This window comes from Pogona vitticeps, chromosome 2, assembly GCF_051106095.1.
Source record: "Pogona vitticeps strain Pit_001003342236 chromosome 2, PviZW2.1, whole genome shotgun sequence".
NCBI classification, from domain to species: Eukaryota; Metazoa; Chordata; class Lepidosauria; order Squamata; family Agamidae; genus Pogona; species Pogona vitticeps.
The window spans coordinates 136,018,398-136,297,124 of record NC_135784.1 but is presented as its reverse complement, the minus strand read 5'-3'; the positions used below and the strand labels follow the sequence as shown (position 1 = coordinate 136,297,124).

Sequence of the window (278,727 nt, the reverse complement as noted above, 5' to 3'; positions counted from 1 at the left end):
CACTTTTCTATGATTCTATGATCTCTTATTGCCTAAATTCCCTTCTATTCCAGTATGCCTCGTATGTTTTCCAAATAGAGCTCACTTCCAGCTACTGATTGTGAAAACACCACATAATACTGAGCATTATTTTAATATTTTATGTATTAATAGTAGAGACTCCACAAACAAGCTTTTTGCCCAACGTGTGTTGAAACCAGAACCATTTCAGTTTGTTTCTATTGTATTCAGTGAGTTTTGTATAACACTCTTTTTTCATGCTTTGAAAGCACATGCAAGCCTCTCATATATTGTGCACATGTTCGAATTTTAGTAGTACAGGAGAGAATATTTAAAATTCAAAGCTGTGTTCTAGCCTCTGTGATGTATATATCTGTTAGAGATCATTAGTAATTGTGTTAAAAATGGCCAGAGAATTAAAATAACAGCCCATTTCTGGGTTGCGGGGGGGAAATCCAATGAGGCATACTTGTCAGACTTATTTTGAACTTTCCGCCAACACAGATGAGAATTTTGCACAGATCCATAAGTCTGACTATATAGAATCCATGATTACTTAGTCTACATCAATATTTTTTTTCTGAATATGGTTACAAGTGTGGATTACAGAAATTTATCAGAAACTCTTACATCTATAAAGGCCAAAATTCTCAAGCAGGGTTCCTGTAATCCAATGTTTAAAGTATTAAAGTCATTGTCTCTGACTTGTATCTTTCAGCCCCTCTGTTTCCTCTGTCTGTTAAATAATACTATATTCTGTGTATTCGCGAAGGCTTTCACGACCTGGATCTAATGGTTGTTGTGGGTTTTTTGGGCTCTTTGGCCATGTTCTGAAGGTTGTTTTTCCAACGTTAGGAAGAACAACCTTCGGAACACGGCCAAAGAGCCCAAAAAACCCACAACAACCAACTATATTCTACATTGCTGATCTGCTGGAAAAATAAATTTAATAAAGATTGTGACTATTTTGAACTTGAAGAATGCTTTGTGAGTTATAGATAGTTCTATTGTTATCAACAGAATTGTTATATATGGGGCTATATTCTGACACTGCAAAGGGGAAGAAATTATTTGCACCATATATAATGCATGTTCTTATCCAGATAACAAAGATTTGTCTGAATGAGTAAACATGTTTCCCTCTGAAAGGGGTACTTGGTTAAAGAGTTCTACTGTAGTTCAATTTCTTTCAGGGATTGTCTAGGCAAAATATGCAACACAGGAATTATTTTTTTTCTCAATTTGTATACAAGTGTCAGACTCTTTCATATTTTATTTCACACTATAAAATTTACATATGATCTTATATGTTACACACACACACACACACACACACACACACATACACACACACACACGTGTATATAGGCCATATATACAGCATATGGACCTAGGGCTTATTTTCAGGGGATGTTTTAATTTACAGTCATGCCATCTTCTTCTGGTTGCTGCCCAATGGTGGAGGGCGGAGTTTCACTTAACTGGGGCTATTTTTAGAGTAGGGCTTATACTACAAGTACTGTATCCTGAAACTCATACTAGGACTTATTTTCAGATTAGGGCTTATTTTCAGGGAAACAGGGTAGATAGATGTGTGTGTGTGTGTGGACATTTGGTATAAGAAGCCAACGCTAGTTAAAGAGACTAAAAATGAAGTCTTGACTTCCAAGCAGTCGATTTCCAAACAAATACTGTTACTTAAAAACAATTAATGTCAATCATAAATAGAGGTTGTGCCTCCAGGCTTTACAAACAAAAAATGTAAGACAAAGCAGAGAAAAATGAAAAGAAAAAGCCAAGGAAGGAAATCAGTTTAACAATGCCAGCACAAAGCAAGGAGCTGTAACTAGGCATCAATTTGAACCAGGGTAGTCTTCTCATTAGCAAATGCTTATTTGAAAGAAGAATGCAGCCTCCCACTGGCCTAAAAAAGCACAGACAATGGTGATGTTCTCCTTCATGTTACATTCTCATTTTATTTTGTGTTTTATATCTTACTATTAGGAGTTCCATGCAATCCCAAAATAACAGAAGCAGCAGCAATGTTTAAGTCCTGTGTTAACAGGCGTGATCCTAAATGCCTGATATAGTACAGTATGTGTACAGAAAAAAAAATATTACTAGGATTCAGATTCTCTGTGAGAGTAACAGCCTTCTTTAAAAGTTATTTGAAGTAATGAGAAATGGGAAGGTGTGATTGTGAAACAAGAACAATTTGAAGCAAACAACCATATATGAAGGGAGACCTATTTGACCTATGTAGATTTTCTATTAACCACATTTGAACAACCTGGAATTCCCACAGTATGTACAGGGAAAAGCTTTGCCATTAGACAGTCAGGCATCAGATTCTGGGAAGAGGTAGCAGCAATGATGTACTGTATTGGGAGAACAAAGTCTGCCCTATAGTTGTTAGATCTCAGAGTGTTGCTTGAAATGTCAATCTGTGCTTCTCTGAGGTTGCAACATGTTCAAATACTCTGGGATTTGCCACAACATTAAAATTGATTGATTAACTTTAAAAAACTGATCGTCGTTTAGTCGTGTCCGACTCTTCGTGACCCCATGGACCAGAGCACACCAGGCCCTCCTGTCTTCCACTGCCTCCCGGAGTTGGGTCAAATTCATGTTGGTAGCTTCAGTGAAACTGTCCAACCATCTCATCCTCTGTCATCCCCTTCTCCTCCTGCCTTCACACTTTCCCAACATCAGGGTCTTTTCCAGGGAGTCTTCTCATGAGATGGCCAAAGTATTGGAGCCTCAGCTTCAGGATCTGTCCTTCCAGTGAGCACTCAGGATTGATTTCGTTTAGAATGAATAGGTTTGTTCTCTTTGCAGTCCAGGGGATTCTCAAGAGCCTCCTCCAGCACCACAATTCAAAAGCATCAGTTCTTCAGCGGTCGGCTTTCTTTATGGTCCAGCTCTCACTTCCATACATCACTACAGGGAAAACCATAGCTTTGACTATTCGGACTTTTGTTGGCAAAATGATGTCTCTGCTTTTTAAGATGCTGTCGAGGCTTGTTATCGCTTTCCTCCCAAGAAGCAGACGTCTCTTAATTTCGGGGCTGCTGTCACCATCTGCAGTGATCATGGAGCCCAAGAAAGTGAAATCTGTCACTGTCTCCATATCTTCCCCTTCTATTTGCCAGGAGGTGATGGGACCAGTGGCCATGATCTTAGTTTTTTTTTATGTTGAGCTTCACCATTTTTTGCATTCTCCTCTTTCACACTCATTACAAGGTTCCTTAATTCCTCCTCACTTTCTGCCATCAGAATGGTATCATCTGCATATCGGAGGTTGTTGATATTTCTTCCAGCAATCTTAATTCCAGTTTGGGATTCCTCCAGACCAGCCTTTCGCATTATGTGTTCTGCATATAAGTTAAATAAGCAGGGGGACAATATACAGCCTTGTTGTACTCCTTTCCCAATTTTGTACCAATCAGTGTTTCCATATCCAGTTCTAACTGTTGCTTCCTGTCCCACATATAGTAGATAAGGTGATCAGGCACTTTAAGGACTTGCCATAGTTTGCTGTAGTCCACAGAGTCAAAGGTTTTTGCATAATCAATGAAGCAGAAGTACTGTAGATGTTTTTCTGGAACTCTCTGGCTTTCTCCATAATCCAGCACATATTAGCAATTTGGTGCCTAGCTCCTCTGCCCCTTCGAAATCCAGCTTGTACTTCTGGGAGTTCTCGGTCCACATACCACTGAAGCCTGCCTTGGAGGATTTTGAGCATAACCTTGCTAGCGTGGGAAATGAGTGCAATTGTACGGTAGTTGGAGCATTCTTTGGCACTGCCCTTCTTTGGGATTGGGATGTAGACTGATCTTTTCCAGTCCTCTGGCCACTGTTGAGTTTTCTAAACTTGCTGGCATATTGAATGTAGCACCTGAACAGCATCATCTTTTAAGATTTTAAATAGTTCAACTGGAATGCCATTACCTCCACTGGCCTTGTTGTTAGACAAGCTTTCTAAGGCCCGCTTGACTTCACTCTCCAGCATGTCTGGCTCAAGGTCAGCAACTATATTGTCTGGGTTGTCCGGGATATCCAAATCTTTCTGGTATAGTTCCTCTGTGTATACATGCCAACTCTTCTTGATGTCTTCTGCTTCTGTGAGGTCCCTACCATTTTTGTCCTTGATCATGTTCATCTTTGCACAAAATGTTCCTTTAATATCTCCAATTTTCCTGAACAGATCTCTGGTTTTTCCCTTTCTCTTATTTTCCTCTATTTCTTTGCATTGTTCATTTAGGAAGGCCCTCTTGTCTCTCCTTGCTATTCTTTGGAAGTCTGCATTCAATTTTCTGTAACTTTCCCTATCTCCCTTGCATTTTGTTTCCCTTCTCTGCTATTTGTAAGGCCTCGTTGGACAGCCACTTTGCTTTCTTGCATTTCCTTTTCTTTGGGATGTTTTTTGTTGCTGCCTCCTGTACAATGTTACGAGCCTCCATCCATAGTTCTTCAGGCACTCTGTCCACCAAATCTAGTTCCTTAAATCTGTTCTTCACTTCCACTGTGTATTCATAAGGAATTTAGTTTAGATTATACCTGACTACCCAGTGTTTTTTCCTACTCTCTTCAGTTTAAGCTTGAATTTTGCTATGAGAAGCTGTTGATCAGAGCCACAATCAGCTCCAGGTCTTGTTTTTGCTGACTGAATAGAGCTTCTCCATCTTTGGCTGCAGAGAATATAGTCAATATGATTACGGTATTGCCCATTATTATTATTATTATTATTATTATTATTATTATTATTATTATTATTATTATTATTATTATTATTATTATTATTATTATTATTATTATTATTATTATTATTATTATTATTATTATTATTATTATTATTTATTTGTTTGTTTGTTTGTTTATTTGTTTATTTGTTTATTTGTTTATTTGTTTATTTAATTTATATGCCGCCCACACTACCCAAAGGTCTCTGGGCGGCTTACAGCATTTAAAATACAATAAAGTTATGTAGCAATTAAAATACAATTAAAATATATATAAAATTGCCATCGGACCCACAGCTAATATTATTTCAGTTAAAAGCCTTCTGGAACAGGAAGGTTTTGACCTGGCGCCGAAATGTCATCAGTGTCGGCGCCAGACGAATCTCAGTCGGGAGGGCATTCCATAGTCTGGGGGCAGCTGCCGAAAAGGCCCTTTGTCTACCTCCTCTTACCTCCTTGAGGGACGGCTCTTTCAAAAGGGCCCCCTGGCTAGATCTTAATTGCCGGGTAGGCTCATATGGAAGGAGGCGGTCCTTCAGGTATCCAGGGCCCAAGCCGTTTAGGGCTTTATATGTCAAAACAAGCACTTTGAATTGGGCCCGGGCAGCAACTGGTAGCCAATGTAACTTATACAGAATCGGCTTGATATGTTCCCTGGCGGCCACACCACTCACCAGCCGCGCCGCTCGATTCTGGACCAGCTGCAGTCGCCGGACCGTCTTCAAAGGCAGCCCCACGTAAAGTGCATTGCAGTAATCTATACGGGATGTTACCAGTGCATGAGACTCCGCTCGTCCAGGTAGGGCCGTAGCTGGTATAGTTTCCGCAGCTGGAGGAAGGCGCCCCTGCCTACCGAGTCCACCTGGGCTTCCAGTGTTAGACTGGGGTCCAGGAGCACCCCCAAGCTGCGGACCCTGTCCCTTAGGGGGAGTGTAACCCCATTCAGGGCAGGGAGATGGCCCTCCAGCCTGTCTGGCGAAGCACCCACTAACAGCACTTCCGTCTTGTCTGGATTGAGTTTCAATTTATTGACCCTCATCCAGTCCATTATCAGGTCCAGACACGAGTTCAGCACAGAAACCGCCTCACCTGGATTGGTGGAAAACGAGAGGTAGAGCTGAGTGTCGTCAGCATATTGCTGACTCCTCAGCCCAAACCTCCTGATGACCTCTCCCAGCGGTTTCATGTAGATGTTAAACAGCATGGGGGACAGTATCGAGCCCTGAGGAACCCCATGACATGAATGCCATGGGGCAGAGCAACTGTCCCCCAGCACCACCCTCTGGACACGGTCAGCCAGGAAGGAGTGGAACCACCGTAAAACAGTGCCCCCAACTCCCAACCCAGCCAGCCTATCCAGAAGGACACCATGGTCGATGGTGTCGAAAGCCATCTGGTGATTTCCATGTGTAGAGTTGTCTCTTGTGTTGTTGGAAAAGAGTGTTTGTGATGACCAGCTTGTTCTCTTGACAAAACTCTATTAGCCTTTTCCCTGCTTAGTTCTGAACTCCAAGGCCAAACTTTCCTGTTGTTGCTTTTATCTCTTGACTCCCTACTTTAGAATTCCAGTCCCATAGAATGAGAAGAACATCTTTCTTTGGTGTCAGTTTTAGAAGTTGTTGTAAGTCTTCATAGAATTGGTCAAATTCAGTCTCCTCAACACTGGTGGTTGGTGCATAAACGTGGATTATTGTGATGTTGAAAGGTCAACCTTGGATTCGTATTGACATCATTCTATCATTTTTGAGATTATATCCCATTACAGCTTTTCGCATTCTTTTGTTGACTATGAGGGCTACTCCATTCCTTCTACGGGTTTCTTGCCCACAATAGTAGATATGATACTCATCTGAATTGAATTTGCCCATTCCTGTCCATTTTAGTTCACTGATGCCCAGGATGTCGATGTTTATTCTTGCCATCTCCTGTTTGACCACATCTAGCTTCCCAAGGTTCATAGATCTTACATTCCAGGTTCCTATGCAGTATTTTTCTTTGCAGCATCGGACTTTACTTTCACTTCCAGGCATATCCACAGCTAATCATCCTTTCGGCTTTGGCCCAGCCACTTCATTAGCTCTGGAGCTACTTGTCCTTGTCCTCCGCTCTTCCTCAGTAGAATGTTGGACGCCTTCCGACCTGAGGGGCTCATCTTCCAGCGTCATATCTTTTAGCCTTTTGTTTCTGGTCATGGGGCTTTCTTGGCAAAGATACTGGAGTGGCTTGCCAGTTCCTGCTCCAGGTGGATTGCATTTAGTCGGAACTCTCCACTATGACCTGTCCGTCTTGGTTGGCCCTGCACAGCATAGTCCATAACTTCACTGAGTTACTGTGAGAGTTCATTTTTGGGGCTTCCCGCTCTTCCCAAAAAGGAGTCGAAACCGCCTTCTCTGCTGTTAACTTTTCTTTATTAAACAGAACAAACGGAACTTCATTGTTAACTGGTGATTTTTGTTTAATCTCTTGCCCCGAAACCGGATCAGGCAAGGGCACCCACGTAGTTTCCAAAACAGTTTTAACAGGCTCAATGTCCCAAGGTCCAACAGGGACCTCCCCCAACAGTTTGTCTCTTTTATCTTGGTCAAACGGACTCAATAACGGTAGGGTTTCTTCATCTCCCATCCAGCCCCACGAAGGGTCTCCTTCTCTTGGCGAGGCACTCCAGGGACCAGGTAGCAGCCCATCTTCTTCAGCTCTTCTATATGCCATGCTTGTCTAGCTGCCCTTTCCCTTTCACTTGCCTCTTTAGCCTCACATAACTTCTTACACCAGAGCTTAGCCTCCGTCTCTCCCCAATAAGAGGGTTTTTGCATCAAGCCCCTCTTACGCCTCCTTTCGGCCTCCTCTCGAGGCACTCGCACCTGCTCCCAACGTTTGGTCCATGGATCCTCTATCCAGACCATCTCTCAACCACCAGGGATATCATCCCTCCTCATTATTATATCCCCCAGCCCCCCTTCGACCCCCTTTAGCTCCACCTCCTCTCTTCCCTCCAAATCTTCCTTATAAGGACCAGGTGTCATTAACCCCTTGAGAGCTTCCTCCAAGTCGCTGGTATCAACTGCACAGGACACCTTCCCTGCCCGTGGTGCTTCTCCTGACCCCTGTGTGTCGGTATCTTGGTCTTCCTTACGACCAGGGGAGGTAGGAGGGCTAGTCTGTGTCATTTTAGAAGTCTTTAAGAGAGTCGGCTCTACTAGAAAGACCCGAAGCTTCTGGTCTTTCCCTTCACAGTTACTCAAGCCCCTTCGCCACGACAAGGCAGCAATCCATGAAGGGGGAAAAACTGATAATGGGATATAAAAGCCACTTTGAATCAGTCTGGTCCAGTTCTAACACAAAGGTTTTTTTTCTCTCTGCTGCTGGTGGCTTCTACTTTTTTCAAGCAGACTTTTGCTTTTGTGATCAAGTTTAGTGCTAGATCACCTGATCATTACATTGCTATACTAATTTAGCACTATATTACGTCTGAATGGATCAAAACAAGAGAGATAAACATTGATATGAAATAGAAATATCTCTGACGAACTAAAGCAAACTACAGTACGCTGTTTCCACAATATATATGTATGTCTTTATAGTCATGGAGAACTTGGGAAAACTGCCCCTCCTCCTTAGCACCATGCAACACATTAAACAGCTGACCAGCTTTTCCATGAACCATAAAAGGAGAGCCAGGGATCAGCAAAAGGCAGGATCAAAGGAAGGGGAATTGTGAGCTATAACACAAATCAAACCACATTGCTTTGAGGGGCCAGTGTAACTATAATCCAGTGTCTCCGTGTCACTACCTAATATGAACAGAAGTGTAAAATAGGCTGCGAATCAAGCCACAACAAAGCCAATTTGCTTTCATTCAGTTTGTCAGTGTATTTGCAGCCTTAGTCACCAGGAAGGGAGACAGCTCTCAGGAACAGCAGCACTGAAAGTGCAAAAAGTTGTATGTGTGAAGTTGAATTTAAACTCTAGCAAGAAGTGGCAGCAACTGCTGCAGCTGTTGAGTGCATTTTGCAATCTGCATGGGTACGCTCCTCCTTTCCCGCCACTGGACCATTTATCCAGATCCTGAAGCAGCTGATCCAGAAATGGCACATCCGCTGTTCTCAGCCCTGGACTGCCTTGTTGCCTCTGTCCTGTCACAAGTCTGCCCGGCAGTGTCAAACGGAGCCTCTTCTTGCTCTCAGGTTTTGGCCATGTTGTTTCAGGGCCTGGGATGAGGCTGTTGCCCTCACAATCCTAGCCTTCACCAAATTAGCCTCCTGCCCCCAGTGATGGCAGAAAAGCATGTCCTCTATAAGTGACGTTGAAGAAGGATTCAAGTGCATATTGGTCCACCTTCTATATGTGGAATGTGGGGAGTGTCAGAGGGCAACATCTTTTGTTTGGGCTCAAAAACGTCTTAAGCCAGCCCTGGAGAGCAGATATTGAAAGAAAGACATTTTCTGAAGTGGGCCTATACCTGTACACTTGAATTATAAAAGAAGAGATACCATATAATGTTCTCCTAACAGGAGGGATGGCTGGGATTATTTTGGGATATTAAAGGGCTCTGTAGACATTCAAAGACATGCTTTTTGCAGGATTGAAAGTAAGACCCTGGTGCACCTCGGCGGGGGTTGTCTAGGGACACCATCCAGCCCAACGCCAAGTCTAACTCTCTCTCATCTTGCTGTCTACTAGGAGGACTGTTTTGTTTTCTCTTCTCGTCTCTCCTACCTATTTGAAGTGGCAAGAAACCCGGAACTAAATCCTTTGCAGCCGGGCTGTTCCTTTCTTGCAAGCCAGCACAATAAAGAAAACCCACCGAAAGAACAATGGCGAAGAATTGTGATCAGCCCAAGAGGCTCAGGATGGCACCCCACTGGCGTGGCTGGCTCCGACTGGCAGACACTCACCCTCAGCGCGCAAATTAAAAGCTGAGCAGGAGGCCGTCGTCAAGATCCCTCCCACACACGGGCACAGCCACTGTGTGTGTGTGTGTTTTATTATTATTACTCACATATGTGTATGTGTATTTAAACCCAGGCTGGCATCATTCAGGACTCCGCCCCTGCTCCCTGGATCCCGCCGGAATGCAAGCCTAAAATCCGCCGAGCTGCCGCTAAAATGCATTCGGAATTTTTCTCATGAGGAGGAAGGGCGGGGGGGGGGAGAGAAAGAAGGGAAAAGAAGGAGGTCTGTTCTCCCTTCCCCACCCCCGCCCGGTGCCCACGTCTTTGCATGGATTTTCTTGCAGCGGTTCCATGCTAGAGGTCTCCACCAAGCTTGCACAAACAGGAAGGCGCTGCATGGGGAGGTTGCGCTTTCTTTTGTGCATCCCCCCAGCTCCCTCGGTGCGAGTGTGTGACGAGCGCGGCAGTCTCCCGCTTCTCCTTGCCGTCCCTAACAAAGACGCATCATCTAGACGCCCTTTCCCGAAAAGAGGATTTCGGCGCGCAGGAGAAGAAAAGCGGGAAAAGAGGAAAATCGGCACGCCTGGCCTTTCTCTACCGTCCCTCGGCAAGCAGCAGCCCGAGAAAGAGAGGGGGGAGCGGGGGGCGGGCGGGGAGGAAGGTGATGCGAAAGAGCGAGGGAGCGAGCGGGGAGAGCCTGGTGCCACCGCAGCCGCACTGATCACAATAGATCGTCTGCAAAGCCATTGTCCCAAGCTCAGGTCTGCCGCACGCGAAGGATCAGCCCCACAGGCCCGTCTTACAGGCCGATCCCAGGCGTAGCAGGCTGGCGCCTGGATCCTGATTTCATCAGCTCCGGTCCCCTCGGTCAACATCCTCTCTGCTCTCCCTTCTCCCTCCCCCCCCCCCCATCGCCGGTCTCCTCTCCTCTCCTTCCTTCCTTCTCCTCCCCCCCCCCCGCCCCACCTCCGTCTCTGCAGCATTTCCCATTGAGAGCTCTGCCAGCTTCTCTTTAAGGCTTACGGCTCTTGTTTTGGATGGTAGCAGAGCAGAGCTCATGCTGAGCACCGACAGGATGGAGGAGTTTCAGAGTGAGGAAGAGGAGCCCTGGTATGACCAGCAGGACTTAGAACAAGGTAAGGGACGCGTGGAAACATGAGCGGCACTCTAGCCACAGAGGAAGAAATGACCTCGTAGAAGAATAGAAGAAGGAGAGAACGCTGGACGGCCGAATTTAATAAGAATAAGAATAAGAAGAATAAGAATGCTTCCTTCCCCTGCTTCTCAAACGACAGTCTTTAGGATCTGAAATACTGTCGCTTTTCGGTGTGTGTGTGTGTGTGGGGGGAGGAATATTGAAAATTGTCTATTTAATAATTCATTGTACGCCAAGGGAGCAATTTCTAGTTAAATGCCTCTGCAGTACATTTTGCCCTTGGTTCTTTTGCCCCGAGGATACAGCTGTCATGACCCTTATCTGGTTAGTTAGAGGTGGTGTAATTATAAGTAGCCGGAAATGATTTATGCAAAATCAGACACTTAATGAAAACGGGGCAAGTATTCAGGTGCAGCGGTCCCAAAAGCTAATGACACCCCCCCCCTTTTTAAGGGAAATGCTTGTGTGTTTTAGGATTTTTTTAATTTTATAGATAGAATTTTACATTGCATGCTTGTATATCGTATTAGTTCAATAAGGGCTAGCAAATGTGTGTTTCATTTTGTTGGAATGTTAAAGTTTTCACAACTTCAGTTGCAGTGCAGGGAATGAAAGGCGATTATCTAGGTTTTAAGCATTCCATACATACTTAAACATGACGCATTTCAGCTGGGGAAGAATATATTGCCTGATACAGATTCATGAAATATTGAGTCTTGAACAACCTGCAGATGAAACTAGAAATCTAGAAATTGTGCATTGTGAAGTCAGAACTGTAGCTAAGAATCTTTCAGTTCCATTGATTGTGTCCCATCATGTTAAACATGTTCTTAACTCTTCCACTGAAATTAAGGGAGCTTAAATATGTTTACATTTGACCAGATTGTGACGTCATTTATTTGAGGGTTACAACTTGTTGCAGCCTATCCACAGAAAGTCGGGTTCTTAAAATGAAGAATCTCCAGAGGGAATTTAGAATACAGTAAAACTAGAAATGCTAAAGGGCATACAAGTTTCACCAAATTTCTTATGTCAGCATCAATAAAGTAAATATATTTTCTAACAATCAGGTCTCTAAAAGGGCTTGTTTGATGGCCATGCACTCAGAGTCCGACAGTGTCTAAGTTCTTCTGCTTCGTTGTGTGTGAGTAAGGTATAAATTCATATGATATGAAAGGAGATGTCTGTACGTCTCAAAGCCAGTCTGGAGAACCATCATGTCTTGATGCACCAGTTTTAAGACTTAACTGACTCAACACCTGCTTAAGAGTGGAGCATGCCAATGTTTACATTAGCACAGCATCAGGAAACATAATACTGCACTGGCATTGTAAGGGCATGACAGAAGCATGTCAGATTAATGAACAATTATTGAGAAAGACAGCTGAAGAAAGTAGTAGGTATAATGAGCTCAAACTGAGTGTGAATAATGAGTGCAGAAGAGAGTTCAAGGCCAGCAAAGTGGACTGTTAATGCTTCATGAGTAGAGCTAGTTGATGCCAAAGACTGTATTTGTACAATTGTACTTTGTGGAGCTGTACTGAGTCAGAGCAACAGTTCTGGTTGATCAGTGGTCCCAGGTTTAATGCATCATTGCCCAGTTGCCCTTTTTAGTTGGAAAATAAGAGGACTGTAGAAGATGGAGTGCATCATTATTAGGCACTGTGCCTTACTCAGAGGATTTGGATGCCAACTGGCTGGAGAAAAGGTAATGTTTGGCAGCAGATTCAAAGGGAGTCTGGCCTTTTCTTCAAGTGAGAGGCTGAAACAGCTGATGGCAAGGACAAGTGGGAACAACAGTTGTCTTGATGACCTACGCGGGAGAGTGGATATTTTGCTCTGATGCTGCTATATCATCAAAGGTGCAGATTCATAAAAGCTGCTTATGGAGCAAGCAGTGCTTTAAACAAAAGTTCTGTGAAGGGTTATGCCCATAAACTATTCATTTGTTTGTTTATGTATTTCCATTCCTCCAGAATGCTCCAGATTTCATTCATGGTTCTCTGTGCCTTATCCCTACAATAAAGGTATATCAGCATAGGATTAAAATGACTGTCCCAAAGTTATCCAGTAAGTTTCATGGATGAATGGGGATTGGAACCTAAACATCCCAAGCCCCAGGCCAACATTCTTATTACACTAGCTCTCTTCCTAAGGTATCTCATATCTGTACTGCTTTTTAAAATAAAAGCCTAAAATATATCACATTGATACTGCTTTCTAAAGGGTTTTGTATCTATACTATCTACAGTACAGGTACTTTTTATTTGACTCTCCAGCTAGTTAGATTAGTTATGTCTCTGACCAAGGAGTTTGCTTATATATTTTTGTTGTCCCTTTTTTGTTTTGTAGTTTTTCCCTTTTAATTTGTTCCTTACCTAAATACAGGATTGGCCCCTCTTGCTTTGTCACATGCAGTCTAATTAGAATTCTATATGGTTATTTAACCTAGTTGCCCAGTATGCGGAATGCAAAGAATTTCAAATTTTAATGTTACTATCTACAGTATTCCCCACCCCTTAAGTTATTAAAAATTAAATTAACGTTATATTGGAATAGGTCTGAGTGTGTAGGGACCAGGTGATGGAGCTCTTTGTTGTAGGATGGCCCTGTACACATGATCCTGCTGTCCTTCCTGTTGCCCTTCACTTTTCCCTTAAACATACGTATAGCATTCAAACAATGTCTCCCACAAGACACAGTCTCTGCCTAAAATCTTATGAGATTTTGAAACTAGAATACGTAAATGAATGTAGACCATACAAATTCGGGATACTGTAGAGTCTAGATTTTCTGAACTTTTCAAGACAGGGAAATTTAGAACAGAAAACTAGGCTTACATTTGCAGAGCCATACAGGCTATAAGCTTGTTTGTTTGTTTACAATATAAGTATTGTATGAGAAGTAATGGATCCCTGGGTAACGGGGCTAAGAATAAATAATTTACAGGATTGTTCCAGTATTTTGCCTTTCTGATTCAAACAAGCTTGTTGACATGTCCAGACACGAACCATCACTGCCCTCATTCACTTTTATGGTTGAGCAAAGAAGTAGCCTCGTTTTCTTGCGTTCAGCTTCTGTACAGTGGGGTCTCTACTTAAGAACTTAATCCGTATTGGAAGGTGGTTCTCAAGTTGAAAAGTTCTTATGTTGAATCTGCATTTCCCATAGGAATGCATTGAAAACCATTTAATCCGTATCTGCTCTTTTCCGTCCATAGAAACTACAGTGGAACCTCTACTTAAGAACTTAATCCATTTTGGAATGGTGTTCTTAAGTTGAAGCAAAATTTCCCATAGGAATGGACCGAAAACCAATTAATCCGTTCTGGCTGTTTTTTTGTTATGTAGAGGTGTGTTCGTACATTGAAGCATTAGTTCCCATAGGAACTAATGCAAAGCTGGTTAATACGTACTCTACCACTAGGGGGAGAATTTTTTTTAACCTAAGATGACCTAAGGTTAAAAAAAGAGCAGGAAAGGTTTTTTTTTCCTGTTCTTATCTTGGATTTCTGTTCTCAAGTAGAAGCAAAATTTAGCAAATGGAGCTGTTCTTAAGTTGGATTGTTCTTAAGTAGAGACATTCTTAAATAGAGACCCCACTGTACATTAGCTCCGTCACTGAGCGTGGATAAAGTGTCCACAAAAAAATGAGTGTTTTCCAGCAATAGAACTGGATAGCTTCCTGCTCTTATCTTTATTTTAGACAGGTTTTCGCTCTTAACAAACTTCTAGTGTTCCAATTGCAGTAGTACACTTAGAACAGTGCCGCTAAGTTATAGCTTCTATTGCTTTATGCCAACTGTCCTTCTATCCAGTCGCAAAGAGCAGTGCTTAGAGAGAAGCCAGTTTGATGGGACAAGTATCTCTAGGCAGCATGTACGTCTTTGGTGTTCTGGTTTAATCACATACCCCTTTCATCTTTTCTGAAGAAAGGCATTCTGGACCCGAGCCTTGTTTCTTTAAGAAAGTGCTACTGCTGGAATCGATGAAGGTAGAGCTATGGAATGCCAGAGACAGTCAGCCTTGTTTCCAGCAGCTGGAACTTGATGATGTGGCTATGCTGACATAATGCAGCAGCCTTTCAAGGAATGTTTCCTATGGAAGCTCAAGAGAGTGAACTGGGAAATGTTAGCTATAAAGAATATGACTCCCCCCCATCCTTCACATATAACTTGCTTTAGAGTAAATGCTTGTGAAAGGAGATTGCAACCCCAAGTAACCTGCCCAGTTGCTATAACCTCCTAAATCAGAAAGTTCATGCTATTAATATGCAGATGTGTATTGTCTTACTTGTTTATATATCACACTCTCCCCAACTTCATTTTTTTCTGTAGGAGTTTGAGGGTGTTATGTTTGGCCCCTTATTTTGGCCTCACAATGATCCCATAAATTGGTTTAGGCTGTCAGGGAATGCTTGTCCCAGTCACATCAAGTAGCCTTCATGGCAGAGCAGGGATTTTGTATATACTGTAATAACTTGCATGTCGCCGCCAAGCTCAGCGCATGTTTTAAATGTAGCTCTTGGTCATGAACGAAGTGGAAGGATAGAGTAAGAATCACTAAGGTAGTTATCTTTTAAGCTCCCTTTGGAAAGAATACTAGATTATTCCAGCAGTGACATACTTCATGGCTGTACTGTTTGCACTGCTATTTTTGTCAGATGTGAATAATTGCTTTCTAAATTATTGCTATCCTCCTCCTCGGAAATTTTGTCTGTGAAATTTGGGGTTGTTAGTTATATTGAGATTTGCCTTTCCTCCAATGACCCCTGTGCCAAATACATGGTTACCCTCCTTGCCACTTTATTCTGGCAACAACTCTGTTCAGGCAGAAAGAAGAAATGACTTGCAGAAGATTACCCAGTGTTTTCTGTGGGTACCATGTAGTCTGGATCTCTCAAGTTCTAGCCCATCATTCTTACCACAACATTATACTGGCTGTCACACATGATATGTGAGTTATGATGGAAAATTCTCCTTAGAAAAATCATCTTACCATATATTACTACCAGAACAATAGCATTACTTACTGTATACTCCATCCCATAACTGTTAATATCGTAGTCCTATGTATATATGGTAGGACTGGATCTGAGATAATCTACTGGCTTTGCTCCCAACGTCTGTCTGTTCAAAGGTCTGATCTGTATGGCTCCCCTGAACACATAAACTGGAATATACATAGGCTTTCTTGTATGTGAGGTCTGTTGGGGGGGGCATATATTTTTTCAAGCATACGTATGCTTGTGGTCTTCCTTTATATGGAATTCGTGGTTTTGTGGAGGCTCAGAAGGTGTAACCTTAATGTGTTACTGAATACCTGAACAGGGCAATTCTGTCAATCTTCGCACAGGAACAGCAATAAACTTACGGTAAAATGGAACGTGCAGACACATACTCGTAGTTCTAGTTGTAAACCAGAGATAAGCTATAAGTACAAGTGTAAGCAACTTGTTCCCTTTCAACTGTTTTGGAATTACAGTATAGTCCCCCAAAGCACCTACCATCAGGCAGACTAGTTGGGCCTGATGGGAGAAGAAAACATCTGGATGACACTAGTTTGCTTAAACGTACATTTGTGGAAACATACCTTATGAAGTACCAATCAAGAACTTAAAAAACCCATACAATTCAAATCTTCATGTTGTAGCCCAGCATCAAACCTTTATACTGTATTCCCCTCTCTGGAAATCTGCTGTCCTTCTTGGCAGTCTACTGTGATAAGTATTTATTTATTTATTTTACATATACAGAATAACATAATATAATGTCTTGTTATTCCTACTGACTTGCACATAGAGCCTGGGTGTTCATAACATCAAATGCTGCTGTACCAAGTTGTAAATGCTGCATTTTAACATTAGGTGTTTATAAATAATTTCTTCTAGAACAACAGCTATGTTAATCTGTAAACACAAACTTTTAAAAAGTATTCTTCTAAATCTCCCAAGGCTTAACTGAAGTTTAATATGTGGATGGTAATCATCCTGGAGAAAATGCTGCTGGGAACTTGGGAAGTTTCTTAAATGCAGAGATCTTTGTGTGTGGAACTGAGAGGATCCCAAAAATTTTGGAAGTGTCTGATTTGGGGAATCAGGTATTTGCTTGTAGAGTATATAGACAATTTTATTGGCAGGGTATATAATAGATTCATGAGCTGCATTAGCCATATGCCTTTGCTGGTAGTGCATAGAACATTACCATAACATAAGACGAGGATGCTAAAAATCAGAGAGATAAATGCATAATCAATCAGATATCCAAATGTTCTTGGCTGGGTGTACATGAATTGACGTTAGCTGCAGCCACTGAAGCGAAATGTCCACAACATTTTTGAAGTGTTCTGCTTAAATCTACAAATACCTGTCAGGTTGGTTTCTTCAAGAAATGAAAAAGTTACTGTAATGAGTGGCAGAAATCTCCCCAGGATGTGTCACCAGTCTGGCTGCATTGCTGTGAAGGAATGTGATACAGATCACCTGATCCTCTGGCATGGTCTGCTGTGATTGGCAGGCTGTTGCCTGACCCCAAATCTGCACAGTTGGGAGGATGCTGGCTGCCTCTGCAGTCCCTTTTGGCTTATTTATTTATGAGTCTGAAACTGCAGGTGTATTCTGCATATGGAAAGTATTTCACTGCCTAGTTGCCGAATCAGTGTGATGCTACATGGCAGACCAGGATTCTGTGGAAGTTACTGGGGAAGGGATGGTATTTAAGTCATTTTAGAGCATCTTTCAGCAATAAAGTATGTGGGTAGAGTAGTTATTTCTAAATAACGTACATTATTAAATGGCGCTATAGGAAATACGTATCTGTCCCTATCTAATCTGTTTTAAATCTGATTTCTAAATTTGCCAAACTGTTCAAAAGCTACTAGCCTCAATTACCTTCTTTTAACTCCAGGCCTGGACATACTTGACTCATAGATCAGAACGCAGTGGAGGCTGGTCCGTTTTGACTAGTGACACCCTGTTCTACCTTAGATCTCAGACAGCCCACCCTGCTTATCTCATTGTCTAAGGAACAGAGTTAAGATCCCAATTCTGTACTCAGCTCCCTGCTTCATCACACTCAGTGGCTGAAATCCAGTGGTAAACTGCAACTAGAATGGGCCCATGGAATCAGTGGGGATTTGGTGAGTCGACTCTTCTGTACCTTCCACCGATTCAACCAGCCTTCTCTAGTTGTGACTTTACTGCTGGGATTCAGCTAGTGTTTGTAGGGGGAAGAAAATGAAGGAATGTAAGTGAGTATTTTCAGTGCCCAGGCACAGAGGAAAGCAAAAGTACATTTCTAGTTTGGGAACAAGGTAGATTTTTCTGCTTTTCAATTGAGTTGTAGAGTGAATGAATGTGGTGTGGGGCATGGCTGAGAAAATGCCTGCCTGTGTGTATGAAAGAGAGAGGGCAAACACCCACTTTTGCCTCTAGCTCTGCCTGTTATCCCTGGTTGGACTTCTGTTGGCTGCCTGGCATTCTGCTCCTTCAGCCGCAGTGGGCACCAGCTGGCGGTGAATAACTCTTTTGATTTCTCCTCTCCTCCTGACTAGGTCATGGTCAGGATTCAAACAACCATACACGTACCTTGATACACCTAACAGGGAATTGGACATTCTTAAACAGCAGCTCTCTGTTGCAAGTGGCAAATCACTTTTGAAATTCAGATACTTTTTTTTTAAAAAGCAGATTATGATAAGGGCACAGAGGCAGCTGCTGCAGAGGGAGAGAAAAGTTTATATTCCTACTCTAGGCATGCAAAAGCACTTGGATTTGTATGATCCAACGTAGCTCAAATCCTGTGATTTGAGTAACGGGAGCAACCTGTATTTATATCCCTCATAGGACAGGCTCAAGACATTTTGGTGTGTGTGATGAAGGAAAAGTTAGCCGTCATTTCACTTCATCGATAAAATATGACTGGATTGCTAGCTAAATCTTATTTGAACACTGCTATTGAGACAGCATTCTCTACCACATCTGAGGATACCAGACTACCTAAGGGACTTACAAGTTGGAAGTTGGTGCTGCCGCTCGCCCCCAATATCCAATGTCTGAGATGGCTGGCTTTCAACCTGATGGTACAGCCAACCCTGTTCCCCAAAATAAAAACAACTCCAAATTTAATGATGTGCATTGTGTAGGCAATTTGCTGTATAACTAATCTCTTTCAAGAATCTTTGGTGGAGAATGAGCATCTGGTTCCATGTGCAGGAGAGACTGAATTCATGTTGAAATTGCAGGTGGAGAGTCAGAGGTGGGGTAAAGGAGAGAAACAGTTGTATTCTTTAGTATTTGAAATGGCCATCAGGCTATAAAGATTCCTAGCTTGTAAATGGGAAACTACCTTGTGAATCCTAAAGATCTACATATGTTAGTCATTTGTTCTACATCAGCATCCGCAGGAGGAAAAAAAAGAACAAATCATTTTCTGACATAATAAGAGTTTTGTTGCACAGCATATCCACACTTAATAGTTAAGCATTGTGGACAGAATCCATCTCTGCCACATGTATCAGCGAGACCAAACAAAAATCCATCGGGCCGGATTTTTGCTGGATCATACTTTGAATTATGATGTCCAATTTTTGTTTTTGAAACAATTGAATATTTTAGTCCCAAAGTTCTTCTTTTAACAACCACTTTTCTGTATCTAGTACTCCTAGCCTTTCATCATATGACAGACTCTCTGTACTTTTTAGTATTTTTATAACTCTTTCTGGATCACCGCTCTTAATAGTAAATCCAGCTGGTAAGTGGTAAGAGGACTGGAATCAAACCAGAGGCCTCTGAGAAAAAAGTTTGGTTGGTACTACAGTTCTGAAGGACCTACAAGAAACAACCCTTTCTCAGACAGATGAAATGCAGTATCCTGAACTAAAAGCTATGTACAGTAGCTCCATTTCAAGACAGAAACTCTTCTCTTCAACACAACGTTTTGTTTTTGGCTTCTCGTTTTCTTTTCTCTTACTGTTTGTCATCATAGTTTTGTCTTCATTATACTTCTGACCCCCAACAAAAAGCATAAAGGGGGTTCTTACGTTGTTATTGCTACATGCCATCAAGTTGCCTCTGACTTGTGGAGAGCCAATGAGTGAGTGATCTCCGAAATGTTTTATCCTCAACAGCCCTGCTGAGCTCCTGCAGACTCAAGCCAGTGGCTTATTTTTGGGAGTGAGCCCATCTCATATTTGGTCTTCTTTTCCTGCTTCCTTCAACCTTTGCCAGTATTATTGTCTTTTCCAGAGAATCCTGACCTTCTCACAATGTGCCCAAAGTAGGATAGCCTTAGTTTCGTCATCTTTGCCTGCAGAGATAGTTCAGGCTTGATTTGCTCTAGGACTCACTTGTTTGTCTTTCTGGCAGTCCAGGCTGTTTTGTGTATACTTCAGTAAGTGAGTAGATGGCTCCTCAGGAATGTGTGAGCTGGAAGAGCACCATGAGAATAAAAACAACTTGATTGCAGGAGTAGGATTGGTTTCTTTCTAACGGATTGTTATTGTTTCTACTCAGATACTTGCACAAAGTGCAGCATTACTACAGTGTATACAAAGAATTAAGGGACTAGGAGTGCTTCATGCAAAAGACAAACTTCAGTTCAGTGGCCAGTATCTTTTTGAGCTTTTGCTGAGCAGTACGGAGGACTTGGATCTATTGAAAAATGAAGGAAGGGATATGAAGTGATAGTTATGGCTCCATACAAAGCAGCGACTTGTATGATTCAAATTCTTCCATTGCAGTTTGGTAAGATGTGCAGAACAACTCCATCCTATCATCATCATCATCATCATCATCATCATCATCATCATCATCACCACCACCTTAGAACTGCAGAGCTGGAAGGGACCCTATGGATCATTGAGTCCAGTCCCTGTCAGGGAGCCACAGGGAGCCGCTCAGAGTGGTATAATTATACCAGATGGGCGGGATATAAATCAAATAAATAAATAAATAAATAAATAAATAAATAAACAAACAAACTGAACTCCCAGCCTCTGGCTCTGTTGGCAGATGCCTAAGCCACTGAGCTGTCTAGCACATTGCACGGGGTGTCAGAAGTCCCAGAAGACGCTGATGCAGCTCCTGTCCATACAGTCAAGATTCCTTCTAAAACATAGAGCATTGCTGGCATAGGAAGAAGGTGCCACACAGGCTCTTCTCATGTAACCGAGTCTTTGATACCCTCCTTGAAATTCAAGAAGTGGGGCGGCCGCTTATGCAATAGCAAAAAAAAAAAAGAGAGAGAGATAAAAAGACGAAGAGTCATGTGCAATTTGCATATGCTAATTTATGAGCATAAATGCCCATTTAGAACTTTTCACTACTTTAAAAAGAAATAAAATATATTTTATGGTGGGGAAGACTTTACTCACATAATATGTGTGCTGTCAGCTCATTCTGATATCCACATGTTAGCAGCTGTTGATGGATAACTTCAGACACCCTGATCCTTGTCCACTTAAGGAGCATAGCCCCACAGGATGCCCTCTGTATCTCCTGCAAATGGGTTCTTCTCATTTCTGTTTCTGTTTCTTTTTTTATTTAACAAGGGGTGACAAAAAGGAAAAGGAGAATTGAGGTTAAATGGGAAGAGGAGAAACAATAACATACTAACGTCCATTCTATACATATTGCCATATCAAAATTCCAAATTACTCTTTTTACTATTTTGTGCCTTCCAGATTTAAGTTCTCATTTCAATATATGCTCTTGGTTCTTCTCATTTCTGTACAGATGCCAGCGTTGATGTGTTTTACGTTGCATTAATGTACAAAGATGTGGACTGGCACGAAACAAAAGTGGTAACTGGCCATTGAGATTGATTTTTTTTTTTCATCCTTTTGGCTCTAGTGCTACTTGTCTGATCTCCAGTACAGATTTTATGTAGCTTTAATAGGAAGGAGATCTGGATGTACCTGTCGTTGCTTGCTCGCGGAGCGCTCTCTTTTGCCCCTGACTGCCCTTCACTTTTCTGTCTGCTGTGTAAGCTTTTACCAGATAGTTTCTTGTTCTGATGACTGGTGACAGTGAAACATGACCTTGTATGCATTTAGTAGCCACTTTAGCTCTAAAGTTCAGCTTTCTAGATTTAGCTTTCTTTTGTTAATGTAATGTATATTGAAATGTCTCATGGCTCTTCTTTACCTGTTTTTTAAATACTTTCTTGACAGCCATCCAAATTTAAAAAAAAAACACCAAAAGGAACATTTTCTAATTTTACTCTTGTTATGCCATTCACTTTTCTTGACTTGTTGTTGTTAATAATAGTTTATTTACGGTCCTTAGACCAGTCAGACTTGTTGTTGTTGTTTAGTCGTGTCCGACTCTTCGTGACCCCAAGGACCAGAGCACGCCAGGCCCTCCTGTCTTCCATTGCCTCCCGGAGTTTGGTCAAATTTCCTTGACTAGACCTCTCTAATTATCCTTCCGTCAAATACCCTTTGTTAGTTGTGACATCCACAACTTCTACACAGAAGTCCTTATCTACATTGCTTTGTGATAGTATTGCACATCAGAGTTTTTTTCTTACTGAAAATGAAGGAAGCTTTGCTAGCAAGCATCGTCAGTTTTACATATGACATGGATCTTTTTTTCCCCATGTAATGTTTGTGTCAAGCATTCTAGCTGATATGTTAGTAGAATTATATTTTCTGTTTCCTTTCTATCACATTTGACTGGTGCAGACTTCCTGACCCTTAATGTACATGTATGTGCCCAGTTCTTTTGGGGCAACATTGCCTCTATAAAAGCAATAAGTGAATGCATTTGAGGAGTTCTTCTTTTTAAAAAAGGCAGCATTATTTTGATTCTCCCTGATCCAGGACCAGTTCTCTAGTGTGGAGTACAAAAAAGGATCCATGAGGTTAACTGTTGCACACCTCTGTTGATAAGTACAGCCCAGTGGTGGTGGACGAAAGCCAGCACTGGTGGATTATCATAATGCTAATGAATGGCTGCTGATTGGATATTTTCCTGCATTTCTTTTGTGTGTGAGTTCTTTTGTGTGCAAGTTCTTTTTTAAGTAGGTTGCATTGGCTTAGGAAAAAAAAACATAAATTAGAATATCTTTTCACCCTTTTGGTCAAAAGAGTATTGGATGTTTTCAGAATTAATTGAAAAGGAACTGATTTGGGGGGAGGGTGAATAAAAATCAATGATTTTTTAAAAAAATCAGGTTGGTTTAAATGACAATTTACATTGTCAAAATCCATTTTTTAAATTTAAATCAATTTGAATTAAATCCATTCTGTTTGGAGGACTCTGAGCTGGCAAGAATGTGGAGCTTAATTTAGGGGAAATTGTATTTGTAGGTTACATACAGTACTTGGTTTGCATTCTGCGGCATGGGTACAGTATTGCTACAACCCTTCTAGTTGCACGTAAGTGATTTGTTGTTTGGAGTTTTCAGCCTGCAACTCTGCTTTGTGAGAGTTATTTGTCTCTAGGCCTTATTGGTTTGCTTTCTGTGAAAAGGGTATTGTATAGATTTCAATTGATGGCCCGATATTTATACTTAATTTGTGGCCTTGACAACATACTTGTTCCCAACATCCAGCATTCTGTTTGCGATCCTGGCCAGACAGATGCTTCAGGAAAGCTTACTGTCATGTTTGTCTGTCCTTTATGTAAGTGCTTTCTGCTTGTAGCACGATTGTCATCTGAATTGTGTTTAGGTTGATCTACCATGAGCTGATATCATTTGGAAACTGTATTCCTTAATGGCTGTGCAGTAGTAAGCATATTTGATGTCTGTCTAGCATGGGTGAGTGCTGTGGTTTTTGTTGGTTCTGCCTCCAGAGATAGGGCCTGCCCAGGGTGTAGCTCTGAATTTGATCTCAAGCAGGCCCCTGAAAATGCTTCAGAGTTGTCAGAAGGGAAGAGGCAAAGGAATAGAACTTACCCCAGTACCTGGATTTGAATAGCACACAGTGGGCATAGGATGGCTTTTCTAGGTGCCAGCTAAGCCAGGTCCTGGTTTGCCTGTGGACTGTAACCCTGATTCAGATGGTGGGCAGAGATATCAGAGACTGTGGCTGACTCATCCCCCCACCCCAGTATGAGACTCTGCCTCTTTATTTGCCAGGCTGCACTGATGGGAAGAGAGAATTTATAGCAGTTCCACTATTTGCAGGCACTTGCTGTCATTTCTTTCTATATACCTGAATTTATGTTCTGTGTTCTTAAATTAATCTTGGAGACAGCATAAACAAGCCATCAGCTTTCCTTTTATTGTAGCACACTCAGCTCAGGTGGTGATGGCGGAACTAAATCTTTGATTGTCCTTTATGTGGAATAGCTTTCCTGTGGACAAAAACAAGAATATGAGAGAGAAGGGTTCAAGCCACAGATAAATAGCATTCCATGAAATGCTATTTATCTGTATGCAGTCATTTCGCTATAGGGAATCATTCAAATAGGCAAGGAGCTCTCGTTTTCATTTATTTAGTTTATTTGCTATAGAGTGTTTCAAAGTTCTTGCTAATCCCCAAAGCCTTGCCAAATGCTTGAAATATGTTACTCTACATCAGAGGGAGATACATGTGGTTCTCCGCATGTTTAACTGCAGCTCTCTTTTAATACAGTATAACTATGGGGGATGATGGGGATTCAGATTTAACAAATGCCAAGTCCACCATCACATGGAAGGCCGCACGTTGTCACCCCTGCTCTACATTTAGCACAGAAGTAGGAAGAAATTGCTTCAGTTAAATAAGCAAGGCATGTTTTCATTATATGGTTGTCATTGTGAAGGATGCTGAGTAGTAGCATCCTGAAATTCAGTTGGCCTACTCTCAAATCAGTCAGTTTCCACGGCATTTTTCTTTTTATGACAAAAACACCAGTCACGTAGTACCACAAAGACTAATTGAGTTATAGCTTTTGCACCTTCAAGCCCACTTCAACTGGAATAATTTCATTAACGAAAATGCAGGATTTGAGATTCCCCAAAAGCGCACTGAATTCAAAAAGCTTCTTAATTCTTCAAAATGTCAGCAGCTCTTTTGAAACACTGGAGAATGAAATAGAGAAGTTAGATAAAGCTGCGTATTTTGGCTTGAAACAAAGTATGACTTTTAAAGACCCTGTCACATCAAAAATAGCATCACAGCACTGAACGTAAGTGCTCTAATATCCACTTGGAGATCGGGACTGAAATCTATGTACAGTACTTCGAAGTCAGTGTCAGATCATCTAACTTCACCTTCTTAAAGCTCACTTTAAAAAGCAAGTTGAGAACTCAACAGCCTGCAACTTAGAAGCCTCTGTTAGATCTCATCGTTGACTGAAGGCCTGTCCAGACTGGGGATTTTGGAGTAGTCTAGTTTGCACATTAAAATCGTCTTCAGTGTGTTCTATTTTAATGCCCACTTGAACGATCCTTCCTATTCACACTCGAGATGTTTATTCTCCTGTGAGAAGGGTCTACACAAGTCTTTGGATTGCTTGTTTACAGACATGTAAGTATACCCAGTTTATTCATGAATATGTTTACTTGGTTTACGCATATGCAAGTTTGCTCGCTTTATTCATAAGTAAGGAGGCGACAGTTGGGCAAGCTTGCAGTGGTGGTACTGGTGTGAGGGGAAAATGTTGGGGTAAAGGTTGCATAGACGGAAGGGAGTTAAAGCCCCTTTTCCTGCTTTTCTCCTCAGCTGGAGCTGTGCTGGGACTGCATTGCCTTCCCTGCCTTTTCTCACAGCCATCGTTCAGCTGGCCACAGTGGCTTTCCTTTTTTGTTGTAATTGTTGTTAAATAAAGAATAGGTGGCATATCGACAGAGTAATGAATCCACCTGGCATGGTATTAGAATTACACTGCATCCATTAAGGAAATATTTAAAAAAGAAGACAAAAATAGGAGATGAGATTTCTCCATTCTCTTTAATGTCACAGCCCAGCTATTAAATCACAGGGTTGTCACTTCTGATAACACTGCCCACAACTCTATTTGAGTGCAAACAAACCGCCCGCACAGGCTATATAATGTGATAATTAGAAGTATGCCAAATCATGCCAAAAATATCCCAGAAGCCCCTAGCCCTGTGCCAGAAAGGAGTATGATAGCTCTTAAAGGGTAGAGTAGAAACACATGCGGACAACACAATTTGGTTCAAACCAAGCCATACCAGCAGCCATCCAAATATGGATCTATATACCAAGCTGGACAGGCCCAGAGATACAGCAGAAGAAGACAAATACAAAAAACTGAGAGAAGGACAACAGCATTAGCAGACCTCGGTGAACAAGGTGGGAGACGCTGAGCCTGAAGGGCACCAGTGCATTCTTTGCTTGGGAGGTTTTAAAGAAGGCACAGAATATGAAGATATAGAAGCTTTCCCCTTGTTACGTGGGTTAACGAGACTTCAGTAATGGAGCCAGAGATGCAGAACAAAGTGGTCTCCACAAACCTTCCCTGCAACTGTTACAATTCCACATTTTCATGATAAAGAGGCTACATTAAAAAAGAGCAGAGCAGAGACTGTTAAAGCATGAAGGGCACTTCATGTATTTCAGTATTTCAGGTTCTCGCTTTCAAAACGCTATATAGCTGCAAAATGGTTAGCCCCGTAACTGCGTAGTGGAACATTTGCACCAGTAATGAGTTGGACTGAGGGAGGTGTAGTAGCTGAAGAAATTAAAATATATGTAGTGTGGAGAGATTCTATGTAAGAGGAAGGTGTTTGGAACTTGCCTGCCTAAAGCTTCAGTCTGCTAAAAGTTAATGATGGAGAAGAAAGGGGGTGAGAGGAGAGCCCACCTTTGGCAGCCTTTTGATTTTAAAGAATAAAATGAAAAAAAAGGGGGAAGTACAAAAACAGGAAATGGCTTTCTAGCAGGAAGAAAGTTAACAAGGAGGAGAAAGCAATGAACAACATAAGCTCTCAAATCACAGGGCAGAGACAGTAGATCTGGCATAATGCTGTAAGCATTTAGGTTGCAAAAGAATAATAGCTACGTTTTGTAAGCAATCCTATGTCTGCCTGCAGAAAAGTCCCATTGGACCGTATCCTTAACAGTATAATTGATTCTACTTCTTGATGATCAAATGATTTGCTGGATGATGAAGGTCTGGCCATCAACATGAAAAGAAGTACAGTAGATGGGATGTCGAACAGTAGAAAACAGAGGTAGGCACTAGGCAATAAGCAGAGAAGTCCTTGCTGGATCAAATCAAATGTATAGAGCAGAGGTCTTCACACTTTTCAGTGAGAGAACCACATCGTATATTTTCAATATTTTTGAAAGCCAAAGGAATGTTCACACACACATGCATGACCCCCCCCACGCACCCACACCTCCCCCTCTGCCCTGCCCTCCCATGTGCACACACAGCCCTCACATGCACCCCCCGCACATATGGGCTGAAGGGAGCAAGCCGGATAAAATGACAAGGTGGGGTGTGGTCCATGGGCAATAGTTTGGAGACTCCTGGTTTAGAGGATGGCCAACAGAATTCCTGTTCAACCTCAGCATCACCACATATGAACATATTTTTTCAAAAATTTTGGAAATAGGTTGTCTTGAGCCCACTGGAGTATGGCATCTGGAGGACCACATGCTGGCAACCTATTTTAAATTGGTTTTAAAAACTTTGGGCCACAAGGGATGGATTCAATTAAAAAACACACACCATTTTTGTTTTTATGGGATGTGGAGGTTACAAGAGATAGGCCCACAGACTGCTGAAGATTGCCCATCTCAGATATAGTCCAATATCCTGTGTTACACAGTGACCCCAAACTAAGTCTACCTGGGAGGCATATAAAAAGAGCATGAAGGTAATCACTTTGCTTTTTGCACAACAGCACTTGGTATCCAACTGTAGCAGAAGAAAAGGAAACGGGGAACAGGGCCATTCTAGCAATCCTTCCCTCTTACATAATCAGTGTCTTCTAATTTTTATGTGCTTTTATGATACCCAATTTGGACTCAATGACCTCACAGGCCCCTTCCAACTCTATCTAAAGATTTTTTTGCTACATCTTTTTAGATGAGGAGTAGCCAGCACAGTCAGTGGTGCGGAATGAAGGGGGTTGCAATCCAAGAGCATTTGGAGGGCCACATACTACCTGATGTGATTTCAGAAAGTTAGCCCACAGAAAGATATTATCTTGTTTTTATTGCTCGTGAATAAGCCCCCTCATGAGTTGAGTGGATGAGGATGGGATAAAGTGTAATAAAAATTGAAGCTGCCTCTAAACTTGGAGATTTTGTGTAGGGATCATCAGGACAAATCAGTACCCACATCTGCCCTGAATTTGCCTATTCCCTTTTAAAAGTTGGTTGTGAACAGGGGCTTATCACTGGATTTGGTCTTCAAATTCATGAAGGACCTTACTTTTAATATATAAGGAGCCTCAAAAAACAGAAGCAGCCTAGGACTCTCAATTTCTGAGACACCCTGGCAGTGAACCCTGTAAATGAACTGCAGATACTGTGAAGAATTATTTTATTTATCTCACAATTTCTTTCTACCATCATCTTATCACTTTAATGAGATAACTTTGAATTCTGTTGTGAGAGAAAGACATTTTCTCTGTATCTATTTTCTTACCATGTCATGAGAGATATGAGGTCTAAGTTTATAAGCCTCTTTCATGCCCTTCATCAGTTATCTTTTTCAACATTAACCTTCTTGACCAAAGGAACTACAGAGAGTAAGAAACCACTGAATTACCATTTTTCTTATAGTTGTTTCTTTCCTACCCGAAGATGGATGTCATCATGGCTACTCTAACTTCGGATGCAGCCGCACTAAATGACCATGTTATGCTTCCTCCAGATCAGTTTTTGGGGTTCTTTAGATTAGTTCTCCTTTTATCCTGAAGTATCAGCTGTGGCGTTCCATACTTCTAGTTTCTTTTTAAGTGATGAACTTTCTCTAGCTTTCTGTAGTTTGTGTCTTATGATTTCTTGGCTTTTAGTCATTACAGTGGGGTCTTGACTTGAGAACTTAATCCGTATTGGAAGGCGGTTCTCAAGTCAAAAAGTCTGTAAGTCAAGTCTCCATTGACCTACAGTGCATTGAAAACCGATTAATCCCGTAACAGGCCGTTTTTGTTCCATTTTGGGTTTTTTCTGGTCTGTAAGTCAAATCTCAGTCTGCAAGTCAAACCTAAATGTTGCGGCCAGAGAAGTCTGTAACTCAAAAAGTCTGTAAGTCAAGCCGTCTGTAAGTCAAGGGTCCACTGTACATTCATTAAGATGTTCAATTCAGTTTCCTGCGGCTTGAGTCAGGATAAAGCTTTTTCTAAAACTATGGCACATGTTAATTAGCTCAGCAATGCTATCAGCAGGAAGCCAAGCAATGGCCAATATCAATAATGTAGTCATCACTATATATACTTTTTATAGTATATTTCCTTCTGACCTCGCTATTTACTTCTTACCCTCCACAAAACCATACATACCTGCAGCTCAGCTAATAGTTTACAAATCTGACTAAGTGGATTGTGGTCCATGAAACTTTGTGCCATAAAAAGTGTAGTTGTAAGGTGTGACCGTCCACTTTGTTATTTTTATTTCAAAGTAATGATAGTCCAGTGATTTAGGTATCTAGCTGCAGAGCCAGAGATTGGAAGTTTGATTCACTACTGTGTCTCCTGCGAACAGAGCCAGCCTGTGTGGTTAAGCTGTACAGTTCCAGGGCATCCTCAGAAGATGGGAATTGGAAACTACAATACTTCTGAGTATCTCTATCTGCAAAGCCATGAAAAGGATCACCATAAGTCAGAATTGACATGACAGCATATGATTAATGATCATTTGGTATTTCACTGAAAGATCTGAACACGATTCTAAAGATCAATGGACGTGGTGGCTCTGCGGGTTAAACCGCAGAAGTCTCTGTGCTGCAAGGTCAGAAGACCAGCCGTTGTAAGACGCAATGGAGTGAGCTCCCATCGCTTTCCCAGCTCCTGCCAGCCTAGCATTTCAAAAGCATATAAATGCGAGTAGATAAATAGGTACCATCACGGTGGGAAGGTAACGGTGTTCTGTGTCTAGTCGCGCTGGCCATGTGACCACGGAAACTGTCTTTGGACAAACACTGACTCTATGGCTTGTAGATGAGCATGAGCACCGCACTGTAGAGTTGGACACGACTGGACTAAATGTCAAGGGGAACCTTTACCTAAAGATTAAGAAAGGAAATGTTGGAAGTGTTTTACTTTTGGCTCTTCTTTGTATGTCTGGTAACCATGTCTAACAATGCAGACATACCTGTTGCAAAAAATAATGGTTGGAATTCTAGCTACTAACATACTTCAGTTCTATCAGTCAGGAAAAAAACTACTGTATCTTTAGAAAAACAGAGGCTGATAGCATAGCAGTGGAAATTATCTCAACTCTTAAAAAATTCAAATTAGGTAGATTTATAAACAGTGAGATACTTAAATAATGGACAAATTTGTAATTTAAATTCAAATTGATTTGAGGGAGCGGGAGTGAAAATATGTCTTTATAACAAAATTATGGCCTACAGTTCTGAATGGGGGGGGGGGAAGCAACAGAATCCTCTGGCATTTTTAAGGCTAGGAAGTTTTATTTGGTGCAAGCGTTTGTGAACTGTAGCCCACTTCATTGGATATATTATTGTTTTTGTTACAGAATACTAACATAGCTTATGTCCTTGAAAAAATTGTTTGGAGAATAATCACACAGAAAGATGTAGTGTATATGCAGTAAAACCTTTAGGGTAGTTTTTGGTTATTAGATGAAGGATAAAAATAGGTTAAGAAAGATAACCAGTGTTGTGGGAGAAAGAACAATTGGAAAGACTGATACCATTTTTCTTTTTGTGTTACACCTTTTCCATTACCCTAGAACTGATCTGAGTGTGACAAATGTGTTAGGTCACCAAGAGCAATCTCTGTAACCATGACAACATGGCTCCTGTTTCATTCCACTGTGACTTCCTCACTGGTTTCTGGCTTTGTACAGGATAGCTATTTGCCTTTATGAGTGTTTTTGGCATAATTGGTCTAACTGGTTTGACCAAAACAAAACAAAAACAGCCTGCTAAAACTGCTTGGCCATATTCAGCAAGATCCTTTGAATAATAGGATATGTACACTACAATATTTATATCCTGAAATTGCCTTTGGGAAAATGTAACTACGTATTTCCAAGGATCGAAGCCTAAGTCCCACTGAATTTAGCAGAAGTTATTTCTGAGTAAATATGAGTAGGACTGCACTGTTAACACAAACCTCCTTTGGAAATTTTCGACTAACCATTATTTCCTATTTAATTCAGATCGGGAAACTACCCTGTTTCCCCTAAAATAAGACCTAACCTGAAACTAAGCCCTAGTATGATTTTTCAGGATGCTTGTAATATAAGCCCTACCCCAAAAATAAGCCCCAGTTAAGTGAAACCCCGCCCTCCACCATTGTGTAGCAACCAGAAGAAGATGCTGTGACTGTAAAATACTGTAAAACATCCCCTGAAAATAAGCCCTAATGCTTTTTTGGAGCAAAAAGTAATATAAGACCCTGTCTTATTTTTGGGGAAGCACAGTATTATCACCAGATATGAAGCTGGTTTAAGATCCCAATTTGCTTCAAAGTCAGGGTAGACGTGGACAAGAATTATCTGGTTAATGCCCAGCAGTGTAACTTTTAACAGGAAATTGCTTTTAGCTAAGAAGTTAGTATAAGCATTTTCTTCTTACACTACTCTGTGATGGTGTGAGGGTTCGGTATTAAGGGGGTCAGTCACCCGCAATAAAGCATGAGACGGTTTCAACTCTTCAACCTTGTCTTCATTTATTAACAATTCAACATTAACAGGAACATCTCTCGGAACGGGATTTAAAGTCTCTTGCGGTCTAAACTTCGACTGCAAGGGTGTCCAAATGTTATTAACAAAGGGCTTGGTTTCATCAAATGTCCACGGTCCAGATAAAATCTTCTCTGTGACCGGTAGTTCGCCGTCATCACCTTCTGGCCCTAGTAGTGGTAGGGTCTCCTCATCTCTGCTCCAGCCCCAGAGCGGGGAACCCTCTCCCAGACTGGCCAGCCACGGTCCAGGTAGACCCCCATCTTCTGTAGCTCCGTGAGATACCATGCTTTCTTCGCTTCGAGCTCGCTCGCCACCACTTCTCGCTCCTCTCTTAATCGTCGCCTCCACTCTTTCGCCTCAGTCTCTCCCCAATAAGATGGATGGGGTTGCTGTCCCTGGCGTCTCCTTCTCTCTGCCTCTTCATGAGGAACCTTTCCCTGCTCCCATTTCCCTGTCCAGGGGTCCTGGACCCATATCATTTCCCAACCGCCCGGGATCTCGTCCCACTTCTCCTTTATATCCCCTACTCCCTCCTCTATCTCTCCTCCCTCCTTTCCCGCCAAATTTCCACCGGTTTCCCCCCCCCCGATACATTTAACCCCTTCATCACTTGTACCAGGTCCCGAGTATCCACCCCTTGATGTCTCTGTCCCTCTTTTCCTCTCATCTCCTCCAACTCTTTAGTATCCACCTGTTTGTTCTCTTTTCTAGGTGGGGAAGGTGGGGGGGGGACGTCTGAGTCGCGTTAGAACGTGATGGGAGCAACGGCACTCCCACATAAGCCTCCTCCTGGCCCTGGCCTGGGGTCTTACAGATGGGAAATGCCTTCACTGACTTCTTAATTTGCATAACTTTTCCATTAAAAGATACACCGCTGGTGTTATGCCTGTGTAAATATACAACAGAATTCCAGCCATTGTTTCCAAGTGCACGTGAAATGGGCAAATTATAGTTAATTGAACATTTCTAGAATTAATTGCAATGTACCAGAAATTAAAAAGTTAATGTGTATATAAGTGTAGAACCATGAAGGAAAACACGGAAAGAAAATGGGGGAAATTGCTCATAATTGTTGCTTCAATTTTGAAGCCTTGACTCTTTTACCACTTTGAAAACATAAATTGTATTACATGTAACTGCCCAGAGGATGTTGGGTTATGACTTAGCAAAAAATTTCAATTTACAAAAAAATCAGCTTAGCATAAAATAGTGCTGTTTGATATATTTATGAAGTCCAAAGAGCTTTTGTTTTATCATACCATAATTGCCTAGTGTTAGAAATGGAACTGTAAGCTGCTTAGATATTTTATTGTTGCTGTTTCTTTATTTATTTAGTGCCATTTGTATACATAATCTTTCCCAAGGAATAGATGTAATAAGTCCTTACTCCAATGGGCTTACAAGCTAAAATGGACAAAGGGAAATAACAGAGGAATGGAGGCAAATACTAACAAAATTTAAGTTGAAAATGGAAAATATTATGGCAAACAAAAGGGTTATATTATTTGATTTCAGTTTTTTTAAAAAGCCCATATCTACATAGGGGCAGAGAGGCTTCATATTTTTATAGAAGGGTCTCCCAGTTGTAATGTGGTGAAAAAAACAAGGTGAGTCTTGGTTATTTAAATTCATTACAGCCTTTTTGCTGGTCTTTCATGTGTGTGTTCATCTGCATACATGTATTCTGGCATACAAGATCACTAGATGGATAGCTTTTCAAGAAACCTCCTTAAAACGTCTTAAACTCAAACACTGTTTGTCTTTCTATGCAGTATTACTGTACTCTGTTCTGTGAAAAAATAAAATGGTTTCCTTCCTTCAGAGATCTGCATGGATCTCTTCCTCCTTGTCTCTCCATCCTCTCCTGTTTCTTTGTACTTATTCCAGCTCTTGCAAAATTATTCCTGAAGCAGTTTTGAAAATCATGATGCCAGATCCTAATCCACTTAACTCAACCCCAGCAGATTAAATTGAATGCCATATGGTGAGATGAGAGTGACACAATTGTCCAGGAGACATGGAGAACCCTGAGCTTTTCTACATGTTATGAAGCAGCATGACCGCTTCTGGGTTGGTGCCTACCATGCCGGCCCAGTCAAGCTGTGCGGAGTAAAAATCGGCAGGGTCTCTATCATCTGTAATAAATACATTATGAAGTGAAGAAGAGGCTCTCAGTCACAACCCGAGGAGCTAATGAATATGAAATTTCTCTTTTGACATCTTTTCCTCTTTCAGTCCTAATCCATTTGTCATGCTTTTGATTTCCTGAGGGCGTTTTGAACATTGGAGGTGGTTCTATAAATGTCTCTCCAACTGTAATTGCAACTCTCTCTTCATCAGACCCATTCGAGGAGTGCAGCTGCCGGACCAGGGTCATTTTGTATTATTATGATTATTCAAAATTAAGAGCCTGTCAATTCTCACCATTCACCCTAGACTGAAGATCATAATGAGTGCTGGAGGTCAGATTCTGAGAAAGAAGCAAGAACATATAGTTGGTAGTTAAAAATACAACAACCTAAATCTAAGGCCTCTGGATGCAATACGAATCAATGCCTCCTACATTCTTCCTGATGAGTTGGAAAGCAGTCAAGAAAAATGAGTTTTCTAATAAGATATGTTCTTGCATACAGTACCATAACATCTTTCTCTGCAAGGCAGGCTGTGGTCACCTTGATGTAGTTCACCTTGATAAAGTATGTTATCAATACGCTCAGTGAATTCCCTTGTATGATCTTTACCTGAAGTAAGCAGAGGTACTTTATGCAACGGGAAAGTACTAATTTCAGGAAAGGTATTTCGGTTATAAAATTGCCAGTTGTGTTCTGAAGCTTAGTGAGGAAGGGGGAGCATGAGGAAAATGAAAGGGGAAGGCCATCTCTGTTCTCTCTTTCCTGCTATAGCAACCAATCCTGAACAATAGCTACCCAGAAACCCTGCTCATTAAAGTCCAGGGAAACCAAGAGGAAAGGCAGATTCAATTAGCACCTCGGTGGCATCACTGCCGTCTTGTGCCTCTCACCAGGTGGGATAATTAGGACAATTTACCCTACAGCTGTGCTGTCCCAGCAAGGGCGCCTTCTTAAATGGGCAGGTACCGTTACATGCCTTGACAAACATAGGCGTCTCTGGCCACGTGTGTGCCTCAGGCTGGGCAGCTGCCACCAGTATGCCACCAGTCTGCCTGCATTTTCACAGACAAAAAGGGGATCTGACAGCCAGTGACAAAAATCAGCTGTGAAGACTCTGGTGGAAAGGAAGGGTTTAATATCCCCAGGCTACATGGAACTCAGGAAATAAAAGCAGGATGGGCAGAATGTGGCGCTTTGGTCAGCCTTTGAAAATACCTGTAGACCCAATATCCCACACTGCTTTGTAAACGATAAGGCTAACTAGTAACGTGTTTCCCTGAAAATAAGACAGGGTCTTATATTCATTTTTGCTCCAAAAACACATTAAGGCTTATTTTCAGGGGATTTTTTCATGTACAACAATCTACATCTATTCAAATACAGTCATGTCATCTTCTTCTGGTTGCTGCACAAGGGTAGAGGGTGGGCTTTCACTTAACTGATGCTTATTTTTGGGATAGGGCTTATATTACAAGCATCCTGCAAAGTCATACTAGGGTTTATTTTCAGGTTAGGCCTTATTTTCGGGGAAACAGGGTATAAGGCACTAATCTTTAGAGAACTGGCTGGATACATTCAGCATCTAGGAACATCTGATAAGCAAACATACTGCTGTGACAGAATATTGCATTTAACTGCCTGGAAAGGTACAAACTCATCTCCTAGTTTGCTTTTACAGTACCCCATTTGGCATTAATCATCACTAATTTTTGTTGTTGCATGTATTTGTACTTTGCTCCATTGTCACCACAGTTTGAAAATACACAAGTAGCATTTTGGAAACAAATCTAGAAACTTCCTAAAAACCTAATAAATGCAGTAACACCAGGAAAGAATCACTGTGGATAAATGTCTTAGGAACAAAGGTGCAATTCACTAAAAATTGAGCCCTTGGGAAGTTGAAAGCTTGTCAGAACAAGTGGCAGAAGGCGGAGGGGGAGGGCGAGAGCAACAAGTGTGTTAGTTAGAGAAAGGCACAGCCTCAACACGGGGACAGAAAGAAAGTTCTCTCTCCATCCCAGACAATGATGGCTGAGCCTCTGACAAGATGTAGAGACCAAACTAGATTTATCAGGTACTTGAAATCAAAACTGTTTTTAATTTTAAAGTCCTCCACAGCTCGGGAATTTCATATCTTCAAAGCCATCTCTATAGAAAGACCCCTGAGGCAGGGGTGCTGCAGGGCTGAGGGCTTACCTCATGGTCTTTTGTTTTGGATGACAGGAGGGAGCAGCAGCACAGAGCAGGGACATCACTGCAGTTGTCCGAATATGGGAACTAATGTACTACCCTTGCAACGGAAGCATCAATGCTTTGTTTGTACAGCTTAGAAACATTCCATAAACAATAAGCAAACCTACAACTCCCAGAATTCCTAAGCCACTGTGGCCCATGCCAGTGGCACCTGGGAGGTTCCGGGAGTTGTAGTTCAGTATAGTAACTTTTTCTAAACTCTGGTCTTCCACTGCCTTGTGTAGAGCTTGGAAAGTATGTTTATACTGGTTCTGTTGTTGTTGTTGTAATCATTATTACGGGATGTGTATGGCACTCTTTAGTACAGCCTTTCAGAATGGCTAATGAACTGTAAAATCAAAGAGTAAAAAATGTAATGTATACTTCAGTGTTGAAACTGCCTTTTTGCTATCCCCCATAAGAATAAGTAGGACCGATGGTTGTTGTGGGTTTTTCGGGCTCTTTGGCCGTGTTCTGGAGGTTGTTATTCCTAACGTTTCACCAGTCTCTGTGGCCGGCATCTTCAGAGGACAGCACTCTGTCTGTGCTCTGGTTTGAGAATACATAAGTAGGACCATTTGCCCCACAATTCAGCTTCTAAATAAATAAATCATAAATAATTATGAGTAAGTAGTGAATAAATTCTTAATTCTGGAGCAATGTAATGTTTCCTCACTGTGAAACAATCAACCGTGGTGGGAGACTGTGTTCAGCTTTGTATTGTTCAGAATCTGCCTAATCTGGGTCAGTGAAGGAGTATCTGATCCTGATACACAGATGCTCTTCTCAGTACTGTGAGATTCTAAGTTCACGCTTCCTGAAAAATGTAAGCATCCTCATTCTCTCTAGTCAGAAAACATCTGAAGTGTGCCTTTTATGATGAAATAACATAGCAAGAGTCTTTCTGATTGTTCTTGAGGTAATTCCTTGTGTTATTTTTACCAGCATATTAGTCGTGAATGTTTGCAGAGGTTTTTTTAATGTTGTGTGTCTTTTGTACTTTTGTTAGCTTCCCAGAACTTTGGAAAGTTAAAGTAAAATGACTTCTTCACACCTTGTTCCAAGGAGGTTGGAGAACAGATCTTCACTGCTTTTGTTTCTCCCGCTTTTCAGACTTGCACTTAGCAGCTGAACTGGGGAAGACGCTGCTGGAACGCAACAAAGAACTGGAGGATTCTTTGCAGCAGATGTACGCAACCAACGAGGAGCAAGTACAAGAGATAGAGGTACTGGTGGCCGGCGCCAGTGAAAGGCAGGCACATACATAATCTGAGTCACTGCAGCTGTTTTGCTTCCTTTTTTGCCACTGGCTCACATGGAGCATGGACATGTAACTACGCATGAGTGCTTAGGCGGTATCTGCGCTGCTTCAGTGTTGTCCATATGAGTGACATGGGATATTAGGGGGAGGGGTGATGAGCACATATGGAAGGGGCTGAAACAGAGGTGGATTAAGGCCGGCAGAAACAACCCTCCAGCAAGCCGGTGTTGTTCACTCCAGGGAAGCCCTCCCACCCCCACCCCATATGTTTTCATTCTGAGCAGCAGCTTTAGTGAGGGTCACTTTGAGCTTCTATAGAGTCCCCAGATTAGTTTCAAAAAAGCTCCTGAAGTGGGGCTAAATTGATTTTTCCTGTCCTCACTCAATGAATCTGTTTTCCCCTGACGTATCCACTACCCCTGCCCCATTTTCTAGTTTAAGGCAATGTTAAGATTTATTTTATTAAGTTTATTTAGTTGCCAAAATTATAAACAATTTTATAAATATATTTTATTTTCCAACATAAAACTTAAAATCCTATAGATACCACATCATGTATCTTTAAGATGTAAGCATAAAGTATAAGCTTAACCTACAAGCAATCTTATTTATTGGTATAATTTTTCTGGTGAGATCCTGTCCATCCTTTTCATTTTAATTTCTTTATTATGGGACTTCTGCTTTCCACCAGTCATAAAATAAATTCCAGCTTAGGTAAAAAGTTGACTTTTCTTGTCCTTTTAATCTCTTTGTTAATCTGTCTATTTCTCCACTTTCTAATATTTTCTTAATAATCATGTCATCCTTTGGTGGATTTTCCTCCTTCCAGACTTGTGCCCATACTAACCTTGTCGTCGTCGCTTAGTCGTTTAGTTGTGTCCGACTCTTTGTGACCCCATGGACCAGACGCCAGGCCCTAACCTAGCTGCTGTCAAAACATGTAGTATTAAGTAGTAGCTTTGTGTATTTATGTTGGTTGGCAATACAAATATTTTTATTTGTAATCCCGATAAAATATTTCTGGTTTAAATTCTATTTCCTGTTTTGACATTTGCTTAATCCACAAATTGTAAATTTTGAGGGAATGAGGATTGAAACTAAGGTAAGAAAATGGGGAGAAGGGTAAGGGGCTAGTATTTTTGGATAAGAAAATGGACTCTTAACATTTAATAATGATAATTACATGCTATCAGTTCCAACGTCTGGAAATCCTTTGCAATGTTTTCCAGTAATCAAGAGTTCTTAAAAACAGTTTGCAATTCTTTATTTCCGAGAATGCCCTGGGACTGTGCAGCTTGTCAAGGCTTCACAGCCTGACTCTTCTCCAACAGCATAGAATCAGCCTCCTAACAGATTCCTTACCCAGATGCTGTAACTCACTGAGCTACCCAGCCAGCTAAAAGAGTGTTTAGGAAAGTTTATTACAGAGAATTTGAGGGAAATAGAGAAATAAAAACTCCCTATTTTTCTCTGTCTGTGGGTCTTTATAAGGAATACCAGCTTTCTCGAAACATCTTTTTTAGAAACAGATAGGGTGGCTGAGCACTTCCTCATTTAAAAAAATGTTCTAAGGCTTGAAATAGCCTATGAGAAACAAAATATGGGGTACAGAGTGCAAATTATACACACCCAAAGCCTGGACTTTTCACAGGAAGTAGCTGCACTTTACCTCCCCCCCCCCAGTTGTTTATACTAAACATTCAGAAATTTAATAAATATAATACCTAGTGAGTCAGGAGGATAGTTTTAGTCAATCAAAAGTTTTAACTGATCTGTCTCATCCATCACTCAACACTGTGGCTTTACTAATAGCTTTTTCCTAGCACTGTATTCCTAATGGGGATTCGTCCTCTCCTTTTTTTTAATTCAGTATTTGACAAAACAACTGGAAATGTTACGGCACATGAATGAACAGCACGCCAAAGTCTATGAGCAGCTGGATATGACTGCACGAGACCTAGAACTGGCGAATCAGAAGCTTATGCTGGAAAGCAAGGCATCTCAGCAAAAGATCCAATGGTAATTATACTTCTGCTGGCCCCTTTAAGCAGATCGGTACAACTGTGACTTCTGTAGACTTCTGCCTGGATGACTGTGCAAAAGCTTTCTCTCCCCCCTCCCTTTTATTGAGAGAACAGTTTTAAAGAAGAATTTTGTGAGTTACTCTCCAATAAGAATGAGTGAGTGAATGGATAGAGAAAGAGACTTGTGAGGGAACTGAGTTATCTACTGATTCTAGTGCTGTGATTTCTCCATACCATGAAGCTGAATATCAACATGGGTAAAAATTTAAAACTATTGATTAGCCTTGAACTCTTACCCTCCTGAACGTGCCAGTCTCGTGTGCTTCTGGAAGCTAAGCAGAACCAGTCTTGGTCAGAACTTGGATGGGAGACCAGCAAGACGTACCAGGGGTCTCCATAAAGGATTACGGAAGAGTCCTGCCTGCAACCCTAGAAAGCTGGTTTTTTGCTAGTTAGACCTGAAAATACTTGTGTACAGTAGATGGACAAAAGGTCTAACTCAAATGTAAGACAGCTTCCAAGGTTCTAACAGCATGACCATGCTCTCAGTATCATAGAACACTTCCAGGATTAAAACCTTGTACAACAGAAAATACTAATTTTTTAGTATGTCAGTGCATAAAGTGTGAATGCCTTTGTGTGAATAGTAATAAGAAAGCACTGCCATGTATCAGTGGGGAAGAGGGGAAGGATCTAAATATATTTTATGTTTAAGGCTGTATGAAAGCGTTCCTCAGACTAGACATTTCAGATAGTTACCACTTGGGGAAAATGAAAGGCTTATTATGAGTCCTGTTTCAGCGCTATATTTTATGTGCCATAAAAGTTATCCGTACTTCTATCTAACATTCTTTCTTTCTTTTCTTTCCAATCACGCTGGCACTGACTTTGACAGCCTGACAGAAACCATTGAAGGGCTACAGAACCAGGTGGATGAGCTACAAAAACAGGTAGAAGAGTTACAGAGCCTCGATCAGCTTCGGGTCCGCCGGGAGAAGAGAGAGAGGCGCCGAACCATCCATACATTCCCTTGTCTCAAGGAGCTGTGTTCAAGCCCCAGGTACTCTGCCATGGGGAGAGAAGAGGCAGCAGAGCTTGGACAGCAGGTCCTTGCTGCTGAATACTACAGCCCGCCTATAAGTAAAATTACAGATGTAAATGCCAGTGATTTGTTTTTCTAAATCTCATCCTGTGCATTTGCCTCTTTCCTTCCCAATTGTATAGGCGATTACGGTATTTTTCCATGTATAAGACACCCCCATGTATAAGACGCCCCCACTTTTCTAATTCAACATTAAGAAATCTAAGTGGGGCTTAGCAAGTGTAGAAGGAAAGGGATAAAAGCCCTGCAGGATCACTTTGATCCCTGCTTTCCCCTCCACTTGTTTTTGTTCTCTCCTCAGCTTACTTCCGTGTATAAGACGACCCTCCATTTTTAGCCTAAAGATTTTAGACAAAAGTATAGTCTTATACACAGAAAAATACGGTACATGCTTAAAAGTGGCTCTCAATTTTGGAACATTTCAAGGATGATTGCATTCCAGTTCACTGCAAACAAAACAGAAGACACTCGGGCACTTTACTGTGTTTAAGGGTTGTCACCATCTGTGTTGTTCTGAAAATTCCGCTTTGGTGAAAAAACATAGTAGTTCAAATGAGAAATATGTATTTTAACAGTTTTCCTGGTTTGAAATGTTTTACATTCACACATCACAGACTTTGCTGGCAGATGGAAGAAAATCAGCAGCATTTTGTGAAGTAGCAGAGGCTTAGGTGTTGATAGGATGTATGTTTTAAAAAATAAGCGTAATAATAATTATTAAGAGGTTACCATTACAGTTTCATACTGTAATATACCAAACCCCCTTGCTAACACTCAGGCGGTTAAATTATATATGAAAAAAAAACATTAAAATCCAGTAAACTCATTCCAACATGTACATCTGTCTTGTTTCCCTTCCTCCACATTGCCATCCAGGATACCAGGGGCAGGCAACATATGGGGCATGGGCCACATCTGGTCAGTTCATACAGCCGACCATGACTTTCCTCATAATATTCACTTTTTAAACAACACCAAAAATCAGTCATGCAGTCCACTACCAAAGAAAATAATAGCGTAGCTCCCAGCACCTTTTCTGATTTGTATCATTGGTAGCCTTCTTGTGTTTAATCCAACTTGTTTTAAGTTATTTTGTAGTCACACCTTTTAAATTCTCTTGAGTGAAGGAGGCATAAAAAGAAACTTTAGTGAAAGAGGGGACTTACTTCATTTTGAGCCTCTCATTATGAACTGCTTTGGACATCAAGATCTCAAGAGGACTTTTAAGAACACCAACTCTTTCAGAGTCCTGCCTGCCTACCAAGCACATGGAAAAGGGCTCCGATCAGTTTCCCCTCTGACTGATTTCAAAAAGGGTGTTTTTATTGGCATATGATGTTTAACCCTTCTTGCTGTGTCGTCTTTCCCCCCTCTTCATTGGTTTTAAAGGTTTTAAAACATTTAGTTCATTTTAATGCTTTTCAATGGTAGGGCTGGTTTTACTTGATTTTATGGCTAAATTCTGTTTTCCTTGGTTTTTATTCTTTTATATAGATTGTAAGCCCCATTGAGTGCTATTTTCTAGTGGAAATGTGGGATGTGAATGTAATTAATCAAGCAGCAACAAGGTCCAAAAACTGATGTTTGGACTCTAGGGAAACCAAAGTATTTATAGTAGATGACAATTTTTTTTCATACCATGTTTCCCCAAAAATAAGACAGGGTCTTATATTCATTTTTGTTCCAAAAACACATTAGGGCTTATTTTCAGGGGATATTTTTTTTTCATGCACAACAATATACATTTATTCAAATACAGTCATGTCATCTTCTTCTGGTTGCTGCACCATCGTGGAGGGCAGGGATTCACTTAACTGAGGCTTACTTTGGGGGTAGGGCTTATATTACGAGCATCTTGAAAAAAATTATACTAGGGCTTATTTTCAGTAAAACAGGGTATTAGTAATTATAGCAATTTTGTCTCCATAGAAGAGCTATCCTCACCTTTTTCTTGATGGGGTTTTCCAAGTATTTATAAACCACTTAGACGTCAATATTTCAAAGTGGTATCCAATAGAAAAAATAATATTATAAAATACATAAATACATAGATAGCACAGTATAGGGCATTTCATTATGGATAGCCATACTAACACAGTGTCTAGGTTTGGCAGTAGTAAGTGATAAAAACATAGGTGCAGATGAGGTGTTATCACACGGTTGGAAAAACAGTTGTGTGGAATATAGGTTCTTCTGACCCCCCTGAATGGGATCACTTGAATAACGTTGCATTTAAGTGTGCCCCAAAACAAGAGTTGTACTTTGGAAGCACATTGACCTTTTTGTGAAATACTTCCTTCCAAGGTTGAACTCTGAGAGTAATTCTGTAGTTTAGAAGAAGCAACATGTGTTTAGTGTTGATTGGCTGGTAAGTTTGATGTCACAGATCCCTCCCTCCCTCCCAGAGCAGTTCTGAAACTTTTAAACCTTGCTGGAGGTAAAAATTAAATAGCAACATGATATGTTCATTTCTTGGGATACCCAGTGTGGTGTAGTGCAGTGGTCCCCAACCTTGGGCCTCCAGATGTTCTTGAACTACAACTCCCAGAAGCCTTCACCATCACCTCTGCTGGCCAAGATTTCTGGGAGTTGAAGTCCAAGAACATCTGGAGGCCCAAGGTTGGAGACCACTGGTGTAGTGGATAGAGTGATGGACTAGGACTCTGGAGACCGAGGTCTGAATCCCTTGCCCAGCCATGGGAGCTCACTGGGGGAGTGGAACTGGTAAAACCTTAATTACCTCACTTAACATTGAAAGCCATATTAGTGTTTCTATAAGTTGCTTCCAACTTGACAGCAGGCTGACATGTATTTCAGAAAACAAATATTTAAAAAAAACATGAATGAAGAAAGTTCAAACATGAGGGAAAATATTTTTGAAATGGAATGGAGGTAGAAGGAATTGATTCAGGTTTTGTCACGTAGATCTGCTAAACTAATCCAAATCAATGCATTCAGATTTTTCTGGGTCATATTTGACTTCTAGACATATGGATAATTTTTGATATTCACTTGCAACCCACAAATTCAAATCTAGAGGGAAATGAGACCAGGAAGAGAGAGTATGGCTCATCCCACCTCACATCTGTTTGAATTAATGAATTTGCCAGGAGCTGTTTATTAGGAGACAAGGAAGAATAATATGCTGAGAAGATGCAAGCTTGGGGTTGATTTTCATTATTATGAAACAGCCACAAGAGATGCTTTATTCAAGTGGGATTGTCTTTCTCCCTGTCCTTTTTTTATAACTGTCCTCCCACCCAGCTTCAAAGGTATGTTACAGGCTTAAACTTTCAAAACAGAGTCAGAATTTCAGAGGTGAGTGGTCCAAACTCCATGGTGACATGTACATTTTTCCTCTCTTTCCCTATGGCCTCTTAAAGAAATCAATCAAAAAAATTGAAAGAAATTTTGCAAAGCATGCCCAGCACTGCTATAGGATCCTAAAGTTTCAAACTGCTTGTGCTCACAAGCAGTTTGATCTTTGAACTGATTGCACAGATTTAAATCAAATAATAGTAATGGCAAACCCTGCTTGGGCAAGGGCCACCCTTCCAAGCAAGGGATCTCATGTTATTTTGCAAGTAAACCATTGTGCCCCACTGGTGTCCAGAATGATCTTAGCCTGGCCTATGTGATTTGCTACAATTTGATTCATGCACCACTTTTCTCCTAATACAGAGTCTCAAAGCAGCTCACAAATAATTGGTAACAAGTATAATTAAAAACATAGTAACAGTAAAAATTACAGATGTAGCAATATTTTAACTGCTAATAAAAACAGTTCCAAAATACTAAGAAAAACAAAGGTACTGCTAGCTGTCCTGCTAGAAGACTCTGTTGTGTTCCATGATTAGAAGCTTACCTAAAAAGAGAGGCCTTGCAGTCATCACGTTGCAGTCGTCTGTTGGACAGTGTCTCCAATAAACAACGAAGAGACACAATGTCTTTCTTGTTCCTGCTGTACATCATTATCAGCATCTTTGTTCAAATCTTCTCAAGCCCGTTTTTTTCCCCTGTTTGGCTTAGACCACTAGTGGCAATAGTGCCAGGGATCATTTCTCTCTCTCTCTCTCTCTCTCTCTCTCTCTCTCTCTCACACACACACACACACACACACACACACACACACACCTTGGGTCATTCCCTCTGACCTCTCCCTCCCCCCCCCTCCGAAAAAGGATTTTTCTTCTGGATTCGGGAGAAGATCTCTTTGAAGAGGGCTTTGTACTCCGGCTGGCTCTGCTCTAGCCTCTTGTCCACCGCCTCCACATGTTTGCTAAGGCTCTTCTCCATGGTCTTGAGCTCATCTAGCTCATAACCTTCTCCCCAGAAGTCTCTAAAGGAGCTGTCCCGAGAGATGGGGAGAGAGGTTTGGACGCCGGCGTGGCGCACACTGTCCTTGTGCTGAAAATGAAGACTCATACCTAGATGCCTGTAGGAGACATGATGTAGCCATTTATGAGCTTCAGGGCATTAGGATGCTTTTCAAGGCAAGAAATAGCCATTTTTAAAAACAAGAAGTGACCAGTAAGTCATTTATTCTTATTATTCTTATTATTTTAAATGCTGTGTACAGATAGCGAAACGGGAGTCTGTGTGTCAGCATTTACATGATAAAATATGACTAGTCATTTTTTTGCTGATTTTCTCTTCAGCGTTACAAAGTCTTCCCCCCTTCGTATCTATGGAGCATTTAGCCCACCTTTTGCCTCTCCTCTCCTCTCCCTTCTCAAAAATACTCCTAAAGACAGGTAACCTCCATTTGTTTCCTTTCATCCCTTCTTACCCTTTTCTGCTTCTGTTTGTCTTATCCATGGTTCATAATTAGCTTGTGAAGAGCACAGCTTTTTTTATTGCTTCTTGTTACTCTCAAAAGCATCATATGTAGTGATGGCAGCATATAAATCATAGTAATTTTATATATGAAAGGCTACGTTTGTGGCTGTCTGTGTACTCATTTGCAGAGAACAGTAAGAAAAAAATGTTTTGAAGAGAAGTAACTAGACCAGCCTCTGTTGTTGACGGTTGAACCGTGACCAGTGAATCTGTGCAGGGCATCAGTTGTTTGAAGCAGTAGCAGAACTCTTTTCTGTTTCAGTTCCCAAGATTGCAGGCAGTCCAGTAGTTTATTGCTAATATATTGAAGAGAGACATGAATTTGCCAAGATGCCTTTCTTCCTTTTCAAGCTAAGCCAGATATTTGAAGAGTAGAGACACAATTCCCAATCATATGCTTTCACAGCCCATCCAGATGGCTGTCTTTCCAGGGGTGGCATCTATTTCTCTGTCTTTCTTTCCCTCCACCCAATGAGAAAGCTGCTCTGCAAAATATGTAGTGACAGCTTCATTTCCTCCAAGTCAAGTTTCTGTCAATACCAACATTTTCATTTGTGTATTCTTAGCTATTTGTGACTGAGCAGGAAGAGTTAGGAAGGAGTGAGAGCAGAGGTGTGCACAGTACCTTACGGTTGGACCATGTCACCAGACATTTTAGGCTCACTCCTCCTGCTAGCTTTTCCCGGGATTCATGTGTATGCAACAGGACCTGGGCCCTAGTACCCACTTAAGTATCAACTTCTGTATGTATGGGAACGCTCCATACGGTTCTGTTCTCTGCATTTGATGTTTGGTAACAATAAGAAAGATCCAGATGCAGGCATGGGATCACATATTGGTATCCTGATTGGAGAAAATGTCCTGGTTTTGTTTTTGTTTTTTTTTGGACTTATATACCGCCCCATAGCACTACAAGCACTCTCTGGGCGGTTTACAATTTAATTATACAGGCTACACATTCCCCCCCCCCCAGCAAGCTGGGTACTCATTTTACCGACCTCGGAAGGATTGAAGGCTGAGTCAACCATGAGACGGCTACCTGGGATTTGAACCCCAGGTCGTGAGCACAGTTTTAGCTGCAGTACAGCGTTTTAACCACTGCGCCACGAGGCTCTGTATATAGAAAACTGGTGGATCAGGTAAAGTTAAAGGTTCCCCTTCACATTTAGTCCAGTTGAGTTCAACTCTAGAGGGCAGGGCAGTGCTCATCCCTGTCTCCAAGCCGTAGAGCCAGCGTTTGTCTGTAGATAGTTTCTGTGGTCATGTGGTCACCATGACTAGACATGGAACACCATTACCTTCCCACCATGGTGGTACCTATTTATAGCAGCTTCTAAATTATTATTATTATTATTATTATTATTATTATTATTATTATTATTATTATTATTATTATTATTATTATTATTATTATTATTATTATTATTATTATCTAGTCATTTCGACCACTCTAGGCGGCTTACAACATAAAACATAACAAGTTCAAGAAAAATTTATAACAATTAATTAATTAAATGATTTTGCAATGGGAAAAATACAAAATAAATAAAGAGAAAAAAAGGAAAGAGGACAGGAATTAACTGGAAGGGAAATTTTATTTTAACTTATGTTCTTATTTGTGTGTGTGTGTGTGTGTGCGTGTGTGCATGCTTTTCTTTTATTGCATTTGTTTACCTAACTGTAGGCTGCCTAGGATCTCTTTTGTGAAAGAAAGGCGGCCTATATTTAATGAATGAATGAATGAGTTAATGAATGGGGTGTAAGAGATTATATGTAACATCTCATCCTTGGGGTGAGCGATATATGTAAGGTCCAGCAAAGAACATTATTTTGTTACACAGTGGTAATTTAGCCATATATTTCAGTAAATTTATAGTTATTGCATAGATACCCACATACCATGGTTTAGAGGTGTGCAGATTTATATATTTGGACTACTGCTTGCAGAATTTTCCATATAGCATACCCTTGGGAATTCTGTGAATTACTTCCCAAAACCACAAAGCTACATACCTCTTTCACTGATAATTTGTTAATGAATGCTATCTTTTCAATACTAGGTACGAAGATGCATTCCAGCTTCACAGCTCTTCAATGGAGTTCAATCAGATGCCCTTGGAGCGTGAGAATGAGCGACTGCAAGCCATGGTAAATACTCTCAGGTCACAAGTCAACCAGGAGAAGCAGCGAAAGGAAAGAGTGGAGAGAGAATATACATCTGTCATCCAGGAGTACTCAGATCTGGAACAGCGGGTGTGTGAGATGGAGAGCTGCAAGCTGCGCATTAAAGAGCTGGAAGCAGAGTTACTGGAACTCCAGCAGATGAAACAGGTTAAGAAGTATCTTCTCAGCAGAGAGGACAACTTGTCAGAAGCACTTCTGGAACCATTAAACAATGCTCCGGAAGCCGACTACATTGACCTCTCTGAGGAAGATGGAGGCAAAAGCCACGACTCATCCATGGCAGCCTCCCCTAACCATCCTGTAAGGAAGAGTTGTAGCGACACAGCCCTCAATGCCATAGTGACCAAGGATGCTGTCAGCCGCCATGAAGGCAACTACACACTCCATGCCAATAACGTACGCAAGAGGGGGATGTCCATCCTTAGGGAAGTGGATGAGCAATACCATGCTCTTCTGGAAAAGTATGAGGAGCTCCTCAGCAAGTGCCGGCAGCACAAGGACAGCGTGCGCCACGCCGGCGTCCAAACCTCTCGCCCCATCTCTCGGGACAGCTCCTTTAGAGACTTCCGGGGAGAAGGTTATGAGCTAGATGAGCTCAAGACCATGGAGAAGAGCCTTAGCAAACATGTGGAGGCGGTGGACAAGAGGCTAGAGCAGAGCCAGCCGGAGTACAAAGCCCTCTTCAAAGAGATCTTCTCCCGAATCCAGAAGACAAAAGCAGACATCAATGCCACAAAGGTGAAAAAGAAGACCAGCAAATGAGGCCTGTCACTTTTTGTATTCCTTCATCTATGGATTCAACATCAAGCGCTTCTCTTTAGCCCCAGGAAACATTCCATGGCCTTCTGCCTCCCAGACTTGGAAGCTTCTCGCACTGATGTTTTGCACAAAAAGGAAACCTCGTGGATGGAGTGTTCCAAGTGTGGGAAGAGCCTAGTCCTATACTTTACGTCCAAACAACCAAGAGCCTTGTGGTATCTTAAAGAGTAGCAAAATTTTATTATAGCACAAGCTCACTGATGTCCACCAAAAGCTTATGTTACAACATGTATTCGTCTTGAAGGTACCACCAAACTCTTGTTGTTGTTTTCCTGCAGCAGACTAACACAGCTCATATCCTCCTAGAAATTATTGAATTCAGCAGTCCAAGCTTGCCTGGGTGCCTGAATGTGCTGCGAAAGCTAGATGTTGTCACTGGTATCCAAGATTTTAGCAGGAATGCCTGCACATCACTGCAGCAGCAGTTAAAAACCGGTGTTTGATCAATGAGCCACGGCCTCACCTTCTCTAACAGTTGCTATTCCTTCCTGCAAATAGCAAAGGGGTCAACCTTTAAATGGCCTGGAATGTCTACAGAACGTAAGAGGAGGGAAAATCTTTTTTTTTCTTCCTCCTTCTTCTTTTCTTTCTTCCTTTTGTTTTTGAAAGAGGCAACTTCAGTTCATGTAATCTTTCTCTTTTTTTTTCTCCATATTTCCACACACCCACCCCAAAGAACCCACACGATGCATCAGTGAGACTTTTAAATGGGCTGTTCTCTTTCCTGAAGGGGAACATGTCCCTCCTATTTAAGCCATTCTCTCTTATTGGTCAGGTTTTTCAATATTTACAATGCAGGTTCATTGCAACTGGAAAAACTTGAAGAGAAATGTTGGACTAATTACATCTTCATCAAACATACCTACTTGTTCTAGACATATATCAAGATAGAGTGCGCACAGGATTTACACTTGCTCTAGGATTTTAATTGTCTAAGTTGTCATCACTTTTATTCATGTAGCTTGGGCTTCTTCATAAGCCAAACAAAAAGTGCTATTACTGGCTTGGAAGACACCCTTGTCTTCATAAGGGTGTTGATTTTCTATGCCTTGCTGTTCAAGTGATTATTCCTTATTATCTTTTCTGGCTGGCTCCTAAGACATGATTTGCATGAGTGTGCAAAGAGAGAATAGTGGTGCCTCATGGAAGTAGGAGTAAATCTGCAAAAACACCAAGTTCAGTTTTCCTTAGTACTAATATTAATATATTCCACACGCTCACTTGTTAATTAGATTTCCATTTGCTAAGCTGCCTTTTTCAAAGGCACTCTTTAATTCGTGTATACATATACCACATATTTGTACACAGAAAGTCTCTCTCCAGTCTCAGGAATCATCATCAGTATGTATTTCATAGAACTGCAGAACTGAGCTCCTTTAGTCACATATAGTTAAGCAGCATTTACTTATGGTCACATGTACATGTGAAGATAAGCAGTATTATATTTCACTAAGCTTAGGGTGCACATAGCAGAGTTCTCACCTGTGAGGGAGCAACTGTAGCAATGAGTTTTAACTTACCGAGCAGTATTATACTTGAAGATATTTCGGACCAGTTTTATCTGTACCTGAATAAAACCCAAAGTCTGTGGGGGTTCCTTTGGAATTATTCTAGTGTAAATGAGATTTCAGTCTGCCTTTTGATTATTGTCAGCATACGGTCTTCATATTCTCTCATTCATAGACATGGCTCTTTCTTTGACTGTGAGACTCAAACCACATTGTTTGCAGTAGCTAACGCTACCAAGCCTGAGCAAGTGGCTTGAGGACCACAAATTCTTACAGGTAGCTGTCATCATAGCAGTCATTGCCATTTCTGCCTCTTGCTTGTGCTTTTAACATTTCATTAACCTAGACCTGGTTTTGAACTGAAGCCAGTTTTTTTTTCTGAACTCAGTAAATACAGGGTAAGAAGACAGTTTGTATGGGAAGTCAGTGGTTAAGGCAGAGTGAGCATTTTCATTCTTTTGCGCCCTGATTTTCATCTCGTAATGTGTGTGCTACATTCTTGCCATGGGAAACTCTGTGGTTCTTGTGTTCAGCCAGTTGAAGTCACTTTTGTAATATGTGAAAGTACTTTTGAATTAGCCTGCCCAGAGGCCCGTGTTCCAGATAGATTCTTCATTGGTTACTTAATGCCAAAACTTCTTTTGTACCCTTGATGTGGCCCAAACTTCAAAGTATTAGGAGCCATACACATGACTGTGGCGACCACTTTGGTAACCATACAACAAAACCTTCATGCCTTACAGTAAAAAAAAATCAGTAATCTGTAAAAAGTAACAAAGGAAGTTGGTTGTCTCGGAGCATTTATCTTGCTCTGCATTTTTTGTCATCATACCTGCTGGTGTTTGGATTAATTTTCCTTTACTACCTTTCTACTAAGAGACTTTGAACCAGTATTTGTTCTGAAGGCATCTCTTTGTTGCATTGGTATTTAGGGTGGGAGGGGCCATTGCAGTCATCTTCAGTTTTGAACACTGTTAATGTGCAAACCAGCATCCCAGTTTAAGTGTAGTATACTTTAAATTAATATATTTAAAAATGCTTTATTCTCTTCTTAAATAAAAAAGAAACACCAGTATTCTGAACACTGCATTTTTCCCCTCTCTCTCTCTCTCCCTCCCTGTGTCTATATATATAAATATATATACAATTTACTTTGTAAATGTTAAATTTTTTATTTTATATATTTCAGGACAAAGTGCGTTTGTTTTGAATCCTCAACATGATTTAGGTCACAGAAATGCTTTAGGCATGACAGAAAGTGGTGGAAACATACCAGAAAGGACATACTGCTCCTCTTATTTATTACATAACAAATATTTCATGCATCTGACAGAGAAGGACTCATCTATTGGGTTATTAAAAAGCTCTTCTTTTACACCTATAGACATTCTGAATGCTCCAGTGGTTTGAAAGATTTTTTCACATCCTTGCAAATGTCAGTTTTGATTTTTTTGAACAGGCTCCAAAGTAATTACTCATGCAAGTGACAAGATACTAACACAACAAAGGAACAGCTGCAGCATATGAGTAGTCAGTGCAGCAAAATGCTGAGAATGTTGTACCAGTGTACAAAAATAATACTATTTTTGGCTTTATTATGTACATAATCTAGTGAATAAGTCTTTCCACTAACAGAAATGAGATCTGTTTCATGGTTCTAATGATTATGTAGCTATCGCAGTAAAGTGATCTACATAGAAATGATGATCCTGAACATTAAAAGGTGGTATCAGTTGAAATTAGGAGTGGGCAAATGTCACTTGTTCTGGGGCAGAATTCATTTGCACCTACCAAATTATTAAATAAAGTTTTAAAGGGGTGTATGTGTGAGTGGTAAGAGTAATGGTTAGCTTTAAAAAATTGCCAAACTGTTCCACCCTACATCTTTGCTGCCGAATCTTCAGCTCCCACAGCATCCCTCGCTTGAACTATTGAAGCTCTCTTTTTCAAACACCTCTGCTTGATCCCCAAATGTCTTTGATTCATGCAGAAACAGATGTAACTCTCCACCATCCTCCTAGTATTAAACATGCATTGTCTGTCTCATTTTTTAAGAACCAAAGGCTGCCGCTACCACCACCACCTATATTGTACCTTTCTTCCTGTACGAAATGAGATTTAAGGGTTGCACAGTTTCTAAATTTGTGTTGATTTAAATGGAAGAGGGGACAACAGGGTGATGCTGAGGCATGCAGTAGGTTGCTTCCTTTACCTATTTAGGATATCTGTATCCTACAGTCCTGAAGATGCCAACCTTCATTGTATATGGATGGGGCACAAACTGCTCTGGAGATGCCAAGGTACCCAATAAGATCTTGAGCCTGTATGGCAACCCTGAACTAACAGGCAGTCCTGTAAACTAGGAGGAAAAACCAAAGACAAAACTGCCAACTGTGTAGGCTATAAAAACATTCGTCCAATTATAAAAATTGATGTAAGTACATATGGTATTTGAACTCTGGATTTCTGTATGCAAAAAGGTATTCGCTAAGTTGAAAGACCACATTTAGGTTGTAATACTGTACATCCATTAACTGGGAATAAGTCCCAGGAACAAAGTAAATTCATTGGTTTCCTTCTGCTAACTAGGAAACACGTACCTGGCAGAATCAAACCCTAAGCTTCACTCATCTCTAGCTGACCTTTTTTAAAAAGATGAAGAGTGTGTGGAAATGGTTGTATGATTATACAGCCTATTTTCCTGTGAAAAGATAACTTGTGATATTGTTTTTAATGAATCTGGTTTGGTTTCTGTTACTGAAAAATATTATACGGTCTGCATATTATCCAGTCACTATAGGACTCCCAAGTTATGCATGATCTAAAGGAAAATTAAATGACTGCACAGCAACATAATCCAGTTTTGTGGTGTACAATTACTGTTCAAGTATTGGTAGGTGAAAACATCAAAGTTGTTTTGAGCATTTACTGGACGCTTCCTTGTTGACAGCAATATGCTTATGAACGATACTGGTAAACATATAGAATCAAAAGGCCTAACATCCACGACCACATAGAGAATCCACAAGTAGCTTGGGATATGAAAATCTTGCTGTCTAATTTTTTAAAAAAAATTAGAATGTAATATTTCATTATGAATTAAATAAAGGCAAAGCTGTCCTGTGGGAAGGCACCCAGCATACTCTGCACGCTCTCAGAATGGAGACATTGTCCTGCTGTGACACTTGGAACACTTTCCATTAGTTAAGGATTTTCTCTGCTAATCACAGGCTATCTCTAATGTCTGTTTCTGGCTTCGGGCATAAAATGTACCAGATCAAATAGGTGGAACTGCTCTGGAGACAGATGTGCAGGGTCAGCAGTGGTGGCACAGCAGCTGTGACCCAGAACAAAGGATGATGATAGTAATATTTATGTATCACAAATATTTAATGGATTTCCCAGAAAAGTAACTCTGGCATTTTACAGCAGTCCTGCAAGGTAGGCTATCACCCTCTGCATTATTCCCATATTACAAGCATTTTGTGACCGACACAGCAACTCGGTGAGCTATCAGCTAAACTTCTTGGCATATGATTCCCAACAACCCTCCATATTAGTTGGTTCCTGTTCATGTGAGGACTTTTCCACCCACTTTGAAAGAGTGGAAGTAGCTTTGTTTTGCATGTAGCAAAGTCTGAGTTTCAGTCTCTAGCATCTCTCCTTTAAAAGGATCTGGTGGCAGATGCAGTGGGAGAGCTCTTCTTGAGACCTCGGTGAACTGCTGGTGATCCAAGTAAACCCCTGGCCTAAACAGATAAAAGTCTGAAAATATCTTACACAGCTTCCCACTTGCACTTCCCATTTGGTCCCAACACAGCTTCAAAAAGTAGCTGTTTGGAAGAGATCCATGGCCTTCTTGGTACAGTATATTTTGTAACCAAGATTCAGTTCCTGAATACATATAACATCAGTTGCAAAGAGCATCTAAAGGCATAAAATATGCCCTTCATCTCTGAAAATGCAAGTTGCCATTAGTGATGGAACGTTCCCTTTTTTATTTTTTTATTTTTGAATTATTTAACTATCCCTGAGAATTCTGGGACTTGAAGTTAAAAAGTCTCTGAGAATTCTGGGAGTTCCAGCTCGCAGACCCTTATCTACAGAGTATGGACCTAGTCCTCTGAAGCTGTATAGCATGCTAGGCCTCATTTCCTGTTGCAAAGCTTCCTGTGCTTGGTAGCTCTTTGGGAGTAACCTTCTAGGCAGCTTAAAGGGCAGCAAGACAATTATGCCCAGGAAGCACTGCAGTGGGGAATGAGGCATACAGCCTCAAAGGACAAGGTCCAGCTATAGGAATTCTTGGAGAATTTGGAATGACACACCCCTACTTGTCATTTTTATTCTGTGGACTACCATTTCCAGAATCCCCTAGGTCCTGGCTATAATGGCTGGGGAATTCAAGGAGTTGTCCTCCAGAGATGTAAACATTTTTCAGTTGTAAAATACATGAGCACAGAGACAGGTTCCTCAATGTATGGACATTTTTCAAGGGCTGAGATGTCAATTATACCACTGGGCATCCGTTGCCATTAACACCATGTGAAGTTTTAAGGACTAGTTGCTAACGTCTTCAAGATACAAACCTGAATAGCATGTAAAATGACTAAGAATGGATGTTTGAACCAGAAATGGAAATATGAGTCTTCAGATGGAGATATCCTTTCAAGCTAGATGGGGGACCCCCCTCTGGAAATCAGATTTATGATTTGAACTGAGGCAGAAGTGTATTCTGACAGAAATGTATTGCCTGTCTGGGCAATGGGGGAGCCTCACAGGATGGAATGCTTCCTATATACGAAAACAGTCCTTGCATATGGGAAACAATCCATGTTAGAGAGATTAGGCAAAAAGCCCTTCTCTCTGAGCATGTCCATTTTCTATATGAAGTGAATTTTATTAATTACTTTTTAGTGCGCAGGAATGTTTCAGAGTAAACTACTGTTCACAGGACTGTTCCATTACTGAGCCTCTGTCTGAAATCTGATATGGTAGAGCCCAGACAAATGTTTCTTATTTTTGTGAAAATCAGGTCAATTGTGAGCTGGCTGATACTTACATGGATTAGTTCTCAAGTACAAATTACTGTATAAAATATCTTGAGGGTGGTGGGGGCTGTCCCTAGGAATCTAAGGCAGGCCTGGAGAACTGCATGAGTGTCTTCCTCCAGTGCTTGCTCGTTAAGAAAATTATAGAGGAATGCCAGTCATAATTACAGTTTATGAAAGATTGCTACATTATTGCTCTCATGAAATTTGACAATGGGGACTGGGGGACGGCTTTTGGAGGGGTGAATCTTTTTATTAGGACTGTTATGCACTGATTCTTCAGTCGTAACTCTCCAGCAAATGCCACCGTCTGAAAGATAAAATGGCCATCTCTCATGAAGTCTTATACTTGTGCCTTTTATCCAGACAGACAATTTGAAGTGTCAGTTATGGGGCACGAGGCCTTTTGTCCACTTATGCAGAAAGCATCTGAACAGTTAACCATATGAAGTGCGTAGTTCCATACGATGTCACACTCCCTAGCCTGCTTTTTACAAGTGGAAAGATTATGAAAATTGAGCTTCCACACAGCCAGATGCTTATGTGGAAAGTTTGGTTCACAGCGGGGTCAGTTTGCCCAGTGGAAGGGTTCCAGACTAAAGGTCATGTCGAAATCCTCTGGATGCAGGAGGATTTGTGCCTAAGGGGTGGTTTGCTTGGTTGCTTTTTGCAATGACCGCGCCCTGCTTACGAGTGACCTGCCGGTCAGAGAGGGTCTCCGTTCAAGTTGTTCCGGCTTTTCTTGTGTTTTGTCTTGGCTGATGGAGAAGAAAAGTCCAAGGATTCAAGGCGGAAGGGGCGTGGCTGGGGCATCTCCACCGTTTGGGCAGAGGGAATGGGTGCCAAGCTGGAGGTCAGCATAGAGGTGCTACTGTTCACCAGAAGGGGGGAGTTATGGGAAGCTGCCAAGGAAAGAAATGAGAAGAGGACGTTGAGATGCTTGGTCTCATGGAAACAAACAAAAGCCTGTTTGCTGTCTCCCTAGAAGGAGCCCATACTAAAACTGCAGACACCCCCGTCCTTATTTAACTTATTTAAGAGAAACGTGTGTCTCTGTGTGTCTCTGTGTTTCATTCTGTATAATACACAATTCGGGGGGGGAGGACATGTGGCCTTCTCGAGGTTGTTGGACTGTCACTCCCATCAACCCATGATGAGGGATCCCTGATGCTGCAGTCAAACAACATCTGTTGAGCTACACATTTCCCATTTTTGGCTGAGTGAATGTTAAGCCTTTGCAATAAAATAAATGCAAATGATTACTATGATGATGATAAGGAATGGCTTCAGTACACTGACAAAGAGTACATGGCTTTTTCATCTTAGGGCCAAGGAGTGACTGGGCACCCCAAAGGATTTTTTAGACCCCAGTTTTCCTGTGTCAAGAGCGCTAAATAGGAATGGAAAGACAACAGCCAGCCCTTGGCTACAGGAAAGAAAAACTGTTATGTGTTGAAGGGCCCAAACATCTCCTTGGACTAGCTGGGCTTATTATCACCTTACACCAGCAGGGTTTTAGATGCAGGATGCTTTGTGCAGTTTTCTCCCACTTAGCTGGTGAAACAACATTCATGAAATAATGTGTACATGTATCCGGTCCAATCTAACATTGCCATAAATGGATTGGCTGACCAGACAAGTCGTTTTCTCTCATGTTCACAGACCCCTCTGCAAAACAGAGCTAACCGTGTTGTTTACATTAACAAGTTACTTTAAGCTGGGACACTGAGATAAATGCTTGAGAAATGCTTAAAGGTGTTACCGATATCAAGGCTGGGGAGTGGAGGGGTAGGAAGAGGTGGGAGAAGGGCCAGCACCACTTTGGAAGAGAAGAAGAGGAGGGGAATTACCCAGAATTTTCATGGCATCAGTACTGAGAATCTGGCTTGCTCGTTTTGAACGAAAATAGTTACTGGCAATATTCTCACTGTCGCTCTTGCTCAGCATCATCTTGTAGCGGTCTTCCTCCTGCTGAAAACATACAACAAAAAGGCACCCACTTTTAACATAATTTGCCCTCTCCTTTTTAAAGTGAGGAAACTGAGGCAAGGATGATTGACTAGTCTAAGACTAATTTTACCCTCCTCCTCTCTGGGCCTGCTTTACTATTTTAAGCCCTGGGCCACACTACTTCTCTACTAGTTCCTGAATCACTGTGGAGCAGTGAGAAGATGACAAATTGGGGGAAAGAACAATCCAAACCAAAGACCAAAGGAGACATTTTAAGCTGCTGTGAACTCAGTGGGAGGACTTTTCTCATTGAAATCAGCGGGATGTACAAGAATTGAACTTCCATTTTAATCTCTGGGAAGCAACAGCATTGTGAAATACAAATGTCGCTCCAGATGCAGCCTGAATGAACATAGAGAATGAAAAGGTGTTTTGCTATAGTGTGAAACAGTATCCTGTATAATTAGTTACCACTGGACAGGCCATAACTTCTCAAAGGCCCTGAACATACAACTGTGCAGCATCACATCAGAATGTAAGTAGCAGCTCATCGGAAGGTTCTTCCATTAAAAAAAAAACTTCTCACACAGAAAACTAACATGTGAAAAAGAAAATTGATTTTAGAGTATTTCTCACTATATCTAAGTTTTCCGTCTGCAGGGCTGCACTTATGTTTTTGGGACAGAGGACCACCCAATTCTTAGAGCTCCTGTTACAATTGGAATCACCCATAGGTTTACCACCCACATCACGAAACATCATCTACCTATCATGAAGAGCAGTAAAAACACAACTGGAGTTTAGAAGAGACAGAACAAGCCACAGAAGACAGTGCTACAAGTGATAGCTAACAAAAAAACTATTGTCCAGGACAGCCTCCTTGTTCAGACTTTCAAGCATTATAAAAGGCCAGGGCTTGAACATGTTCAGAGAGGACCATGTAGCTCCATCTTCATGGTTTCAGCGCTGAGTTTGAAGACAAGGCGGTTCCCTTTTAGAGGGAGGACACTGACACATCCCTTATGCATTTGCTCTTGCTAATCTGGCATGGTTGAAACAATGGAACATGTCCTGTTGTACTGCGCATTTTACAAGGACTCACAAAATTTATTCATTTTCACAGTTTTAAAATATTAACCAGGTAGACCTGAAAACTTTTATATAGTATTTGTCTCCTCCTACTTGACTCTTCAAGGAAAACCACAGCCAGCCCTAACGCTGAAACTGAAGAATACAACAATGGAAGGGAGTGAGACTACTTGCTCTTCTTGAAGCATGTTCACACTGCTGATCTTTATCATGCTTGAATAGCGAAGGTGGCTGTCATTGTCATTCTTATTTCACACTCTTAATGGACAGATTGCTTTGGAAAGTGAAAGTCACTTTTGTTGGAGGTTTTTAAGCAGAGAATGCATTGTCCTCTATCAAGGTTAGTTCAGTTGGCAATCTCCTGCATCAACAGAGGATTGGTTCTCCAACTGGGGTCCCCAGATGTTCTTGGACTGCAATTCCCAGAAGCCTTCACCACCTGCTGTGCTGGCCAGGATTTCTGGGAGTTGCAGTCCAAGAACACTTGGGGACCCCCAGCTGGAGAACCACTGGACTAGATGATCTCTTGTGCCCCCTTCCAGCTACAAACTACTATGATTCTACAATGAGAGGAGAAGGGAGATTAGACCAATTAGACTTACTGTTGCTGTTGTGCTTTCTCTTGGCTGCTGGACAGAAACAGCAGCTACATTCTGCCAGCAGTCATGACCAAAAGAGAATGCTGGTCACACTTTTAACAAGTGTAAATGCAGGCTCCTGGTTCTTATTAGGAATAATGGTACAATATGAAGCGAAGAAGAAGAAGAAAAAGTACCACTTTTATGCCAATACAGCAAACTGAATTATTGGTGATACACATGCTGCACAGTTTTGTAACTAATTCTATCTATAAGCAGAAGCACCCCTCAGCTTACCACTGTGATTGTGTCCCCATTCTCCGATGATGAATTCTTCCTGCCTGTTTTGGTCTGTGACAATGATGACACTGCTATTAAAAGAAAGAGCAATAGTGGTTCTTAATCCCTTTAGGTTTGCACTGTTTTCTCTTAGCTAATACAAAGTCTGACAACTGTGTAGGGAAGTAAAAGCAGATGTGGGGCAATCATACATCGCTTAAGCATGTGCCTCGTTCTTCATTATGACAGATGTAGTCATCCATGTCAGACACAAAGCAGAGATGTAATAAAGGAAATGTAGCCGTGAAAACGTGGATTGAGAACTACTGGTGTCTGCCCCATTATAATAGCTTTATACCTGCACGGTATGAAGGGAATCTGAGATTGCATGTCACACACGTATTAACTGCTCCTTCACCCATTAGCTTATCCTTGTCTTCTTGCATTACTTTATCGCTGGTAAAATGTTTCTCTGACACCTCCATGAACGGGGCCTTTTGCTTAGGTGTTCTGATAAGGATGATCCTATGGTTTTTCTAGCTTCCCTTAGCATTTAGTCTCCTGCTTCCTGAACCAATAAAACTGATCAATAAACTTTTTAATATCACTCCGGTGGTTTGGCTTCTTCCACAGCAATCTTCAGCATTTGGTTTTTGAGTTCTGTTTGGAGCACCTGCTAAGCTAAGACAAGCACACAGAGGAGAACTGAGTACAATCTCCCCTTCCTCTCTACTGAATGTAAGCAATGATTTCCCCAGTCTGGCTCCAGTACCAGATGTGAGTGTTGCAGGGGAAAACTGCTTTTAACAGCAGAGTGAAATGAGATGAAGGGGAAGATTAATTATTCTTCTCTTCCTCTGCATACTCCTTTTGTGTAAGAGGTAGACCTCAGTCTGCTACGCATTTGGTATGGGCCCTGAATCCATGGGAAAACTGCCTACTCTTGTATTTCACTGTGTGCAGAACTGAGATAAGCAAAGGATTACCCAAACAGTCTCAGGGTGGACGGCACCTCAAAGGATAAAGGACAGACAAGAAGCCAGTAAGGACAGCAGTGAGCAGAACAGTTGGGGAAGGAAGTCCAGTTTTACTCACTTCTACATGAAAACACAGTCAGCCCTACCATTAAGCAGTGTGAGGCAGCTGCCTTTGGTGGCCAACGCCAGTAGGCAGGGAGCTGGAGCAAGGTGCAGGGAAGATAAAGGTCTGTGTGCCAGGCACCCTGCCTCTGCTTCTTAAGCTACCCTGTTGCCTTCAAGTGTGGCAGAAGATATTGTTCTGTTGCCAGCCTGTCTGATCAGATTTTATACTCAGGCAGCAAAATCCGGCATCAAAGCTAACCGTCTGCTACCTTGCAGGTTTGTATACTGGTACAGTGTGTCCATGTAGTCTAGCAATATGGGGTTTCTAGCCACTTCTGGGGCATTTGGTGCAATACTGTCCAGGAGAAACATGGTGAATCTGCAGAGGTCTCCTTACCTGCAGGGAGGCTTGTCTTCTGAATGACAGGCTCTGGGATTTTCCAGCAGCCTGATTCCTCATCCCAGGTGGACTCCCTCTTGATTTTATCAAAGCTGCTATAATTGCAGTCCCGCCGTATGAGTGGTTGAACTTGGTCCAGGAGCTGCTGATAAAGGAGGAGTTCCCGATCTTGGCGGCGGATGGTGGCTAGATAATCAATCTTCTCTAGCTCAAATTCTGACTGGAGATCTCTGATTTCAGTTTCAGCAACCCGCAGCTAAGAAAGATGGATCCGGGATGAGAACATGGTCTAGGTAAAGTGAATTGCTAAATTGCTAGTTGTCTTTATAGTATTTTGTAATTATTGTGCATCCCTAAACTATGTTAGCCACGATTTTTTTCACACATGGCTTCTCCATTTTGGCTTCCTTTTTGTAATATAAATCATGGCACAGTGTAATATGTCACGTGATCTTGTTCATCTCAGGTTGTATTTACCTAATTTTCAGACCTGCTGAGGGCGAGATGATTTTCATTATATCCTGATAAGTAAAACCATAGAATTCAAAGAGGGTGTACTTTCTTTTTCACATGAATGTACTTAGCATCTCCCAGCAGCTAAGGAACATCTAGCCTGTGCTAAGTGGCCCTGAGCGCTCCCAAGCTCAAAAGCACCAGAAGTGGCGGGCAGGATCAAACCAAGGTCCCCCTCCTCCAGCATTCTCTCCAGGAATCACAGCAACCAGGAAGCATTATGTGGTCCGCTGGAAAATGGCCACTTGGATAAGGACTACTTTCTCCTCACCCTGGCCTAAGATAATCAGATAAGAAGGCAGGCTGAATTGTGCTGGTCCAGAAGACGAATGAACAGCTACTGTTGTTGCAGTTATCTCTTCTTGACAACTATTAAAGATAAAGTAATTCTGTCCCGTTTCTTGTATAAACTTCCTGTTTCCCTCCTCATTCCCCACTCCCTCCTTCTCTGGCATAAATACACACAGAGAAAGAGAGAGAGGGAGAGAAAAGGAAACAGTGGCAATAGCCACTGGCACTACTTGGCAGAATTACTTTTTTCGCCTACAGTTCTTTGAATCCCTCTCTTAGAATGACCACCAGCAAGGAGATATTCTGGACGTTGTAATCCAAAAAAAGTCATTCCCTCCCCCAACTCTTGTGTTTTACTTCAAGTGCAACCAATTTCCAGATCTTCTTGACCCACACATTGAAAACCAGTGCCTGAAAGGTCATGGAAAGAGAGCCTTGCTCTCTCTCACCTTGCTTCACTTCACATGCTTCACAGCGCTCTAAAGGATTTTATACATGCCCTCTGAGCATCACAATTAATACTCCCAATGTTAGAGTTAGCACTTAGGTATCTATAAGTGGAGAGAGAGCACTCCCCATTTCCCAACCCTGTACAAGACCTGTTAACCTCAGACGAGAAAGGAATCACCTTTTCCTTCATCTTCTCCAGCAATTTGCTTTTGGCATGCAGTTCTTCCTGGATGGAGTCATAGACGTTGAGCAGGACCCAGTCACTGCTGTCCTCATCCGATTTCTGTAGGGCTGCCAACAGCTGTTTCTTCCGCTCATCTGCCATTTTCTTTCGCCATCTATGCTTTTCTTTCAGGTCCTTGTTCTTGGCCTGTTCTCCTCCTACCATCTGTTGTTCCAACATCTGCAACCTGAGAAAGTCAGAGCCTCAGCTCAGCTCAAGGCTGTGGGGAACACAAAACTCTTCTGACATTGCTAGTGTCTAACTCCTGACATCCCTTACCTTTGATCATGAGGGTCACGTGGGCTAAAGTTCAATTATAGGGGGTGGGCGGGCACACCAGTGCCATATCTCTATTCTAGATACTGTTTTTCAGACTTTTTACCCTCAGGAGCCACCATCATCATGAACTTATTTCCTGATAAGTGTGTTTTGGGATTGGGTTAGGACTTTTTGGTGTTGCATTGTGTTGTGTTGCATTGTATTGCACTGCATTTCTCACTGACCTGGCAAGCACTTGTTGATGGTTTACAGGCATAGGTTGTTCCTCAGCTGCATCGGTCCCTGGTGTTCCTGGTCTGATTGTTTTTTCTACTTGTTGGGTCACAGCAGGGGCAGGATGTTCAGCTGTGTCAGACTCCTGAGCAGAAGAGGACATTGGAGGAAGCCATTTTGAAAGCATGTGATATTTGAACTCAGGGATACAAGGCTGATTCACAGTGGAACCCCCACCCACCCCCTGAAGTATAAAACTCAACATTTTGCCTGTCTCCTAGGAGGGACTGGGAAGAAAGGGCCAAAACGGACTCATCCACCCTCCAGTCTCAGATATGGCCTGCTGACGCACTCTACATACTATGCCTTGACACTAGGACTGCTGGCTTTGCTGCTGCCATACCTCAGTCCCAGCCAACCAGCTGCTGTGCTAAAGGTCTGGGAGAAGACCATTCTTTTTCCAGGCACAAATCTGATGTTGCTAAGCAACCATGAACTGCTTCTGCCCCCAGACCAACAAAACAATTAAGCTGTTGGCCTCATGGTGTTCACTTGAATTCTTCAGCCAGTTTAAGGTGAGACCTTTCCAGAGAGGTGAGTGCATTGCCATTTTACAAAGAAGTTTAGTTAACATCTAGCATTCAGAACTGGAAAAAGTTACTTCTTCAGACTACAGCTTCTAGAAATGGTCCGTGACATACTGGCTAGGGAATTCCGAGAGTTATAATAAAAAAAGTAACTTTCCCAAACTCTTTGAATATTATATTTGATTATGCCATTTCAGAATGCTTTGTTAGAAGTAATCAGATACATAGAATGAAACCATCTTGGATATTAATGCCAAAAGTACTATGCATATATACTGAGAAATAAATCTAATTGGCCAAAATCAATGGGGATTTTGTGAGTTGGCCCCTCTGTAAGTTCCATTGATTCAAATGGGGCTACTCTAACTATAACTTATTATGCTTAAGTAAGTCACAGTCAGAGTAGGCCTACTGAATCAATGGAACATATGGATAAGTTGACTTACCAAATCCTCACTAATTCATGGACCTACTCTAGCATGATTTACTATGCCAAGTAACAGAATTTTGGTCATTGCCTTCAACAGATTGTCAAATTGCTTCTGACCATTCAGAAAACTACTCCATCATTTCTACCTTAAGGGTCTGGTTTTGGTTTTGTTTTTTGGTGAAAAGGGTGGGGGGACAGAAGTGGCCAAACTCTTATTGGTTATATACAGTGGTGCCCCGCTTGACAACAATAATCCGTTCCAGGAAAATCTATGTTAAGCAAAATCATCGTCAAGCGGAAAAAAACCCATTGGAATGCATCGAAAACCAGTTAATGTGTTCCAGTGGGGGAAATACCTGCTCGTGCAGCGAAGATCCTCCATAGGGCAGCCATTTTGGGATCCCTGTCTTGCGAACAATCGGTCCGGAAAACAGTGGGGAGCCATTTTGCGAACCGCTGATCAGCTGTTTCTAATCATCATTTTGAGAAAAATGGTTCCCAAAGCAGGGACCAAATCGACGTTAAGCGGAAAAAAACCATAGAAACATCGTTTTGCGATCGCTATAGCGATCGCAAAAAAGTCATCATAAAGCAATTTCATCATCAAGCGGGGTCATCATCAAGTGGGGCACCACTGTACACCTGTGTAAGTGCAACAGTGTTAAACTCCTGCAGCAAATTTCCACCAAATAAGGATTCGTTTGTCAGATCAAAAAGGTCAGAATATAAGTGCCAACTTGTCAACAAGGAGTGGCAATTCACCACTGCACTTCCTGCTACTGCACTTACATGGGTGTAAATAACTAATAGAATTCTATCAAGGGGAGTAAAAACACAGCAATGTTACAAACGGAAGGTATCTTCTGGACCCAGTAAGATTCTGTGAACAAGGCACAGTGACCACATAATAAAACCGTAATTTAGAAGCACTTCAGGATACTATAAGTGAAGTGTTTAGAGCAGTGGTCCCCAACCTTGGGCCTCCAGATGTTCTTGGACTGCAACTCTCAGAAGCCTTCACCACTAGCTGTGCTGGCCAGGATTTTTCGGAGTTGAAGTCCAAGAACATCTGGAGGAGTTTGGGGACCACTGGTTTAGAGGACTCTAAAAATATTATAGAACAACAGTAACCATTAACTGTTAACCTCATTCCCATTCTCTGAAACAAGGTTCTGTGACAAGCCTTCCCCCCTGAAAGATGCTATGGTGTGTATGATGTAGTGTCCCTGGCCGCTCATATAAAGCACCATCCCACCCCCTGCTGTACTATTGCAGAACTATTTTGAAAGGAGTGTTATGTATTGCCATTGCTATGTCTATTTCATGACTTGAAGAAAGTTTATCCTCCAAGATACCTTGGCTGGCACTTCAGTTTTTGCAGCAGGGCCTGCAGGTGAAGGAGTTTGGTCAGCAACGGCTTCCAGAGGCTGGGTGGTTTCTAAAGCAAACAAAAGAAGAAATACAGAATAAGCAAGAAGCACCTCTAGGCTTGAGACAGTTGTTTTTAACAATCGTGCAAGGGGTTTGAGCAACATTCTGCTGGGTCTGAATTCACACTCAGAATTCTCTTGGACTAGGTATTTATTTCCTCACTTAAAAAACTTCTACCCGACCGTTTTGTAAAATCTACAGAATGGTTTACCGTGAAAGAGTGAAAAAAATGATGATAAAATAATAAATAGTATAGTAGCAATTGCATTAAAACCTATAATGAAAGACTATAGTACAAGAATCCCTAGAGGTTAAATTCCGTAGTCAGGGCTAGTGGCTATACCAACACTTTTGTGTATGTATGGAATCTGCGCAAACAAGTGTTCTGCTTGGACACAACCATGCTTTCCACATCTGTTCCATCTCTACCTCCTCCTTTCCTGAGCTTCTCCTCCAAAGTGTGGAACTTCTGGTCGTATGCATTCCTCAGGGCACTGATGTCCTCCTCAAGCCGGACCCGAGACTCTTGTTCAGCTTCATAATCAGCCTTCAGCTGAGCCAACCTCTCCTCATACTCCTGAAAATGCAACCGTTAAAAAGAAGAAAGGGACATCCTGTGACAGGTGGCAAAAATTAAAACAGAATGGAAAACCTCTCCTCCATTCCCCCCAAAAGGCAAGCAGAAAAGAGGATTTCTGTTTCTCAAGATCATCAAGCAGTTAGGTAAAGCACAAAGGAGGACGCCCCTTAATGAGCCTCAGAAATAGAAATCTTCCTTGCTGCTTGCCTTTGGAGGGATGTGGGGGGAATTTTCTCTTTCCTTTTAACTGTTACTGACTGACACAGAGCATCAGAGATGCTTTGCAAGGGCTTTTAAAAAAGCCTTTTCAAAGCATTGCTTCTGCATTAGGAACAATTAAATGCAAAATTTAATTGTTCCTAATGCAGAAGCAATGCTTTGAAAAGGTGAGTGGCCTCTAAAGGTGAGTGGCCAGGTAGCTTCCCATTTCTCAAAATCATTATGCAGCTTCAGCAAATGGACAGCCAGCTAGCTGCTTTCATTCAATCCCAGCAATCACAGATACTGGAAGTAAAGCAAACTGGAGTGATCCTATCCACACACAAAAAGCAATAGTCTCTGACAGGGACCGCAAAAGGTATGGGTAGGCATAGATCACAGGTGGGCTGGTTCACAATGGCACCTACGTAATGTGGCAACAGGAAAAGGAGCAAACCAGCCCATCCCCAACCTGGACCAAAGAGACTGCACCTATAGACTAATGATCCGATATGGCTGACAATGTACAAAATGAATCGCCCAGAGTAGACACGTTCTAGTTGGGTGGTATATAAATGTAATAAATAAATAAAATAAATAAATAAAATCCTTTTCTGTAGCTAAACAAATGATGTAATTTTTGGAAGCAAACTGCCTCAAATTAAGAAATCACTATCAGTTGCACACATGTTATACAACTCAGTATGCCACTGATAATGTCTGTGGTGATTTCTTAACTCAGGGCAATTTGCCTTTAAAAGTTATGCCATTTGTGTTATACTAAGAGGATTTGGGCCAGTGTTTTAAATAAGTCACAGAGACAGAAAAATTTCAATGCTGATGCCCTGTCTAGTAGAGTTTGAAAGAATTCCGTTTTTTGCTATAACTTCCAGGACACCTCAGCCACTGGCCCGGCTGAATGGAAAAATCTCGAAAAGTCTAGGAACTTTAGTCCAAAAAGAACAGAATTGTTGGCCTGTAACTGTAAACTCAGAATATGGATCTCGGGCGTACACCGAGACATCTCCAGAACATTCAGAACTTAGTAGCAGTTGGTGGGAACTCCGCCTCACTGGGAAAAAAACCCTGTTTTGAGTCCATTAACAAACAGTGATATCAGGAAACAGAAGGTAGAAGAGGAGGCTGTGTGAGTTCACAGCTGACTAGAGGAAGAACCAGAGTTACAGGCAAGTCACCTGCTCTTTGTTATGGTCCCTGTGACTCTTACATATGGGAGCTTGAAAAGCTCATTTACTGGAGGCAGAGAGAGGAATGGAATTTCACACCAGTATTTCAGAAAGTACTGCTTTCTCAAAGGCAGTATCATTCCATGAATGTACATTCAATTCCACGAGCATAGTTACCTCAACAGTATTTCATCTCAGAGGAAGAATAACTATGGGAAGGAAAACAAGTACATCAGAGGGAATGCACACTCCCTTTAACTTCTAGTTTGGCCTTGAATGATATAAGGTTTTGGTTGTTTGCTTGATTGTTTGGTTAGTGTTAAAAAAGAAATCAGAGAAAACATTAGGAGGAGCCTCATGGATTACAGTTCAGCTAGATAACCGGATTACACTAGAGGAATGCAATTCTACCACGCGTCATATGCAGATCCCTGCTAAAAAGACTAGTGAACATCTCCTGCCCCATGGCAGAGGCTATGGCCAACTTACTTCTCGAATAAGCTGTTTTTCTTTCTCAGTAGCTGCTTGGGATTCAGGAGGAGGTTCTGGCTTCACTTCAGGCTGAGTAGGCTCAGAAAGTAATAGTGGAGACACGTCTATAAAAGCATGAGAGAAAAGGGTAAGTACTTATTACTTGGCTTAGTAGATGGGCCCGGCTGCATTGTTGCTCTGCTCATCCTTCTCATGTGACCCCAATATTTAAATATTTATTTGTAGGTGATGTTTTAAATGTTCTTTAAACTTTACTTTATTTAACCATGGAAAGTGTGTGCAAATGTGCAGATGACTGGGATTTCATAGTTTCAGCCTGTATATCCGTTGAAAAGAAATCAAGATTTTCCAGCACTTGGAATACAATATTGAGTTTCTAGGGAAATCCTATTTCATGTAAAAAATAGCAAATGTCATCCCAGTTATAAGTGTCTAGTGTAAGCCCATGACTGTAGTTATATCAGGGGCATCTCTTGGCTAATGTTTATGTCACTGATGTTGCTAGAGAACAGCAATGCAAATCGTTGCCCCCTGTTGTGTTATAAATGTTATCCTTTTTTATTTTTGCAAAATAATCAGAAACAGTGGCTGAAACTTTTGTTCCTATAATTTATGCCACATAAGGCTGAACAGCAGTGATGATTTTCTGGAAATTAAACATTTTTAATTTCTCTCCCGAAGGCCCTGTGGCTTCTGTGAAATTGCTTTTGCAGTTGAGAAGCTGTAGGGGTTGTGTAGTGGGAAGGAAAAGTCTGAAATTACCAAAAGTTGCTGCATCTGGTAGCTGTGATTTTTGATAATTAAGGACTTCCCTCACCCCCGCAGGCCCCATAGATTTCCAGCTATGAAAGGGATTCCATGGGCCATTGGGATCCTCATGAGAGAAGTTGGAAATTTTTATTTTCTGAAAAATCACTGCTGATGTCATCAGCAGTGGTGATTTTTCAGAAACTGAAGATTTCCAACTTCTCACATGAAGGTCCCATGGAATCTCTTTCATGTCATCAGAATTATGCAGTGTAAGGAATCATTACAGAATTTCAGCCAATATTTAGAAGCTTAAGTGGAGGAGGAGTGAATCCAAGTCCCCAGCTGAATGGGGACCAAATGGAAAGGCTTCAGCCACTGCCTCAGCTAGTATCCAGCAGCGTCCCCAACATAATCAGGCTCAGCCATAGTGGCAGGAGTCAACATCCAGTTCCTCACCATGTTTTAGTCCCTTGCCTTTGCTACAGAAGCAGATCACAGTCCCAAAAAGACAAAGGATCTCTATACAGGAAATAAATCATGATCCGCATCAGATCCCTAGCAAGGGTGTGCTGGCCAGGGATAATGGGTGTCCCAGACCAGCACTACTGGAGAGGGCTGCCTTGGAGAGGACTGCTCTACCTTTTTTGTTCAAATCCTGGTTAAGTGCAATTATGGCGAGCATGAGGAGGAAAGTCCTCCTTCCTGGAGATGGCAAAGAATCTCATGACTGATACCAATATAACTACGTACTGCCCAAAAAGTGTGGCGGAAGGCACAGGTAACCAGACCTTAGTCAGAAGTCCATGGGCTGTTTGTAAAGATATTACCTTGCTAGTGACTACCCTGCAGGTTATCCCATCGTATATGATAATTACCAGCCCGCCTCTAATTACCAGCTCCATTCCTGGGCAAGTTCTTAGAGTGGGTGGGTGGTGGCTTCTTAGCTCCAGGGATTCCTGGATGAGATGGATTATCTAGATCCATTTCAATCTGGCTTCAGGCCTGGCTATGGGATGAAGCCAGCAATGGTCCCCTTGGAGGATGATCTACACAGGGTGCTGGACAGGGGGAGTGTGTGCCGTTGGCCCTGCTGGACTTCTTGGGGCTTTCAGTATCAACTGTGGTATTCTTCTGAGCCATCTCTCTGTGATGGACCTGGCACTATTTTACAGTGGTTCTAGTCCTTCCTATAGGGAAGAAAACAGGAGGTGGTGCTGGGGATTCATATTCAACCCCTGGCCTTTGGCCTGTGGTATCCCACAGGGTTCTGCTTTGTCCCCCATGCTATTTAATACATACATGAAACAGCTGGGAGAACTTGTCTCGAGTCTGAGCATTCGGTGTCACTAGTATGTGGACTGCACCCAACTCTACGTGAGGCTGCCTTTGGAAAATGTTACAAAACTTCAGTAGGTCCAAAATGCTGCAGCCAGATAATGTACTGGGGCTGTTACAGCAGCTCCACTGACTACTGGCCTGATTCCAGTCACAAAGTACTAAGTGCTGCTTTTGACTTATAAAGCTCTAAGTGGCTTGGGTCTGGGCTACATCAGATCCTGCATCTCCCTATATGAGCCTGTCTGGGTTTTAAGGTTATAATGGGAGGCCTATCTCTCTGTCCCACTATTCCCACAGGTTTGTCTGGTGGGAACACAGGAAAGGGACTCCTCCCATGAGAAGCTAGACTAGCCCCATCTTTGCTGTCCTTCCAAAGGCAGGCAGAGACCTTTCTCTTCAGGCAGCCTTTCTCTTAGTGACTGGTTGTGTAAGACAGGGGTCTTAAAATGGGTCTCTCTCTCTCTCTCTCTCTGTGCGCACATGTGTTTAATGGGATTTTATAACTGTTTTTATCTACCAGTTTTATTACTATATCTGTGTAATTCTTTTTTTAATAGTGTAATAGTTTATTGTGTTTTAGCTCTTAATGTTGTTTGTTTTTAATACTGTAAGCTGCCTTGAGTCCTTTTCAGGAGAAAGGCAAAGTATAAATGAATGAATGAATGAAATGAATGAATGAATGAATGAATGAATGAATGAATGAATGAATGAATGAATGAATGAATGAATAAATAAATAAATAAATAAATAAATAAATAAATAAATAAATAAATAAATACTCATGCTCATCTGCTGTGCCAGAATAGCTTTGAGCTTTTTGATTTCCTCCTGGTATTCCCTCAGCAGAGCATCCTTGGGGTCTTCATTGATGCGAGGCTTGTTCTGGATGTTCTTGGCTCGGTGGGCATAGCGTAGGGTGCTGAGACTCTCATCATAATTGTTGTCTGCAGGAGACAGGCAGGCCACCATGAGTGTCTTTGTGTTGCCACCAAGTGAGTCCTGCAGCACCCGGGTGAGTTTGGAGTCTCGGTAGGGGACATGTCTGCATCTTCCATCTGCCAAGGCTGAGATGACGTTGCCCAGAGCAGACAGAGACAGGTTGATTTTGGTGGCCTCTTTGAGGCGCTCCCCAACAGCTCCAGTTTTGGATTGCCGCTCACTCCCAGCCAGGTCCACCAAGTTGAGTTTTGCAGCTCTCAAGTGATCTTGGCCTCTCTCATCTGCAAAGGAAGAAAAAGCCCAGGATAAGCTGAATACTTTGAAAGACAACTGCCAAACTGCTAGGTTCTCTTAATCTATAGGCAAGATGAGTTGTATTCTAACACATCTGAAGGATGCCAAGTTGAGGAAGGCAGGTCCAGGGTAAAGCAGTAGCTTGAATTATATATTAGCAGTGAAAAGTTGCAAATGTGAAGCATTCTCCTCCATTGGTGGTTGTAGGTTTTTTGGGCTGCTTGGCCATGTTCTGGAGGTTGTTCTTCCTAACGTTTCACCAGCCTCTGTGGCCGGCATCTTCAGGGGACAGGAGCTCAAACTCTGTCTGTGTTCTGACTCCTGTCCTCTGAAGATGCCAGCCACAGAGAACAGTGAAACGTTAGGAAGAACAACCTTCAGAACACGGCCAGAGCCCAAAAAACCCACAACAACCATCTTCTGTATAGGTTTCTCTTTCGATTTATGCTTTTTAATATGGGGAGGATTTAGAAAAATCATTTCTAAACCTTCCCCCTCTAAGGTCCACCTGACTACTCAGCACTCCACCACCTCATTTTTCTACAGGTGCAAAACAGGCCTCCGTTCCACCACTTGTTCTTTGCACATAGCTTTCCTGGGAAAGAAGCAAACAGGCACCGTCCACCAGTTGTATCCTAGCATCTTCTATGACACTCAAGAAAGATTCTGGGGCACATTTTCGTTTGAAGATTTATGACCTGCCATGTAGCTCCATAAAGCCTCCCATGTCTAGCATCATGCTATATAACTGGCTGCTTGCTGAGTGGTTAGCCCAAGAAATTTTCCTGCTTGACAAAGGGAAACAAATGGTACCCCTCACTGAAAGTGCATCAAGTTATTTTGGAACGTGAAGCAGAAACCCCCATGCTTATGCCTCCTGAACACTGCGAGTAATATTATAAAAATACAGTAACAATGAACATTTTGCTACTATTTCATGAGAATCAAAATCTGCTACCTGAGGTATCTGCCTCATTGTACCTAAAGGGAGGTCCTGACCTGGCTTGTGACAGAATATCTAAAGACAGGATAGCAGACAATAATAGCTATATCCTAGTGCTTTAGCTTCTGTAGTCTTTATATGTGAGAAGGTGGGAACGAGTTTATTTTGATGGGAGTTAGGCTAGGATACCTTTGCTGGTTTGGTTCCTGTTTCACCCAGTGGGAAACAGACACAGTTGTGACTCTTTATCTTTTGCCACCAGCTGTGCCAATATTTTATTCTCCAGAAAAAAACACAGGGAAGCTCAAGACCCCAGTGTCGGCCAACTGTTACTCTGAGAACCCTGAATACCTGGAATGATAACAAGGTGCAGAATTATAGCCTTTCAGAACCTGCTCCTGTTCACAGGTATTTGTCCAACTGCTGATCTATCCAACCATAACTCAGCCTTTACCTGTGACACAGATCTCCATGTGGATGGTGAAGACAGAGTGAGATCGGGAGGAATCCTTGTTCATCAGTGTGTAGCCCACAGCTCGGTTTCTCCAGCCTGTTTCCATGACGCGTTCACACTCAGCAATGCTGTGCACTGTGTGCAGAGAGAGGCCCTTCACATAAACCCCTTTCTCTGGGTGTTCCTTCAGCTGCACGGGAAACCAGTACAGCAACAGTTACGGAGAGGAGGGGGGAGAAGAGAAACATCTGAACTAGGAAATTACCAGAGAGTCAATGCAAGAAGAAGTCGTATATGCAAATAGCACCTTGCCACAAACCTTGTGTTCTGTAACTGAGCAGCCCCACACCCTGAAGAGGTGCTAGAAACATGCTGGGTTCCTAAATCTCTCCTTATCTGCTGTAATTAAAGTGGCAACTATGGTATTATCTGAAGAATCTATCAACTTATTCTTGACACTGTCACCACTGACATGGTGCTCCACATTTCTCAATATGGTAACACAACTGGGGAGGGTCGCCAAACTATGTTTGGGCTATAATACAGTTCGTTGAATGAACACATTGGTCAAAATCCTGTTAGCAAATCACACTGCAGTAGGCCAACTGAATCAATGATGATTTAGTGAGTTAACTCCTCTGTAAGTTCCATTGATTCAAATGGGCCTACTCTAACTACAACTTACTATGCTAAAGTAAGTCATAGTGTAAACTTATTTGAATCAACAGATTTTTGGCTATAGTGCACATGGAGAAAACCAGATCCAGTCACTAGGATCTGTAGGGGGAAAAATCTGAGGAGGAGTCGCATGTGAAACTGGAAAGCTCCAGGGCAATCTTGGGTTACAGTCCCTAAAGTTTGACTCAGTGCAGGGCAGGGTCATCTGTTAATATGTTTGTTCTTATGTGTGATAGAAGAGTTTCCATTCTTGGGATGAGAGAACTGTGAAGACTGGGAGAAGGAGAGTGGTCCATTAGGTGCAATAATCAATAAACCAGTTGTTCTTCACCTTTCCTTTACAATAGACCCCCTTTAAATAACTTTTGTTGCCGCAGAGCACCAAGACTTAACTCAAGATTTAAAACCCTAAAGTGCATCAAATATTTATTTCAAATTTCTCATGGAGAGTCTTCAAATCTGGAGAGAAGGGGAAAACAAGTTAATCTGTTAATGCACACACGGCTATTACAATATTTTTATTGGAATGATTCCATACAAATTAAATATGTTATGACTCTGCTTTTGTGCAATTACAGTGCAAGATAGTGGATATGCGAATTCTTTCTAAAAATTGTTCCTTGATATTGGCTGACATATCATCGATTCACTTCATAACTGTGTCCTTTGAAAAAGTACAGTATTAAGGAAAGGCCCTTGGCAACTAGGGCAGAAACCTAGTTGATCAACGCAGAAACCATGATTTTTGTAGGAGGTACAGTAATATAAATTCTTAATCTATTGTGTGTGGTTTTTGTTGTTTGAGAAACTTCAAATGAGGTCCTCACTGCATTTTCATTGCTATAATCAGTTGCAGTCTTTTTTACCATTTTCTTGCTTTCCCACAGCTCATCCTCCTTACTTGTGAAAAAATCAATGCTCTTTGTGATATGTCCTTTACGTTTCGTATTGTGATGTCTTCACAATTTTGATGGTCTCATGGCATCATTGGACAATATCTCATAATACACACACAGTGGTAGTTGCTTGTCTTCGGGACCTGTACACATGAACCCAATCGACAGATATTCCTTGCTATAACAATGACACTTTTTAAGATGATTGGAAGAAGCTTCCTTTTGTTTTGAACAGGATGCACCCTCATCAACAGCATCAGTTCTTTTATGTTTCAGATTCAGCTAGCAATCCATTCTGAGGCTCAGCCAAAATGTATTGTTATGAAATTCACTGCGATAATGTTGAAAAGCCACTTTACCCGACAATGACCACATAGTTTTATTAGTACAGTGGTGCCTCGCTTTACGATTGCCCCGCATTATGACAAATCCACTTAATGCCGATCTTTTGTGATCGCAATTGCGATTGCAATTGGGGAATTTTGCTTTGCGATGATTGGTTCCCTGCTTTGGGAACCGATTCTTCGCAAAACGATGTTTTTCTAACAGCTGATCGGCGGTTTCAAAATAGCCACCGGTGATTAAAATGGCTCCCCGCTGTGTTTAGGGACGGATTCTTCACTATACAGACAGCGAAAATGGCCGCCGTATGGAGGATCTTCGCTGGACTGTGAGTTTTTACCCCACTGGAACGCATTGAATGGGTTTCAATGCGTTTCAATGGGGTTTTTTATTTCGCTTTATGATGTTTTCGCTTAACGGCGATTTTCCTGGAACGGATTATTGTCGTTAAGCGAGGCACCACTGTAGAAATAGAAGAAGAAACATGATCACGAAGCCCGTCTGAACAATCACTCACACTAACACTAACTGACTCAAACTCTGTATTCTCGAAGGCTTTCATGGCCGGGATCTGACGGCTGTTGTGGGTTTTTCAAGCTCTTTGGCTGAAAATCATTATGTTAGACTGCACAGGGAAGCCATTGAAATCCTTAAACACCAGCAAAGCTTCAGCAAAAAAGAGGAAAGTCTAAAACTTAACAAGGCCTGGTTCCCAGCACTGAAAAAATACAGCCTGCAAAAGGTCAACGAACTATACCCAGCCACAAGGGTAGAGTTGCACAAAAAGACCAGCTAAAGACACCCATCAATCACAGTGACAGATAATCTCTCCCCCTTATCACAACAATACATCCACAACAAAAACACGCTGATCATCATTATCACCCTATCTCCTGAAAAGGACAAAAGCTGTTCCCACAGCTATAAATACTCAACTATCCAACAAACAGCAACAGAGCATGGACAGAGTTCCTACACCAGTCCTCTGAAGATGCCGACCACAGAGACTGGCGAAACATCAGGAAGAACAACCTTCAGAACACAGCCAAAGAGCCCGAAAAACCCACAACAACCATGACTCAAACTCTCTTCCTGTGGCTTCCGGTTTTCTGTGCAGTAACAAGAAATTTCACGTGCTGTCTCTCAGCCATCATTCACTTGCATGTTCTCAGCGTAAGCAGAAATATCAGTTATTTCCTATCATACAATACCCAATTTTTACTTTTGTTTGTTTTTAATGGAGGTAATAGGTTAGAAAAGCCAAGATTTACACAAGGGAAATTAAGATTTTGTTCTACGTTTCCTTCCTTCCTCCTCCCTCCCTCTATTCCTTCCTTCCTTCCTACCTACCTATTTTAAACTGGAAAAGATCACAAAATTTCTTTAAAACTTTGTGGACACCCCCCCCCCAATAAGGACAGTGTGGCCCCTCAAGGTTCCACAGGCAGCAGGTAAAAAACTTGTGCAATAAATCATATTTAATAGCAAAAAGGAAACAAAAAATGGCTGGAGATTGTTAGGTCCCTAGCAGCTACTTTTCTACCTACTAACGCTTCCAACAGACAGGATGAGTTTTGGTTCGAAATTCCAAGCCCCATAAACATTTCTTCTGCATTCCTACTATGCTTTTCAACATTAAGACTTTTAAAAATGATTCTAGTATGGTAGCTTGCATGGATATTTTGCTGAGGAGTTTGGTTTTTTTGTTTGTTAGTTGGTTTTGTTGGTTTTGTGGGGGGGGGGTTGTTTTTTTGTTTTGGCTGGGCTTTCTTTTGGTCTCCCCCACCGCATGGCCTGGGGGTGGTACCTAGGGGGTGGGGCTTTTTACTTTAAATGAGGGTGTCCCAGGACCCTGGGCCCTTTTCTCTAGGAAGCTGGGCTGAGAACGAAGGCCAGGTATGCTTGCATGGACATTTTGCTGAGGATTTGGGGGGGGGGGCTGGGCTTTATTTTGGTCTCCCCCATTGCATGGCCTGGGGGTGGGGCCTAGGGGGTGGGGCTTTTTACTTTAAATGAGGGTGTCCTAGGACCACTCTCATTCAAATTCTCTGATTCTATCTCTGACCCTAATATGGTAAATAGAAAAGCCAATTAGAATTGCATACACCTGGGAGGCAGGAAAGTTTTAAGGGTCGGATCATACTTCTGCACTATTAGAGAGCAGGCTAGGTAGGTGGGGCTTGTCAGCCATGGAAGGCAGCCCATCTAGGAGAAGGAAAACTCCAATTTCAAACCTCCACTGCCTTGTGGCTATATCCACTCACGGAAAAGGCTTCAGGGATTAACCTAGAGGCAAATCCGGAGCTGGAGTCCTGAAGGCAGCTCGTGTCGTTCTACCAATTCCTGCGACATTGCTGGAACCAGTTGTATTGGCTCTTGCCTTTCCATTGGACCATTTCAGCAACGTGGACAGGGGGGATCTGCTGCTTGGGTAACAGCCTATCCTCCATATTATTTTACCCAGGTTTCATGCTCTGGAGAGGATGCTCCTTGATACAGAGCACGTTACCATGGTCTCTCAAGACTGAAGGATGCCTATGTATGGTAGTGGTTTACAGAATTGCCAAGTCTCAGGGTTTGGACTAGAGATGGTTTTCCCACCTCCCAGCCAATAACTCACTCACCCGTCATAGTACACCCCTCTCCTCCTCCTGTTTGACCAGTCCCCAGCAGGAGCCCAGGTTTGCCTGTCTTGCCTCCTTGTCTGAGGGGCGATAAGACCAGGAGGTGGGGCAGGGAAACCCATGCTCCTGTAAGAGACTAGCAGAGAGGGGGGGGGGGATCCACCTGGAGAGGCAGGGGATGGAAACACACAAAACTTGTGGTGCTGTGTGTAGGAACCAGGGATTTGTCCTCCTTTCCTCTCAGGATTCCCCAGAGAAAGACTAAAATCTCAGAAAAAGGATCAGTTTGAGGTGACAATAGATATTTTCTGCATGATTTGATAAGGTTTGTTATTTATTTTGCCTCCAACCCCGAAATCATGTCTATCAAGTTCCACTCTGATTCACAAATGCTCGTATCTCTTGGTCCCGTCAGGCTCCTTAGCTCCCATTCTCTAACCCCCAGCCCACTGAGTCTTATATCCTAGCCTTCAGGAATCTCAAAACCCTACGTACCTGCAAGTGTTAATACCTCTTATTCTGACAACTGAACAGAGGTTATATATAAAAGAGAAGGACAGCAATACAAACAGGAAGAAAGACCAACACTTTGGACCACCTATACCCGGGAAGAAGAAGGAGTGTGTACTGATGGTGACATGGACCTATAGAGAATACAGTGGTGCCTTGACTTACGAACATCCCTACTTATGACCATTTCGAGTTACAACCAGCTCTAGCTGCAAAATTTTGCTTCTACTTGCAACCGGAGCTTCCACTTACAAACAGAAAAAGGCAGGGGAAAAAGGAGGGAAATTAACTGTAGGTGGCGATGAGGCTGCTTCTTTGTAGCTCTTTCGCCCCAGCAGTTAGAGAGTGTGCATCATTGGAAGCTTGGGACTGCCTCCTTCTGCTTCTGAGAGTATATGTGTGTGTGTTTGCAGGGAGGTTTTGGGCTGCCTGGCAAGGTAAGGTGCTGTTTTCTGCTTTTTAAAACTGTTCTGTGTGTTTTTGCAGCATGGTTTTGAGCTGGAGGGGTTTATGTTTCTGTGTTGTGATGGGTCTTGGGGGGGTTGTTTGTTTTTTTGGGTTTTCCCCCCTCCATTTCCGATGGGTCTTGGGGGGGTTGTTGCTTTTTGGAGTGTTTTTTCCCATTTCCGATGGTCTTGGGGGGTTTGTTTTTTGCTTTCCTCCCCCATTTCCGATGGGTCTTGGGGGGTTTGCTTGTTTCCCCCCCATTTCTGATGGGTCTTGGGGGTCTGGTTGCTTTTTTGGTTTTTTTTTTTTTCATTTCCAATGGGTCCTGCATGCTTCCCTTGCTTTTTCCTTTGTTTTATTTGCATTTCTGACATGCCCCCTTTGTTCTCTGTGCATTTCTGATCTGCTCCGTTTGTTTTCTGTGCATTTCCAATGGGACCTGCATGCTTGATTGCGTTTCTCCCCGGCCCCCATCCGGAAGGGATTAATCACATTTCCAATGTGATTTTTTCGGGTGATTTTTTTTTCTTCAGCCAGAATGGATAAATTGCATTTCAATGCATTCCTATGGGAAATTGTGCTTCAACTTATGACCATTTTGAGTTATGGTCGTAAGTCAAGGCACCACTGTACAGCTTCCAAAACCGAGTGGACCTGCTTGATTTATTTTTTTCTTCAGGTCTCTAATTGTATCTTCTTTATGTAATGTATATACCTAGGATAATTAATTGTGTTCACAGTGCTCTATCAAGAGTTCCAGTTTCTGGAATGGGGGGGCCTGTTTTGTTGTGGTGGTGCTTGTTTTTTTACTTTCAAACTAATGAGCTGCCTTAGTTGACTGCTCCGCTGTTCTCACCTCTAGTTTCTGTTTGGTGTTTGGACCAAGGAGGTCTCTGATGTCTTCGTTATAGATCTCCAGGTAAGAGGCCCTCACCAGGAACTTGGAGTTTTCTGCACACTGTAAAAACAAATGCAAAATAAATAATAGACTTCTTAAATTTTTTAGGATTACATAGCTTCACCAGGATAGTCTGAAGAGACTCTTATTACACATTCATTCTCATCTTTCTGATAATTTGCTCTGCTTTAATTGTGAATAGGACTGTATGTGACTGAATGCCTTTCCACACAAAATAACAACCCCAAGAATATATTAACTTAAAAAGTTAATATGTCAAGGGAAAATTTTCATGAATATTCACACTGCACCTCCACCCCCATGTACATTTTTGGATGGCTTACATTATTATGCCAGTCTCTGGTCCAACCTTCTCCCTGAGATTGTAATTTATTGTGTATACAGATTTTTCCCATCTGTTTGTAGAATTTCATTCAAACTTTAAGACTTTGCTTGTATTGTGTGAATCTGCCAATCAGACAATCTTGGGCTGAAAGGCCACCTGTCATGTCCAAGAATGGAGGCAAAGTGAGAGGTAGAACCTGAGTTCTAAGTGATGGGGAAAAACTGAACTAAACTAAACCAAACCAATTGACTTTCAGTTTTTTCAATTCTACCTTTAATGGAGTGAATTCATGGGCAAGATCAGTCCAAGATACTCCGGTGATAGAGACAGCAAGTTCAATTTGAGCCAGAGAGCCAGAGCAGGGTGGTAGTACAGTGATATAGTATGAAATCTCTAATCATTTATGAATGCTGAACTAGTCTTTAACGTTTAGCCTGGTTCATCTGTGTCACAGCGCTGATGTAAAAATCAAGAAAATCTCCCTCCAGCTGAGATTCTTCAATAAAGAGTGGGATACATACCATATGTAATAGTAATGTAAAGAGATCCCCTCCTATGAACTAACGTGAGTCAAAACAGAACTGAAGCATAGAATTGGTAGGAGTTCGATAAAAACATGCTACTTAAGAACTTCTTGAGGAACTGTGCCCTCCATTAGTAAATCAGTTCTCCTCTGCCACTTTTACTGGCACCCAAGTTACCTTGTTTCACTTTATCTCATGATCAGCTCAGTGTGCTACACATCATCTTATTTATTTATTTATTTATTTATTTATTTATTTATTTATTTATTTATTTATTTATTTATTTATTTATTTATTTATTTATTTATTTATTTATTTATTTATTTATTTATTTATTTATTTATTTATTTATATCCCGCCTATCTAGTCAATTGTGACCACTCTAAGCGGCTAGAGTGACACAATTAAATCAAATATTTTGCTCCTTTCCCTCACTGTTGTCACAGATTATAGCAAAGGTAAGATCTGTCTTGTTAACAATGCCCCATGAAAAGCTCTTGGGCATGCTATATATTCTGTGAACAATACCATGTTATTGTAGCTACTGCTCTACAGAAATCCACTGGTTTTTACTTCTGTATGTTAGTGAAAATGTATTTACACTCTTCTCAATTGATTTGGAAGAGTAGTACTATATTCTGCATCTTTACCATTGATATAGTGATAAATTATATGTTGTCCATCCACAGTGATGAAGAACAGTTTTGAAAATTATCTTAATCAGTAAAGATGTTATGCACAGCTAAGATGCAGAGAGATAGCAACCTTATGTGTATAAAGAATTCAAAGACCACGTACCTTTTTGGCTGATTTTCTTATGTTATTCAGTTTCCCTATAAAAAAAAGAGAGCTCCACCTACAAGAAATAAGCTGTCAGCCTAAAACTGTCTATTATACCCCATTACCAGGAGGAAAACCCCCAATTTCACTGAAGATTTCAAATTGTTTTTCAGCTCACTTGAATGTTTATTTCATTTTAAAGCTTGATGTCATTGCTTAGACCACATAGCCAATTTTCCATCAGTTGTGTACCTGCACACTCTCAAATAAGTGTTCAAAGGCTCTGGGAATAATGCCCTTCTGGGAAGATGGATCCACAACTCCTTGCATGGTAAAGGATTTCCCACTGCCTGTCTGCCCATAGGCAAAGATGGTACCATTGTAGCCTTCAGTAATACCCTATGAAATAAACAAAAGGATCAGTACAATGATAACAATTGTTATATATATGTTTTCAGCTCAGCAGCTATCAGGTGGAGTCTCCTTATCCTAAAGGATTCTATTTGTCAACAATCTAACCACAAGCAACCTGACTGAAAGGTCCAGCAATTTCAATTAAGATCTACTTGTACATTTCATTAAAACAAATGTTCTGCATGCAGTTCCCCAAATGATGTGAAGCTTCAGGGGTGCAGTGCTTACCTGGGATTTATTTCTCATGGAAGAAGATAATAGGAAGCCACGGATTTTTAATACTGTTTGTGTTTATTTACATACATACAGGCTGAGCATCAAAGGAGCCAGAGGGAAAGCAAGGGATGGGCAACCTTTGGCCCTACAGAGGTGCTGAGCTGCAATTCCCATAAGCTTTTCTATTGCCAATATTGGCTGGGACACTCTGGAATTTGAGGGTGTGACTAGATAGTCCAGATGGATCAGGATGGATTGGACTAAACCGGGTCACCCTGAGACACAGGATGCTATTTGGGGCAATCCTTGCATTCACAGGAAACCACACCATACCTCTAAGTACCCCCTTCAGCCCCACCACCACCACCACCACCTCCTCTCCTGTCACCCCATCAGCAGGGAGGAGGGCAAAGCTGCAATTTTTAAGAATGTACAGGTCAATGGCATGCTGGTGAACTTGCTTGCCACCAAGTGATACAGTGCTACAATAAAAGGGTTCGGGGAGGAAATAAAGATTTCCTTCCATATCCCTGTGAAAGAGCTTAGGAAAGCTGGGGGGGATTAGTAAGTGATATGCCAGTGAATCAGCTTGCCATTATCACCATGGGATATACCATTTGTCTTTTAACAACAACCAAACAACAACAAATAAAAGATCCCCCTACCTGTCTTCTTCTGTCTCCCTCTCTGTGAGTAGCTGGATTTTCTTTTTAACTTTTTTTTTTTTTTTTTACTTTATTGATAGATAGCACTGGGGGTCTATTTTGGTTTGATCCTGCCAATCACACATGCTAGAACTGAATCAAGATGGAGCAATTCTGCCTGCACTAAAAAAATGGTAGCCTCTGTCAGGGACCCAAAAAGCTGTAGGTAGGCATGGGTAATGGTTGGGCTGCTTCATGACTACTATCATGTCACCAATAAATCAAGTGAACCAGGCCATTCCCAAAATGGTCCAAACCATGGGATAAAGTGCTATCCAATTGCACACTAAATCCAAACAGCTGCAGGGTCAAAGATTATCCAACTCTGTCTTAAACACTTCAACATTCCCTGGTACTATTATAGACATTAGACCAGAGCCCTTGTTGATTTTGAATTCAGTGGGTAAATAATCTCCTTGTCATTAGTCACTTGTGCAAGTGCCCTAAATAGGTACTTCTCCAATTGCTGTGGCATTTATAATACCTGAAGTCAGTTCCACTCACCTCTATCAGTGGGTAGGCAATTTCATTGTAGATGTCTTCTGTGTTCTGGTTCATGTAATAGGCCCCATCAAAGGTGAACTGCTTGGGTGGGTCATCTGTGGCAGCAGGATTCTGAATTGAGCACTGGCTACGGGCACTGTCCACGCTGACCACCACCTTGCAGCCAAGCTGTTTTTCACGCTCATTGAGAGGGCGGCAGCGTACAATCACCTTCACTGCTTCTGAGGCCATGTTCAAAATGTGGAGAATTGGGCAGCAGGGAGGGTGCGGGAAAAACAAGACTAAGGGAAGATTTCCAGCAGAAGATAGGGCCTCTGCTTGCTTCAGCTGGGTGTCAAGAACAAGGTGGCAGAAAAATGGGGGCAGCAGCAGCTACTGTGAGGACAACTGATACGCTTGTTTTTTTGGCAGTATGAGGACACCAAAAGGGATCACTCCTGTTCCCTATTAGCAGTACAGAATACCTGTGTACATAACAAGACAACAGGCTAATTCTCAGCCTACGATCTTGAGAGGACAAGTGATGAGCTTTCCAGGGAGAAATAGAATCCCAAATAATTCCACCAGAGAAGTCTCAAGGACATGAGACGCTTGAGGCAGTGTTGTGCAAGGGAGAACAGGACCCAGTGGGGCACAAGCGAATTTCCTTTGGTCTTGCTTTGGAAGGGCCGTGATGGCGAGAGGCAGGGAATAGGAGAGGTCACCAGTTTTTCCTTGCCCTGCAAGGTGACTGGATCTGACAAAGAGTGTGCCGGTTGAAGGGACAGTATTCTAAGAATCCAGGGCACTTCTGGAATCCAGCTGTGACCTCATAAAAGTGACACCAAAAATCTACATGGCAGTGACCTAAGATAATGAAAAATGAATGAGCATAAGGGTCTCTACTTAGTTCATCAAAGAGTTCAATGCAGTGACAGTGAAAGGAAACCGTGTTGTTGTTTTTTAACACACCTAAGCCAATGTAGGGCCCCACTACTGCCTTCATCGGAAGCAATCCATTAAAGGATTCTCAAGCACAGGTAATGTCACAAACAATGCCTACAGAGAAGCCTAAAAATACAGAGGGAGCCTGAATAGAGTAAGGAATCAACAGGGAAGGTTGGGTGGTGGTGAGAAACAATGAGGGTTTCTGAAAAACTTGGCAGAAGAACTTGAGTCACCTGATCCAGAACTAGGATTGTTAAGATAGGAGAATGGATTCAGTGGACCTACAATACTCAGGTGAAGCCCAGGACAACAGGCCCAGATTCGTCCCTGCTACCTTTCCGCAGCTGCTAATGACAGATCATCATGGCAGTGGAAGAAAGAAGGGAAGGACCCTTTTAGATGCCAAGCGAGGCAGGATCAGCTTCCATGGATGGAATATATATGAGTGGGTCGGCTGAGATCCTTACACCAGCCTTACGGGGAGAAGTCCCAGAAATATTCAGAGGCAGCAGCCTGGTTATGTCAGCCTGGTCAAGGTGGGGGGGGGGAGGTCCCCAGGAGCCCGAAGGGAGGAAGGCTAGGTACCCAATCTCTAACACAGGAAAGATGCTACCAGGTGCATTGGGGAGTGGGGTGGGGGGGGAGGCCTTAGCTGCAGGTGATGACGTAGGGCGGGGCCACTGTCCCCGGACCGGTCACGTGTCCACCGCTCACCGTCCCCTAGAGGCGGGTCCTGGCCGGAATGCCTGCGTGGCTTACTTCCTGCAACGGACTTGTGGCTTCTGCGGCCCGTCGTCGTTGCCCAGGGCAACCAGGGCGCGTCAGTTAGGTGGAAGGCAGAGCAGCAAGCAGGGAGCATCGCACAATTCCTGCGCTCCCTCTCAAGAGAACACCACAAGCCAGCCGACCCCAATAAAAATACTCCCATTAAAAAAAAAATTGGAAAATATTTATTTTATTGAAATAATAACAAAGAGCAATTAAAACGATGAATAGATGGGCACAGAAACAAATATAAACACAATTATACGAATATATGTTTAGTGATGTGTGAGTTTTAATGCAGTACGTTGCACAGCACTCTCCTTTTCTCTCGGACACACGTTGTTGTTACCTGCCGTCAAAGTGCCTCCGACTTATGACAACCCCATGAATGAGCGCTTTAAATTAATTTTAGCTATTTTGATGTTGTCTTTTTGCGTTATCTCGATTGGTATGTCTAACTTTGGTTTTGTATAATTATTATGTTTAATGTTTTTTTAAAATGTTTATTGTGTTGTGAACCTCCCAGAGTGGCCTTGATAGCCAGAAGTACAGAAGTTAAATAAATAAATAAATAAATTCTAAACGGTTAGGTCCTCAAACATCACTGCTCTTAAACTTGTGTTTCGTCTTCCTCTTTTCCTGCTGCCTTTTACCTGTGCAGGCAGTGATCCTTTATTTTTATACTGCAGTTTTCAGGTACTGTACTGTACAGGCAATATCTGCTTGATTATGTTCCAGTAGAGCCACATCAAAATCCTATAGAGGTATGAGGATCTGTACCTAATGGCTGGCTTGTTTGGTTGGTTTTTGCAGTGTTTGCCCCCTGCTTATGAGGGATCCATTATTTTTATGGCTCATCCCCAGCACACATAAACTGGAGCATAAGAATCATCGATCCCTTGCTTCAAGACACTGTCATGGCACAGAATTTTGTTTCTGAGGTCCAGATTGTTATAGCTCAGTGCAATTTTAACACAAGATCCTGAAACTACCATCAAACCATGTATTTCATTGCAGCACATAGACTCCACATGGAGCTACTGCTACAATTGTGATTTGGTCAGTGAGTAGAGTTCAGTCTGTGATTTGATAGTAGTTTGGGAAGGATTCCAACTAAAAATGCAGATCTGTGAAAAGCCACACCTCACATCCATGTAGTTATGTAATTGCAATGTAATGCAGTGAAGAATCTCTTATTTTTGTTCTTCTGTAGGTATGGATGGGATCTGTGCTTTGGGAGAACCTCATGAAAAACTCATGGAGATCCATGCATAGGGATCTGCATCTCAAATCCAAGTTTTTGCACCATGATATCATCATGCAGTGAGGAATCCATGTTTTGTATGGTTCCGCCTCTAAGCACAAGTGGAATCTCTCACGCAAAATTCACATTGAACCATGAGGATCCACACCTTGGAGCTATGCTTCAGATTAAATGTTTTACACCACTGAAATACAATGTGGCAAGGGATCTGCAATTTCTGTGGTTCAGTGTGTGGGCATGGATAGGACCTGTGATTTGACTGGTTTAGGGAAGTTACCAGTAACAATTATGTGCTGAATGGGGATCTGTGCCGTTTTTGTGTCACTGCAATGACTGTTGTCATTTAGTCTGTGGGTCCAGATTAGATATATTATCTAACAGTGGTTTGGTTAAATCTCATATCAAAATCAAGTGGATTCATGAGAATCTGTGCCTTGGATCCATGTTTTTGCCCTATGGCAAAGTCAAGCAGCAAGGGTTCCATGATTTTTATGGTGTAATCTGTACACACAGGGATCTATGAGGTCTATGATTTAACTATGGTTTGGGGGAATCCATGCAAAAATCACACAGACACATGAGCATGTGTGCTTTGGATCCATGTGTTGGTGCTGCTGCAAAGTTGTATAGTGAAGGCTCCTGTAATTTCTATGAATTAACATGTAGGTACAGATGAGATCCATGATGTGATAGTTTGCGGAGGATCCACAAACTATCAGATCATGCACAAATCATGTTGGCCCACAGGATTTGCACCACAGATGCATGTTTTTGAGCCAGTGCAAAGCCATGCAGCAAAGGGCCTATGGTTTCTATAGTTTAGTCTGAGGACACAATTGGGATCAATGATTTCACACTGGTTTGGAGAGGATCCTATACAAAAATCATATGAAATCTTTAGGATCTGTGCCCCAGAGTCATGTTTTTGCACCATCACACCACCATGCAGAGAAGAATCCATAATTTTTATAGTTTAGTTTGTGGGCACAGATAGGATTTTATTTCTTTTCTATTCCTTCTTATTTTATTCTCACTCGATTTTATTGTAACTGTATCAAATGATTATGTAATGTTCTTGTGTTTTATTGTTTTATCCTATACTGGAAGCCGCCTAGAGTGGTCGAGTAGACCAGATAGGCGGGGTATAAATCAAATCAAATCAATCAATCAATCAATAATTTAATGTAAAAATGATATGAACTAATGAGCATCTGCTTTCTTTTTCATGGACCTGGCTTTTATCGTTGTTTAGTCATTAAGTCGTGTCCAACTCTTTCTGACCCCATGGACCAGAGCACACCTCGTCTTCCGCTGTCTCCCAGAGTTTGGTCAAAGGACCGGGCTTTTACCCAGTCCCCAAAATAAGCACTGCTGTTGTTACGTGCTGTCCAAATGCCTCCAATTTATGGCAACCCTATGAATAAATGGTTTTTAAATGTCCTGTCCTCAACAGCCCTGCTTAGCTCTTGTAGACTCACACCTGTGGCTTCTTTTAGGGACTCAGTCCATCTCATATTTAGTCTTCCTCTTTTCATGCTGCCTTCAGGCTTTCCCAGCATTATTGTCTTTTCCAGAGAATCCTGCCTTCTCATAGTGTGCTGAAAAATAGGGCAGCCTCAGCTTCAACATTTTTGCCTGCAGAGATTTGCTCTAGGACCCACTTGTTTGTTTTTCTCATGCTCAAGTATGTTCAAAACTCTTCCCCAGCACATTTCAAATAAATCAAATAAGCACTACACACTTAACTGGTTGAAACCAGCTCTGAGCTCATCTACAAAATAAGCTTGGTAGACATCTGTCATGACAATTTTGGGGACATTCATTTAAAATTCTTCTGCACTATGCCTGAAGAGGTGTATTTATTCACAAAAGCTTGTGCTGACTTTTTTTCTTTTATTTTTTAGTAGTCTAAATAAAGGTATCATCTCTTCTACATTTGTGTCGGGTAAAAAGGCCCACACGGTTGGTTCCGTCGTTTTTTGAGTTCGGAAGGTTTCCTATTCCTAAGTGGAAGTAAACACCCTTCAATACAATGGGATTTATTATTTCCGAACAAACATCCATAACCGATTGGCCTTCAGCCTCTGCAACATCTATACTGTATATGCAGGTCCCTTGAAATAACAACGGATACCCACAAAAAGATCAGAAAAACACGTTCAGTTTAAGTCGTGTTGAATTATTTCGCCACACCTATTATTTCAAACTGAGGTCAGAGTTAATTAGAAACAACAGCAACTCTTGTCTTTCTGTAAAAATGATCCATGGTATTACACCCGAGGGCGCTCCACGCCCGCTCCTCCTTTCTGAACCATGCTCCTCCTCCTCCGCCAGAGGGGAACCGTCTTTACCCCCGGAACGTTGATGCCAGGATGCTGTTTTGCGGCCGGACTCCTTAAAGCAACCAACCAGGGCATCTCAAGATGGCGGCGTGCGCGTTGTGGTCCTTTTCACGGAGGCCGGTGTACCGATTAGTTTCTTCACAGATAATTGGGAACTTTCCGCGCCAAACCTTCGCTTTCGTTCCGTCTGGTTCTGAATTCCGGAGCGCATATAGCTTGGACAAACTTTACCCGTCGCAACAAAATGAAACCGACAAATCGAAGGTTAGAATCTGAAGATGAGGCCGGGGAGGGTTTATGGGGAGAGCGCGCAAAAGTATTCCAGGTGGGATCAGGTATCTCCTACATGTCCGGTTAGAGTAGGCTTTTCCCCCTCACTTCTCGAGGTGGCATTGAGAACTGCCGGCAGAAAACAATGGAAAAAAACTAACATTTTGTCTGTGGTATGGGTACCCCTTCCCCACCAAGCGAAAAACAACAACCAGTTGCTGCTCTCAGTGAGTATATTTTTGTATGGAAAGTATATTAATGTGTATTTCTGAAGATTTAGCAATACACTAGCTCCACATAGAAATCGTTGGAACATAAGGCTGGCAACGATGTGAAGGCACATTGCAAGAAGACTGACCTTTGGTGAAGACCAGTATATATTTAACACGTGACACAAAGAGACCCCCATCACTGACCTTACTATTTGAAGACACCTCCTAGGCTATGGTTATTTCTTAATTTTCTGATTTTATTACAGAATTTTTGCAGTAGCGCTTGTTTGCAGCACTCAACTCTTGTGCTTCTCTGTGTTACAGGAGCAGGCAAACCAGACTATTCCTGATATCCCATTGGGTGAGTCCAGAACATAAGACAATGCCTCTCCCATGTTCAGAGTGATTTCCTTGGACTTGTCCTTACAATTTTTTGCCTGAAAATGTGCAGTCCTGTGCAGACTCTGGGCACAGATCTAAATGACCCAGATGATTGAGAACTGATTGACACTAAGCCACCTTAGGCTGTTCTTGGATTGCAACTTCCAGAAACCCTTGCCAGCACAGCAAGTGGTGAAGGCTCCTGGGAGTTGCACTCCCAAGAATGTTTGGTGGACCCAAGGTTGGAAACCAGTGATCTAGAATGAACATGTTCCAGATCTCCACTTTGGCAGTCTAGTTTGGATATAACATAAATAATTACTAGGCAGTTGTATTTGTTTTTGGTATCCTTATTATGTAAGTCAATATGATTTTTCATATTATGCAAGTCAAATATATTAATGTTTGCAGTTTTTAAAACAGTATGTTTAAGTCTTTTCATCATTTATATGCTAACTGCTGCTCTGAATTAGGCAGTGCAGTGCGCTCATTAGAGCTGGATTTAGAAAACAGACATTAGTTCACATTCCAGCATAATCAGAAAGCTTAATTGATGTCCTTGACCCAACTCACCAAACGTATATTACAGTGTTTTTTTCTGGCATAAGGTTGAAAAGGTAAGCCCTATAAAACAGTTGTGTATGCTACTAGTGCATATGTTTTTAAAAGAATATTATTTTGGTACTGTATATGAATGGGCTTCTGGTGATATTTTTATGAGAGGGCTGGAACTCCACACTATAGTCAGAGTGTTCCTCATGAGAGTTGCCTTATTACTTCAGGATGGTAGTTATCTGAGATATGGTCTTCTAAGCACTACATAAAATTTGTACTTGCTCTTTTAAATGTTCTCCCTACATATGCAAAAACATGAACAAATATGTTTTCAATAATTGTGTTAGTTTTTGTATTAATGCTGCTTTTTCTCTTTTGGATTTCCAGATCGTTTGTCTATATCCTATTGCCGAAGCAGTGGTCCAGGTGGCCAGAATGTTAATAAAGGTATGAATGTTACCAAAGCTGTAAATAAATCCCATGCTTTCTTGGTAGCAAGATTCTCTGAACTCAGTGGAGTTAACTTCTGTTTAAATGAAATAAGGCCAACTGAACATTGTACTGTTCAGTAATCCTGTTGCATGCCTCCTTTTAGTTTCCGCAGGTCCCTAGAGCTTCCTTTTGCCCTGGGAAAGTGATTGGGATGCAGTGATTGGGAGTCTTTAATAGTAAACAATTCTAGCTACATCATTAGTGTCAGGATCCAGACTGCTAGTGGTAATCCAGCAGTAATTTTTTTACTGTTTTTTACTGTTAAAGCCCCCTACAACTCCAAAATACTTTCCCAAGACAAAGGTCGCCTCATAACCTAATACAGGCTAGGAAGCTTTTAATTACTTTAAAGTAAATGCTTCCAGCACATGCTCTGAGTTACGCCGCAGAAAGTTATGTCAACAGGAGTTTGCCCAATATATGTGGTTAATACTTGGTCTCCTAAAATTAAAACACAGATCGTCTATGTGTTGTAGGTTTAGCCACTGTGGAAAGAAGGGCAAAGCTGTTTTCCCCCTCATCTAGTTAGTCTTCTATTAATGTTTGTTTTATTTAATGTCAAATTAGCTTGGTAAATATAATGTTAATACCAAGATATTTTATTTTATTTATTAGTTACGTTTGTATTCCACCTTTTCGTGAGTGAGCTTGAAGTGGCATACTTGGCAGTCTTCCCCACTTTCTCTTCACAGCAGCCTTGTGAGGTAGATTGAACTGAGGGAGAGCAACCAGCCCAAATGTGTTTTATGGTTCAGCAGAAAATACAATCACAGTCCAAAGTTCTAACCAGTAGACTGTACTGGTTCCCATATTAAACTAAGCTTTGCTATGGTACTAAACCTCTTAAAATAAAGTATAATAATTTAATGCCCCCCCCCCCAGCCTGTGATTATAGAGATATGGCTAACCTTGGATTTTAACCTCCTTGGATATTTATCAGATTGAGCTGGTGAAGAGAGGAATCTGCTACACTATTTGGCATGCTTAGAGATGTTTCTGAAAAAGAAATAGCCTGCAAAGTTAGAGGATAACAAGGCCAGTTAGTGGCTTGTGGTACTGAAATTAGACAATTGGACTTCCAAAGCTGTAGCTTTGATGAGACTTGAAACTCTTTGTAGTAAATTATTTCACTGTTTCACACACAGTGAATAGTAAGGCAGAAGTTCGATTCCATTTGACATCAGCAGATTGGATTGCAGAAGATACACGGCAGAAAATGGCAGTGATGGTAAGTTTGCGTTTTGCTACACTTCAAAAGGTAGTATAAATTAACTGTATATATTTCTGAGTGTACAGGAAAGTAGTTTGCTCTAAGGTTCAGTGTAGGCTCTGGTAGAACATCATGCAAAAATACACATAACTGTAGTTGGTCCTGGATATCAAATGCAATTCTGTATTGTTAGATCTCTGACAGAGAGACTATAAGAGAGTGGTTCCGAAACCTTTGGGCATCAAATCCCATTTCATTTTTGAAAATATCTCATACCTTCACAACTCTTCATCATCCAGACCTTTCTAACAAAACTCAAAAAGTGAATAAATATTGAGATTTAAATAATCAAATTTTTTTCTTGAGAAAGCTTAAATTTTAGAAATGATATATCTCACAGAAAATTATTCAAGCTGATTTGTTTTTAAATTAATTAAAATATCATTCCGCCTCCCCACAATTTTTTTCATGCCTCCTGAATCTTTTTAGTTTGGGAACCATTTCAGTAGAATATTCTGTATTTTCTATGTGTTTCTTCACTCCCAGGCTCAGCATGCATTGGATAAGGTAATGTGTCCTTTTTGCCACCAGAGTAGTAACATTTTTCCTAGTCCTGACATCATGGAGAGTTCAAGATTGTCTCTTTTGTCGTCTTTATCCACTTCCTTGTAAACTGCAAATCAAAATTCTCCAATGAAGAAAGCCAGTGCAAACTGCTAAGCTTGTGACTCAAATATTTCACATTATTTCTGTAATATTTTAATAGGCAAAGCAGTCAGCAGTAATCTTACTTCATTTTTTTTACTGTGCAACATGATTGCCCAGTATCAAAGGTAGAGAGTCCTGATGGTCTTATAAGAGATAGAACTCCCATTTTCCTCTGTGACCATACAAAGTGGCCAGATTAATAGAAGTTGTAACCCAGGAACATCTGGAGGGCAACATGTTCTCCAGACTTGCTTTGCACAAACAAATGGAACCCTGAGGGGTCTATTAACTCTTCATAGTAAAAAAAAATTAAATGCAATGACTTGTTCTGTTACGACATTTGGATCTTGTTTCCCCACAAGCATTGTGTTCCTTAATAGAATCCCTGGTGTGGTGGAGGTGTTGGAGACCAGAGGTGCAGAACAGCTGGTGTCCCAGTTATAGAACACTTGATTCTATATCCCAGCAAGGGGCATCTATCAGATCCTAGTGCTGATAAAATACATAGCAAGATTTATTGAATGATTGTGTTATGTAAACATCAAGCTTTTCATTTAAAATTGCAATCCTATGTGCACTTTTCTGGGAATAAGCCCCACTGAAATTCCAAGTAATGTGCATAGGTTTGTGCTATAAGACATTTACTTTCAGAGGAGATGGTCAGATCTGTGGTTGTTGTGGCAATTGTGTCTTTTCTTCTTGACTGTCATTTAAAAACAAAGCATACATTACCATGGTAGGAAGCACTGTATCTGAAGTTCCATAGTAAAAATGTTTTCTTTCCCAGCATAGGAATAAAATCAGTAAAGATGGGGAGCTCATAGTCACATCTCAAGTAAGTCGCTACCAGATGAGGAATTTGGCAGACTGCCTGCAAAAAATCAGAGACCTGATTGCAGAAGCCACAGAGAAGCCTCAGGTTGTCTCCCGAGAGAACGTGCAGGTTATCAGAGAAAGGTATACAGATTCACCATTCAGTTAAAATTTCATCGTCATATGTGCACCTGTGGTCAAAAGCCCATGCCAAAACTTGTCATCCTATGATGCTCATTTAGATTCAAGGGGGGGGGGGAAGTACCTATGGAGATCATTAGCAAGCACAGGAGCTGCTTGCCTCCAGCTGTATCACTAAATCATCGTAATAGCTAGTTTAGGAAAAGCTGGGCATGTTGGCAAGTCTTTGGGTCCAACTCTGAAGCCTGAGTCCCAAGTCTTTGGTACTGCATCCTGAGTCCCAAGCCCGAAGTCTGCACCCCTATTAAAAACAAACTCTTTTCCCCAGGAAAAAAGGGAGAGGTGGATTCCGAGTTAAGTCCAAGTCATTTTTTTTTAAAAAAGTCAAGTCACCAGTTTGACTTAAGTCCAAGTTGACAGTGAGTCCCATGACTCAAGTCCCCATCCTTGGACAAGGCTCTCAGCTAACTTGAATTTAGTTTATTTTGACACTATTGTTTAGAAGAGTCTCTTTTCTTGTTAATTAATCTAACTCCAGCTGCAGATCCACAGGTAGTGTTTGCTGGTTTGAAGCATCACACTTTGGATCCCCTAGGAAGTTCCCAACAGTTCAGATACTGATGAACCTAGGGAGAGTCTGCAGACTTAAACCAGGGCTTCCTCCAAATGCCTACAGCCAGAGGAGCCATGTCCTCTGGCTGTAAAAAACTCAACCCTAGTCTTGACGATATTTGTCCCAGAATGATCTCTGAGTTTTGTATGCAGTTGAAGTATAATCCAAAAAGCAAAAATGGATTACAGTCGTGCCTCGCATTACAACGTTGATTCGTTCCAGCGAAATCGCTGTAGAACGAAAACTTTGTAAAGCAAAATTAAAAATCCCATATAAACGCATTAAGACCCGTTTAATGCGTTCCGATGGGCTGGAAACTCACCGTCCAGCGAAGATCCTCTATAGGGCAGCCATTTTCGTTGCTTGTGCAGTGAGGAATCCGTCCCAGAAAAATTTGTTTACCCGGCAGCCATTTTGAAACCGCCGATCAGCTGTCCAAAAATCATCGTTTTGCGAAGAATCGGTTCCCAAAGCAGGGAACTGATCATCGCAAAGCAAAATTCCCCCATAGGAAACATCATAAAGCAATCGCAAAAAGTTTGTCATAATGCGGTTTTGTCGTTAAACGGAGCAATCGTAAAGCGAGGCACCACTGTATACCTTTATTTGTCCTTCCCCATGTGCCAGATACATGGTTGCCAATCGCCTAAGATGTTCTCCATTGACTTGTGTGAAGAGAAATAGCTCCTCTTCGGCTGAGAGTAGACACAACAGTATAGTTCCTGTATCAAATATTGCTCAAAATATCTTTTCAAAAAGTGATGTGCCCTTAAATGAGCTTTTATGTTTAAAATGTAGAGTTCTTTAAAAAAGGAAAAGAGCATAATCTGGGGAAAGGGCAATCATAAGTGCACCAAGGGGATTAGCATCTTTCTCACTTTCTGCAAACTTGAGAAAATATCTCCTCAGATGATGGTAATTGTCCTGGGAGAATCGCCTCCCTTCCAAGATACTAATGGAAGATTTCCCTCCAAGGCAAATACCATAATAAATTCCACTTCGACACATGCTGTGATTTACTGCATGCTGCACATACATATTCTGTTGATGCTATGTCCTTTTATTAAATCCCTGCCTGTTAAATATAGTTGTCTCTCCTGCTGTGCCATCTTTGTTCATTTTAATAGGAGCAAAGTATATCAGCCTATGGCTTTATGTGCATGGATCAACTCAGAGCAGTCCTTACTGCTAGGGGCCTCTGGGAGTAAAGCATATATATGTATGAATGTTGGACTAGGCCAATTGGTAGGAATGTTGTATTTTTATCATTTTGAAAGATAACTTTTCCAGACCATAAAGTACAGTAGAGATCTGCTGGATAGCTCAGCGGTTTAGGTATCGGGCTGTGGAACCAGAGGTTTGGAGTTTGATTTTCCACTGTGCCTCCTTGATAGGGGCTAATTCAGTGATCCATAGGTCACTTTTAGCTCTAAGATAATGATGATGATTTCTCCTTAAACTTTTTGGAGTAGGCATGCTTGGACAGGCCAGCATCTTGTTGTTTCTTTGAAACGTTAATTTCATGTCAGTAGGTGTGATTCCCCCCCCCAACAACCCAGAATCATTTTAAAGACATTGAAGTGTGTCATTTTTTATTTCTGTTTGGTTTTAGAGTGGAGAAAATGAACCGTGAGCGTCTCAGGCAAAAAAAAAATCCGCTCAGCTATAAAGCAAAGCAGATCTCGATCTATGGACTTTGACTGAATGCACTGGAGCGAGAATGGGTTGGAATACTTTCTGGGACTTTTTCTTTTCCTTGGTTTGGAAAGAAAATAGCTCTTAAGTTCTTTATGTAAAAATAAAGCTTGTACTATAACATATGTTGTTGTATCTTGCATTTAATGAAGCGGAAGTATTTTTACTAGAACATTTAATGTTACAGCAAAAGTACTAAGGTGCTGTTATATGCCACAAGTTGGATCTATTCACCCAGTTCATTTTTCCTAGCTTTTTGTGACCAATTCTTTGTTCTGTCCTCACTTGTTCTATACCAATACAGATTTATAACATTCAGTCAGATGTAAAGGATAGAAAGTGTTGCTTCACATTGTTTTTTAAATTGTGACAGAGTTGGTAGCGTGCCAGGAGGCACTAACGAGTAGATTTCCAGAGAGATGAAGATGCTCAATGAGTCACCAAGCAAAGGAGACAAATATTGATAGAACAGTTATATTGTATCAAGATATATACATACAGCTTTGTCCTTATCCAGTCCAATGATCATACACAGAGTTCAGTCCATAAATCAGTTCTGTAGTCAATGTCCTTGTAAATCAGTCCAGCAGCACTTCTTTTCCACGATCCACAACGTCACCACCACACCAGCAGATTGTGTGTGCTGAGGCTGCTGGCTTTATTCCAGCTTCAACCAACCCTTGGTTTCTCTCACAGCTGATACAAGCCTTACTATATGCATCTTGTATCTACATAGCTGTTTAAATCATTATTTTTCATTCTTTCTTAACATAGATCCTTACAAACACTTACAGTATTTTCAGGCTCTTTACAAAACTGTATTAACAATTCCCATCAGGTTTATCTCAAACCTGTCAAATTGCAATTTTAAAAACTATTAGAGTAAGAAAAGAAATATTTCAGAATTACATATTTATGTCTGTTGAAACCACAAACACAAAGGTTTACCTGTCCGACTGGGTTATATGTGGCTCTGTTTGTGCGCATCTCCTACCAGTTTGGCCTGTTGCCTTTGTGAGACCTTATTTTATTGTCTGTCCAAGAAAAAAAAAATCTCTTGAAGACTGCACAACTGAATTTTTTTCGAGCTGTTTTCATGTAATTTTACTCCTTTTGATCTTGTTGAGCTATAATCTAGTGATCATCTCACACTGTTTCTCCCATATATCCTCAGTGACAAAATGCTCCTGATCTATATATGAGCAGTATGGAAAATGGTGATCACAAATACATTTGCTTTCCAGTGTATTTTTTGAACAAAGAGAATACAAATTGTGCAACCAATGTGTCTGCTATGACTATTCTGACATTTAACTGAACATGTTTTTCCAACAAGAATATTAATTTGGTTCTTCAAAAAAATTCTGTTTTATGAATGTGGGACATTGTGTTTCTGCATCCATGATTCAAAATGCCAGGAAATGGCCCAGTGTTGCTGCACAAATCATGTCCATATTGACAGCAGGAAAAAGAATGTCAAGCTTCACATAGCAAAGAGCAGCCTGAATATACACAACACAAGAGGATACGTTCTTATGATCACTATCATTCACAAAGTGAGACCAAGCAAGGGAAAATCCCAGAAGCTGATTCATTTTTTCATCAGTTAACCACTTCTCACCCAACCACAAAGCAATTGTGAGGACTGTTTTTTGACAAGTGAATGGTAGTGAGTGCAAGGATTCTTACTGCACAGTATGTGTGTAAATTAAAAAAAAAACCACACACAACCCCAAAGTCCTTTGCCCAAACCTTCCCAAATTTGTCAAATACCAAGAGCAGATTGCTACATTTGTGCCATATTTGGTGCTGATCTAAAGTTCAGTTTCAAAGTTATAATGGGAGGGGGGACACCACCTATTCTTATAACTGCCTTGTAGAATGTTGATTTGTTCTGCTGCACAATGATATAGTTGCACTACCATGCAGCCATAATAACACTAGCTCATTAGCTTAACACTAATACCAAGAAGCTTGTAGAACAGACCATTAATATTATGTGAGAGTTTAGGACAGAATGCTGTAGTTACTAGAAATGTTTCTTTCTCAAAACATCATGCAGATACTGTATATCTTACTTTCATACCCTTTTTATGAGTTACAGGCTTGATAGATCATGAGAATGCTTTGGATTTAATATTTCTTGATTTCAGCATTTGAAGAACTCCCATGGTTGACAGAGAGTAAGAAAAGAGTGCTAACCAATGGTTTCTTGTTATCTTGAAGAAAAGTGACAAGTGGTGTGCTGCAGGGCGTCATCCAGCATCGTTATACATTGGAAGAAGATTTGGAGGAGGCTAGTCAAATTTTCATGAAACAGTAAACTGGGAGGAATAGACGTTACCTAAAAAGACAAATGTAGGATTGGAGAACTTAGCTAAGAGAAAGTGGCTCTTAACAGGATAAATGTAAATTCTACACTCAAGCAGGAAAAATCAGATACTGTACACAAATATGGGATGTCTCACCAAATCAAGAAGCAGCCGTACTAGAGGTGGGCAGGCAGCAATTTTAAGGAAATAATATGCTGCTACCATTGCTATCTTCTTTCTCTTCCCCCACTTTCAGACTTTGCCATGTGGGAATGACATTTTGTTTAAGATGCCGCAACACTTTGTCTTCTTTGTCATTTTTCTTTTGTTTTTGCTTGAGATGCTAGCACAAACTAACATGGCTCTAAAATTGACATCCTTGGGGGAGCTTGCACCAGCACTGTGTATCTAAGCAAAATCTTAATGTTAATCCAGTATACCACAAGGTGTCCTTATGCACTAAGTTTAAGGAATCTGCTTGCTTGCTTGCTTGCTTTTTCTGCTCACTCTAAAATCACATAATTTGTTTTATCTGATTTATTGTTAAATTTATTTTAGTCTGTTCCTTTGCAAAATAAAACCCCACCACGGAGCAACGTACTGTACATACAGCCAATTAACAACCAGCTAGGCTTGATCTACAAATCAAGTTATAAAGATGGAGAGAAGAATTGAAAAGGAGGGATGGAGAGGAAGTTTAAATACTGGGTAGAATAAATATAACTGTGTGGCTTTAAAATAGTCTTTAAAATATACAAAACTATTGACTTTTTCCTGCATTTTGAATCACTCTATAGTAACTAAGAGAAAACGCTTATGCTGTTGGTCACATGGTATATATAATTATATATAACAGCTTGAGACAGAAGGTGTAATCCAGATTCCATTATGTGTAGAGTAGACTCATTGAAATCAATGCAAGTTGAGTACCTCATAACTTACCTGTGAGTTCAGTGTGTCTATTCTAACCATGAGTAACTGCTTAGCTCAGTGCAATTGTACAGTATTTAATAGGGCCTAACTGGTTTGGCTATTTTGCAGTGCTTCAACTCTTAAGTTTTGTGATGAAATGCATTCAAAATATCTAAGGAACAAAGTACATTCAACATTTCCCTTACAATATACATAACAGTCATACTTTAACCACCCTGATGGGCTTGTGTAAGTACGTAACTTCAAGATCTGGCCAGCTCCAGTGTTTTATCTGATTTATAGCCAAAGCAGAGCCCGAGCCCAAGCAAAGCAAACTGCTTATGTACTGCCTCACAGTGCTTAAAGCACTCTCTGGGTGGTTTACAATTTTAGTCAGGCAGGATACACACTGCCCCCACCCCTCAGTGATCCAGGTACTGTACTCAGTTTTCTAATCTCAGAAGGATGGAAGGTTGAGTCAACCTCGAGCCGGCTACCTGAGTCTGGGAGTGAACTCAGCTCATGAGCAGAGTCTTCACTGCCCTACTCCAGTTTAAGCACTATGCCGCTGTTAAGACAAAGTGCAGCCATTTGGTGGCAGACCCTGAAAGGGAGCCCCTTGGCTTTTCCCCTCTCTCACAGAGCAGAACTGTGTGAACCACTTAGCTGTCTCCTAAATTAGGGGTGGACAATTTTGGTGAATCCAAGGACCAGTTTTCTGCCAGCAGTATCTTCCAAATGCCACACAAACAACTGAAAATGCGGAGACAATTAAACAAGCAAGTCGACTTCCAGCTTTAAAAGTTTAAAGAGTGCTGTGGACTGTATCTTCTTCAAAATCAGTGAGTCAGTGGAAATTCATTTTGGTTGGGTTTGGTTGGGGTTTTTTGGCTGAGGAACCCCACATTTTGGGTTTATATACTTAAACATTCTTATTACAGACAAAGACCAGAGCTAAATAAATAATGCAATACATAACACAACCGAAATGTGCAATAAATAGGATACAAAACAGTGCAGCTACATAATTAATAGCACTTGTGTTGCAAGAATTCGAGAAAAAATAAGGGGGGGTTAGTTTGTTAGCAGAGAGCTGTGACCATTCACCACTCTTCTGCCCTAAGCAGATATGTTGCCCTCCAGTGTGCTGGAAGACATCATCCAAGAGCTGGCTCATCGGTTTGGGAAACATGGGCATTGCTCTACCTCAGGCACAGGCTGTCCCCCAGCTATTCCATTCTCATCGGCTTCCTTACCAATGTCCTCTGTATGAACAATTGCTTACTGGCTTGCATGCTTGCTTTTCTATACATGTGAACATGCACATTGGCTCCTTCCTTTTCCCACCATTGGCTGCTGTGCTTTCTACCCCACCAACTGCAACAGGCACTAGCCATCACTGCCCCATGTCACTGTTGGAGTATAGGTGAGCAAAGACTCCAGTCTGCTTTTCTGTACATGGAATGGAAGTAATGCAAATGTTGCAACTGGCTGGATGCCTCAAAATCCAGCCAAGCCCTTTAACTCAGTATTCTTTTTCCAACACAGGAATGTGGTGACTCTCATTCAGTGTACTGTACGAACTGCTGAAGTTAGCTGGCATCCTGACTTATCTCCTTCTCCCGCCATGTGGATTTGTTATTTATTAAGTGTCTCGCGTTACTCATGCAAGAAATCCAACTTTTACCTTTTCCCCACTTACCTTCAATCTTCCTTTCAATGATGTATTGCAGTATATTGAGGAGGAGCTTCGTCTTGGTGAAGCTAGCAGCTCTCGGGAATAGCTCCCGGGGAAAGCTAGAACCACTTCGGTCTGGGACCCTTCCAGAAATGGGGGGGGGGGGCAAGGAAGAGTCAGGAGAGACCCTTCTGCAGCAGCTGGTGAGCCACAGAAGTTAGAAGATTGGGCAGCAACTCGATTTGTCTTTCTTCTGGAAATTCACATCAGCACAGACGAAGACGGGCGCCATTTTTGGCAACTAGCCAAAGACAGCTCCGTTCGCCGAGAATAAGAAAACAGAAGCACGGCGAAAGTATACATCAAAGTAAGTGGAAGCCCTTGTTCTATGAAAAACCTCATTAAATGAAGAACAAGTGATTGTGTGCAAATTTATGACCAAATGAGATAAGGAGCGGCATTCCTAGCATTCCAGCGTTATCCAAGCTGAAGGTCGAGTTATTTCTAAAGGAACAGCCAGGCAGAAATAGCTCGTGTCTCCACTAAAGGAGGAAAAATAACTCTTGAAGAATCAACTGACGGGCTTTGAAAAAATAAATTCTGTTGCAAGCTGTTCACTTTGGACCCCTTTTCCTCTGTGGTTATATATTTTTAGACTGTGTGGGACTCTGCTTTCCGTGGATAATATATTTGCCGAGACTCTGATTGCTGGATCTCCCTGTTAGGGGGAGGAGAAGGAAGTCTCTGGAAGTAAAAGGAAGAAACGGACTGTGAGCTGTGAACTGGGGGCTATGTGGTTTGAACTGAACTGGGATCTTGACAAATGACATTCTAATAATAGAGTCTTGCCAGGTGAAGGTTAAAACAAACTTGGAGAAGAGAAAAGAAGGGAAAAGAAGAAGCAACCGGTCTGAAGATATTAGCGATGTGTAAAAGGACTGGACTACAAAGACACCTGAGAGATTTATGTTTTAGATTCCATCTCTTACTTGAATGTACCTGCTATCTTATTGCTAATATGGTATAGTTGCAAGGTGAAATATTAGAAATATTGGATGTGTACTGGGGTAAAGGGGAGAGGGAATTTTAAGTGAAAATAGTGGAAACAGAAAATGGAACCTCCCCCTGAGAAAATTACAGATCGGTGGCTAGACTGGAAAACCTCTTTTCAGATGTCACTGTTGCAAAAATTCATGCAGGTAAATTATTATATTGACCAGATGGAAGATGTGATTGGAGGCTCTAGGGGAGGGAAGGTAGCAGAGGTTAAATTACACCAAAAAGAGATCTCAGAACCGGCTGTATTGATGAAGATATCAGATAACATACAAGGGATGGAGGACCACCCAGTAAGAGATGTAGCGATTGAGGTTGAAAAGCAAACTTTGAATGATATTGTTTCCCCCTTTAAAATATGGAAGAAAAAAGAGTCGCAGAAACAAAACAAGCACAGGGAGGAAAGGGGAGGGGAGAGCAGGATTTATATTATTTTGGGTCTGCTGAGTGTATTCTCAAGAAAAAAGGAGGGTGAAAGAGGGGATATATTTCACAATTGGCCTTGGTGTTCTGATGCTGTGGGAATAACATAGATTTAAGCTGTATTACACGTATAAGTTGAAAGCTAAAGAGGTTAATACATAGACAAAATAGTCAAAAGAAGAAGAAGAAAAAGAAGAAGAAAGATGAACCTTTATTGGAACATGAATAGATTAGATGTTTATATACTCGATATGTAAGATTGAATGATTATGCATTTGATGTTTTTTTATTCTCAAAACCCTTTTTCCATTCCCCCCCACTGCCCTTTGCCTTTTGTATTCCTTCCCCATTACCCAATAGTTTTGAAAATAAAATTTAAAAATTAAAAAAAAAAGATGTATTGCAGTATATTGTAGCTGTCATGACAAAATATGTGTCTGAGATAGGAGAGCTTAGTGACTGGCTGTCTGAGTGGGGTTTAAAATGGATTGTTCCACCTACCACATGTGTTCCGGACCCTTGCCCTTCCTGGCTCAAAAAAGCAGCCAGAGGAAGAATGGCTGATTGGGTACGGGGAGTGGTAAATGCCCCCTTGCAGCAGGGTAGGATCCCTGCTTGCTTAAAGGAGGCAGTAGTAAGACCACTACTGAAGAAGCCCTCCCTGGATCCCAGCGTATTGGATAACTACCGTCCAGTCTCACACATCCCATTCCTGGGCAAGGTACTGGAGTGTGTGGCGGTTTCTCAGCTCCAAGGATTCCTGGAGGAAGCAGATTATCTAGACCCATTTCAATCTGGTTTCAGGCCTAGCTATGGGACAGAGACAGCTTTGGTCACCTTGATGGATGACCTACACTGGGAACTGGACACGGGGAGTGTGTCCCTGTTGGTTCTGCTGGACCTCTCAGCGGCTTTCGATACCATTGACTACAGTATCCTTCTGGGCCATCTCTCTGGGATGGGACTGGGAGGCACTCTTTTACAGTGGCTCTGGTCCTTCCTGGAGGGGAGAACCTAGAGGGTGATGCTTGGGGGACTCCCGTTCGATGCCCGGGCCGCTGACCAGTGCAGTCCCTCAGGATTCTCTTTTGTCCCTTATGCAATTTAACCTCTACATGAAACCGCTGGGAGAGATTGTCTGGAGTTTTGGAGTTCAGTGTCATCAGTAAGAGAATGACATCCAGCTTTATCTCTCATTTCCATTTACAGTAAATCTAAGGAAGCTGTTTCAGCTCTAAATCAGTGTCTAGTATCAGTAATGGACTGGATGAGGGTGAATAAGCTGAAACTTCATCCGGAGAAGACAAGAGGTCCTTCTGGTCAGTCCAAAGGCAGATCAAGGAATAGGATGAAGCCTGTGCGTGATGGGGCTGCACTCCCTCTGAAAACACGAAGGGGTAGCTTGGGGGTGCTCCTAGATTGTACTCTGAGCCTGGATGGCCAGGTTTCAGTAGTGGTCAGGAGCACCTTTGCAGAGTTAAAATTAGTGTGCACCTGTTTCTTGACAGATCTGATCTGGACACAGTGCCCTAGTTACATCTCGGATGGATTACTGTAACACACTCTACGTGGGGCTGCCTTTGGAAAGTGTTCAGAAACCCCAGCGGGTCCAAAATGCCGCAGTCAGTTTATTAACATATAATTCCCTGTTACAGCAGCTCCACTGGGTGCCAATCTGTTTTCGGCCACAATCCCAAGTGCTGGTTTTAACCTATAAAGTCCTAAGTGGCCTGAGTCCAAGCTATCTCAACGACTGCATCTCTCTCTATGAGCTTTCCCGGGTATTAAGATCATCAGGGGAGGCTTTTCTCTTGGTCCAGCCCCCACCCCCCCTCACAGGCATGCTTGGTGGGGACATGGGAGAGAGGGCCTTCTCTGTCACTGCTCCCAGACTCTGGAACTCCCTCCCACAGGAGGCCAGACTAGCTCCATCTTTGCTGTCCTTCCGCAAGCAGGGAAAGACCTTTGTCTTCAGGCAAACATTCCCTCAGTGACTGGCTGCCTGAGTGGGATTTTTTAATGGATTGTTGTTCCTTACTGTGTTGAATGTGATTTTAATGTTGCTTTTGTGTACCGTTTTCAAGTATATTTGTCAATTTAAAAATGTATTTGTGTACTTACTGTTGTTAGTTTTAAAACTATTTTAATGAAATAAACCACCTTGGGTCCTTTTAAAGAGAAAAAGTGGGGGAAGTAATGATGTAAACATATTTGTAAATAGGAAAGCAGATGTTAAAAGAGTAAAAATGTGGACTAAGAATAAAAAAATAAAAGGATAGAATTTAGGATGAACAGGAGCACATATTTCAAAAGGTCAAGTAAATTTAAAGCATAGAATAGTATGTGCTCTTGATATACAAGAACTGGACATAAACTCACTTCTGTTGCCATTATTTTTCTTTTTATATCTTAATAATAATTTTTAAATGACAAAAAAGAAAGGTGGGCTAAACATATTTTAAACAAACAAACAAATAAAATCATCTCTCTCAAATAGAGGACAGTAGCGAGGAGAGGTTAAAATGGGGAAATGCAGTTTGTCAATAATTCATAAAAGCCAGCAGTAGCCATATACATATTTAGAAGAAACGACATGATGGTGAAATGGAAAATGAAATAAGATTTTAAAGATCAAATCCAAGATGGGTCAGGTACGCATTCAAAAAAAATTGGCGTTCACCCCAGATGGGACTCGAACCCACAATCCCTGGCTTAGGAGGCCAGTGCCTTATCCATTAGGCCACTGGGGCTTTACGTGGAAAGTATAGCATACGTTCTTACTTAACTCTGTAAGAGCCGAATTAATTCCAGTTTCCCTGGTGCGCCGATGCTGAGCGCGGATGTGATTCGTCGGCACAAGAAGGCGCCGCTGCTCAACGTATGCAGGCGGTTTTGCACCCCGATCCGTTTCCCTCCACGGATACCTAACAAAGGATATTATTAGGCAATCCGGTTTTAACCTCTTACACAGGATTTCAGTACTACTGAGAGAGAAGCTACGGTTTGCCTCCAGCTTCGCAAAGGGCCCGGTCCCGCAGATCCAGGCGCGCTGGGCCGGGAATAGGAAGCGCCTTCTGCACGTGCTCAGGGGCACGCTCTCGATCAGCAAGAAATCATCAGTTTCGGAATATTGAATGTAATGGGGGGGGGGGCTCTGTGCAGGTAAGTGGTAGAAGGCCCCTTCATATGTGTACGACAGATGAGGAAAAACCATCCCTTAAAAGACCTTGTCCAATAACCGTTCCTTTCCAAAAAGAGAGCAGATGGGCCTGGAAACTGCGCCTTTAGACCGAAAAAAGACCACAACCGGAATGTCACACTTGATCCTTCACAAAATTTAATCAAAAAAAGCCTGGCCGTTCTCTGGCCGTGGTTGGAATGGATTCTCTTTCTCCTTTATTCGTAGGATGGTGAATTCGGGCTCGGACTTGTATAAGGAGTCCCAGGTCACATCTTTTAAGCAGGCACACAACCCGATGTCCCGCAAATTAAGCATTTCCAGCGAAATCACGAACAGCTTGATCCAGGTCCCTGCTGACTCTTAGTCTCGCTGAGCACAAGAGGGTTTCCTTTCCGGTAAGTGCATAGATTTGCAGACTAAAATCAACAGCGAAAAGCTTCCGTAATCTGCCTTTTCCCTCGGAAGGTGAGTCTTGGCCCATTTTTTCCCCCCAAGCAGGAGAATGCAAAAGTAAAAAAATGTATTTTTTTTTAAATCGCCGTCGAAATCTTCTGCTCTTTACTTTCTGTTTACCAAGGAGGCTCTTTTCTACAACTGACCGCGTGGCCTAATGGATAAGGCGTCTGACTTCGGATCAGAAGATTGAGGGTTCGAGTCCCTTCGTGGTCGATACGTTTTAGCGTTTCAAGCTAACTTAACACACCTGGTATAGAGTAAAAGCAGATAAAATCTCAAGGTGGGTGTCTCGCAAAATGAGCTTTAATCCCTCGAAAAGGTGTGTTCCTTCTAGAAACACTGGTAGAGAGGCGTGCGTGGCTCCTGCGACTCCTTTTGATCCTTGCACCCAGTCACTTTTATGCCCCAAAATAGGAAAGGCTAGAAAGGCACTTGTAGAGAGAGGGACATGGTGCAAGCCATCTTTTTCAGGTGACAAGATCAAAGGAACAAGAGATAATTCCCTTCCACGAGGGAGAAAAATTTTCATCTAGACAAACTCAAAGGGAACAGAACTAAGCAGTAAATCCTGAAAGGCATGAATGAAAAAAAAAGTTTTGCAGTTTGTGGCTCCAGTGGCCTAATGGATAAAAGCACTGATTTTTTTAGCCACGGATTGCTGGTTCAAGTTGCGGTTCAGGTGTCTGTGAATGCAAGCCTTGATTTCTCTCCGTTTGAGAGGGAGCCGTAGTTGTGTTCTTTCGTTTTCATTGGGGCCTAAGGCACTGAATTTTCTGCCAACTTACTAGACATGCAGAGAAGCTTCCTGTATTCTTGCTTTGATGGGCAAAACCTGACCTGTGCTCAGATTTGCATGTGGTGTCATCATTCACCAGACCTCTTTCTAGTGTGCCATTCGTGACTGTTATACTGAGAATACATCTTTCCGTGACTGTTGTTTACCGTGGTCCTAAAGGCCTGATCCAGAAGCACACTCTGGGGGCGGCAGAGGGAGGCAGTCCTGTGCCTGCTTACCTAGCAGCATGTTCCATTCAGCACAGTTGGACTCTGAGGAGACATGTTTAGGTTTCCAAATGTCTAGCTACAAAGCAAGTTCTTCCAGCAAATGGGTCAGTGTGAATTTTCTTAAATATAGGGCCCCAGGAACAAGACAGTTGGGCCACCCGCCTGCAACATCAGCTATAATGCAAAGCACAGCCACTGGTATTAATTCATTGCCCAGACTCTTATTAATAATTGATATGTTTTCCCTTATTTTCCAAACTTAATCATGATCTACAAAGAGTCATCAAGAGTAGTGTTGTGTAGGGATTTAGCTTGTCCACTGGAAGGCTAAAATTGAGGGGAAAACAGGAGAACCCCTGCAAACGCTTCCAATGGCTCCATGCCTCCTCCCCACACCTTCATCATCTTTAAAATATTTAGAATTAAGTGTGCTTTTCTCCTTTATCAGTTAGTTTCTATTCTGCTCTCTTTTGTTGTTGTTGTTGCCTGCGTATTTCATTTTAATTAAAAACTAGCACCGGTGCTCCTCCTTGCATGATTTAGGAGGCCTCAAATCTCTCGTGCTTCCCGCTGCTTCTTCCTTCTCATCTACTGAGGCATACCTGTTCTTGGCTTGTCCACCCATGGACCCACATCCAGTGACCCAATCTTCCTCTCCACTCAGCTGTCGTGACTCTTTTTTCCTCCTCCCGGATTCCCAACAATCACCCTTTCTCTTTCTCTCTTCTCTTCCTTTTCTCTCCCACCTCACTTTTTCCCCTTGCAGGTCTATCCTGGGGCTATTTCCGATTTTCACTCTGCTCATTCCTCTCCCACCAGCCTCCAAGGTGTTTCCTCTTTTTCTGTTGTAGTCATGTCCAGGATGATGGTTTATACTCACCTGAGGATGATCAGGGGACTGGAAACCAAACCCTGTGAGGAAATGCTGAAAGAGCTGAAAATGTTTAGCCTTGAGAAAAGGGGACTGAGGGCAGATATGATAGCACTTTCCCAATACTTGAAAGGCAGTTGTACTGAGGAGAGACAGGATCTGTTCTCACTCATCCCAGACTGCAAGACACATGATAAAAGGCCCAAATTAGAGGAAGCCAAATTTAGGCTGAATATAAAGACTTCTTAACTGTTGGAGCAGTATGACATTGGAACGAGCTACCTTGGCAGGTGGTGAGTGCACCCATGTTGGAGGCATTCAAGAGAAAATTGGTCAACCTTGTGTCAGATCTTCTTTGACTTGGATTACAGCATTGAGCAGGGGGTTGCACCCCATGGCCTTGTACGCTCCTTCCAACTCAATTATTTTATGATACTTTGATTCTATGAATTCCAGAATCACTTGAATCACATTAACATTATTAATGTTTTATTCTAGAAGTGTTTACACTGAATATGCTTATATTATTAATATTATATTGAAAAGCTTTGGGAATTTCAGCTCCTTAAGAACATAAGAATGTATAAGAAGAGCCCAGCTGGATCAGGCCAAGGGCCCATCTAGTTCAGCTCCCTGTATCTCACAGTGGCCCCACCAGATGCCTCTGGGATTACACGAGACAACTAGATACCTGTCTCCGGATACTGTCCCCTGCAGTTGGTATTTGGAAGTACCTTCTGTTTGCCAGGAGGTGATGGGACCAGTGGCCATGATCTTAATTTTTTTGATGTTGAGCTTCAGACCATTTTTTGCACTCTCCTCTTTCACCCTCATTAAAAGGTTCTTTAATTCCTCCTCACTTTCTACCATCAGAGTGGTATCATCTGCATAGCGGAGGTTGTTGATATTCCGGAAATCTTAATTCCGGTTTGGGATTCCTCCAGTCCTGCCTTTCACATGATGTATTCTGCATATAAGTTAAATAAGCCAGGGAACAATATACACCCTTCAATATATTCGGGAAGGCTTTCACGGCCGGATCTAATGGTTGTTCTGGGTTTTTCAGGCTCTTAGGCCATGTTCTGAAGGTTGTTCTTCCTGACGTTTCACCAGTCTCTGTGGCCGGCATCTTCAGAGGAAAGCAACCTGTGCTCTCTGAAGTCCTCTGAAGATGCCGGCCACAGAGACTGGTGAAACATCAGGAAGAACAACCTTCAGAACACGGCCTAAGAGCCCGAAAAATCCAGAACAACCAATATACAGCCTTGTCGTACTCCTTTTCCAATTTTGAAACAATCAGTTGTTCCATATCCAGTTCTAACTGTTCCTTCCTGTCCCACGTATAGGTTTCTCAGGAGATAGATAAGGTGGTCAGTCACTCCCATTTCTTTAAGGACTTGCCATAATTTGCTGTGGTCCACACAGTCAAATGCTTTTGCATAGTCAATGAAGCAGAAGTAGATGTTTTTCTGGAACTCTCTGGCTTTCTCCATCATCCAGCGCATGTTAGCAATTTGGTCTCTAGTTCCTCTGCCCCTTCGAAATCCAGCTTGTACTTCGGGAGTTCTCGCTCCACATACTGCTGAAGCACCTCCCTTTTAAGCCTGGAGATTATAAATCCCCTTCATGGCTTGTAACCAAGTAGACATGGTCTAGAGGGGCGGGGTAAAAATCTATTAAATAAATAAATAATAAATAAACCTGCAATGGACTTTTCCTCCAGGAATCTGTCCAATCCCCCTTTAAAGGCATCTAGGCCAGATGTCATCACTACATCCTGTGGCAAGGAATTCTACATACTAACAATACGCTGGGTCAAGAAATACTTTCTTTTGCCTGTTTTCACTCTCCCAACACTCAATTGAAATGGATGTCTCTTGGTTCTGGTATTGCATGAGAGGGGAAAGAACTTCCCTCTATCCACTTTATTCATCTTCCGCATAATTTTATAGTGTATTCCCCTTCTTGTGTCAGCAGGTGTGTGAGTTCAGCTGGCTGTGACTTGAAGCTTTTGTGGGTGAATCACATGATCAGAGGGACTGTTGACATCATCTTCAGGACTCAGCCAATCGCAAGGGTGCTGCTGCCTCCTTGGGAACCCAACCCTATCCTCCTGGGTCTTTGTGACCTCACAGGGGCGCCACCTCTCTGCTGGCAGATAAAAGGGGCTTGCTGGGCAGGGCAGGAGACCAGAAGGGATGCCAGTGGCCAGAGGGCAGTCCAGCAGAGAGAGCGGCGGGGGCTGGAGGGGACCCAGCCCTTCTGCCCAAGGCAAGTTCTCTCCTGAAAGCAGAGGAACTTGCTAAGTGGGCTGGCGGAGATCCGTGGCTTGAAGCTAGCTGATGTTGGTGATGGACCAGGGGGGAAGCCGGTGGACGTTGGCAGACAGAAACTGGTGGAATCTGCCTGCGGAAGGTGGCTGAGGTCGCAAGGCGAAGGCCGCCATAGGTTGGTGGATGAAGCCGGTGGACATTAGCCTCAAACCAGCTGGCGGAAGCTTGGTGGATATCAGTGGATGGAAGCCCAGGCATGTGTGTGAATGGCTGGTGGAGTGAAGGTGTGTGTGTGTCGGGTGTGTGTGTGGCTGGTGTGTGTGTGTGAATGGGCTGGCTGGCGTTCCGTGGGGATGTTGCCAGGGCGTGTGTTTGTGTGACCCAAGCATTTGGGAGCTGGTGGAAGAGATGAACGGCTGGATATTCCTGGTGGAAGCCAATAGATGCTGGCAGGCAGAACTTTGGGATGAATTTGCCAGAACATTGGTCGGTGGATACACCTGGGTTGAAGCCAGTTGACGGCTGTGGACGATCTTGCCTCTTAGTTGTTTTTCTCTCTCTCTTGCAAGGCCTGAAGCATCCTCTTCCCCAGGGGGATGCGAGGGAGCAGAAGGCAGGCGTCCTGCTAGAGCTGAACCAGGCCGTTGTCTTTGCTGAGGATATCCATTTAGCCTCTTTTCCAAAACCAGCAAAAGTATTTTTCCTGAATGGTTTTGAAGTGTTGTCTTGTTTGTCAGGGGCTGTCACTGGATTACCTTCCCCATCCCCTCATTATATATGGGGCTGTGAAGGAGTGAGTCTGAGTGTGCCGTCCTCCGAAGAAAAAGCACAGACAGAGGAGAGTGGCTCCATGGAGGGCGTCCTGATTGAAATAGATCAGGATGAGGGAATGAAGAGGAAGCCTACCGAAGTGTGTTTGGCTGATGAAGAGGGGGTGGAGTTCGATTTGATCATGTGGGAAGATGAAAAGGAGGAGGGAAGCGTGCGGGTTTTCAGTTGGCTGGGAGAAGGAGCACTCGGAGGGTATGTGAACCGAGGGGTTCAGACCGAACCCATGCTCGAGAGTGAAGTCACACTGGGCCTTGCGCGGGAATTCCCCAACTTGCGACAAGGAAGGGGATTACTACCAGAACCCTTGCCCCCAGGCAGTAGCGGCCGCGTGTATGATCCACTGGAATGGATCGTTTCGGTGTACCGCCAGAATTTCCTTGGTGGCCGGAAGGTGATCAGACCAGGCCCCGAATTCCAGCTGAAGCCTCCGGAGGGAGACTGGGCCCGTCATCCTTGTTGCGGGACTGTGTGCGCGGTAAGGAGCACCCCCCTACGGCCGATGATGGATCGGGAGCGCTTTGGCCCGGCATTGAAGGGAATGTGGATATGCGGCACCCCAAACGACATCACTTGTTGTCAGATGACGTTTTAAGGGATCCGTTTGATCCAGTTGAGTTGAGTACTTATTCAAATCAACTTGTTGATTTTGAAGAAGAATCGCCTCCTCGTCTCTTTCCCGCCTTTGCCACTCACCCCCCCCGGCCGCCGTACCCACTTGTCACAGGGGCCCAATGCCTGGAGTGGGTGTGGCGATCCCCTCTGAAGCCCCTATTCCCCCAGGCCTTCACAAGGTTCTAGCTCTTCTTCTTTCTTCGCTGCCACCAGGTATTGCTGTCTCAATAACATTCAATCAAGGAGAAATGTGTGCTTTTAAAACTTAAATGATTTATTATATCAGGGAAGTTGACATATGATTAATATTCAATAAGCAAATCACAGGTTGCTAATCACTTGTACAGTATTTGAATCAGTTCTACTTCAACTTTAAACTTCTACTAACTCTCTGTTCCATTCAGAGTTCTTACAGATCTCTAACTCACTATAAATTAACTTTTAAGTTTTACACTGTCTCTCACTCACAGAATCTCCCTCTCATACTCCATATGCCAGCCTTTATATCCAGACCCCTCCCCTCTTGGCTCCACCTTCCGTCCTCTCATTGGCTACTACTCCACCGTTCAGCTATGACGGACAGGTGAGGGCAGGGCTGTTCGCTACAGTGGGTCTTTGTGAAGTCATGGTGTGGGGCCTTGTGATGTCACAGGAATTTGGAACATAATATTTCTTCATGCACATATGAGGGAGTGAGCTAGGCATTGTGGGTTTCCTGTCTGAGCTCCTAAGCAAGTATATTATGTGTTGTGTTGGACAAACACAGGAAGCCAGTGAGCCCTGGTACCATTCGGAGAGGGTTGGAGTTGGGTACCCAAACACTATGGCCACCCTGTAACAATAAACGAGACTCGCTCCTTCCCTTCCACACGGCTCCTCACATTTGCTTGCCTGGCCTGGAGATTCAGGGGAGCCCAGCCATTTCCTGGCACAGCAGCTCATTCTCAGACCTGGCAAGCCTCATCAGCAGCAGCAGCACCATGAGCACTCCACGGACAGGTCCTTGCAGAGTACAAGTGTGGAGAAAGTATGCCACTTCAAAGAAGCTTACAGTCCAACCTCTCACGCCAGTGCCACAACCGAGGAAATGGAGATGGGCAATGATTTGGAGATGAGCGTACATTAAAATTAATGTGGATCCATGCCATGAATAGATGGCAAAAATACACTGGCACTGCAAAATCTGATGCTTGAGGGCAGTGGCTGCCTCTCAGCATCTAGGCCAAGTAATAATAGTTTTTCCCCCAGTAATATAACAAATCTCATAGCGCTCTTACTCCATGCTGCCTCTCAAAAGAAGAAAGAAAAAGTTAAATTTTTACGCCTTTTATTAGAAAAAAGGATCCTGTGAATTACACCATACAAAGCCAATATTGCAAGTAATTCTAACAAAAGTTACCCACTGGGTCAGCAAATGTTTAATTTTAGATGAGTAAGGTTTATGCCTTATTATATCTGACGCATGCTTAAATGGGCAGGTTGGATGGTCTGGAGTCTGACTTCCCAGTCCATCTCCAAGGTGAAAAACCAGCCTCTGTAGCCTTGGCCAAGCTCCACAGTCTCAGGATGTCCCCAGGAGAAGGGAATGGCAAAACCTAGAAAACCGTGGGAGTCTTTATAAAGATGGCACATCACTGTATTACTATTGCGTTATATGAGTCCTTTACAAAGCAGCTATATCAAGATTCTAACAACAATGGCAACCTTGAACTTCTTTCACAGTGTCATGGTGCAGCTGCGGTTAGATTTGGTGGCTGATCTCTAGAGCTCTATAGCGCAGGAACAGAGATATAACTAAAGTGGAGTGAGAACCCCAACATTTAGAGGGCACCAAGATCTAGAGTGAATTTCTGAAGAAGTGTTAGGAAAATGGCCTTCACAGGGTTTCATGCAATGGTTTCAGTGTTCGAAAGTCTGAATATTGTGTTTTGAATTGCTTGATTTTAAATTGTTTTAATTATCTTATGTTTTAAAATTGTTTTATATAGCTCTGCAACTCACCCTGAGATCCTGTAATATAGGACAGGTTATAAATGTTTTCAGTAAAGATCATAGCTGCAAGCTTATGCACTTTCATTTTTTGGAGGCATAAATACTCTCTTTCTTTTGGAAGCATAGCACATGCTCCTCCTCCTTTCCCATGAGGGATTTACATCATGCTTCAGGGCAGAGTGGGTGGAAGGCTGTGTCACTTGCCCAAGGCGCTAAAATGGCTCGTTACAGCTCTGCCCAGGAATATCCCTAAATGACCAACTGAAGCAGGTGCAGATGATGGGGGAAGCACCTTGGCCAGTATGCCCACTTCTGCTCTGCTTTCTCCCCCACTTTTATGCCTTTGGAGACCCCTTCCTCCCTTCTATATTCTGTTGACCTCTGTTCCCCACCTTGAGCCTTGCTGATTTCAGATAATTCCTCATTCTTTGGCCACTCAGGGTAGACATCCCCAAGGCTTCTGTCTTCCACCTCCATAACTCATTCTGGGGAGACACTGTCTGTCTGGCCATCTTCCAAGGACAAGGTGGTCCTGGAGAGATCCCCTTGGGGTTGATTGTGTGGAAAGTCTGGGGGTTGGCCTGACGCTAGGACCCTCTGGCACCCTCATAAAATTCCATTCAGTAGACTTAAGAACTTTCATTGCATTGGACAGAATATAGGGTTGGATGTTTATTTTTGTAGTAATCAGTGTGGTGTAATAGATAGTGCAAGGGACTTTTTCTAGTAGGCATCCTTCAGTCTTAAGAGACTATGGTAACATGCTCTGAATAGAGACCTTGGAACAGCGTCTAGTGTGGTTGAGAAGGCCGATTCAAGAGTGACAATCCCTTCCATACTGATGAGAAATACAATCCGTCCCCTGTCCAGCTCCCTGATTTTGCTGGTTTCGGGACTGCCTCTTTGCCTCAGCCTGCTGGACAAGGGTCTCTTCAAATTGGGAGAGGCCACGCTGCACCACCTGCCTCCAGGCTGAACGCTCAGATGTCAAGGATTCCCATCTGTTGAGGTCCATTCTTAAGGCCTTCAGATCTCGCTCGCAGCTGTGGTCTCCCTCTGGGGCCATTTCCCTCCACTAATTCTCCATACAGATCTTTTGGAATCCAGCCATCAGCCATTTTCACAAAGCAAGGGACTAGGACTCTAGAAACCAGGGTTCAAATTCCCGCTTGGTAATGTAAACTGTCTGGGAGAGTGGAACCGGTAAAGCCACTCCTTAAATGTGTCACTTACCTTGAAAGCCCTATTAGGGTCACTATAAGTTGGTTCTGACTTGGTGGCATATAACTGTTCATTTTTATGTGTAAATTCAATTTGCTATCATCCATGTATTCCACACTGCTTGCCTTTCATGAATTCTGCTCAGTTGCCATTAACATAGAAAAGTATTGTGGTGCCTAAATGCAGATAACTCCCCACTTTGGGCCCAATCTTGCATTGGTTGTGAAATCAGCTGTACAACTGGTTGCAGAATGGAAAGCCAGTTAGAACATGGGAGCGTTCAGCCCTGCCCTCACCTGTCCGTCACAGCTGAGCAGTGTAAAAGGAGCCAATGAGTGAACGGAAGGTGGTGCTAAAGGGGGAGGGGCTGGGATATAAAGGGGGGGTATGGAGTATGTGAGGGGAAGTTCTGGAGATTGAGAGTTCTGTGAGTGATTAGATCGAGTGAGCCAGTGAGAGTAGGGTTCTGTGTATTAGTGAGTTCGGTGAGTGAGAGAGATTGATTAGCAACTTGTGATTTACCTATTACTTATTATTAATCAAATAAACAAGCTTGAGTTTCAAAGAAGCACATGTCTCTGTGAATAATTGGTATTGAAACAGCAATACCTGGTGGCAGCAACTTGAAAAGAAGAGTGAGCATCTCCTGGAGGCCTGAGATAATAGCGGCTCCAGCGTGCTCGCGACAATGGGAAGGTTCATTCAATGGTCCTTCTACTCCATGTTGATATAACAGGAGAAGAGCCCTGGTCGCCTAGGAGTTATCGTATTGTTCCTTATAGCCACTTGTGGTTATAAGCTGCACCTTATAAATATTTTTTAAAATATTTAAAATATCCCAATTGTAGGCTGCACCCCTAACTTAAAGACTTATATTGGGGGGAAAGTGTGGGCTATACTTGGGACAATGTATGCTGCAATAAAAACAATTCCAATTTTCCTCCCTTAAAGGATGTGCCTACAATACTCATGATTTTTAAAAGACCATACATGGGAGGGCATCTTGAGGACTAAAGTTATATCTACGGTACACAGTTGTTTATGTGTGACATACGGAAAGTGTGTGTCAAGACATCACACTGAAAATGATCAGAAAACCAAAAAGCAGACTCCAAACTAATTCTTGAATATTATATTATATTATTACCTCTCTGCATGCATTCCTCATTTTCCCGAAGTTATGCAAACTGGAGCCAACGCTGCAGTTAGTGTACAGCAAGTGAACAATAGTCCGTTTCTTACTTTGCGGAATTAAATTGATATCACTCTAAGCATCTACAGTTGCATCTTTCAATTAGGCAGCTACTACATTTTGCTTCAATTATAATGTTATTTTCCTGGGCTTCTCAGAAGTAATTTGGTACAAGGTTCCTAAGTCTTTCTACAGACAAGGAATTTTGACTGCTGCTTCTCTGACCATAGCAACTGCAAGCCAAGAGACTGTGTAGCTTCTGAAATGTTAGCTTTTAACAGAACAAGGAAAGACACAAAAGCCCTATAAAAAATCTAAATCTTTCATGCCACCTCTCCAAAGCTTGAAGGAGTCTTCTAGAAAGAATCATATGGTAACTAAAACCACAGTTTCAAAAAGGCACTGAAAAATTGTTACAGAAAGTTTAGCTCTCAAACGTAGATCGTAAGATGGCAGATACACCTTGTCGTTTTCATGCAACCATTTGCTGTTGTAAAAGTTAAAGCAAATGTACTTTTCTAAGACACTCTATTCGATTTAATGCAGGAGTGGCAAACATGCATCTGAAGTGTTACCTGGCTGTTTTTGTCTAGAGAGTCTCCATTGCCAAATTTGTCAAACTGTATGTTTCCACTGAAACAAGGCACATGTTCCTCACATACAGCAATACATGTGTGTGGTTTGGGGAAATCAGGAGTAAGATCTTCCCCGTTTCCTGCATATCCTTCTGGATTTTGTTCTATGTTGCAAAGGCCAACAATTTACAGTATTCTGGCCTTATACTTTACTGTTTCCATTTGATGATAATATAAATTAAAAAGGCAAGTGACAAAATCAAGCGGGCACAATACAGCCCTTTCTCCACACGAAGGAAATGTCTGTCTTCCCTGGAAGATTTAGGGGCATCATCCTGGCATTCTTCTAGAGCCAAATGTTTCTTGATTTGTTGCAATTCCGTGTTCAGATGTTTCAGAAATGCCAGGCTGTCTGAACACTCATTTTCCGACAAGGGAAGCTGAGCAGTTTGATTGTCCTCCTTGGCCATCCTAGTTCCTGTGTGGAAGAAAATGAGGAGATGTGAAAGTGTGAGAGGAAATCACAGAAGTAAACAATGTTTCAGGATGCAGAAGCGCAGATTAAACAACAGCTAACTGAATGATTTGGGTCTCAGCTCTGATCATTAGGTCAAACAAGAGTGTACCTTAGTACTTTTTGTAGAGTTCCTCCTTTAAGTGGTGAAAAATGTCATAGCATGTGATTTTCCCTCATCAATTCATCATGTATTTAGTGTGCTTTGTTTTGTGATTGAGCATTAGAAGGTAAACATGGGGGCTTAATTTGCAGGTCTGATTGCTGAGGCACCTATCTCTGAGGCGTTCCAGTTGTGGGAGGGAAATGGGTTAATCCAAAGAAAAATGCATCTCCCCCATGCCTGACCCGACGCTCTGATTCAGTTGCAGCTGTACCATACAAGGGCATCTGCAGAAATAATCCAGGGAGGGAGGCAGAGTTTATTAATTATACCTATGGATTGTTGACCAGACTGTATATTTCAAAGCTGTGTGAATTTAAAGAAGTACAATGTTCAGGATTGGGGGGAGGGGACGAGCCCCCTGGAGCACTCACAGTGCCGCATGCAGACATTTACACTACAATACGGAGGAGTGGATCACATTTTCACTTGGAAGCAGCATGGCTCTACCTTGACTAATACCCAATGTCAATTATTTAATTCCAGTCAGGAGGTCCATACATTTGTAAAACAGCTTACAAATTTTATGTTCTCCTCTCAGAAATCAAAATCTTGGTGAAGAATTCCACAATCCTTGATAGACAGGGGGAGTTAAGAAGAATCTGAAAATATTTGTGTATATAGGAGGGGGTTGAATTTTGCTGATGTAAAGAAACTCCAAATGCAGTATTTGTTCATTCCCACTATCTGAACAAAATCATATATATTTGATTTACTTCCACGATCTATATTGCATTATCAGTCAGAAATGACACACTTGAGACTCAAAAGAAACAAGCTTATCTGGAAAACGTTGTGAGACAAAAATTAACCCCCCCCCAAACATTACTGTTTTTTTCCCCCTCAGAACAAATATGAATTCTCCCAACTGATACAAATAATGCAGGCAGTGCTAGTGCAAAATGGAATATTAGCTTACCTCCATGAAAGTCTGTTCTGGTCTGTGGAGAAGGAGCCATTCAAGAATGGGTTAATAATCCCTTCCTCGCCATAGCCCAGGCGAAGAGTGGACTTGAAAAGGTTTAACAGACATGCTGCCCTAGCTTCTCCCAACTTACCTTCATCAGCCTAACCAGACAAAGGAGGAGCTTGATAGGAATGCCAAGGTAGTAAAAGGGGATGCTAGTGGATTAAGGCATGGATGATGTCAACCTCCAGTTGGGTGGATCCGGATGGCTCCTCTGCGGACTAGAATAGACCTTCACAGAAGTAAGCCAACGTCCCATTCTCAGTCTATGGGAAGGAGCCATCCAGAAAGGGGACCTACCCAAGCAAGCCCTAGGTCTCAGGGAGGGAGGTGGCTGACACTTCAATCAGAAACTACCTGTTGAACTGATGAAGCATATTTGTCAGTCTTGTAGCATTTTATGAATGTAGAAGGATGAACCTATGTGCTCTTCAAATCTCTTCCAGGACCTACACTCACCGAGGTGGCCGAGGGCGAACCTAACCACGCACAAAATACTTCAAAAGGCAATACTGCAGGGACAGTGTGGTGATCCAGAGAGCAAGGAACCTGTTGCTTATGCCCAGCAGAGTTTGGGTAAAAAGCCACAGGAATGTGCTTTATGGATAAGGATTTTTGAAGGGACTTCAAAAAGATTTAACCATTAAGGCACATCTTTTTGAAATCTTTTTTAATGGCAGATTTAACCATTAAGGCAAAAGAAAGAAAGAAAAAGCGAGAAAGGCTCAAAGCAATATAGGGGCAAAATATGGGAGGAGCGAAGACACACACCATTTTAAAGAGAAAACAAGAAATGGGAAAGAAAGGAATGTTATAAAAGGCCAGAAAGAAGAAGTGAGATATCAAAGAGCAGAAAGAGGAGAGTGCAAGAAGCCAGGCCTGTTCTGGGCAAAGGCAGGAGGAGGAAACTGAGAGGAGGTTCTGGAGCAAGACTGTTAAGCCGTTTCAAAGCCATTCCTCCTGCCTGGACTGGATGGAGGAATGGATTAATCCATTCCTGGATGGCTCCTTCCCACAGACCAAGAATCATAGTGTTTCAGTGTCTCGCCTGTTATCTTTTCTCTCTCTCTCTCTTCCCCCAGCAGTGATGTGTTATATTTGTATGTGGACTAGTGAAATGCTTCCCCCTCATTCTTAATAATAATTTCATACTGTACTAGTTTCATTCTTGCCTTTTTGGCCCTCTGGTATTGCTTATCTCCTTGTCCTTTTCAAGTGGTGTCTGCTTCTTGGCTACTAGCACTTTGTTTTTGTTTTTTTCTTGTTCACTCATGACCTTGGTCTCCCTAATCAGATCCTCTTCCATGGGAGATAGGCTTTAATGGCTGCTTTATTCATTAGCAAGAGGAATGGCTCATTTGCTGTTTGTTTAATATCATAATATGGAATATCAATTGTTCCGAATGAAACACACCAGTCCCCAGGAACTAAATCTGAAATTCGTCTGGCGCCGACATTGATGACATTTCGGCGCCAGGTCAAAACCTTCCTGTTCCAGAAGGCTTTTAATTGAAATAACATAAACTATGGGTCCTGATGGCAATTTTAATTGTATTTTAATCATTTTATCTTTTATTGTATTTTAATTGAATTTTAATTGTTGTTAGCCGCCCAGAGACCTTTGGGTAGAGTGGGCGGCATATAAGTTAAATAAATAAATAAAATAAATCAGGTTCATTAAGTAGCCAGCTCAGGAATATAATGGTGGTAAATGAATAGGAACCAACTCATCAAAGAAGCAATTTTTGAGAAACAGAAGTGATTTCAGAAGAGAGAGAGAGAAAAAAACACAGTAATTAAAGAGCTAAAAACAATAAGAAACAAGACATTTGCTGAATGGGGCTGACCTATGAATTAGCCTGTCAGAATAGGCTCTGTATGACTGCAATAAGGAATACAGTACAAGACTGGATTATGTATTATGTAGAATTTCCATTTAACTCCACTTCTACCTGCCTGTAGCACAGCAGTATCTCAATAGCACCAAAAGGCTGGAGTGTAGAAGCAACCTAAGAAGTCCTGAAGGTTGTTCAGTAGTTTAGTTCTGTATCTGTAGATCCACCTATATGTTCTTAACCTTTTTATTGGCAAAGGCCTGTGACGTTCTGATGCCTCAGGTAATTTCATGTTACAGAGCAACCAACTCAGGGCTATTCTAGCTGCTTGCATAGGAGGAATGCTGGGGCCAAATTGTAGCTCTCCAATGAGTGTGCCTGCCTCTATGATATTGTTTTCAAATGCCTCCTTGCTGAAATTTTTCTTGAATATAGTTTTTTAAAAAATCCTTTGTGTACCACTGAACAAAACATGCACTTGTGTGAAGAGGTTTCTTTAATTAAACAGTGTATTCCTGAAGGGTATCCTCATGGCTGGGATCCAATGGTTGTGGTACAACCACCATTGAATGACAGTGTTTGCCACCCACCCACCCCCTTTCCCTGTGTACATCATTCTCCTTGGCTTCTCATGCTTACCAAAACATGTCATGGGATCCTCGGACTTCTCCTCCTCTGTTCTCAGGAATCTATTCAGGAATTTCTTTCCTTTGAAGTACTGAAACTTTGGTTTCCTCTCCCTGAGGTACAGTATGAAGGCGTTCTCCAAGATGCCAAGCACCATAAACATGAACATGCCGGTGAAAAATTTTGCTACATCAAAGAAGAAAGAGTTTTGGTGGAAGATGGGCCCTCCAAGGCTTTTATTTAAGACATGACTCACCTACTGTGCACTTCACATATCATGAAGAATAGTGGGGAAGACTATTTGGGGCCAGACAATAGAAGAGAGGAGGACCCTTAGTTTCCCTTCAGTGTACCTGGAAGCAGCACATTAGGGCACAGGTCTGGCAACATGTAACTGCTGCGTCTGGCTTATGGCAGTTGCCACTTGGGGCCCCACCTCACTCTGCCCAGTGGTAGAGCCCATCCTGTCTGGGCCACAGAAGTAGTGCAAAAACTGATGGATTGGCACTCCTACATGAGTAGATTCCTGGCCTGCAAGCAGATGCGAATGCAGTAAAAATTACGATTGGGGTTCCGTGTGTTTCAGATCACTTTTTAAAAAAAGTAGAAGTTACTCAGAATGAATACGTACTAGAGGACATGTGAATAACAGTTTCTAGATGGAACGGTGAAAGCGATGAAGGTTCTGTGTGAACCACATCAGCTTTGTGAGCACCAAGCCATTGATGCAACCTCAGTGGCCAAGTGGCAGTTGCCTGAAGACAGCCTTGGATTAACTGTTGGCCAAAATAACTACATGCTTAGGATATCAACAAGGGAAGAGGGCACAATAGAGCTTTTTTTCAGTACTGTACTAGATTTACCATGTATCATGATACAACTGGTGCCTCCTCCTTAAGAAAGCACGCACATACATACATACATACATACATACATACATACATACATACATACATACATACATACATACATACATACATACATACATACATACATACATACATACATACATACATACATAGCCCTCGGTTCTCTCCTTCCCTCCTTCAAGAAAATCTCCTTTCTACCTAAAGCAATTCAGTATGTACCAGTAAAACTAAAAAGTATAAAGACTTGCTAAGCGAGAAAACTCTTTACTCTGATCTGTATGAAATAAAAGCAATCCACACATCAATAGTTATTAAAGGGATATATCACAATTAATGACTAAGCAAAATTGCCTTGATGTTGTATGTTGTATTGGAAGCCGCCTAGAGTGGTTGCAAGACCGGATGGGTGGGATACAAATAAAATAGATAAATAAATAAAATAAATTAATGGAACACGCCTCACACACTGACTGAAAAAAAGATTTGATCATCACCAGTTTCCCCTCATGCATCACTAGATTAGACTACATCTCACACTGTTCTGGAGATGAGGTTTCCCCACCCCTCAAAAAAACATTTTGGGGGACATAAGGATGCGTAGTTGGCAGGAGGCACTGGAAAATATCTGGTGCTAGGCCTTGTGGAAGTAGTAGTGCTTTCCACATGTGTAACTGTTCCAACCTTGTACCCCAGACACTAGTGGAGTACAACTCCCCGAAGCATTGACTACGCTATACTTGCTAGGGCGTCTGGGAATTGTAGTCCAAGGAACTTCAGCACTGCTACAAACACAACAAATTGCAATCTAATTTGTACAGCAGTCTCTCTTTTTTGTGTGGGGGAGCAAATACAGATTCTAACTTCTGTGGGTGGGTGGGTGGGGGTCTCAATTCTTTTTACTATCCATTCTAGCAATGCAGACTTAAGTCTCCTATACATTAATTTGTTCCAGCGAAATCGCTGTAGAGCAAAAACGTCATAAAGCAAAAAAAAAAAAAAAAAAAAAAAAAAAAACACACATTGAAATGCATTAAAACCTGGTTAATGCATTCCAATGGGCTAAAAACTCACTGTCCAGTGAAGATCCTCCATACGGTGGCCATTTTCGGTGCCTATATAGTGAGGAATCCATCCCTAAGCACACCAGGGAGCCATTTTGAGCACCCGGTGGCCATTTTGAAAACCCAACGATCAGCTATTTTGATCGTCGTAATGCGAAGAATCAGTTCCCGAAGCAAGGAACCGATCTTCGCAAAGCGAAAAAAACCCATTTAAAATTATCATTTTGCGATCGCAAAAACATCGTTGTGAAGCGGATTTGTCGTAATGCAGGGTAATAATGAAGCAGGGCACGACTGTAGCAGCTAATGGAATTTGCTATGCTTAAGCATAGGGCTTGCCCACAACATTTTTCTTCCTGAGGTAGAGTAGCAAATGGCATTCCCTTCCTCATACAAATGTACATAATACCCAAAGCCAATACCCAAGCACACAAGGCAGACAATCTTTCAGGTATCTTTCCCTATTTCCAGCAGTGAAACAACGATAATAACCTATTAAACATTAACAATTTGCTGCTGTTCCATGACAGTCAAATTTGTTGCATGAGGGACCTGTGTCACTCTGCCTAGCAGAATTATTTACAATACTATTTGTGTGTAATGTCTATCACATTTTAGATATCTCTGTAAATAATAGATCATGATGATTCACAGAGCATGTCCTCAGTAAAATAAAATGGGGGGGGAAGGGTGCTAACCATAAATCTGCTCACTGAAACCTAGTGTGAATTTGTTTTGTGAAATCAAGCCAAAAAGATTTGAAAGCTTTCTACTGGACATGTTCCTATTTCAGGTGACTACCAAGAGTCCTTGGTCAAGAGGGCCCCTCTGGAACTTTTTGAACTTCTGCTCACTGCTAAGTAATCCCCTCAGTAAAAGCACTTACCTATGACTGGTGGGTTATTTGATGTTGTTGGCAACTTGTCATTAAGAATCATAGACAAAAATGAGACTTCCAGGATCAGAGTCACCTTGAAGACAATCTTTTCTTCAGGAGAGGCAGGTGCATAAGAAATAGCCATGTCCAACAAGAAAAGAGAAAAGGTTGGCAAGATCAGAGCTAACACATGTAAAATGGATCGCCTTGTCATAGTAACCTGGTGGGGGGGAGGGGAGAGAGAGAGATCATAACAAAGTTTACAACAAAGAACAACATTGTTTTATGACAATAATAAAAATAAATAGCATAAATTTCTCCATAGGAAAAGTAAAGGTAAAGGTTCCCCTTGACAATTTTGGTCCAGTCGTGTTCAACTCTAGGGGGTGGTGCTCATCCCCGTTTCCAAGCCATAGAGCCAGCGTTTTGTCCAAAGACAATCTTCCGTGATCACATGGCCAGTGCGACTTAGACACGGAATGCTGTTACCTTCCCACCGAGGTGGTCCCTATTTATCTACTTGCATTTGCATGCTTTCGAACTGCTAGGTTGGCAGGAGCTGGGACAAGCAATGGGAGCTCTCTCCATCGCGTGGATTCAATCTTACGACTGCTTGGTCTTCTGACCCTGCAGCACAGGCTTCTGCAGTTTAGCCCGCAGCGCCACCACATCCTTCAAATTCCTCCATAGTTATTACTAATTCTTAGCAACTGAAGGATGGATGAGATTATGATCTCTGCTTTTTCGAAAGAATATAATATTCTCAGCGCAATGACTCATGTTCTGGAAAACTGGGAAGTGGATCCAAACAGCCCTGGAATAGGTCTCCGGTGTGGTGCTAATTCTCTGCCAGAGTGGATTTGTGATTGAAAGGAGAGTCAGTTAATTTGCCTTTACCAGTTTGGCTGACAATAATTCAGCAAGCAGAACCTTCCTTACTCCTACATCTTAAATATATGCCTTTTCAAGACTGTTATGATAATACAGTTATACAGAATCATATATCGAATTGAATTCGAAGGGGCCTATAAGGCCATCATGTCCAACCCCCTGCTCAATGCAGGAATCCAAATCAAAGCAGATCTGGCAGATGGTTGTCCCAATTTTCTCTTGAATGCCTCCAACATAGGAGCACTCACCACCTTGTGAGGTAATTGGTTCCATTGTTGTACTGCTCTAACAAGACATTTTTCCTAATATTCAGCCTAGATCTTGTTTCTTGCAGCTTGAGCCCATTTTTGCATGCCCTGCACTCACGGATGATCAAGAATAGGTCCTGCACTCCTCTTTATGACTACCTTTCAAGTATTTGAAAAGTGCCATCATATCTCCCCTCAGTCTTCTTTTCTCAAGGTTAACCAGCTGTGTTAGAAAACAAAACAAAACTTGGTTCCAACAGGGGGAAGGATATTTTCAGAGTATGGGCAGTTGAGCTGGCCTTAAATATTTTGCTTCCTAAGTCAAATGGATATGTATGTGCGTGTGCGTGTCTTATCTGTTTTCTGATAATTGTTTTTCTTCCATTCTACCCACAAAAGCCAGCAAGATTGGCAGATGAGTCTCCCTTCAGCCTTCATAATGAGACGCCCTCCCCGATACAACTAAAGGCAATGGCCTAACTGAGATCGGGAGCCTACAAAAGGCATCATGGATCTCTCTCCTAAAATACATTCCTGCCACTGAAAGGCAAGCCGGGCAAAACTGAAAGGCTTTACTCTGTATCTTTTACTTGAAGGAAAACACTAACCATGTTTAGGATTATATCTTGGTACAATGGTTAGAATAAAGCTACTAACAGCTGCAGAACTTTAAATGTTCTTTTTGGGAGCCAAGCACCCCACCCATTACCATGGACAGTGTCTCTTACTCCTGTAAGACCGCAGTTTCACCCTCAGACTTATTTAGTGTTTGCATTGCTACTGTCTGAATGGCTGTTTAGCATAAAGAGCAAAGCAGTTTTAAAATAAGCAACACCACCCTACTCCTTTTAGTTCACTTCTCCTTAGATTAACACCCTTAATGCAGCATCTCTTTAAAAATGTCCCTTTATGAAGGCAGACAGCCAATAAGCATTAATCCTCACAAACTTGGTACAGAGGAATATATATATATATTTCCTTCTTATTCTCATATTTCCCACCTGAGAAATGCATTAGGAACTGTATACCTCATAAGTAACTACGCTGGAGCTGAACGTATCATAGTGTACCGTGTCCTCTATGATCCTCAGGTTCTCAAATTTCCATTCTCCATTAGTTAAATAATTTTTGTGACTATCTTGGTTTGCCATCTTGGATGTTTTAACGCTCTTCATTAATATATCTTCATCTAGAGTCAGTGAAAGGAAAATGAGACAGATAGTTACCTCTTTAGAACAGTTCAGAAAAATCTCAGTCACACTGTGCTTCCAGAGACAGCACCCATCAATCACAGTTCAAAGGCATTCTATAGCTTTGCTGTATGTTTTCTTTGGGAGGTATAATCTAGCAAAAAAAAAAAAAAGGAAGACACAACGGGAAAACATGGAGTGGCCAACAACTGAAGATGCTATTGCCTGGACTTCCCATAAAGTTCCATGAGGTTGCACATTAAAGCTTGCATCTGGAAGCATCCACAGTCACAAGCATACACCGAAAAACCAAGGAATACACACTGCTCTGCTGTCTTAGGATGTTTGCCTTCCTGCTTATACCTTCCTTGGGTTTGAGCAGTTTCTGCATGAAATCACCATGTATTTGTGTTTTATTCAAAATGTATTGAAATTTGTATCAAAGCAATGGCCAGCACAGGTAACAAATCTCCTATGGAAGCAACACTGAATTAATTCAGAATGAAACTAAGGGAACCCTGGTCAGAGGCAGAGCAAATGTGCTAGAAATAAGGGCCATGTGGAAAATGAAGAAAGGGGTGCAGGACAGAACTTAGATGATGATAAATCCCAGAATTCCAGTTGGGGCATTGTGGGAGTTACAGTCCAAATATGCAACTTGTGCAAGCTGTTTTGTGGCGAATGAACAAAAGAGGGAAATACAGATGACTAGGAAAGACATATCTTAGGTGTATTGTGGGAACATACATGGAAAAGGGATGAAAGGTAGGGTTTTGGAGATGCATGTGAATGAGTATGTGGAGTACAGATTGGGGTGGTAGATTCAAACAAGCAGGCATGATGAAAGAAAGCTAAAGACTCCAAGAGCTCACTAAAGCACAGATGTGGTCACTAGGGTTACCTGAATATGCTGAAGACATTATTGTTAAATTGCATTTTTGTTCGTCAAAAGGAAATGCATGGACATCCAGGTTGCAGGATGAGGTGAGTCGATGTGCTTGAAATGCAATGATGGAACCATTGGATGATATGTTGACAAAAGGGCTGGCTGTGAACTTGTCTTCATCTGCCCTAAAGACATAGGACTGTAATTAGGAAAGATTTATATTTTGGACATATTGTCTGAAATCCAGGAGCAAGTCACAACTGGAGTAGACCCATTGAATCAATGGAATTTACATAGATGTTGATTCACCTAATCCCCACTGATTTCAGCCATTAAGACAGTGAGTGAGATGTGGTTTCGAGGTGGAGAATCTCTTCAGTGCAACAACCAGTGAAGGGGAGGGGGGATCTGTGTAGAGACTGGCTTCAAGAATCCCCACTTGGTAATACCTTAGTTTATTTACTCACATACGCATGTTTCAGATAACCTGCAGTGAGATTTTTACTGTGGGTTATCTGAAAACAGATGTGAAACTGCCTGCTTCACACATCCTGCTTAATGTGAATCCTCGCACGAAAGCAAGATGTGGAACAGTCCTCAGCCCCCAGGCTGGCCAGTACTGTACTCGGAGTCTTCCCATTGCTAATGACAGCGGTTAGGGCAACCTCACCCACTTGCCATGTAGGGAAGAAGGAGCCCACAGGAACAATCCCCATTCCCACAAAAAATGACATCATCAGTCAGCCAGTGCTGAGGTGGGAAACCTCCCCAGCGCTGGCCAGACAGCAATGCTGTTCTTGCCTGAGGGGCAACTCCAGTTTGCTGCATGTTGAACCCCAACCACAGCACTGTCAGTACAGTAGTTGGGCCAGCTGGGATAGAAGCCCTGGTATGTGGTGAAAGTTTGCTGTGAAGTGTAGTTCCTGGAAATGTCATGGAAGCCATTCAGGTTGAAGAGAGATAGAGGTACAGCTTAGACACTCTAGCCTTCAGTGAAAGTCCACATCTTCCCACATCAGATCTCAAGAGAGAGGAAGCCCCCAATCCCAAAATGTCCCCAGTCTATAAGATCTTATCAAGGTCCCAGCAATTCCACCTTTATTTGTGCTGGTAAACCTTTCTCTATCCTCACAACATCCTCAATACCTGGTCATGGGAATAGTGACTTCGACTCAGTATATAAGGCTCCAGCCAGCAGGCTAAGCACCAATTTTAACCAGTCTCCCAAAGGCAGTTTGGGAACATATTCAAAATTACTGGCATGCGGGGGGGGGGGGGGGAATGTGTAGCCTGTGTAATTAAATTGTAAACTGCCCAGAGAGTGCTTTAAATGCTATAGGATGGTATATAAGCAGCAAACTTTGCTTCGAAATGTAATAAAAGCAGCCTTACCGTTCATCTATGTAGATATCAGGGACCCAAAAAAGGTTCATAGGAAGGGAAACACTGGAAATATTACAGAAATCTAAAGGATTCCAAGAGATAAATTCATTTGTCCACATCTAGTAAAGAGGAAAAGTAGTGGGGAGGGAAATAATAATTATTATTATTTTGGCTTGAATTCCTCCTGCAGTTGTTGATCTTTTTACCATGCACAAGAGAGAAGAAAGAATACTTTACCACATATAGCCAGAAATAGAATGTAACCACCTGCAATTTTTCCTCCTGTAAAAAAAGGAAAAGAAAAATATGAGTATAAACCTTCCCTTATGTTTTAGAGAAGTAAGATGGGGCCAGATGCAATGGTAGCTTTCCCCAGCAGAACAGCAAAATGCCACAAAACTAGAGCTGTGAAGAGCTGGGAAACCATCCAAAGTTATCTTTTGGGGCAGCATGATGGACTGTGGATGGTGGGGAGAGGAAGAAAGTTTCAAAAGTTCGTATTTGAGGAACATGGAATTTAGCTCTGAAACAGCCCCATGCTCCACACAGTCCTATTCAAAGTGATATCCATTTTCTGCAGTGGAAATTACTTTCAAGTTATTGTGTATAGGGCCAGAGTGAAAGAGGCACATATGTGGTGCTATGCTGAGGAGGGGCAGGCAGGGTGAATGAGCTTCTATGAAAACCTCTCCCTCTTTCCCCCACCCCCATGCAACTTCAGGGGTGGAACTGCAGTTCTTTCCCCAAGTATTTGTACAAGAATTGTCACTGGACAATTCTTTCTTACCACTGAAAGGATGGACACCAAAGTGAAGTCTAGACCAACATCTAAGGCACCTTCCCAGTTCCTCTTGGGGATGGTGTACAGGAAGAGCTCTCGATTGGAGGAGATGTTCAGGTGTGCAGCCACATCATGGTACTTACAAATCTGTTTAGGAGTGATTTCTGATAGAGACAATTAAAAGATAACTGCGTTGGTATTGCAAGATTCAGTGCAACAGAGTCATGCAACACATTGTTCTCCTTTTCCTGCTCTTTGTTGTCCAGAACCCCTTTGATAGCCAATGGGTGGGTCAGCTTTTATGAAAGCCAATGTCTCTCCCTTATTCCAACATTAACTCATACATGTGCATGTTCTGTGCTAGAACAGTCAGCAGGTGAGGCCCCAGAGTGCATAAAAAGGGAGGTAATCACCTTACCTGGAATCCAGCAAAGGAGAAGAGTGATCACAATGGCCCTCCTCATTGTTCTTCTCTGTCTGAGACTTACAGAGCACTTAGAGAAGAACAGCAAAGTTACCAGGCTACTAGATGTATTGAGATGAGAAAAACATCTTCACCTCCCATGGCAGCTCTCTTAGTTGTGGGTGTGGGATAACGCATTGCGTGTCTACAATTATGAAGTACCTTTTGAAGCATTTTTTCCAACTTTATTAGCTTTGTAGCAGCTTCCCTCTATTTCTATTGGTTAGCCCAAGGAGCAGATCACTAAAATATTCATTTTCTCTTCCTCTTAATTTTGTAGCTGTTGGAAAAGCAATTTCACATTAGTTTCCATTACTTCCTTTCATTGTGGGCTGAATGCTCCCCAGACAATCATTAGTAGTCCATTTCAGACTTGATCTGAAAATGTTGTTAAACTGATATTGTTGTTAGATGATGGCATTATCTTCCTTTTAGACTTTTTGAAAATGTAATGTGTCCTGGATTTCACCAGTGTTGGGGGGGTCCCACTCTAACCACTGAGCCATACTACCCTGTTGTTCCTGGAATGGGTGAGGCTAGGAGAGTTAAATGTGGTGATGGCATGAAAATCTACCTGACCTGGCAACTTCCCGACATTCTAGTGTGACCCAACTAAGCAGTGTTTCCAAGGAATTGCAAAAAAATCCACAAGGTTAAACATATTGACTCTCATGCCAAGACTGCAAAGTACATCTGCCACCACATGCACATACATACAGGCTCCCAGTAGATGGTCAAGGTAAGGACTGGTTTTAAATGCTACAAACCCCCTTTAGCCAAAAATGCAAACAATGGAATGCAGAATTTTTAAATATCTTATTAAAGATAATGGACTTAATTTTTTCCCTTAATTTGTTACATTTATATGTTGTTTTTTATTTGTTTTACATGTTTGGAAGCCGCCTAGAGTGGTCGCAAGACCAGATAGGTGGGGTATAAATAAAATAAAAATAAATAAAAAGGAAAAATATTCAAAAGATTTCAAAAAAACATTTTAAGGCATCAAAAGTATTTTGGAGAAAAAATTAATAAGAAGCTAAGAGAGGAGCAAACACACAAGAAAGTAAAAAAGCTAAGAAAACTACCCAGTGATTACACACTTACGTAGCAGCATAGTCTCAGAACATGCAAGAGTGCATCACAGAATGACAAGACAGCAATTGAGCATAGTATCTCCTAAGAGATAACTAAACCAACTAAAATAACATTTAAACACAATTTTATATACTGTTCACCACCTTCTAGATCTTTTGAGATGGTCCACCCATCAGACTTCCAAATTCCTTGAATGTTCACAAAGACAAGAGCAGTTTTTGCCCCTCCTCTTCCTTCACCCTAGCTGAAGTCATTTCCCAATTAACAAAGTAACAGGGAACAACTTTACCCCTCCCTTAAATATTTGCTCAAGAAATACATCACAGGTGGTGCTTCCATTCCTTTGTAGCAAAAGCCTTTCTCTCAACAAGTCATTCCCAGGCATTGAGAAAAGCCTGAACTTTTCAGAAAGGTGCCCCAATCCATGTTCCCCCACTGTAATAAGGACCCCCATGAGGCAAAATGCCAAAACTCACAGGAAAGCAGTCAGCATCTCTTTCTAAAATAGCCACCTGCAAATTGCCTCTTTTTGAGGAATCTTCAGATTCAGAGCAAGTCACTGATGGGCTTTCAGGACAGCTGTGCCGGACCCCAAATTGTGGTGGCAGCATAAGTGGTCTCCACAGCAACCCACCTCACCAAGCCTCACTCTGAGGAAGGCCTCAGTGCAAGGATGGAGAAGCACCAGGGAGGGTGCTAGATTCTCCCATCCTAAACCCTCTGTGGGCCCAGTAGTGTCATGCAATATGCCACCCCAACATCACTGGTTTCCAGGCCAAAGGACTGGATGGTTCTTTTCTACCTGATGTGTTGAGACTGAGAGTCCTCTGTCACTCTTCCTGCTGACTCTCGAGCCTTGTGTTCTTGCCACAGTTTCTGTTACCTCTCCCCAGAGGTTTGAAAAGTCACTTTTTTGGACGACAGTTCCAAATCCTTGTTGGAGGATTCTGCGTCTTGTAATACAAAAGCACAATCTTTCCAACCCCAGCCTTTACCATGGGGAGCTATTTCACAGTCCACATAGGCACCATACGTAGGCTGTAATGTCAGTTTGATCAACACTGCCACATTCTGGCGCCATTCAATCATTTTAACCTAACAAGTATTCCATTATCAACTAGATCATATGAAGCAACCTGCTTCATATGGTATCTTCCAAGAACATTTGTAGCTGATCCACCACAACACTATCAGTTCTCCCAAGAATGGTATATCAGCGTCAGTAATTATTTACATCATCAGCTGCTAAAGTGGATTTTTTGAGAATGGACTAAATTATTATTTATTTCATGCAAGAAAGCTTAAATCCCTCATGCAGTAATTCATTTATTACCTGAGTGACCCATTCCACTGTTTCGCCCTAACTGACTTCAGGAGTCAAGAGGGACATGGAAAGCATGTGGATCTGCACTGTGTAAGTGTAAGTGCTCTGCCCACATCATCAGATCATCTTTTGACTTTAAAGAAAGGACTGAGAATGGTGTGTTTTTTCTGCCATAATTAAACCTGGTATACAGTACTTACAGTAAGCTGCTATTTATCAACTAAGTTGTCAGAGGCTGAGGGTGAGGCTAAAGCTGAGCTTTTCCTTTAGGAACCGATGAAGTACACCTGTACTTTAAATTGTTCCTCAGAGGCTGTGCACGGCAGTTCTTTGTCATCTGAGATATGACAAGATGGGTATTCAGGATGGATATTTCTTTAAACATTTATAACTTTTTATAAACGTCTTAACATTTTATAAACTTACTGAATTTCCTCTCTGGGAAGATTTATTCTCTCCCTTCACTTCATGGAAAGCTGACAGATGGCAAAAAAAAAAAAACCCTAAAGAAACAACCATCCTTGAACATTCTTTGATTGTTGGTTATTCTCTGAGGGGAATTGTTTGTACTGTGCCCTTTGGTAACTCTTCACCACACTCCATCCATGATAATGGGCAAGAGGGGGGGGGGTCTAGTCTTCCAAACACCAAAAGGTGAAGAAGTTACATAAGAGTCTAGAGTGGTCCTAACAAGACTAGATAGGCGGGAATATAAATCAAATAAATAAATAAATAAATAAATCAGTAACTATGCTGGGTTTTTGCCTTTTTGACAGCAAGAATTAGCAGCCACCTCCTAATAGAATAGAAACTGTTGGCGTTATTGGTGTTATGCTGCAGCCTAATTTAATTATTGTAACAAGCATGAGGTCAAACTAGTAAATCAATAACAGTTAGGGCAAATTATTGTAATGATTTTTGATATACAGTATCTGTGACTAAAGCTATCTCTAGGGTCGCCTTAAGGTAGTAACTTGCAGAGTCTTGGATCTGAGAAAGGAATGTTAATTGGCTGGGAATATTCAACAATATTCAAAGAAATCGCCATTTTACTCTGATTCAGCAGGTTTAACAAAATCAGTATAAACAAAGGCCAAAGAACTGTAGCACTTTTAAGACTAGGGGATGTACTTTATCATGAGCTTTCACAGTTTGCAATGCATGAAGATGTTCCAAGGACAACATGAAGACCATGGATTTATATATAAAATACACACGGTTGTAGGGGTGATGCAGTGTGCATGCAAAAAGACCTGTGCATAGTTGTTTCCTCTGTGCCCAGTGCTTAAACTATTACTACGAACTGGTAGACACTGGAAGTTACTTAGAGGACACTTGGAAAAGAACCAACTGCTAAAAACAAGTAGAAACCAGCCTTACTGTATCTGTACTTGGAAAATATTGAATTGTTTACCATAATTGTTCTGAGGTGAGGAGTTCAAGGAAGACCATTGAGTGATGAGAGTATCAAGACTAGATATCTCTGGAATTTATGTATGGTTAGATCTTTGGTTCCATTATCATATTAGCATTTAGTGAGATGCTGTATCATTTTCCCAATTATTGAATGTAAAAATATGAAAAGTTGGCTATAAGTAGATGTACTTAACAAATGGATACAATTACCGGTAATTGCTATGCAATGAAAAGGGACGTAAAGGGTATCTTAGGAAGAGCATTAGCATAGACCTACTTTCTCTGTCTGTGTCTACTTCTACTATTCCTCTGTCTCCCCTTAGTTCCAAAGCGGAATTCGTCTCCCACGAATCTCAGCCTGCAGTGAAAATTGCTATTATAAAAGAGTTAACAAATATTGAGATTGTATGTGTAAATCCTACTGGGGATCATTATGCTATTAACCAAGTAGATAATTGTGGCACTCACTACAGAGGAGGGAAAATTCCAGAGGGAATAAAGGAATATGGTGAGGAAAGGGGGATTCCAGAATAAGTGCCACTCTCCCCTAAGAACAAATAAACAATTATTATTAGAGAACTGAAACTCAGGCCTCAAACCCACTGTTGATAAAACCCACAGTGGAACCAGATTCTCCTTTTTAAAAAAATAACTTAAATTGTAGTGTACACCTGAGACACAGAGCACTGTGCCAGGGGAGCGGGTTGTTCTGCTTGCCTGCCAGAGGTCCATTTGTTTTGGGGTGGATGTGGAATCAATTCATTGGAACTGATTCCGCATATGTGATTGCTCCATCTGCTTTTTTGAAAGAAAAATCCTACCATCTAATACAATACTATACCAGAAAGCAGGAATTTTTGAAAACAGCTGGCACTACCCACTCATACACACACCACTTGCTTGCCCCCAATAGCTCCTCCACCCCCCACTTGCTCTCCCCCTCACACACACCCTGGTTGCCCCTCTGCTTGCCCGCTCTACTGCCTCCTGAACGCTCTCCCCCCATCCACCTGGCTACCCTCCCTTGCTTGCCCCCTCACAGAGCCAATGGCCCCTTTGCCCGCCTGGTGACCTTTTTGCTTGCCAGCTTGCTCACCCACCCACCTACCCCACCGCTCAGGCACCTGTCCTCTCCCACTCTCACCCCTTCCCCCTTATTTCAGTTTTCACCCCTATCCCACTCATCCTCTTCCCCCTCCCTTCCTGTTTTCCCACACACACCCCACCCACTCACAGGACCCACCTGATCGGCGAGAAGAGGTGGCAGGAGGAGCAGCAGCAGAGAGACTGAGGAGGCAGTGGCAACAGCGGAGAGGACGCACACTCCGCCACAAACATTTTGGATTTGGGCTAAAGTCCACATGACTTTAGCTTGAATCAAAAAAAAGTCATCCTTCTGCTGGTTTATTCCAGCAGCAGGAGCAGGCTCTTCAAAACTGAATAGTTGTTGTGAAGACCCTTGACCCTCTCACTCACTCCTTTGAGAGAGTACATAAGTACAACTGGACCAGGATCTGCTTCTGTTCAAGGCCTTTTTCAGCTGCAGGACATAATACTGTAATGTGGGGAGAGTGTTTCTTGATATTAAGGACCGACCCTCTTGCATTTTGTGGCAAACTTGAACCCATTTTTGAACTTTGTAACCCACATAACAGACATTGAGCAACTTGTGGTTGGTGCCCTTCTGCCAGAGCAGAAGGATGCTCTTTTGGCAGCCTTTGGTGAACCATGGTCAGTATAATTTACCCTGCAAATTAGGATGGTTTGCTCGTTCACCGTAAGCAAATATTATATTAAGTATTGTTGTGGTCACAAATACATCCTTCCAAGCAATACATTGGTGAACATTGTGTGTGTCCTGAACGCTTGTAGATAATATGGAAGCTTGTAGATAATATGGAGCTGTCCTCTAAAGATGCCGGCCACAGAGACTGGCGAAACGTTAGGAAGAACAACCTTCAGAACATGGCCAAAGAGCCCGAAAAACCCACCACAACCAGAAGCTTAGAAACTCCAGCCATCACAGACACCCATTTTGATGGACTGATTATCAGGCCGTTTGTTGATGGTTTGGAGAAAAGAATTGGTGATTTAATTAAACAAAATTTGAATTAAAGAAGCAACCCAGTCAATTATTACCTCTGCAGCTAATAATTTTATTAACCTGAAAGCAAAAGAACAGGCTGCCTCTCTGAAGTTCTTAGCCTTCCAGTTTAAAGAGAGTCAAAGGCAGCACAATCAAAAAAGCTACTCTGCTTCTGATAGCCTATATCCTCAGGGACTCATCAGCATAATTACAGCCATCAGCAGCATCTTTAACGGCTCATTCCAGCCACTCCTCAATCTGCAGAACAATGACCATAATCCACAGACTTTCACTGCTTCACTAGGTTGTCCCCAGCAGCTAGGCTTCAGCCAGCCCTCAAATTTTAGCATCCAGGGAAAAGTTCCTCCACAGTAGACTGTCACAAAGACCTCTTTTAGTTGCAGGTTTCCTGGGCTTTTCAAGAAACTTTTTCAAGAAATGTTCCCAAGTTCTGGAAAGTGCAAATCCCTTGTATCTGAAACAATGACTAGTACCCAATATTGATATGGCTCCCTTAATTCCTCCCTCCTCTGCACACTCTCTAAATGCTTCTATACTGGAAACACCTATAGAATGTGTGGTAGGCAAGGGTGTGACATATTCTTTAATGAATTATTCCCTTCTTCCTTCCCTACTTAAATCTGAGAAATCTGTGGCTGTTGAAAACTCTCCTATGCATCTTTTCTATTCTTTACCTTTTGAAATCAGCATAGGCCTCTTTTCTATGAACAATCTTTTCTTCTTAACCCTAATGTTAGGAATCTGAATCTTTTGGGACAGGACTTACAGTACTCTGTAAACCCAACACACTGTAAATGCACTGCACCGCTGATGATGTATATTTGGAAATCCCTGCTACCACAACACCATATGATTTAATGGCTGCCCTTATAGAGCAGGCTGGTACTCCCACAGGTGGGGAATTGCCACTGCCCCGTGATCTCCCAGTAGCCCCTCATTGTCTCTGGGCTACAGAATCAACAATTGTCGGGAGGCTGAAATAGCCCAGCCAGTGCAAATTGCAGTCTGTCTGGACATGGATCCTCCTTCTACAACCCTTTCAAAAGAACCAGTAGATAGGCTTTGCCCCATTATACATGCTCTGGAGATTCTGAAACCAATGATCTCACCCTGTAACTCTCTAATTTTTCCAATCCAGAAATCAGGATATTTTTATCCTGATAGTACGCCAGTGTACTGTTTCGTTCATGATCAATGAGAAATTAATACATGTGTTGCATTCCTCAACCCTGTCACTCCCAGTCCAGCAATAGTGCTTTCTGTTGTTCCTTCTGATTCAAAATTCTCTACAAACAGTAAGAAACCAGCAGCAAAGTGAGGGTATAAGGCAAGTTTCAAACAAAGCCTTTTAAGAAAATAACTGGGCTGCTGAAACAACAACCCTCTTTGACATTTTCCAGCAGATGAAATGAAATCCAATAATTACAAAAATAAATTGTCTAAATTTGGATATAAATTCAGTTTAGTTTTGACACAACCTATAACTTCAGTTAAGGATAGGCTTCTCTAAATAACTCTGTGCAGATAAATAAGCCCTAAGTGTTTATTAATAGTAAATCTACTTTAATCTGCTATTGCTCCTGAGTAGTATTCTCTCCATGGGTGTGGACAAATCCACACTATCCCTTCCCTCGGCCCATAAAAGATTGGAAAAGGAATTGTTAAGTAAATGTGACTGTTTATTATGACAGAATCAATATAGGATGCAGGTACAGTATTAGCTTCACCTAAGGAATATTCACTAGCAATACTCTCTGATTATGGTTTGATTGCTGTGTTTGTCCTTTTGCTCATCATAAGAACACAGAAAGATGTGATATACCAAGTGAATCACTGGCCCATTTAGTTCCAAGTCTCTGTTTGAAGTCTGGTCTATTCAGGGCCTCATCATCCAGATTCAAGGGTGACTTTTTAAAAATCTGAGGACAATTGTTGTTGAATAAATGGAAAAGAAGAGAGAAGCCCAATAGGTTTCCTGTCCTCTATCTTGTCTCTGAAACGGAATCAGCAGGGTAAGAATTTCAGTGTGTCTTGACTATTCCACATACGGAATTCTTGACTATTCCACATACGGAATATACGGAATAATGGCCAGAATTCTCTTGGGTATTAACATTTGTGCTGAAGGCAATGGCATGAACTGCAGCAACAAACTGTTATGTGTCAAGTCGCACAACTATTGTTTGACAGTGAATGCAAGCAGTTAATGGTTCATTAGTGCAATTTGCTACTGCAATTCAAGCTATTATATTTACACCAGTGTAAATAAACAATAGGATTCTGGCTAATATAGTTCTTTCATATCCACGGCAGTCTTTGACATGACCCAGTGAACAGTTAATGCCTTTACCTTCTCATGACAATATCTTGTGTGTGTGACCACTCTACTCCACACTGACTGGCATAATATTTCTATCAATGATGAGAACGGGGATGATAATGCAAAGGAACTAGTTGACATTGTCTAGAATGGCAGGATAAAAATCAAATCAAATCAATAAATAAATTTGTCAAAACATAAGGGAATGGCTTTGAGATTATTCACTTTCCATAACCTTCTGCCTCAATGTAACATCTTCCGGAATTAAACCATTGGTTTAAGTATCTTCTTCATCATTATCTATCAACTGGAAGCTCTGGGTACTGACAACAGGATCCTTCTTCAAGAACTGCAGAGAATGTGCAGTGTTTTTTCATTAACTGTACTATCCAAACAAAAACAGAGCAACTTCCAATTTTCCATTAAAGATGTGGGTGCCTGCCAGAACTGTCCACCACTTGCTCCTTTCTTCTTCCCTGAATCATATTCCCCCATGGTTTATATACGTATATTGCAAATCAGAGAGATGGAGTGTTCAACACACTCACTTTTCAGATTGCTTTTATTTCTATGCAATCAATAATTAGATGAGGTGCAAAGACTAAGGATAGAAAAAGCCCAAGTTGACCTAAAGTGCTCCTTTGTACCATAGATTGAGATGAAGGTGCTAGGAACTCTATTCCCCTTTGCATTTAAAACCAGCTCTTAATATCAAGCAACTTGAAAGTCCAATAGCTTTCACACTTGATATTGATCAAAGGCATATACCTCACTGTTGCAACATTTAAAACTCACTGGTCTGATATGCCTCACTAACTGGCTTCTCACAGAACCTGCTGAATCTTTTGCTGTTAATCAGAGAAAAGTGAAAGATGTGGAAGTCTCTTATCTTTTATGTCCTTCTCACTGTATTTCCAGGTAAGATCCATACTTGATTTTCCTTAGGCATATAACAATGTGGAATTGAATGTAATTGTTTGCAAAGCCAAGCTACTTGCCTGTTATGATGGAGAAGAACAAGCACAGGTGAGTGTCTGAATGAGAAGCTGCACTTGTCATCTGGACAAATCAAACTTCAGCGGTTGTGGTGGGTTATTGAAGTGATGCGATTACAAGTCTTCAGCTTAAATGCGGTTTTAATTTGGTGTCTAACTTACTGACTGTATTTTAGGGCCAATGAAGAAAAGTCCAGAAGCAGTCCATTCCTATTTCCTCTGATGATGCAGTTCCAAGCTTTTCACCTGACTTTATCATGCAGTTTGCACTTCTGTATGTTTCCCTTTGATCAGCAGACTTGCAACATAACATTGTTCACCCATGCATTCAGGTAACTGGAGCAGCACAATTTATCTTGAATGTTTTTTAAAATGTACTATCTTGCATGCACCCTAGGCTTTAGCTCTTCCTTCCTCTACTCACCCTTCAGCCCCAGGGCCCATTCCTATGCTGTATTCAGTATAGACATCCCACTTCAACATACACACTACCTTTGGTGGCATGAAAAATTAAAAAGAAAAAAAAAGGAAAAGGCAGGAGAAACTATCAGGGTTGCTTGTAAAACTGTGCAGCTGACATTAACCTATGACAGTGGTGCCTCACAAGACAAATGCCTCGCAGGACAAAAAACTCGCAAGACAAATGGTTTTGGCAATGGGGTTGATGACTCGCAAGACAAATGTTCCTATGGCCGTGCTTCGCAAGACGAATGTTTTCCATTTTTTGTTCCTGTCTCATGTTTGCTGATTTTTAAATATTTTTCTATGATGTTTAAAGAGTTAAAGTTTTTTGATTGAAATTTTTGAAATCATCTGCACAATATGTATGGCTTTAAAGAGCACTTAATAAACCCTTTGCGAGATGAATTTTTCGCAAGACATTAACAACGGAACAAATTAAATTCGTCTTGCGAGGCACCACTGTAATGTCAATTACACGTTAAGTTACCTCTCATCTGCAACAACTCCAGAAGCTGGAGATGCAGACAAACTAAGGAAAGCAAATGGGTTCAGATCTGGGCAGTGCGCTGCTTGGGGGGGGGGGGAACTGGAGGAACCATTTAGCTGAGGCTAACATTTCAAGAGAACTTTCTGCCAACCACCACTGCTCATCCCCTTTTCTCCTACATACATTTAAAACGTCCAATGTAACATTGGGCATCTGCTGCTAACCCACTTGGGAAATCAACTCCCTTAAGAATAAATTTTTAAAATCTTGAGGAAACCCATTCAAAATGGTATTCTCTGCTAAATGCTTTTATTTTTGAATTCTCGAAAGCTTTCACGTCTGGGATCTGACGGTTGTTGTGGGCTTTTATTTTTGTTTAAGCAGATTAGTGCTAAAATTAAAAGTTCCTTTCAGAGCAACATGTTCCGCTTGAACTCTAACTGAAGTACAAAGTGAAATATATGCAAATACATACTGCATACGTACCAGTGAAATGTCTGCAGGATAGCTCAGTGGTTTAAGTATGTGGCCGGGGAGCCAGAGGGTGGGGTTCCTCACTGTGCCTTCTTGATAGGGGCTGGGCTCCATGATCCACAGAGTCCTTTCCTGCTCTGCAAGATTGTTGTTGTTGCTGCTGCCATCATTGTCATCTATGGGAGCTGCTTGTAAAAGCATGGAAAACCAGGACTTTTGCCACTTTTTATCATGATTGGTATCAGAGGACCAAGCCACACAGACATTTTTTACATCTAGAAGTCTCAACGTAGGCCCAAGAGATTCATGAATGGTGTGCCCAAGAACATTTGCTTTTATTTTCAAAAATTACCTGAAGTGGGTGTGAGGATTAAACGTGGACTGGCACTAAAATGGGATGAGGAGCAAGTTTATCCCTCCTCTGTTATCACTACCAAATATTATTTCATTATGTAGCATTACACAAGCACAGTTTGGTGCTGAATTCTAAGAAAAAATAGATGCCCATTTTTCAAGCATCTACAATATTTCAAAAGGAAAGTATTAGTAATTGAACAGCATACCTACCTGGTAAAAAGACACTGTTAATAGTCAATAATAATAATTAGTATTCAACTGTTAAAAATGGGCATGTGGGAAATTTTAGTTGCCTGTCTTTCTTTTGTTATGTGTTTAGGTTCTAGATAAACAAGAATCTGTCTAAATCTGATTGGTGGGTGAGAGTGGATGAAGTAGAATGTTCTGTTAAGAGTTAGTGACATTGATTGCAGTTTCATCATCTGTAATAACTTCTTTGGTTCTTTTGAAAATGGCACATTGCCTGGACCTCTGCCATTGTTCTTTTGGCCAGCCTGCCACCACCGCTACCCTATCAAATGTATGTAGGTACGCCTTGGGATCATCATTTGCACTCATTTTCTGGATTTGTATGGGTGCAGGTCCTGCCACTAAGCCATTCTTTATAACCACATTACTTTTTATTCCTTTATCTTCGTCAGTCTCCTGTCTCATCATCCTTCTAGTTAACATTGTTTGCTGTTCGGTTAAGTTTTCTATCATCCGTTCTTGCCTTTCAATCGTTCTCATCATTCTTGTCATTTCTTCTCGCCCCGCCAATTGGCCCGCCCCACATTGGGTGCTACTGTGATTGGGTTCTTTTGCAAGAGGGGGCGGGCCTGGAGTTTTGGCAGGAAGAATGGATGGAGACAAAGCAACAGGTACAAATAATGGTTGTTTATTTTTCTTAACATCAGGAATTCCCAAACCAAACAGGTCTAACATCTCTACCTCCGGCAACAGCTTGTAACTTTTAACTTTAACATGTTCAGTATCTTTAGTTCCTTTTACATTTTCAGCACTCCATGGATAGAGGTGATTGCTGGGTTCTGCACTGGCGCTGTCAGCACTGAGCACACCTTCCCACAACAAGGATGTACCACACCCTCCAACCTGGGGAGATAGGGGCTGGTACCACAGGGGATCTCCTTCCCCGAAACCAGAGTAGAAGTTACTCCCCAATTCCATCTCTCCCTCGGCTCACACTTCTCCTTAAGATGCCGATCAGGTGGAGTTGGCAGCAATCCCCCTCCTGTCATCAGATTGGGAAAGTCCTTTATCAATCTGGCAATTCTGTCTCTACTCTCTCCTGTCTCCTCCGTCTGTACACTGCTCTCCTCTAGCTTCCTCTGGCCACACCTCCTTTCATCCTCCTCTTTTATATCATCCCATCTCCACCCTTCTAACTCCTCCCTTGCTTGCTTCTGTCTCCCCTCCGCTAGAAACACTTCCACTGCTTTTGTGTTCCCTGTTCCTTCATCGTCCAGTTTAATTAGCTTCCCTACAGCACAGCCTTCACATGTTTCCTCTTGTTTATTCTTCGAGGACGGCACACTTCTGTTCTCCTGCTCACAGTGGCTGATGTTTTCCCTTTTACTGACCTGGCATTCAGCAGCAGTGTTTTTAACCCAGGGGGACTTTTGCCACGGGTATCCAGAATGTCTGATTTGGGAGACAATTTGGGGGTGACTAGGATCCTGTTCCCTCTCCTATTGATTTCCTTGTCTCCTCTCCCCATATCTCCCTCTACCCAGTATTGTGCCAATGATGGCTCCCTGCTCCCCCTCACTGGCCTCCTTATTTAAAAGACACATCCCCACCCCCACCCCAAGCAGACAGCAACAGGCAGGCAAATAAAAAGGAATCTCTCTAGGCAAGAAGAATGGACCTCACCCTTATTTCTCAATCCCCAAACCAACCAACCCCCCCACCAATGCTGCCCCTTTGCTGAAAAGGCTCTGCTTAAAGGTCCCTTCTCCCCTGGAGCCAGGTGTTAAGGGGGTGGGTAGCAGCCAGATGCACGGGCCCAGTCCTGCAAGGAGTCAGGAGCCAAACTCCCACAGGGGAAGCTGACAGGCGGCAGCAACACTGGCTCTCGCCCAGTGCCCTGTGAGACGGCAGATGACGACTGCTCCTCCGAAGGAAGGAATGCTGGTCATCTATGTCATACAATAACGACACAGAATTACGTGAGGCGATATATTGGAGCTGCTGTCACTTTGCTATGCCAATTACAGTACATAAAATATACTGTGCAGTTGAAAAGCCCTCTTTTACACAGAAGCGCACATAGTCCCAAACCAACCTCTCCACTCTCTATTTTTATATTTTAAATGATTTATCCATTTTAAATTATTTTAAAGTTTTTAGAAAAATTAGAAAGGTTGAAAAATCTGGGGAAGGGGTAAAAGCTGGGAAGGGAAACCTCTATGAACATAGATGGAGACCAGTCCCCTTCCATCCACCTGCCACCACAACGTAGTGGTGTGACTTTTTTTGTAATACTGGAGTTCACTCAACGGAGGGGAAGATGGATCCCCTCCATCTCCACAACATAGTCCCAAGCAAGAGCACATAGTTACCTGTTTTTGAAAAAAGAATAGTATATTTAGCTATCTGCAGTGTTTTAATGTAGAATATAGTTTGGCCCTGAAACCATTCACAAGCAATTGCAACAGCTGTCTAGCTACAGAAAACAGTTTTTCCAAGAAATCAACCAGGAAGAAAACAAGATAAAACAAAACATTGTGAGCTAGGCTGTAATCATAATGCAGTCTGCACATTTTTATCTATCTATCTGGTTTGATCACATCTTGCTATTGCTACTCATGTTACCAGAAGAATGAAAAGCTGGTCCCAAGAGTAAGCAGAGTGATTAAAGCACTTACCATGGAATTTTTCATTAAAGCAATTTAGATCGCAAGTTGCATTAGCTTCCACCCTTACACTTTTTTACCTCAAATATTTAACTGCACTCCAGAACAGATGTCCTATAAATTACAACTGTGCTTCCTACAAAAACGGTATTAGAAATGTCATTTCTTGGTGTCTATTTTGTTTCCAACAATTTGAGTCAGAATTTAGGAGTTCAATTTGAGGTTTACCAGCAATTTTTCATTAAAGAAAACAATACACAGCCAGAGGGGAACATTGCTTGTGTTCTTAAATACAGTAGGATTGGGTATCTGTGGGTGATTGGTTCCAAGCCTCCCCTCCCCCCCACACACACATGGATGCCAGAAACAACAGTTAAGCAAAGCACTTACTTCCAGTTTCTTTGGTGTTCTTCCATGGTGGAGGGAGCCCTGGCCCAGTCCTGCCAAAGGACTGGGTTTCCCACCCTCCTGTTTGCAAGGCAGGCTTCCTTGAAACCAGCAACTGATGCCTCCCCATTGCTCCTCCATTTCACCAGGAGAGGTTAAGCCATGAGTGCATTTCGGTTAAGCCATGAGTGCATTTCCATTAAGCCACCTGTATATAGCAGTCTCTGGTTCCATCTAGAGGCCAGTCCTAGCAATATTACCTTGGGAATGGGTATTTCTGAGCAGTTTTATTTTTCTCAGGCAACAGATAAGTGAAACTGTGGATACTGATTCCACTACAGTGGTGCCTCGATTTATGAACATAATCCGCTCCAGAATAATGGTCATAAATCAAAATGGTCATAAGTTGAAGCATCATTTCTGATAGGAATGCACTGAAATGCAATTAATCCGTTCCAGCCAAAGAAAAAAAATCACCAAAAAAAATCAATGCAAGACTCATTGGAAATGAGATTAATCCCTTCAGGCCGAAGAGGGGGAAAAAAGGAAAAGCAAGGGAAGCATGCAGGACCCATTGCAAAAGCACAGAAAACAAACAAAGCAGATTGGAAATGCACAGAGAACGAAAGGACAAGTTTGGAAATGCACGGAAGGCAAAGGAAAAAGCAAGGGAAGCATGCAGGACCCATTGCAAAAGCACAGAAAACAAACAAAGCAGATTGGAAATGCACAGAGAACAAAGGGACCAGGTCGGAAATGCACAGAAATAAGAGGCGGAGCTTCATTGCGGTGCAGCCAGCAGCTCCCGGGAATAGCTCCAGCGAAAAGCTGGAACCACCTGGTCTGGGATTCCTCTAGAAATGGGGGATCAAAGGGGAGACCAGGGGAGGTCTCTCTGAAGCAGTTGGTGAGCATCAGAAGGAAGAAGATTGGGCAGCAATCTGATATTTCTCCCCTCTGAAAATTCGCCCGAGCATGGATCTGATGCGGGTGCCATCTTGGCAGAGAGCTGTGAGCAACTCCACCCCCTGAGGAGAGGAGAACAAGTAATACGGCATTGAAAATATATATTAAAGCAAGTTGAAGCCTTTGATTTATGAACAACCCCACTAAGATGAAAAAGAAATTAGAGTGAAAATACCTGGCTGAAAGAAGATAAGGAGCAGCGAGTTTTGCTTACCAGTCTGCTTCTTCAAAAATGAATTCTTAAACAGCAGGTTGGTTCAAGGCCGAAAGAGAGAGTGAGAGGGAAAAATCTTTTGTTTCTGGAAAAAATCCCAGAGTGAAATACCACTGGTCAGGCTTTAAGAGACTGAAACTTTGTGAATGCTGTTTAGCCTGGATCTTTCTTTCTAGACTGTGTGGGACTCTGATAATAGAAGCTTGCTGGTTTTCTGGAGGAGGAATAAGCTTTTGGAAGCAAGAAAATGGATTGTGAACCATCAGCGGGAAGATGCAACCAATTAGACTGAGGAGCTAGGAAAACCAGGACTGGAGTTTGACGGATTATAAGGATATCTACTGGAGAGACTGTCTGCTGTTTACTCTGGATTCTTTTTTGCTGGACTGTGTGGAACTCTGATAATATTGCCATGGCTGTAATTTAAATTGTTGGGCTAAAAGTTGATTTCTATACTATAATATCAGTGTAAGGATGACAGGAAGTACCTAGGGAAGGTTTATGATTGTGGGTTTGGTTTGTTGATAAAATAGTGGAAACTTCGGAAAGATATTGGAGGGTTGGCGACTTTGGTTAAGGATATAGTATTATTTATACAGACCCTACTCAGTGAAAAGATTGAAATGGCCTGTGAAAAATTAAAATATCAAATGTTGGGGACCTTGTCTGCCCAAACTCAAAATTTGGGAATAGGGGCACAAAAATCAGATAAAGAATGGCAGGCTAATATGCAAAAGATAATAATAACAGGATTTCAGCAGGTAAATAAGCATCTCAGCCAGATGAAAGAGAAGTTATCAGATGTTAAACAACAGTTAAATGAAACTGTACTAACTCCAGAACTGCATTTATTGAGTGCGATGCCAGGTAACACAGATGGGATAAAGAGTTACCCAGGGAGCTATTTAGCTACTGCAGTCAGAAAATGTTATGTTAAAAATTGGTTTACTGTCCTGGATTCATCCTTCTCCTCCAAAAATTGGAAGAAAAAAGACACAGAAACAAGATTAGCATATTGAGAAAATATGGAAGTGACAGAAATGGATACTTTTTCAGGTGTGCTGAATGACTGTCCAAGGCAGAAGGAAATTGAACGAGGAGATGTATTTTACAAATGGTCTCCGTTTCCTGATAGTGTTGGAGTAACTTAGATTTAAACTAAAATACAACTGTAAGTTGATAGTTGGAGGGTAATCAAATAGTTTTTAAAAAGCAGAAAGTTGATTTTTCATTGAAATATGAATAGACTGGATGATTGTATACTCTTTCCTATCCTTTAAATCTTTTCCCCTCCCCCACTGCCTTTTACCTTCTGTATTCCCTACCGTATTAAAAACAAACAAAGGAAATGCACAGAAATCACAGGGAGCAGATCAAAAATGCAAAGAGAACAAAGCAAAAAGCAACAGAAGCATGAAAGACACATTGAAAAGGGGGGGGGGGGGGAAATCTCAAAAAACAACCAAACCCCACAAGACCCATTGGTAGTTGGGGGAACAAAAAAACCCCCCAAGATCCATCAAAAATCGGAAAAAACACTCCAAAAAGCAACCAACCAACCCCCATCGGAAATGGGGGGGGCGAGAACCAAAAAGCAACCAACCCCCCAAGACCCATCACAGCACAGAAACATAACCCCCCAGCCGAAAACCACGCTACAAAAATACCAAGAACAGTTTTTTTAAAACATAAAGCAGCACCATACCTTAGCAGGCAACCTCCTTGGATCGCACACTCTCTAACTGCCAGGGTGAAAGAGCTACAAAGAAGCAGCCTCTTTCCCATCTAAAGTTAGCAATTCGAATGTCCTGCCTTTTTTCCTTGCCTTTTTCTGTTCCTAAGTGGAAGCTCCGGTCGCAAGTAGAAGCAAAATTTTGTGACCGGAGCTGTTTGTAAGTTGAATTGATCGTAAGTAAGGATGGTCATAAGTCACATTTTAGAACTGGTAATGGCAAAGAGGCCCACACGTGAACAATATACAGTGGTGCCCCGCATAGTGACGTTAATCCGTTCCAGGATTAACGTCACTATCCGGATTCGTCGCTATGCGGAGTGAAACCCCATAGGAACGCATTAAACTCCGTTTAATGCGATCCTATGGGGGAAAAACTCACAGGTACAGTAAGTGAAGATTCCCCCATCCAGCTACCATTTTTGCTGCCCGGTAAGCGAGGGCAGGGCGTGAAAACGCTGCGGGTGGCCATTTTGCTGATCCAGTGACCATTTTGGAACCATCGATCAGCTGTTTTCTAAACATCGCAATGCAAAGATTGGTAAATGAAACGCTTACTGATCATCGCAATGCGATGTTTAGCCTATCTAAACATTGCAATGCAATTGCATTAGTGATCGCAAAAAACACGTCGCTGTGCGGATTCGTCGTTAAACAGTGCGCTCGTTAAGCAAGGCACCACTGTATATTATTCCAATATGTATTGGAATATGTTCAGTATATACTGGAATATGTTCCAGAATCCTTTGCCATGTATTACCTAACTTGCATGTTATGATGTGAAAAAGGTATAAAGCCTGAAGATCTCGGCTAATAAATTGAATTTCAGTACAGTTTTGACAAAGTGGGATCCAATTTGGGGTGGGTGAAGTGCAGCCCAGAGTCTTGCAGACACCAGGCAGCATCTTCACCCATTTCGGTGTCAAGGGAAAAGTCCTCAAAATGGCAAATCACACACCCCAGAATCCTCAAGGGGCAGTATTTGTCCTCTAGATGCAACTTTGCCTTCCCTTGATTTTTAGACTAAGAAAGGTCTTTAAAACTGCTTAGAGCAATTCAAAATCATTTCATTGCTTTTCATTACCAAAACAGGAATGAAGGCAAATGCTTTTCCTAAAATAAACTACTCCAAAGGTTTAGATCTTCCTGTTAGAATCATCATACCACATTGATTTAATGGGAGTTATGGATGGGTATCTGGCTATGGAGTTAGAATTTGGGAGTTCAATTTCCTGACTATACCTCCCAGAAGGAGAACCAGCCTCTGTAGCCCTGCGCAAGCTGCAGCATCCCAGAGTGTCCCCAGAAGGGAATGGAAAACCATTTCTAGGTACTGTATACCATTCATAGAAAACCCTAGAAAGGGTCACCACAGGACAGAGCCAACCTGACAGTGCATAATTATTCTTATTGATTCCTGCTAAGTATTCACAAGCCTATAGCTTTAATATGGAAAATCTTTCCAAGATTACTAAAATACAGGTATTATCTTCCTCCTTGTGCCTAAATAACACATCAACTACTGATGTAAGATAGTACATTTCACCTTCCCTTCCTTCATAAGTCACATCTCACTCACCCACAGTACAGTTCTGCAAGATCAGTCAAGTGACCCAAGGATATTCAAGGCCAGATTAGAATGTGAGAAGACCAATGCTTTTAGGTGAGCTCCTCTGGATTTCAAAGCTGCAAAACAAAGGGCTAAGGCAACTCTCGATGAGCCTACATTGAATTCAGTCAGCTTTATACCTCAGGCAAGCACTGAAACATTTCAGACGCAAGATCAGTAATACAGACCAGTTTCTAAGTATCCAGAACAATCACTTTATTGGACAGGTTTCCGAAGAATGATGGGCACTGCAGAGTGCTTTTAGACAGCCTGTATCTACCACTCAGCAGTCGACCTATGTGGCCAATATGGATATTTCTCTTTATCCATCTTTGTTTCAGGAAATGCCTCATAGTATTCCTCCAAGGTCATGTTCTCAAAAGGAACCATATTTTTATATTTCTGAAGCTTGAAGAAGAAGAGACAATAACACAATCATTAATACTTTATAAAATGCATTTCTTAAAATAATGAGAATACATTACTTATTTATGTACTGTATTATTTGTAGGCTGCCTTTCCCCTGACAAGGGAATTCAAGGCAGCTCACAATGTTAACACAAGTAAAATTAAAAATACAAGGGAGAAAACTTGCTTAGCTAAAAACCACCATCCAGAGACTGAGTTATGGTTATTAAAAGCCTGCCTGAGGAGTTGGTTCTTCAGGTTATGGCAGAAGGGCCAACCTAACCGCCCAATGGAGAGCATTTAACAACCTGGGAGCAGCCACAAATAAGGCTTTCTCCCATGTCTCCATCAAACGTGCCTGCAATGGGACCAAGAGGAGGGCCTCCTCTGATGGTCTTAAAAGATTGGGAAGATATGGTCCTTCAAACAGTTTGATTTTACAGGTAATAAAGTGCACTTTGAATTAGGCACAGAAATGGATTGGTAGTCAGGGCAGTTGCAGCAAGGACATTATATCTCCCTATAACCAGCCCCAACAGCAATCTGCCAGCTGCCTTTTGACACAGCTGAAGTTTCTAAACTGTCTTCAAAAACAGACCCACACAGAATGTTACAGTAATCCACCTGAGCAGCAACTATGGCATGTGTGACTGTAACCAAATCGGACATCTCAAAAAACAGGCACCACTGGTGCACCAGCTTTAATTGTCCAAAAGCACTCCCTGCCACTGCTGAAGCCTGGGCATACAGGCTCAGGGCTGAATCCGGGAGTACATCCAAGCTGAAGATCTGTGTTTTCAGGGGGAGTGTAACCTCATCGAGCATAGGTTGCAGCCTTATTCTCTCATCTGCCTTCCTATTGACCAGGACCCCCTCTATCTTGTCTGGATTAAGTTTCAATATGTTTGCCCTCATCCAGATCACTACTGACACCAAGCACTGGTTTACAACTAAAACAGCTTCATTGGAACTCAGTGGAAAGCAGAGGTAAGAGTTGGGTGTCATCAGTATACTGGTGACACTGAATCTCAAAACTACAAACAGTTTCTCCCTGTAGTTTCATGTAGATGTTGAATAGCATGGGAAACAAAATAGAACCCTGAGGAATAGCAAAGGCCAATGGCTACGGCATGAACGGGTGTCGCCCAGCACCATTTTCTGAGTTCTCCCTTCTAGAACAGACCAGAGTCACTGTAAAACAGTGCCTTCAAATCCTATCCCTGAGTGACAGCCAAGAAGGTTACCACGATCGATGGTACTGAAAGCTGCTGAGAGGTCCACCAGAACCAACAGGGATACACTCCCCCTGCCCAGTTCCCAGCATAAGTCATATTGGTATAGCTGCCTCTTTGCAGCTAGCTTACCTCCTTCTCATATTTCACAACACGCTCTTTAGACGCTTGTATAAAAGCAGCAGCATCCTTGGCCTGCAAGAGAACAAATTACTTAAGTTTATACAATGCGACTTTCCATGACAGTCATTCCTAAAACCAAGGTGATCCTAGACTCTCAAAAGCTATACCAGTGGAACAAAAAGTCTGGGAGATTCTAAAGCTTCAAGCACAGGTCCTACAATCTGATGATGATGCATAGCATGTCTGCCATCTGAGAATAAGGCTAGCTACGTACCTGTTTTCAAGACTGTACCTCTTGGAAATACACTCACAACATTAAAGCAAAATATAGAGCCAAGGCACCTAATGTTTCTAAAAATCTTGCTGGGTAGGTTTGCTCTTTCATGCCAAGTATAGTTAAACCTAGAAGTTATAGTTTTACATAAGATTACGTATTTTACCCACCTTATGTGCATTTCACATAGCCAAAAAGACTGCATGTAGCAAAGTATACACCCTTAAGCAGGCATGTATATAAAATATGCATAGGATATACTCAATTCCTATCCTCACCTTTCTTGTGTAGAAGCTTCCCAAGCACCAGTTACAGTCATGTATACATCTTACATACACGGTGACTTCACATATGCAATAGCAAATACACGAGCCCTTTCCAAGCTTGTGAACCAACCCCAAGTTATCCCTCACAGCAGTTGCACATATAGCATAATTAGAATCCACAGTGTTTTTTAAAGGAAATTGTTATGCTTTCTCCAATTTTGCAGACACATTACAGCTTCTGGATGGCTTTAATTTGAATAACAAAAATTGGATTTTTTTTTACAATTTAAATAAAAAGTATTTATTTTTTAAATTTATTCAATTTGATTTTTTAAAATCATTGATTTTTATCCACTTTTACAGCTCTTTATTTTGTTCCTCAATCTTAAACTGCAAGATTACAAATTGTTGGGACTGGGCAGGAGAAAGGAAAAAGCTTTCATCTTCATCAAAAACAGCTTTGCAACCCTTCAAATTATAACTGACTTCAGCCAGATGGAGAAAGAGATGAAATAGAAAATGATGCCCAGCCCCATCTGCCATACTGATACTTGTGGAAATCTGTAATCAGCTACTATGTTTCAATAAACTCGACCAAGATCCACCCCCACCCCTGTAGATTCTTTTTTTGCACACACCACCTATATTCTCTCCTGTAATTCCATATAACTGGGGGGGGGGGAGAAACAGATTACTTACCGCCTCTCGTTCTTGCACATCTATTTTAGCTGTTTGGGTATCCACAGGCTCAGGAACCTTGAGTGCCTTAAACTGCAAAATGTGAACAGGGAAAATGTAACTATGCTGCCTTCTACACTGTATCCCCTAAAATAAGACCTAACCTGAAAATAAACCCTAGAATGATTTTTCAGGGTACTCATAATATAACCCCTACCTCACAAATAAGCCCCAGTTAAATGAAACCCTGCCCTCCACCATTGTGCAGCAACCAGAAGATGACGACATGACTATACAGTGGTGCCTCGCTTAGCGAGTGCACCGTATAGCGATGTTTCCGCATAGCGATCCCTTTTTCGGGATCGCTATACGGAAACATACCCAATCTTCGCAATGGGGAAAACCCGCATTGCGAAGATCGGGTATTGCGGCGGCCATTTTGGAGCCGCCGAACAGCTGTTCGGCGGCTCCAAAATGGCCGCCGGAAGCCCGGAAATGGCTGCCGGCAGCCGTTTTCACGCCCTGCCCTCGCTTAGCGAGGGCGCGAAAATGGCTGCCGGCAAGGGGAATCCTCGCTGAACAGGTAAGTAAGCAAGGTATTGGAACGCATTAAACTAAGTTTAATGCGTTTCAATACCTTTTCCCTACCCGTTTAGCGACGATTCCACATAGCGAGGGTTAATCCGGAACAGATTAACCTCGCTATGCGGGGCACCACTGTATTTGAATAGGTGTAGATTGTTATACATGAAAAAAATCCCCTGAAAATAAGCCCTAATGCATTTTAGAGCAAAAATTAATATAAGACCCTGTCTTATTTTGGAGGAAGCATGATATTTTGTTAACACTCCATTTGAAACCAGTTCACCTCTCTTATGAAGCCCTGCCTGGATCCTCTTTCCTCAGAGAGCGTCTGTGGCACAGCACATTACATGCAGTTTACTGAAATAGGACCTAACAGTGATCCAGACAGATTCAAGTCTAAAGTAGTGAGCTACCTAGACTGACACAAGGCATTTGAATTACCAAGTTAGCTTGGTCACTTCCAAGGACAGACATTTGTAAGTAGCTGTTAAGAACATACAATATCTGTAGATTCAAAGAGTTAGATAACCCTATTGCACTTAGTGCAATGCTTGCATTTAATGGACCTGATGTCATCTGGATTGCACTCTCATATATTTATTTCTCTGCCCTTTAGGCAGAAATCCAACCATGAGACCTGGATCCAGAATTTCTGTGTGCCCCTTCCTACCCTGTTACAATTCAAGTCTAATGTTCTTCAATCTCACCCAAATTATATAGACTTACTTACAAATAATGGAGAGAAAAGGATCAGCAAATTTATTTCCAGTGATTCTTCTTAAAATAAAACCTTGCATCATTTCTATCTGATGCTAGGACTATATTATTTTATGTAGTTCAACAGAAAAAGCCAGAAATATCTTAACATGTCAGGCCAACAAAAACCTTTTTTCCTTGCTGCCTTTTTCTCCCAACTTCAAAACATCTTTCAAATTATTTCAACAAACCTCCAAAACAAAATTTGCCAAATAGTCTGAATATATGACTTGGACCCCAGAATTTAGACTGTTATCTGAAGTACAGACTTTATTTTAGTATTGGTTCAACATAAGAAAACATTCTAGCACAGAAAGCCACAAAGGTTCAAGTTTCAAAATCCGCTAGGATTCTACAGAACAAGGCAACAATTTAAAAAAACCCGCCCCCAAATAAGTACCAATCAGGAAACCAGAAATCTGGAATATGACTGCAAAGCACAAAGATGAGCAAGGGTTACAATGAGAGTATACATGAAAAAATTCTCTTTATATTGAGACACATATGTGTTAAATTTATAACCAACAAATAAAAAATACAAAACAGAATAAGTATTATTTCACATTTAAATTTTATAGGGTAAAAAAAGCAGTAAAAGATTATTACTAATGGCTGGTGGCACATCATCATCATAGGCATCCTTCAGTCTCGAGAGACTATGGTGTCGTGCTCTGCATGGAGGACTTGGAACAGCGTCCAGTGTGGCTGAGAAGGCCAATTCAAGAGTGACAATCCCTTCCACACTTAGGACAAGTACAATCTGTACCCCATCTAGCTCCCTGGTTTTGCTGCTTTCGTGACTGCCTCTTTGCCTCAGCCTGCTGGGCGAGGGTCACTTCAAATTGGGAGAGGCTGTGATGCACCACATGCCTCCAGGCTGAACACTCAGATGTCAGGTTTTCCCATCTGTTGAGATCCATTTCCAAGGCCTTCAAATCCCGCTTTCAGATATCCTTGTATCGCAGCTGTGGTCTCCCTCTGGGGCGATTTCCCTGCACTAGTTCTCCATACAGGAGATCCTTTGGAATCCGACCATCAGCCATTCTCACAACATGCCCGAGACAACGTAGGCGTCGCTGTTTCAGTAGTGTATACATGCTAAAAATTCCAGCTCGATCTAGGACTACTCTATTTGGAACTTTGTCCTGCCAGGTGATACCAAAAATACGTCAGAGGCAGCGCATATGGAATGTGTTCAGCTTTCTCTCCTGCCGTGCATGAAGGGTCCAGGATTCACTGCAGTACAGGAGTGTGCTCAGGACACAGGCTCTATAGACCTGGATCTTGCTGTATGCTGTCAGCTTCTTATTGAGCCATACTCTTTTTGTGAGTCTTGAGAACATGGTAGCTGCTTTGCCAATGAGTCTATCCAGCTCAACGTCTAGGGAAAGAGTGTCAGAGATGGTTGAGCCAAGGTACACAAATTCATGGACAACCTCCAATTCTTACATGGAGATGGTAATAGAGGGAGATGAGCCCACGCCCTGGCCCATGACTTGTATTTTCTTCAGGCTGATAGTTAGTCCTTCAGGCTGATAGTTACTCTGTGTGGTGGCACAGAGAGTGAGAGAAATATACTAACAATTCAGCAGAATAAAGATATGACTAAAGCTTAATTACCCAGCTATAACACTCCTACTAATATGGTCCAGCAAGTTGCCAGCAAACAGCTTTATAACCAATGTGACTTCTATATTCCATGACATCCAGAGACCATTTAGATTGAAAAACACAGAAAGAGTCACAACATAGCCTCACCTTCTTCTCAAATTCATCTACCAGACCAGGTTTGGCAACTGCAGTCCGGTAAAACGCCCAGTCAATGGCTGGGGGAGTCTCTGGCAAAGAAGCAAGCCTATTTAAATGAAAGAAAAAAATACATTAAAAGTACTGGACACAACAGACTACTTTTATTTTTATACCCATCTCTCTTGTTCTTCGCATCATCCACTCAAGTGTAGTTAATTAGTGCTACTAACTTTCTCACCTATTCTGATACAATGGTATGAGTCCTGTAAGATTGCTGACATGTACTTGAGCAATAGAGACTAAGAGGGATCCAATAATTCTCATATTTACCGTATTTCAAATGCTACATTTACTTGCTGACAAAGTCCTTTTAAAGCAACAAAGGCTTTGGTGTTCTTTTATTTCACTCATTAAATAAACTAAGTAATCCTGATAGCTAAGATCTCTTTCTCATTCTAAGCAAAATATTACAGTATTACATTCCAACCAGGTTACTGGATCATATAACCCATCAAATCTGTCTAATACAGAGATCGCTTAAGCTCTACCATCAAGTGAAGAAACATATGGATAGAAAAAGGCTGGACGTCATACTATTCTTTTACTCAAAGTGCTCTTTCCTCACTCAGAAATACTCACTTGGCTGAGAGAGCATCACTGCGTGATTTCAGGGCAATGAATTGGGCTTTCTGATTGGGAGGCACTCGCTCAGCAAATGCTGCCCAGTCAATTGCTTTTATAGCAGCTCTGCGACCAGCCATTGTCACAATCTAGGAAAGCAGAAAACAAGGCAAGCAACAAGGTAAGGAAAACTGAAATGGCATTTTAGAGAACATTTTTAAAGCCTATGAAGAATCATGCCAGAAAAACAGAAAAGAATTACTGGAAGAATAGGCCAGTTCTTAGTATTATTTAAACAAAAAGTCAGTTTAAGATTACAGTCCCCTGTCCTCTTACCCCGAAGTGAGCCCTATTTTTTTTTTTTTAAACAAACAGGTCAAAATTGTAAAGCTCAATCTCATGACCTTATTAAACAACAACAAAACACGACATAGCACTTCCCTCACTTGAGGAAACAACCTTATGCTATCACTTCGTACTGCTATATCACCGCAAATGATGTCGGACATTGTTGTTTCTATGTGCAAGCCATGACAGGATACAACACGTACATACGTGAGAACGCTCACGCCCGCTAGCTTATAGTTGCGTGTTCAAAGAGAATCGGAAAGTAAGTACGCTTGCAAACCCTCTTCCCGGGAAAGAGCATTGAACCTACCGCTGTTAGAAGGGACAACACAGACAGGCGAGGGGGGAGAGAGAAAGAAAACGCAACCCACCCACTCCCGCCGGCTTTACTCAGCTGCCCACCCGCCAAGGATGGCTATCCCTCCTCGCTCACCTTCAGCAACCCTCTTATGCCCCTGCAGCCCAGCCCCCGCCGGAAGCCTGCCCCCGGAAGTAGCGCTTGGCCGGAAGCGCCCGGTCCCGCGCTGCCGGAAATAGAGCGCCGTCCTCGCGGCAACGAGAGAGCGAGGAAGGGAGAGTCCCTCCGACTTGCGGAGGGGGGGGAAGGAAGGGGTGTGGGCAGTGGGCACGTGCGGAATGGAGGCGGTGCTACCCGGGCGCGCCCTCCTTGAATAGGGGCTTTGGGGGAGGTTCAGAGGGACGGTGGTGGACCGTCCTTTCCGCGGCAGCAGCGTCTTAATATGAAGAGTTTAGAATGATGACTGAACAGTAGACAATGGAGGCATAATATAGTAAACTCAACTCCTCCCCGAGCTACCCACAACGTGTGTGTTTGTGTGAGAGAAGGAGGGTCTTGTTTCCCAGTGTAGGACTTTATTTGCGTTGTTGTTATTTGCATTAGAATGCCCCCCCAAAGGGAGTACGTTACAGTTGCTTAGGATGATGGATGGTGGAGAAAGATGCATTACTTGCAAATCCCACTAACAAGGATAGGCAGCGATCCACACAAACACACGCACGCCCCAGCTAGCAGAACATATATGGCGTCAGAATCATGAGGAAAGGTGCAGGGCTGTCGAGCCTGGTCCTTCTAGACTGGAAAGACGTTCTCTTTTGTTCCTTCCGGTTTGTATCCATCAGCCGAAAGTCCGCCCTGGTCCCGATTCAAGCGTTTCTAGTTTGACAACGAGGCCTTCCTTTGCCTTCGCTTTCCTCCCGGGCATATCGTGGTCCAGAAGTTCTTTGACGTAATAGAAGCAAGGGTCGTGCCCGGAGAGGCGGTTGGTGACCCGGAAGTGCCTCTTCATCCCGGAAGTCCCGCTTTCCCTGTCAGCAGGGACGAGGGTGATGGCCGTGGAGGCGCGGCGCGCCCAGCTCCAGGGTCTCCGTCCCGGCCGTTGAGCTGGAGCGGCCGCTGACGGCGAGACTGCCCTGCCGGACGCCCAAGGAAGAAAGCCGTAGCCCACAATGGCTGAGTTGGCGGCCGGGGAGGGGCCGCCGCGGGGCCGCACTCCGAGTCCGCTCCCGGGGCCTCCCAGTCCGCGTCCAGCCGCGGCTCCGGCTTGCCCCGCGCGGGGCTCGGAGACTCCCGCGGCAGACAGGGCCGCGACGGGGGGCGGAGGCGGTGGCGGCGGCAGTGGCTCCAAGTGGGTCCGGCTGAACGTGGGCGGCACCTACTTCGTGAGTACTCGCCAGACGCTGTGCCGGGAGCCCAAGTCCTTCCTTTGTCGCCTCTGTTGCCAGGAGGGGCCCGAACTGGGTTCGGACAAGGTGAGCAAGCCCTTTCCTAAGAGTGTTTTTCCTCCCTCCACCTCCCGCACGGATCCGGAAAACCCAGTTTCCATCATCACAACGTCGTGGTCTTCTTCAGGCGATCGCCCAGAGCAATAAGCCCCCTCTGCGCAATTTTTAGTGGAATAGGCTGTCTTGTGTATATTTAATACTAGAAATTAACACGACTTTATGTTTCTTATAATCTTAGTACCCCTTTACTCTTCTGGGGAGGGGGAGGCGTTTTAGTTAAGAACCTTATTTATATAAAACCCATGACGAAATGCCTAGTGTAGAGGTGGCGAGCATGTTAGCCTTGGTTCACGTTATTTTTTGATAGAAGCCTGAAATTCTCCCCAGCTGAACCCAGATGCAGAAACCTTGTTCAAGAAGGCAGACCTAGGGTTTCCAAACTTGCTCGTGTGCAGTCTGGACCTAGAGCGAGAGGAAGGTAACTTTGGGATCTGCTGCTAGATCTCCGGGTGATTTGCAGTAGAGAGTAGAGTACCAACTTTTTAAAAACTCTCCAGTTGACAAGAATCACACCTTGAACCTGCTGAAACATAGAAATGTGGGAAGAAAGAGAAGCAAACTTTTCATATGCACTGGATGCATATTTTTGATTTGAATATAGGCCCCTCCCTAAATGAACCTTCAGGAGTTTTATATATTCTTATATGTGATACCTTTTCTCCCCATTCTTGGGCATATACCCCCAACTCCCAAACTTCTTTGATTCTAACAGTTGAGGGCAGTTTTTTCGGGTTATTTTTGTTCAAACGTCCAGAACGTAAACATGTTAATCTTTTGCAAGTCACCTGGGAAGCTAGGTGATTCTAAAATACTGCACTTGCCCTTTGTCTGGACTACATATGACCATGGAATGTGTGCCATTTCGTTTGAAGAATTGTAGTTGCTACCTGTGCTATGAAGCATGGCATTGTTTTATTCTGAGTTGCACGAACCTTGCACTTGGGCCAAAGGGTGGACTGTCACTGGCCACAATACTATTAGTGTTTGTGTAAGGTTTGTGTAACTGCTGCTAATCAAGGAGATGAAAGAGTTCATCTTAGTTACATGCCTGGTCCTATGCCTTGTCCAACTGAGATATGTCTAGGCATCGTGTAAATTAGCTGCAGTAAGTTATGCAGACATTAAGCAGTTGTAAATAGGATTCTGGCTACTGAGTGATAACACCTTACTTATTGTGGTTGTGTGTGTAAATAACCTTGTTAGTTGCTAAGATGAATTTTATCGTAGCTCCAATGTGGTTGTATTATCCAAATTTGCCCTGTTTTGTATAAGAATTAAGTTTTCCTTTCGCCTAAAATTAATTTACCCATTCCACTCTTTCTCATTTTGCTTGATGAGACCAAGCATAATTTCCAGTTTGTTACTACGCTTATAACTTTTGCCAATGCACAACTTTACTTCCAGTGAAAATACAGGCTAAATATATGTAATTATCTGCTCCTGTGGTTTATCACAAGCACAGCTTTATTTTTCTTTTGTAATGCTAATGAGTGGGGTTGGAGAGAAGTGGGAAGCCTGCCATATGTATCCTGTTCTCTTATAAACAACTGTTAGAGTATTCTTTCAACAGAAGGAAGGGCTTTTTAAAAAGAATCAATACTTACACTGTAGAGCAGCTTGCTCAGCTCTTTCAGTATTTAAAACGTATGCCAAGACAAAATATGTTTAAATAGAGCTCTTAAAACTATTAAATAGAGCTTTTAGTCCAAACTTCATGGTAGTGCTGAAATACTACTGTATTGCAGCACTGAAAAAGACGAAACTTTTTCCTAAAATAGTTAGAGTAAAAACTGAGGGTCGTCTTATACATGGAAGTAAGGGGGAAGGTATCAAAGTGCTGCAGGATAGCAGCCCTTTGATCCTGCAACCCTTTCACAGCTATTCTCCACGGGGCTTAGGAAGTGGGTAAAGCAACCATGAAAGGACTGCACGATCAAAGGGCTGCGATCCTGCAGCCCTTTCATCGCTTTTCCCCCTCTCTACTTCCACAGCCCTTTGATCCTGCTTTCCAGCTTAGGAAGTTGAGGAGGAAAGCAGTGATCAAATTTTCTTATTTGGGGTTGGAAAAGTGGGGGTTGTCTTATACATTGGGTGGTCTTATACACAGAAAAATGCAGTATGTTTTAAAAATGCTTCAGAATTAAATCATGCTACAACTGAGTTGTGGAAAGATGTCTCTGATGTTTTACTACTTTACAGTTTTTGCATACTAGTTTGTTAAACTGTCTACTTAGAATTAAGCCATTTAAGTTTAGTGGGGCTTATTCCTATGGTAAATATATAGTGAAATACATAGGCATCTAAGCCAGTAGTCAAGGGAATTGCTCAACCTGCACTGTTTACAAGCATCAGATTAGATTAGGCATCCTTCAGTCTCGAGAGACTATGGTAACGTGCTCTTATGGAAGACTTGGAACAGTCTAGTGCGGCTGAGAAGGCCAATTTGAGAGTGACAATCCCTTCCACACTGGAGACAAATGCAATCTGTCATCTGAGTGCCATCTCTCAGTCTCGCAAGCATATTTGGTGTGGACCTGAGAGAGGGCTTGTTCTGTGGCTGCTTCCACATTATGGTTGTCCCCTTTCCTTCTGGTGCCAGGTGAAAACATAACTCTTTAGAGATGCTTTTAGGGAACTAGGAGGTAATTGAGATGGGGAGATCTTTCAAACTTCATAGTTTAAAAATAATATTTTAAATATGAATATATTATTGTTTTTAATTATAATTATTTGCTTTAACTTTAATGTAAGCTACTTTTATTCCCCACTAGAGGAGAAAGGCAGGATGAAAATCAAATAAATAAATAAATCTATAATTTGGATCAACAAAAGTGTTTTCTAAGGATCTAGTAGCAAAAGTATAGGGTGGGTGTTTTTGGCCTTTTCACATATTTTGATGTTGGTGTTTAAAACTGTTGGCAAAATTTGGTGAAAATTTGGGATCAAAACACAGGTTTTATAAGAATGCTATTGATAATATAGACATAAGAATAGTACATTTCAAGGGAATACAGTACAGTAATTGTATCATTACTAAACTAGTGGAATGATATTAAATAGGTGGTCATAAAACTGTAGGCCTTCCCTGCAGCCATCACCTAGCCTATTTTTCTTTTTTCATCTTGGATTCTGCTATTAATTTGGATTGTATCTTTAGTTCATTATTACCTTCTTAGTTTATTTTCTAAATTTTGTGTAAACCAGCCAGAGTAGACACGTTCAAGATGGGCGGTATATACAGTGGTGCCTCGCTTAGCAATTGCTCCGTTTAGCAACGAAATTGCTTAGTGACGCTGTTTTTGCGGTTGCAAAAGCTATCGCTTTGCAATATTCCCTATGGGGTATTTTCGCTTTGCGATGATCGGTTCCCTGCGAACATCGCAAAGCAACCCTTTTCGCACAGCTGATCGGCGGTTTCAAAATGGCCGCCGGGAAAAAAACATGGCCACCCGCTGTTTTCTGGGACGGATTCCTCGCTTTAGAGGCAGCAAAAATGGCGGTGCTATGGAGGATCTTCGCTGAACTGTGAGTTTTAAGCCCATAGGAACGCATTAATCGCGTTTTAATGCGTTTCTATGGGCTTTTTATTTTCGCATTGCAACGTTTTCGTTCAACAGTGATTTCGCTGGAACGAATTAACATCGCAATGCAAGGCACCACTGTAAGTTTAATAAATAAAATAAAAAATAAAATGGCATCATAGCGTTATCTAATATTCAAGGCTAAGCAGCAGAGGAAATGGAAGGACAGATCCTGAAGCTGAGGCTCCAATACTTTGGCCATCTCATAAGAAGACAAGACTCCCTGGAAAAGACCCTGATGTTGGGAAAATGTGAAGGCAGGAGGAGAAGGGGACGACAGAGGATGAGATGGTTGGACAGTATCATTGTAGCTACCAACATGAATTTGACCAAACTCTGAGAGGCAGTGGAAGACAGGAGGGCCTGGCATGCTCTGGTCCATGGGGTCATGAAGAGTCGGACACAACTAAACAACAGCAAAGCAGCAGAGGCTTCTAGACACCTAGGGACACAAGAGCTTAGAAGCCTTCAATGACTCTTTAGATACATACACAGGCATCCTTCAGTCTCAAGAGACTATGGTAACATGCTCTGAATCAAGGAGTGTCCTCTCCAGAACATGAAGCCCGGGTAAGGTAATGTGGAGGATAGGCTGTTACCCAAGCAGCAGATCCCCCCTCTCCACACTGCTGAAATGATCCAATGGAAAGGCAAGAGCCAATACAACTGGTTCCAGCAATGTCGCAGGAGTTGGCAGAACGACACATGCTGCCTTCGGGACTCCAGCTCCGGATTTTGCCTCGAGGTTAACTCCTGAAGCCTTTTATCACCCTCAATATTTCGTCCATGTCTTGTACTATATCTAGCTACTATCTTTTATAAATGATTAAATGATTTGGTATAGGATCAACTGCTTTACTGAGGAGAATTTGATTATTTGCCAAGAACCAAATTCCCACCCTCATCACATTATCGTAGCAAAAGTCTTAACTACATTGAGCGATCATCTTCTCTGTGAATCTCTTGACACCAATTTGTTTCTAACAGGATGAAACAGGAGCATATCTCATTGATAGGGATCCCACATACTTTGGCCCAATCCTGAACTACCTCCGTCATGGAAAACTCATAATAAACAAGGAATTGGCAGAAGAAGGTAAGAGAAGAGGGATCCAGTGCTTTCTCTTAGTTTGGTAAAGATATAAATGTATCCTTGAAAGCCAAAGTTGTCTTTAATGTACTGTATATTCATTGTCTTCTAGTCCTGATTTCATAGTCTGCATGTATAGTATCTATATACTAAACTTGAAATCAACAATACAAAAGCAAAAAAAAAATTAATGGAGGCACATATCTCTGACCCCATTATCCTATGGTAACTACTTCATACAGTACAGGGTGTTGATGAACTTTCTTTTAGTTTCCATTTAATGTAGAAGGGTGAGGATTCTGGAAGGAGATTATTCTTGAACCCTCATATTACGGCTCCAGTTTACTGCCACTGAAAGAAGCATTTACACACACCTCTTCAATTATTAAATAGATGTGTTTTCTGATATACATCAATCACCTAGCTTTTCTTTTTTTCTTTTTTCCCATCTTGAATTTTGTTGTTAATTTGCGTTTTATTCTTATTACATATGTATTTTCATAGTTTCTTTTTATATTTTGTGTAAACCGCCCAGAGTAGACATGTTCTAGGTTGGTGGTATATAAGTTTAATAAATTAAATAAATTAATAAAATTCTGTATATAATATTTAAATCTGTTTACTTTTTTTAGCATGATATAACCTGTTAATTTGTAGATAATTTTATTGATGTATACGAATATAAATTCTGACATATTCTTAAAACTTGGCAATAGCAGAGCTTTTGAGGTAATATGGAGCTTGTTTCTAGTATTCTTCCCTTTTAAGGCTAGTAACAGCACTTAATTTTGGGCTTTTTGTTTGGTTTTTATCTTTCCTAGGTGTGCTGGAAGAAGCTGAGTTCTACAACATTGCATCCCTAGTACGGCTGGTGAAAGAGCGAATACGGGACAATGAAAGCAGAACTTCTCAAGTAATGAATATTAGGCAAAAACAAAGGGAAATCTGATCTGAATAAGGGGTCCAAATATACTGGCTTGACCAATTGTTATTTTTTCTTTCCACTAACCTTCTAATTTCCTGTTTTTTACCATTTGTACAGAAATTAGGAGAAAAGAAGAGTGTTTTATTTATTTTTCCAATGAGCAGAGAACTGTTTACTCTGCTTATACACTGTCATATTTCTTTACAAGTAATAAATATGCAGTATCTGATCCTCCTGCTAAAGTAGATTTTGGATTGGTGAGGATAAAATAAATACAGACAAAACAGCAGCAATAACAAACTTCTAAACAGCAAATTTTAAAACAACAGAATTCCAAAATCCAATGTACATTAGGCAAGTCAAAATCTGACCGTGATTACTGAGGCTCAAACACTTTGTTAAATAATTAAGTCTTAGCTTGGCACAAAAATACAGTCAGCAGCAGTACCTCCCTGAGTGTCTAAGGGAAAGGCCTAGTAGTGTAAGAAATGTGCTGCACCCCTTCTTTCATTATTGCATAAGGAACCACTCCGAACTGAGATGCAGTGGAGAGCCCCAAGATCTTAATATTCAGTCAGGAATATACCAGAAGACGCACTACTGTGCTTACCACAGCTGATAGGGGCATTTCACAATTGACAGGGAAGTTGATTTTTCATCATTCATACTGCCAGTGGCGCCAGAAGTCTCTAGTTTTGCTACAGAGTCAGAAAATCAGAGTCCTGTAACAGTGAAGTGGAAAGTGGGGATTTCTTCTTCTTTATTTCACAAGGAAGGAAAGTTGAGGATTTTTAAAACATTGTAAACTATATGTTTGTAGCCAGGGAAAATTTAAATTTGTATGAAATCTGGAGGACTGAAAAGCTCAGCAATGTTATTTCAACAGAATACAAATGCTTTTCATTTTTCCCAGGCAGAATCTATGTTTAGTAGGAAAAAAAATATGTGCAGAGGACAGGACTTTCCACTGCAGGAGGTCCTATCCAGATTTGAAAAATGGGAGAAAGAAGTGAATTCCCTTTGCATTTTTTCATGGTGTACCATCTTACTTGAATCTCTTTTAGCAGTCAGTTTTGATGATGTCTTTAATATGTCCCAACATATGTGAGTGTGATTCAGTATGCCTGCACTGTCTTTGTGAGGTATCATCCATGTCTTTCCTAATTCTCCAGGCTGTTTCTGATTTCTCTGGGTTTGGGAACAAAACCTGCTAGATGTCTTTTCAGGCTTTTCACAATCATGGTGGCTGATTGTGTCCACTGAAGCTTTTAAAAGATGCATATTCTCAAAAATGTGTAGATTCTGTGATATTCTACATTTGTTTCCTAAAGGTTTCCAAGTTGTTATATTTAACAAAGCATCAGTGATGATTTTTAATTTATTGGCTGGTTTTTCCATTTGTGTTCCAGGGACCTGTCAAGCATGTATACAGAGTCCTGCAGTGCCAAGAGGAAGAGCTCACGCAGATGGTGTCCACTATGTCTGATGGATGGAAATTTGAACAGGTAATTGGTGCTGAGTATTTGTTCCTGGGCTTGTGTCATGGCTTCTAGGCATAGGATTTTCAGAATTTATGGACCACAGTCCCCAGAAGTCTGCCAGAATTTCCCCAGCTAGACTTATGTAGGCTTTAATCGAGAAATCAAAGTCCTAACAGCTGTTTACGAGTTCTTAAGTCAATGAATCCAGATTCTGGTAGCCATTTTCATCCTTGGAGAAGACGGGAGAAATTGGTCAGTAGGGCTAAACTTTGGGAGGTGCAAGGGATTATGATTCATGGGGTTTTTTAAGAGACTTCCTGTGGATACTCTGAGGGCAGAGACTACCACGCCCATAATCCCTTGTATTTCCCACAGAACTTGGATCTACCAACACATTTCTCCTGTATTCTCCTCAGGACGACATGACTTCTTTGCCGCTTTTATTATTTGCTGTTGACAGGAATGGGATTATCAGCAGTTTAGTGAATCATGAGTGTGTATTTATATTTTCCTTGCAAACCTTTCAGTGTCTAGAGAATCTGTGGCTTCTGATGGAACATAAAGTATGCCTAGTCTACTGAGAAGAAGTTCTCTCTCTGAGCCTTTAAGAAATGCTGATGGTCGTCATCTGAGGAAGCCCAATTCGAAGGTCTTCCTACCAAATTTTTTCTTTTCTCTTTTTCCCCATTTCAGTTGATCCATGCTGTCAGCTTTGATGCCTTTTTACACCCATAAATAGCACTTGAGTGCAAATAAGAGAAGTATCTTGTGGAAAGACAGCTGACTCTTCTTGTCCCTTTTGCCCCACACTGGGCACTGCATGCTCAGTTCAGCCAATCATACAGTGTTGAATGTCTAGCGTTGGCCTCTATTTTCTCTCCCTTGTCAAGTGGCAACACAAGATGAGCCAGCATCATAGATGGCAGAAATCAGAACCCCCAAGACAACTCATTCAATTCACTCTCCATACCCATACATTTCATGACAGGATGAATAAAAGTCTGATGTTCACTTTTATTCTATAAGGCATTCATCTGTTATATCGGGATATCTTTCAACCTGGGAGTTCTACTTTTTACAATCTAAAAGTTATCCCAAGGCTTTTTTCAAGCTGATACAAGCTTTCCAAGGATTTAGAAAATGGTCTGCATATGGTACTCGGTGGTTTCTGTGCAAAATCTTACAATACTAATTCATGCCCCGTTGCCACTCTGTATTGCATATAGTGATGAACTTATTGGAGTCCCGTTACTTTGTACTGTTGGCTTCTATAAAACTGCTGCTATTTTTTCACTTGTAGCCTCCCTCTCCTTTTGTTGTTGTTTAGTTGTTAAATTGTGTTCGACTCTTCATGACCCCATGGACCAGAGCACGCAAGGCACTCCTGTCTTCCACTGCCTCCTGTAGTTGGGTCAAATTCATGTTGGTAGCTTCGGTGACACAGTCCAATCATCTTGTCTTCTGTTGTCCCCTTCTCCTCTTTCCTTCACACTTTCCCAACATCAGGGGCTTTTCCAGGGAGTCTTCTCTTCTCATGAGATGGCCAAAGTATTGGAGCCTCAGCTTCAGGATCTGTCCTTCCAGTGAGCACTCAGGGTTGAGTTCCTTCAGAATGGATAGGTTTGTTCTCTTTGCAGAGGACTCTCAAGAGTCTCCTCCAGCACCACAATTCAAAAGCATCAATTCTTCAGTGGTCAGCCTTCTTTATAGTCCAGCTCTCACTTCCATACATCACTAGTAGAAAAACCATAGCTTTGTCTATGCAGACCTTTGTCGGCAAGGTGATGTCTTTGCTTTTAAAGATGATGTCTAGGTTGGTCATCGCTTTTCTCCCAAGAAGCAGGCGTATTTTAATTTTGTGGCTGCTGTCACCATCTGCAGTGATCATGGAGCCCAAGAAAGTAAAATCTGTCACTGCCTCCATATCTTCCCCTTCTATTTGCCAGGAGGTGATGGGGCCAGTGGCCATGATCTTCATTTTTTTATGTTGAGCTTCAGACCTTTTTTTGTGCTCTCCCCTTTCACTCTCATTAAGAGGTTCTTTAATTCCTCCTCATTTTCTGCCATCAAAGCGGTATCATTTGCATATCTGAGGTTGTTGATATTTCTTCCGGCAGGGAGACAGTATGCAGCCTTGTCGTACTCCTTTCCCAATTTTGAACCAATCAGTTGTTCAATATCCAGTTCTAACTGTTGCTTCCTGTCCCATGTATAGGTTTCTCAGGAGATAGATAAGATGGTCAGTCACTCCCATTTCTTTAAGAACTTGCCATAGTTGTTTGTGGTCCACACAGTCAAATGCTCTTGCATAGTCAATGAAGCAGAAGTAGATGTTTTTCTGGAACTCTCTGGCTTTCTCCGTAATCCAGCGCATGTTAGCAATTTGGTCCCTAGTTCCACTGCCCCTTCGAAATCCAGCTTGTACTTCTGGGAGTTCTTGGTCCACATACTGCTGAAGCCTACCTTGTAGGATTTTGAGCATAACCTTGCTAGCGTGTGAAATGAGTGCAGTTGTTGGAGCATTCTTTGGCACTGCCTTTCTTTGGGATTGGGATGTAGACTGATTTTTTCCAATCCTCTGGCCACTGCTGAGTTTTCCAAACTTGCTGGCATATTGAGTGTAGCAACTTAACAGCGTCGTTTTTTAAGATTTTAAATAGTTCGACTGGAATACCATCACCTCCACTGGCCTTGTTGTTAGCCATGCTTTCTTAGGCCCACTTTATTTCACTCTCCATGATGTCTGGCTCAAGGTCAGCAACCACAGTATCTGGGTTGTCTGGGACATCCGGATCTTTCTGGTATAATTCCTCTGTGTATTCTTGCCACCTCTTCTTGATGTCTTCTGCTTCTGTGAGGTCCCTACCATTTTTGTCCTTTATCATGTCCATCTTCCCACAAAATGTTCTTTTAATATCTCCAGTTTTCTTGAACAGATCTCTGGTTTTTCCTTTTCTATTATTTTCCTCTATATCTTTGCACTGATCATTTAAGAAGGGCCTCTTGTCTCTCCTTGCTGTTCTTTGGAAGTAACATCCCTCTGCTTGCATGTTACTATTTCAGGGTTTTTTCTTAAAATGTCTGGATTTACATGCTTCCAGCACACTTTATTATTATTATTCTAAGGTACTGCTAGTAATTTGCACTGCTGTTGCTTTAAATCAGAATATAAAGAAAAGACAGTAATGAGGAAGCCAAGATTGATAGACGTGAACAATTATTAGCATCCATTCAGATTACATAAAGATATACATAGTCTTATAACAGTACAGTGGTGCCTCGCTTAACGGGTGCCCTGTTTAACGACTAATCCGCATACCGATGAAGATTTTGCGATCGCATAATGATTTTTTCAATGGGGAAAAATCGCTTTGCGATTTTTCCCCGTACGCCCCATTTTCGTGCAGCTGATCGGCGGGGCTTCCAGATGATCGCAGGGAAGCGCTGTCCCCCCCCCATCATCCCGAAGCCCCGCCGATCGCGGCGGCGGAGATGGAGATGGGGGTGAGGGGTGGCTCGGGGAGAGCCAGGAATCAGGGCAAGGCCCGGGTGTTCCGGTGGCCCTCCTCCCAAGCCCTCGCTCGCCCACCGCCCAAGGATGCCCGGTGTTTCCCTGGCTGGCTGGCGAGCAAGCGCCAGGTGGATGGCTCGCCCCTTCCCGCCCCCGGCGGGTGCCTCCGAGCCCTCTCTCGCCTGCCGCCCAAGGACGCCCAGTGTCTCCCGGGCTGGCTGGCTGGCTAGCTGGCGAGCGAGCGCAGGGTGGATGGCCCGCCCATTCCCGCTGTGGGCGGCTGCCTCCGAGCCCTCGCTCACCCACCGCCGAAGGACGCCCGGTATCTCCTGGGCTGGCTGGTTGGCGGTGATTTGCCATGATCAGTTCCCTGCTTGGGGAACCAATCATGGCAAAGCAATGCTTTTTTAGCAGCTGATCGGCGGTTTCAAAATGGCCGCCCGCTGTTTTCTGGACTGATTCCTCGCTTTAGAGGCACCGAAAATGGCCGCCCCTATGGAGGATCTTCGCTGAACGTTGATTTTTTGCCCCATAGGAATGCATTAAACGCTAAACGGAACAAAACCCCCATTGGAACGCATTAAATCCTGTTTAATGCGTTCCTATGGGGTTTTTTGTTCCGTTTAGTGACGTTAATCCTGGAACGGATTAACGCCGCTGTGCGGGGCACCACTGTAGTGTACAGGAAAATGCCACAATATCATGCCATGGAAAAGTCATATAAATTATGTGTTAGTTTCAATGCTTTGTGACATTTTCAAGGTTCAGACTAAAACAAGGATATGACCTTAAGCTATTCAAAGCTAAGAAGGAATATGAAAACAGTTCTTTGTCATGGCCTTTTATTCTGTTACTTCCTCCATTATCTGCAATTGACAATTCTTAAAGATCGGATAAAGGGCATTTTAGTCTAAATAACTTGCATACTGCTACATTTAATCTCTGTGTCCTCTCTGTTTTTATTTTCCTCAGCTAATCAGTATTGGGTCTTCCTATAACTATGGAAATGAAGACCAAGCAGAATTTCTCTGTGTTGTGTCCAGAGAGCTTAATAACTCTACCAATGGCATTGTCATAGAGCCTAGTGAGAAAGCAAAGGTGAGGAATCTGTTTTTAGGATCACATTCTTTTTTCTGTGTGCAGAATGTAGTAAATATAAGATAGTTTGCTTTTATTATTATGTAAGCAGTTTTGACAAATAAAATTTTATTGTCAGAACTTTGACTAAAATTACTGTATTAATATTGATTGCTCTGTCCTGCAGTCACGGTTCATAGAAATAGCACAGAAAGCTGCTGAAATGAGAGGTGGAAATCCAGAATTGTTGTGGTGGTCTTTAGTGAATCAGTCATTTCCTTTCAGAATGTCAAGGAGGTAGCTGTGCTAGTCTGTTTTAGCTTGTTAAAGCAAGGAGAGTGTGTGAAGACTCTTGTGTCACCTAAATAAAGTAACTCTGTCTTCAGGTTGCTACAAGATTCTTTCCTTTTTTGTTGCTTTCTTTTTGCCCAAACCATCTGGAAAAGATGCTGCCCTACCTTCTCAATATGTTCCTTTAACTAGAATCTCCAGAAGGGGGTTGTCTCCCCATTTCCTTCAAAGTTTCTGAATGGTTGTTAAATGGATTTTAAGTGTATATACCAAAATTCCATACATGTTTATTGGGAAATTAATCCCACCGCATTGAGTCAGACTTACTTTCAGAAAAACGTGTTTATAGATTTTGACCATGCATTCAAGGAAATTGATTGATGGATTGATTGATTGATTTTGTTGCTATCGACTGTGTGAATTTTGTCAATTGACGTTTTTATTTTCTGTAGCGTGGACGTTTTCTTGCCTAATGCTAGTGGTATTGACCTTCATACTATCAGTGACTGCCATTGCATTTTATACTGGGGAAACAGGATCTGAAAGAAATTGTAGGTAAAAGTTGTAAAATATGGCTGCAAAAGGGCACAAATGCACATTAACTGTCTGCTGCCCTGGTGTATGGACAACTTTAGAGACTGCATAGTCAGTTGTTTTATATAAATCATTCTTAGTAGGTTAATCCATTAAATAGTAGCTTGCAGTTGATTATAAAGCAGTGAAGACCAAGCTGTTCACATGGGCAATAACCTTACAGCCCAGTTGCCAAAGTATAGCAGGAATATGCCTTACACTTATGAGAAGTCAAATATTTTAGCATGGTCCATTTCCCCTCTGCCTAAATCACTGATTCAATTTAGCAAAAATTAAATAACCTAAATAAGGACTTATTTTGTACAGTATTTAATTTAATCAGTTTCCTATGGTTATTAATTTTCTCCTGTAATGCTGCAGACAAGGCACAAATCGCTAAGCACCATGGAATAATATGTTCAGATTTCTGTCCTGTACTTTTCTCTGCTGCAAGAGGTGCTGCTAAATCTTAACTAACTCTTGTATCACTGCTCTTCTTTTCCAGATTCTTCAGGAGCGAGGATCACGGATGTAACCTAAGTATCTAATAGAGCTCCCAGATATCAAAAGGGCAATCTAGCTGGGCAGAGCATTTCTCCCGCAGTCTGACCTTGCTTTTGTACAGTAATCAAACTAACACAAAGCAAAGCTGAGCCTGTTCTGCCAATGGAGAATCAATCCTGGTAAAAAACCAAAGGCTCATCCCACCCAGGTTCCAGTAAGCAAAAGAGGAAAGAAGAGAATCTTCCAGCCGGATAGCCCATTGGCCCCACTAATCATTCCTTCCCTCCTCCCCCCCCCCCCCGGTCTTGGTACTTGTTGGATTTCTACCTTTTTCTTTTCTTTTTCTTGACTTTATTGGGGAGGCTCTCATTAGAACCATTTTTCTGGGAGCTGCTTAGGTTCCTGGGCTCTTTAACTGATCCCAGGATCACTGGTCTGAACTGTTGACCAAGATTTGTTAAGCAGTGCGATGTCTAAAACTCATTAGGAAATCTGTCCCAGTTCTCATATCTGAATGAAAATGGATTTGGAAGTGAATTTCTAAACCAAGGACATTCCCTTCTATTTCCTAAACCCTTTCTGTTGTTGTTTTGGATTTTGTTTTACTGGCTAAGATACCTATTAGACGGGGAACAGTGTTTCGGGGGTGGGGTGGGGGAATTATGCACACTTGGGGCCTTGGCTGAAGGGTTTTTCTTCTGATAACACTAAAACTATAAGCTCAAGATATCTCTTAACATTGTGGTCTGGTCATTCTTCATGCATCTTTTAACATGTATGATTATCCCTAAGTTTCAGATTCAATTGTACTGTCTCTTATTCTCAAAGGAGGGTGGCAATGGGCCTCAACTCCCATTTCTTCTACCAGAATCTCCCCTTGGCTTACTTCAAAGTAGTTCTTTGATCTGGAAGATTTGTTCCTGCCAAGTTCAGCTTTGCCTTGTCTTCAGCAGCATGAAAAGAATTCCCTTATTCTCTTGCTGTCCTGCATTAAGACAGGTTTTCTTTTGTATTCCAGTTAATTTGGTAGGCTTTAACAACTTTTATCCAATACATTCAGGGACAGAGGGTCTCTTATCTACACATGGTCATTCTGTGCTTGCAATCCTCCACCCTCCTTTATTGTTTCACCTTACCCAAAATAATTAAGGGTCATAGCACAGGTGGGGGAGGGGGGTGGGGAAGGGAAGGGTGGTGATGGAAGTTGCCAAACTGTTGTGATGTTTCTTGTCCAAAAGTAGTGTGTGAAGTTATGTGATTTTTTTCCCCCTTTGGAATGCCTTGAATGGACGTGAAATGTTGTGCCTCTCTTGAATTCTAATCTTAGCCAAATGGGACTCGCTGATCTTGTCAGTGAATTTGTGCCATCCCTAATTGGTGAAATGTCCCCTCCTAGTTGTTGGTAAATGGCATCCTTTAAGCATTTGGTGCATGATACCTCCCTTACACATTCTGGGTTTGTTTCTTGTTAGTCATGTATGGCTTGGGGGCCTCTGCGTTTAAGCCCCAAACATACTGCACCAAAGTTTCAGAGAAACTGAAATGCTTTGGTTTCCCCCAAGCAATAATCGTAGCTCCCATATTAGCCTGTGGTCACAGGAGGATCCCTTGTATCCATACTGGTATGCTTGGGATTTCCCATTAAGGAATCGTACTCTGCCTTTTTCATGTTCAATGGTGTGGGGTGATGAGGCTTCCCATTCTATTTCTTCTTTGTCATCAATAGGGGTGAGGGCATGGACAGGCAATGACAATAAGTGAAGCGTTACCAAGGGCCTGAAATACCTTATCATGGATAAAGCAAAGGAGTTTATCCGAAGTTTGACACCAGATTCCCCTCTGCCCCACATCCTCCATTACTCATCCCTGTTTCTGTGCATATATTACTGAGCTTCCCTGCCAGTTCTGCCAACATACCTCCAGTGAAGTTTTCGTGGGTTAGGTCTTGAATAATGTTGTACTAGCTCAGTCTCTGTTAACAACAGACTGTACCAAAGGTCTCGAGGTCAGTTACTGGCTGCTGAAACTCAACTGGCTCCATACTGTGTTGAATTCAACCCCCTTTCTTGTCCTCCTCCTACACCCTTTCTGTTTTTATTGTGTTGGTATGGGCATGGTCAGACTGTATGTCTTGGCTGGAGTTAACTAACACTGTGATGTGTACATAAATCTCTGAGTATCTTGTACTTTCAGCCATTGTCAGTGTATGTCCACAACTGAGACATAACCAGGTGTGTATGTGTACTGTGAGGAAGTATAAGAACTGCAGAAGTATAGCATTCATGGGCACCCTCATTTCTCCTTGGGGAGGAAGAGAAGGGTGAGTTGTGGTGATGTGAACTGGCTGGAAGAGAAAACAGGCTGATAATGCCAAGAATAGCTGCCATTTCCAACATGGCCTAACCCAACTCATTCCCAACCTTTCTGGGCACGTAGCAGTGTTAGGTTTGCTTGGAAGGAGACCTTACTGTGTAGCTTTAGTTAACCAAAACAAATACCTCATTGCTTTATTTTATGGTCACCAAAAACACCACGCATGGGGAAGCCCCATTAGAGGAGTGCCTGATGTCAGGATAAGAGACTGGATAAAAACGATTTATTCTCTTGCCTGTATTGTGCCATTGGGAAAAGCTCCAGTTAAATCTTGGAGAATCAGGATGTGAAATGAACTGCAACTGGCAGGATTGGGGGCTGTTCTATTATAGCAAAGCTGGAACTAACCTCTGAGAAAAATCAGTGTTACTGCCTGATAAAAGTGGGGCAGTCTTCATATCTACTCCACTTGTTGCTGACGACTAGAGAGAGGTTTTCAGTGGATTTAGTCCTTCACTGGAACACAATTGCCTTCACCTTCCCTTCCCTTATTCTCAACTGAAGTGTTAAGCTTGTTGAGATCCTCTTTGGATTGGTGAGCTGTGTAGCTGGAGATAGAAACAGTATTAGGGTTTGGAAAAGCTGTGTGCTTTCCTAGTATAAGGGCTTGAAATCTAGCTATAGTCAGACACCATTCCAGCTCATCTCCCTGTGATATTCTTTCCCCACCATGACCGATCACCTTCAGGCTCTGTTAATATCAAGAACTGGCTTCCATGTTCTGCACCAGTTGTATCTCTGCCTTTTATAGCAACAGGGCTTTTCCTTCCATTTGCCTTGACTTGGTCAAAATTTTCTCTCCTATATTAAAGCAGGGGGAAAAATCTGTTTCCTCTGCAGAAGACAGTCTATAGAAAGAGAAGCGAATGGCAAGATGGGTATTCATCTGAATGATTTGCATCTCTTGAGGTTTTCTTTAACTTCTTAGCTAGCCCCTGGGGACCACTTCCTGGTCCAATGTCCCAGTGGCCAATTGTTCCGTTACAGCAAGGTTGTAATCTTCTCTTAAAAGTGTCTTTGTTTCTGCACATTTTAAATCAATTTTTCTCAGGGGTGACTGAGTGGTCCGAGGGGAGGGGGTTACCCACAAAGGGGTGGGGCAGCTCCTCGGACCTCCGCAGCTGGGCCGTGGGCGCCTCACCCTCAGGTTTTGCCTGCAAACCTAGAGGTTTTGTACAGTTTGTCATATGTCAGTGCCCTTTGCTACTGTTTCTCTTTGTTTATTAAATGTGTTTGAATAATAATGGAGATGCTGTGATTTTTTTTTCCAATAAAGATTCTGACATGACTTGACCATCTGAACTGTTTTCTTCTGCTCTTCTGCTTTGCTTGTTCTAGAGGGGGTTGGTGTGTCTTTTTTATATCCATTTTCTCCATAGCAATGTTTCACTAGAAGTTGTTCTCGTAGTATTTAGTATCCTTCCTTAAAGTTCATTGATGTCTGGGATAAAGAAGGCAATAAGAGTTAATTGAAAGTTTATTTGTGAAACCTCCCAGTCTTTCACATTGTGCCAAAATCTTGAAGCAGGGATAAAACCAAGATTCTATAATAGAATAATAATAATCTGAGAACTGCAGAGCTGGAAGGGACCTGATGGATCATCAGCTCCAGACCCTGTCAAAGAGGCACAGTGGGGGAATCAAATCCCCATCCTCTGGCTCCACATTCAGATAACTGAGGGCAGGAGTTGCTATATTGTCACGGGTAAAACTACACTACTTCATTTTAGACTCAATAAATAGGCATCATTACTTCCAGTACTTTAGTCAATAATAGCTTAAGTAAACAAAAGGTAGTGTACTGACTAAAAGGAATTTGCATTTCAGGCTTCTCAGAGAAAGGTACTAAAATATTTCAGAGAATAGCAAGGTTGGTGAAATGTTTTTCTTCTCTAATAATTCCAGAAACATGACTTCTGTTGTCAAATTTCAGCAAGCAAGCACACTGTCTCCCATCTTCCCAACCCCCATTCCTAAATCTCAAAAGAATGGCATTAAGGAAACATGTTTATACAGAGGGTAAAGCAATCATAAAGCAGTAATGGCCTGTTTCTTAAGCGCTGTTTTTCGGCATTAGTAATAGGCCCTTTTACATTCAACCAATGTATATTTTGTGGGGTGCTTCACATCTGTTAAGCATCAGTGTTACCATGAGCAGCTTCCGCATATTCACAGATAGGCATGTGTGATGATAATACTATTGCTTCCTTAATCATACATATAACAAAATGTGAGTAAGGAAGCAGTATAACCAAGCTGCTGGTGAAGCAGTCCAAGAAGTTCAAACTATAATGGAATCTTTCAAAGGTGAAATGATTAACTCAGCAAAGTTCCAAACCCTACTTGTGTGTATGGGAATTCAGCATGTTTTGTAAAATAAAGAATTGTTATTTTATATGCATATGGATTTTGAAACAGTATGACAAGTACAGTAACTACCAAATGAGGAGGTTTGGGAAAAGCCTTGCTTCCAGATTACTCCAACTAAAGAAATTGGTCTATAACGCTTCCATCCATTTTAGTCTTCCAGATCATCTTTTATGATCTAGTCCAACCACTCTCAACCTTTTTTTTTTCGTCACTGCCATAAACACAACATGAAAGAAATATGGGCTGAATCAAGATTACAAGTCACATAATGAACCTTATATGTGAACATTTGTTTCCAGTTTGTGGACCCCTTCAAATATGCCAGAGCCCCATTGAATGTCTGATCTACTCTGTTGTGATTTGAGGCACCTTTAGTTTGGCACATCTTTGCCAGGACACTGTAGAGTGAATCTTTAATGTTTTGCTTCAGTGTGTTGGCAATGACATCATAACCAGAGTGTTTAATTCCTCCAACCTTTGTACTTTGAACTATGATGTCATGTAGCAAACCTAGGCTCTGAGATACTGTTAAGTGGCAGATGCTCAATAGGAGCTGCTGCCTTGGGTCAAGAGGAACTTGGAAAAACTCTTTGAAGCTGTGGGACAAATTTGTGTGAAGAACTTTCTAGTTGTACCCATTAACTATCAGTTTTTGCCAGAAGACTGTCAGAGTTACTAAAGTGTCACAATTGATCTGGTAGCTTAAACAGGTGAGTGCACTGAAAAGTTGTAGGTTCAGATTACAGATGTGAAAAGAATACAAGTAATTAATTGATTTCCTTGTATTAAGTTAGAACATTTTCTGTCCAAATAGGCATAACCAGTTATTCCATCTGTTTTAGTTTCTTTTCCTATATCATATAAAAGTAATTCCAAAACTAGCAATGTTCTGTGATAAATAAATGCATGGTATAATGCCCAGACAATGAGCAAGCTGCTTCCAGTATCTCTGCCAGCCTTGTCCCCTTCAATTGTCTTCTCTTGAGGGCAGGTATCTCTGAATTTGCTTGCTAGATACCTGACCACAGAGTTCAATTCCCTACTTTGCTTCCCGGAAGAAGAGCCAGCTTTGTACCCTTGAGCAAGTTGCACAGAACCAGAGCACCTCAAGAAGAATGGAAATCCCTGGAAAAGGTTATCATAGATTGGAATCAACTTGTCAGCACATAATCATATCTCTGTGGTGGGCATGATTGAATGAGTTAGTTACATCCACTACTAAAGTGCAACAGACTTAGTCTTAAGCAGAAGAGGATGGATGGCCATTGCATCCCCTATACACATAACTGCTCTTTCATTATTCTCCATCTCATAATGAGATATGCTTAGGTCAGAAACTACAAGATGGGATTTTTAAATTGGAAAAAGAGTAGAAATTAACCTCTTGTACAGAAATAAGGTTCTGCGCAGCTAAATTTTTGAACCTTTCATTTGGGAACATTACACATAAAGAAAATAATATATTCGCGAAGGCTTTCACGGCCGGGATCTAATGGTTGTTGTGGGTTTTTCGAGCTCTTTGGCTGTGTTCTGAATGTTGTTCTTCCTAACATTTCGCCAGAGTGCTGTCCTCTGAAGATGCCGGTCACAGAGACTGGCGAAACGTTAGGAAGAACAACCTTCAGAACACGGCCAAAGAGCCTGAAAAACCCACAACAACCAAAAAGAATAGTGTTGAGAAAAACCTACAGTTGCTGTAAGTGTGAATAAGGTCTTGTGGGTATTAAGGGAAGCTAGTGTGGTGTAGTGCAGCTATTCCCAACTTTTTTTTTTTTTTTTTTTGGCCACAGCCATTAACAGTATGAAAGAAATATAGGTTGTATCTGGATTGTGTAAGTTGCATAACGACCCTGGTGTGTGAAGAATTGTTTCCAGTCTGTGACCACCTTCAAATGTCTCTGTCCCCACCCCCCGGGGCCATATGGCCTCCACTGAGAATATATGGCTGTAGTGGACAGAGTGATGGATTAGGACTCAGGAGACCTGGGTTCAAATCTCCATTCTGCCATGAAAATTAGGGTGCAACTAGACTGGCATATTGTCCCAGGCTGGATCATCCTTGACAGGGTCATTTTGAAGTGCAGTATGTAATTGGGTGGTTTGGGAAACCACACTGCCATGCAAGTAACTGTAGTTGCCCCCCCCCCACTTTACAGGATGAAAAAAAAGATTGTTCTCATTGTCCCCTCTTGTCTCCTTTTCTATGAGGAGCAGGAGAAAGCTTTCAATTTTAAAAATGTACCATATTTCTAAATTGCATTGTTCTTTACTGGCTATCCAAGCAATCAATTCAGTGCTGCCATAACAAACACAAACACATTTGCATTTTTTTCTCTCCCTCTGAGGAGGAGCAAGAAGCAGCTTTAAATTTCCCAGTGCCATGAAGCAGCTTACACAAAATGACAGCTTAAGCTATCTGTTGTGGTTCATTCCCAGCAATCACATATGCAGAACTGAACCAAAACGGAGCAATCATATTCACACAAAAGAGGAATCCCTGATAGGGACCCAAAAAAAGGTGTGAGTAGGGATGGACTAGTTCACGATCACCCATATGTCAAGTGGTGGCCAAGAAAAGGAGCAAACCAGCCCGTCCCCAAATTGGACCAAACTGCAGGACAAGTCCCTGTCTGGGCACACCCATACATATTAGGATCTCTATAGGTCAGATGTGGCTTCACGGCACACAGTCAACAAGGATATTAAGGATGTTTGAATGTAAACACAACAAAGAGTACCTAAATTTGGCTACAGTGGCACATGCCTTAGTTGCATCCTGTTTGGATTACTGTAACGCGCTCTATGTGGGGCTGCCTTGGAAGGCAGTTCAGAAACTTCTGCTGGTGCAAAACTGCAGCCAGACTGCTGACTGGGGCCAGCTATAGGGAGCCTATAATGCATCTGTTACAAGAACTGCACTGGCTACCGGTCTGTTTCTGGACCCAATTCAAACTGACTGTCATTACCTATAAAGCCCTATACACAGGGCTTGAAAAATTTTAGAATGTCTCACCAGTCAGCATGACCGGACTATAGCCTTGCAATTTATATTTAAATTTAAACTAGGCATTTTCTACATAACAATGCATACAAACCCAAAATGAATATACCCTCAGACTTGGGTTGCTTTATTACATGTGTGCCTGTGGGGTCATGAAGCTTGTATTTTGAATGCCTTTCTTTTCAGTGTCTCCAGCAAAAATAAAACTGAACACAGAAACACCCAGCCTCTTAAGGAGCCAGGTCATTAGGTTGAAATTGGGAGCAGGGAATCCACATATTCTCCAGCATGGGACTACTCTACATTCTCCTGCAGAGCTATATATGTGCTGTGTGAACTCTCTTCTAAGAAGAGGGCTGTTTTTCCTTTTGCAATGGGAAGCGGGAGGGGAGGACTGCAGGATCAGAGAGAGAGAAAGAGATGGACTGAGGGTAAGGAGGGGGGGAAGGAGCTGTGGCTCCTCAAGCAGCATTTTTTTCACTCGTCACAGATGAGTGGACAAGTGGATTTTTCAAGCCCTGCCTACACAGCTTGTGTCCAGGCTACCTGAAAGACCGTATCTCCCTATATGCGCCTTCTCAGCAATTAAGATCAGCAGAGGAGACCCTCCTCTCGGTCCCATTGCAAGCACAAGCACAGCTGGTGGGGACACGGGAGAGGCCCTTCTCTGTGGCAGCTCCTAGGCTATGGAACGCTCTCCCTTGGGGGAGATCAGGATGGCCCCTTCCCTTTTATCCTTTCAAAAACAAGCTAAAAGCCCATCTCTTCAGGCAGGTTTTTAACAATAACTGAATCCCTGAACCCCATTTTAGCAGAAATGTTAATATTTTTTATGTTTTCATGTTTTAATTTTTAAATTGTATTAAATCATATATTGTTTAATTTGTCTTTTAATATTTAACATTGTTTTTTTTTAATTGTGTGAATTTTAATGTTGTGAGACGCTTTGGGTCCCTTGTTGGGAGAAATACGGCATATGAATAAAACTAATAATAATAAATTGTACCTAAATGTACCTAATAGTGGTGATAATTTCTTGCAACATAAGCGTTTGGAAACATAGACAAAAGGCTTGCAATATAGTAAAGGCAGTGGAATATAGGAGGGCCTGGCATGCTCTGGTCCATGGAGTCACGAAGAGTCAGACACGACTGAATGAAGAAATGAATTAGTCTTTAAAGTGTCACAGAACTCTGCTGCAGGCAAAGTGATACAGCTGTGAATTTGGACAGTGCTATGTTGATAATGAAGGGACGTGGTGGCACTGCGGGCTAAACTGCAGAAGCCTGTGCTGCAGGGTTAGAAGACCAGCAGTCATAAGATCGAATCCACGTGATGGAGTGAGCGCCTCTCACTTGTCCCAGCTCCCGCCAACCTAGCAGTTCGAAAGCATGCAAATGCAAGTAGATCAATAGGGGCCACCTGGGTGGGAAGGCGTTCTGTGTCTAAGTCGCACTGGCCATGTGACCACGGAAAATTGTCTTTGGACAAAACGCTGGCTCTATGGCTTGGAAACGGGGATGAGCACCACCCCCTAGAGTCAAACACGACTGGACAAAAATTGTCAAGGGGAACCTTTACCTTATGTTGATAAATATTCTTGGCAGGTGTAGGACCTCAGAGTAGGTGATCAGCAGCATGTGTATGGCTGCGAGTTAAATCTTGCAGTCTGGCATAATGCATATGTTGTTTCAGGGAAGCTTGGGTTTATGAACGTAGACTTCCAGTCCTAATTTTTTGAAAAGAAATGTTTAAAAATCATGTGTGTGTGTGTGTGTGGGGGGGTTACAGGCTTTGTCAAAGTTTTGGTTAAGGAATTCAGCTGAATGGATCTCTGATCTGGAGGTCACTCCCTATTCCAATCTACTAGGACAGCTGCCCTCTCGTATAACTGTTGTTCTTGTCAAAATTTTCTCTGATTAAAATTCTGTGAACATTTACCTTGGAGTAAACTCCACTGGCCACAACAAAACTTAACTCTGAGCAAATGACTATGAATTTTGGGAGGAAAGAGATGTATGATTAAATTAGCAATGAAACCTTTGCATCATTTAACTATTTTTAAAAGTCATCCAATCTGAATTACTGCTGTTGGTGATGGTGTTTGTTTTATCTATAGGCTGCTTTCCCCCGATTATGTTAAGCAGTGTAATATAGTTTTAAAAGCCACATATTTCTTGAAATAATGTTTCAGGTATGTTCATTATATCTTATACAGAGTTTCGTTAAATGTTAAGTGAATCTATGACTATTGAAACTACATTTTCTCACTGCGGGCTAACACATGGTCAGTTGGTGGTATAAACTGAGTAAAAAAAGTTGTATAAACTGAGTAAATATATATTTATAATATTATAAATACTTATACCAATTACAGAGGGCAGGCACCAATGCGGAAGACCCATTATGATGAAGAAGACCGGCTTTGTTTTCCTCGAGGACAGCATTGTGTGTCCAATATGCCTTGAGGTATTCAGAGAGCCTGTCACCACAGCCTGTGGACACAACTTCTGCATGGATTGTTTGCAGGATTACTGGGACCATCAAGTCCTGATTGGGGAATGCCCTTACTGCCCTCAGTGTCGTGAGCCTTTCAGTTCAAGGCCTCAGCTCCGCAAAAACATAAGTTTGGGAGAAATTGCCATGACATTTACACATGAGGAGTCCCAGAGGCCAAGGAAGCTTGCAGGTTCAAGCGATGTCCCATGTGACTTTTGCTCCCCTAGGAAGTTCAAAGCAATCAAGTCTTGTCTGCAGTGTATGGCTGCCTTGTGTGACAACCACATCCGGTCCCACTTTGAAGACAATACCTTCAAGAACCATCAGCTGGTAGAGCCTCTTGTTGACCTGAAGGCCAGCATCTGCTTGAAACATCGCAGGCTGCTGGAACTGTTCTGCAAAATGGAAGGCAAATACATTTGCCAAATGTGTGTCCGGGAGGAGCACAAGAACCATGACATAGTCTCTCTAAAAGAGGACCGAGCAAAGAAAGAAGTGAGTATGGTGCTGTCTCTTTTTATCTTGCTGTAACATATAATTGTGCAACCCAGCATGTATAATATGCTTATATAAGAATGACTGGGATGTGTTATTTACATAATTTCCAGTGTAAACTGACCCAGTCATCTCCAACTGGATTTCAGCCATGCCTTCCAATGGCAGAGCTCTCTTTTCTACTCTTAAGAACGCAAGAGCCTGGCTAGATCTGTCCGGAAGCCTACCTGGGCTCGTGGTCTGCTTCTGCAGGGGACAACCAGATGCCTATCAGAAATACACAAGCAGGACAGGAACAAAATCACACAACCTTTGTTTTCCTGCAAAACAGATATACAAAGACATATGGCCACTAATACTATAACCGTCATGGCCAAATAGCTATATCTAACTATATCGTCTCTTAATTTGTCTGCAGTCATCTCTTCATGTTAACAGACATCACAGCATCTTCTAGCAGAGGAAACACTTCTTTCTCTTTCTTTCCTGTTCTTCCCACTGGCAAACTCCACCCTCAGCTCATTGCTCTTTTGGTCGACCAGTGCACTCCCAGGCAGGAATTCACTCTGCAGTCCGTGAACTGTACTTCCTGTGTTCCTCAGGGTATCTCAATTGAAATCAGCCGCCTTCACATGTGTTGCATATCCAGACATTTCCCAGCCTGTCCTTTTTCTCTCTTTTTAACCTTAAAAATCATAAAATATTTTTTCACATACTGTAGATATTTCAGACAAGAAAACGGGGGGGGGGGGTTTGATGATAGGTGGGAGAAATGCTAGGAATAAAGATGTCCCCCTTTTTGTCTTCTCTCCCAAACCTCCCAATATCATGAAGCATTGCAGTGTACACCACCCAGATTAACTATTGGCTAATATATACCGTATTTTTCTGTATATAATACACCCCCACGTATAAGACAGCCTTCCCACCTTTTCTAACCCAGAATTTCTTTCTTTGCAAGAAAGTGGAGGGAGAAGGCAGGGATCAAAGTGCTGTGGTTCCTGCTTACCCCCGTCCACTTTCTTAGCAAGAAAGTGGAAGGGGAAAGCAGTTTCCTCACAATAAAGTGCTTTCTTGTGAGGAAAGTCTTTCTCCCTCCACTTTCTTCGTAAAAAAGTGGAGGGGGAAAGCAGCAATCGCTTTGATGAGTCACTTTGATGATTCCTGCTTTCCCCCTCCACTTTATTGGGAAGAAAGTGGAGGGGGAGAGCAGGGATCAAACTGCTTTGATCCCTCCCTCCTCCTTCTGTGTATAAGACGACCCTAAATTTTTAATCTAAATATTTTGGAGAAAAATATTGTCTTATAGTGTACATGGGAAAATATGGTAAATTGAGTACATAAGTAAATAATATTTCTGAGAAAGAGCTTGTCTGCCATGTTGCACATTTTTGTTTGTTTTTTAGTTCAACAACATTTGAAGGTTGCCAGGTTTCCCATTGTTGCTGTGGCATTCACCAAACTGGGTACAATTCAAAGACACATTTGATCTCTAAGTAATCACAAGAGTATGTAGAGGGTGTCTTTAAAAGAGATGGGTAAAATAATAGTTTCCCAGTTGATGCTTCCATGTCCTAATTGATTCTTTTCCAGATGGAGGTCAGACAAACACACGCTAATGTGGGAAACCAGATCTTCATGTTGGTAGCAGACAGTAGGAAGCACAGAGGAAGAGTGAACTACCTTGTGGTGAGAATAGTTTCTAAGATACACTCAGTGAAGTGGCACACAGCTAAACAAAGTGACACAAAGTCTGTGAGGACCACCACCCCCAAATTTATATGTGAGTGGGGCCAACACATCCCTAAGGAACATGTGCTTTCCCCTCACATCTAGTTCTGCCACTTGCTAGAACCGAGGCTAATAGGAAGCAGAAAGAAACTTTTCCTTGTGAGGTGTTGCAGAAGAGCTTTCCGAATAACTCTCAATTGGCTATGCAGGATTAATTGCAGGCACTTCTTAAGCTACAGTGCACCACTTCAACTTATGGAAAAACAAATTGACAGAGGAAACATGTTACCCAGGAACAACACAGAACGAGACAGAAGCAAACAATGGTGGTGATGGGGAAATGACAGAATACCATTGTTTATCATGCATAACTCCTAGTTGAGAGTACTTATATGTATCAACAAGCAATAGCCCATACTGGACACAAATATTTCCCTCTCCCAGGCTTTAGGTGGCAGGCTGTGCTTGCTTACGGATGGCCTGCCAACTTAAAACAACTGCTGACAAAAGATAGACACACAGCATGCATGTAGAGACAGGAACAGGATCTTGCTGCAAATCCAGACACTATGCCTTCACTTGTACTCTGGCGACACCATCCCTGATCCCAGCCATGCCATCCAGAACATCTCCTTCATTTCCTAATAGGATGCATCCAACACTCTCCCAGCCTTGCCCTTTGGCATTCCATAGGACAGAGAGGGCAATCTCTCCATAAAACAATAATACACACAATCCTGATGCCAGAAATAGCAGCACAAAAACTAGGGTGAGAACATTGCACCTTCTCGGGATATTCTGTCACTGAACTCCATGCAGCTATTATAAAGAGGGGGCACGGAAAGAAGGAGAGGGAGATTTGGAAGGGAGACAGCTAAAGTAGGCCATATACATAAATGTCAATGGACATCTAGAGGCATAAATAGATGCCAAGGCCTTTGGCACAATCTTTCTGTCTGTCTGCCTGCCTATCTAAGAAGCTGCTTTCTCTACAGTCTTGAATGCAGCAAAATGTTGTTTTTTTATGGGGAAACAATGTTGTATCCTAAACAGATTCTGGGGAAATTATTATTATTATTATTTTGGGATTGCAGTTCCCAGAAGCCTCCAGCTAGCATCATCATCAACCATCCTGGCTGTGGGATTTTATTGTCCAAAAAAGTATTGTTTCCAAGAGCTGGCATTACTTATGTACATATAGCTGCTTTCATTAGTAGCCGAGTCTGGTCATTCTGAAGAAGGCTGAAAATCCATGCATTTGATCAAAGTAAGATTGAGCATTAATTCCCTGGCAAACTGACTGCTTCCAAGCTGCATGTTTCTGCAGAGGTACAAAATGAAGACAGACAATAGATGAAAATATGATGTGTTTGGTGGTGTTCCCTTTTCCCTTTCAGAAAGTGGCGAAGACTGCCAGAGACGAAGTGAACCGGGCCTTTGGGGATGTTTTAAAAGAGATCAAACGACTACAGACTAAAGTGATGGACTTTATAGACCAAGAAGAAAGATCAGCCTTGGTCAGAATGGGAAATTCCATTCAGCACAGGCAAGAGAAACTGGTGGCTCTCAGAAAGCAGAATCTCTGGCTGGCAACACTTATTGATGACCCCAGTGACCACCAGTTCTTGCAGGTATCTTATATTCTCTCCCACTCTGTGGTCCAAGGACAGTTTGAGGACCACTGCTGCATCTAGTGGTGGAGTCTAGCAGCCCAAGCACATTGTTGTAGAAATGGACCATATGAGGCATGATACAAGTGTCTCAAGTTAGAAGGAGATAAAACATTATCCTCCCAGAGACAGAGTTCTCCGAAGCTGCCATGCTCTGTAATCACACTTGCAAAGACATGCCCATGTTTACCTCCCACTGACCAATCAGAAAGAAAGAAAGAAAGAAACCAAACCAAGTTGTGATGTACAGAGAGGAAACCTTCTGTTTGGATAAATCAATTTATTTTATCCCTTAAGAGATCTACACTTCTGATTATGTGCTAACTGTATTATTTAATTTGACACCATGCTTTGTGGTACCTAGACAAAAAACAAAATAGAGAAATTTTGTCCCACTTCCCCCATGTCCTTCATTGAATGCATATCTTGACAGAAACTGTTCATCTGCAGACAAATTGGGTAGTGCTCAGCACATCTCTGATTTGGTCCCTGGAAATGATGTCCGGTCAAAATGGTTGGGCAGTACTCGCCCAATCTATTGTATTTTATTTTATTTTTATTTGTTATTTGTTATTTTATTTTATTTGCACTACAGCTTCCACAATCTGTCACTGCTGACTGCTGACCAGGCTCCATGAGGGACTATAGGGCAAAACCATCAGTAAGATTACAATTGGCTATCCGTGCACTCAAAGGATCAGGTAGCAAGGAGTTGAGACTAAAGCTCTTGCCTGCCGGAGATGTGCTTATTTCAAGAGGAAATTAAGCTTGGATAGATAGATCAATGTCTTGGTGAGTTAGGCAGAGAGACAGAGGCTGTGAGTCTCATTCTCCACTGTGCCTCCCAGGAGAAAAGCCATGGTGTTTTAGCCTGGGGCAAGCTGAGAAGTCAGAGGGTGCCTCCAGAAAAAGGGAATGATAAACCATTTCTGAGTTGTCTCTGCCTAGAAATCTGTGGGAAGGGTTGCCATAATTCAGAATCAAGTTGACACCATGTAATTATAATGTTATATAAATAAGTGTTTGGTGCTCCTAAAAGGCAACTTATCTGCTTTCTGGGTTCACTGTTGCAGCCTCATTCCATTTATATAAAATGACTATAAATCATGAAACTTAGTACATACAACAAATAGGATTGCCAGTCTCCGGGCCCTGGTTGGAGGGCTGCTGTACTTCTCCGGTTGTCCAGGTGAGGGCAAACAGAACTGGAGAAGGAAAAGATCCGGTTTTTATATGTGAAGTGGCATTGAAAGCCCAGGTGCCTCTCTCTGCTCATTCCCAGCTGGCACCAGGACTCACACTGACTCAGCATAAAATGTGTGTGTGTGTGTGTGTGTGTGCGCGCGCGCGAGCGTATGTGTTGTACAGTATTTGTTCAATATTGGTGTAGCAAAATCCAAGGGTGAGAAGAAGGGACCACACGAGTAGTGCATTAACTTAGGCTTGTTGTGCCGTTTGGAACAAGGCAACAAATGGAGCACCAGCATTACAACTCCCAAGACTTCCTCTGTGTGTGTGTGTGTGTGTGTGTGTGTGTGTGTGTGTGTGTGTGTGTGTGTGTGTGTGTGTGTGTGTGTGTGTTTTTAACCCACTTTGGTGAATTCTAATCTCTTTTATAAAACCTGTTTGTTCCTCCAGGACTTCCCAAAGACAAAATCAATGTCTGGCTGCACAGAAGCTTTGATGGGTCTGAAATGTGAGGAACCCACCAGTTTTGTAGGGCTTAAACAGACCTTGACGGACTTGAAATCCCAAATGTCCATGATTGGGCTCTGCTTTATCAACAAAGTCCTTCAGAAAGGTGAGTGAGGAGAGTGATCAGATATAATACTACCAATATTAGGATGTAATACAAGTGGACACACCCTCCAAACAGGACAGTAACAAACCTGTAGGGCTACAGTGCAGGGAGACACTTTGCGTGGGTAGTCTCATTCCATAGCCCGCAAAGTCTTTGCCAGGGCAAAAAGGATCCTTAGGGAGACTTCAGAACCTGAAATGTGGGCCTTTACATCAATTTAAATTCATTTCTTCCGGCACCCCAACCCGGTTTGGAGCTCCCAGGAGAAGATGCTGCCTTCCCATCTGCGCCAAGTTGTTCTCGTGTCCTTGTTCCCGACCAGTGACCCTTGACTTTATGACGTTTCCCTGACTGAAAGGGAATGTGGGAAAGTCCCTTGCTGGAGCCAGCCAAGAAAGCTTCAAAGGGAAAGGAGAGCAAGGGACTGGGCAAAGTTCATCACCCATCTGTCACCGAAGGTGGAATCAGGACCAGGGGTCCTTATCATGTTGCAGGTGTTAGCTTGCTGGCTTAAGGCCAGGAGGTTTATGTTATCAGCAAGAAGGTTTTGTGCCTGGCCAGGCCTAAGGCTGTCACGGTCCCCTCCTTTCTGTGTTGAATTGCTATCTGGTCTTAGTGCCTCTCCTCCCAAGCCCAGCCGCCAGTGATAGTAGCAGAGAGGAGTCCAGAAGTGGCTGCACTCACTCCTTGGTTAAAAAGTGAGGAAAGTTCAAGTCAATCAGGATTCAAAATCAGGATCGTTCGTGTCACAGACGGAGGGCAAGATTTTGGTCTGCCCTCTTTACCTAGCAGCACCAAGCTTTGACCCTTTTCAGGGTGCATTACAAACACCTGAAGCATCTTCCATTTTCCAGGGATCACAATGGTGCCTTATGAAGTGATACCACCTCCCATGGACCGGAAGGCTCTCCTGAAGTGTAGGTGCCGTTATATTTCTCTCTTCCTTGCCATCCTCAAGAGAGTCTTAAACCTGAACGCAGGCCGTGTTGGTGTCTTGTTAGAGTGACGCTTGTATGCACCAGGGCAAGAGTGTGATCAAAATGACGGTCCCCAGTTAATCAGCTCCTACCTGAGTCTGATAGAATTCAGATATAAAACGTATCAGGAATGATCTCATGCTTAGAGACCTCAAATCCCATTATGTCTCACCACTGGCTGTGTTGAATGTGGCTGAAGGGGAGTTGGGGTCCAGTGACACCTGATGGGCCCCATGTTCCCCCTTCCTGAACTTTGGAAAACTCTGGCACACGTTCCTTCATAGCCCTGGAGGTCTTTGGCTGAGTTTATTGCCATTTCTTATTGCAATTCACTTCACAAGATGGCTGTTAGTTAGTGTCCAGGGGCAAAAAACAAAACAGGCAATTTTCCACTTAGGCTTTGGGAAGAGGGACAAATGCCACCAAGATGGAATAAATAATATACAATTAGTACCCAGTAGATGAAAATGAATTACAAAGTTATTACTTAGAAAGATAAATGTGTGATCTGGATTGAATTATTAGTGGAGTGTCCTGCCTTTTGCTGATCAAGAGTAGTGGTTAGAGAGCCCAGCTAGGTCATGGATGCCCCTTTACATTCCAGCTCAGCTAGGTAGCGAAGCTCACTTGGATGATAGATCAGATCTCTCAGCCTAACCTACCTTTTATATGGTGGTTGTGAGACTATAATAATGGGTGGGAAAGACTTGTAAGCCACTTTGGCCTCTTTGAAAGAAAGATGAGATATAAAATTGGCCTTCTAGATTCATTGAATTTATGGTTTTGGAACAGCTTCATTTTTGAGTCTGCTTTATTTTCTTGGAAAGGTCTCTTATAACACCCCTCCCCTTTTTCCACTTCTCTTAAACAGATTATTGCATCCTGAATTTTGATGCTAGCACTGCCAACGAGGAGCTCTTCCTGTTTAAAGAGACCCATTCTGTGCTAAACATGGGGATCTTGTTGGAGAACTGTTTGAAACCCAGCCAAGGGTTCAACCACTGGCCGCAGCTTCTGTGCACCCGCAGCCTATGCGAGGGCTGCCATTACTGGGAGGCTGATATCTCCAATGCTTGGCTCTGCTTAGGAGTCACTTACAACTACAGGCATCAGACCGAGAAGGCATGTATGTTGTATCTGATTGGTAGGAATAGCAGTTCCTGGTGCTTGGAGTGGGACTCGGTGAAGTTCTCTGTCTGGCACAACAATATCCAGACCGTAGTGCAAGGCAACTATTACAAGACCATCGGTGTCTTGCTGGACTACGCGGCTGGTTCCCTGACGTTCTATGGCATCGCCAATACCGTGAACCTCATCTATCGTTTCCTAACGACGTTCACTGAGCCACTCTACCCAGCTGCCATGGTAAGCAGTGGAGCTTCCATTACTTTGAAACAACATCCAGAGTAGGCGGTCAGTCCCATCCCAACCGCTCCTTAGAGGTCAAGGAGCATTTTGCTGCTGCTGATAAAATTAACTTTTCTTTTGTGGCCGAAAAGGCATGGCTCCTTCTTCGTTTTTTTAAAAAGTCACATGGATGCAGACTTACATACCTCACTGATGAGCCATCTGTTTGGCTATGGGAAATCTTGACTTTCCATACAGTCTGCTACCTTATGGGCTTCTCCTCCTTTCCCTTTCCTTCCTGGGCTTTTACAGCAGCCTCCTCTGAGTATCAGGTGTCCTTTTCCTGTCTTAAAGACCATTTACACTACAAATGCCCATCACTTTACTTAGCCTACATTCCCCCCAAATAATCCTGGGGGTTCTAGTCTGAGGAATGGCATAGAGACCCCCACCACCAAATCCATCACAATGCTCTTGAAATCACAGTTTCCAAACATCTTCAGGAAGAAGACATTCTTAAGGTGGGCCAATTGAGTTATATTGAGTCGAAATTGCTACTGAGACACAGTAGTCCTATTATATATTTTGCCCAAGGGGCAGTGAAGGACTCCATGCACCCTGCCTTTCCTTTCTCTCTCTCTCTCTCTCTCTCTTTTTTTTTTTTTTTAAGAAGAACATAAAATCTCCCAGCTGACTGGTTTTAAATTAGATGTGAGGCTAGGAACCATGAGGTAGAGGTGCCTGTTTTATGTTATTCTTTATTTATTCTCTAGTCTGGCTAAAAAAGCAACCTCTGATGCAAATCTACCACGGGCTGTCCAGCTCAGTAACTTTCTTCTTTCCCCAGAACTATGGAGAACTACAGAAAGGAGGGTCAATGTCTCTGTGTGATCTGTCAGTCATTCTTATGGTACAACTGCAGGACTTGCCACTGGGTACCAGGCAGGGGCAAAATGAGCCTCCTCCTAAATGCATTAAGTGGTATTATCAACCCAAAGGATGCCATCCATAGCCCTGGAGGTGGGGAACCTTAAACCAGGAATGGGAAGCATTCAGCCCTCCAGATGCTGATGAACTGCTTGCTCTCATTGGATTTCTCCAGTGGCCAAACTGGCTAAGGCTTATAGGAAATAAGAATTCCACATCTAGAGGGGCCGTAGTTCTCTTTGCCTTGCCCTAAACATATTATTCACAGCCCAGTGGTGCCTGGTGTTATACAACTGGATATAACTAACTCTGGGCAAAGTATCATTTGACCAAGTCCCAAGTTCAGATCCATGCCTATATCTGCAGTATGCCATACAATTTTACAGAGGTCCTGATCCTGCCTCAGCAACCTACTCAGTCTCCTCTTACAAGCTCTTGTACTCAGTTTCTTAGCACAATGTGAATTTCATGGGGAGAATATCTAGTTTCTTTTCTCTGAAATTCTCAACCCATTAGCAAGGTCGGCATTTGCCACCTGCATTTGTGAATACACTCAAGGGCTCCTTTTGAAACGAGACAGCTGCCATCTGTAAATACTGCTGTCTCCTTAACTCGGGGTTGTGAAGTGTCTGGTCCTGTCAGGTTGTGCTGGACTGTAACTCCCAACCATCCCTACCTAACACATTTAATGGTGAGAGGCGATTGGGAGTTGCAATCTGGCAGCTTGGGGAGATCCATATGTTTCCTCATCTCTACTTTAATTAGTATTAATTATGTAGTGAGTTTATGCTAGTCCATGGTTTTTGTTTTTATACGTTCATTTTCTTAAAACTGCTGTATATTTTTTTGTTGTTTCCTGGAAGTTGCCCAGAGTAGTGGCTTGTCCACTAAATGGGAGGGGTATATGTTTAAACAAATAAAATAAAATAAAATAATTAAATAACCCATTACGAAAAAGCATGCTTTCAAGGGCAATCATGCAGTTCTCCCTGTGCCTCACCAACCAGCTGCCCTTCATGTGAGTGGTTGTGTGTTCAATTGCACAACCTATATGATTGGTTGTGCAACAGCAGGATGAACACTTGCATGATTTCCCTTTCACAGTCACGTAAACAAATAGGATTATGGCCACATCTCTAAACACTGATTGAGAGTATGTGCCTTGAAGCATTCTGAGCTGTTTACACACCCAGGATATTTACAGAAGATAATACCAGTTATTACACGCAAAACATTCCTTGCCTTGGTCCATGTCTGAGAAAGTACGGTTGTATTATTGTTCCTTCTTTCCCATGTTTGCCTGACACTGGACAGCTGATCCCCACAGTCACTTCTCTATAGTACAACCTGCCAATGTCCCTAGTAGGCTTTTCTAGTGGATTGTGATGTATTGGAACACCAGGCTTCTGAATGATCCCAAGAAACCTAACACACCCTGATATTGTTTCTGCCCCTACATCTGAACTTTTTTTAAATAGCATGGAACTGGGTTACAAGCCCAGAAATATTATTCTGAAAGAGACAGACTTTTCAATTGAACCACAAACTCTTGTCCAGATAGTCCCTTGATTTGAGTAGCTGGAATACTCTCCAAGTCATTACAGTCTCCTGAGTTCTGACAGGCTCATTGACATTAACTTTTAAGGCCCTTTTGTCAGATCCTGATATGGATAACTGAGTCCTGCAAAGATTTATAGACCTCCAGGGCAAAGAGCAGATTCTACGATTCATCATAACTGACACTATCTCTGTAAGGGTTTGATCCCAGAAAGAAACCAGGCAATCACAAGTTTTTGTAGACTCATCTGGGTATCTCATTATGAGACTTTCTTTTGATGTAATAATTCCAGGCAATTCCAGAACTCGTTAATTCTATACAAATTCTATTTATTTACAACATGTCTTAGTTCCATAATTTAAAATAACAAATCCCAAAAATATCAAAGGCAGTCTTACAGTTGAAGGGGAAATGTAGGCTCATATCCTTAAATCCAAAAGTCATACAGTTATACAAAGACTATAGGCTTAAAATACTTTTAAAAATCCATAAAAACTAAACGGAAGCTTTGGACAAATATTTAAGTCAGAAAATACTGTACATTTCAGTTGTAAACTTATAGCTATACAAAGTCGAGACAAAAACTTTAGTCATATATGAATCAAAAGAAAAAAATGAAAATATAGGAGCTTATACAGTCAAAAATATTAAGAGCATAAGTATGTTAAAATATAAAAAATAATGTTTTCAGTTACATTCTGAAATGCAGGAGAATTTTTGTCAAGAGTATAAACTCTTTTAAGAGTAAAAATTAACAAGGGCTTATAGCCTAATAAGACAGAGAATACATTGCTATAATATTTCAAAGTTCATAAGGAAAAAATTCCTGTTCTGTACTGGAAACCATTATGAGGCCTGTTGACTTCCAGGCTTTTTCTTTCTTACTTGGAAATTGTGGTTTTAGACCTGATTGCGTCCTTATTTCAACATAGTTAGTGAAAAGGTTTGAACATCTTGTTATATGGCCCTGTATTATAATCATTGGGTCCATTCCAGGAGGGTGGGAGCCACACACACGTGAGTATCTAGCTATATGCGCGCACGTACACACATACAAATGTATTCAGTATTACAATTATTCTATTTAAATTATACCTTAAGAACATCTACAATTCTGGCGAGCTCATTGGCTGTTCCACACAGAGGAACCACAGTTATAAACAAGGGAAAGGGCTTGTGTAGATATGCAAGATGTAAAGGACCATCTACGCAGGACATCAAGGTCCTTGCCCAGAACACAATACCGTCCATCGACTCCCATATAAAGACTGATTGAAGGACACTTCTGGACAACATCAGGAATTTATGCTCCCTTCAAAATGAAACCTAAAACAAACTGAGACTTACCTTCCACAGGTCACTATTTGCCTAAATTTACCTCAGCCCCATCTACTTCTTGACCCCATGTCTGGTCCCCAGTACCTGAGAGAGGATCAAACAGCCAGCCAGCAAGCCATAGGGATTCACCCTCTACTGGTGATGAGGATATATCTCCACCAGGTTCACCGTCACTTCTGGTGACACCACCTGACTTTGATGTCAAGGATGGAAATCTTTGTTAAGAAATTTATTTTCTTTCATGCTTATGCATAGTGTAAGTCGTATCATTTTGTATGGGCTTCCCATATTAGGAACTTATAGGTATCAACCCTGTCCTTTTTACTAACATAAGGAAAGGAATGTGTAGGATGTGTCCTTAAAAGAAATAAGGAAAAGAAGAACAGGTTGACATGGGAAGATTATAGATGAGACAGCAAAGGGCGAGAAGCATAAACATAATGAAGAAGGCAGAAGTCAACTAGGGTAAAAGTCATCTAGGGTAAAAGTTATAATAAGTTAACTATACTGTACTAGATAAGGTCAGTGATATGTTAATAGGATATATAAACGCTAGAGCACATCTGTAAACTCTTGAGATGCATTGTTCCAGTATTAACCCATGCGTACATCTTTATGCTGCAGAAAAAATAATTAAATAAGTCCTGTTGTAGTGGGTGTTTCCTTTTTCTCCGACAATATGGTAACTGGAATTAGCCTATAAGGTGTTTGAATTGTTAATTTTTGCAACATCTACCTTTACCACCTGAAGGTATTCGGTATTTTTCTGAGCTTAGCTGAGGAAGTGGATTTCATCCAGGTATAAACTGCTGGACAGCTCACTGCTTTAGGACTCCGGAAGCCAGAGGCTGGGAGTTCGATTCCCCAGCGTGCCTCCTTGAGAAAGGCTGGCCTCGATGCTCCACAGGGTCCCTTCCAGCTCTGCAGTGCTCAGATCCTTATGATGATTATGAAATAAAAACGCCCCGGGACACCCCGATCACCTCCTGATTGGCTAACGATCGGGTTTCGGGAAGGCTGGAAGGGCGCCTCCCTCCCCACCAAGGACCCAAAAGGAGGCACCTCTTGACTCGCCGCTCGACCTCCGCCCGCTCCTCCCCGCCGGGCTTCTTTCTTTCGCAGGAAAGAGGGAAGGAGGGCGGGAGGGAGGGAGCGACCGACCGACCGCCGTCTCCTCCTCCTCCTCCTCCTCCTCCTCCTACGTCCGGCAGCCGCTTGGAGGGGGCCCTCCTGCCAAGAAGCGAGAGAGACGAAGAAGGAAGGCGCTGCGGGACGAGGACGCCTGAGGTGGGGTGGAGGAGAGGGAGAGCGAGAGCGAGAGCCCGCCTTCCCCTATCAGCCACAGGTAAGGAGGATCGTCTGGGGAACAGGATCGGGATCATCGAGAGAAGGTCGGGAAAGGGGTGAGGGTGGGATCTTACCCCAAGACTCGGAGTCCTCCGCTTTCGAGGTAAGAGGAAAGAGGATCCTTCAGTAGCTCCAAGCACTAGGGAACTCCCCCCCCCTCTCTTTCTCTCTCTTTGTGTGTGTGTGTGTGACTGTGACTGCTCCGTGTAGGTAGCAATGAGATAGCAACTTGGGCTCTTCCAGGGATTGAACTGAAGCTCTGATCATCTCTCATGGCTAAGGATGATGAAAGATGCTGTTGAAGAACAGCAGTTCTTTTTCTGTGCGGCTGAGGGCACGAGGGCATTGCAGAAACGACATTCCTCTGAACCACTAGTGCCGGTCGGTCTCTCTCAACCCACCGCCTGCAACCCCGTCATCTGTCAAGAAGGCTATTTGAATGTGCTTGTGTTACCCTGACCGATCCTCCCTCGAGACATTTATTTATTTGATTTTTACCCCACTCCTCTAGACCATGTCTACTCCGGGCGGCTTACAAAATAAAACAGAACAGTATAAAAATATATAAAATCATAAAATTACAATTACAATTTCAATTTAAAACAATTAATTTAAAGAGAGGATTACCAAGATGGAATAGCAAAGAAAAGAAAAAAGGAGAAAGACTTAATTGACTGGAGGGAAGGCCTGCTTGAATAACCAAGGCTTTCCTCCTTTTTGGTGATATATAAATAGCCCCCCTACCCATGCCTTCCACCATTAGTTTCTCTGGCTAGGCAAGGCTTTGAACCCAAGCCTCCTGACTCTCTAGGCACCATGCAGCGTTTGAGTGGGGCCGAGCTCTTCATCAGGCTGGGCTTTGCAGAAGGGGGGGGGGGGGCACGGGTTTGCAGAGGGAGGAAAATAAAAACTCCAAGTCATCTTGGCCAAAAGTTGAGGTGAGGCTATGATGGAATATTGAATTTGGGGAATTAAATCTTTGTGTATAGTAAAAGCTTTGAGTGGTAAACATATCTAATCAGCCCTCTCTGTTTTTTTTAAATAAAATTATCTTGAGGTCATAAGAGGGCAGGCAAACCACACACAAGCCAGCTGCTAACAAACACTTTTCTAGGGGGACTTATTTTGTGGGCGTATAACCTGGATGTATGAATCCTAGGAGGTTGGGTAGAGGGGAGTCAATAGAAGCTTCTCTGTGACTTTGTTTTTTTTAGGTTCCCGAAGGGGGGAGTGGACTTACCTGGGGGCCCTCCTTGTGGGTGAATAACTCGGATATCTGAAACCCAAGCCACACCAATTTTGCACGGTTTGTAGAAGAGAGTCAGGGAAGCTTCCCTGTGAATGTGGTGACTCTAGGTGCTTGGGAGGCAATTTTATAGGGTTTTAAAGTCAAAAACAAATTGATGAATTGGTTTGTCAATTTGTCAGGAAAAAAACGTAAGTTTGTAATTCGTGATTCACTGACCTTGATGAACCACAAATCAAAACGAATCATAATTTTTCTGATTTGTGCCCATCTCTACTTGTGAAATCCTCAGGTTTAAGAATGTGAGGTCTTACAAATCTTGTTGCAATTTCCGTCAGCTTTAGCAAATGTGACCAATGCTGATGGGAGCTGCAATCCAACAGATTTGGAGGCTCCATTAAAAGTGACAGAATGAGAATGATATTGGAGTTAAACTGTGTATGTATGTAATAATGCACAAACAGATTCTGTGCTGCTGCGGTGAGACATGGAGGTCAGAAGTCATAGTAGGCCATTCGTGACCAAATGAGGACGCTGCTTATGTTCCCCATACTGACCATGCTACAGGGTTAACAGGGCATAAGCTGTTTCTCCTCTCCAGCATAGCAGGCTGCAGGATTCCCAGGGGTTTTGAACCCCTGCATTTTCAGGGACAAGACACATTCCCCGTGCCTTGGTGTAGGTTTGTGGAACCCAGCTCAAGAAACAGCCTTACTGAAGGCATTTTCTCACATGACACAACAAGCATGTTATGACGAGGAGGCAAGGGGACCGTCTGCTCTGTGCGAATACATCTGAATGCGCTTTAGGGAGGGGAGAAACAAAGAGAAAAGTTGACTTTCTAGCCAAAATATTACCATAGAATGATAGGAAATCCATTTTTTGAGCAGAAATATAAACGGAATCCATGTGTATTTGTAATGTGGATCCATGTTTTTAAAAGCAAAGCAAAGCAGAGTGTGCTGCTTATATACCACCCCATAGTGCTTCAAATACTCTCTGGGCGGTTTACAATTTAATTATGCAGGCTACACATTGCCGCCCCAGCGAGCTGGGTATTCATTGTACCAACCTCGGAAGGATAGAAGGCTGAGTCAACCTTGAGCCGCTACCTGGGATTGAACCCGATTGTGAGCAGTTTTGGCTGCAGGACAGCAGTTTAACCACTACACCACGAGGCTCATGTTAAGTTATAATGGCCCCACGAAGCAAGTGATCTGTGAATTTTACAGTTCCATCTGTGTGCACAGGTGAAACATATGATTCTATGGTGATTTCAGAAGGATCCTGAGTTGAAATCCTATGGATCCATGAAGATCCATACCATGGATACGTGTCATTGTATCATGCTGTTCTCCCAAAACAAGGAATCTATGCATTTGGTGAGCATATATGAAAACTGTGATTTGGCAGTTATTTAGTAAGGGTGACATTTAAAAAACACATGGATCCATTAGAAAACATTCCCTGTAATTTGCACTAAGGCTTGAATATCTGCAAGCCTTTGTCACTGAATTCCAGGTGAAATAGAGCTCTGGTAAGTACCGTTTATTGGTCACTTGTTGCCTTTGCACTGCATTAAATGGACATGCCTCTACTAACTCCTTTCTTAGTTTCAAGAGCTGCTTTGTTATGTTGCAAATGCCAAGGAGCAGGTGCTGGCCAATCTAGCTAACTTTGCTTATGACCCAAAGAACTATGAGCATTTCCGGCAGCTCAAAATTTTGGACCTCTATCTAGACATGCTCAAAAGGACAATGAGATCCTTGTGGAATTTGCACTGGGTAAAGATTGCATTTAAAGTTATTTTTAACATGAATTAAGAATGAATTTCAAACATTGTTGGGACACAGGGAACTGTAGATCCTTACGTAAGTAATCACAAGATTGTAGTCTGAGAACTAACTTGCATCAGCTGTGGACTCACAAAATGGCCTCCTTTAAGCCTCCCCTTTGCCTTTGATCCCCCACTTAATATAGCATGTGTATACAGTGTTAGTCATGTGTAAGGACTACTGAGATAATTTGTGTGAAACATATTCAGCACAATAGCACCATATGTAATGTTATAATTGAAATCTACCTACTTGACCAAAGCAAAATAATATCTTTATAACTGGGGGAAAATTACTTATCTATTAAGCTAAAATAATATTCTAGGAGTGGAACAGGTATTAGTCTTTTTGAAAAAATCAGAAACTGAAATAAGCACATTGATCTGCACATTGTGGAAAAAACTGATTGCTTTATCATTGTTGTATTATTTGGTGACACTGGCCCAAACCTTATTGTGAAATACCACATAGGTAAGATGACTTGACAAACAGCTTTTCCAATATTTGCCTGTTTGTCATGTGACTGAGTGTGTGACGAAGCTGCAACGATCATGCACACCACTTATGCAATTTCTCGTTTATAGTATGTTATTGTAACAGGATTCTGGCCACTATGAATAATCCAGCATCTGAAATAGTTTAGCAAATGACTAATTTTATTTCTGAAAGCTTCAGTCAACATGATTGGCCTCTGTGCCCTTCCAAGGTGCTATAATATGCCGAACATCCCACATCTTGGAAAGAGCTACTCGAGAGGCTGAAGGAACAGATAGGAAACTGCAGGGCCAATGAAAGCAAAGATGACATATTTTTCAAAAGAAGATCAGAAGGTATCAGAAATATAAAGAAAGATGGCACAACCCAAGAATACAACCGGGGGCAGTGATATAAAGTGAGTGTTAAGGCTGCTGCTTGATTGCTTTTGATGGGGGGGAGATTTCTCAAGATAAAAACAAGGGTGATTGTTGTAAAGCTAGCTTCTTGTATAAACAAAAGTCTAGCCACTGAATGTTGCATTTTAAAACAGTATTCAAGGAGACAGTTCCACAGTAATATAATAATAATCTAAACAGAAGTGGATTAAGGCACTTTGTTACTGCTTTCCGTTTAAACCATGTGCTTATTCCAGCATGCCACTGTCGGGACTCTTTAGCATGAGAGCTTTTCTTGTATGAGGGATTGTTTTCATAGCCAGCATTAATATTAACCGTTTGATCCTCTGGATGTTTACTGTGAATCCAGTGGGAATGAATTCCTATTAAGTACTTTTAGGACCGGAGATTAAGAGGAAGCAACAGTGTTTTTAAGTAGATATAAAACTCCGATGAATTTAGCAGCCACATCTTTGCATTTGCGTGCTGACGATCTGAGCACATAGAGGAAAGAATTAAAGAATCAAGATGTCTTAAAATTACTTGAGGTGTAAAGATGGCACTGTTAATGAGACAATGAGAAACGCTGGTAGTAGCTTTACTGTCTCATTCTCCCGTTCTCATTTTAGGTGGCCTTTGCAATCTCTGTCTGGATAAAATCAACAAAGACTACATCTTGGAGGCAGACAGGGTCACTGCTGTAGTCAACTGCCTCTCCAGTTCCAATGAGGAGACTGTGCTGTCTGCAGTTACTACCCTGATGTACTTGATCACACCCCCCCCCAGTCTCGGCAGCAGATCACAACTCTTCCTGTGGTCGAGTGCATGCAGAGGTTCTCCCTGTTAGCCAACAGGAGGCTACGGAATCTGGCAACTGTCTTCCTTGAGGATTATTGCACCCCTCTGCGGGTGGAGGAGGCCAGGAACCGGACCGGGCACACTGCCGTAGGGATCCCGTTGCCCAAGGAGTAGTGCCTCAAAACAGGCAGACTTTCCTGGCAAATACAGGAGTAGTGCCTCAAAGCAGGCAGACTTTCCTGGCAAATACAGTCCCAGTCCTTCCTGTTGACAAAGCCAGTTATAAGGTGAGGTCGTGCTAGAAATGGTGCTTTGAAGAGTGACTTCAGGAGAATTTGGAACTGACAAATTCACTATCATGTCATTTTAAGCAGTCTGATGTCCTCTTGAAATCCATTCATTCTAATGTCATGTAGAAGTACAGTATAAACACTTGCAAGCTAATTAGCAGCTATTATATTGGAGCAGAAGGGAAGTCGGGGGGGGAATTAAATGTTGCGCTTTAACTGAAGCTGGGTTTTCATTAACCAGCAGAGTGAAAAGGAGGTGGTAAATCTTTGTACTCCAAAGAAACATAAATTGAAGAAACGAGATGTCTTTTCTGGGTTGGTTGACTGAGTCTGTTCTTGATCCTTTCCCGCAGGTGCTTATGATCGGCTGGTGTCCCATGTCACTTCCGAGTTGAAGCACACGCCTTTTTCTTTAGGCCTCACTTTGGAGCGTTTGCTGTCCAGTATTGCCCGCCAGTCATCAGCCCAAGACTCCAGTCTTCTTTGAGAAGGCTGCAGCTCTAGATGCCTGTTATGGCAGCAAGAGAACAAGATGTGCTCCCACCTCGGGTTAGGTTCTACCCCTAGGAAGAAGCAGAACGGAAAGCCACAAGATCAAACATTTTGTCACCCGAATATGGATAGGAAAACCACACCTCATGTTGTCATACCTTTAACAGCATCCTTGTCATCAAAGAGGAGATCAGCCAATATAACGGTCTTGTCCCTGGTCAAAATTAGTCTCTCCACAAATTTGGGACCCAAATGCTTTTCAACCCAGAGGTACTGTTGGGTGAAAAGAAAGGAATATTAGAAGGAAAGAGTCATCTTCAAGAAACTCATCTCCACTAGAGAATATCGATGGAATATAGGAATTAGAAAGGAGGGTCAGCGCAACTCCACAGCTGATGGAACTCTGAAATATATTCCAAAGATGTTCACAAGGCATTTACTCACACTGCAAACCATTTCGGCTGCAACTCTTTATACAGTGACTTGGGAGGAAGTCCTCGTGAACATAATGAATAAGAACGCAGGGAACTGCAGCGCTGATCTATCTCTTAGAGCAGGTCTGGGTGGCAGATCCTTTCAGAATCTGGAGAGCTCTAGCTCATGCACAGAGGAACACACATTCCTTCACCTTCATTACTAACCTTCATAGGATTGTGACACACCTGCGGCTCCGTCCTTTGTTGCCTTGGCTTCTGGACTCTTTTCCCCCTCTATGTTTTCTCGTGGCAGCTATTCGCTATTTTATTACTTTTCTGTTAAGTTTCTTTGACAGGTGGATTGAAAATCTTCATAAGAGTTGTGAACTTAAAAGAAAAAGTGCTTACTGTACTTGGCTATTTGTGTCAGCTAGCCACTAACTTAGGAGACCACTTCCTTCACACATCTGACACAATGGACTATGGTTCACAGGCACTTATGCTATACATGCTTTGCCGCAGACATTACAAGGCCGAGACATGTGGAATTAGGCTTACATCTCTTTGATGTACTGGAAAGAGTGGCTTAATATTTTTCAAGGATAGTGCTTCTTAAGGTTTAAAATGAGACAGTAGTGTCTTTTAGCTGAGGAAGCCTGTGCCATGTTGAATGAACTATTTATTTGTACATTTAAGTGTGTGTCAGGGTATATGTCATACTTTATAAGACGCAAATATACTTGATCCCTTTCCAACAAAACACTCATAGGCTATTTCGCTGATTTACACCAAGTGTTATTCAAAGGCTCACTGAGTGCTGCTATCAGTCAAAGGGATTGGTTTTACATAACACACTAAACAGACCTTGGGATCCAGATGTTTCTCTGCATTAACCACCTAAGAGCTCAGCTTCTTGGGTCATAGGTCAGCTGAGCTGCAGCATCCGAACAGCCAAGCCAGTAGCATGGCAGCAGAGTCAGCACAATTCCACTATGGTATCACACCAGCCCAGCCCTTGGCAGCAGGAGAAGCGAGAAGAAGAAGCGAAAGTGAGCATGTTTCTTTTAGTATTGTTTACATTCCAGTGTATCAGTGGATGCTTTGCAGCTGGAGAAAGGAAGGTGAAAAGGAAAATGGGTGGAAATAAACAGTGGCTTACCTTCTCTTGTATGCAGTATTCGTATTTCAGTAGAGGACTTGTGCAAATAAATACCTCAGTGCTGAAAAGACATGGCATTGTTAGTCACTATGGAATTGGGAGGGGGAGGGGCAACATCTGGACCAATACCAAAATGTTTTTTATTTCAAATGTTCATTACTTTGGTATTTGGATCATCTCTTGCATGGCTTCAATAGCTCCTGGAACAGGATCCAAGCCCAGAAAAAAGCCGGGTGACTCGTACACGCTGGCAACCTTCACCTACAAATTACATAGAATTATATTTCTTAATGCAATACCCTGGACAGCATTTATACATACCTTAAGATTCAGCTAACTTTGGAGAAATAAGAGGAGGGTTCCTACCCACCAGGACTGAACAACCATTTTGATTTTCAAAAGCAAACCCCATACATACAACCAAGTATAACTAATGGCAAATCTACCTTTTACATTAGGAAATCCCCACCATTTTACTTATACATACAGGATTTAGTGCTTCCTCAGGATTTGCTAATGTAGTTATAACTGCTTATGCTTGTTTGTTTTTTCCATTTAAAATCTAATTTTCTATTTTTTTTACCATGCTTCTTAGTTTGAAAATCCCCACTGAAAAGTGTATTAGATTACCAGTATCTTGATCAAATGATTTAGGAATGGACCCAGTAGAATTCTTTTTTGTGCTGGTCATGGGACAACTACGGTAGCAAGTTAGCTATTTTTAACATACATGTAGATGCTGATGAGTTTTGTTACACAAGTGAATTTTGTATTGTAATTCAGACTGTAGAGTTAATACATGGCATTCTTTCTCTTGCTGCTACTGGCTTATACTGTACATTCCTCTATCATCTTTTTTTTTCATTTGCTTCTGCAGAACATAGAGGAGCTGTGACAGTAATGGCTATTCCAAGTTCCAAATACTGTACTTTTTTGAAACGGAAAATAAATTTATTTTATTAGTAGTTTTGAGGGATTTTCTTTCAGGATTTTTTTTCGAGGTTTTTAAAAGTCCAACAGGTCATGATTTTCCTCTTGCTGCCTGAGGTACTTGTGGATTTATGTATTTATTTTTGCCCTCTGCTGGCCAAAAACAGGAGAGGGGCTCAGCGCCCTCTGTTCCGCCGCTTCCTATTCTCGCTAAAAAAAATAACAACCTCCACGGAAAAGCGGCGATGGGGACAACCTGCCCGGGTTTTGGGCTCGGCGCGAACACGAGGGGCGAAGGAAGCGAAGTCCACATCGCCGCTTCCTGAAACAGGGCCGCCAGTCCCGTTGCAGGGGAGGGGGTGGTGGTGAAACGACTCAGTATAAAAAGTAATTTTTCGAAGCTGCCTCGGAAACTCCCGCGCCCTGGCAACCGAGCTCTCCCAGGAGTCCGCGGGCGCCTTCTGCCGCTCGCCCCGGGTCTGCTCCCGGCCGCGCCTCCGCGAAGTTCCCCCAGGCGCGGCTTCTCAAGGCACGGAGCCCGGGGGCCCCTTCCCGACGAGCGGCCCTCCGCCCTCCGGGGGCTCACCGCCAGGTCCTCCCTCAGGCAGCGGTACTGCTCGCGGGCGGAGAAACCCCGCCGCTGGGCCAGCTCGACGTGGGGCTCCGCCGGGTAGGACGCGCGGAAGCCCCGCCACAGCCCGCCTTCGAAGTCCGCCAGCACCCCGTCCATATCCACCAGGACCCGGAGCGGAAGGGCGCCTGAGTCCCCCGCCATCCGCCCCCACGGACAAGGAGGCCGAAACACCCCCGGGAGCCCGCGCGTGCGCGCACACACACACACACACACACACACACACACACACACACACACACACACACACACACACACACACACACACACACACACACACACACACACACACACACACACACACACACACACACACACACACACACACACACACACACACACACACACACACACACACACACACACACACACACGCCTGCCCTACACGCCGCGCTGCGCCTCAAGGGAGGGGAGGCGCCCGGGGGAAGGCGGTGGGCGGGCCGCTGAGGGCCGGGACGGGGGATCCGGGGAAGTCAGAGCAAAGGGCAGAGGAGGGCAAGGGCTCGCCGGGACAAGCGCCTGGTCGGGGAGGGACGAGGAAGAGAGGAAGGGAAGCGGAAGGGCGAAGGAAACCCAGCCCAAGAGGCCTTTCTTTCCCGCACGTGCTACTCGACATTAACGTGTTCCCTTGGAGCTAAGAAAGTGGCCCAGTCTCAGGGCCCTGGTTGGAGTCTCTGAGGGCTGCTGTACTTCTCCAGTTGTCCAGGTGAGGGCAAACAGAACTGGAGAAGGAAAAGATCCGGTTTTTATATGTGAAGTGGCATTGAAAGCCCAGGTGCCTCTCTCTGCTCATTCCCAGCTGGCGCCAGGACTCACACTGACTCAGCATAAAATGGGGTCTGTGCGCGCGCGCGTATGTGTGTTGTGTTTGTTCAATACTGGGGTAGGAAAAACCAAGGGTGAGAAGAAGAGTCTGTAGAAGGACCCCCACGAGTAGTGCATTAACTTAGGCTTGTTGTGCCGTTTGGAACAAGGCAACGAATGGAGCACCAGCATTACAACTCCCAAGCCTTCCTGTGGCACAAAGGCCTGGTGGCTGTGTTACATACAGCACTGATGTTACCTGTCTGTCATGGGTTTGGAGGGAAAGTTCCATCCTATGGGGAGTGGAAGGCGGGACATCAGGAGGAGGGGCTGTACTGTATAAATATGTGAAGCGTGTGTGGAGAGTTTATGAGATGCTGAGAGACACTGGGTTGTGACGAAGCAGCAGCTGGGAAGAAGAAGCTGTTGTGGGAGTCTGTGTGTCAGACAGGGTACTTCTGTGTGTCAGAGTACCAACCTGATAGGTTCAGGTGTCTGTTGGTTAGCCAGAACTGATAGGTTCAGGGTCTGTGCTTCAAGTTAAGGGTTCTGTGTGAACCAAACTGTATGCTTGTATGTGTGAGAATAAGCCACGTTACTTTATTTTATTCACCTAATCATTTGATTTTCCCTGTGTGTATGTAAATAAACCTTATTCTTTTTATTGTTTAAAAATCCATCCCTGGTCTGTGTGACTTCTTAAAGGGAATGGTTGGTGGCAGCTTAGTATAACTGTGTGACAGATCCCAGTAGGTCTGGGTCTGTCACATTGATTGGTGTCCAGCGTGTGGGATACGACTGGTCCAGTTGTCCAGTGGTCCAGCAAAGCCTTGGCAAGTGTGCCCAGAGCAAGGGGGGTCTAGTCAGGGACAGTCTGAGGCGCGTAGGTAATCTTCTAGGTGTACCTCACGGGGAGGTGCGCTAGTAGAAGAACGTGCCAACTGGGGAGACTTAGATTAAGGTGCTCTGAGGCAGCCTAGTTTTGGCGGGAAAAAGCTGAGGCAAAACTGCGTAGTAACAGTGAGCTAGCTTGCCAGCTGAGAGGCCCAGCAGAGGGGGGTAGGCTCTGACTCGATACTGTTGCAAGTTAGTGCTGAAGAACAGCAGCAATCTCTAGGGAGAGCTGGTTCTGAGGCAAAAAGGAAAAAAGTGGTCGTTTTATTTTGAGGCTTGACTTTTTAAAGCAGCCTGTTCTGAGGGGGGATTATGCCCTTGACTCGAAGCCAAGTAGCAGAAATGAGTGAAGTGAAAGACCCCCAGATTGACCAAGGTTCTGAGGATGAATTTGGCTCAGTGCAGGGTGACAGCACAGGAGAGCAGAACCCAGAACTTAGAAAATTGCTCATAGCCCAACAGCATGAACTGAGGATGAGGCAATTTGAAATGGAGGAAAGGGAAAGAGAAGAAAGGGAAAGAGAGAAACAGCGGCAATTTGAAATAGAGAGAATGGAGAGGGAAGAAAGAATGGAGAGAGAGAGAATGGCGTTTGAATTAAGAAAACTGGAACTGATGAACCAGAACAATAATAATAATAGGGATTCTGAGGGAGGCCAATTGTCTAAAGCTGACCTGAAGAAATTCCCTGTGTACCACAAGGGAGATTGTCCCGAGGTGTTCTTTTCCTTAGTGGAAAGAGCGTTTGTGGACTTCTCAGTGAGGGAAACTGAGAAGATGACCATCATGCGATCTTTAATCAGTGGTAGCCTGGCTGAGGTTTATGCCGAGATGCCTGAGGAACTGATGAAAGATTTTGCAGAGTTTAAAAAACTGGTGTTTGCAAGACATGGGATAAATGCAGAGCAGCTGAGACAAAGATTCAGGTCCCTCACCAAAAAACCAGAACAGACTTTTACCCAAGTGGGGGCCCAATTGGTGAGGCTGCTTGAGAAATGGCTATCGCAGGAGGGAACAGAGACCTATGAGCAGCTTAAAGACTTGATAGCGCTGGAACAGTTCTATTCAGTCCTGCATGGGGAATTGAAATTCCAGGTGAGGGAAAGGAAACCGAAATCTGTGGCAGCAGCCGCAGAGATCGCAGATTTTATTTCCCAAATAAGAAAGCCCTTGGGTGAGGGGAAATCTGTAGGTAAACCCAAAGAAACCTACAGCAAGTACTCTCAGGGACCAGGGAAAAGCCAGCAAGGGGGAGGGGCCCATGGTGAAGGGAAGCCCTCAGACATGAAACTAAGACCTCAGATTTTGGAGGGAAAACCAAAACAAGATGAGAGAGAATCAAAATACACCAGAAAATGTTATTTCTGTCAGGGAAAGGGTCATCTAATCTCAGAGTGTGAGAAATTAAAGCAGCTAAAAGGAATGGTGCCTCAGGAGTCTAGTGGGACCAAGCCAAAAGCTGTGTTCTGTGTCCAGAAAGAGCAAGACTCAGTGTCACTGAGGGAGCCTGTTGCCATGGCTACTCAGTCTGGGACAGCTACCTCTGCTGATCAGGCTGAGGAAAATGGTCCTCTTGTGGAGGTAAAGCGCTGCTTGCTGATAAAAACAGATTCTCAGTTGTTTGAGACAGCAGGGGTGGACGTAGGAATACTTGACCGTCAGTATAGGGGGCTGCGGGACACTTGTTCCCAGGTAACCCTGTGCCATCCAGATATCATCCCTAGGGAGTTTATAATCCCAAATGAGAGCATGAAGGTGGCAGGGATTGAGGGGCAGGTAATCTCTCTGCCAGTAGCAGAGGTACCTGTCAACTTTCAAGGCTGGAGGGGAGCTTGGAGGCTAGCGATTTCATCGACTCTGCCAGCAGCCGTGCTCGTGGGAAATGACCTGGCTGAACATGTAAAACGGGTGCTAGTGATTACACGCTCACAAGCCACCACAGGGACAGTTCAGAGGGGTAATGATGAGCCAGAGACGGAAGCAGAGGGGAGTTCAGAAGCTGTGGTGGAAACCTTAACCACAGACAGCAGATTTGGACAGGAGCAGAAGGCAGACGCCACTCTCCAAAAGTGTTTTGAACAGGTGACTGACGCCCAGCTAACACCTGAAACCCCAGTGAGATTTCTGGAGAAAAAGGGGATTTTATATAGAGAAACCCTGAGGAATATCTCAAAAGGGGGAGATGGGATCAGAAGTCAGCTGGTGGTACCTGAAAAGTATCGCCCCATGATCTTACAAAGGGGGCACTCTGACATGTTTGCTGCACACTTAGGAGTGAACAAAACACAGCAGAGAATCACACAGAATTTCTACTGGCCTGACATAGGGAAGCAGATCAGGGAGTTCTGTAAACAATGTGATGTGTGTCAAAGGCAGGGGAATAACCGCGACAGGACCAAAGCAAAGTTGTGCCCTTTGCCTGTGATTGACACTCCGTTCAAATGTATAGGGGTGGATATTGTGGGACCTTTGCCCAAGGCCACAAAGAGGGGGAACAGGTTCATTCTAACAATTGTGGACCATGCCACAAGGTATCCTGAAGCCATACCCTTGACTAACATTGAGACTAACACAGTGGCCGATGCCTTGGTGGGGTATATGTCCAGGATGGGATTTGCCTCAGAGATAATCACAGATTTGGGCGCATCGTTCACATCAAAGCTCATGAAACGCTTATGGCAAATCTGTGGAATTAAGCACAAGGAAACCACTGCTTATCATCCTGAAAGTAATGGGTTAACTGAGAAGTTCAATGGGACTCTAATGCGCATGATTAGGGCTTACTTGGCAGAGAATCCAAACAATTGGGACCAGAAGCTGCAATCCCTTTTGTTTGCTTATCGATCAGTGCCACAAGCCAGTACCGGGTTCAGTCCATTTGAACTTTTATTTGGGAGAAGGGTGAAAGGGCCCCTTGATTTGATCAAACAAAATTGGGAGCAGATCACCCAGGATGACCCACAAGACGTTGTGACTTACATAGACACCCTGATGAATGACCTAAAGAGAAATCTAGAGCTGGCAGCAGAAAACCTGCAAGCTCAGAAGGTCAGACAGAAAACATGGTATGACCACAAAGCTAGAGAGAGGCACTTTGACCCAGGGGAGGAAGTGCTTTGGCTTAAGCCCTGCAGAGAGAATAAACTGCAGCTCAAATGGGCAGGACCATATAGGGTCATTTCCAAGATGTCAGACCTGAACTACCTAATAGAGCAGGAGGAGAACCAAGCAAGGAGGGTGGTTCATGTGAATGCCCTAAAACCCTACTACTGAGGGGAACAGAGGGTTTTATTCGCGATAAAAGCAGCTGAGAGTGAGGAAGCTGAATTACCCTTCTGGGAGGGTAGAGGGGAAGTAAAATACAACCCAGAGGAGGTAAAGATCAGTCCCGCACTCACCCAAGACCAGCAGCAAGAATTAAAAATGCTGCTTAGTAAATATCAACAGGTGTTTTCCAACAAGCCGGGGATAGTGAAGGGAGTGATGCATCGGATCCACACAGGGGATGCACCCCCGCAGGCAGTATCCCCATACCGAGTAACGGGACCCTATAGGGACAAGGTGCGGAAGGAGCTGGACGAAATGCTGAGGGAGAACATAATCGTCCCCTCTTCTAGTCCTTGGTCCTCTCCGATAGTCCTTGTGGACAAGCCTGATGGGAGCATTAGGTTTTGTGTCGATTACAGGAAACTAAACCGTGTAACCACTCCTGATGCCTACCCAATGCCCAGGCTAGACAACCTGATTGAAACCATAGGGGGTTGTCGGTTCATCTCATCATTGGACCTGGTAAAGGGATATTGGCAATTAAGAATTGATCCCAGGGATCAAGAAAAGACTGCCTTTTGCAGCCCTTTTGGTCTCTATGAGTTTCGAGTCCTGAGCTTTGGTCTCAGAAATGCACCAGCCACATTCCAAAGGCTGATGGACCAGACCTTGGCAGGGCTCAGTGACTTTACAGTGGCCTACATTGACGACATAGGGATCTTCAGTAATACCTGGGAAGATCACCTGATACACCTGGAGTTAGTGCTGCAGAGGTTAAGTGCAGCAGGGCTAACAGTAAAGGCCAGCAAGTGTCAGCTGGGTAGCCCAGAAATAAAATACTTGGGTCACATGGTAGGGGGAGGAGTGATAAGACCCCTGGAGGCCAAAATAGAAGCTGTTCGTGATTGGCCTAGACCCAACACCAAGAAAAAAGTCAAATCATTTCTTGGGTTGGTGGGCTACTACAGAAAGTTCATCCCGAGGTTTAGCGAGATTGCGGCTCCGCTGACCGATCTGACGAGGAAGAAGGCTGATGACCGCATCCCGTGGACCAGCGACTGTGAGGAGGCGTTCCAGAGGTTGAAGGAGGCGTTAATCAACTATCCAGTCCTGCGTGCTCCAGACTTCGACCGGGAGTTCATCATCTACACAGATGCGTCTAACAGCGGGGTAGGAGCAGTTCTGTGCCAGGAGGATGAGAATGGTGACCAGCATCCAGTGTCCTACCTGAGTAGGAAACTTCAAAAAGGTGAGAGACATTTGGCAACCGTGGAGAAGGAGTGTTTGGCCATAGTCTACGCGATCCAGAAGGCCAAGCCTTACATCTGGGGAAGACATTTTATTCTGTGTACTGACCATTCACCATTGCAATGGTTAAAGACTATGAAAACTCACAATAGCAAACTTATGAGGTGGGCTTTAAACCTACAGGACTATGACTTTGAAGTGAAGGTGGTCAGAGGGTCAGTGAACTGTGTTGCTGACGCCTTATCAAGAAGACCTGAAGATTGAAGACGGCGAAAGAACATGGACTATATGTATATAATGATGACAAAAGGTTAAAATGTACCTGGTTTTTGAATTGGTTTGTATGAATAAAGGTAAATTGATGTAATGTATATGGTAAATGTTTAAATGCCTATTTGCTATGCTTAACTTAGAATGTAAGTATGAGTAAGTATAATATGGTATGTATAACTGTTGTTGTGTATTTTATTCAGGTTGTTTTTTTGGTGAAAAGCACGTTAGCTTTCCCCCTACAAAACAACTTATAAAGAGGGGAGGTGTTACATACAGCACTGATGTTACCTGTCTGTCATGGGTTTGGAGGGAAAGTTCCATCCTATGGGGAGTGGAAGGCGGGACATCAGGAGGAGGGGCTGTACTGTATAAATATGTGAAGCGTGTGTGGAGAGTTTATGAGATGCTGAGAGACACTGGGTTGTGACGAAGCAGCAGCTGGGAAGAAGAAGCTGTTGTGGGAGTCTGTGTGTCAGACAGGGTACTTCTGTGTGTCAGAGTACCAACCTGATAGGTTCAGGTGTCTGTTGGTTAGCCAGAACTGATAGGTTCAGGGTCTGTGCTTCAAGTTAAGGGTTCTGTGTGAACCAAACTGTATGCTTGTATGTGTGAGAATAAGCCACGTTACTTTATTTTATTCACCTAATCATTTGATTTTCCCTGTGTGTATGTAAATAAACCTTATTCTTTTTATTGTTTAAAAATCCATCCCTGGTCTGTGTGACTTCTTAAAGGGAATGGTTGGTGGCAGCTTAGTATAACTGTGTGACAGATCCCAGTAGGTCTGGGTCTGTCACAGGCTGCACAAGCCAAGCCAGGAGAAAGGGGAACATCTCAGTGGGCTACAAGCCACATTACCCCCATTTACACACACAATCCCCTCGTACCTGTTTCTATAATACATTGTCACAGAGCAGTTCTGCTCTGCCTCCAAACCCTTGCCTGCCGCTTCCTAGTCTCAGGCTTAGCCTGTGAAAGTACAACAGGAAAACAGACTCAAAAACTGGACAACTCTTTGAAGATGAACGTAGTAGCAATTTGCTTATTAATGCTACTTCGTTATTTAGGATGAAAAAAGCCAGCAGTGTTACAGGGGAACCCGATCCTTCTTAGTAGTTATCCTCAGCCTCTTGTCAGATCCTGACTTGGACTACCAACTCACCTCGGAGTCCTACAGACCTCCCAGGTAAAGAGAACAGATTCCATGATTCATCATAGCTGGCATTATCCCAGTAATTAATACCAGAATGAAATCAAATAATCATTCAAAAGCTATTTGTAAAGTCATCTGGCTATCTCATTATAAGTGTTTTCATTGTTGCAATGATTCCAGGCCACTCCAGAACTTGTTAATTCTACACAAGTTCCATTTATTTACATTATTTCTAGAATAATTATTTCTAGAACCTAAAATTAAAAATAGTAAAGACAAAAATTATCCAATGCAGTCTTAGTTATGAAGAAAAATCTGTAGGCACACATACTTAATTCCAAAAATACCATCCCCAAGAATCCCCCTCGCTAGCCTAATCCATGGCTGAGGGATTCTGAGACATATAGTGGGGGGGGGGGGGAAGGGGAATGTTTCCAAGCCTTGGCTGTATTAGATGAACCCTAATGGAACTACAGATGATTAAAGAGGACTGAGATAAAGAAGTTTCAACTAAATGCAGTATTACTCTATGTGAGCAAGTGGCCTCTGCCCCATTTAGGTCATACCAAAAAGGCACCTGCTTAACTTAGTAATAAGCCCAGACCTCCCTGAACAGACGTGGTGTTTACTGAACATATACAGCTGGATTTATCTTGTAATAAAACAGCAATAAAGCACCTGATGGCATTCCAGTGTCTTTATACATTTCCTACTGGAACATAGGTAATCATATGATTGTTTAATTTGAAGGTAAGAACTTGATGAGTCCCTGCAAGGGCACCTTATGTCTCCACAAATGACCTTTTATTATGCCTTTGCTACACTTGCATCCCATCCTTCCTCTGGAGAACAAAAATAAGTGATTTATTAGGAAGACTGCCAAAGAGACCCAGATTCCCTTTAAACAAAAAACCCACTTTCGTGAATTCTGATCTCTTTTATAAAACCTGCTTGCTCTTCCAGAACTTCCCAAACACAAAATTAATGTCTGGCTGCACAGAAGCTTTGATGGGTCTGAAATGTGAGGAACCCACCAGTTTTGTAGGGCTTAGACCCTGACGGACTTGAAATCCCAAATGTCCACGATTGGGCTCTGCTTTATCAACAAAGTCCTTCAGAAAGGTGAGTGAGGAGAGCGATCATATATAATACTACCAATATTAGGATGCCTTGATACTAGTTCATGATGACACCTTGTTTGAAATCATCATCATCATTCTTTATTACGGTCGCAGACCAGCAAGATTATAAAAAGACAGAACATATAGAAAACTCCAGAATGGAGTATATAAATCCTTCTTTCAAGGTGATTGCAAAATTTTCTCTCTAGTTCTCACAACAATCAATAAAAGTTTAGACACCCTGTCAATAATATAAGTGGACGCACCCTCTAGACAGGACAGTAACAAACCTGTAGGGCTACTGTGCAGGGAGACACCTATTAGTGGAGAGATTAATTTCTTTCTGGAACCATCATATATTCTGATGTGAAAAATAACATGTTCAACTGATTCGATTTCTCCATTTCCACAAGGGCGTCTGGTTTGAAATATTGTGTATACTGTACAGGATATTGTGCATCTGGAGAAGCTGCAAAAAAAAGAGACAACCCAACTGATTAGGGGGCTGGAACAAATCCCCGATGGAGAGAGGTTACAGTCTTTAGGATTTTGAGGTTGGAAGGGCGGCGAGCAAGGGAGACACGACCAGTGGCATGTGAAAACCAACAGACAAAATCCTATTCCATAACTTTGCGTGGGTGGTCTCATCCCATGGCCCTCGAAGTCTTTGCCAGGGCAAAAAGGATCCTTAGGGAGACTTCAGAACCTGAAATGGGGGCCTTTACATCAATTTAATTCATTAATTCCGGCACCCCAACCTGGTTTGCAGCTGCAGAGTTATACAATGGGCAACGGGCAAGGTCCCGTCTGTGATGCCCTCTGCAGAGGGGAGTCAGGTTCCAGCAGCCCCAGAAAAGAAAATCAGGGTCCTGCTTTTGATCCTGGCAGATCTTGCAGCATTGCCAGTTTCGTCATAAATCCCTGTGCAAAGGGGGGGGGAGCTCCCAGATGCTGCCTTCCCATAGCTACGCCAAGTTGTTCTCGTGTCCTTGTTCCCGACCAGTGACCCTTGACTTTATGTCGTTTCCCTGACTGAAAGGGAATGTGGGAAAGTCCCTTGCTGGAGCCAGCCAAGAAAGCTCCAAAGGGAAAGGAGAGCAAGGGACTGGGCAAAGTTCGTCACCTGTCTGTCACCGGAGGTGGAATCAGGACCAGGGGCTCTTATCATGTTGCAGGTATTACGGTAGCTTGCTGGCTTAAGGCCAGGAGGTTTATGTTATCAGCAACAAGGTTTTGTGCCTGGCCAGGCCTAAGGCTGTCACGGTCCCCTCCTTTCTGTGTTGAATTGCTATCTGGTCTTAGTGCCTCTCCTCCCAAGCCCAGCCGCCAGTGATAGTCCTTATAAAAGGGGATAGTCTGACGGTCCCCAAGGACTCTGTTGTTTTCGCTGGCTCTTGTTGCTCTTAAACGCAAGCAAATTCATACAAACAGCCACAGATCGGGGGAAGGGTCTCGCCAGATTCCTACACAAGTCCTTAATACGCAAAAGACCCTTGTGTTGCTTTCTACAACACTTGATCATGGCTACTCTTTGGCAAACGTAGCAGGGGACTCGGCAGAGTAGCAGAGAGGAGTCCAGAAGTGGCTGCACTCACTCCTTGGTTAAAAAGTGAGGAAAGTTCAAGTCAATCAGGATTCAAAATCAGGATCGTTCGTGGCACGGACGAGGGCAAGATTTTGGTCTGCCCTCTTTACCTAGCAGCACCAAGCTCTGACCCTTCTCAGGGCGCAGAACAAACACCTGAAGCCTCTTCCATTTTCCAGGGATCACAATGGTGCCTTATGAAGTGATACCACCTCCCATGGACCGGAAGGCTCTCCTGAAGTGTAGGTGCCATTATATTTCTCTCTTCCTTGCCATCCTCGAGAGAGTCTTAAACCTGAACACAGGCCGTGTTGGTGTCTTGTTAGAGTGATGCTTGAATGCACCAGGGCAAGAGACCGCCCAAAGTCATCAAAATGACCGTCCCCAGTTATGTAACCCTCTTCCTGCAAGGCCTGGCTACCCCCAGTATTCTTTTATTTTCAGTTCCATAAAGTCAACATTGACCTGTAGCCCAAAGACATTTGCCAGAATAGGATTGGCTTTTTGCTCTTTTTTCAATTTGACATTAGGTCAATGGTTTGCCCTGATGATATGCTGTTCCATGGGAGAGAGAGATGTGGGTCTATATTACAGGTAGCCCATTCCACAAATATTGTGTGATAGTTATTTGGTCAACATCTCCTGCCCCACTCCCCCCATCCTTGGTGGGGGAGCCCAGAGAGGAGCCAAAGGGGGTGAAAGCTATTGAACCTGCCTGAAGCCAATGTCACTCGGCTATCTACTCAGATTTGGCAGTGCTTCTGGGGAGTTCAAACCAAATCCACAGGGCTAAGCATTGAGATGCAAAGGGCCTAACTCGGAAGGAGAGAGCGGCCACCACACCCTGGCAAACACAAACATTCCTGGTAGCTTGGTTGAGGCCAGACCCAGTTTTAGTACCACAAACCTAAAGTCGCAAAAGGGTTTCCCTAAATACTGAGGCAAAATACAGAGTCATAAAGTCATTCAGGAGAAACATACCAGAAAACAGGAATGTTGGCAAGTCTTTGATACCAAGTCCTGAATCCCAAGTCCCTATTAATTCTTCCCCCCCTCACCTTCCCTCACCCCTCCACCCCCAACACTTTCAGAAACCCTCCCTCCCCATCCACTGCCACCACGACTGTTTGCTTGCCTCTCCTGCATCTACTGATGAGTGTCACAAAGCTGTTTATTTATTTATTTATTAGATTTTTTTTTAAGCCGCACCATTACCGATGGCGTTCTTCTTTAAAAGAATAGGGACCAGAAAGCATGACTGGGCTAAATTGGCTCCAAGTCGTGAGATGAGTCTTAAGTCTTTGGGGAAAAACCTGAAGTCTAGTCCGAGTCAAGTCGCTGATGCGACTTAAGTCAGACTTCACTGCGAGCTGCAAGTCATGAGGCCCCTTTTAGAAAACAACAAAAATGGAGATAGACTCCCCTAATACTCACACCTGTGCAGGATGGTAGCATAGCTTTTGGGACTTGTACAGTGTGCATTACTCCTGTCATGATTTAATAGGGCAGCAAATGAACAGCAGCTGAGCTAAAATATTTTCCCCTTAGAGATATGCTAGGCTGTCTAACCAGTTTCCCTAATCCCCTTTATAACACATTTTAAAAGCTATTCCACATCTATCATAATCAACATTTTAATCCCGTTTCATGTTCCTCTAAAACAAAAGCACCTTCCTTTCCTCTTCCTTTCTCACAGCTCTAACTTGCATTACTCCAGGGTGGGAGTCATACTGGCCCAGACTTTTCCAATCAACTTTCTCAGTCACTCACAGAAAAACCTCAAATGTTCTAAAACAGGATTATGTTCTATGTTCCCCCGTTTCCCAGTTCCTTCACATACTGGTTTCATTCTTGATTATTAAAACTTTTATAGATTTTGGTATTATAAATTGCTTCAACCCTTCCCCTTCCCCCTCCCCTGCCCCTCCCATTTCCCTTTCCCATTCCATTTCCTTTCTCCCTTCCCCTCTCCTTCCCCTTCCCCTTTCCCCCTTCCTTTTCACTTTCCCCTTCCTTTCTCCTTCCCCTTCCCGTCCCCTTCCCTTTCTCCTTCCCCTTCCTTTTCCCCCATCCCTTCCCCTTTCTCCTTCCCCTTCCATTCCCCTTTCCCTATCCCTTCCCCTTTCTCCTTCTCTTCCCCTTTCCCCATCCCTTCCCCTTTCTCCTTCTCTTTCCCTTTCCCTTTCATTCCCTTCTCTTTCGCCTTCCCTTCACCTTTCTCCTTCTCCTTCCCATCCCCTTCCCTTTCTCCTTCCCCTTTCCTTTTCCCTTTCCTTCTCCTTCTCCTTCCCCTTTCCCCATCCCTTCCCCTTTCTCCTTCCCCTTCCCTTCCTCTTTCTCCTTCCCCTTCCTTTTCCCCTTCCCTTTCCCCTTCCCCTTCCAAGTTATGTGCATGTGGGAGCTTTAAGCAACTTGCTCTACCTTCCCTACCAACTGCAAACTAGCTTTTGACTTAGTCTTCTTAGCTACAGCTTGTCCTGCCATTTGGGCATAATCCCATTAGGCAAGTGGCGTGAGAACCAGCATCATCCTGAGCTTCTGATAACAACGTGTGCTTTAATTCTGTGCCAGTGCTTATATTAAGGCCCCAATACAGAAAGCCTTTCAAGGCAAACCTTGATTTGGTAGGATGGGTTGAAATGTTGTTTTATGAAATCTTGAATGAGAGCCAGAAAGCAGGGAGCTCAGCTGATTTTACAGATTTGCCACACCTCTCCCAAAAATGGATTGGCAAGAAGGGCAGAGAACTTTAGTAATAATCAGAACACAATGGACTGAAGATGACTATGTGTAATAGTGTTGAAATTACATTACTCTGACACTATTCTCCGCATCTCTATATAGACAGATAGGACTGGGTTTTTGGTATACACTGGCTGAAATCCTGTTGCTTAGCATAGTAAGTTGCAACAAGAGCAGGCCCATTTGAATCAGTGAAACTTATGAAGGAGTTAGCTCCCCAAGCCCTCATAGATTCAGTGGCCCTACTGTACTGTACTGTAGTTGCAATTTACTAGACTAAGCAACAGGATTTCAGCCAGCGAGGCAGAGAAACAGATTCATGTTGGTAGCTTCAGTGACACTGTCTATCCATCTCATCCTCTGTCATCCCCTTCTTCTCTTGCCTTCACACTTTCCCAACATCAAGGTCTTTTCCAAGGAGTCTTCTCTTCGCATAAGATGCCCAAAGTATTGGAGCCTCAGCTTCAGGATCTGTCCTTCCAGTGAGCGCTCAGGCTTGATTTCCTTTAGAATGGATAGGTTTGTTCTCCTTGCAGTCCAGGGAACTCTCAAGAGTCTCCTCCAGCACCACAATTCAAAAGCATCAATTCTTCAGCGGTCAGCCTTCTTTATGGTCCAGCTCTCACTTCCATACAACACTACAGGGAAAACCATAGCTTTGACTCTGCACCCCTTTTTTTGGTAACGTGATGTCTCTGGTTTTTAAGATGCTGTCAAGGTTTGTCATTGCTTTCCTCCCAAGAAGCAGGCATCTTTTAATTTTGTGGCTGCTGTCCCCATCTGCAGTGATCATGGAGCCCAGGAAAGTAAAATCTGTCACTGGCTCCATATCTTCGCCTTCTTTTTGCCAGGAGGTGAAGAGACCAGTGGCCATGATCTTAAGGGTTTTTTTGTTTTTTGTTTGTTTGTTTGTTTTTGATGTTGAGCTTCAGACCATTTTTTGCCCTCTCCTCTTTCACCCTCATTAAGAGGTTCTTTAATTCCTCCTCACTTTCTGCCATCAGAGTGGTATCCTCTGCATATCTGGGGTTGTTGATATTTCTTCCGGCAATTTTAATTCTGGTTTGGGATTCAGCTAGTCCTGCCTTTCACCTGATGTATTCTGCTTATAAGTTAAATAAGCCGGGGGACAATATACAGCCTTGTCGTACTCCTTTCCCAATTTTGAAACAATCAGTTGTTCCATATCAAGTTCTAACTGTTGCTTCCTTTATCACATATAGATTTCTTAGGAGGTAGATAAGGTGATCAGGCATTCCCATTTCTTTAAGAACTTGCCATAGTTTGTTGTGGTCCACACAGTCAAAGGCTTTTGCATAGTCAATGCAGAAGTAGATATTTTTTCTGGAACTCTTTGGCCTTCTCCATAATCCAGTGCATGTTAGCAATTTGGTCTCTAGTTCCTCTTCCCCTTCAAAATCCAGCTTGTATTTCTGGGAGTTCTCGGTCCGCATACTGCTGAAGCCTACCTTGTTGGATTTTGAGCATAACCTTGCTAGCGTGTGAAATAAGTCCAGTTGTACGGTAGTTGGAGCATTCTTTGGCACTGCCCTTATTTGGGACTGGGATGTAGACTGATCTTCTTCCAACCCTCTGGCCACTGCTGAGTTTTCCAAACTTGCTGGCATATTGAGCGTAGCACCTTATCAGTGTCATCTTTTAAGATTTTAAGATTTTAAATAGTTTCACTGGAATGCCATCACCTCCACCGTGTTGTTAGCCATGCTTTCTGGTATAATTTCTCTGTGTATTCTTGCCAACTCTTCTTGAAGTCTTCTGCTTCTGTGAGGTCCCTACCATTTTTGTCATTTATCATGTCCATCTTTGCACAAAATATTCCTTTAATATCTCTAATTTTCTTGAAAAGATCTGTTTTTTCCCTTTCTATTATTTTCCTCTATATATTTGCACTTTCATTTAAGAAGGCACTCTTATCTCTCCTTGATATGAATGGAAGTCTGCATTCAATTTTCTGTAACTTTCCCTATCTCCCTTTCATTTTGTTTCCCTTCTCAGCTATTTGTAAGGTCTCGTTGGACAGCCTCTTTGCTTTCTTGCGTTTCCTTTTCTTTGGAATGGTTTTTGTTGCTGTCTCCTGTACAATGTTACAAGCCTCCATCCATAGTTCTTCAGGCACTCTGTCTAGCAAATCTAGTTACTTAAATCTGTTCTTCACTTCCACTGTGTATTCATAAGGGATTTGGTTTAGATTACACCTGACTGTTGTTGTTTAGTCATTAAGTCGTGTCTGACTCTTCATTACCCAATGGACCAGAACACGCCAGGCTCTCCTGTCTTCCACTGTCTCCCGGAGTTGGGTCAAATTCATTTTGGTAGTTTCAATGATACTTATACGTGACTAGCCCAGTGGTTTTTCCTACTTTCTTCAGTTTAAGTTTGAATGTTGCTATAAGAAGCTGATGATCAGAACTACAATCAGCTCCAGGTCTTGTTTTTGCTGACTTATAGATCTTCTCCATCTTTGGCTGCAGAGAACATAATCAATCTGATTTCAGTATTGCCCATCTGGTGATGTCCATGTATAGAGTCGCCTCTTGTGTTATTGGAAAAGACTGTTTGTGATGACCAGCTTATTCTCTTGACAAAACTCTATTAGCCTTTGCCCTGCTTCATTTTGAATTCCAAGGCCAAACTTTCCTATTGTTCCTTTTATCTTTTGACTCCCTACTTTAGCATTCCAGTCCCCTATAATGACAAGAATATCTTTCTTTGGTGTCAGTTCTAGAAGGTGTTGAAAGTCTTCATAGAATTGGTCCATTTCAGCCTCTTCAGCATCGCTGGTTGGTGCATAAACCTGGATTCCAGTGATGTTGAAAGGTCTGCCTTGGATTCGTATTGAAATCATTCTATCATTTTTGAGATTGTATCCCATTACAGCTTTTCCTACTCTTTTGATGACTATGAGGGCTACTCCATTTCTTCTATGGGATTCTTGCCCACAATAGTAAATATAATAATCGTCTGAATTGAATTCACCCATTCCCGTCCATTTTAATTCACTGACACCCAGGATGTCAATGTTTATTCTTGCCATCTCCTGTGTGACCACATTCAGCTTCCCAAGGTTCATAGATCTTACATTCCAGGTTTCTATGCAGTATTTTTCTTTGCAGCATCGAACTTTCCTTTCGCTTCCAGGTGCATCTACAGCAGAGTGTCCTTTTGGCTTTGGCCCAACCACTTCATTAGCTCCGGAGCTACTTGTACTTGTCCTCTGCTCTTCCTCAGTAGCATGTTGGAGACCTTCCGACCTGAGGGTCCCATCTTCCAGCATCATATCTTTTAGCCTTTTGTTTCTGTCCATGGAGTTTTTTTGGCAAAGATACTGGGAGTGGCTTGCCAGTTCCTGCTCCAGTTGGATCACGTTTAGTCAGCACTCACCACTATGACCTGGGTGTCTTGGGTGGCCCTGCATGGCACAGCCCATAGCTTCTCTGAATTACTCAAGCCCCTTCGCCACGACAAGGCAGCAGTCTGTGAAGGGATTGCTCACAATGAGTCACAAAACATCATTTCATGGAGAGACTGTGCTGCACCTGACAAATCATGCAGGTTTAAACAAGTGAGGACAAAGCCAGTTCTACCATGAGGTAAAATGAGGTGGCCTAAGGTGTCAGAAGACAGAGCTGTGTGCCTGTGTTTGCCCCAGGGCCTCTAAGGCGACCCGCTACCCTCAGATGCAGTGGAGGACCCTGCCCCTTCAGTACTGTGTCCCACACTTAGATAAGAGTCAGCTGCTGTTCTAGTTATTGTTCTTTCGAACATGGAATGAGAGAGTGGGGACTGCCTGCCATAGGCAGCAAAATATATTTGCCTTGCCCTGAACAACATGAGAATCTCTGATCAAAATTCTCTCAAATTCTCACCAGAGCACAAAGTTCTGACTCCTGTCCTCTGACGATGCCGGCCACAAAGACTGGTGAAACGTTAGGAAGAACAACCTTCAGAACACGGCCAAAGAGCCCGAAAAACCCACAACAACCAAAATTCTCTTATGCCATTCGTATTTTTCCTGGGAGTTTCAGCATTGAGTGTAGGGAATGTAATGAAATCACCTGCTTGGGGAAAGTGACCTGTTGCTGTCCAAGACTTTCAGTCTGACCTTTCTTACCTTCAGGTATCAGGTACCATCACAAGTATGTTCAAAGGAGGACACTTCAAGCTTAGATTGGATTTTGCATTTCCCAATATTTGTAAGGCAAATAGGAAACCTCCAGAAGGAATATAAGATTTAAGATTAACCCTTTTTGTCCACATTAGCCAACCAAATACCTGTGGGAAATCCATAAGTGGGACAGTGGGAGGGAATAATGGTCTCTTATTGTTCCTGAGTGACAAGTATTTAGAGAAATATTGCCTTTGTAACTGGGATCTGTTAGCTAGCAGCCTCACTCTTCATGAAATTCTCCTAACCCCTTTTAAAACAATCCTACATTGCTGGCCACCACCACACCTTGTGGGAGAAAATTCCATAGTTTAATAACATACTCTCTGAAAGATGTACTTAACTTTGCATGCCCTGAATCTTACATCATTCAGTTTGATGTTGTGACTGTGGGTTCAAAGTGGTGGTGGTGAACACTCTATCCATAGTTCGTTCGTTTGGTCATTAAGTCGTATCCGACTCTTTGTGACCCCATGGACCAGAGCACGCCAGGCCCTCCTATCTTCCACTGCCTCCTAGAGTTGTATCAAATTCATGTTGGTAGCTTTGATGACATTGTCACCCTCGGTCGTCCCCTTCTCCTCCTGCCTTCACACTTTCCTAACATCAAGGTCTTTTCCAAGGAGTCTTCTCTTCTCATGAGATGGCCAAAGTACTGGAGCTTCAGCTTCAGGATCTGTCCTTCCAGTGAGCACTCAGGGTTGATTTCCTTTAGAATTGATAGGTTTGTTCTCCTTGCAGTCCAGGGGACTCTCAAGAGCCTCTTCCAGCACCACAGTTCAGAAGCATCATTATCCATTTTATAAACTTTTTTTGCATATTTTCTCCATATATGATGTAACTGCTTCAGAACCAGTTGCCAGAGTCCTTCCATATTGTGTAGTGTAATCTGAAAATTGCACTAACTGTTGTGCATGATGGTCTCCACTGCTTGTCTCCTACTCGGACACATCCGGGCTGCATGCGTAGTTGTCGGCCTGGGTGTGTGTGACAGATAGCCAGTAAACTGAGAAAGCTACTTGTATGCTTTCTCTTATGCATGAAGTATTTTATAATAGAATTTCGGCCCTTGATTACTTCCTGCACACTGAGCCACAGTAGTTCAAGTAAGGTTTGCAAAATGTCATGAGATTAGGGATATTCAAACCCTTTTTGCTGCAGGTGGTACAGTAAGTAGGTACTCAGGATTTGTGGAACACTTTTTCTCAAGTCTCTTTGGCATTTTCCATGTAGTATCTCAATCGACTTGGCCAGTTTGTTATGGCCAAGTTTCAGATGGGAGGCAGAAACTGAGAGACCATTAAATGAGTTAATGATTAAGAGCATGAGAGGGCCAACCTTTCCTTCAGCATTCAGTCATGCCCTCACTTGTGTCTGAGCCCTATATCTACAACCCCCAAATCTGTCCTGCAAGAGTGCTCGGTCCTACTTTTATTTCCCAAAATGTTGTTAAATGAACCCCAAAGTGCTGGCTAGGTTTTCATGGAGAAAAAACTAGGTGCAAAATCTTGTGGCACCCTTAGTCTGGAAATCCCCAGTTCCAGCAGAGGAAAGGTCAGTGCTCACTTCAATTTGAATAATAATTTTCATTAAACCAAATACCAATTCAGCACTCACGAGCTTTCATTGGCCCTTGGAGAATTATAGTCTTCTGTGGTCATAAAATGTTTTAGTTGCCCTGCTTTTCAAGGGCAGTCATTGTTTTGGCATGAGAGCAGCAACAGCAACACCAACAACATTGTGTGACTGCTGTGTATATGCAGAAGCATTCTGCTTTTTTTTTTCCTGATGCTCCCTTTGCAGGAGGTGGTTTTGGCCTTCCAACACTCTGCGTACATGGCAAGTGGGGTTGCCATTTTCAGCCCTGAGAGCAGCAGATCATGCTGGCTCTGGAGTCAAAGGATACAAAAGCACTAAAGTCCTTCCTTCCATAAAGTTTAAGATGAGCTAACAGCTGGATAGTTCAGTGGTTTAGGTACATGAGTCAGAGGTTGGGAGTTCGATTCCCCACTGTACCTCCCTGATAGGGCCTGGACTCTACGATCCGTAAGGTCCCTTCCAGCTCTGCAGTTCTAAGATTATGATTTCACCACTCTTCTCTTCCCCTTTATCCTCAGAACCCTGTGAGGTAGATCAGAGTTAGAAAGCATGACTGGCCCATGTTCAATCAGATAATGGATTATTGGGGACTAAGATCTGGATCTCCCATGCCACATTCCACACTACAAATCCCTATACTGTGCTGCCTTTCTTTCCTCACTGGAAATGACTCGAGACCCTTCTCTCTACGTTTTGCACCAGGGCACTGCAGGTCAAACCACAGAAGCCTCTGTGCTGCAAGGTCAGAAGACCAGCAGTCGTAAGATCGAATCCACGTGATGGAGTGAGCTCCCGTCGCCTGTCCCAGCTCCTGACAACCTAGCAGTTCGAAAGCATGTAAATGCGAGTAGTTAAATAGGTACTGCCTTGGTGGGAAGGTAATGGCGTTCCGTGACTAGTCGTGCTGGCCACGTGACCACGAAAACTGTCTACACACAAACGCTGGCTCTATAGCTTGGAAACGGGGATGAGCACCTAGAGTTGGACACGACTGGACTAAATGTCAAGGGGAACCTTTACCTTTACCTAGACAGAGGATTTAGTAAGAGAATCTTTGGGGGAAAAGATGAAAAGAAGGCTCTTTGTTCTCTCCAGTGGAGATCTTCCAACAGATCCTTTCTCCTTGTTGGATAAAGGTAACCGGTTTGAGGATCTTAAGGTAAGGGTGGGCCAACTGGACCAGACAGGAACAAATAGATCCACCCCTTCCCATTTGGGAGCAGGTGGCCATTTCTGCATTGTAGGCAAGTAGTAAAAGCAATTTGTATTAATTGCCTGGAGGGAATGGGAAGGTCAGTGCAGCCCTGAGGGCTATGCTTAAGGTCTGAGGGCTGGCATAACTGGTTTTGCTATCTGACAGTGTGTTAACTCCCGGATTTGAATCATATTTAGCATTTTAAATGAATTCAAAATTTTCTGTCTACGCTATGTACTGGGAAGCACATATTTTTTTTGATGGGAAGTGTGATTTTTGATTGTAAATCAAGGTTTTTTCTTTTGTCAATGAGGGGTCATTTCTTTTAATAAACTGAAATCAATTAATTTTGAATCATTTTTGGCATATGTGAATGCCTCCATCAAAGTAAATTGGGGTTTCTCTCACTGTGCTAATAAGGGCAAAGGTTTTGATCCTTTTTTCCCCTCCCCTCTTTAGGCACCCTTAGCTGCACCAGGGACCTTATCCAGAGGTCTTCCTCATATATTTAGTCCCCATCATCTAGAGAGGTTCATCATCTAGATCCTCCTCAGCCTGGCAGGAATCCTCCAGTGCCTATGAAGAGTCTCCCCAAGCACTCTCATCCTCCCCCACCACAATTGGTTTCAAGTACAAAGGGCCTAGTCTGGATCCTTTGCTCCCATATCTCTGGCTTCTTCCCCAGCTCCAGCAGCTCCTCTCTTGCATTTTCCAGCACTTCCCTCATATCTCCCAGCCCCCAGAGATTGGATGCTTTCTCTTCCATCCCCAAGGGTCTTACTCTCTCTCTCTCTCTCTCTCTCTCTCTCTCTCCTCTTTCATGGGCAGGGTCTCTGTTTCAGTTTCACTTAGGATGAGTTCTTCATCATTTCCTCTGGATCTACACTGAGACAGATACCCTGCACTCCTTGGGCCCTGGGCCAGGATTAGACAGACCACCACTTTAGGAGCCTAAATCGCTGACCTGTTTACAACCTCAGAATAAAAGAAGAGGCACTTTCCTGATTCCTCTGTCTGTGAAGCACAGAAGCACCGTATCTGAGAGTTGCAGTCTGCCCATTTTTTCATATCTTCCCATAATTTAACTGAGGATTCCTACCACCACAACCAACTCTAACAACTAACAACAGTGAGTTGGTCTCTAAATAATTTCAAATGCAAACAAAAAGTGCCAATAATGAAGGCTTCTGGATGTTCAAGGATACTTTGGGGGCTCTGTTTTTCCTTACAGCTTCTTGACTGGCTTGCATGCTTTAACCATGCTTTAAGCATACTTTAACTTTGATAAGTTCTTCCTCCACTTAGACACACACCTTTGCCATGGATTGTTGTATTTGCTGATCCTATCTGGCTGTGGCACATGTAAACACCATAAAGAGTCAGTGGGATGGAGCAGATAGGGCATGGGTGGCGAATCCATAGTCAGGCTATTTTTAAAAGCCTGTTTATACTCTTTTCAGAAGCATGAATAATAGTCCACAAAACATTATTCTGAAAGAGGCACATCCCTTGTGAAACGAACCACAAACTCTCGTCTAGATAGTCCCTTGACTTGAGTACCTGGATTAGCTTTCCATTACAACCTCCTGAGTCCTGGCAAGCTCATTCACATTAACGTTTAAGGCCCTTTGACTGTTCATTATCACTTGTTGGCAGCAGATTGTAGGCAATTGGCTTTGGATGACAGCACTGGCTGCATCCCAGCGTCTCCATGGCTGCATCCAAAGGCACTCCCAAGATGTTCCGCAGTGCTGGAAAACAGCCTTATCGGGTTCACAGCTTCATTAACCAGGGTGCAGCCATCTGGTAATCGAAGAACATTTGTTCCTGTCTATCTGTGTCTACCTTGTACATTGTTATCTGTCACTAGCTGTTTTTTAAACAGTCAAGCAGAGTTAATATTTTGGGGTTTGCATTTGTAATCCCGCATGCCTCGCTGCATGATGAAGTCTGTAACCAGTTCACAAATTACAGTACTGTTGAGATCAGGACACAGTGTACAACATGTGCAACAAGGAGCCCCTGTGCTCACCACCAGGCAGATATGGCTCATAGAGTCATGTTGAGATTGTGACCTTCCAGGCTTTCTTTAAAATCAGGGATCGGGGGATACGAAGCTCTCTAGAGGTTGCCCACTAAGCTACCAACTGCCATCGTTGAAGGATTATCCCTAACCTAACTAGGGCTGATGTGCCCAAAATCTGGAGGTCCACATGTTCCCTGGCCTTGTTGTGCTAAATAAATTTAGACCGTTGCATAAGTCTAGAAGACAAACAAAACCTGAAGTTTATAAGTAGAAGTAAACAAGTGACAATCTCATGTCATGATGTTTACGACTTGGCAAGGTATTTTTGGGTGCACATAGATGGCCAAATTGGATTAAGCTGGACTGGGCTAAACAGGGTTGCTTAAGGTTGCACAGATGTGTGGCCATTTATTGTGGTCCCTGCATCCAGGTGGTTTGGGGGCCAGTAACCACATTGTACCTCAAGTGACCCTATTAACTCTATACCTCCTTTTAAAGGGAAAGAAAGAAAGTGTCCTCCCCCTTGTCCCCTCCTCTCTCCCTCTCCATGGGGGAGCAGGAGGAAGCTTTCAATTTATTGATAACTGCAGCAGCTTAAGAAAAGTAGGTAAACAGTTCGCTTTGGTTCATTCCCAGCAATCACATGTGTCAGAACTGAACCAAAATGGACTGACCCTACCTACATTTTAAAAAAGGGGGGGGCAGCCTTAACAGGGACCCCAAAAGGTGTGAACGGGCATAGATAAGGGATGGAATGGTTCTCAATTGCCTGTATGACATGTGGTCCCTGGAAAAAAGGAGTAAGCCAGCCCATCCCATACTGGACCAAATCATGGGACCAAACCTTGTTTGGTCACACCCTGTTTTTTAATACAAACCAACAGCAGTTTTCTGCCAAAAGCCCTATTGACATTCTCTTGATCCATCTAAGTCTGCCTGAAAGTCATAAGTCCCCCTCAGGAACTTATAACTTAACCACAGGCAGCTTTCGTAATGGATAAAGTTGTCCAGAATCGGAGAACCTTCCAATTTAACATTGTATCTCCTGATACAATTTACATAGTGTATCACCTCCTCCCATTACTTCTAAACATAATACAGTACATATCTTCTCTAACCAGAAGTACATTTTACTGAAATTATGAATTAGGACATTTTGACATCCATAAGAATTTACCCCCAAGTGTTTCAGTGGCTTTTGCAGTAGGGCAGTCAGAGCCATAAGAAAGAAGAGTCCTGTGATACCTTAAAAACTAACTAGTACTATTTGGCAAAAGCTTTCATGGACTTCAGTTTGTTTCTTTAGAGACATAAATCACAGTCCATGAAAGCTTATACCAATTATTATTATTATTATTTTTGCTTTTGTTGTAACAGACTTACACCTATGGAAAAATAAATCAAAACTACATATGGGTTAAAAATTATCTGTTGTCGTATTCCATAAGATAACAGAATGAGTCATAATGATGTTGTGGTTGAGAGTGTTGAATTTGGATTGGGAAACTTGGGTTCAAATCTCCACACCGTCACTAGGTGATCTTGGGCTAGTCACATTCTCAAATTCTAGCTTATTTCGTGTGCATAAAATGGGGCAACCTTAATATGGTGTCATGCGCTCTACGGTGGAATCAAATCTAGATGATTAATGCATGTCAATGTACCTTCTTAAAAGTTTTGAGATATCAGTTGGGAACTCCATTCAGTATTATATAGTGGCCTTAGGTTATTAACTGCCTGGTAATGCATCAGCAGGAGAGCCCACGTGGCTTAGTGGACAGAAGGTCAGACTTTGGTTCAAATCCCTACTCGGCCATGGAAACTCACTGAGGGGCGGCAATGGTAAACCACATCTTGGAATCTCTAAGGCACCCTGCCGACCCTATGAGGGGAGCCCTGACCTGGAAGTGACTTGTTGGCAGGTTACAACAGATTCACCAACAGGTTTCTAGTGTGGACTTGTTTGGGAATCACTGCCAAAGAACAGAGAACATCCCTGTTCTGTACTGGAAACCATTATGAGGCCTGTTAACTTTCACACTTTTTCTTTCTTACTTGGAAATTGTGGTTTAAAACCTGATTGCTTCCTTATTTCAACATGGTTAGTGAAAAGGTTTGACCACGTTGCTATATGGCCCTCTATTATAATCATTGGCACCATTCCAGGAGGTTGGGGGCCACACGCACATGTGTATCTAGCTATATGCATGTGTGTGTACACACACACACACACACACACACACATGTATTAAGTATTATAATTATTCTATTTAAGATTAAGAACACCTACAATTGTGGCCAGCTCATTGGTTGTTCCACACAGAGGAACCACTGGTACAAAAAAGGGAAAAGGCATATGTAGATATGCAAAATGTAAAGGACCAGATTTCTATGCAGGCATTGAGATTTTGCCTAGGACACAATACCCTTCGTTGATTTCAGGACTCCCAAAGTCCTAACCCATATAAAGACTGGGTGAAGGACAGTTCTGGACACCATCAGGAATTGATTCTCCCTTCAAAAGTTAAACTAAAAACAAACTGAGACTTACCTTCCACAGGTCACTATTTGTCTAAATTTACCTCAACCCCGTCTCTGTCGCCATCTACTTCTTGACCTCATGTCTGGTCTCCAGTACCTGAGAGAGGATCAAACAGCCAGCCAGCAAGTCATATGGATTCACCCTCTACTGGTGATGAGGCTATGTCTCCACCAGGTTCACCATCACTTCTGTTGACACCACCTGACTCTGATGTCAGAGATGGGAATCTGCTTTCACCATCTGAAGGTATTCCATCTTTTTCTGATCTCATGCAGTGTATGGCAAATCCCTACAAATGTAAGTTTTTAAAAAGCTGATCCTGTTTTTGACCAAGTACAGTTTAACACAGAACTTCCAATTCAAATCTTGTTTGTTTAAAATATTCTTCCCCCACCTTTCTCCTTAAAAAGGACCCAGTTTACCTCAGCCCCGTCTCTGTCGCCATTTCCTTCTTGACGCCATGTCTGGTCTCCAGTACCTGAGAGAAGATCAAACAGCCAGCCAGCAAGTCATACCGATTCACCCTCTACTGGTGATGAGGATATGTCTCCACCAGGTTCACCTCACCTCTGGTGACACCACCTGACTCTGATGTCAAAGATGGGAATCTTTGTTAAGAAATTTATTTTCTATCTTGCTTATGCATAGTATAAGTCGTATCATTTTGTATGGGCTTGCCATATTAGGAGTATATAGGTATCAAGCCCTGACCATTTTACTAACATAAGGATAGGAGTGTGTAGGATGTGTCCTTAAAAAAGAAATAAGGAAAAGAAGAACGGGTTGACATGGGAAGATTATAGATGAGACAGCAAAGGGGGAGAATCCCAAACATAATGAAGAAGGCAGAAGTCAACTAGGGTAAATGTTTGTTTGTTTGTTTGTTCATACCCTGTCTTTCTCCTTAAAAAGGAATCAAGGCAGCTTACATCATTGAAAGACAATATTTAAAGCTGAAAATAAGGACTATACAATGGTGGTTTACATCACTAAATGACAATATTTAAAGCTAAAGCCATAAGTATGCAAATACTAAAAAGAAACAAATACCACTCTGAGAGCTGGTAAACATAAGTAGTACTTGTGACTCTGTCAGCGCAGTAATGCATAATAATTCATCCAAAAGTCACTCATATAGCCATTCACTGGGAGAAAGCTTGTCTGAAGAGAAAGGTCTTTGTCTGCTTGTGGAAGGACTGCAAAAATGAGGCCAGTCTGATCTCCTGTAGGAGGAAATTCCAAAGTCTGGGGCAGCAACAGAGAAGGCCCTCTCCTGTGTCCCTATGAGGTGCACCTGTGAGGGTGGCGGGACTGAGAGAAAGGCCTCCCCTGATGATCTTAACACTTGAACAGATGGGACATAAGAGTCTTTGAGTCACTTGGACCCAGGCCATTTAGGGCTTTATAGGTTAAAACCAGCACTTTGAATTGTGCCCAGAAACTGATCTGCAGCCAGTGAAGCTGCTATAGCAGGGGGTTATATGATCTCTGTAACCCAGTGGTTCTTAACCTTGGGTTACGCGAATGTTTTTGAACTGCAACTCCCAGAAACCCCAGCCAGCACAGCTGGTGGTGATGGCTTCTGGGAGTTGCAGTCCAAAAACACCTGAGTAACCCAAGGTTAAGAACCACTACTGTAACCAACCCGAGTCAGCAGTCTTTACTGAAACTTATAAAAGAGCCAGTAGCAAAGAAGCCATATTCTTTGCCCTCTCCTTCCAGAAGGGTGGAAAATCTATGCAACAGTCAGGAGGACTGTGCTACATTCACGCTCAGTCATCCACAAACAAGTGCTATGATAGTGGACGCTTCCCAACCATGATTGAAGGGGTGGCAGTGTACCTCCCCTTCTGAGGAAAGGACACGAGATGGACCTTATTGGCCAGATCAGCTTCCTGTGAACATTACTACTTTGTGATTCTATGACCCCTTGTTTTAAACTAACACCAAAAAAGAATAGGACCCAAGGCATTAATCTTAAGAAAACTGTTTCATTTTCCAGACACATTAGGGGAAGAAAACTCTGAGATCTCCAACTCACTTAAACAGTCTATGAATAGAACAAACATCACAGCAAAACAAAAAGCAAACAGCAGTCTCCACTCCTCCCTGGCCCAAATGTTTATAATTCGACTCAGCTTTAAATGGGGGAAAAATTACTTGCAGACAGAATTAAATTAAAGCTAGGCCATATGCTACCAGGGTTTCAAATGACATAATGGCTATCTGGTCCCACATGATAGTGAGGAAGCCCCCCTTTGAAATAAAAACTAGGTCTAAACCAGTGGTTCTTAACCTTGGGTTACTCAGATGTTTTTGGACTGCAACTCCCAGAAGCCTTCACCACCAGCTGTGCTGGCTAGGGTTTCTGGGAGTTGCAGTTCAAAAACACCTGAGTAACCCAAGGTTAAGAACCACTGGTCTAATAATATATGACCCTAGCTAAGTGGTATAAGTGGCAGAATAAAGGTTATGGCATGGGGTACAGACTGAGCTAGAGGAAGACTTTTAGAGGTGCTAAGCACTGAACAGATTATTGTGCCCCCTACAAATATAAAGTGTGCCGGGTCCCACAGCTTAAAAAAACTATTATATGCATGAAAATGCAGTAATTCAATTGTATAACATGTGGCAAGAAGAACCACGTATCATATACAAAATCATATGTTCAATCAAATTATCGTCTTCCAGCCCAATTTCACTCTTTGATTTTGTCAGAATCTGTAAACTGCAAAGCTCAAACAAGAGCTTTTGGGGTGTTTTTAACAGTGGCTGTTATTTCTTTGGCTTGCACATATAGTGCAGAGTCCATGGGTCTAAAAGACCAGCAGCTCTTTTTATCTTTACACCCATCCAACCTCCCAAACTACAGAAATAATAAACAAACTAACAAACAAAAACTCACCAAGCAATGCTGATGCTGATTGATCCTTTCCGTGAAACTATGAGGTTTTTTGCTAGGCAAGTCTTTATACGTGTTAGTTTTTACTAGTACATACTCAATTACTTGGTGCTCGTGGGGGAGGGAGGGAGATGAGGGTGTGGGATGGATGGATGTGGTTTGTTAAGGAGGGTGCACGATTTGCACCATGATTCATGGAAAATCCAGCACTGAAAAAAAAAAAAACTCTGTAGTGCCCCCTTCCCTTGTGCTTATTTTGCTTAATGGTTAATCCTGGGCTGGGTGCAGATACCTAGTAAGGATGGATCTCTAAGGTTGCACACTCAGGAACATTAGAGGCAGATTAGCCTTTCCTTGTACAAGAGGATTAATTCCCCTTACACTGTTCTGTGCTTTGACATGTGGTTTTGCAATAAGATATCCAGGGGATTGCCTGTTTTAGCCTGTGGTATCAAAGCAACATCTACAACAAATCTAGTGGTAACTTAAAGACATAAACTTTTGTGGACTGCCACCCACATTACCCAATGCATGATCTGTTACCTGAGAAGTTAACGATCTTGCTTGTGGACCTAGACAGTGTCCCTTGTTTATTGTGTTACCCATGACATAGTCATGCATTGGTCTAACCCTTTTTGAGGATCCCACATGTCTGCAAGAAATTCACAAATCTTTAGTACATCCAAATGTTAATTTTTATTTATTTGTTTTGTTTTAATTAGATATTTTTTATTTTAAAATTGTGGTATTTTATGTTTATAGAAGAATTTTATAAAGTGTCTTTCTTGCAGCTAATACAGTCCTGGAATCAGTATCTTTATTATTTATCAGCTACCAAAACAACACAGCCTACTTGGTCAGGGGCTATATGGTTCCCAAGATTACACAAATGCAAGAAAATAAAATGAAAGAGGTATCCTTAGCCTGGGGAAGTGGATTTCATACATGAAAGCTTGCTACTTATTTTTAGTAGCCCAATAAAAGGCACCACCCACTCTTGCATGGGTAGGAATTTTGTCTCACTTCACAGCCTTATTTGATTTTTAATTAATAGGCTTTGGTTTCTCTTCTACCCCCTTATACTGTACTTAAGGGCAGATTATAAGGGGAGCATGGGCCAGTGTGCACGTTGCAACCAACCAAAGACATTTGGTGCCTACTTCTTTGGAGTAATAGGTAGTCCACCTCTGGGCTGCGCCACTGGGGGGACTGGTAGGATTGAAGACTTCCCTGCACAAGGGACAACCTAGTATCAGGGAGAAGGGTCGCTTCAAATAGTTCTTGAGGTACTAGTCTTCTGCAGACAGGGGTGTGTTTGTAGGGAGGAGCCCCTGTGGGAGATGTGGATTCAAATCCACGCTCAGGGATTCCTCTTGGGATCTCAGCCTAGCTCACCTTCATGTTGTGAAGAAAGGAGGGGGAGATAATGGGGTACGTTTCTTCTGAACTAATGGGAAGAAATACTGGATAAAATCATTCCAGCAATGTCGACCATCTGAAGCGATCTGTCAATGCAAAATCGACACTCTGAGCTTACCACCTCAGGGCAAACGAGGACAGAGGAAACAACGCTCAAAAGTCAACCTATGAGACAGAACTGCTGGATTTTGGAGTCAGAGGCTGGGAGTTCGATTCCCCAGCGTGCCTCCTTGAGAAAGGCTGGCCTCGATGCTCCACAGGGTCCCTTCCAGCTCTGCAGTGCTCAGATCTTTATGATTATGAAATAAAAAACGCCCCGGGACACCCCGATCACCTCCTGATTGGCTAATGATCGGGTTTCGGGAAGGCTGGAAGGGCGCCTCCCTCCCCACGAAGGACCCAAAAGGAGGCACCTCTTGACTCGCCGCTCGACCTCCGCCCGCTCCTCCCCGCCGGGCTTCTTTCTTTCGCAGGAAAGAGGGAAGGAGGGCGGGAGGGAGGCAGCGACCGCCCGCCGTCTCCTCCTCCTCCGTCCGGCAGCCGCGGCGGACGGAGCGAAAAGCTTGGAGGGGGCCCTCCTGCCAAGAGGCGAGAGAGACGGAGAAGGAAGGTGCTGCGGGACGAGGACGCCTGAGGTGGGGCGGAGGAGAGCGAGAGGGAGAGCGAGAGCGAGAGCCCCCCTTCCCCTGTCAGCCACAGGTAAGGCGGATCGTCTGGGGAACTGGATCGGGATCATCGAGAGAAGGTCGGGAAAGGGGTGAGGGTGGGATCTTACCCCAAGACTCGGAGTCCTCCGCTTTCGAGGTAAGAGGAAAGAGGATCCTTCAGTAGCTCCAAAAGCTAGGGAAACCTCTCTCTCTGTGTGTGTGTGTGAACGTGAGTGCTCGGTATAGCTAGCAGTGGGACATGCCAGCATCCGCGTAGAGCAGATCCCTGCTAGAAACCGGAGTGCGGTGGTTCAGACTGATTTCCTGTTGCCCAAAGAGGAAGAAACAACCCGCCCCAAGTATCTTTGTGGCAAGGAGAGATACCCGGCCTGAAACTTTAGAAATGCCTCCCCGCCCCCCCCCCGCCCCCGGCCAGGGCTGTGGATTTAACAATGCTTTCTGGGAGTGCAGACCTTGTGAAGTTCTCCCAGATCGGTTCTGAAAAACATGATGAGAGCCATGTGGGATCTTCCAGATGTGGAAATGGAGCTCTTATCATCCCTCGTGGTTGACAACCATTGACGAAGGCTGATGGGAGCTGCTGTCCGAGATATGTTGAGGGACAGCGGTTTCCCCTTCTTGCTTTATATGGCAACTGGTGTGTGTGTGTGTGTGTGTGTGTGTGTGTGTGTGTGTGTGTGTGTAATGAATCACAAGGTTCATCATGCTCACACTGACCTTAAAACAGTGCCACATAAAGTAAAGCTGATGTTTCAGGCAACAGAATCTACATGATGTGCATAATTAAAAGTCCATAGGCAAGCAATAGCCGTTTGTTTGTTTTTAGAATGAATAAATATATGTTGGTTTACTGATGAATGGAATGCTAAACATAACTGAGGGATATGCATGTCATTAACATTAGTTCCAGACTGGAGAGGGGGTCATTTTAACTTTTTACATCTGGTGTATGACATACTCAAGATCAGCAGAGACCTTACTGGTGACAATTGCTAGATTTTGTGCTGCTGTGGTGAGATATGGAGGTCAGAAGTCATAGTAGGCCATTCGTGACCAAACGAGGACGCTGCTTATGTTCCCCATACTGACCATGCTACAGGGTTAATAGGGGATAAGCTGTTTCTCCTCTCCAGCATAGCAGGCTGCAGGATTCCCAGGGGAACATTGGGTGATCCCATTTGCAGTTTTAAACCCCTGCATTTTCAGGGACAAGACACATTCCCCGTGTCTTGGTGTAGGTTTGTGGAACTCAGCTCAAGAAACAGCCTTACCAAAGGCATTTTCTCACATGACACAACAAGCATGTTATGGGGAGGGGGCGAGGGGGCCTTCTGCTCTGTGTGAGTACATCTGAATGCGCTTTAGGGAGGGGAGAAACAAAGAGAAAAGTTGACATTCTAGCCAAGTAAATGTTACCTCAGAATGATAGGAATTCCATTTTTAAATGTAAATGTCAAGGGGAATATGCCCTTTGAATGCACAGTGTCATGAAACAGTCCTTAATGGACATGATTTTGAATCTTACAGCGGGAGCTATCCAGCCACTTCAGTTGTGCTAGGAGCAAACAGTGAATGGGACAGGTCTCAAACAGGGGCACTCAGAACAACGGCAGGATAGTCAGCAGAACAAGGTGTATACTTTTTTAGCGTCATGGCCAAATTTGTACACCTTGCCTTCTCCTGACACAAGCATTCGGTGATGGAAGCAGCCAGAAATTCCATAGATAAGAAACAGGTGAAAGGGGACAAGGAGAAAGAGGAAGGTGCTGACTAATGCTAGCTGTGTCCTCAACTGGAGGTGTGTCTAAGGTTATACCTCCAGGTGTTCATAATCTTGGCAAATGAAAGGGGAAGTCAGCCCTTTGTGAAGCAGGCTCTGAATGTGTGAAGATGGTTACGAAGGTCTCTTGAGAAACACAGAGAATTCTCCTTTGGACTTGGATGTTATTTCCTGACAGCTTTTCCACTTTCATTTGTGTGTCTTCTTCTAATTAGCTCACTAAGAGGGGAAAATGCCGCAGCCGGGAGAGGCACCCCCTCGGGTCTCCAGAGTCCAGGATCGAGGATGGGCGTGGGTGGTCTTAGCAGCTACAGTGCTGGTGCAAGGCCTCACCCTCGGCTTTCCTTCCTGTATTGGGGTCTTCTTCAAGGACCTGCAATCCGACTTCCAAGCTAGCAACAGTGAGACATCGTGGTTCCCTTCCATCATGACAGCAGTGCTCCACGCAGGTGGTGAGTGTTTCCACTGAGAACCCTTTTTCCTAAAAAGTGCTACGATGATATATGGATCATAGCAACCTGTCAGACAATGAAAACGCATGTAGATTTCTTTAGCGTGCTTCTGAGAAGGGCAAGGAAAAGTAAATGAGCAGCCAGCTGTTAGCAAATAATATTCACCTAAGGAAGGCTACTGTTTTGTCTGTTCAAGCCTGAAGTTCAACGGTCTTCTTCTGTGCAGCTGAGGGCACGAGGGCATTGCAGAAACGACATTCCTCTGAACCGCTAGTGCCGGTCGGTCTCTCTCAACCCACCGCCTGCAATCCCGTCATCTGTCAAAAAGGCTATTCGAATGTGCTTGTGTCACCCCGACCGACCCTCCCTCGAGACATCACCGCTTGTTTCGAGTTAGGAAGGAACAAGATAGGATCATAGATTTCGAGGGATCTTACATAGTAGTAAATTGATCTGTAACCATTAGTGCTGAACTGAATAAATGGATACTGAGAATAGTAGTTTAAAATAATTCCAACAAGACAGAATGAGGAAAAGCGGTTACAGCTGAAAAAATGTGGCTATTACAGGATGAAGAGTGGGTAGACTTTATTTGTTTTCTTTTTATGTTTTATACGTTTTATATGGTTTTTAATAATATTTTGTAAGCTGCCCAGAGTAGTGGCATGTTCACTAAATGGACAGGGTATAAATATAAATAAAATAAAATAAAGAAGATTTTTCATAGAAAAAAAGGTTGGAATCCACTGTATAATTCCTGCAGTTCCCTCTGTTCTTCCCATTCATGGCACGCCAGGTACAGTGTTGATCCTCTGTGTAAAAAGCATGCTGCTGCAACTTGATATTTGCTCTTTAAAATATTTTTGGTACCCCATCTCAACCAAAGGAATGCATGGAACTTATATTATAGATAACAGATAAGATCCATTTACTACATTGGCCCAAATCATGTTGTGTTGCTATACGAGCGCAAGTAGGAAATACATCACTGGTGCTGCACAACTTTGTCATGCTGCGTGTGAGTGATGTGTCCTCTGAAATCTAAGCAACAGCTCTTTAATTAGCAGTCATTCCTGTTATGCCAGCGGAACTACATAGTAGGATACTGATGATCACAGTTTTACCCACTATTTTCAGTAGAATTCACCTGCTGTTAGAGGATGCTGTATCTCCCAGTTACAGTCACAGGACGTCCCGTACACCTAAGGACTCTGTCAGCCCTTGGTCCGGCCCTGTTGGGCACACCTAACTACTATGGTAGTTCCTTTATATCTTGGGAAAAAGAAGGAAATTTCTTGCGTGGAAGGAGTCATAAAGGGAGAGGGAAACGATACTGCTGAGAAACAGGAGCTGCACGTCAATCATTCTGGCTGCAGACACAGCAACTTAATCCAGTAAACAACAGCGAAAATCCTGGAAGGAGCTGACCTTTCAGGATATTAAGATCATGATGAATCTGTGTTGATGACCTGTAGTAGCTATACTCAGAGTAAACTTGCCTTGTCCTATATAAGTAGCGTCACAGCCCACGTGAGTAGGAGGCTTACATGAACTAGTGATAAGGATAAAGAGAGATTTAAACAACTGCAATGACTAATTACATAAATAGGTAGTGCTGCACTGAACAGCAGGCAATGGGGACCTTGGGTTTCTCCAAACAGTGATCTGGTTAGGACTGGCAAGGCTTCTTGGCCTTGAACACCTGGCAGTGGAAAGCACAGTGCCCTGCCAGAGGAAAAGTTGTGAGCCATGTGCTCCAGTCAGTTTTCAGAGAGAAGGGGTTATCTAAAGGACAAACTGAACTGTCACACTGTAGAAGAAGACGCATGTCCTCGCCCTGCATTAACAGGGGGTCACACCTGTTTTGAAAAAGAGGCTGGCTTGCTTCTGTTTCTTTAACAGGCAGGGCAGAGAGATTGGGTGCTTAGAAATCAGCAAACCTCCGTGCTGTAAAAAGCTTCACCTAGAAATTTCTGCACATTAAATTACTATTAAAAGGCATTGAAAAATTAAATTGCTATTTAAGGGCCAATTTTAGTTTGAAGAGGGTGCAATCCTATGCTAATCTATTGTCCATGATTAACAGTGAGTCCGTTCGTACCTGGTGCCAAGTATTTTGTGATCATCTTCTCATTTTTATTTGGTCCAAATGTCAGAAGCAGCTCACTTTCCCCATCTGCAAAAAGCAAACTATGTTTGGGAGGTACATTAGAAATGCCACAGGGGTTTATTATAATGCTCTGGAGACTTCAACCAGGCCTTTCATTCTGCAGGAAAATCATATTGGCTGCCTTAAAACTTAAGGCTCATCTATTAAATCAGCAGTTTCCAGTCTTGGTGCTCCCAGGGTGCTGTTGGACCACTTCCTGGAAACCCAAGACAGCACAGGCAATGGTCGGAGATCCTGACAGTTGTCATCTCACAACACCTGAGAACCCAAGGTTAAGAACTTTTGTATCAGGCTCTACCATCTCTCCTTAAGAGAGCCAGCATGGTGTGGTGGGTGGAGTATCACGGTAGGACTCCAGAGACCTGGATTCAAATCCTTGCTTAGCCATGGAAAGCTGGCTGTGTGTTGGCAGTGGTAAGCCATTCCTTGAACATGCTGCATACCTTGAAAGTCTTAACTATCTACCTAAACTACATAAGACAGAAGCTACTTGATCACACCCAATAACAGTACCTCCCATTATACAGTACTTGGATATAGCTTTATGTTTCTGTAGGGCTGCCAAATTCTGTTGCTTGTTTAACTGCTGTGCATTGAACAACAGTGTCAAAGCAGAATGATGAAACGTGCATTCACTGACATTTAAAAGCGACTAAGTTAAAATAATGTGATTAATTCTTTCATGCCTTGATGCATCATCCTTGTCAGGGGAACGAACCCGCACATTTTTTTTCCTGTTCTTTGTGCCTCCATATATGGAAACTAGATCTAATGACCTATCTTTCAGCTCCTGGGTCCTGGTTCAAATACTCACTCAGACACTGGGCGACCTTGAACCAGTGTTTATCTCTCAGTCTCACAGAGTTGTTGTAAATATAGCATTGGGTTGGGGAGTCGGTGCCACTCAGAGCTCAACAAATGACATTAAAGTGTGATAGATGTGCACAGTTTTAACTATTTTATCATTTATCTTAGTTGAAATGTTGGTTTCTAGCTACCTATGAGCAAAGGTGAGGGGGAAATGGCCCACCCTTCCCCAAAATATCCTCCATGACTAATTTTTATTACATGTTGTATTGGGTGTTTCTGCCATGTTCACTCTACAAGCAGCCTGAGATAAGGGAAATGGAGCAGGGTGCCGCCTTGAGCCAAGCCTTCTGTTTCATACGCACCAGCGCTGAGTAAACATGAGGCAGAAGGAAACGAACTGTCATATTTAAAGCTGCACAGGAGGCTTGTCTTTGCATTTTGCCGGCTGAGGCTACCCAGCTGAGCTGACAGCCTCATGGGGCTCCTGAAGAAGTAACTGTACAGTATCGTCTGTATAGGATGGGTGGGGTGGGGAAGAAAGACTGCTCCTATGCCTTTATTTCAGAAGTTTACCATACAGCTATGTTTATTGCTTTGAGCACTTCTAGCAATTTCTCCTGATCAAATCTCTACTAAAGGCACAGGACTAGGCAAATAAATAACGCTAGATTTTTAGGCCTGCTGCCAGCTTTCTGCTCTTCCTTCACACAAGTCGTATTAGGTAAGAATTCATTGTAAATGTTTCTGTCAAAGAGTTGGGTTAAAGATTTTTCCAAATCTGTGTTATAAACAATCAGCAGTACATTTGAGATCCTTTTCACCTTCTGTCTGGTGGAACCTGTTTGTTTGTTTTGTAAGCTGCATTACGAACTTCTGTTAAAGGCATAAGGCTCCTGTCAATGAGTTGGGTATCAGATATGTCTTGACAACTGTAAGATCTTTTAGTCATAGGCCGTGCTTCCACCAACTCCTCTCACTGTTCAAATGCAGGAGGAAGACAACGGAATTTGAAATAATTTTATATTCATTATTAATACCCCAGGTCCTTTGAAGATTTTGACAGAGTGATCAATCCATTACCCTTCTAGTCTCTCGTTTGGGTGTCAAGGATCAATTGAGTATCAGAGCCCAGCCCCAGAATCGTGCAGCTTACTTATAAAAAGATCTCTTCCCAAGCTTGCTCAATTTACAGCTGCCAGTTGCGTGAGTGTGGGTCAGTCGTAGCTGGAAGGCTTCACAACATCCTCATGCACTCCTTTTTTAATGAGATTGATCCAGTTACAAACCAAAGGAGTCTGTATGAGTCATAACTAGCACTTTTGTCACCTGGGGCATTGCTGCCCTATTGGTTAAGCTTGGGTCATGTGAAATTGACAGTCGCCGAGAGAGAATGGAAGAAACGGGAGGAATGCCAGGGTCTGAGCATGTGATGCCTGGCCTGCCTGTTTTGTCTTTCTTTCTGCCCAGGGAGGAGATCTAAATGCTCAGGGTGCACAGATTCATGCCCTCATAGCAACAATTCTGTTGTATACTCTAAATTTTGACACCTTGGGTCAAAGCCCTGGTTGCTCTGCCTACACTGTGGCTTTGCGCCTAAACTCGGAGACATAGGCCGGCACACTCACAAATACTGTACCAGTTTTGATGGTCATTGGCAGTTGAACCGAACTGAATCTTGCTGTTGGCAAAGCGATGAAAGTTAGATGAGATTTCCAAAGGAATGTGTTTCGACAGAAGTTGATTGGGGATGAAATTTATTTCCTCACCTTCTTTGCAGAAACCAATAGAGCAGAGCAAGGCCATACATGACCAGTAAGTGAAGCCAGTTAGAATGTCAGAAAAGCAACAAAGATACACTCTGTATCCACACCTCGTGCTTACCTGTTGAAACTTGCTGGAAAAGTTATGTCCTGAGGGGGGAACTGAATGGAGAAGCAACTGCTTCTCTCTGAGGAAATGTTCATGACTCGAGGGGCTGCGATATCTTCATATGTGCCATAAATACAATGGGCTCAGGAGGTTCATGGTTTAGTCACCATGATTACCCATCGTTTCTCTAGTTTCTAGGACAAGTCACAGCCTAAACACTTTCTGCCTCAAAACCTTGTTACCTTAGTTTTATGCTTCTGACAAGCTGATTTGAATCTACTGTGTTCAGATGACTTTCCAGCTACAGCCCAAGAGCTCAGACAGTTCTCAAACATATCAGTTCATTTTTTTTCTTACGCCTAGAGCTGCCTAGAGTGGACAAGTAGTCCAGATAGGCGGGGTATAAATCAAATCAAATAAATAAATACGCCTCCCATGCGTTCACTATATTGTATATCCTGGCTCTATGTTAAAGGGGGCCATGAAGACAGTCCTCCTTTGGAAGGTCTGTTCCATTTGAAGGACTCTCTTGTCCCAGTTTGATTTAAACCCAAAGAGTTGAAAGGGCCCATCACTACTGTCAACCTGGACAGCAGACTCAGCAGGCAGACAGGTTACCTGATCACAGACCTCCCCACTCAGGCAAGGTGCACTTTATCATTCTGCTTCAAGGATACAAAAAAACCCATTTCAAATTATGTATCTGTACACATATGCAACTTTATCCAAATCAGGGTCCTCTTTTGCCCTCTTTTTTCATGACAAGTAAATACCCCCCCCCCAATTAGTGTTCCTGGCTAGGCAGGGCTTTCAACCCAAGCCTCCTGACTCTCTAGGCACTACGTGCAGCCTGTAAGTGGGGCAGAGCTCTTCATGTGGGCTTTGCAGAAGCAGGGGGTGGGGGGGTGGGGTTGTAGAGGGAGAAAGAAAAAACCTCCCCCAATTCATCTTGGTCAAAAGTTGAGGTGAGGCTATTATGAGTATTGAATTTGGGAATTAACTCTTTGTGTATAGTAAAAGGTTTGAGTGGCAAATATATCTAATCAGCCCCCTCTAGTTTGTTTAAAATAAAATGATATTGAGGAGGTCCTAAAAGGAGAGGCAAACCACACACACTGATATACAATAATTGTTGATACATGGCATGGGAAGCCCTGAAAATTATCTCCTTGTCCTTTAAAATTCTCTTTCATCATGAAAACTGTTTGTTGTTACTCCCTGTGCACCTAGAGCCCATGGTTTGATACTGGTGTTTACTTTTCAGGCCCCCTTTGTAGCATCTTGGTGGAGCGATTTGGCTGTAGGCTCACTGTCATGCTGGGAGGCCTCCTCAGTGGAGTGGGCATGGTGGCCAGTGTTTTCTCCAAATCTATTAGCCAGCTTTATCTAACGGCTGGATTCATCACTGGTAAGTATATCGAAATTGATCGGTATATATGAGTTTCATTTGCTTCTGTATCACACAGTTTCTCTTCCCTTAATAATGGTCATCCAAGCAGTATGTGGTGTAAGAAGCATAATTGCTGACAGTGCAACCTATGCCTGTTTCCCTAAAAGTACGCCTTATTGAATTTGATGGGACCTATTTCCAGGAAAATGTTTACAGGACCAGAGCCTCAGTGTATAGGTTATAAGCCCATGGAATCAGTGGGGATTTGGTGAGTCAGCTCCTCTGTAAGTTCCATTGATCCAGTGGGCCTGTTCTACCTGTGGCTTACTGCTAGCTTTCATTATCTCAACTCCAAGAAAGCATTAGGCAAACTAGCATTATCTCATGCCAACTATCTGCAGCACGGGGATGGTTCTCATGCATTATCCTGGATACTATTTGAGATTTCGGTAGGAGATCAAACTGGCTTCTAGGAGCAGGTGGGATAAGAATCCCAATAAGGACTAAAGAATTTAGCTGTTACGTGTATTCATAATTGAATTAGCATTAAACAAGAAAAGTTAAAGATTATTTGCTGAGGTTCCTTCTTAAGTGTCTCATAATTATGGGAATATTATTAAACATTGCATTATCTCATTCATTTTTTTTCTGTCTTTTTCTCTCACATAAGCTTTTTAAAAAAGCCAAATAAATGGCATAGTTAGAACAGAGGCCATTTAATTTTTGTTTGTGATAGGTTTTTTTGTTGTAGAACCAGTGAACTGCTGGTGTAAACTACAGATGCTCCTTAATAATAGTTTCATATGGTCCAAAACTCAGGCTGGGAAAAGGAAGAAGACTGCATCTCAGTGCTGCCTACTCTAGTGATGTTCTTGGCTTTACCACAAGGGTTTCAATATACTTTAAGAACCTTCAAGATCCCCCATTTGATGCAGGAGCCCTACGAGAATGCAGGCTGTAACTCTTCCCCATCATTACTGGGTTCCTAGTTGCTAGGGCCATTTCCCTGCTTGGCAGCCATCCTCGTGGTGATGAGCCTCTCTATACTTTGCACATGTATTCCTTGAATAGCAGACAAGCCCTCTTTCCCTGGGGCAATAATCAGAGCCTTACCAGCTTATCAGAACCTGACAAATCTTGCAGTTTGTTGCCACAGCCATCAAGAGCTCAAGGTCATCCTCCACACCTTGGTAAAGTAGCAGAGCAGGATTTTGTGGAGAAAGATAATTTAATATTTGAAATACAGTATGGTTGGCAAATAGTATCAAACATCTCCCTGCCTACGACTCCAGCATTGCAAGTTCATGTTCTTTCTCTTTCTTCTTCCCTAAAAGGCTTGGGATCATGTTTTAGCTTCCAGGCTGGAATCACTGTGCTGGGGTACTATTTTATACGCCGGCGAGCATTGGCCAATGCTGTGGCTTCCACAGGCGTCTCCATTGGCCTGACACTGTGGCCCCTGATCTCTCAATACTTACTTGATGAGATGGGTTGGAGAAACACTTTCCTCATCTTTGGGGGACTGCTATTGAACTGCTGCGTCTGTGGGGCTGTGATGAGGCCAATCCCACTCCCACCGCCTGCTTCATCCTCACCATCCTCCTCTAGCCCATCAGCTGAAGGGGCACCTCTGTCCAATGGCAACCCCTTGCAACATAAGGAGCAACCACATCTGTCCAGGTCGGCGGCTTGCTTCCAAACCCTGCAGAAATATCTGGCATTTGACATCTTCTGCAAGAACAAAGGCTACCAAATCTACACCATTGGAGTGTCCTGGATGGTGATGGGCTTTGTGCTACCCCTCATCTACCTGGTGCCCTATGCTATCTTGAATGGAGTGGAGGAACGGAAGGCAGCACTCCTCATCTCTATCATTGGGTTCATCAACATATTTATGCGGCCCATGGCGGGCCTCCTCTCAGGCCTCAATGTCTTCACTGGCCGGCGGATCTACCTCTTTAGTGCGGCTGTCATGCTCAATGGCTTGAGCAACCTCATCTGTGCCGCCTCTGCTGAGTACAGTATTCTTGTCCTCTACTGCCTAATCTACAGTGTCTCCATGAGCGTTGTTGGTGCACTGATCTTCCAGGTATTAATGGATGTGGTAGAAATGAACAGGTTCTCCAGTGCCTTGGGTCTCTTCACCATCCTGGAAAGCATCACCATTCTCATTGGACCCCCTCTTGCAGGTAAGAGGCAAACAGGATTTTAGCAGCTGTCCTAGAATTCCCTGCAGGCAAAGGATTCCAGCATTTAAGATGGCTGGCAGCAGGTCCCTAGCATTTCCAGGAGTGAGCACGGATGACAAAGGAAGGAGCTTGATGGTCAGTCTATCGTTCAACCTTCCTTTTTCCAGCTCACAACATTTTTATAGCACTGCCTGCTTTCCCACCTAAGATTCACTCTCATATACACATAATTTAGACTTCCCCAGGTGTCAGCAAACAACACCAAAGTTAACTCAGCCGTTGTTGACAAGATATGGGAAAGGGATACCTTGGGCTTCTTTGGAAATAGAGGGCAATGGGTTGCATCAGTTTTTCCATGAGCAGAAGGGCCTTCAATCCAGAAGGAAGCCTTTGTTAATAAGAGTGCTGGGGGGAAGCAGTTTTTGCAAATTCTTACTTCCCCCAGAAATCCCCTGCAAGATTTCCCACACTCTTCCAAAAGATATTTGAACCCTTTTGTGTAGATTTTGAAGCACTGCTAGGTGTAGTCATTGAAAATTGCCTTTCTCCTTCCCATTAGTGGGTACCGGACTCTACTGGTGGGTGTTTTTGCAGCATGCTTACATTTTGTGTTTCAGAACATTTGAGCAAGTGCAGAACAAGCACAATATCTTGTCAAACCACCTTGAGAAGCACAAGTAACCAATTAGGCTTCCTGTGGGTAGTTCCGTCTTGTTCTTGCTGCTGGCTAGTATAGCTCTCATTGCGTCTGCAAGGATTGCACATAGTCTCTTGAAGTGGGGAATGAAGTGCTGGGGCCACTGCCACACATGCCCTTATTGGGCACAGAACTGGTGATGGGAGTGGCAGTAGTACTGACATCTCACCCCCCTCCCCCATTAGTCTTAGTTACACATAAATAATGAAGAGATTTTGATTTAAACAGATAAATAGGATTTTTATTGAAGGATCACAGGTAAGAGAGGTGACAGTAAAGGTAGGTTCTAAGGTATGAATGATAAAGTAACAGTACAGTATAAATATTTCTTCTGTATTTAAAGACCAAAACAACTTCTTAACAGACTGTCAATTTTGACACACATTCTAAGCTCTAAATACAGACTTCTTTTAATAAACTTTAACACATATTACTTTCCCTTGACAAACTCTAAAACAGACTTTCTACTCTAACTTTCTGATCTCTCTCTCAAAATTGTTACCTCTTAAACTGACGCAGTGGCCCCACTCCCACAACATGCCAATTATGGTCCTCAATCTGCATTCAGTCCTTCAGCTGCCATTCATGCTAGCACTCCACCCATACATACTCACTATACAGGAATACAATACTATTCTCATACAACCTTTATATACAGTATTTGCTTATAGATGTGTATGTATATAAAGGCTCAAACTGGGTGGAATCGCCCCACACTTCCTTTTTCTTTTTTTTAAACATGGAATTGATTCATTGCTGAGCAAAGTATGACTCAGCAGATAAAAGCTGGGTTTTATAACTAATAGACCAGAGGCTGGAGAAAGGAAGCATGGTATCAAATTGTTTGCATGAAATGAAGACAGATGCTCAAACGTGCATCGGTCTAGCACCAAGAGTGGGTTCTGCACTTGGAACTGTAGAGGCAGATTGTTGGGCCTTATCACTTTCCTTCACACTCTGTGGCAAATGTAAGAAGGTTCAGCCTCAAGCACGTGAGGCCTTACAGATTTGGTTGCTGTTTCTGTCAGCTTTAGCAAATGTGAACTATGCTGATGGGGGTTGCAATCCAACGGATTTGGAGGTTCCATTAAAAGTGTCAGAATGAGGTTTATATTGGAATTAAACTGTGTATGTACTGTATATCAAAATACACAGACAGGATATGCGTGGTCATCAAGATGTGGCTTGCAACTCCTATCAGCCCTAGCCACCAATGATAAGAGGCAGATGGGAGTTGCAGTCCAGAAACACATGGGAGGCCACAAGTTGTCCATCTCTGTCATCAAGACTGGGAAAGGGGGGACATTAGAGGCAGCTGTGTCCTCTGCATGATCCTTTGTTCATGGTAACTCACATTTAAACTGGCAGAGGTCCTTTTTAAACCTTGAGTACTGTATTTTAGTGTTTATTGCCCTGAGTTTTGTACCTTTTGTTTTTTAGGTCTTCTGGTGGACTTGACAGGCCACTTTAGTTACGTCTTCTATGCTTCCAGCTTCTTCATGGTATCAGCTGCTCTCTTCATGGGGGTTAGCTTCTGCACCATGGAGGCAAAGAACAAACTGAAAGGAACTCACAAGCCCGTCCCTGAGAACCCAGCCAGAGATAAATACGCAGAAGTGCCAACTGAGCCGGAATCTGACAAAAATGGCTCTCCTGCAGCCGTCTATGTAACAAGCATCTGACTCTCAAGGACCTGCAGGAACACTGTATTCCTAGCAAATGCAAAGCCAAAGAGAAACGCAAGTGCCTCCTTTCCCTGGTGTGCATCACCTCACCATGGCAACCGTGGGCACCAGTTTCTAGAGGAAGGATCTCAATCCGAAGACATGATCATTCCAGAAACCCAAAGAGCACTTTAAACAAAATAGATGTGAAGTAAGCCACAGGGGGAAAGAGGAATGCTGGCCTGTGACTGTATCTGCATTACTTGAAGTTAAGCCATTTTAATGACTATCAGGTTATCCATGCATATTCCATTATATAAAAATCGAAGGACATATTCACCTGTGGGGTTGTGAATTACAGCAGTCTTCTGATAAGGAGCCGAGTGGAGCAAGCAAGGGACAGCTCTTCAGGATATTGCAATGTTTCTGGCCAAACCATTTTGCTGTGGCTCAACTCACAGTGAAGTCAACTGGCTGACTTCTCAAGCACAAAGGGGGGGGGTGTTTCTTCTTTAGGGAGTGTTATTGCCAGGCTCCTTGAATGTTACACAGACATTTTTGCTGTATCATAAAAGGCCAGTTAATATATGCTGATATCACTTGTTCTTTGCAGCCACATCAGTGATGGGTGAGGTTGTATGCATTACTAAACAAAGCAAGTCATTTCTACATTTCAAGAGAGCCAAGTCTAGTTTTTTGGGACTCTTGTGAGGAGCAACCCAAATAACAGAAAGTACTCAAATCCAAAGCAAACTGTTGATGGTAAAATGCCGTTAGCTCCAAAGGACCGGCCCATTTGTCTAGCCAATAGTGTCTTAAACTCCTGTTCCCATTTGAAATGGGTGCTGCAGTAAAGGGTCAAAAAGACAGCAATAGACCATAGCAACTGTGCAAACGTGTGCATAGAAGGATGTTTGATTAACATTGTAAGCATCTGGACAAAGCCTATGTAGGATAAATGTGTATGCTAAGTAAGTGTAACAGATTACATGTTGGTAAAGGGACATCTATATGTATATATAATTAGGTGAAGCAGAAATAAGAAACATTCAGCCCTTCAGAGGTTGAAGCAACACATCAAAATCAGAATTATCTCTGTTCCGGATGGGAGGTCTCATTTTTAAATGGCATACAGAAATGCACATTTAGCAAAAAGGTACTGTTCTAAATGGGTTGTTTTGTGGCAATACTAGCCCTGGAAATTAACCAGGATGCCTACTGAGTTTTCTGAGAAATTGCAGCTACCATTGCCAAATCCTCTGAATTTGATCCACTGGGCCTGGGTTTGTCAACACAACAATGTCTGAACTGGAACGTACTTGTGCTTTAATTGAGACTGACTTGCTTTTTTAAAAATAGTTCCAAATCCTCATCTTACATTCTGTTTTTCCAGGTCTAGTATCTCACTAAACATTGATCTTAAACCTTATAGAATAATCCAAGTCCGGAACAATTTTGAGTGTTGATACATTGGCTGTGCCTTGGCCAACATTTCCTCTTTCAGCAAGAGAAAGCTTTGGCAATGTCATTTGATATATCAAGGAACAACCAAATGGCACCCTCCCCATAACTAAATTAACAAGCAGCATAATCTACTTTTCCTACATAAACTTCGGTGACAGCTGCATAAAAACTCAGTAATCCTGTTCATTTCAATGTGGCTTTGACAGAGGATTTCCCCTTGTGCAGCACTGTCATTCTTTCGCCTTTAATGGTGCCCAGAAACTGTCTCCTGAGGCAGCCACTTCACCTTAGCTCAGTACTAGGCATAGTAATAGTCAGAGAGCTGCAGAAGCAGGTCAGTTGCTCATACTTTTCTCCTTAAACAGCAGCTTCACAAAAGACAGGATAGTTTAAAATCTGTTTCAGTTTATGACCACCTACAGTGAACGGTCATGCATAGAAGCTGCTAGAATTGGCTGAAATGCCACCACTATCGCCACCACCTTGAAGGCAAAGGAGCAACATGGGAATGAATGCGAGTTGCAAGCAATGGACTTCGAAGTGCGTTTTTGCACAAATAAGCAATGGCCCCCTAGTGTTCCTACTGGTTCCTAAGAGCTACACATATCAGCCACAAGCATCAGGATGAGTTTTGTGCTTCCGTTCTTTTTCTCTTTAGGTGCATGCGTGGGATTTGCCATATCTAAAGAATGGCTGAAATGTACATTCAACACTAGTGCACACAAAATAGTTTGGAAAAGCCCTGTCTTGGAAAGCCAAGCCTACAAGCTTTACATGACTATTTAGGGTTTGGGGGGGAACACTCAGGACACCTCTGAGTCTCTCTCCTGTTGTGTATGTAAATATCTGTGAATGTTGTTACCATAGGATAGGAAGTAGAACAGAGGCATTTAAAAAATTAAATATAGTCATCATGCTTAAGTATGAAATGGGACGTACAAAAACATATTTGTAGCCCAGTTGTTATGTGCAGCTAAGCTGCTCTAGGTTAGGTAGCTTTTTTAAGACTTTTGGACAGATTCATGAAGGATTCTTTTGTAACTTTTTTTAAAAATCCACAATTAAGTAGCACTTCTCTGTTGAGAGTTCAGCAGGATTTCCTAGCAACATGCATTCCCTGCATATTGCAATCTTAGGCAATATTATCAAAAGTGGCTCAAATGAGTTATTTCTAAGCTAAACCAATTGATGCCCTCTTTATCTTGTTGTCATCTCTGTTGCAAGCTAGCACTATGGGTATCAAAACCCCAGTTGCAAGAAAATCTATCTCCCATGGGTTAGTAGCCTTCACAAAGCATCTCTAGAGATGCTTCTTTCACAGTCAGGTTGTTTTTCTTAAATGGATAATTGTGCACCATACGTCCAGTGAATAAACACCACAAACGAAACATATACTGTACGCAGATCTTTTTTATTCAGTTCCCACCCCCCTTTCTTTGCTCAATTGAAAACAGACTCTAAAAATATCTCACGGGCAACCAGGTGTGCAAGGTATCCATCAAAGGAAATAACAAAGATAAAATAACACCATGAAAAAAGTGCAAATTAATGGTTGTTGAGTATCATTAACTACCTCCTGCAGCAGTGGTATTTGATACTGAATTAGACTCTTCCCATTAAGGTGGGAATCACACTGTAGTTAACAGCAGATTGGGAAATTTGTGCTAATGTAGAACCTAATCCTAAATCTATTTGAAATGATTTTTTTTCAGGACTGTGGCCAGTGATTGCTGCATTATTTGCTGGAAAAGTTATGTGTAGTCTTTTCTTTCTTTCTTTTTTAAACATGTGTAATATATTAAGAGAAATGCACTTAGTAACTTTTGTAAAGTTGAAAGCACTTAAGCAAAATTGGCAGATGCAAGCATTTGGAATTGTAACGCACACAAAGCTTTATGCTTCTTTCAGGTTTAGGGAGTATATTATGAGCTTTCCGTTTTCAGAATATATGACATAAGAAAGGACCAACTCTGTTTTGTTCTACCTTTTTCTTAATAAAGAAGTCAGATAGCAAGATGTGTTTTGTTTGAGGCATTATATTTCTGTACCACAGGAGCTCTGTATTTTAGATTTCTCACCATTTCTCCATCCACTCATTTCCCTGCTCCCATCAGGAATGTGTTTGGGGACTCCCTTTTGCTTGTCTTCCTGACAGAGTTCTGATGGGGGAGAAGCAAGGCATCGGGAGGCTTCCACAGAGACTGGAAGGAGTATCCAATGTCTGAGGTTCCCTCTCCAATGCTGGATCTTCAGCACTTTTTGCCAACACAAAATAATTGTGCTGTGTATAAAACCCAAGATTTCCTTGATGCTATTCCATAGACAGGTCATTCCACCAGTTAATAATCTAGTCCATAGGTCATATACTGTATCTGTAGGCCAGTTCAGTCCACAGGCCTTTTGCCCAGTGTACCCTTACACCTAAAAGTAGGACCTAATTAACAACCAATACTACAGATTTTAGCTTGAATGTCTTGCTGCCAGGAACTAAGCTTCTGGAGCTTTTTTATCTTACGAAATGGGAGAAACCCCTCATTAAAAGATTGGGTTCCCAGTGATAATATAGCTTCTTAAATATCTCACGTATCTTGAAAACTCGTTAGTTACTATAGCTGAACTGAACTTGACAATACATAACAATCCAAGAGGGAGGCGGGCTCTATCCCACGTTTTCTCCCTGATGGTTCTTTTAAGAAACTACAGAGCACAGAAACCTAGTGCCTCTTCCCATTCTAGACTTCCTTATTCTGTTTACAGTCCCATTCCGAGCCACACTGTACTTGAAAGTCTGGGTTGTGCTTCTTGCATCTACTGAAGTGACCTGCTTCCAAAGCTTTTCCAGGCCCCGGCAAGACACTCAGGATGTCCTCTCACTCCCATGTCTCCCAATTAACACACAAACATTAGTAACGTCAACAGATTTATTGGAAACAAGATTAATAATGAATTAAAAAAGGCCATGGATTGGCCACAGAAGTGTAACATTGGCACAGCATAAGTACAATAGATCCTTCCATCCAAATCACTATCACCCCAGTGCACAACTGGATAACCAGGTATCAAACTGTGGGGAACTACAGCCACCTTCGTGAGCCAGGTGCATTCCTTATCAGTTCCACACCAAGGATAGGGCAAAATGCCTCTCTCTCTCTCAATGCGGATCTGCTCCGGTTCATAAAATCACCCACTGCCCGGCCAGCCTTCTGCCAACTATTGCTGCTGCAGCAGCAAGAAGCCTTCTAGGTGGAAACAGACTAAGCATGAGTGGGGGCCCATGCAGGTCTCATCGTTATGATCCAACTTGCAACGGTCCCTGTTGCATTTCCCCTGGTTGTAGCCCCAGCACACCCTGTGGGCCCTTTCAGACCAGCCCATTGGCCAGTCTGCTTGGTTTCGTCTTTGGCTGCATTTGGGGGGGCACAAAGACTAGCCACATCTCTGCTGAGAAGGTCCCAATGCATAACAGCATTCTTGGAAGCAGCCCTACAAAATGCCTCATCCTATGCAATTGCTGCCAACTCTCTGGCAAGGAACTTGGCACAGGGTAAATTAGCAAGGTGGCTGGTCATGTGCCAAACCTCACTCGGGGGTAGGCTATCGTGACCAGACCCGCATAGACAGCACACCCTACCAACCAATTTTGAAATGAACACTCCAGTTTGTTCTCACAGGGTTTTTTCTTTTCTGTCTCAGTGTCCCTATATTTCCTCCAAGCCTCCTTATCTGGGAGCAACAATGAAAAGACATCTACATAGTGCCCATCTAAGATATGTTCCCTTACCAACCTATGCAAGTGTAACTGCGGGGTGGGTGGGTTCTTTATCATCCCAAACGTTAAGGGAGTGTGGACCAGTCTTCTCCCTCACCTCTTTGTCTAACTGGTTGCCTGCCCATCTTCTTGCTCCTTCGCAAAGCCCAATGGGGCAGACCACGGACTCTAGCACCTCTAAGTGCTGTTGGTATTATCATTCCTCCAACTTCTTCTTCCTGTGTTCCCCTGCCTTTGGCCAACGTTCCGATGAGGTATCAGGGTTGGAATCTGAGGAAGAGACAGATTCTGTCTTCCAGGTTGCTGCATTGGCTCCTGGTGCTTTTAGGGTTGCCCCACCTCCTCTGCAGTCTTTGAACTAGGTTGTGAGGAATCCCCCCCAGGCTGTTGAACCAGTTGGGAACTCAGATGCTCGGCTCTCTGGACTAAGGCAGCTAAGGTGCCAGAGAGCCCCCTCATGAACCTCTCATCATATAGAGGCGGGGGGGGGGGGGGAAGGACCCTTGCTGAGTGGCAGCAGCACTCCCTGTCACCTGCAGGCACCGGGCAGGCCTCCTTCCCTCCAACGCCTGACCCGCCAGTGGTCCATTGCCATGGGGCAAAGGCTTCCCACGTTTTTCTACCCCTAATCACATAGCTCCTGGTCATTGGATGGGAAGACCCACCAGCAGCCTGCTTGCCTCTAGGAGGGGCCATGTCAGCCAAACTTAACAGATGGGTGGGGAGACACATATATAGTATGTGGGTTTGTGGTTATGGCGGGGGTGGGGGCAAGAATCCACAGTTCGGCTCTGTGTGTGTGTCTGTGTGTGTGTGTGTGTGTGAGAGAGAGAGTGAGAGAGAGAGAGAGAAATCTACCATCCGACCCCTTCACTCTTATCTACAAAGCTATTCTCCGTACTGTTGTCGTTTTCCTTCTCTTTTCTCCCTGCTTTTTACGAACTGTCAGCTGCCCGGGAGGCCACCGCCGGGCCCTACACTCGACCCACGCAGTCTTCGCCCACACACGGCCTCGCCTTCTTCCCGGCGGTTGTCACTGAGTTACTACCGCCTGCCGGAGCCACCGGCACCACGGTTGGAGCCGAGACCAACGCTACCGCCAGAGCAGGAGCCGCCGCCGCGCCCCCCCCCCCCAAATCCTCCAAAGAAGCCTCCTCCGCCGCCGCCGACCCCCCCAATTAGTTGGACTTCGAAGCCCTAAAGGCCGGAGCCTCCGCGGTGAAGCACCCGCCATCTTGAGAAATAATCCACGTGGCGGCCGCTGGAGAAAGAGCGCCGAGAAAGCTTCTCAAGTCTTGAGCCTCATCCGGCTGCCCTCCCGGGATTGGACGACCAGCACCGCTTCCCTCTCCCCCCACCGGAACTCCTCCCGCGCAAAGGCCGCCGGGAGGAGGAGGAGGACTTTCGGGCCCCGGATGTCGCTCCGTTCTCCGCCTCGCCGGGAAGCAAAGCCCTCTTTTCCCCTCCTAGAGGTAACACTTAGACGCAACGGTCGTCTCCAGAATACTGTACTTTTTTAAAAAAATGCTTCCAAACAGCAAAGTCAGGTTTTTGTTTGCCTTTGGAGGGACGGACTCGGCTCTGGAGGACCAAGGCCACAGGAGACTCCTTTTCCGCTCTAGGACTTCGGTTCACTCCTATCACTATGCCGCGGCAGGTGCCAGTCCCGAAGCTCTTCCGCCCTTTTCATAAGAGCTTCCGGTTTCTTGTCTCCAGGGCTGGTGTGCCGTTTCTTCGTAGTCCTATATTTTGCTGTAATCATCCTCGCACTGCGGAGCAGGAAGGGCCCATAAGGATCGTCGAGCCGAGTCCCTCTCAAGAAGACACGGTGAGGGAACTGAACCTCCAATCCAGATACCTCAGCCACTGAGCCATCGAGCGGCGCGTTCGAGTCAGACGTCGAAGAAAGGGCCGAGCATCCCAGCCGAGAAGGTAATGGCTGCCGGAAGGAAAGCCGATGCCTCTTTTATCCCCACAGTACATTTCTGCGTCGGCCGAATGGAAAGGACTACTTGCCGGCCGCTAAGGTTACTATCCTTTGATCTGGTGGCAAAAGCTTTTCGCGGAAAAAGGTTCTCCAAAAAGCCTGGACTTCCCGGTGAAACGGGCTGGCAGGTGCTTCAGATAATAAGAAGAATGAGGAGGAGGAGGAGGAGGAAATATGTTTCCTCGCCCCACATAGTGTGCAATTACTTTTTTTTTTTAATTTCCTCTTAGAACATGCGACTGCAGCTATCGGTTTAAGCGGGGCTGTTGAGAATGACATTTTTTTTAAACTAGAACTACTAGCTTGGGCGGCAGATTGTTGAAAAGTATTCCTACTTCGGTATTCTAGATACTGGAAACAAACCAGAAGGGGACACTGTCGTTCACACACCTGGGCTGCCTTATTCCAAGACTGCAGGGCCTAGAGAGGGAGGCACCTCACTGGACTGTGGTGTTGCAGGTGAAACAGACTGCAACAAAGATTCGGCCTTAAAAGTTTGGCGATAACAGTTTTTATCAGATGTAGTAGAGTTTTAATTCAAGTGGTAAATAATACAGCACAGTACTTATATACGATCCAGCCAATTCTGATTTACAGCAACTCTTTTGACTGTTTTCTAAGTAGAACATACTCCAAAGCACTTTCCCATTTTCTGGGATTGGAGGGGGGCAAGTTGCCCAAGACTGAGGCAATCTGGCTCTTGTCCTTGGAGGCCCAGTGAGAAACATCTCTAGCTTCACAGCCAGACCCCTGACCTGGGTAGCTTCTGTTATCTATGGCCACTGTGATAGTTCATTGTTGCCACTCCCCAATGAGTTTCTATTGCCTAGTGGCAATTTGAACCCTGGTCTCTTGACTCCTTCTCCAACAGTTGATCTGTTACATCACAGTGGCTCTTATGAATCCAATCTAGGTCCGGTAGGTCCCCTGTATAAAAGCAGAATGTAATGAAGGGTCTTGCCTGTTCCAAAACCATTGGTGATTCCCACTAACTCGACAACCTACTATCTTGCTGGATTGTCAGTGTTACGGTTCTTCAAAGAAGGGATATTTATTAATTATATTTCTATTCCAAATTTCTACCACTGAGCTCCAAATGGCATACACAGCTCTCCTCTCCCCAAATTCATTCTCACAACCATGCTGGGAGTTTGGTCATATTGGAAGACTGACTAGCCTGTTTGCCATTGTATGCAGTCACAGTGCAGACCAAGGTGTTTTGCATCTCAGTTTGAAAGGATAGAATCACATATATTTAAATTAAGGAGCTAATAGTCAAGAAAAAGAATAGAAAATGTGTGTTAATTATTGTGTCATAATTCTGATTGTCTTGTTTTAGTTCATGTCTTACATTATACAGTATGTCTGTTTTTTTGTTACTGGTTTTTATTGATTATGACTCTGGTATCCATAATAAGAAATATTTTAATTTTTAATAGAATATATTTTAAATCAAATTGCTAATACATTTTAATATCTATTCATACATTTTTGCAAACATGTTGCACTATGTACAGAATAATATTTCACTTGAAATAGTATGTGAAGAATATTATTTTACATGAAACACTACCTTTTTATCCAGCACAATGTCTCAAAATCAGAAGGACCTGGTTGGTCTGGGTCGGCTTGAATATCTGCAAGCCTTAGTCACTGAATTCCAGGTGACAGAGAGCTCTGGTAAGTACCATTTATTGGTCACTTGTTGCCTTTGCACTGCATTAAATGGACATGCCTCTACTAACTCCTTTCTTCGTTTCAAGAGCTGTTTTGTTATGTTGCAGACGCCAAGGAGCAGGTGCTGGCCAATCTAGCTAACTTTGCTTATGACCCCAAGAACTATGAGTATTTCCGGCAGCTCAAAATTTTGGACCTCTTTCTAGACATGCTCACCGAGGACAATGAGACCCTTGTGGAGTTTGCACTGGGTAAAGAATGCATTTAAAGTTATTTGTAACATGAATTAAGAATGAATTTCAAACATTGTTGGGACACAGGGAACTGTAGATCCTTACGTAAGTAATCACAAGATTGTAGTCTGAGAACTATCTTGCATCAGCTGTGGACTCACAAAATGGCCTCCTTTAAGCCTCCCCTTTGCCTTTGATTCTCCCATTTAATACAGTGTGAATATAGTGTTAGGCATGTGTAAGGACTACTGAGATAATTTGTGTGAAACATATTCAGCACAAAAGCACCATATGTAATGTTATAATTGAAATCTACCTACTTGACCAAAGCAAAATAATGTCTTTATAACTGGGGGAAAACTACTTATCTACGTATTAAGCTAAAATAATATTCTAGGAGTGGAACAGGTATTAGTCTTCTTGAAAAAAAAAAGAGACCCTGAAATAAGCACATTGATCTCCACACTGTGGAAAAAACTGATTGCTTTATCATTGTTGTATTATTTGGTGACACTGGCCCAAACCCTATTGTGAAATACCACATAGGTAAGATGACTTGACAAACAGCTTTTCCAATTTTTGCCTGTTTGTCATGTGACAAAGAATACAACTAGGGGCATTGATGTAAAGTGGAGTGTCTCACGTGTTGAGGCTGCTGAATGCTTTCAATGAAAAAAAAGGACTTATGTGGATGAAAACAAGGGTGATTATTGTAAAACTAGCTTCTTGTATAAACAAAAGTCTAGCCACTGAATGTTGCATTTTGAAACAGTATTCAAGGAGGCAGCTCCACAGTAATATAATAATAATCTAAACAGGATTAAGGCACTTCGTTACTGTTTTGTGCTTATTCCAGCGCGCCACTGTCCGGACTCTGTAGCATGAGAGCTTTTCTTGTATGAGGGATTGTTTTCATAGCCAGCATTAATATTAACTGTTTGATCCTCTGGATGTTTACTGTGAATCCAATGGGTATGAACTCCTATTAAGTACTTTTAGGACCGGAGATTAAGAGGAAGCAATAGTGTTTTTATGTAGATGTAAAACTCAGATGAATGTAGAAGCCACTTCTTTGCACTTGCATGCTGAAGATCTGAGCATATAGAGGAAAGAATTAAAGAATCAAGATGTCGTAAAATTACTTGAGATGTAAAGATGACACCGTTAATGAGACAATGAGAAACGCTGGTAGTAGCTTTACTGTCTCATTCTCCCGTTCTTATTTTAGGTGGCCTTTGCAATCTATGTCTGGATAAAATCAACAAAGACTACATCTTGGAGGCAGACGGGGTCACTGCTGTAGTCAACTGCCTCTCCAGCTCCAATGAGGAGACTGTGCTGTCTGCAGTTACTACCCTGATGTACTTGATCACTCCCCAGTCTCGGCAGCAGATCACAGCTCTTCCTGTGGTCGAGTGCATGCAGAGGTTCTCCCTGTCAGCCAACAGGAGGCTACGGAATCTGGCAACTGTCTTCCTTGAAGATTATTGCACCCCTCTGCGGGTGGAGGAGGCCAGGAACCGGACCGGGCACACTGCCGTAGGGATCCCGTTGCCCAAGGAGTAGTGCCTCAAAACAGGCAGACTTTCCTGGCAAATGCAGTCCCAGGCCTTCCTGTTGACAGAGCCAGTTATAAAGTGAGATCATGCCAAAATGGTGCTTTGAAGAGCGACTGCGGGGGAATTTGGAACTGACCATTAAGAGTCAGAATTAGTCGCTCCACACATTTGGGACCCAAGTGCTTTTCAACCCAGAGGTACTGTTGGGTGAACGAAAGGAGTACAGTATTAGAAGGAAAGAATCATCTTCAGGAAATTCATCTCCACTAGAGAGTATCTGATGGAATACAGGAATTAGAAGGGAGGATCAGCGCAACTCCACAGCTGATGGTACTCTAAAATATATTCCAAAGATGTTCACAAGGCATTTACTCCTATTGCAAACCATTCAGGCTGCAACTCTTCATACAGTGACTTGGGAAGAAGCCCTCGCGAACATACTGAATAAGAACGCAGGGAACTACAGTGCTGATCTATCTCTTAGAACAGGTCTGGGTGGCAGATCCTTTAAGATTCTGGAGAGCTCTAGCTCATGCACAGAGGAACACACATTCCTTCACCTTCATTTCTAACCTCCACAGGATTGTGACACACCTGCGGCTCCCTCCTTTGTTGCCTTGGCTTCTGGGCTCTTTTCCCCCTCTACGCTTTCTTCTGATAGCTCCTGGCAGCTATTTGCTGTTATTAGCACATTAACTACAACACAGCTTTATCCCAATACATTGAATTGGAAGATTCCATATGCATTAAAATAATAAATACAAAACCAAGTTGCAGCTTCATGAAGCTATGTTTAGTAGTAGCATATTAATATAGAATATTTTATGCATTTTATTTTATTTGTTTTACCTTATCCCTCATTTAGTGGATAAGCCACCACTATCAGAAGCTTCCAAAAAAAGACATGAATATACAAACAAAAGTTTAGAATGAACATATAGACTCCAAAACCCCTCATAAAAACCTCCAGTCTAGCAAATATTCCAAGACTCAAAATGGTGAAATGTGGGCCCACGTAAGATAACTACAAAGTTTAATATTTCACTTACAAAGGGGTAAAGCTTGTAAAGGCCAGGTTTTAATTTGCTTTTAAATTTATGTCTTTGTTAAAACATTAAAAAAATTATAGCTTAGAAATATATGTAAAATATAACATAACTCATAGTGCTTAGACATTTGGTATTTGTCATTCACGTTCCTGACTTATTGATAGACACATTTTTTCTCTAGTAAACAATTTTGGAGTACCCAGATTTGGCAGATGCAAAGGGAGGAGAAAACTCCATAGATTTATTGGATGGTAAGGAGAGAACTGCTGTTAATCAGCACAGCTACAAAAATTTCCACCCTCTAGAACTCACCACTCTTTCATATTTACAATCATGTGCATTTGCTTTGCAGATACTGTACCCTGGACTGCTAGAAAAACAGACAAGTAGCTCCTAGATCAAATCAAGCCAGAACTTTCTCTGGAGGCAAATATAATGAAACAGGGGGCTGCCATAACTTGAGCACATCACCCAAAAAGTAAGATTCACTGGAAAAGACAATAATGCTGGGAAGAGCTGAAAGCAGCAGGAAAAGTGGAAGACAAAAGAAATATGAGATGGATTGAGTTTACAAGAGCTGGGCAGGGCTGTCGAGGACAGGACATTTTGGAGATCACTTGTTTGTAGGGTCACCATAAGTTGGAGGCAACTTGAAAGTGCATAGCAACAACATTTACTATAAAGTTTTAGCCCAGGCTGAAACAGCAATTTCTCAACAAATAAATCCCTGGCTAGAGCTGGACTTAGCTAGCATTTGATTTACTTTTAATCTTCCCTGTAAAGGAAAGCTGGGTTAAGATTGCCGAGAAGATAAAGTAATTTGTGTAAAAAGAGGCTGCTAGACATTCTCAAATGATCACAGCAAACTATGCTGTATGACTGAATGGGGTGTTTCTGTCATGGCTGTAGTGTGTGTTCTGAATTATGTGCTGTCACATTGGTTCCAACTTATAACCATAGTAAGATTTCCGTGATATGTGAGATATTTAAGAAATTATTTTACCAACGTTGACACTGACACACACACTCCCACACACACTCGCCTATGAATTTCCATGGCCAAGCAGGGATTTGAATCTACGTCTCTTGGTCCTAGTTTGACACTCTATCCACTATTAACCAGGCATGTTCTAAGATGTCATGTCGAAGCACTTTTGGAACCACAACAGAAGGTGTCTACCTCCAGACTACATCAAATGGAAAGTTCTTTAACCTCTCTAAATTGAGACCAAAGACCAAAATCCAGCTGAAATACATGCGAGACTTCCTCTTTGCCAGTGATGCAGCTGTTGCCATTCTGCTGAAGACCTCCAACAACTCATGAATCATTTTAGTAAGGCCTGTCGAGACTTTGGATTACCAGTCAGCCTGAAGAAAACACAAGTCATGGGCCACAGTGTGGATTTACCTCCCTTTGTTACCATCCCTACACAAGAACTGGAGGTTGTTCATGACTTTATGTACCTTGGCTCAACGATCTCTGACACCCTCTATATGTCGAGATAAACACATTGGCAAAGCAGCTACCATGTTCTCTAGACTCACAAAGAGAGTATGGCTTAATAAGAAGCTGATGGCATATACCAAGATCCAGGTCTATAGAGTCTGTGTCCTGAGCACACTCCTGTACTGCAGTGAGTCATGGACCCTTCATGCACGGCAGGGGAGGAAGCTGAACACGTTCCATATGTGTTGTCTCCGATGCATTTTGGTATCACCTGGCAGGACAATGTTCCAAATTCCTAGAACGAGCTGGAATTTTTAATCCACCTTGCCTCCCCATAGCATTTCCTACCTGTTCCCCTGACTGCATATTTTAAAAAGTGAGATAAAAAATATTAAAGTGAGCCTGAGATAATACAAAGCAAAATATCGCCTTACATTTCTTTGTCCCTCATACTTGGATTGTGTTGAAGTCGGCATTTTGTCAGACTGTGTGTGATATAGGTGAGTGAGATAGAGGGCAGGAGGACACCCTATCCTGCTTGATTGCTGTCTACCCTGGAAGGCGAGTAAGAAACACAGACACAAGAGAGCAGAGAGGTGAAGCAGAATGTGGAGGAGTCACCTTTTGGGAAACCAGAACAAAAGTCAGGAATAGGAAAGAAAGGAGAGAGGGAGGAAGCGACTATTAGGAGGGAGAAGAGTGGGAAAAGAAGAGAAGGGAAAGTTGGGAAAAACAGACAAGGAGAGCATATAAAGAGGAAACAAGCAGAGCAGGGAGGCAGAAGCCAGATTAGATGAGGCAAGGAGAAAGCTATTACCAGAAGGCTGGGAATGTGTATGGGTGGAAAATCCATGGACCCACACGTGAGAACAGTTAAGGATTTGGGTGGTGCCGAAAAATAAGAGAGCTAAGAGAGAAATGAGAGACAGGGGCATGGAAGACACAGTCAACTCATGAGAGATGTCTTCCATGAAGTGGTGAGGCTAAGCATCTACAGAGACCAACCCAAGAAGGAGAGAGCTGGGGAGAAGAGGAGCTACCCGTTGCCCATGCCAATACAGGGAGACCCCTTTGAACTCATGACCCTCTTTGAGGACGGGGCTCCCAAGAACTTGGGGACTATAGAGAACCTCTGTTCTGAAGCTCAGGCCTGCTTTGTACCTAACCTTAGGCAGATTTCTTTTTGTCTTAGTTTGCCTTTTGGACAAACTCTGTGTCTTATTAGTCACATGCACTATAGCAACCATTTTCTGAATGGGCAATCAGCCACTATCCCATGGCAGCCATTTTTTGAACCTACCCCCCCACCTCCAATCTCAAGTATGTCTACAAACCAGAAGTGCATGGAGACCTGTTAATTAGCAGCTGGAGAACTGACGAGGCACATGGAAAGAAACACTGTCTAGGGCAGCACACTACCTTTGCCTTTGTTCCAGGGCTCAAGGCTTTCACTGGCAGACGTCCCCAAACTGGTTGCCCTCTTATATTTTACGAGCATCCTGAAAAATCATACTAGGGCTTATTTTCAGGTTAGGTCTTATTTTGGGGGAAACAGGATATCCTCCATTTACTTTAAATCTCTACAAAGGCTCCCAATCACATTCTGAGGAACACACCGATGTTCACTATGTTGAATTCCTCCCTCTCATTTAGAGGTGCCAGTTTGGATACAGTTCAGTTGGGGTGCTCTCGGTTTGGTCTTGAATGTGGTTAGAACTATTCCTCAGCTTGGGTATGTACAGGCACTCCTCACTTAACAAATGAGTTCTGTTCTTACTACTCGTTAAGCAAATTGGTTGATAAGCGAGGAGCTTAAAGACAAAAGCAGGAAGGAGCTGGAGTCAGAGCCAGCTGGAAGAGCAGCCACCGCCATGTTGCCACCAGCTTGGTGGAAAAAAAAAAAACCAAAACTTCTACGTTGCTCCTGGCTGGTTTGAGAACCACAAGGGGTGAGCGGCCCACTTTGGGAAGCTTGGGCATTGGTCCTGGCTGGTTTGGCAGCAGAATGAGACAAAAACTGAGAAAGGGGATTCCCTGCACTTGGAGGACTGGTTGCAAGTTAAACAAGTTGGCAATTAAGCGAGGAGTGGCTGTATGCCAACTGCACCAGTTCCTCCAAGACAACCAATATGGCCATGGTGACCCATCCTTGAGTTACGTCATGTTTCTGGACTACGATGCACTCTACATGGGGCTGCTTTGGAAATCATCCCAAAAAAGTCAGCTGTGTCAATACAACTTTTAAAGCCCTAAATGCCTTGTGACTAGGATACCTCTACTGAACAGAAGATGATTCTTCTCCAGTATACATCTATTTGCTCCATAAGATTGTCTGAACCAGATGTTTTGCATTTGTAACATGCAAGTGATGTTTGGCTGGGATGCATGAGGGGGGCTTTTCTGCTGCCATTCCTAGAATGTGGAGCTCTCTCTCATGGAAAGCCACCTCTTTTCCCTTTTTGATGGACTTTCTTTCACTGCATGGAAAACCATACCTAAACATTCACACTGCATGCAACAGATTTCAGGTTTGATCCAACATTGTCAACAAGTGGATCTTGTGCTTGGCATCCCTTAATGTACATAACAATCAAACATTAATATGTTTAATTATAAAATTCTCAATAATTATCTTCCCTTCCCCAACTCTTGATCTGTTTAAAGTTCTTTAGTACATCATGATTTTGATTATTCTTCTGGAAGGCCCTAGTCAGCTGCAAACCAAAATATTAGAGCATGTATATGGAAAATGATTTAAGAAATCAACCCAATTTTTATTTTTGTGTTTTATGGCTTTCATGCAGTTGATTCAAGCTGATTAAGTGGATAGAATATGAATATAACCATGAAAATAAAACTCAGACACTGCTTCAAAATTTCTATATCCTTTATTTTTAAGCAACAATCCAGCTTTATCAAGATACAACACACAATTAGAAGGATGAGATTCTCACCTCATGGTCAAGCACTAGCATGATCATGCATAGCACTGGAGTCATTTGGACTAGAATGTCCCTTCTGAGATTTGTCTCCACCCAAAGCTAACTTCCATGTGGTCCATTCCACCATCGCTTAAAGGGGACCGATACTCAAGGAACAGAACAGCAGGCTCATGTCACCAGTCATAACTGGCACTGGCCCCATTTTCTCATGGCTGAATCAAGAGTCTTCTTAAGACAGCATGGTTGATTACTAGCACCACAACTCTACTGTTCTGTAATGCACAACAGGGCTTCAGACATTTGCCAGTTATTGAACAATACCTTGGATAACCAACCAGCATGTGTTGCAGAAATGGGTAAGGGAGAAAGAGGAAAAAGAACATTTGTTACCCACCTTCTGATATGTACACCCCCAACTTTCAGTCCTCCTAAGCCAACTGAGGGGTTTCTATGTGTTTCAAGACAAAAATGCCACCTAGCACACTTAGAACCAACCAGCCTAGTTGATAAAACACACCACTATAAGAGACCTTAGAAACCATTCGGTCAGCCACAGGCTGCATAATAAGTACCACTGCTCTACATCTACCACTGGGGGGGGGAGGAATCACACATGCTACTTCCATTAGACCCAAGGGAGACAATACAGAAGTTGGGAAAGAAAAAAAAAACACCTTCCTTTAAAATAATAATAATAAAAAAGATGAAGTACATAAAGTGCTTCTTTAATGATAGCTTGAGAAGTACAGTCAGGCTCAAGTTGTGCAGTTCACAAGCATGGAAGAAAAAAAGAAAGAACGACAGACATGAGTTCCAAGTAATAAGAAGGAGCAAAGGAGGATGATTTTTAACCGAGGACTAGGCTGGATTTTCCGCCAGGTGGATTTCTCCTAGATGGTGCTGGTGCTGAGGCTACTGGGCTAGGCACTGGTGCAGCCGGCAGGGGCTTTTCTTCACTCAGGCCTGAAGCAGCTTCTATTTCAACTTCTGTGTTTTCTGGAAAGTGAGGACAGGAGTGGTGATTACGAAGAAGCACAATCATTTCCTCTTAGCTGAGCACCTGCCAGGGTGGGCAAGAAGCTTCGAAGTTTTCGGCTTCCAGAATGTCTGCTGTAGCCAAGATGGGAAATCATATCACCTCAGCTGTTCTGTCCCTGTCATGACACCGGGGTGTGTTATCCCCCCTTTTCGACTACAAATCACCTCTGGAGAGCTGCTCTGAACCAACACTGGTTCCACAGCACATCTCACAAGGAAGGAGACGACTTCTGATCCAAAGCTGTCTTGCAAATACACTGTTCTGATCAACGTACTCTCTAATTTTCAGCCCCACTGGGTGGTACTCCACCTCTCTTGCATGCGACTTGGCCCCTGTGTGCATGTACAACTCTGCCCCCCCCGCACAGGGTTCAGATGCAACCGGAACCTAATGCAATCACTGTGCGGAGGAGGGAGAGAGCTGCACACAAGGAGGCAGAGATGCACGTGTGCGCACCCGGCTTAGACGGAACCTTGGTTCGGTTGTCTCTTTTGGAGTACAAGTGCAGAACACAAATTTATGAGAGGTGACCAACACTGTTTGCTTTTTCTTTGCCTTCTCATTCCATAGAGTTACACTTTTGTTTCCTACAGAAAAGCCAGCCTAAAGCAGCTCAGCTTTTGCTGCCTTGTACCTCCAGATTTACCAACAGACCCACACAGAGAGAAGACTGGGTGTGACCCATCAGAATGCTACCTAATCCAACCAACTCAAATCAACAAGGGGAAACCCTCACAGGTAATCCACATTACTCTCTCTGTGTGTGTGTGTGTGTGTGTGTGTGTGTGTGTGTGTGTGTGTGTGTGTGTGTGTGTGTGTGTGTGTGTGTGTGTGTGTGTGTGTGTGTGTGTGTGTGTGTGTGTGTGTGTGTGTGTGTGTGTGTGTGTGTGTGTGTGTGTGTGTGTGTGTGTGTGTGTGTGTGTGTGTGTGTGTGTGTGTGTGTGTGTGTGTGTGTGTGTGTGTAATCAACTTGCTGGATTCAAACTGTTTCTGTGGGAAAGCATATCCCTCAATCTGTACACTATACCATGTGGCCAAGCTAGGATTACTACTGGGTTGTAAAATTAAAACAAGGCAGCATGGCTAACAGCAGAGGCAGAAGAAGTCATTGGGGGAGGGAGAAGCTGAAGCAGATAAACTCCTAAATCTGAAGCCCTGCCGGGCTCATGATGAGTTGTGGTGGGGAAGTATTCTGTTTGCTTCTCTTTCTTTAAAAGATCTCACTTCCAAGTGAAGCATTCCAGGCTTAGGGTACTGCATTCTTCCCACCTCTGTATGTGGGTGCAAGTGATGGGGAAACAGAAGGGATTTGGATCGAATGGTTTCATGCCTCCTCAAATCCCCCCTGATTTTTCTACATCTCTGCTGAGCCACTGAAGGGAAGGGGGTGAGGGTGACAGACCCTTCGCATGGCATCTGACAAGAAGTTTTTTGCAAGCAGACCTCCCTCTGAGGTAAACCAGAAAATCCCTGGGTCTTGGGAAATCCTTCCAATGATTATGTGCCTGTGCCCTCAGTGGCTATTTTGGGCAGAACACTGGGCGAACCCAAACATCCTAGACTGAATGCACAGGAACTCTTCAGAATGGAGCTCCCTCAGAGATAGTCCCCGAAAGCAGCCTGCCAAAAGCTAGCCAATAATGCAGTAATCATTAGTTGCATGGACAAAATTCTTCAAAAATTCTAATTCAATCTTAAAACACAACTAGAATGAAAATAATGCTGTAAAATGGAACTGCCCCCCACACATAGAAATCATTTGTTTTCCAAGTACCACGACTTTCAGTTCATACATACTCTATGAACCTGTTCTACATTTTTAGTTAATGTAAAACAGATTCACATAGGATAGCTGCATACATTATCAAGTTCTTTCCTTAGCCCTCCTGAGAGGGCCTTCACTATGGTGCTGCTTTGGAACAAGCGGCCCTTGTGGAGCCTGGCTGCTCCTTCTATCACCAAACAAAGATCTTCCTTTTCAGGCAGGTTTTTAAGCAATCCGTGGGGGTCTGAAGGATGCCATGTTTTTAATTTAGATATTTTAAAATGTTTTTAAATGCTTTAATAAGATATTTAATTGTTTTAGCATAGTTTTTATGGTGTTTAAAAATGTGTGATTATTGTATAGTTTTAATCATTGTGAGACATTGATTATTGTATAGTTTTAATCATTGTGAGACATCATCTATGGGGAGAAAGGCAGCGAATGAACGAATGAACGAATTCCTGCCAGTGATATTCTTAAATACTATTGGCATTTATAGGGGGGGGAGGAAAGATTCATATGAGCATTTTGAAGAAGTAAAAGGGCAAAGTCAATTCATCTGAGGAGGATATTTAGGTCTTAAATCCAGAGCAAGAGACCCAGATATGCATATGGTTGTGAATGCCTTTCAACAGCATTTAGTGCTCTTTCTCAAGGCAGCATTGCTTTCAAGGCACTGTTCCGTCAGCAGATCAATCTACACCCCTCCACTTCTGACCAGTTAAACTGCTGTTTCAGGCACAAAATTAAATCTCCTCCCACCCACATCCTCAATGGCACATTTAAGAGATCAGAGCTAAAGCCTAGTACTCTTTTTCTTGTATAATGGTGGGATCTGACACAGTCATCCTTCCTGATGGAGCGGCTTCCATCAGTAGAACAGAGAAGGACAGATACCCAATTCCACCAAAACTCTGTGTATTCTCAAAGCCTGCTTCAGATGGCTGAAAAACCACCCAGAGCAGATTTTGGAGTCGAGTGGCGGGCTGCAGAAAGGACAGGAAGAAAATTAAGTTCCGCGGCACTAGCAGATGTCTGCCAGTGTGACCCTGGATTTCATCCACCGACTGCATGTTGCTACAACTCCTGCTGAAAGCTCCTTTGTACTGTTATGATTACATTAAGCACACTGTTCCCAGTTCTGGCAGCATTAATGCCACATTTCAGACAGACCGTACAGTCAAAACTTCCCAGACTTTGTGATCCATGTGTCCTTCTCTCCTCACGCTAAATAACAGGCGCCCCGGAGAACTGGAGTTAGCAAATCCCATTTTACAGCCATTCTAGAGTTTTATGGGGTTGAGACATAGGGGTGGGTTAAGTACACAGGGGAGTGTCCAGCCGGATATGCCTCTTATCTCATGATGACTCTACAATAAAGGCAACATTATTGGCTGTCAAAGAGTGCCTCTTTTACAAGGGAGAACAACTTAGCCTGTCAGCTAAGAGACCACACTACCGAGCAGCTCACTGCAGCAGAGGCTGTGGCAGGTGTAGGCAGCTCACAATGGGACATAATGAAACCAGGCCAACTTTCTTCAGCGCTCTCATTCAGCTCACGTCAATTGACGGTTCTGCACAGAACACCCTCAGTTCCTGGTTTGTCAAGAATGTTCTTAAGTTATCCCAAAGCCCAATGTGTGCCTTTAAGAATGTTTTATCAGCAATCCTGTTATACAGCTTTCAAGTGTATCTCTTTAAATGGTTTAATGACTAGCTTGATCATGGGCTCCACTGTGAAATGAGTCCTACATGTTCTCGTTTCTAGGTGGCTGTTTGTCCTGCTTTCAGTCTTAGAAAGACAAATGCTAAGTCTCATGAAGGTAGTTTCCATGTTCATGCCTTGAGGAAGTCTATGAGCCATCACTCTCTCTCTCTGCTACACTAATTTTTAATTTTTGTTCAAGAAGCTAGTCATAAGTAGCCCACTGCTAACATCAAAGTGAACTGTGAATACACTTACCCTGTCTAAATAAGCATCTGTTCCAACATGTGACTGTGAATCAGATGTTCACAAATCCATTGCCTTGCTCACCAGCAGGGGGGAAAAGTCTGCAAGGTGGTTTTCAACATGCCATTCTCTTGGAGAACCAGTCCTGGGCATTTCCCCTGATTTTTTTTTCTCCTGATCCAAGCCTCAGAGACAAGGAACGCTAGAAGCCAAATCTCTCTTTCCAGCCCTTATTGCTTGTGAAACATTCAGGGAATTGAGAGAGAGAGAGAGAGAGAGTAGAGATGGGAGAGTACTCAGTAAGCCTTTGCATTTGTGAATGATTGTTCAAATTTGATCAGAATAAAGTGGATGCACTACTCAAAAAACTAGGTGCAAATCAAGGGATAGTTTTCCATTCTGATCATAGAAGCAGCTATATGAAAGGTGGCTGAGACATGGCTAAGATATGGGACCATCCTATTTTGAGTATGTCACAGATCATGGAATTTGACAAAAACAAATTCAAATTGCTTTATTGGTCATCCACACCATTGTTAAATTTCTCTCCTTCTTCTCTTACGGCAATTTCAAATGCCCCTGTGGGGTATAAGCAGCCTAGGCAGTCAAATTGCACTGTCAAAGGTCAGAATCTCTGATTTTATCAAACACTGCCTAGAGGAACTTTCTCAAATATGGCAAGTATTTCAAACTCCCTAGTTGTGATGACAGAATAAGTGCTGGCAGTACGCCTTCCTTTTTAACCTAAAGGAGAAAGAACAATATTTTCTGGGCCCTTTGGCATAATAGCAATTGGGGGGGGGGGAGGAAAGAGGCATGTCCCACTAATAAGTGATAATAAAGTCGGACTACTTGGTTATATATCTCCCAGGCTTCTCTCTATGGACACTCCAATTGCAGTGAAGTACACTCCTATCAGCTATGGAGGCCAAGCTCATATTGAAATGCAACTATCTACCAGTGAGATGGGTCTGCCATTCCTAGATTGTAACCATATAATGCAGCTATGGATTTTATGTTGGAATACTAATCTAGGATTTATCAAATGCAGGAAATTTTGACCTCATAACTGCTCCAACCTATCTTTGTTTCTGACCTTGATTTCAAGATCTAGCTTAACCAGCAGATTTCTGGATGGTTAACCACATGACTAAAATGTCCTGTATCCAGCTCAATAAGCCAAGGGAGATTGACGCCAACTGTTTGCTATGCACTAGACAGAGGAACCAGCTACGGCAATCTTATCAGATTTCAAAAGATCAGTCAGGTTAGAAAGCTAACTACAGACATCTTTCTTAGTGAGCTGTCCATGCATGTAAAAAGCCAAGTAAGGGAAAGCTCCTGCAGAGATTAAGTGAGTACTGTCAACCTCCTGCCCCCAAAGTGTGCTATTTCACAGCTGATAAAATTGGCTGTGTGCATAAGGCACAGCACCTGAGGAGCCACTCTGCTTCACAGAGAACTGGACAGAGAATTCCATTCTGTCTATTCCAATTTTCCTACACCTGAGTATACCAATTTTGGATCACTAGCTCAGGCATCTCTTTCTGCTGTGGAACAGTCTGCCTTCAGACAACTACAGTAAATAGTATAATAGTCACTTATTCATAGGTTATATAATGTACCCTCTCAGCTTTTTGCAGGAAAGATTCCCACACATGACAAGACCACTACCACAAAGAGGATGGGCGGTTCATTATTCAGGCCGTCTTAAACCTGAAACTTAAAACGAAGTTTAGGGAGTGGGCAGCTGCTGAACCTCTTTAGTCACAACACAAAGGCATGCAGCCTTCACAGGCTGTGCACATCTGATGCCAGAGATTCTCCACATAACTTTTTCAGGTCTCAATACGACACTACAAAGCTCTGGAAAGCTTGATTTCATAAAACTCAGAACATGCTTCGTTTACCAAACATCTTGGTAATGAAAATGAGCCCGCTGATGTAATGGACGCACTAACAGAAGCTTTTTCCTCTTTTGCTTTCAGTAATTTCTCACACCAAAACCTCTTCACGTTTACAGTCTGCCTTCCCTTGGGGACCTCAGAACAGATTCCCCTTAAACATATCTATACCTTGCCTTTCTCTTCAAGAGCACCTTAGTTGGCTTATACAATGTTAAAAATATAAAAACTGGAAGAGAAGAGGAGAAACAAACAAACAATAAAATCAAACCAGTCGCCTGACTCTTAGGCAGCCAATCCCTGAGGAAAAAGCCAATCCCTGAGGAAAAAGCCTGCCTGAAAAGAAAAATCTTTGCCTGTCTGCAAGACAGCAAAGAGGGGGCCAGCCTCACCTCCTGAGGGAAGGAATTCCATCTATCTGGCACGATCCATCAATTAGGAGTTCCCCCAACTACTTTTCTTGGTATGTTTTTTTTTTAAACACACACTCTCTCTCCATGCTATGCGTGACAAAGAGCACACCGTATGGCCACAGGCAAAATGACAAGCTTGTCTCCAACATGGACACAATCCTACCCTGGCCATACCAAACCCCACACATTATCCTTTAGGCTTCAAATAACACTGTTGTGTTCAGCCAGGGCCTCTCCCTGAGCACTGGAAAGGATTACCTTAAGGCTACCTGAAAGTTAAAAGTGAAAAAGGTACTTACCAGGAGCCTCGCCTTCCCCGCTCTGCAATAAAAAAAAGTTTGTGTCATTTCCAGTTCTTTGAAACAAGCATAACTGACGGTCCTTTCTTGCATTTAAGCCAAGAGGAAGGGCTCGTTTAGATGTGCATTTGTCCCACTGTTCGGTGTGCTGCAGGGGGCGGGTTGGTTTGCTCTTTTTTTCCGGTAACCCAAACCCTCGTCGCTAGAAGGGACCAATTTGCCTCCAGAGCATTCCAGTCTGTATCTTTCACTTCTGCTTTTCTAGTGCACTCTAGTCTGTTCCCAATGTGTGCAAATTGCTGGGAATGGACTCAAACTGAGCTTTGCATCTATTAAAGCTGCCAAGGCTCCTTCCTGTTTCAATTTGTGGTATCATGACATGGCCTAATAAGTGAGCAATTACAGGATATAAGAAAAAAGAACACTTCCCCTGCTCCTCTGAAGAGGGACGGGGGACGTGAAATCATTATTATTATTTTTTACTCTGCTAGACCATATCTGTTGTGCTGAATCATTTAAAATATATATTTTTAAAAATTATTTGCCTTTATGTGAAGTGCAAATCAAAATCATGGCTGGAGGCGGCTTCTCAATCAGTACTATACACAAGGCAAAGAAAAAAAACATAACATTGTTTTTTTAATCAGAGTGATTCAGTGCATCAGTTATGGCCTAGCAGAGTAAAATAAGTTAATATTTTCACTTCCCCTGCCCCCTGCAGTGTTCAACTGAGAATGGAAGAGCCAGACAGTCACCTGAGATGGATAGGACATTTGCATGCAATGATTGCGCCCAATGGCGTATTGCTCCTCCCCTCAGTCTCAAGCAAACCTATTTAGACTGCACTAGCCTGCATCAAGAGGTATGACAATCACAGAATGAAAACTAAATAAATAAATAAAAGTTCAATGCTACCTTTGAAAATTAACAAATGTATTTCAATGTGAGATTCCTCAGTTTCCAAGACAGTCTGAGGAAGCGGATCATAATCAAAGGGTGCACTGAAATGTATCTGTTTTTTAAGATGCCAAAATACTTTTATTTTTGGCTTGGTTTTGTTATACATGCTGGAACATGTTTAATAAGGCTACTTCTCCGAAATATACAGAGCAGTGTTTTCTGAAGGCTAGCTATTCTTACCAAAAGCTGGAAATGATATACAGTATCTTACATAAGATTACAAGCCTTAAATAAATTCTACCGCTGTACCATTTATAATTTGTAAAGGAATTAGAAACAGCAGTCTTATCTATATATGTGTACAGTATACTGCTTTCCCATAACACTGTATCCCAGCAAGTTCCAAACAGTAATATATATGAGAAAAGAAAAGCAAAAGAACCATAGCAGCAACCTACCCACATAATAAAAACAAACCACACAACTCTGAATTGTAAACACAATGTGGGGCTCTCTACAATTAATCTAAGCACATCATTAAATGGCCCAGCTATCTCACCTTGCTTCTTCCAAATTATATCTTCCTATGCCTAAGCCTCTACCTTGTGCCAGCCTCTCTTAGTTTTTTCAAGTTTTTATTTATTAAAATAACCAAAAACATATGGAGCTAAGCTATACCTACATTAAGCAAAACTATTCCTTCCCACTAAGATGTAGCCAGTTCTATACCTGGAGACCAGATCAAGTCTCTGGTATTTAAAACATGTATCTCCATAAACAATCTCTGGTTAACTGAGGAACCAACCTTTGTACTCTTCTCTACTAACATATTAAATCAATGGGAACCAAATTTCTATGAATTCCTCTTGATTTGCATTTCTCAATATCCTTCACTTATCTGTCAATTTGCCCATGATGGCTAACTCCCATACCCTTTTAAGTCCAGATCACTTAACCATTTCCATTTATAAACAATTTCTGTGAGCAAGAGGGCTATTCAATAAAGCCCAATATTTCTGTGGTATATAATGCTTAATACTACAATGTTTGTTATCTAATTCCAGAAACTAGTTACTCAGTTTTACAAAGTTGGGTTTTTTAAATCACTTCCCCTTTGCCAATCAGGGGAAGTGATTAATTTGCCAACATCCTAAAGCGGCTTGCTTATTGAGCTACTTCACTGTTATTGGCACATTGAAAGAGGGAGGCTTCCTTTGGTCTGTTCCCAGCAATCACACGTGTTGGAGACGAACCACGGAAGAGTGATCCTACCTGCACCAAAAAAAAAAGCGGAAGGCCCCTGACAGTGGCCAGAAGGTTGCAGGTAGGAAGGCTCTGTGGGTTGGCTAGTCTGCTGCAGCAAAGATCTCATCTGATCGCCATCTTTCAGAGCACACCAGCTGGTCCCTGCAATGCTCCAAACAGCTGGTTAAATAGCCAGTGTAGTCAGCCTCTTAGTCTAAAGACACATTTCTCTTCCCATTCTGGAAACTGCAAAGTTTTGCCTGGCAGCAGAAGTCTGGGTGAGCCAAAATCAGACAAAGAGCTGCATGTGCCAAAACTTTCATCCACTGTTGCCAGGATTCAGCACAGTGATACATTCAGTTAACGTCCAGCGGCAGGAAGGAATGGAGTGGTCCGATTGTGATGTGTGGTTTTTTAGTGTCCTCCATGTTTATACAGCATACAGAGAGATTTTCTCAGTCAAACCCAATTAACTGTTTGATTTAAAAAGAATCACAGAGACTTATACTGGACACTCCTAAGCTTCCACAAGGTACCTAATTATATACTTCACCTTTTGACAAATCAAGCTTTTTCTCTTGTATTGTAAGGAGGCTTAACACTTTTTGCAAGTTAAGTGAGTTGAAAACTCAGTTTGCTTTTCTACCTAGTTCTTTTAATGTCTCTCTGCTGGTAAGCAAAAAAGTGCTACTTCCATTTGAAGCCTGAATATACAGTGGTGCCTCGCTAGACGATGATAATCCGTTCCACTGAAATCGCTGTTTAGCGAAGTCATTGTCTAGCAAAAAGCATTTCCCTATTGGAATGCATTGAAACCTGTTTAATGCGTTCCAATGGGAAAGAATCATTGTTGTCTAGTGAAGATCGGCCATAGGAAAGCCACTTTGCGAACCACCGATCAGCTGTTTAAATCGCTGTCTTGCGAAGCTTAGGTCCCGAAAACACCTGTTTTGTGAGCGCGGAGGGAGCTGTCAAAATCGTTGTCTAGCGAAAATTGGTTTGTGAAGCAGGGACCAAAGATTGTCCAGCGAAATTCCCCCATAGGAATCACTGTTTTGTGAATCACTATAGCGATCGCAAGAAGTCAATGTCTAGCGAAAAAACTGTCATGCGGGGTAACTGTCTAGCGAGGCACCACTATACTCTGTTTTGATAATACTCCATCATTCTCCACCAAGTAGCCGTCCAAGAACTATCTTCAAGGCCGCCTCAGGTTCTTGTGCCATGGAAGCTAGGTAGAAATGGCTCTCTTCTTGGCATTAGTCTCTCCACCAAGTACTGCAAACAATCCAGCTACAAACAGTAAGAACTGGCATCAAGGTGACCAGCCCACATTTCTCTTCTTTGCATTAAGCTCTATATACACAGAGCCAGGATCATCAATACACTGAGAAGTGAACACCAAGAACCATTATCCTGCACTGTTACAAGGCCCACTTCCATGTTCTATTCCAGCCTTTTTCATCCAATAAGCTAAACAGAAGCTTTTACAAACTATGGAAGTTCAGACATTGCAAGAACCTTTTGAATGACTCCCCAACAAGCAGTCTTACATTCAAATGACAAATAAAAGCAGTCTCTTCTGACCAGCCATTTTCTTGAGAGCTACTCTTCTATCCAAAAACTTACGGCAATCTTAAATGCAATTACTATAAGGGAGGATGTGAAGTGAGTAAGGTAGGAAATCCATTTTCCCTCTGAAAAACCATTTGCCCTATATGTTGACCACCTCTCAGCCAATATTAAAATATTCAACATTAATAGGAAATGACCTCTTACCTTTGGATCTACACAATCACCAGAATTTGCATCAGAAGAATTTATCCTATCTGAGCCAAGTTCTTCAGGATTTTCACTGATATCACTGGACTTGGCTGCGAGAAACAGATTTTTTCAGTGTAAACAATGCATTTACAGCAAATCAAGGCCAATCAAAGCAACATTCATATTTCCAAGCAATATTCTCTGGCATCTAACTGGATTCCCATTCCCATATCAATTGGGAAGGATATCCCAATTGATATCCTTTTCTAGCCTGGCCTAAGACAATACCACACAGGCACTAGATTCAAACATAGGATAAGTAAACCTTTTCACAACCCCCATAGACCAAAAACATTCCTGGCCATTCAAAAAAAAAAAAAAAAACACCACTTGAGTTTCTTCTTTCTGATAGAAAGATCACTGATCAAGCAGCTAGATTTTGTATGGCGATACTTAGGTTTCAGAAATTCCACAGTAACTATACACCAGATTTTAAATTGTCTTTTAATGCCAAATGTTTATATGAAGTACTGTACCTGGATTTTGGGAAATTTTAAAGTAACTAGATACTAGATTTTAAGTTGTCTTTTAATGCCAAATGATCTTACAAAGTATTTAGAATTTTGGAAACTGTAAAGGTCTATGTTTTTCTCCCTGTGTGATTGGTCTAAGGACCATAACAATAAACTGTACCATACTTGTTCACAACTGGTCCAACAACAGTTACCACCTTGATCTATTCTGTCTCATAACTCAATGGCTAGAATCCCACTGTTTTCATGTACTGTAAATAGGCAATCACACTCTCCCTCGTGCTCCCGACACCCTCCAGTGGAGAAAATGTCTGTGTGCCTGGTCATGCAAGTAATAGCAAGTGATGGGAGAAACCAGCTCTCCTGAACTGTTTTCATTCACCAGGGTTTTGAGCTTATATAGCATTCTGCATTTATGAGAACAGGAACTACAGAGGTCAAGAGTAAAGATGGGCATGAACCGTGGTCAGGTCTGGTTCAGTTTGGTACCTGCACAGGGGTTCCCAGGCACTATATGCTTCCCTTCCCCTGTGCAATCACCCATTCGTCCCTCCTTTGCCTTCTCCACACAATTGTCCACTCAGACAAGGCGGCAGGGCAGTGTGGAGAAGGCAAGGGAGGAAAGTGCACTGTAGCTGGTGAGTGGGTGATTGCAAAGAGTCAGCAGGGGAGGGAAGCAAGCAGCACCCATGGAACACATGTGCAGGTGCTGCGCCGAACCAGGCCGAACCACGGTTTGTGCCCATCTCTAGTCAAGAGACTCCATACCTGCTCTAGATGTTTACACAGATATTCTTGAATAAATATACTCTATCATAAAAAGGCTTCCATTCCTGCCGTTTTTGGATTGAACTTGCAGAAGTTAACAGGTAGTCAAGCAAGAACTTGCTCATGCCAAGGGATCTGATATGGACACTTGTGACCAAAAACAGAACCAGAGAATTACTCAACAGCTACATGTTGGAGCAGCATCTAGTAAATGTGGTGCTCTTTCTTTAAAAAGGTGAATAATCCATGCTCTCCACCCATATGCAACCATTCTGGCATGAAAGAACCCTAAGGCCCATCTTATCTTGTTTCCAATTAGTGTTTAACATCTTGGTAAAAACTATTTTACAGCTGCAAAGCACATTCAACAAATACATTCAAAGAAACCAAATTTCAGTACAGGGAGCCTTTTGAAAAAGGACCTCTTTCACCTGTTGATCTAGCCCAGGAGGGTGGATTCTCTTCTGGGGTCCCAAAGATACTGGATGCCATCTTGCTCCTTCTTCCTCCTTGCTGTTCTTTTGGCAAATCAAATCCAAGGTTGAAATTGGAACCACCACCTGGCGGACGAAGAACCCTGGAATAAGATGCAGGAATTATATTTAAGGCATATTAGCTGCCTCAATATGATTATTAAAGCAGCAGTACAAACACACATGAGCGCGCACACATACCTCACTTTATTCCATTTCAGATTAGTCTGATTTCTGATGGTTGCTGTGAGCGTTCCAGGCTGTTTGGCCATGTTCTTAAGGTTTTTCTTCCTAACGTTTTGCCAGTCCCTGTGGTCGGCATCTTCAGAGGACAGGAGTCAGAACTCTGCCTGTGCTCTGTTCTGACTCCTGTCCTCTGAAGATGTCGGCCACAGAGACTGGTGAAACGTTAGGAAGAAAAACCTTAAGAACACGGCCAAACAGCCCAGAAAACCCACAACAACCATTGGATCCTGGTCATGAAAGCCTTTGAGAATACATTGTCTGATTTCTGTTACATATGATGGAAAAACACAGTTAGGAGCTCGTCATTTATTTGGAAATTGTAAATGTAACCAAAATGCTGATGGGCTCACACAGCTGACATGGAAGCAAGGGAAAGAGTACAAAGGAAAAATAAGAGTGGCAGCACCAGGGTTAATATACTCCCCCTACCCAGGAGATCTGGAAAACATTTTGGGGCTATCAGATCCTGTCATCAACATACTGCCTTTTAGTGGTACTGTCAGACAAAAAGAAAGGAAAACAGAGGTTTTATATCTCTTATAGGGAGACCTGTAGATATGGATCTCTCTTCTGACTGAAAAAGAAAATCCACTAAATACTTCCAAGAGACATGAGGACTTCTGCCTAAATTACACCTAGTATTTACTTCAGACCTCTGGCTGCAATACTACATACTCAAACAGATATAATGCCATGAGTTATGAGTTGATCCAGAAGCAGAAACATAACTATTTCAGCTGGACAACATGAAGATTAAAGACCACTGATTTTTCTTGATTCCTGCCAAGTTCATTTTGTGGAACTGTAACATACTTTCCTTACTTGTAAAGAACACTTGAGAAGATACTTGGAGCCCAGAGATAAGAGTACACTTTGATCTACAGTACACTGAAATGCCATACCTCCCAACCATTACTAAGTATTGTATGGACATGTTCTCGAATTAATTAGCAAGAACATAATGTGGCAAAGTCTAATTTTTGCCTCATTACTAGCCACATTACTATAAATCGTATCTGACTCAAGGCAACTGGAAGTCATCCACATTTTTCATTACAAGATATTCCTAATTAAAGTATGGGATGAACTAAATGAAGGGCCATCTTCCTTAATAAAATTATTACAAGGAAGATATACTGTAATACCATGCTGAGTACAGAGAAGAAGCTGAACAGAAGATGTACTGAAATCTTCTAGACATCATCCTGAAAGGTGTCCTTCAGCGTTTTCCACATTTCAGAAATTCATTTCTCACCATGTACAGACAGCAATCCAAGCATGTATTCAGGCAATGTATGAATTCCTACATGCACATTATTTACACACAGTGCTTGTTGAGGTGGGGAAGGATCCAGTAGTGCAACATGATGAAGCTGAAGAGGAACAGAAGTGAGCTTCTGTGGATTGTCATCTGTATTCTCAGTCAATTCCTCTAGTAGTGTATTTACAGCTCTTTCTGCCCCTCTTCCACCAGAGGGAAGAGTATGGAACAGGACTACACACAGCACAAGACCAAAAGAGACTACTATAAAGACTGTCACCCATTGCTAATTATACTTTTTTGTGGATTTAATTGTTAAGCTGCTTTGGGAGACTGTCTTGGCTAAAAAGTAGGTTAACAACAATCAACCAGACACAGGAGAGAAAGGAATTTTACCAGTCTCCTATTTCCCAGCAGATTAAGTCCACAGAAGCTGCTACACCGTTACGTATTTAAAGGAGTGCACCAACTCCTCTCTGCCCATACTGTGCTAATCAGGGTGTAAAGGTAAGCTGTATATGAGTAACAAAGTATTCTGCCTCTATTGCCTGGAGGCTGTTCTTATTCACCAGAGGTGTCTGAACTTTTTTGCTACATTATTGCTTCATTTGGTTCCAAAATCATCAGTGACTCTAAGATATCATCAGCATGGCAGCACAAACCTGACCACCTTGAGAATTAAGACTTAAACAGAAACCAGGTCATCAAAGACGTCAAATTTCATATATGATTCACAAAACATCAACACTTGTAGTTACTTCAAAATCTTGCTTGGAAAAAGCAGTTCAGCAGATCTAGTTGGGAGTAGCTTAACCTATGCTCCACTTTTCCATTAGCATCACTCATACATGGATGTTACTGCCCTGCCCTGTAATAACCCATCTCTCCACAAAAAAGCAGCATTACACTGATTGACACCATGCTTCAATAAAAATTGCTGTGTTGATTTATACTACCCTTCCAGATTATGTAGGACTGCAACTCCCAGTCTCTCTCATCTCTTGCAACAGCTAGTTTTCCACCCCTGGGTTAGAGAAGAGGTGGGTAATTAATTTCTATAGGGGGCCACATGAAAAATCTGAACTGGAGTGTTCGGGGGCCGAATCAACTTTACTTAAAAATAAAATGAAACAGTGATGTTATGATTGTTTTCATTTTAAACTTGTTAATCTTCACAAATACCAAAGAGGTTTTTTGCCGTATGTTAAAGATAAGCAACCGATCAAGTTAAATAAACTTTAGACAAAAATCTATAAATGGTTTTGATGTTCAAAACTGTCCATGGGCCGGACAAGAATGGCTCGTGGGCCGTTTGTGGCCCTTGGGCCACACTTTGCCCAGGTCTGGGTTCGAGGGTGCTGAAGAACCCACTCTCTCTGACAGAAGCCTCTTATACTCAACTTAATGGCTACTAGAACAATTTTTAAAAGTTACAGCTAAAGCAACCCATGGCAACAGCAGGGAAACCCGTATAGATAAATGGTCACACAAGCTTGTAGTAGCACAGCAGTAGTAGGCAGTGGTGTTCATTCTTTTTTCAGACACACACCCCTTTCAAACTTCTTCACATGTATACAGTAGTCCCCTCTTTCAGTTTGGAGAATCAGTTCAACAAATGTGTTGGTTGAGATTTTATGCCTCACCGATCCTTATGCCTTCTTTTCACCCCCTCCGTTGACATGCAGATGATGGCAAGCCATTAGCAATGTGCTGAGGCTAATGGGAGCTGTAGTCCAATACCTGGAAGAGCCACATGTCGCCCAGCTCTGTGCTAAATTTCAAGAACGACAGGTGTGCATTCTGAGAAGCCACTTCCAGCAGCTGCTTAAGCAAAGGTGCTGAGACACCTTTTCAGATTCAAGCCATATTATGTGTTGTCATAATTTCTGTTCATACACAAGACCTTTGTTTCATTCTTCTGTAAGATAGCTGTTTACTACAGTGCAACTAAAGTAACTGCACACCTTTCCTTTGTTCTAAGACCAACCACTCCTTTAATACTGCTTTTCTGGAGGTCCTGCTTTTTGAGGAAAGTCAAACCACCCACCGTGTTTCCCCCTCCCCATAATTGCTTGCACAAAACCAGCATATTTTTCTGTTAGGGTTCTGTCCAGGATGGGAAGCCCTGGAAGCAGCAGCACAAGAGCCGGAGCATGCTTTAGTTTTAAGGGCTAGTCCATTTAAAGGAACAGTACACAATAAGCTCGATGCACCTTTCACTCCTGCTTGAAGTTGCACCAACAGGCAGAAGCTAGGCTAAGGCGGGCGGGCGGGGGGGGGGGGGCTCCTTTCTGGAAGAGGCCAAGAGAAGTTGCTGACGCCACCAAAGCCTCGTCTAAGCCCCGAGTTAACAGGTAGCGATGGCCACAGATGCGAGACAATAGAAAGCGCGCTCCAGCCCCACCCAGTGAGAAAAACCACTTTCACTCAGGAGGAACACCTTCCCCCGCAAGATACACCAGACCAGACAAAAAAGGAAACCAAGCAACTATGCCCCGGGGGGGGGGTGAAGCAGAAGGGGTTGGGAACCCCTCATCCCGCCGCCAAGGGTCATCAGGGAAGGGGCAGACGGGGTCCTTTGTTAGGCTGGGAGGCAAAAACGCCCTGATCGGTGGGCGCTGAGGGAGTCTAGCCGTGCTCTGCCTGGTCGCACACCCTGGAAGCCGCCCCCCTCCCGGCCGCTGTTTCTTGGCGGGGGGGAATTAAGGCAGGCCCAGAAGCCCCATCACAGATTCCTCGGCGGGTGCAACCCCCTCCCTCTTGATTGCAAATTGGGGGGGGGGGCGGGGAGCAAAGCCTAAAACCAGCCAAAACTACTACAGTGCCCGCGAGAGGAGGAAGGATCCTCTCCTTCTGTCACCACCAACACGCATCCCGAGCCCCGAACAAGGATGACCCTGCAAAAGACCCCCCCCAAAAAAAAAACCTTAAGCGAGAAGAGGGGGCGATTGAGCGACCGGCCCTTCGGGGTCCCTGACAAAAACCGGGTGGAAGCAGGGGCTCCGGCGTACAAAGGAAAGCCCGGGGGGGTGGGGGAGAGACGCGGAGGGGAAAAGAAGAAAGCCTGTGCGCCACAGGTCCGGAAACCGCCAGCCGGGAGGCCTAAAAGGGAAAGGAGGAGAGAAGCGTGGGCCGATCGCCCTCCAGCTACGGAGCAGGCCCGGCAGAGGCTTCGCCTGCCTCTCGGGCACCACCACCCCCGACGGGCCCAGGCAGGGGAGGAGGAGGAGGAGAGACGTGGGTGTGGTGGGCAGCCCGGGCAAAACCCCACAACCTCCTCGCCATGACAATAGGCCACAGCCATGGCCCACTCCAGGAAAAAAGGTGGGGGGGAAGGAGTGCCTGCATCCCAGCGATGGGATCCTTCCCCCCGTTACTGGGGGAGCGGGGAGTGGAGGTGGGGAGAGATCTGGGGGGGGGGGGGAAAGGCCACCGCCAGCCACGGAGAGCGGGACTGAGATTTTTTTCCCCCTCTTCCTCCTTCCCTCCCAGTGGGATCAGCGCCGGGAGACCCGAGAAAAAAAAGGAAATCCCACCCTTTCCCCCTACCCAAGATTTGTGGGGGGGGGGGCTCACGTGTTCCGTGGCAAGAAGCCAAAGTCAGCGGAAGCCACGGAGGGAGGGAGCTTCTGCCCCTCCCCGCAGAAAACTCCCCTGCCTTTCCCTTGGAGAGCCAACCCCGCAGGAACCGAAGCTTTGGACGACTAGCCCTCCCCCCCATTCACACACACACAAACAACGGACACCCGGGCCGCTGAAGGAGGAGGAAGAGCAAAGAGCGGCTCTGTCAAAGACCGTGGATTCTTTCTGTTCTTCTTCCTCCGTTTCCTTCCCACAAAAAAAGGTCTGAGAGGACCCCGAACCCTCTCGGCATTGTCTTTCGTTCACGTATCCACATGCTCACACACAAACACATGCAAACACGCGGTCCAACCTAGAGCTGCTACGTCCGCTGGGGTCCATCCCCTTAAATGTGGTTGTGGTTGTCATGGCGGGGAAGAGCCGGAATGAAGAAACCGCCCGAGTGACGAGGCTAGCGGAAGATGATATTCCCGCACCTCTCCCTCAGTTGCTGCCGGCGAAAACTGCAGTAGCTGCCCGGCACCAGCATCGCCTTTTATACCCATGGCTCCTCGACTCCTCTTATTGGGCAGTTCAAAATCTTTCTCCCCTTCTCATTAGCCAGTCTTACGCCACTCCAACGACTATCCCGCCTCCAAACGCCAGACACAAGTACTGTAGTCTCCCCCGCTCCATAAAAAACACTGGTCAACCAATGTTTTTACTTCGCGCTTATTGGTTGTTCTTCGCCATTCATCCCCTTTGTTTGTGATTGAACACTCTGGCTGTCACTCAAATGAAGTGGTCGTGATTGGCCGAGTGACGCAGAGGCAATAACAACTCTGTAGCCTTTCTTCATAGAACGGCAATTTAAGGGGACTCCTTTATAGGGAGTGGCATAGCTTGCCAAGGCAGGACTGTCGGGCGTTACTTGTGAGCCGCCCAGGAATCATGTCCAAGAGAGCAGGCCACCCAATAGTAAACTAGGCTTAACGTTTTCTCTTGTTTTTGTGTTGTTCTTTGATACGAAATTTTAAGTTGTATCTCACGCAGCGCAGGACTGCGGAGTCACTAGTACTTCGCTCACTGCCAGCACCTCAGACCGCTATTGCTGCTCATGGTTGGTACTTCTGAAACAAAGTACAGTAGTATGAACGGATATAGGAATATCACTTTATAAACTAAAAATATTTGTCTTGTACAATTGTTTCACATTTGACTGGTTCTGCAGTCTGTACCAGCCCTTCATTATATTTACCAAAGGGGGATTAAAAAAAAGAGTAGGTGTCTGATCTAATCAGCGTTGAGTAGCCATAAAACAAAGACAGACCTCCTAAGAGGGAAAAGAAGGATCAGGAACTTTCTAGCCGGGAGGAGAGGGCACATCACAGCATTTAATTACTGGCTTCCCCAATGTGGTATCTGATGTTAAGGTGATTGGTCGTCTTATGCTTCCTCATCCTTTATTGCTGGTAAGCACTGCTGCTGTGGTTTGTCACCAAGAACATCTACAAAGGCCCAGATTTGGGGATAGAGCTTCCAGACACTTTTTAAAGCAATTTTATCCCAGAGGCAGATAAAACCAGCCCACAGTCATAATTTTTATGTTCAGAGGAACCACAATTCCATTTCTACCTCAGTATGCTTTGTTAGGTAGTCTGATATCAGCAGGCATACTGATGATTTTGCAACAAGTCTCCTTCCTTGATACTAAATGTAACCACAAACAACATAGTTAAAACTTCT

The 278,727-nt window shown here is 42.8% G+C and overlaps 11 protein-coding genes, 1 long non-coding RNA gene, 2 other non-coding genes and 1 pseudogene across 29 annotated transcripts; 9 read left to right on the top strand and 6 right to left on the bottom strand.

Annotated features, from left to right (window-relative positions):
• Positions 1 to 10,215: 10,215 nt before the first annotated feature.
• Positions 10,216 to 50,756, top strand: CDR2L (cerebellar degeneration related protein 2 like). Its single transcript, XM_020806275.3, has 5 exons — positions 10,216 to 10,770; positions 37,051 to 37,163; positions 39,069 to 39,217; positions 40,118 to 40,282; positions 47,224 to 50,756. The coding sequence occupies exons 1-5, from the start codon at positions 10,692 to 10,694 to the stop codon at positions 48,107 to 48,109; spliced, it is 1,392 nt and encodes a 463-aa protein (XP_020661934.1). The 5' UTR covers positions 10,216 to 10,691; the 3' UTR covers positions 48,110 to 50,756.
• Positions 50,090 to 83,288, bottom strand: KIF17 (kinesin family member 17). The gene is made up of 14 exons (XM_020806299.3): positions 81,576 to 83,288; positions 79,990 to 80,136; positions 78,046 to 78,147; positions 71,693 to 71,882; positions 69,842 to 70,282; positions 66,972 to 67,078; positions 64,947 to 65,094; positions 64,442 to 64,524; positions 62,081 to 62,214; positions 61,533 to 61,764; positions 60,098 to 60,356; positions 58,637 to 58,710; positions 56,573 to 56,693; positions 50,090 to 55,624 (listed from the first exon to the last, which is right to left on the bottom strand). The coding sequence occupies exons 1-14, from the start codon at positions 81,804 to 81,806 to the stop codon at positions 55,428 to 55,430; spliced, it is 2,466 nt and encodes an 821-aa protein (XP_020661958.3). The 5' UTR covers positions 81,807 to 83,288; the 3' UTR covers positions 50,090 to 55,427.
• A 3,414-nt stretch (positions 83,289 to 86,702) lies between these two features.
• On the top strand, positions 86,703 to 94,088 carry MRPL58 (mitochondrial ribosomal protein L58). Its single transcript, XM_078386058.1, has 6 exons — positions 86,703 to 87,137; positions 87,680 to 87,716; positions 88,679 to 88,738; positions 89,929 to 90,011; positions 91,489 to 91,658; positions 93,881 to 94,088. The coding sequence occupies exons 1-6, from the start codon at positions 86,955 to 86,957 to the stop codon at positions 93,966 to 93,968; spliced, it is 621 nt and encodes a 206-aa protein (XP_078242184.1). The 5' UTR covers positions 86,703 to 86,954; the 3' UTR covers positions 93,969 to 94,088.
• An 8,933-nt stretch (positions 94,089 to 103,021) lies between these two features.
• On the bottom strand, positions 103,022 to 103,094 carry TRNAR-CCU (transfer RNA arginine (anticodon CCU)). Its single transcript has one exon. It is a non-coding gene; the product is annotated as a tRNA-Arg (tRNA).
• Positions 103,095 to 104,121: 1,027 nt separating this feature from the next.
• Positions 104,122 to 104,194, top strand: TRNAR-UCG (transfer RNA arginine (anticodon UCG)). Its single transcript has one exon. It is a non-coding gene; the product is annotated as a tRNA-Arg (tRNA).
• A 9,712-nt stretch (positions 104,195 to 113,906) lies between these two features.
• LOC110085817 (5-hydroxytryptamine receptor 3A) lies at positions 113,907 to 126,971 on the bottom strand. The gene is made up of 8 exons (XM_072990572.2): positions 126,852 to 126,971; positions 126,302 to 126,346; positions 126,074 to 126,183; positions 124,697 to 124,866; positions 123,634 to 123,794; positions 121,476 to 121,686; positions 118,672 to 118,845; positions 113,907 to 115,031 (listed from the first exon to the last, which is right to left on the bottom strand). Exons 3-8 carry the CDS (start codon positions 126,181 to 126,183, stop codon positions 114,763 to 114,765), a joined length of 1,095 nt encoding a protein of 364 aa, XP_072846673.2. The 5' UTR covers positions 126,302 to 126,346; positions 126,852 to 126,971; the 3' UTR covers positions 113,907 to 114,762.
• A 19,328-nt stretch (positions 126,972 to 146,299) lies between these two features.
• Positions 146,300 to 153,707, bottom strand: ATP5PD (ATP synthase peripheral stalk subunit d). 4 transcript variants are annotated; one of them, XM_020806314.3, is made up of 6 exons: positions 153,582 to 153,707; positions 152,819 to 152,949; positions 152,189 to 152,285; positions 149,111 to 149,182; positions 147,881 to 147,943; positions 146,300 to 146,516 (listed from the first exon to the last, which is right to left on the bottom strand). In XM_020806314.3, the coding sequence occupies exons 2-6, from the start codon at positions 152,938 to 152,940 to the stop codon at positions 146,385 to 146,387; spliced, it is 486 nt and encodes a 161-aa protein (XP_020661973.3). In that variant the 5' UTR covers positions 152,941 to 152,949; positions 153,582 to 153,707; the 3' UTR covers positions 146,300 to 146,384. The 4 variants fall into 4 exon arrangements, with proteins under 4 accessions (XP_020661973.3, XP_078242191.1, XP_020661974.3 ...); XM_078386065.1 differs by having other exon boundaries at positions 153,551 to 153,636; XM_020806315.3 differs by having other exon boundaries at positions 153,520 to 153,634.
• Positions 153,708 to 154,467: 760 nt separating this feature from the next.
• KCTD2 (potassium channel tetramerization domain containing 2) lies at positions 154,468 to 169,784 on the top strand. Its single transcript, XM_020806296.3, has 6 exons — positions 154,468 to 154,918; positions 159,520 to 159,628; positions 160,444 to 160,535; positions 161,957 to 162,052; positions 166,512 to 166,637; positions 167,986 to 169,784. Exons 1-6 carry the CDS (start codon positions 154,616 to 154,618, stop codon positions 168,013 to 168,015), a joined length of 756 nt encoding a protein of 251 aa, XP_020661955.3. The 5' UTR covers positions 154,468 to 154,615; the 3' UTR covers positions 168,016 to 169,784.
• Positions 169,785 to 177,148: 7,364 nt separating this feature from the next.
• Positions 177,149 to 188,107, top strand: LOC110085801 (E3 ubiquitin/ISG15 ligase TRIM25). 2 transcript variants are annotated; one of them, XM_020806278.3, is made up of 6 exons: positions 177,149 to 178,722; positions 180,316 to 180,411; positions 181,851 to 182,084; positions 183,762 to 183,924; positions 184,779 to 184,841; positions 185,773 to 188,107. In XM_020806278.3, exons 1-6 carry the CDS (start codon positions 178,135 to 178,137, stop codon positions 186,309 to 186,311), a joined length of 1,683 nt encoding a protein of 560 aa, XP_020661937.3. In that variant the 5' UTR covers positions 177,149 to 178,134; the 3' UTR covers positions 186,312 to 188,107. The 2 variants fall into 2 exon arrangements, with proteins under 2 accessions (XP_020661937.3, XP_072846670.2); XM_072990569.2 differs by lacking the exon at positions 180,316 to 180,411.
• A 3,183-nt stretch (positions 188,108 to 191,290) lies between these two features.
• On the top strand, positions 191,291 to 256,682 carry LOC110085823 (armadillo repeat-containing protein 7-like). 7 transcript variants are annotated; one of them, XR_013542030.1, is made up of 6 exons: positions 249,637 to 249,897; positions 251,538 to 251,632; positions 251,737 to 251,880; positions 253,091 to 253,751; positions 254,652 to 254,721; positions 254,823 to 256,340. XR_013542030.1 is itself a non-coding variant. In XM_020806320.3 (5 exons), the coding sequence occupies exons 3-5, from the start codon at positions 251,542 to 251,544 to the stop codon at positions 253,426 to 253,428; spliced, it is 573 nt and encodes a 190-aa protein (XP_020661979.2). In that variant the 5' UTR covers positions 249,636 to 249,897; positions 250,301 to 250,411; positions 251,538 to 251,541; the 3' UTR covers positions 253,429 to 256,682. The 7 variants fall into 7 exon arrangements, 4 of the variants coding, with proteins under 4 accessions (XP_078242186.1, XP_020661978.2, XP_020661979.2 ...); XR_013542029.1 differs by lacking the exon at positions 249,637 to 249,897 and adding an exon at positions 249,949 to 249,992; XM_020806320.3 differs by adding an exon at positions 250,301 to 250,411 and having other exon boundaries at positions 249,636 to 249,897; positions 253,091 to 256,682.
• Positions 193,152 to 196,930, top strand: LOC110085803 (armadillo repeat-containing protein 7-like; annotated as a pseudogene). The gene is made up of 3 exons (XR_013540955.1): positions 193,152 to 193,157; positions 194,278 to 194,448; positions 196,001 to 196,930. The product of XR_013540955.1 is annotated as an armadillo repeat-containing protein 7-like (transcript).
• On the bottom strand, positions 195,135 to 200,464 carry NT5C (5', 3'-nucleotidase, cytosolic). Its single transcript, XM_072990567.2, has 5 exons — positions 200,043 to 200,464; positions 198,687 to 198,787; positions 198,527 to 198,587; positions 197,110 to 197,224; positions 195,135 to 197,022 (listed from the first exon to the last, which is right to left on the bottom strand). Exons 1-5 carry the CDS (start codon positions 200,229 to 200,231, stop codon positions 196,817 to 196,819), a joined length of 672 nt encoding a protein of 223 aa, XP_072846668.2. The 5' UTR covers positions 200,232 to 200,464; the 3' UTR covers positions 195,135 to 196,816.
• Positions 229,605 to 244,143, top strand: SLC16A5 (solute carrier family 16 member 5). The gene is made up of 5 exons (XM_020806280.3): positions 229,605 to 229,742; positions 231,707 to 231,943; positions 238,057 to 238,200; positions 239,517 to 240,371; positions 242,509 to 244,143. Exons 2-5 carry the CDS (start codon positions 231,724 to 231,726, stop codon positions 242,748 to 242,750), a joined length of 1,461 nt encoding a protein of 486 aa, XP_020661939.3. The 5' UTR covers positions 229,605 to 229,742; positions 231,707 to 231,723; the 3' UTR covers positions 242,751 to 244,143.
• A 2,104-nt stretch (positions 256,683 to 258,786) lies between the features above and the next one.
• On the bottom strand, positions 258,787 to 277,550 carry JPT1 (Jupiter microtubule associated homolog 1). Of its 5 annotated transcripts, none has more exons than XM_078386061.1 (5): positions 277,355 to 277,550; positions 271,863 to 272,017; positions 270,155 to 270,249; positions 266,231 to 266,252; positions 258,787 to 260,230 (listed from the first exon to the last, which is right to left on the bottom strand). In XM_078386061.1, exons 1-5 carry the CDS (start codon positions 277,408 to 277,410, stop codon positions 260,052 to 260,054), a joined length of 507 nt encoding a protein of 168 aa, XP_078242187.1. In that variant the 5' UTR covers positions 277,411 to 277,550; the 3' UTR covers positions 258,787 to 260,051. The 5 variants fall into 5 exon arrangements, 4 of the variants coding, with proteins under 4 accessions (XP_078242187.1, XP_078242188.1, XP_078242190.1 ...); XM_078386062.1 differs by having other exon boundaries at positions 271,872 to 272,017; XM_078386064.1 differs by having other exon boundaries at positions 258,787 to 259,969; positions 271,872 to 272,017; positions 277,355 to 277,512.
• Positions 260,526 to 262,681, top strand: LOC140704561 (uncharacterized). Its single transcript, XR_012083814.2, has 2 exons — positions 260,526 to 260,636; positions 262,594 to 262,681. It is a non-coding gene; the product is annotated as an uncharacterized LOC140704561 (long non-coding RNA).
• Positions 277,551 to 278,727: the final 1,177 nt, after the last annotated feature.

Excerpts from the sequence above, each read along its gene's own strand:
- CDR2L (XM_020806275.3), top strand. The coding sequence starts at position 10,692 with ATGCTGAGCACCGACAGGATGGAGGAGTTTCAGAGTGAGGAAGAGGAG. Across the intron at positions 10,771-37,050 it reads CCAGCAGGACTTAGAACAAG|ACTTGCACTTAGCAGCTGAA; the intron begins GTAAGGGACGCG and ends CCCGCTTTTCAG. Across the intron at positions 40,283-47,223 it reads GAGCTGTGTTCAAGCCCCAG|GTACGAAGATGCATTCCAGC; the intron begins GTACTCTGCCAT and ends TTTCAATACTAG.
- KIF17 (XM_020806299.3), bottom strand. The coding sequence starts at position 81,806 with ATGGCCTCAGAAGCAGTGAAGGTGATTGTACGCTGCCGCCCTCTCAAT. Across the intron at positions 70,283-71,692 it reads CATGGAGATCTGTGTCACAG|ATGAGAGAGGCCAAGATCAC; the intron begins GTAAAGGCTGAG and ends CTTCCTTTGCAG. Across the intron at positions 67,079-69,841 it reads GGCACAGCAGATGAGCATGA|ACGTGTCTCCACTATTACTT; the intron begins GTATTTATTTAT and ends ATGCTTTTATAG.
- MRPL58 (XM_078386058.1), top strand. The coding sequence starts at position 86,955 with ATGGCGGCGTGCGCGTTGTGGTCCTTTTCACGGAGGCCGGTGTACCGA. Across the intron at positions 87,138-87,679 it reads ATGAAACCGACAAATCGAAG|GAGCAGGCAAACCAGACTAT; the intron begins GTTAGAATCTGA and ends TCTGTGTTACAG. Across the intron at positions 88,739-89,928 it reads TGGCCAGAATGTTAATAAAG|TGAATAGTAAGGCAGAAGTT; the intron begins GTATGAATGTTA and ends TTTCACACACAG.
- LOC110085817 (XM_072990572.2), bottom strand. The coding sequence starts at position 126,183 with ATGTGGACAAATGAATTTATCTCTTGGAATCCTTTAGATTTCTGTAAT. Across the intron at positions 118,846-121,475 it reads AAATAACCCACCAGTCATAG|CAAAATTTTTCACCGGCATG; the intron begins GTAAGTGCTTTT and ends TCTTTGATGTAG. Across the intron at positions 115,032-118,671 it reads GGATCCCATGACATGTTTTG|GAACTAGGATGGCCAAGGAG; the intron begins GTAAGCATGAGA and ends TCTTCCACACAG.
- ATP5PD (XM_020806314.3), bottom strand. The coding sequence starts at position 152,940 with ATGGCTGGTCGCAGAGCTGCTATAAAAGCAATTGACTGGGCAGCATTT. Across the intron at positions 149,183-152,188 it reads TAGATGAATTTGAGAAGAAG|TTTAAGGCACTCAAGGTTCC; the intron begins GTGAGGCTATGT and ends CACATTTTGCAG. Across the intron at positions 146,517-147,880 it reads TTGTGAAATATGAGAAGGAG|CTTCAGAAATATAAAAATAT; the intron begins GTAAGCTAGCTG and ends TTCTTCTTCAAG.
- KCTD2 (XM_020806296.3), top strand. The coding sequence starts at position 154,616 with ATGGCTGAGTTGGCGGCCGGGGAGGGGCCGCCGCGGGGCCGCACTCCG. Across the intron at positions 159,629-160,443 it reads CAAGGAATTGGCAGAAGAAG|GTGTGCTGGAAGAAGCTGAG; the intron begins GTAAGAGAAGAG and ends TATCTTTCCTAG. Across the intron at positions 160,536-161,956 it reads ATGAAAGCAGAACTTCTCAA|GGACCTGTCAAGCATGTATA; the intron begins GTAATGAATATT and ends TTTGTGTTCCAG.
- LOC110085801 (XM_020806278.3), top strand. The coding sequence starts at position 178,135 with ATGATGAAGAAGACCGGCTTTGTTTTCCTCGAGGACAGCATTGTGTGT. Across the intron at positions 178,723-180,315 it reads AGGACCGAGCAAAGAAAGAA|ATGGAGGTCAGACAAACACA; the intron begins GTGAGTATGGTG and ends ATTCTTTTCCAG. Across the intron at positions 180,412-181,850 it reads GAAGAGTGAACTACCTTGTG|AAAGTGGCGAAGACTGCCAG; the intron begins GTGAGAATAGTT and ends TTTCCCTTTCAG.
- NT5C (XM_072990567.2), bottom strand. The coding sequence starts at position 200,231 with ATGGCGGGGGACTCAGGCGCCCTTCCGCTCCGGGTCCTGGTGGATATG. Across the intron at positions 198,588-198,686 it reads GAGATGATCCAAATACCAAA|CACTGAGGTATTTATTTGCA; the intron begins GTAATGAACATT and ends ATGTCTTTTCAG. Across the intron at positions 197,023-197,109 it reads TGACAAGGATGCTGTTAAAG|GGGTAGAACCTAACCCGAGG; the intron begins GTATGACAACAT and ends GCTTCTTCCTAG.
- SLC16A5 (XM_020806280.3), top strand. The coding sequence starts at position 231,724 with ATGCCGCAGCCGGGAGAGGCACCCCCTCGGGTCTCCAGAGTCCAGGAT. Across the intron at positions 231,944-238,056 it reads AGCAGTGCTCCACGCAGGTG|GCCCCCTTTGTAGCATCTTG; the intron begins GTGAGTGTTTCC and ends TTTACTTTTCAG. Across the intron at positions 240,372-242,508 it reads CATTGGACCCCCTCTTGCAG|GTCTTCTGGTGGACTTGACA; the intron begins GTAAGAGGCAAA and ends TTTGTTTTTTAG.
- LOC110085823 (XM_078386059.1), top strand. The coding sequence starts at position 249,964 with ATGGAAAGGACTACTTGCCGGCCGCTAAG. Across the intron at positions 249,993-251,537 it reads ACTACTTGCCGGCCGCTAAG|CACAATGTCTCAAAATCAGA; the intron begins GTTACTATCCTT and ends CTTTTTATCCAG. Across the intron at positions 251,881-253,090 it reads CCTTGTGGAGTTTGCACTGG|GTGGCCTTTGCAATCTATGT; the intron begins GTAAAGAATGCA and ends TTCTTATTTTAG.
- JPT1 (XM_078386061.1), bottom strand. The coding sequence starts at position 277,410 with ATGACAACCACAACCACATTTAAGGGGATGGACCCCAGCGGACGTAGC. Across the intron at positions 270,250-271,862 it reads TAGATCAACAGGTGAAAGAG|CCAAGTCCAGTGATATCAGT; the intron begins GTCCTTTTTCAA and ends TGTTTCTCGCAG. Across the intron at positions 260,231-266,230 it reads CGGGGAAGGCGAGGCTCCTG|GGGCCAAGTCGCATGCAAGA; the intron begins GTAAGTACCTTT and ends ACATGCACACAG.